At 39.8% G+C, this 288,358-nt stretch overlaps 11 protein-coding genes and 2 long non-coding RNA genes across 19 annotated transcripts in view; 9 read left to right on the forward strand and 4 right to left on the reverse strand.

Moving 5' to 3' along the window:
• The window catches only part of LOC124284339, a 16,907-nt gene extending 7,337 nt beyond the window's left edge, over window positions 1–9,570 (forward strand). The window contains exons 3-5 of the mRNA XM_046720421.1: window positions 508–1,228; window positions 4,167–4,822; window positions 9,011–9,570. Of these exons, the coding sequence (XP_046576377.1) occupies window positions 508–1,228; window positions 4,167–4,822; window positions 9,011–9,015 (1,382 nt within the window). The 3' untranslated portion in view covers window positions 9,016–9,570. The remainder of the gene's footprint in view (window positions 1–507; window positions 1,229–4,166; window positions 4,823–9,010) is intronic.
• Window positions 9,571–17,249: 7,679 nt separating this feature from the next.
• LOC124284341 lies at window positions 17,250–18,644 on the reverse strand. Its single transcript, XM_046720424.1, has one exon. The coding sequence runs from the start codon at window positions 18,524–18,526 to the stop codon at window positions 17,606–17,608; it is 921 nt and encodes a 306-aa protein (XP_046576380.1). The 5' UTR covers window positions 18,527–18,644; the 3' UTR covers window positions 17,250–17,605.
• LOC124284340 (E3 ubiquitin-protein ligase TRIM56-like) lies at window positions 18,577–25,290 on the reverse strand. Of its 2 annotated transcripts, none has more exons than XM_046720422.1 (2): window positions 25,254–25,290; window positions 18,577–19,598 (listed from the first exon to the last, which is right to left on the reverse strand). In XM_046720422.1, the coding sequence occupies exon 2, from the start codon at window positions 19,555–19,557 to the stop codon at window positions 18,577–18,579; it is 981 nt and encodes a 326-aa protein (XP_046576378.1). In that variant the 5' UTR covers window positions 19,558–19,598; window positions 25,254–25,290. The 2 variants fall into 2 exon arrangements, with proteins under 2 accessions (XP_046576378.1, XP_046576379.1); XM_046720423.1 differs by lacking the exon at window positions 25,254–25,290 and adding an exon at window positions 23,291–23,370.
• Window positions 25,291–31,564: 6,274 nt separating this feature from the next.
• LOC124284342 (cys-loop ligand-gated ion channel-like) lies at window positions 31,565–120,170 on the reverse strand. 4 transcript variants are annotated; one of them, XM_046720426.1, is made up of 10 exons: window positions 119,683–120,170; window positions 111,300–111,780; window positions 109,312–109,365; window positions 62,769–62,897; window positions 56,457–56,654; window positions 45,279–45,536; window positions 43,966–44,121; window positions 42,554–42,733; window positions 41,471–41,518; window positions 31,565–34,112 (listed from the first exon to the last, which is right to left on the reverse strand). In XM_046720426.1, exons 2-10 carry the CDS (start codon window positions 111,486–111,488, stop codon window positions 34,077–34,079), a joined length of 1,248 nt encoding a protein of 415 aa, XP_046576382.1. In that variant the 5' UTR covers window positions 111,489–111,780; window positions 119,683–120,170; the 3' UTR covers window positions 31,565–34,076. The 4 variants fall into 4 exon arrangements, with proteins under 4 accessions (XP_046576382.1, XP_046576381.1, XP_046576383.1 ...); XM_046720425.1 differs by having other exon boundaries at window positions 119,015–120,170; XM_046720427.1 differs by lacking the exon at window positions 109,312–109,365 and having other exon boundaries at window positions 119,015–120,170.
• Window positions 120,171–129,292: 9,122 nt separating this feature from the next.
• LOC124284344 (protein HP-25 homolog 1-like) lies at window positions 129,293–137,035 on the forward strand. The gene is made up of 2 exons (XM_046720429.1): window positions 129,293–129,544; window positions 136,567–137,035. Exons 1-2 carry the CDS (start codon window positions 129,322–129,324, stop codon window positions 136,968–136,970), a joined length of 627 nt encoding a protein of 208 aa, XP_046576385.1. The 5' UTR covers window positions 129,293–129,321; the 3' UTR covers window positions 136,971–137,035.
• A 5,733-nt stretch (window positions 137,036–142,768) lies between these two features.
• LOC124284345 (caprin-2-like) lies at window positions 142,769–148,523 on the forward strand (the record flags this gene model as incomplete). The annotated part of the gene is made up of 3 exons (XM_046720430.1): window positions 142,769–143,075; window positions 147,164–147,484; window positions 148,498–148,523. Coding segments are annotated over exons 1-3 (594 nt in total), but the record flags the coding sequence as incomplete, so codon positions are not given.
• Window positions 148,524–153,622: 5,099 nt separating this feature from the next.
• LOC124284354 lies at window positions 153,623–166,568 on the forward strand. Its single transcript, XM_046720440.1, has 4 exons — window positions 153,623–153,875; window positions 156,036–156,511; window positions 163,232–163,481; window positions 166,099–166,568. The coding sequence occupies exons 1-4, from the start codon at window positions 153,629–153,631 to the stop codon at window positions 166,500–166,502; spliced, it is 1,377 nt and encodes a 458-aa protein (XP_046576396.1). The 5' UTR covers window positions 153,623–153,628; the 3' UTR covers window positions 166,503–166,568.
• A 26,401-nt stretch (window positions 166,569–192,969) lies between these two features.
• LOC124284348 lies at window positions 192,970–194,292 on the forward strand. Its single transcript, XR_006900536.1, has 2 exons — window positions 192,970–193,112; window positions 193,484–194,292. It is a non-coding gene; the product is annotated as an uncharacterized LOC124284348 (long non-coding RNA).
• A 1,593-nt stretch (window positions 194,293–195,885) lies between these two features.
• Window positions 195,886–198,573, forward strand: LOC124284347 (tubulin beta chain-like). The gene is made up of 4 exons (XM_046720435.1): window positions 195,886–196,176; window positions 196,510–196,620; window positions 197,068–197,424; window positions 197,709–198,573. The coding sequence occupies exons 1-4, from the start codon at window positions 196,120–196,122 to the stop codon at window positions 198,525–198,527; spliced, it is 1,344 nt and encodes a 447-aa protein (XP_046576391.1). The 5' UTR covers window positions 195,886–196,119; the 3' UTR covers window positions 198,528–198,573.
• A 4,765-nt stretch (window positions 198,574–203,338) lies between these two features.
• Window positions 203,339–204,009, forward strand: LOC124284355. The gene is given in 3 exon segments (XM_046720441.1): window positions 203,339–203,510; window positions 203,513–203,841; window positions 203,929–204,009. Coding segments are annotated over 3 exon segments (582 nt in total).
• A 961-nt stretch (window positions 204,010–204,970) lies between these two features.
• Window positions 204,971–217,393, reverse strand: LOC124284346 (carbohydrate sulfotransferase 9-like). Of its 3 annotated transcripts, none has more exons than XM_046720433.1 (3): window positions 217,203–217,393; window positions 216,406–216,563; window positions 204,971–206,145 (listed from the first exon to the last, which is right to left on the reverse strand). In XM_046720433.1, exons 1-3 carry the CDS (start codon window positions 217,312–217,314, stop codon window positions 205,003–205,005), a joined length of 1,413 nt encoding a protein of 470 aa, XP_046576389.1. In that variant the 5' UTR covers window positions 217,315–217,393; the 3' UTR covers window positions 204,971–205,002. The 3 variants fall into 3 exon arrangements, with proteins under 3 accessions (XP_046576389.1, XP_046576390.1, XP_046576388.1); XM_046720434.1 differs by lacking the exon at window positions 204,971–206,145 and adding an exon at window positions 209,700–210,944 and having other exon boundaries at window positions 217,230–217,393; XM_046720432.1 differs by lacking the exon at window positions 204,971–206,145 and adding an exon at window positions 209,700–210,944.
• A 15,244-nt stretch (window positions 217,394–232,637) lies between these two features.
• Window positions 232,638–249,323, forward strand: LOC124284356. The gene is made up of 11 exons (XM_046720443.1): window positions 232,638–232,762; window positions 232,998–233,124; window positions 234,264–234,267; window positions 234,969–235,178; window positions 236,023–236,103; window positions 237,836–237,971; window positions 244,413–244,472; window positions 245,295–245,354; window positions 245,629–245,685; window positions 246,095–246,199; window positions 248,878–249,323. Exons 5-11 carry the CDS (start codon window positions 236,095–236,097, stop codon window positions 249,321–249,323), a joined length of 873 nt encoding a protein of 290 aa, XP_046576399.1. The 5' UTR covers window positions 232,638–232,762; window positions 232,998–233,124; window positions 234,264–234,267; window positions 234,969–235,178; window positions 236,023–236,094.
• A 23,859-nt stretch (window positions 249,324–273,182) lies between these two features.
• Window positions 273,183–273,891, forward strand: LOC124284320. Its single transcript, XR_006900529.1, has 2 exons — window positions 273,183–273,289; window positions 273,790–273,891. It is a non-coding gene; the product is annotated as an uncharacterized LOC124284320 (long non-coding RNA).
• The last annotated feature ends 14,467 nt before the right edge of the window (window positions 273,892–288,358 follow it).

Here is a 288,358-nt window from a genome sequence, read left to right on the forward strand (position 1 = left end):
AGTTCCGGGTTAGAATAGGTCTTCAGCAACCCAGGCTTGTCGTAAGAGGCGACTAACGGGTAGTCATCCCATCCCAATTGCATAGGAAGGTGCTCATCATGTCAGTGACTGGATTGTCTCGTCCAGAGAGGATTATTTACAGACCGCCGTCATATAGCTGGAAAATTGCTGAGTGCGGCGTTCACCATCAACCGACAAACAAACAAACAGAATGACCCAAACAAATCCCCCACCCGAACATCCTTACAACGTACATGAATGAAACTGAATTTTGATGCCCCTACGCGGTGATATTGCTGGAACATTGCTGAATTGCGTAGGATCATGTTCACTTAGACAAGAACTGTACAATTCAAATATACAATATTGAGAAAGTGTCCATGTAAAATCAAGGTGTATTTTTTTTATCAATAACTGTTCAATAATGCAAGATGAGGTAACATAATACCCCCAGAAAAACCCAAAGTAGTCTGACTTGTTCCATGTTGATATTATGTTAATTGACAGGCAAGATCCTGGCTGGACTTGAGTTACCGTTGATGGCGGAGACATGGTTGAGGCGCTCTACACAGCTCAACAAGGACAAGGACAACAAGGAGGCCGCCATCTTGTTCCAGACGATCCGCGTTGCCAGATTGTATGGCCCCCTAGCGGCCAAAACCAACGCCGATGTGATCTTCAACCAATATGGCCGTGCTGTGAAGGCGAAGAAAGATATGAGAAATCACGATATCATTTTGACTGACAAACCAGTAATTCTAGCCCAGACTCTAGCAACCCAAGACGTCCCTGCGTGTTGCCAATGCGCAGTGTCCATGTTGAAACCGGAAGGGGTATTCACACCCGCAGATCTTAAAAATGAGGAACTGAAAAAAGCCATCGCCCATTATTGGCCGAAACGAAAAATTCACCCATGTCAGGGTTGTTCCCGAGAAATATATTGCAGTATAAAGTGTAGGGACGAGGCGTGGACTACCTATCACAGGGTAGTGTGCCCTTCAGTAAACAAGACCATTAACAGGCTCTATGAAGTCTGTGACGATTACAAATCGCTGAAGGGTGGCGACGGTCAGTGCTGGAAGGGGTGGTGGAACGCGTCATTCTCTCCCTTTGTTCTTGTCAGGATGTGGGGAACTATAGCATGTGAAGCAAAGCGATTGGCTGAGAAGGCAGGAAGATCCATCCCAATAAAGTCTGATTGGAGCATGGCCCAAGCTCCACTGCGGCGGTGATTTAAGAATTTTATTTCCTCTCCACTTCTAACTTTAATTTCCTGGAGCATGGTACTAACAGGTATATGTTTTCCTTTTTTGTTGCATTTATTATGTTTACCTTCTAAATATAAATGAAGATGATCAAAAGTATCATAGAAAACACTAGTAGCAGTGCATTCGAGAGCTAATTTATAAGGAAACTATTTTTAATAATGTGCTGGATATCCTAGCAAATCATTAGGCAACGTCACGCATCATAAGGAATATTTTGTACTTTCGAAACGAAACTTACTTTAACATGGTAAATACTGTGACAAAAGGTTTTTGTTTTCTTCTCACTCTGCACCTACGACATCCCTCGTCCGCCTCTCGACCCCCCCCCCCCCCATTTTATTGTCCCTACTTTCATTTTAAACCATTCCTACAATACTCTCCTCCTAAATTAATGCAACACTCTTTATAAAGATTCAGTCTGTTTCAGCAACACGGTGCAATAGCCTGTTACGGAAACATAGTACATCACTGTCGGTTACAGCAACATGGTGCGTTAGTCTGTGGTGCACCACTGTCTGCTACAGCAACATGGGGCATTAGTCTGTTACGGAAACATGGTGCACCACTGTCTGCTACAGCAACATGGGGCGTTAGTCTGTGGTGCACCACTGTCTGTTACATCAACATGGGACGTTAGTCTGTGGTGCACCACTGTCTGCTACAGCAACATGGGGCATTAGTCTGTTACGGAAACATAGTACATCACTGTCTGTTACAGCAACATGGTGCGTTAGTCTGTAGTGCACCACTGCCTGCTACAGCAACATGGGGCGTTAGTCTGTGGTGCACCACTGTCTGTTACAGCAACATGGTGCGTTAGTCTGTGGTGCACCACTGTCTGTTACAGCAACATGGTGCGTTAGTCTGTTACGGAAACATAGTACATCACTGTCTGTTACAGCAACATGGTGCGTTAGTCTGTGGTGCACCACTGTCTGCTACAGCAGCAACATGGGGCGTTAGTCTGTGGTGCACCACTGTCTGTTACAGCAACATGGTGCGTTAGTCTGTGGTGCACCACTGTCTGCTACAGCAACATGGGGCGTTAGTCTGTGGTGCACCACTGTCTGTTACAGCAACATGGTGCGTTAGTCTGTGGTGCACCACCACTGGCAACATGTCTGTTACTGTCAGTTAACATGGTGCGTTAGTCTGTGGTGCATCACTGTCTGTTACAGCAACATGGTGCGTTAGTCTGTGGTGCACCACTGTCTGTTACAGCAACATGGTGCGTTAGTCTGTGGTGCACCACTGTCTGTTACAGCAACATGTTGCGTTAGTCTGTGGTGCACCACTGTCTGTTACAGCAACATGGTGCGTTAGTCTGTGGTGAACCACTGTCTGTTATAGAAACATGGTGCGTTAGTCTGTGGTGCACCACTGTCTGTTACAGCAACATGGTGCATTAGTCTGTGGTGCACCACTGTCTGTTACAGCAACATGTTGCGTTAGTCTGTGGTGCACCACTGTCTGTTACAGCAACATGGTGCGTTAGTCTGTGGTGCACCACTGTCTGTTACAGCAACATGGTGCGTTAGTCTGTGGTGCACCACTGTCTGTTCCAGCAACATGGTGCGTTCGTCTGTGGTGCACCACTGTCTGTTACAGCAACATGGTGCATTAGTCTGTGGTGCACCACTGTCTGTTCCAGCAACATGGTGCGTTCGTCTGTGGTGCACCACTGTCTGTTACAGCAACATGGTGCGTTCGTCTGTGGTGCACCACTGTCTGTTACAGCAACATGGTGCATTGGTCTGTGGTGCACCACTGTCTGTTTCAGCAACATGGTGCGTTCGTCTGTGGTGCACCACTGTCTGTTACAGCAACATGGTGCATTGGTCTGTGGTGCATCACTGTCTGTTTCAGCAACATGGTGTGTTCGTCTGTGGTGCACCACTGTCTGTTACAGCAACATGTTGCGTTAGTCTGTGGTGCACCACTGTCTGTTACAGCAACATGGTGCGTTAGTCTGTGGTGCACCACTGTCTGTTACAGCAACATGGTGCATTAGTCTGTGGTGCACCACTGTCTGTTCCAGCAACATGGCGCACTACAGTCTGTTACAGCAACATGGTGCGTTAGTGTGTTTCAACAAACATGGCGCACCACCGATAATCTTACACCTAGTGCATGTTTTTCAATCACTTCATTGACCAGAATAACTGTCAACCCGTAACGATATAATATATGTAGATCAAACCCCATGTACCGCGTTATAGAAGGAAGCCCCTGCACCCTTTGTATACCATTTGATAACCCCACTGTTCTCATACTGCCATCAGTATGAATAACTAACCAGTAGAGTGGCCTTAATATATATACATTAACATACGTTTTACACCCACATTAAAATAGTTCTGAATATTGTTTTGAACGTTAACATGGAGTTTCATCCCTGGCATAGTGTGCCTTCTATAAAGTATGTGTTAATTGTTAATAGTCATATAATAGAACGTTATTATACTATCGTGATCGTGAATGTATTGAGATAAAATCCTCAAGGGTTTTCTATTAGCATGAACCGTTCAACGGAAATGATAACTTAGGTTTCTTGGGAATTAGATTTGTCTTTTCGTTGAATATGAATGTTACTGAAATGTTAACATAATCCATGATAATGATAACTATTTCTTAATAATAATTTCAGAAGTTTGTCAAATGCAATAAACGTTATGTTTGGGATCTTAGTAAAGTGCAAATTCTAGTACTCCGTGGTTAAGTGGGTTAGAGCGCTGATTTTGTGTGCTGGCTATTTGGTGGCACACTCTCAGAGTCTGGGTTCGAATCCCATGTTAGTACTGAACACGAAAAGTACTTCAAGTTCACCTGTTCTAAGAAAGTGTAATCCCAAATATAACATCTGGTACATTATTACTTTATGTGTGACACATATTTCAGATTCATTGCCTATGGCTCTTCAAGTAACGCTGATGTCATCCCCAAAATGTTTCAACTCATGATAGAGATCTTCAAAGATCTTGGCGACGGACTGAAATACGAAATCACAAAGCGAGAGTTTGACGGGAGATATTTCCAAGCCACGTGCAACGTCCAAGCGTTTTCCGACTCCCGAAATCCACTACGAATTTTCATCGAGCGATTCAGAGACAATCCCAGATGGAAAGGCATCGCCAAATTCATACCAGCTGATCCCCCGGAAGGGGAGTTCGCCGGTATGTTTCCCCTTCACGCATGTATGAACCACTCGTGCGCAAACAGCGCGGAAGTGATGGACTATGTTGTTGATGGTAAACCTGGCGTAGGGGTACGCGTCCGCGGAGGGATAAAGAAGGGCGAAGAGGTGTGCATCACCTATATAAACACCACCATGCCCCGTAGACAACGCAGAGCCTGGCTGTACCGGTCCTACAACTTCTGGTGCAGGTGTATCAGATGTAACTTTGAGGGGGACGGGCCCATGGCGTGTACCCAGTGCGGTAAGTCGGCCGACGAGGGCAAGAAGTTCCCCCAGTGCTCCAAGTGCAAGAGGGCGTGGTACTGCTCAACGGCGTGTCAGAAGCAGGCTTGGAAGAAAGGACACAAGAAAATATGTAGTATGGGTCATTCTGACACTTGCTCGTCTTCAGATCAGTATGTCTTGAACATATAGAGCTTTGTTGATGTTGCTGGTGATGTAACTAAGGTGGTGGTGGAGCTGTGATGTTGCTGGTGGTGTAGCTGTGATGTTGCTGGTGGTGTAGCTGTGATGTTGCTGGTGGTGTAGCTGTGATGTTGCTGGTGGTGTAACTGTGGTGGTGGTGTAGCTGTGATGTTGCTGGTGGTGTAGCTGTGATGTTGCTGGTGGTGTAGCTGTGATGTTGCTGGTGGTGTAGCTGTGGTGGTGGTGTAGCTGTGATGTTGGTGGTGGTGTATCTGTGGTGGTGGTGTGCTTGTGGTGTAGCTGGATGTTGCTGGAGGTGTAGCTGTGATGTTGCTTGTGGTGTTGCTGTGGTGGTGTAGCTATGATGTTGCTGGTGGTGTAGCTGTGATGTAGTGGTGGTGGTGGTGTAGCTGTGATGTTGCTGGTGGTGTAACTGTGGTGGTGGTGTAGCTGTGATGTTGCTGGTGGTGTAGCTGTGATGTTGCTGGAGGTGTAGCTGTGATGTTGCTTGTGGTGTAACTGTGGTGGTGGTGTAGCTGTGATGTTGCTGGTGGTGTAGCTGTGATGTTGCTGGTGGTGGTGGTGTAGCTGTGATGTTGCTGGTGGTGTAGCTGTGATGTTGCTGGAGGTGTAGCTGTGATGTTGCTGGTGGTGTAACTGTGGTGGTGGTGTAGCTGTGATGTTGCTGGTGGTGTAGCTGTGATGTTGCTGGTGGTGTAGCTGTGATGTTGCTGGTGGTGTAGCTGTGATGTTGCTGGAGGTGTAGCTGTGATGTTGCTGGTGGCGTAACTGTGTGTTGTGGTGGTGTAGCTGATGATGTGGTGCTGGTGGTGTAACTGTGCTGTGTGGTGGTGGAGCTGTGATGTTGCTGTGATGGTGGTGGAGCATGGCGATGATATTTTAGCGTCTTTGTGTTGAAGCACATGCATGCTACCTTTCATGCATGAGAAGATCACTAATAATTACGAAGGTTTCCTTGACAATCATTCCGAACCTACGCCATCACAGTGCTATTCCTGCTCATCATTGTCACACGAGATTGTGGAACAATTTGGAAATTTGTGTCGAATCAGAAATACCGGCGCACACTTTGGCCATCTTAAATGTTTGAACTTGGGCATATTTTTTAACTCTTTGTCTGTTTTCCTTCTTCTTTGTCTGTATTAAGATTGTGACAGCACTTCGAAAACACAAAGTATAGTTTCCAGAAATGGTCAGGTGACAGACCCAAATGCATGACAGTCGGAAATTACGTTGAATCCCGTTTTGGGAGTGTAGAGGATATGTCTACCAAAATGCAAGGATCATTTGTTTCCGTACATTTAAGGCCATATAACAAATTAACAGCTAATAAATATAATTATTCGTGTTAAAAATCAAAGTATATTGGATGCATGACATAGCAATAGTATGTTAATTATTATATATCATGTGTACTCTTAACTTTTAGTTGCTTCTGCTTGTGTTAATATGTGCCTGCTATTTACCTTGGAAAATGTTAAGCACAAATGACGTTATATTTCCTTCGAGAAGAACGTTTATTAAAATCTTAACTTGAATTTTCTCTCGGAACAATAGTCTTTGTATAGGAAGTACCATGCTCAAATGGAAATCGAACCAAAATCGTTTATCTGATGACTTGTTACATAACCGTAACGGTACAATATGAGTTATTCGACCACCATTTTAGGTTTTAGTAATGTCCCTCTTCTGTGAGTGTACCAAGTACTTGCGACCATCTACAGAAAGCAGGCATTGAACTTAACGTTTTCCCGGGTATATATGTAATCTATCAGTGATTGAATCTTGCAGTTCATATAGATTGCTAGATTCTTACATATTGCTCGGCATAGCCAGCCCAGATTCGATACAGTTGCGAGGGCAGCCATTGCCATATCAGGATCGGTAAAGGGTGATCTTAGGTCTGAAGTTTAGGTCTGTGTTTTAGAATGGGCTGCCCTAACTTCAGAATGTTATTTAGTAAACATGTTCTATGTATACTCACAGGAAAAAGAAACGATGCATATGCACTTATTGATCATTGGGAGCATAGTTCTAACCGAATGTCTTCTCTGAACTGGTGTTAAGGATAACAATGTTTTAGTGAACATAAGTCTATTAAAAAAAGTCATAAATGACCCTAAGTGCTCTTTCTTTTTAACATATAATGACTTAAAGTGGCAAAAGAATATTTGGTTATTTTATAAGGGATATCAAGCAGCTTCAATGGGACAGACAGTTTATTGCGTTGTCGGGTTAAGAGCTCAAGATACTAGTATCTAAGAAGTATTTCGACAGGTGTATTGGATTTGTATGCAGACGGTTGGTTAACAAGCTTTAACGCCATACAGTCTTTTTCAAGCTGATTATCAGCTACTGAAACATAACTGATGCATTTCCACAGGTATGGATGAGAACGTCTTGTAATGTCACTAGTGTAGTGGTGTGTGGTTTTGGGCATAGGGCCCAGGTCACTAATAAGTAGAAGTTAAGCAAAGTTGTTCCCGGAGAGTCCTTGGATTGTAACCGTGTTTGGATCTCTCCTGTAAATTTCAAGGACATCAGTCCTGCTCCACAACGAAGCGCATGTTACCCATGTGGTCTCTCCACAAGTGTGTCAGTTCAAAAATTTCTGTTCACCCAGCAGTGAATGGGTACCAGGCAGTATGGGTTAACTGGGGTAATAATGTGCATCATGTTGTATGCGCTTAGAGCATGGCCGTGCGGCGTGGAGCTCAGCGCTATATAAGTGGTCTTATTACTCTCCGTTTCGATGTCTCGGACTTCTGCATAGAATGCTACTATATGTATATGTGTCTGATTGTAACAATGTAAGCTGACTTAGAATTTGGCTTTTGTTGCCCGCTTTGTGTTGTTATATGATCGATATTTATGTCTGCCTAATATCATCATTACCAAATCGGTTCTGTGTATATGTGTCATGCATGTAATGTATTGTTTTATGAGTGTAATGTGTACCATGGAGGATTTGCCCCGACTTTAACCTGTGATAATTTAAAGCAGATTCCTAGTACAGGACGAGTTCATGTGATAATCACATGTTAAACATTCATTGCCAAGCAAGACTCCACGCTCCATGCTCAAGTCAGTTCCGCGGCTCGCATACTGAGCATATTAAAAATAAATGCATACAACACTAACGGAAATACCTGTCAGTAACCTACGGTCATAACGAGCTTAAAAGTAGAGCAGAGTTTAGTTCGTTACAACAGTAGTTAACGTTCGTTACAACAGTAGTTAGCGTTCGTTACAACAGTAGTTCAGTATAGGCATGTCAACTAAAATATATATAAAGTATATAGGGCCGAAAACCCCCAGATCGTGACATCCGTCAGTACGTAATAAACGTTGTGTACTGTATTAATTCATGGTCGAGGTAGTAGTAGTAGTAGTAGTAGTAGTAGTAATAGTAGTAGTGGTGGTTGTAGTAGTGTCACCAACTACAAGTAGTAGCTGTAGCAGAATTAGAGGTAGCTGTAGAAGTAGCAACAGCTGTAGTAGAAGCAATCGCTGTATTTTTAGTAACAGCTGTGATAGTTATTGCAGCTGTAGCTGTAGAATTAACGCTAAACAGTAACGCAGCAGTAGTTTTAGTGATTTCTTTGAGAAATTGGTAAGGAGTGAGAGTGAGTGAGTTTTGGTTTTACGCCGCTTTTAGCAATATTCCAGCAATATCACGGCAGGGGACACCAGAAATGGGCTTAACACATTGTACCCATGTGGGGAATCGAACCCGGGTCTTCGGCGTGACGAGCGAACGCCTTAACCACAAGACTACCCCACCGCCCAAATTGGTAAGGAAGGAAGGATAACAATATATGGATGAACAGTTTCTTCATTGCAATAAGAGCGACGTTTCGGTACAGGTTATAACACCGTTATCAAACAAGTGATACTCTCATTGTAATGAAGAAGTTGTTCATCCATATATTGTTATCCTTCCCAGTAGTTTTAGTGCTTCCTGTAGACAAAAGTAGAGGTGTAGTGTCTGTGGTAATTGAAAGTAGCAGTCACAATGGTGTGTAGAACTCCGGGCTCGCAGAGCCGTGATCGTCCCCCTCATATACCTCAGCGTGGTAGATACTACCTGTTTTAACTACCCATGTTGTTTTCATTCCAGAGTGACGACCCACCGCTCCCCGTGTGTTTCTCTAGTGTTATTTGACGTAATACCTACATCACCGTCGTTTGAAATTCCCCTTAATATCTTGCTTAAAAAAAGGAAAATATAGCCTTTTAGTTCTCCTAGAGTCTTTTATAAGTCTCTTTTTGGTGAAAATGTATGTATTGCGGCGAATAACTTCCTAACCAGAAGTGACCGAAAGGCAGCCATCCCTGGTGTGAACCAAGCACGTGTGATTTCCCCCCAACAGATGACCTTCACCTTGACCTACAACTGTGATACCAACCACCATTGCCACAGTTTTCCCCTCCCCGTTGAACAATAGAGATCTCTTAACCCTGCATGCGTCCTCACCATTACCAGTGAAGTTAGTGAGCTTGATATAAAGACGATTAGACGCTTATTATATTCTGAATTCCAAAGGTTGAATTCGTTGGTTTCACATCACTTTTCAACTCGCTGTGCGCATGCGCAGAGCGTGTGAACAATATCCACTGGCCAACTTCCGGTTTGGTCGTATGTTTACCGATGGTGTAAATACACTCCAAATAAGCTGTTATGAAAATTATTTTCGTTGTGACAACTGTTCATAGCTGAGTACATACTTCCATTTGCCTCTGCTTTTCAATAATTGATGTCCCATTTTGGTTGCAATTCCATCAGAGATGTGGGTTTGTTTTAGTTGTGAGAAGGGGATGTGCGGGAAGGACGGTGGTGGTGAGATGTCTATATACAAGAGCTTGTTAGCTTGTTAACATAAATTAAGCTATTTATATATAACTAATCCCGGCCATTGTTTCATAATTCAATTGGGATCAGTTGCATTTGACATAAAACTATATATTTGTTTTTATTTTGGTGTTCTTTAGAGTGTGTTTACACTCGGTAAAGCATACGACCAAACCGGAAGTTGACCAGTGGATATTTTAACACGTTCTGCGCATGCGCACAGCGAGTCGAAAAAGTAATGTTAAACCAACGAATAGCGCATTAGTGTTTGTCACAATTTCCCCAATCGATGTTTTTCGTAAAATTCCCTTGTTAAAATAGACAGTATTTACATTCCTCTTTGAATGTTACGTAACATGTTTACCTCCCTTGACTGGCAAGCTGGTTTGTATAAATAGGGCCCGTAAGTAGGTCACGGCACTTCGCGAGACCTTAGTACTTCCGGTGACAAACAACGTTTCATACCCTTTCGAATGGGCTCATGGTTGTCAGTTGATAGGAGCCAGGAACCAGCTTAGTACCGGAAGTAGCGCCTCGCGAAACTTACTGGCTCTAAATATAGATTTTACCTTTACCTTTCACGTCTGTGTTCTGTACTATACCTAAAAAAAAAAAAAAATTAAAATGGTGTTTAAAGCCTGCAAAACAAAATTTTAATTACTAATCTTCAAAATGTCATTTATCAACAGTCGTGACATTTTCGTGAATACATAGATCTTGATTTTAGTTTTAGTTTGACTGGAGGGAAAATTTATTGAATATTTCCTAACATTCTCCATTAGGATTAGTAGTATACGCAGCTAAGGGTAATATTGTGGAGCGAATGACCAACTTTCTTTACTAACCTCCTCACTATCTGTCTCACCTGTTTTGACATTATGAACCTCCCCTTTGTATTGAATATACAAAAAGTTGTTTTTATTTCAGCTTACATCTTGTACGCACACATTATTTTAATTTATTTAGTCTACATCTGTTAAACCCATGTACATGTAGATGTGTGAATATTTGTTATCAACAGTGTTTATAGGTTATCTGAAAAGGTTTGTTAAATAAACGTTCAAAATAAAAATATGCTTTTGTGTGAAGTTTTCGTAACTTGACATCAGACGAATATAGTGATATCCGTTTTGCTACGTATGTTTAGTCGGGGAAAAGGAATTATGCAAATTTGATCAATATTCCGGCCATATGACGGCTGTGAGATGAGTGAGTAAGTTTGGTTTTACGCCGCTTTTAGCAATATTCCAGCAATATCACAGCGGGGGACACCAGAAATCAGCTTCACACCTTGTACCCGACCCGGGAATCAAACCCGGGTCTTCGGAGTGACGAGCGAACCGTTTAACCATCAGGCTAGCCCACCGCCCCCGGTGGGATGTGGCTTCATGCTTTGTATATAGGCAAGTGTTAATACAAGAGTATCAGAAGATGACATATCCCCCCCCGGCCCCAACATATTTGAAAGAACAAATCATCTGACAGTTACTTTAAGTCCAGCTTGACTTTTCTCAAACTAAGTCCAAATCGTTTCCATGGAAATCATGAGAAATATAAATGCCAAAAATCTGTAAAGAGCAAAAGGCACCATTCCAAAATTTCATAGGGTCTGTTGAAAGATACTGAACGCTTTTCGAGTTGTGCACCAGAAATGAAGCCCACCCCTCCTTTTTGGGACTAAGTCTGAATCGTTTCCATGAAAACAGAGAAAATAATAAATCACAAAAATCTGTAAATAGCAAAAGGCACCACTTTTGGGATCTGCCTCACATATCTGCCAAGTTTTGCTGATAAATATTAAGAAGTTTTCGAGTTGTGCTCCAGAAACGAAACCCACCCTTCCCTTTTGGGACTTAGTCTGAATCGTTTCCATGGAAACTGGGAAAAATAAAAATGCCAAAAATCTGCAAATAGCAAAAGGCACCACTTAAGGATCTGTTTGATATATCTACCAAGTTTTGTTGAAAAATATGGAACGGTTCTTGAGTTATGCTCCAGAAACGAAGCCCCCCGCCAAAGACCAAGTCCAAAACGTTTCCATGGATACCGAGAAAAATTAAAATGACAAAAATCTGTAAATAGCAAAAGGCACCAGCTTAGGTTCTGTTTGTTATATCTACCAATTTTTGTTGAAAAATATTGAACAGTTTTTGAGTTATGCTCTGGAAACAAAATGATTACAGATGGACGGACAGACAGACGAGGCGTCGACTATATTCCCCCGCATTACATGGCGGGGTTGGGGATAAAAATCAATTGTCAAATATCCGGCTAAGCAATATCCCAAAAATATGTATAGTATGTATACAACTCACACTTTGCTAAGGATCACAAAAAGTCACAACTTTACTTAAATGAAGATTTATAATTTGAAATTGTATCGATTTAAAAGTGGATAAGTAATGATATGGTAACCCCTCTTTAGGCAAACAGTTACTTTAATCTAACCTTATCCACTTGATACATGAGTAACCATAAAAATGGGTTTTCATGGCACCAATAAACCATTTTACATATCATAGGACGAGTCATTGACAAGTACACAACACCTGTCAATAGCAGGTATGGGATCCACAAGATGAAATGACATACTGAAACCTAGGATCCATGCTTACAAAAAGCTTAGATATTTAAACCAAATTTGACCCCACATCATAGTTTTCTGTTGAATCCTTGATTTGATCCTTAGCAAAGTGTGAATAGTATATATAAGGGCAATGACTCAGAATAAAATAAAGTTACAAAATCTTGCTGCAGATGCGAGTCAGGTCCAGTATAATTGTTTGATTGGCAAGATTAAGGAAAAGCATGATAAATATGCGGACCTCGCCTTTGAAATGTCTCGCTTTGCATCCCAAGTACACTGTCGTCAGGCTCCCCCATTGTTCTCGGTGCCCTTGAGTTTGGTACCTCCTGATCTCTTGGCGCAGATCAGGAGATACAGCCCTTCTGACACTCTGGGTAATGCAGAAGGCTGCAGTGTTGGGGAGCCTTCATATTCTCCGGAAAGTTCTTGGTGGGTTCGACTAGGCAGCGTTTCCTGGGAGAAGTCCCATTCGCTGTCTGGGCTGCGTGTAGAGGGGGCAAGGGCCCTGAGCTGATGATGAGCCTTACCAGCCTGACTGTGCCAGGATCACCCTAACCCTCTCTGCTGCATACAATTTTTAATCTGTAAATAATAATAATAATGAGAAGTTTTATAATGCGTTTATCTACAAGCAACAAAGCATGCTTAAAGCGTTAACACCCTGATTATTATTACCCCGGATAACCCAAGCTGCCTGTTAGGTGCTAGAAGGTTATAGTCACATGACTTTATCCAACCGGGTACCCATTTTCTGCTGGGTGAACAGAGGCAATTTTGAACAAACTCACTGCACATAGGGTTTGAAATAAACAAAACACATACATATTTGGTAAATCAACAAATTTAATGAACATAGGGTTTGAAACAAAACACATACATATTTGGTAAATCAACAAAAATGAACATAGGGTTTGGTATATCAACAAATTTAATGAACATAGGGTTTGAAATAACAAAACACATACATATTTGGTAAATAAACAAATTTAATGAACATAGGGTTTGAAATAACAAAAAACATACATATTTGGTATATCAACAAATTTAATGAACATCCCTAGTTCAAAATGAAATATCTGTAGAGTTCAAAAGAGTCTCCAGTTTGATAACCAATGAACAAAACAACACGTCATCATACTGAAATAGCTGAGTGTACAATACACAATATGTAGCTCCTCCGGCATGACATCCAATCACCTAAACTTAAATAGAACATACATAGTTCAGCTCCTCCAATACTTAAATATCTGAGTGTAGTGTACAATACACATTCTGTAGCTCCTCCAGCATGACATCCAATCACCTAAACAGAACATACTTCACAATACTTAAATATCTTAAATAGTTCTGAGCATGTACCTAAACACACAATAATAAGTATCTGTACAATACACATTCTGTAGCTCCTCCAGCATGACATCCAATCACCTAAACAGAACATATACTACTTAAATATCTGAGTGTATTAATACAATACTTAAATATCTGAGTGTACTTCACAATACTTAAATACATTCTGTAGCTCCTCTAGCAGCCATACTTCCAATATGACATCCAATCACCTAAACAGAACATACTTTCACAATACTTAAATATCTTGTACATTACACATTCTGTTCCTGCAGTTCTCAACCAAATATTTGCACAATGACAACCAATGACAACCAATCACCAAAGAGAACATATTTCACAATGTTTAAATATCTGTACATTACATAGTCATAGTTCTACAGTTGCTCCAGAATGACAAACCCCCCCACCCCCATAATTCACAATACTTCAATATATTTTTCGTTCTTCCAGAATATAATCAACACCAGAACATACCCCATAATACTGATATTGTTCACCGTGAAAACAAAATGAACCAGAAATCCATCCAGCCTGTTCCTGACTTCCATGGTTATTCTTGTAACCACCTTGATGGTGACCACTTCAATACTAAATGGGTACAGAATCTTCACATGATTCTCTCATACTATGCAGTGACAAGGTATTGAATCTAAGATCAAGTGGCCATACACACAGTGCCTTTGGCAAAACGATAAATACTTGCTAGGTTTCTACTGACTGACCCAAGAGAACTACAGACAGCTATCATGTGATCTTGGACACGAAGTGTATTAGATTTTTTAGTGTATCGAAGACAATTTTATCAAACAATGCCACAATACATCAACTGGTGTATCACTGTGAAATCCAGATGCAGCGTCATACGAGGAATGACTTTGAGGATCTAGGTGTTAAGCTCAACATAACACAACAAAAACAAGAAGAATATTGCCCAAGAACAATATGCATATTAGTATTGCTTTCAGTTGTTTCACATGTCTGTAAGCTATATGCCAGCTATGTGCAACATGTAAATATTCAAATCTGTTCCAAAAATTACAATACAAGCAACGTACCATTTGGTACCATTCAGTGTTAGGAACTAATCGGTCTCACAGCTCCTAAACTGCCTTATTTTCCATACTGCTAAAGCTCTAAATGAAGCAAGTTTAGTGTCTCAGTTTCAGAATTTCCCATCTGACTAGGTCTTCTTTTCAATTTAAATGGGTTTATTTGTTACTATCAAAATTACATATATTCAGAGACTTAGCGTTTGTCTATGTCAGGAACAGACATTTGGCCTGTACACTAACAGGCTTGTTCTCGCTGAAAACATGATAAATGAATCAGAACAAAACGGCCCAGCTTCAAAGTACTCTGTTCCTCAGTCTTACTGAACAGTAACTTACAGATGCAAAGCAGAGAAAGTTATGCGTTCAGTTTATATGCACTCTATGCAGTACAGTAGGTACATTACTTTCAGTTGATACCATTACTGCACTGTTAGCCATTTGATATTTGTATTTCGTCATTTATATTGAAAAAGTACGTTAAGCCTCTCAGTTTACAGAGTTACAGACTGGTTCCATGACATGCTGCTGATGCTGCTGATGCCTGACCAAAGATTCCATTTGGCACCTCTTACAAGCACAGTGGGATCTGTCTATTACGGATTGGCCTGGGACCGAATCATTTGTCCGGATTGTAAAGCAGTCCGGATTAGTCGACTCTTGTCCGTTACCGTAAGCACTGCCATGATGTGTTACCATACATTACCATAGATAAGCCGAATTTTGAGAACCTCAAAAAAAGCCGTTGGGGCAAAAAACAACACGACATTGTATCACTTCGTAGTAACGGTGATGTTTATTAAACAGACTGTTATTTTAGTCAGCTAAGTCTGGAATTTAAAGCATTGTTCTCATAGCAAATTGATTGTGAGGACTGTTATTTTAGTCCATAATCTGTAATCCAGTTGAGAGAGTCCGGTCCATAAAACAAGCTTTAATGATAAATTAAACACAATTTTGCCAGGACTCAGACAGTAGTCTGGATTTTGGAGAAAACCGGTTTAAAACCCAAGATTCCGGATTTGACAGATTCCACTGTATAATGGCGGTTGGTTTGTTGTTTAACACTGCACTCAGCAATATTCCAGCTATATGGTGGCGGTCTGTAAATAATCGAGTCTGGACCAGACAATCCAGTGATTAATATCATGAGTATTGTTCAACACAATTAGGAACTGATGACATGTGTCAACCATGTCAGCGAGCCTGACCACCGGATCATGTTAGTCGCCTCTTACGACAAGATCAAATCTAACCTGGATCTTCACGGGTATTACAAGTATAAGTCAACAAAGTAGTATCCATCAGGAAAAAACCCCAGTAAACACTCGAAACACAAAATCATGTCCAAAAGTAAAGGTATTAAGGAAAAATCGTATTAAATTAGTCTAGGCCATATTAAGAAGCATGTATTCTATTTCAACACTGGCAGAATAAGACTAATGCACTTGCTAAATCATAATGATATGTTTTTAAATGATACTTGGTAGAAATGTGGGGCCCTAGCTTACAATTACATTAGACCACTTACATAAGCGGGTTTGGGTTAACACAACTTTCAACTGTTTATCAATAAACCAAGAAATATGTGAAGGGAAACTCCTGACCTACTTACATTTTGAGAGAACCAGCTAGACATTTACAAATATGACTGACTGACTGACTGAGTTTGGTTTTATGCCGCTTTTAGCAATATTCCAGCAACATCACCGAGGGGGACACCAGAAATGGGCTTCACACATTGTAACCATGTGGGGATTCGAACCCGGGTCTTCGGCCTGACGAGCCAACGCTTTGACCACTAGGCTACCCCAACGCCCCTTATAAAGATGAGTCATCAGAAGATGACATTTGAGAAACATCCCACCTGATCTGGTGCAATTTGGAAATTGAGTTTGTACCTTACATGAACCCCATTTCTGTCTCATTGCTATCGGATACCTTCTGTTCAGTAGAGAAAAATATAATCCTTTCCACATCATTAAAACATCCTTTTGCATCAAAAGGTAACAGCTCTATTTCGTCTAAATGTTTGATGGTATAGGAGTTCGGAAATGAATGCTACCCTCATTTCCAGTAAGAGTCAAACGTTTCTTCATGAAAACATAATAATTAAAATTGAATTATATCAAATCATCAAAGAGCATCAGTACACTACAAACAATACACAACATATTCAATAGTTTTGAAATTCTGCTCTGGAAATGGAAAACTGATGGACATGCTGATCCTTATATCCCCTGAGGCGGGGGAAAACAGGGCTCCAGATAAGGGCCGTATCAGCTTATGTACGGATATAAAATAAGCACGATACGGTAGGAAACAATTTTAAAAACGTAGCAGATATGGACCACAGCAATGGTGTACGGTTTCAGAATCATTTACAGACGTATTTATCTGAAAAAGTATTGTTTTATTGTTTACTGACCTGTTTACACAAGAGTAGCAATGTTGTGGTGCATATATGAAACAAAACACAAGATTACTGATACGCCATTAAATTCCATTCAGTACTCTAACTGTACTCTTATTGTTTTCCAGTACTCCTATATTGAAAAAATAAGGAGTACATACTCCTGATCATGAAAAATTATCTGGAGCCCTGGGAAAATATACATTGAATGTAATCATCAATATTGGTAGTCAAGGTATCACATTTTGTTCTCCACAAATGGGAGTGAGTGAAATTTTATGTCACATTGGCAATATTTCAGCCATATCATGACAACCTTCACAAATGGAAAACAGATGAACTTCCTGTGCCCTTTCCTCAAACGGGATAAAAACTGAAAATGACCTTTAATAAACCTGATGAACTGGTTACCCACCACAACATCGCGTTTTCAGAGGATTTGAGTTGTGACTGAACAGTGTTCATGGGTTAGCTCGCTTGATGACCTTGACCATTCCATCACTACTACCTACAATGAGGTTACACTCCGGTGTGGACGCCAGGCACTTGGGTATGAATCCTTGGTCAAACATGAGAGTGTGGTCATCCATCAGGTTCCCCTTCCAGCTGAGCTGAATCACAGCCTGACTGGACATGTCTGCCACGAAAATGTTCCCAAGCTTGTCTACACAGACGCCGTAGGGGCAGAACTGTTCTGTGTCCTGGTGTAGACCTTCACCACTGTATATCTTCGTGATGTGGTAAGTGCATCCCTGTTTGGACAGAAATACAACTCTGTGAGCCTTGGGGTCTGTTACTATCACCATGGTCTGATTGCTTTTGCTCCATAAGGCGACATCTGCTGGTTTCTTGAACACTGTTCCCATCTTGTCGTTGAACACCCAAGATACATTGCCACCATCTTTGCGAATGTTGATAATACCAGCCTTTGATTCTTTGGATGAGCCGATGGCAATAATGGTTTCCTCTGTTGCTGTGATTGCTGAAGGAAGTATGGGGAGGTTCTCGGCCAGTGGCAACTGGATACACAAATCAACCATCAGAATGTTGATGAGCTTCCTTGAAGCCGAGGCAAGGAACACAGATCCTGACTCATTGACAGCAACTGAGCTGACTTCAAAGTTAATACTGTGTCTATCTATCATAGAACCAGTGGTGCTGAGAAAATCTAAGGACATCAAACAAGGATCATAACAGAGAAATATTCCTGTTTTCGATGAAGCAAGAGATCTTGCTTTCAAGTGACCTTGAGGTACTCTAAATGTGGCCAAAAACTTTGTTCCTCTTGGTACAAGGCCTTTGTCAGATTCAGCAGCATAAGTGTTGATCCTGCCTAGCAATGCATCCATCTGTGTGACTCTTGATCTATCAGACCCAGACATTTCATAAGCAAAGTCAGAACAAACCTCAACTGGGCCAGGAAGATCTTTCTTCAGGCCATCAAGTGCTTTACTTCTTTGCGACTGTCCTGCATCTCTTGGAAGGAACCCTTCTCCAGAGTATTTGTAATTTTGTTCTTCACTTCATCCAATTGCTTCAGATCCATGTCAATTTTCTCAAGATGGGCTGAAATGGTGTTGAAACTGGCCTTTGCTCGCTTCTTCAACTTGCCCTCCATACACTTGGAACGTTCAGTGACTAGCTTCAGAACAACTTCCCTGTCACTACTAATCTGCTCCATCACTTCATCTACCTTCCAGTGGCATCTCACCTCCATCTTCACACCTTTATCATTCAAATCCTCGAGCTTATGACACATTCTCTGCGCCTCAAAGTTGCATTCACGTAGCTCTTTCTTGATCATGTTGACTCTGTCCTCCAGGTCCTCTGACTTATGTCCTTCATGGGCAGTCAACTTGCAGGACATGCATATGGGGACATCACAACGGAGGCAGTAATAGATGAGGATCTCTCCCCTGGCATGATGCTTTGGGCACAGCAGGATCTCACTAACTTCTGCAGCAGCCGATTCCTCTTGGATGAGAACCACATGGTGGTTCCTATGTGACTTTGGCTTCTTATGGTTCTTCTTACAACCATTGCAGAGATTCATGTGACACGTCCTGCAATCAAATCTTGCTGCACTCTTCTTGCATATGCCACACATATTTTGTGACTTGGGGATGACCTTCTGTTGAGCTTGAGATGGGTTAGTTTTACCCATTTCCCTGATATTGGTGATGTAGAAATTAGTCTGAAATCCTTGGACACCTTTTGCAGGTAGCTTGACATTTCCCCTACACTGAGGGCAGGGGAAGTGACCACTGGTGGTTGTCCTTCCAGCATGCTGCTCCAAGCATTCCACACAGAAGGTGTGGAAACAAGGCAGCAGCTTGGGGTCGATGTATTCCTCCAGGCAGATGCTGCAAACGACTGCCTGGTCACGGCTGCTGGTGTCACCTCCTGTGGCCATCTTTTCTCACACAGAGCTACTTCTGATTCAGACAAGTGATCCTGAAAATGACAGAATCAATACATCAGATAATGTGTCATATTCAGACCTACCAACAATTACTTCCCTATTGTTGACACAAATAGAATGTGTTGATCACTGGATTGTATGGTCCAGACTCAGTTATTAACAGACCGCCGCCATATAGCAGGAATATGGCTGAGACTGATGTTATACAACAAATAAACAAACACAAATAAAATGAATACCAAAAATTCTACATGACCCATATAAAATTGATATTTAACTTCTTCTTTTGACATCAATGTAGATGACACACAATAAAATATGTCACTAAATATGATTCAGGAAGTTGTCTCTTAATCCCAACACAATTTCTGGGCATTTTCTGAGACTAGTATCTGACCACTTACTGACAGCAATTCTCTTAATCAAGTAGGGGCGTTGGGGTAGCCGAGTGGTTGAGGCAATCGCTTGCCATGTTGAAGTCCCGGGTTCGATTCCCCACATGGGTACAATGTGTGAAGCCCATTTCTGGTGCCCCCCCACCTTGATATTGCTGGAATATTGCTAAAAGTGCCATAAAACTAAACTCTCTCACTCACTCTAAATCACCCATGAGAAATAAACAATTCCTTATCTAGAACAATTACGCAATGATCAATAATGTGATTTTCCAATGTCAACCGAGCCAATGACAAAATAAAGTTTTGATGCTAAAAATATGCCATGCTGAAAGTTTACGAGGCAAACCATCTGGATGAAGAAATGATTTTATGAGAGCTTCAATTATAACATCACTGAAACTGATGCTACACCATCACCACGGTCCTTATGCTAGCCTATTTAGCCCCTCTCATAAAACTATGTGATAACTTCAGATTACCTTAAGGCATGTATTGGGCTCTGAAGATTTTCCTTCTGACATGTACAGCATCTCAATTCAAGACTGCCTCTTAAGAATTGTTCTGGGCCCTTGTGGTGGTTTTATCTATTTTTCTTTGTGAAGATACAAAACTTTATTTCTGGGACCACATGCGAGTATTAACTTCCTGTGTTAAGAGTTGTAAGGACACAAGTAAAACACATTTCTGTACAAGGACAAATTTGGAAAACATGCGATGGGATGCCTTGTGATGAATATTTCATGAAACTATAATAAACGAACCCAGGGTCAACATATTTGGACTACGTTGACAAACACAAGGGCATTGAGACCATAGAACACTATACATGCTCAGTGTGATTCACACAATACACATAAGGATTCAAAATATGACAAGTGTAATCAGCCAATCACAGTCAATATCACTAGTGAGTGAGTGAGTGAGTATGGTTTTACTCTGCTTTTAGCAATATTCCAGCAATATCATGGCAGGGGACACCAGAAATGGGCTTCACAATATTTATACCCATGTGGAGACAAACTTCTGAATAACAACTCTTAATCACGTTAACCAAAAGATTTTCTTCATGTTGGCACATTCAATTCCAATAGGGCACATGACACATGAATCTCTATTTCTACTCATGTTCTCTCTGTGAAGGACTGTACCTCGCATGAACATTTCCACACAGTGGCAATACTCCAAATCCAAAATCCCAGTTCCCTACAACCCGTGAAGATCGAGGTTAAACTTGATCTTCAGTAACCCATGCTTGTTGTAAGAGGCGATTAACGTGATCGGGTGGTCAGGCTTTCTGACTTGGTTGACACATGTCATCGATTCCCAATTGCATAGATTGATGCTCATGCTGTTGACCACTGGATTGTCTGGTCCAGGCTTGATTATTTACAGACCGCTGCCACATAGCTGGAATATTGCTGAGTGCTTGGCAATATCATCACAAAGTACATTCAGATTCCACAGTTGACGATCATACTACCAAAAGGTGGGAGTTAACATGACAGTAGCATATAGCATTTTTGAGTAAATTCCTTAGAGTGAGAGTGTGTGTGTAAAGGTTTGAACCAGAAACTAGATTTCAAGGTTTAGCCAAATTTCAAAGCTGCAATCAGATAACTGGGGTTTATTCAAATGGGAAAATGGGGTAATCTTGACTGACTCCTTCGTTTCAGTGATGCCTTCAAATTTGAATGTCTGTTATTATCACACTCTTGATAAGAAGGCAAGGGAGGTAACCCATACTGTCCCTTTCAGACAACAATATTATGAACGACAGAAAACTTTAAATTCATAACCGATGACCTGATTCATTAGTGGGGCGATGATTTCAGTAGGCAGAGGTACAGATAAGCTGCGTATCTGAGTAAATTACGGCAAATATTTATGTGAAAACTCAATTCCTGTTAAGTCTATTGCGTACAAGTATGCTTGAAATTTTGTAAATACTCAATAAATGTGATCTTAGCTTGCGTACTGGTGGATAGATAAAATAACTGAGACGCATACTGAGAGGTTGTATTACTGGACATGAACTTGACAACTTTCTTATCATTTCTCATATTACAGATCAAATATAAATAACAAACATTAATATTTAAACTTTCATATTTTTTAAATTAATGGAAAATGGCAAAATACCCAATGAGTTTGAGTGAGGTGAGTACAATATATTTGGTAACTCAAAGGAAAATTAGGATACCCAATTGAGATGAACAGAAGCGAGTACATTACTCAATGACCCAAAACGTTATCTGTAGCTCTGAGTAGGTTAATGACTTGATTGGCTATCTACCAAATCATAATGTTAAAAGATTGTAATAGTCGATAAAATGCCCAGTGTTCTGAGAAGGGCATTGAAAATCATGTTCAATACTTCTTTGATGTGGGGTAGATTTTATGCACAGAACTGTCCAAATTATCGTCTCTGCAATTTAACGACAATGTCAAGAGTGACTGAAATATATGTACACCCAGGCTTTGAGGGTATATTGTTGCATCTGCATCCTGTTAAGTGTGGGTGTGTGAGACAATCTGTGTGCAAGTATGTGTATGTGTGTTCAGTGTATATGTTTTTTAGCACCTGGATAGTATGAATAGTGTGTGTAAAGTGTAACATATAGGTAGGTGTTTGAAGGGTAGGCATATTTGTGCTAAGGGTGTTGTCAGCGTTCGAAATACCTGCCAGCCCGACCGCCCAGGACAGGTTATTTTCAACACAGACTGCCAGATTCTCACATTCACCTGCCCGACGGTCCGGTTAAAATTTAGACATGTATATGAAGGTATTTTGTGGGCAGGTATGTTTTGATCAGGACTGGCACGTTTTACATCCAATCTGCCCTGTTGTCTGGCTGAAAGTTTTGGAAGTTTCATACCCTGGTGTTGTGTGTGTGTGGCATCGCTTTTGTACATAACATGCAGAGGGGTGGGGGTGGGGTGGTATGTGGGTGTGAGAGATATACGTACTTACATTGTACGTACATTTAGGTGTGTGTGTGTAGGTGTGTGTGTCGTCATTCACATTGTACATGCTTCTCAATAAGAATCATCATCACCCCCTAGCCGTAAATTATGAATGCTCAGAATGGTCCCTACTACTGACCACAGTGCTGAGTTCCTAAACGTCGTGTTCCTGCCAAGGTGTATGCCTTGGCAGAACACGACGTTAGTGAACTAAGTGCTCGAAGACTCTAGATCACGTGTGTGGAGTTATACAACATTTGCTTGCTGATGACAACGTTTGACACTCCATATAGTGTCCCCCATTCCCACATACGCGATTAGATATATATAAACATATCATAAATATTCCGATTTGTCCTTACTTTCGACAAAACTTGGCCAGCTTCCACCCACACGTACCTTGTCCCGTTCGCGCCGTACTTTCGGTTTAAGTCAATCTGATATTAGAGTGACCTCCCCTTGCCCGTCAAAGTTGGTACACGTTTAGACGAATGCTTAGTCTCTGAATATATATAATTTTGGTAGTAAAAAAACAAGCCCATTTAAATTGAAAAGGAGCCCCAGGGAGACCAGAGATTCAGAACCTGAACCTGAGGAAATCTAGACTTGCTTTATTTAGGGCTTTAGCACTGCAGAGAGGGCTTGGCAGTAGGGAAAGTAATGTGGTTCATGGACTGAGACAGACTAGTACACGTTTACAAGTCAATTATACGGTGTTATAATTTATTAGCAAAGGCAAGCTGAATAAAGACTGTATATATCTAGAACACACAAACAGTGGTGCCCTTTGTTTTACAAAATCATAACTATGAACATTTATGTACATTTCCGATCGAAATAGCATGCATATGTTTGAAAATAATGGTTTTGGAACTGGCCCTATTAGTTGTATATATAGATCTAACCACAACAACGATATTCCTCTGATAGGAATCGATCGAAAGTCCAGATTTGATCATTTTGTCTTGAAAATCAACATGTATCTGTTTGTTGAGAAAGAATAATTATATATCCGTGTTTTAATATGATAAACATAAGCTGGTATTTCAGGAATTTGTTTCAATAATGAATAGGTGGCCAATTTGTTAATGGTTATTACTTGCTATAGCCTAAAATAGATTCATAATGTTATGAAAATGTGTCTTTGTTGATATTTTGCTGTTAGATAGTCTTAACAGTCTTTTGTCAACTGATAGAAGAAGCCTGTAATTTAGCTGAAAACATCACAACCTTTGATGTTTTAAGTACATTTACTCAACCTCAGACTTATACAGGAAGGAAGGCTGAAGGCATACATCCTAAAAAATCCTCAACAGCTAGGCAGGAGGAGGTTTTCAATTGTGGAGTTCATTCAAGGATGGAGACCTGTCTCTGTCGCAGCTTACTGTCAAGATGTGCGATGATCCATGGACCAATCGCTCAAGCATCCGCCAAATATGGACGCGGTGAACATGTGTTATGTTGACGGTTTGTTATCGCCTTTATTATAATCTTGTTATTTTAATGTAATGGTTGATTGAGTGAGTTGTGATTTTACCGCTTTTTAGCAATATTCCAGCTGTATCAAGGTGTTATAATCTTGCTGAAATAAAAACCATAAGTCAACGCCATACTGTGTTTTTTATATGTTGATTCTAATGTTATAATTAAACTTAACTACAACATAAAAGTCAACATCATACTGTGTTTTGTATATGGTGCCGTTTTTAGCTCAGAAATCAGTAGCCGTTTTCGCCAATACGGTGCCGTTTTCGCCGCACGATTTTGGTGCCGTTCTGCTGTGGTTCCGTTTTAGCTTATAACCCAAAATTTAGACATGTATATGAAGGTATTTTGTGGGCAGGAAAGTTTTGATCAGGACTGGCAAGTTTTACATCTAACCAGCCCTGTTGTCTGGCTGAGAGTTTTGGAAGTTTCATACCCTGGTGTTATGTGTAGGGCATTGCTTTTGTACATAACAGTCAGAGGAGGTGGGGGTGGGGGTGGGGGTGGGGTGGGATGTGTGTGAGAGCGATATACGTACTTTACATTGTACGTACATTTAGGTGTGTGTGTAGGGGTGTGTGTGTCGTCATTCACATTGTACATGCTTCTCAATAAGAATCATCATCACCCCTAGCCGTAAATTATGAATGCTCAGAATGGTCCCTAATACTACCTGACCACAGTGCTCGAAGACTCTAGTAGTCTCTAGATCACGTGTGTGGAGTTATACGACATTTGCTTGCTGATAACAACGTTTGACAGTCCATATAGTGTCTCCCATTCCCACATACGCGATTGGAAATATATAAACATATCATAAATATTTCGATTTGTCCTTACTTTCGACAAAACTTGGCCAGCTTCCACCCACACGTACCTTGTCCCGTTCGCGCCGTACTTTCGGTTTAAGTCAATCTGATATTAGAGTGACCTCCCCTTGCCCGTCAAAGTTGGTACACGTTTAGACGAATGCTTAGTCTCTGAATATATATTAGGGCTTCCACGGGTACTCGAGTACTCGAGGACGAGTCGGGTTCAGCTGGACTCGAGTCCATTTTCAAGGACTCGAGGACTCGAAAAGGGGAGATAACTCGAATTATTTGACGTTGACAGACTGTCTGCCATGTGCTAAGCACGAGCGGCCGTTAACGTCTAATATTAAGATAAGATATAACTTTATTATCCCGGAGGAAATTCTGATACATCCAAACTGTCTCAAAATGAATATATACACAGTTCACAAAAAATATACACAATAATTACATGCTCAAAACAAATGCTATTACAAATAAAACTGACATGATATAATTCAATTAACCACATAGGTAAAGAGGCTGAATAATTCTAGTTCTAATCACATGATGGTGATTCAAAATATTTGTTGCATTCACGAATACTTGATGGTATGAAAGACTATCGAGCTCTGTTTGTTTGTGGGAAAGGTAATCGACAGCAGCGTCCAGAAGGAAGTAGATCAAAATGATGAGATCAAATATGTCAACTATCAAATCTAATTTTAGCTGCCTTTTTGACAATCTGGCGCTCATAGATAAAGGGAATATACTCGAAAGACACTCCAGAAATTTTGCAAGCAGTATTAACAATTTTGAAAAGTTTGTTTTTGTTGCGATGAGACAGATCCCCATACCAACATAGAACATTGTAGGTCAACACACTTTGAATAAAGGTTTGATAAAAAACTGTCATTACGGTTTTGTCAATGCCTTGACGATAATAATGTTCAGAATCAGAAATTAGGCCAGTAACAGTGGCGTCATCTGCGAATTTCACAGTAAACAAGTCATATATTGACAAGTAACAGTCATTGGTATACAAAACGAAGAGTACGGATGAAGGAACACAGCCATGTGGATCTCCAGTAGAGGTTGAGAGAAAAGAAGATTGATAGCCATTGACACTGACGTACCGAGTTCTATGTACCCTGAATCTTTAACCCATCTGATAATGGTTTCATTAACACCTAGATTAAATAGTTTACTCCTCACACGGTGTGGCTGTATGGTATTAGTTGCTACAAGTCTGCAGATGAGAGTAAATATTATACATCGTTTGAGATTTCACTTCTTAAAATGATTAGGTAAATATATATAATTTTGATAGTAAAAACAAGCCCATTTAAATTGAAAAGGAGCCCCAGGGAGACCAGAGATTCAGAACCTGAACCTGAGGAAATCTAGACTTGCTTTATTTAGGGCTTTAGCACTGCAGAGAGGGCTTGGCAGTAGGGAAATTAATGTGGTTCATGGACTGAGACAGACTAGTACACGTTTACAAGTCAATTATACGGTGTTATAATTTATTAGCAAAGGCAAGCTGAAAAAAGACTGTATATATCTAGAACACACAAACAGTGGTGCCCTTTGTTTTACAAAATCATAACTATGAACATTTATGTACATTTCCGATCGAAATAGCATGCATATGTTTGAAAATAATGGTTTTGGAACTGGCCCTATTAGTTGTATATATAGATCTAACCACAACAACGATATTCCTCTGATAGGAATCGATCGAAAGTCCAGATTTGATCATTTTGTCTTGAAAATCAACATGTATCTGTTTGTCGAGAAAGAATAATTATATATCCGTGTTTTAATATGATAAACATAAGCTGGTATTTCAGGAATTTGTTTCAATACTGATCAATTTGTTAATGGTTATTACTTGCTATAGCCTAAAATAGATTCATAATGTTATGAAAATGTGTCTTTGTTGATATTTTGCTGTTAGATAGTCTTAACAGTCTTTTGTCAACTGATAGAAGAAGGATATTCAGTGAAATCTGTACACCACTGACGAAAGTGTGTCTCAAACATGATAACAGTCGAAGGGAGATAACAGAACCACTATATTGTGTCAGGTGGTACTATTTGATCGATGCTTTGTGTAAGCATTTGTAAATACTAAAAACGTGTCCTCAGATCTCTGTGAGTGTGTGTGTGTGTGTGCGTGTGCGTGTGCGAGTGCGTGTGTGCGTTCTTTTGTGTGTTTTGTCTGCTTCAACTGTCGTTCACCTGGATACCAGTTATGCATTCAGAACTCTCGCTGTTATAATTTACATATCTGGTATCATCATGTCCATTTTGGATAGCCAAACTAGTAGTTAAAGCGTTGGCTCGTCACGCCGAAGACCTGGATTCGATTCCCCACATGGGTGCAATGTGTGAAGCCCATTTCTTGATTCTCCCCGCCATGATAATGCTGGAACATTGTGAAAAGCGGCGTAAAATCATATTTACTCCTCATGACCAATGCAGCGTGTGACTTCGACCTTCACTCTCAACGATAGTCTGTCATACAGATAATGACTGACTGACTGACTAATTGAGTTTGGTTTTACGCCGCTTTTAGCAATACTCCAGCAACATCACGGCGAGGGACACCAGAAATACACTAGATTCGAACCCAGGTCTTCGGCGTGACGAGCCAACGCTTTAACCATTAGGCTACCCCACCGCCCCCATACAGATAATGAAACACATTTACCTTGTGAAGCCCAAGCAAGTCTAAAATATGTGTCAAGTGTAGATTACTACAGTGTCGGGTAGTAAGTCTCTGGGCTCTTTTATATTATAGACTGTAGATCTAATCTAGGAACTGTTTCTTCATATTCTGTAAATGTGGTAATTTCAGAGACTAGATGTCAGTCTATCTGGAAGCCGATGTAAAGACATGCCACCCTGTTTCTAGAGCTGGTATGATTATTGTGCTTTTAATGTGATTTCTTATTATCCCATCCGTGAAAGTCCGGATTAGAATGAACCTTCAGTAACCCACGCTTGTCGTAAGAGGCGAGTCACGGGATCGGGTGGCCATGCTCGCTGGCTTGGTTGACACATGTCATCGGTTTCCAATTGCGCAGATCGATGCTCATGGTTTTGATTACTGTATTGTCTGGTCCAGACTCGATTATTGACAGACCGCCGCCATATAGCTGGAATATTGCTGAGTGCGGCGTAAAACTAATCTTACTCACTCACTCTTATTATCCCCAAGAATGCCCGCATGAGATACATTGACAAGTCCTATATTAATCCCCAGAAACCTTATATTTGTTTGTTTGTTGTTTAACGCCACACTCAGCGATATCCCAGCTCTGTGATGTAAATAATCGAGTTTTGACAATCCAGACAATCCAGTGATTGACACCATGAGCATCGATCTTCGCAACTGGGATACGACGACATACATCAACCAAGGCAGCGAGCCTGACGACTCGATCCCGTTAGACGCCTTGAAGTGAGTGAGTGAGTTGGGTTTTTGCCGCTTTTAGCAATATTCCAGCGATATCACGGCGGGGAACACAGGCATGGGCTTCACACATTGTACCCATGTGTGGAATCGAACCCGGGTCTTCGGCATGACGAGCGAACGCTTTAACCACTCGGCTACCCCACCGCCCCAGTTGCCTTGGACACTTGACGACCTGATGGCTCCGTAATTAACTGAGTGAATGTTGTTTACGCTTCAGCCAGATGTAGTTATTCAGTACCATGCCAACTTGGACCACAAGCCTACTCCTTACGTCAACGTTTTGGTTGTTTACATGGAGTCTTTGACGGATATATTTTATGGCAACTGTCGCCATTCCGTAATCCGGCCTCAGCATCCTTGGGAAAGTCGAGAAGTGAAAGTTAATCATAGTGCCGACTAGATGTAAACAGTAACACTGTTCTGAAGTCGTATCTCAATCTGGACTGAACCAGAAATGTTTACGACTGAAGTGGTCACGAATTCATGGTCAATTCGTAGGAGAAGTCGCTATCGCTCGTCGCTTGCAAAACACAATAAAGTAGATCAGTTATTTCCCTTCGACTCAAATTGTGAATGAGCGAGTGAGTTGAGTTTTACGCCGCACTAAGCAATATTCCCGCGGCGGTCTGTGCATAATCGAGTCTGGACCAGACAATCCAGTGATCAACTGCATGGGCATCGATCTGCGCAATTGGGAACCGATGACATATGTCAACCAAGTCAGCGAGCCTGACCACCCAATCCCGTTAGTCGCCTCTTACTTCAAGCATGGGTTACTGAAGACCAATATTCCATTGAAAAAGTGCATAGGCGGATCCGTGTGTGTGTGTGTGTGTGTGTGTGTGTGCGTGTGCGTGTGCGTGTGCGCGTGCGCGTGCGCGCAACCCCCTTTTGTCCTGAACGTTTATAAAATGACCATTGGAATTGAAGTGTGCACCCAATTTCTCAAGAGTGTGCACTCTACTTTCTCAAAAAGCTGTATCCGCCCCTGAAATGGTCGAATGTAACATATGTTTTATTTGGGATTACACTTTCTCAGTAAAGTACAGATTCTAGAACTTTTGTTGGGTTGAGTCCATCAGGGATTCGAACCCACACCCAGAGGTAGGCACCTAATCACCAGCTTTCTGAGCCTCATTCTGGCGGTTTCAGGAAAATGTCCACAAGTAAAATCACATCACAATCCGAACGCGCACATGATACCGCGCAAGTACAACAAAGACGTACAAACATGATGAGGACTTTATTTGTCAAGATAGCATCTTTGCATCCTCCTCTAAAACAACGGTATTTGACAGATAACGTCATTCTGTCGTGCCTTGAGCAGTGTTCAGATAGAAACTATTCACTCCCCTCTAAGACAGGGTTAAGGTCAACCAAACTAAAGAAAGGTTAAAGAGACTGGGGCATTGTATAATACACAACAGGATCAATTGTAATGGAAACTCATACAAATGAATTGTTTCTAATATTGTGATGGCTGTTGGTGATTTTACGTGTGCTTCCAGTTATTGCTAATTTGGCACACGTAAACTGATAATGGTCTGAATAAAGATGGTCCTGTCGCCATTGTCCGATGTTTTCCTACTGTCTTAAGCGTCAATAGTGTGTTAACGCAGTGTTTGTGTCTGATGACTATAAGCCCGGTTTTGAGAGGGTCTTGCGTCTTATTTATGTTTAGTTAAGCTGCTGAGTTCAGTTCCATGTAAAAATAATGATGATAATAACATTGATGGGGATTTCTAACTTCTCTATTTATCTTATTCATCAAATCTTGATTGATGTACATCATAGATATAGCTGACGAAATTGGTGCTTCAGTGATGTGACAAAATAACTACTGGGCCAAGTTCACCGCTAATCAAAGTATCAATTTTGAGTTGGCAGATAAAAGCTGGTTTTTGAAAACAATTTAGTTGAACCATTCTATGTGGTGACAAGGCCACCTTTAAGGACAGGTAGATGTTAATTCACATCAAATGATGTTACCAGCTAAGGCGATTGGTACCAAGTAACACTACAGGTGAAGTGAAATCTCGTTATCTCGAGTGGATAAGGGGTGTGATAAAGATGGTCCACTAGCATCTCAGTTAAACCAGTCGTGCCAGATTCATCATAGAAGTTAACCACACTGGTGGAACCCATGAGCTTGGTGTGAGAATGATACTGACAGTCCGTGGATATCAGCGGATCCTGGCATTTGCTAAGAATAGCAATTCTGCAGCTTGAGAAAGATCCTTTACAGACCATATAAGTAGAATGAAGGTTCAATTCTGATAAATATTTTCCTATATTGATTTGAACAACATACAATTATCATTGTATACTCATGCCAATAATGGTTGTCACCCCCTTCAATTTTTTTAATTGGAGAGGGGCTGTGGGGTGGGGGTGTGAGGTGTGTGTGGGGTTGGGGTGGGGAGGGGGTGACAACCATTATTGGCATGAGTATATAATTATCTTTGTACAATTATCATTGTATGTTGCAGAGCTCATTGTTCTGTGTTGTCAGCGTTCATATTTTTGAGGACATCGGTTATACGAAGCGTTCCATCAGATATCTACAGCGAACTAAAGGAATTCTTCATAAACAGCACAAGTCCTATCCACGATTGGGTACCGGTACTTAGGAACGTAGATTGTCTTGTTCGGCTTATACTAGGTTTGATTTCGTAACCGATATTATATCCTAAAACTTACATTTCGCTCCTCTAAGAAATTCGTGCCATGAACAATAAATAAATGGTAACTTTTGAATTCAACTTAACGCCAACGGAACAACTGAACGTTTCAGAAACACTGACTGACTTACTGAGTTTGGTTTTACGCCGCTTTTAGCAATATTCCAGCAACATCACGGCGGGGGACACCAGAAATGGGCTTCACACATTGTACCCATGTGGGGAAACGAACCCGGGTCTTTGGCGTGACGAGCGAACGCTTTAACCACTGGGCTACCCCACCACCCCTTGGGTTTAGATAACGAGAAGACACAGAATGTTGAAAAAGAACGTAACGCCTTTGAAGCAATAGAAATAGATCGTGTTATTCATAATCTGTCGGGAAAGAGAAAGTATTCATCCATGCTTGATGAAATGTAACGAAGGGAAAATGGTTATTGGATTGTGATGTACTTGTTACATGCATAAGTGTTTCGGCAAATACAATCTAATTACATTTTGAAAGCTTCTGTACCATTTGGTTGAAATCGAATTATCAAATTTTTTCTTCCCTTTGTTTGCAGTATACTTCGAGACAAGCGGTGTGCCAATGTTAGATGATTCGAAATATAAGGATTCATCCAGTTCTGTACTGTCACAATGTCTCAAGCAAGATCTAAAATAGATGAGGTGCCAACCACCCTCGATTATCCAGTATGTTGGCTGAGAGAGGATGGTTTACTCTATATTAAGAATATATACGCATACAATACAAAGACGACCTAGACTACATATTTGCTTGGGTATACTGCTGAAAGTTAAAACATACTTCTTTCTTCACAAACAAGTTTTTGTGTTGTTTTGTGTGGGGTAAGGTCCACATTTATGATCAACGTTCGTACATTCAGAAACTACACGAATAGTTAAATCGGATTTACGATATTCTTCCACTAAAGATGTATTAATGACGTATTAATTATTTTGAAGGTGATATGACACACACATAAATTGAAGGAGATATCGGTGATGTGATACATAAATACATGAATTCTCATAAACTCGAAATCTTTGCAAATCCAATTAGACGGATTTCAAGAAACGGGGGTACCGATATTTTACATGGAAATTGTAAGACTAGGACAAACATGATCATGTGATGTGCCCCAGGTTTCTATGGCACAATGCATGACTCTAATTTAAACAGGCAGAACATGACAGTAACATACCATATGTAATGCTAACAGAAGGGAATCTATCCATTGTTCTCCATACTTACAGTCTGTGTATTCAGTGAGTCCTGTTCCATCATAATTAATTCCCCTGCACAATGACATTGAATCTATATTATTTTGATGCAACTGACCAGTAAATTATACCGCTATACTATATCGCTTATTCGTCCAACCTTGAAGTGACATCGTCAAAAGCGATATGTCGAGGTAATGTTCGAGTTAACTAGTTTTCACTGAAATCAACAACGATCTATAGAAAATACGCTCAAGACCTGGGCCCAGTTCCACAAAACGATCTTAGTCCTAAGACCCAGTAACTCTAGAAGTCGTAACTCCAATTCCTATACCTAGATTTACGTAAGTCATAGCGCTGAGATGGTTCTTTTCGGAATGGTCCATAGCTTCTTTCTCCGTCTGCCGACAGGTGGCGTGTTGTAAAGATGAAATGTCCGTCATAAAGCTAACGACCTACCTTGTTTGATGAGTTGTTTAGACAAACATCTACACCAAATGCAGCTTTTCCCTATATTAGCACAACTATGCGAGGTAAGAGGTATGAGATATATACATTGGTGCAAATTGTACCATGATAAGTTATTGCTTGTGGTGAATATATATCACAAGTTGTTACACTGTTTGCCAACAGGTGCAAAGTTCTAGGTGCATATATTCAGTAACTCCCTTGAATAGAGTCGGCGTTCGGATAGTATGATACTACACGAGTTGATCTCTCGTGTCATTGTAACAACAAATATCTCCACCAACGTACTGTGCACATCGTAGTAAGGTGAGCTTCAGGAGAGAAGGGATCTCGTGCTCCGGTGAGCACCGGGGGACAGGGCTGTTTTCCAGTTACTATAAAGGATGATATTGTCTCTCGGAGAAGAGAGTCCCGTGGCCCTTACTTTCCCAACACGGAATAGGGGTTGGCTTGTGTGCTTGAAGGACGAACCTCTACTAGATAAACATGGTGCTGATGGTCCTACCATGCTGAAGATGGATAGAAGATAGTGGCATCAACGTTCGATGTGGATGCCTAGGAGAGTGTCATCCTCCGGAGCACCTGTGTACGTATGTGTCCTCCAGATGCAGGATATGTCTGGACAACCTCTGACACTGTCAACGATGAATCTGTTTGCCGTGGGAAGTTCATGAAGAATGGTATTCACAGATTTCAGACACGAGTGATTCGTCTGACACGTTGTCCAAATCTTGCGCTTGACTAGGTTGCGGATTTCTGTGAAAGACCGACATCTGCGACGGACATGCCGACTGTTCAATGGCGTTTGATGACCTTGGTCTTCATAATTCGACCTTTGTCTGCAACCTTGACCTCTGACTTGACCTACTGTGACCTCTGCTCAGCAGAAGTAGAGACTTACAGGTCCTGAGAAGGTCAACTGTACCGTTTTTAGAACGCTTCGGGAACGTTTTTCGGTAAGGTCATCTTCAGTTCTTGTTAAGAATTGAGGGACTCGGGTATAGGCCTTTAGATGCTAGTATTTTGCCTTCACTCTATGTTGCCAACCTTCCTGCAAAGAAACGTAAGATCCTTTAAATATGGAACTTTCGGGCACATGGAAACCCTTTAAAACAGATGCAAATTGAGAATGGTCGAGTAAAAGATGAAGACTTGTATCATACTAATGTGTGTCTTTACGTTGTCAAAGTAATATTCTAAGGTGGTGCAACAAAGCATATATGTGTTTTGACTTCTGTATGTTGGGTATAGAGGCATATATATCAGTAGCAAAGTAAGCCCGGAAACAAAGGATTGGGTCCGTTGTAATGTCTATGTTGGTTGTGATGGGTGCTCACAAGAGTTGGGAACATGCCTATTTTCACGTTCTACTGAAACAGTCTTGGAAGTGTCTTTGAAAATTTGAAGTATCTGATTCTGTGTGTAGCCAGTGACTAGGATAACTAATCTTCGAACCATATTGTACTCAATGTTAGATGAGAAAGAGGTATTTGTCGAAATGTGCGTATTTCATAATTGACAGGATCACCAGGCCTTTTACTTCTAAAGTTCAGACATGGAAAGGCGACTGTCCCTGTATCCGGAGGTCCTTGATATTCAAGGAACAGATGTTTTACAGGATTTAACCAAATACCATAATTTTAAGTGTATTTTATTTATTAACTCAAACGAAGCAGAGAAACATTAAAATCCTGCAATGAACATTTTCGTTGGTCGACACTAACACCAGTGTCTTTGCAACATGTGCGATGTCTAATGTAGGATGTGATGAGCCAGACCATTGCACACTTCTTGAGGATTGTGTGACAGATACAACCACTACCATTGAAATGATTTGAATGATCATGTATGAACATAAGCTCTAAATATGTGCATACATAAACATGATACATCTCTTCTACCACAATAAACAATCACTATCAGCTAGTTTGCTGTTAGGCCACAACAAATCCAGTATTTGGTCGTAGGATACAAGTCGGAGGTTTTTATTTATAACAAATGACATTCTGAATACAACACTAAAAGGTTAAACATCAAAATGTTTTTTGACATTCGCAAGAATCGCAGAAAACGTGACTAAACTACTCGTAAATCATAACTAGTCAGACATGAGGTATCAATGGCTTATCTTTATATACTCCCCATCAAAAGTTTAGACTCACTAGTGTAAATGTAGCCACTTACTTCAGTCAACTGTTCTGAACTAGATTAAAAAAATAATCCATACAGTTTAAAGATACTGTTTATACATGAGCTGATGCATTGTAAAACAAATTCGCGACGTTGAAAAGTTTATTGTCATGTGTTCATTAAATGATGAAACTCGGTGAAAAAGGGCAATTTGTTATCAAAACTTTACACCAAAACGCAGCTGTTCACATGCACGATATTTGCACAATGCTTTTCAGTAATTTGATGCATGATCCTCGTGCAATTAATCTGCATAAGGTTTCCAGATGTTTCCCCAAGTTAGTGGAAAAATTCATCTTGGTTGTAACCATATGTACATACATATCTTATAGTGATTGATTTAAGCGAGTCTAAACTTTTGATGGGTAGTATATTCTCATAAACTTGGCAAAGATCCTTCAAGGGAGGTAACATTTACGTTATATCCTAAACACCTACGTGAATAATTGTTCGACTATATGACAGTGACCTGCAAGTAATCGTGTCACGACCAGAAAACCGTGTGATTGATATCACGATCATCGATCAGACGCTGGGGTACGATGACTCGCTGACTCGTGTTCAAGCCTGACGACCAGATCCATTACGTCGTCTCTTACATTAAGCATAGGTTTCTTGGAACCAGTTATACGGCGGAATCAGCCTGAGTTCAAAAGAACATTCCAACTCCGACGAACAAATATTAATTTGTTATTTCCTTATCAGCTAATTGTGTGACGTTTCGCTTCACGGGTGTAATTACAACTCATTAATGCCACGCGCGATTGTTCTGACATTTTGTACGAAACTAACGTCACAATAAATGAGAAAATTACAAGACAACATCGTAACATTAATGGGGCTTATTGCATTTGAGCACGCTGTGACTGGCTAATGATATCTCTGTAATTAAATCATATGTGTAGTCAAGCCAGAATTCTTTTCATCATATTTGGTAGACATTACAACCTTCCCATTGTTCCCCCTGTTTAGTTCCGAACTGACTGGGATAAACGCATTCTTTAAATGATTTCTTATATATGATAATAAACAGACCCAATCCATGCTTGTCGTAAGAGGCGACTAACGGGATCGGGTGGTCAGGCTCGCATTACAAATGTTCATGATGTTGATCACTGGGTTGTCTGGTCCAAACTCGATTATTTACAACAAACAAAACAAAATGATAAACAGGCCAACGACACAAACAGACACAGTTTCCTATTGGCCAGTTTTAGAGCATTATTAAGTTTTATACAGAAGAAATTTGTAGATTTAAGTGTTTACTGCGACAGAAATGATTTGAATTGGGCCTTATTAAATGTTTATCAGCAGTGAAGTTTTGAAGGTTTTAATAAAATCCTTGCTTCCTTTTGGCTAAGACTGAAGCCAGTGGGTTTGTTGATGACGTCAGTGACGAGAATGGTGAGTTATATGACAGACAGATTGTGCATCGAATGACCAATGGATTGTGCATGATCTAAGGGACGGCTGTGACCGAGGATTATGCGTTATATAACAGTTTGATTGTGCGTGGTCTGACTGAAGGATAGTGCGTGGTCTGACTGACCAATGGGTTGTGCATGATCTAAGGGAGGGCTGTGACCGAGGATTATGCGTTATATATAACAGTTTGATTGTGCGTGGTCTGACTGAAGGATTGTGCGTGGTCTGACTGACCAATGGATTGTGCATGATCTAAGGGAGGGTTGTGACCGAGGATTATGCGTTATATAACAGTTTGATTGTGCGTGGTCTGACTGACCAATGGATTGTGCATGATCTAAGGGAGGGTTGTGACCGAGGATTATGCGTTATATAACAGTTTGATTGTGCGTGGTCTGACTGAAGGATTGTGCGTGGTCTGACTGACCAATGGATTGTGCATGATCTAAGGGAGGGCTGTGACCGAGGATTATGCGTTATATAACAGTTTGATTGTGCGTGGTCTGACTGAAGGATTGTGCGTGGTCTGACTGATCAATGGATTGTGCATGAAGGGATTGTGCGTGGCTGTGACTGACCAATGGTTGTGCATGATCTAAGGGAGGGCTGTGACCGAGGATTATGCGTTATATAACAGTTTGATTGTGCGTGGTCTGACTGAAGGATAGTGCGTGGTCTGACTGACCAATGGATTGTGCATGATCTAAAGGAGGGTTGTGACCGAGGATTATGCGTTATATAACAGTTTGATTGTGCGTGGTCTGACGTGAAGGATTGTGCGTGGTCTGACTGAAGTATTGTGCGTGGTCTGACTGAAGATTGTGCGTGGTCTGACTAAAGGATTGTGGGAGGTCTGACCGAGGATTTGTGCTTTGTCTGACAGAAGGGCTGTCCGAAGGATGTGGATTATTGTCCGTTGCCTGACCAAAAGTTGTATTTTAATAAAGGTTTTGTGCATCTGAAAGATGGATTGTGAGTTATCAAGAAGAGGGATTGGCTTGCATAGGGATAGTGCGTTTTCTGACTTCGGATCATCGTGGTCTGACTTTGGGATTGAGTTTGTCCAGTGTCTGCCGGGTCGTGCCTGTCATGCCATGTTGCAGTTGGTTGTGTTGAGGGAGGGTGACAGTGTCTAGATACTTTATCAGTGCTTTTTCAGATTGTTTTAACGTTATGCCTTCAGGGGCACATTAAATAAGCACGCCCTCGAACAAAAAGAAGGAAAAAAGATAAAATATTATTAATCTAACGTGCTGTACGTGCTATGTCGTGAGCAAGAGATGCTTTGCTCTGAGCATCAGATGTTATTTTATACACACACGATTATTTTGTGCATAATTAAATTAATGAATAACAGACGCAAGAATCAGTATTTTCGTGAGCTCGCTCTCATTTTTCTTGTTGAGGAGTATGGCAGATACCAACGTGTTCAGGCAAACAAAGGATTACTTTTGTCATACGTAGTTTATGAGTGAGTGAGTTTGGTATTGCATTATATTATTTTGTTATATCAGTCCGTGTCTTAAATGTTATCACTTTGGTGCAATCAACGGTAGGCCAGTATCCGTTATCGGTACGAATCTGGGAATCGAACCCATGTTCAGCGGATCACACAAAACCCCCCACACAATTTACCCATTGTTATAATGAGTTAGTGAGTGAGTTGGGTTTGACACCAGCAATATCACTTTGGGAGACATCGGAAATAAACGTTACACCATGTTCCCCTGTGGGCAATCGATCTTCGCCTGACGAGCAAACGCTTTAACCAATAAGCTACCTGTCACCCTAATTTTCTTTGAATAAAAAGACCACGAGTTTCAAATGCAAAGAGTGTGCCAATAGAATAAGTTCGTGCGTACAATTTAAATAACAAAGAGTTCACATAACATAATACGTCGTATTCACTAGAAAAGAAAACAAATTGTTTGCACAAAAAGAGTGTTTGCTCGTATCCATTGTGATAATGAATTCCAGAATAAAACAGCAAAAAACAGAACGTCAGCTGAATGGATTATGACTCGAATAAACCGACAGGATTAGTCATACACGCACTCGCAAATCTCTTGAAACGTGAAAAAACATATTAGTAAAGCATTCAAACACAAGCGAAACTACGTAATTAGGCAAAAAACATACAAATTTAGATGGGCTAATAATAATATAAATAATCATCACGCATCGTTTGTTTTCGTGATCATAATGATTAAGAGGATTAAACGATTAAAACAACAATGTTAAAAAACACAACACTCTGCACAACTCGGCAATTTCCGTTGAAAATGTAATCGCTGATTCAAACAGACGAAAATAAACGAAAGCATGGGAAAAAGCAATAGCGAAAAGGTACGACTACCATTCACAGAACCCCATATATTTGTACAGGGGTGTTAGTAAACGGTTTTAAGTAAGAGAGTCTATTCAGGCGGCTGATAAGGATTTACACAGGGTCACTACTCGACTAAATCACTGAAGCATAAGCTGGGGTTCGAATCTTTAAACATAAGACTGACCCATTTTCCGTGTTTCGCAGATTTCTGTGGGATTCCCTCACTTACGGAGACTTATGGAGTATCTACAAGGAAAATAAGCATTATCCACGTGACTTGAATTCCCTTTTACTCTTCATTGTTATCTCCCCTAAGTCATGACGTCACAGGGGATATATCGGATGCTTAATAGTGTTAGTGTGCAGTTAGTAATCAATATATGTGAAGGTAATCAAAGGTAAGTCAGTTAACAACAATAATGGATATAAATAGAACATGTATTGAATAACCTTAATATCAGTATGTAATTTTATATAATATTTAATAGAGTCATATTGTGTATATTTCCTAATAATAAATACATTTGAAATATGAAATGCACAGGAGACAGTAACTTAACTACATGTTCGTCGGAATCCCAAATAATAAACTAAAATGAAAAAGATCAATTATTCTTTTTCAAAATGCAATTTAAATCGATAGTGGCAGAATTAATTTTACACTCAAACGCAACGACCGTTGATAACGTTTTAAGCCTCACTAAGACGAAAATGTAATAAAGTGATCTGTTGTAACTTGATCACTGCACGTTTCAAAAAGGCCCATTTTGCAAAGGCCAAAGGCCCTTGTTGAATACTGCTTTATTAGAGCGAAGCACTATGTTTAATTGACACACGTTATTTTTGATATACCTCTATGGTTTCCACAACAGGAAAACTCAATATTACAAAATTCATTCAATGTGAGGCTCAAATTTAGTACCTATGACCAAAATGTTATCTGATATGGCTTACAAAATAAACTGAAATTAATAATGCTTGATGCTTGATACATGTTAAGCGAAACACGGCCTGTGGTGAAGATACAAATTCAGATAAAAGTTACAAAACATATTTAAATATTCCAAAACGTAGATAACACGTTTGAGACTCCGACGAAGCAGTAATGAACTTCAAGTGACCTTTACTGTATACATAGATAATAGAATCGTAAAGAACATAATTATTGAAATCATAACTAAACGTTCAAAGAAACTGATATGTTATTATGTATTCAAAGGTATGGATAGATAAAGAAAGACATAGATAGATTGTGCATTGTCGTGGAAAAATCGGGTGTGTTTTAAAGACATGCTTAAATGTAAGGAGTTCGTTTCGAACATTAAATGCAGAATCACGATCCATTGATGCAGCTCCATTATATATGGTAATCATGATAGCTACGCAGAGGCGGTTGGTAATAAGATGAATTTTATAGGTGATGCATTATTGTAATTTATTAGAATGACAATGAACAGCGAAAAGTGTGTATAAATAATTAAACTAGTCTACACGTACATATGTCGTACTCGAGTTTCATCTCAGCTAGGTCATACACCCTTGTTATACTTAAATATAAACTTAACAGGGTATTTCACTTCATGCCTAACAGTTCAAACCGATATTGGATGACTTAAAAACCTTTGGTTTGACTTGGTTACGAAACTGTCTGCACGTTCGAAAACAAAACTGTTCCAGCACCCTGGCTGCCGTTGTACAATACAACCTTAGCGCTAAGACTACCTTAAGTCTATGTTAAGGTATGGGAGTTACGGTCACCTCAGCGCTAAGATCGCTTTGAGCAACGGTACCCTGAAACACAAAGCGTGCCCAAGGTGCGAGATCAGTTCCATTGGAAGCGGTCGTAAAATATTCAGCTTAAGAAGGAGGAGAAGAAAGCTGACTGGTGATGTAAACACAACCTCTTCACTAGGTACTATACACCCAGCCCAATAAAATGTTCAATATAATGTTGCTTTCTAAGCAGACCAGCAATTCACGCCTAGCCAGATATGCACTAAAACGAACATATGGAACGTAATGATGTTCATGTGCAGAGGTGATTGAAACGACTGATATCATAAACAAGCACAATAAAGATAACATAAAATCAAGAGTGCAGTCAACTATACTAGCTGCGGTGTACGAAGATAATATATTCAAGTGAAGCATGACATGGTATGATAATGTTTGCGTGACTTTGGTTTATCGCGCTTTACAGCATTACAGTTATACCGCGGCGTTTCAACCATGAAAACCGTGTGAAAACCATGGCAACATTGCTCGTAGAATTGTACCACTATGGTGGAATCCAAACTTACTGGATTCGAACCCCGACTCAGGATCCGGGATGATAAGAAAACGAATTATATAAAGAAAATACAACCATGCTATAAATATGTGTTCTATAATATGCCACTTAGATTCTTATATAATTTTGGTAAGTGTGAAATGGAATCAGAAAGGTGTGGACGTGACATACATACTTTATACTCCCTATCCTTCTGGGCCATTATTCGTCGTTTCTTGTAAGGCTGGAACAGAATGAGAGACAATCTCTAATAACTATGACTTGTTAATGGATGCTACACCTCTGTTTCTGCTGTAGGCTTATAGGTGCGCCGAAATGGGGTAAACGTAGCGTTCAAGATAATTTCACTAGCGACGTGCGTGCACGTATTTGTGCACTTTTCTCGGTTTTACAGTGCTACCCCACTGAGATTTGCCGCTGTTTAACGCGGATACCTTGAAACACATAGTACTAAACCCGCGCCGACCAGTCCTTGTTCTATTCCCTAAATGCCGAGCGCAAGGCAGGGTGACAAGAAGCACCATCTTTTAACACAGAATAGGATCCACTGATATTATGCTCTATCCAAAGGACATTATTGGTTTATTATTTAAGCACGTAGGGCAGGTTTGGTCATGAGGTCTGGAACTAAAAGGAGTTCACATTCTCTAATAGCTACGAAGGACTGATCTATATACAAATACACCGCGAAGCCTGTTGTGTAATGCCACAACTATTAGTGACAGCATACGGTTAACAACTTCTTTTAGTTTCGATACGTTTCGATACAGAATACCTGCTTGACAACGGTACAACAATCTGTATCGGAACGTATAAAAACATTCCTGTTTGACAACTGTACAAGAATCTGTATCGAAACGTCGCACTCACGAAAAAAGACGTTTTTATCCATAAAGTTTGTTCAATATAGCAAAGCAACGTTTCGCGCCTTAAGGATACATAACACACAACATAGCTACCCAAACCTCAATGATAAGTCGTTATTTGTGACATGGATTTATACTAATCGTGGATATTACAGTTAAGGTTTCAATCTTGAAATTCTAAATACAAAATGTGTATGTATTTTAACAATATTTCAGCCATAACAGCTGAAAAACCCATATATTTAAAACCCAAGTAATGTATTATGACACGAGTGCGGATATGGTGCTGACAGACCAATAGTTATAATTGTCGAACCCGGCTCCTGACATGGTCAGGGGACAGAACTCGGCAAATCGTTCTTTACTGTAGTAATGTGTCTAGTTTTACTTACTACTACATATATCGCCAGCATGAAGCCGGCATTGTAGAGGATGTAGAGGGCCACCAGTACAGACAGTACGATCACCTCCACCTTGTCGGCGTGCTCACGGTCCTTCAACAACGTCGTCACGATACCGTGCCATGCACACACCGTCGACAGCATTACCATTGACGTTAGTAAATATTTATCCTGAAAACATACAATTGTCAACAACATATGGACATTTGGAATGCGTTGCTAAAATACCAGCTTTTCAGTGCGATACGTATCATTTGAAAATAAAGCACGTTGTTAAGCTCGTTGGTAACATAAGTGACTATTTATCCTGAAAATGTGCCATTGTTAAAAGAGTTATCTAGAGTGCATCAACTTTTCCTCTCGTGTACAGTAAAATCCCGTCTGGCTGAAGGACTGAGTACTGTCGAACATATTAAACGAAATACCCATCGTTCAAGACAAACGGAGTTTATGATATTATATTCGTCAAGTAGTGTAGGAAGTAGGCCAATTCCATATTACCACGGGTACAGCATGAGAGAAACTTATGTACAATTCACAATATGAATGCCATTTAGACGGATTGTCTTGTAATTAAAGGTGACGTAGTGTTGTTCAACAGTATTCGCACATGTGAAGACATCTAAGAATTAAAATTGCAATGCCGATAAGAATACTGACTGGACCATCATCTAACAAAGACTTTACTGTATTGTAATGAAAGTACTTTGAGATTTTGGAGTTGGTTACCCCGCTGTTATACACCTGTCTGGACACCCGTTAAAACTGTGGCAACTACAAACTCCTGTAAAGAGAGGTTGGATTTGCCCGCTGTACATATGGTTAGGCCATATTGGATGTACACTGGTGTCACGTACCACATATGTAAGATAGAATATCCGCGGTAGACTCTGGTTGACCACTGCCCTGAATGTACATTGATGTCACGTACCATACATGTAAGATAGGATATCCGCGGGAGACTCTGGTTGACGAATGTACACTGATGTCACGTACCACGTAATATGTAAGATAGGATATCCGCGGCAGACTTTGGTTGACGACTGCCCTGAATGTACCCTGATGTCATGTACCACGTAATATGTAAGATAGGATATCCGCGGTAGACTCTGGTTGACGACTGACTTGAATGTACACTGATATCACGTATCATATATGTAAGATAGGATATCCGCGGCAGACTCTGGTTGAAGACTGGTTGAAGACTGGTTGAGTTGAGTTGGGCTTTACGCCACATCGGCATTATTCCAGGCATATAGTGACGAGAATCAAGTCTGCATTCATGAAAATTGAGTACGATTGACTTGAATGTACACTGATGTCACGTACCATATATGTAAGATAGGATATCCGCGGTAGACTCTGGTTGACGATTGACTTGAATGTGCACTGATGTCACCTACCATATATGTAAGATAGGATATCCGCGGTAGACTCTGATTGACGACTGACTTGAACGCGACGGCGGTGAGGACAAGCGTGAAGGACAGCTGAAGCCGGTTCTGGGGTAGATCCTTCTCAACACTAAATGTGGCGAATGCCAGACTGCAGATGAGAAACTGAAAGAAATGCAAACACATGAGGCGGAACTAGGAATGACGATCGATTGTAACACCAACTTGAATATTGTGTGGGAGGAAACGCCGAGTCAAAGATGGTTACCACTTTGGTGAAAAGTGAGCTGGCAAACCAAGTCGCGTAATGGCGGCGAATCTGGGTCTCGAACCCACGATCATAGGGTCCTGGCGGGCCCAAGGGACACAACTATGCAAGGCGAATTGTTGTGCCTCCTGAAATGCGTGTCCCTTGCGGAAATGTTACAGAAAAACAGTGCTTATGATGATTGTTTCACACTGAATAAGAAAGTTGTTCGTCTGCAGTGAAATCTATTGAACTCGATAGCTAAGGGACCATTGGAATTTGTCGTAATGTGACGTAGAAAGTTACATTGTCTTTCATGAAACTAAGAAGAAGACCTCAGTGTCACACGTTAATAATCTGTGGACACATGATATTTGATATTTGACACACATAACATCAAACAAATAAATCAGTCTCAAGACAATGGATCTTTACAAACCTATATTAGATTGTTGAGCTGTTAGGAATCTATTAATATTTCAAAATGAATAATATTACAATCACTTTTTGTGTTTTAACAGTGAGTGTGGGTGAGTGAGTTTAGTTTTACGCCGCACTCAGCAATATTCAAGCTATATAGCGGCGGTCTGTACATAATGGAGTCTGAACCAGATAATCCAGTGATCAACAACATGAGCATCGATCTGCGCAATCTGGATACGATGACATGTGTCAACCAGGTCAGCAAGCCTGACAATCCGATCCCGTTAGTCGCCTCTTACGACAAGCATGGGTTACTGAAGACCAATTCTAACCCGGATCTTCACGGGTCTGTGTTTTAACAAGTTGCATACATACATGTCCTAGTTATTGAACAAAACGTTTACGTTACACAATCTGACGGGATGACTGAATACAGTGGTTGATAGTGAGAGCAACAGTACACGATGTCGTTGAAGCAGAACACCAAGCATGACCACATAATCCATTTGGTCGACTCTTAAGACCAGCATAGGTTCTCTAACCCGGATTCCCCACGGGAGCAAAGAAATGACAAGATATCGCGACTCAAAGAAATGACAAGATATCGCGACTCTAATACTCCATCGAAGCATATACGACACAACAACCTTACCGTCACCATGAATATATTCCATACAAAGTAACCGGGTCGTCTTGCTGCTCGGCACTTGACGGAAACTGCCGATCTCTTTACACTATTGTCCGCTTGGTCAATGACTATGGCTTTCTTCTCACACTCCGTGTGCACATATAGATGCCACTCTTGCTCGTCCACGAAGCTTTGTCTGTTCACCATATGTCTGTTCTCAGAGTCTTCAACAATCTCCACCTCGTATGAGGGAAACTCGGATGCCACAGTAACAGTCAAGTCCTTCGGAAAAAAAGAAAACAAAACGTGTTTCAGTTGTTCAGGTCACTCACCAGGGACATTTTCACCGGCAGAAATATTCTGAAAATACAATGCCTGTTGCACTTTGGACACTGACTGACTGACTGACTGACTGAGTTTAGTTTTACGCCGCTTTTAGCAATATTCCAGCAATATCACGGCGGGGACACCAGAAATGGGCTTAACACATTGTGCCCATGTGGGGAATCGAACCCGGGCCTTCGGCGTGACGAGCCAAAGCTTTGACCACTAGGCTACCCCACTGCCACTTTGGACACACGATGTCACATTTAGTAACTGTGAACCACACACAGACAGATCCCTTTTCATTATCATAAGAACTATGTCAAATTGTACGATTGTGACTATATCATAAGCATACATGTATGTTTATAAATAACTATAAAACACGGATGACACCAGGTGTTCGCTAAAATGCGTTTCTATAGCACCAGTTACAGACGCATGCGAAGGCAAGTCACTTCACCCAACACAATACGAGATTACATCATGGCACCAGCAGAATTAAAGTATTGCATCGGGTATAACTTTTGTCACTGATGCGTAACATTTGGACATGGATCAACATGCTTACAAATTGTTTTGAAGGCTTAACCGAGGCCTTGAACGTTGTAAAATTGAAATATATGTGTAGAAAGAGCATTCTCGATTGGGGAGCAGGACAATTGCCACCCGGACAATTGCTACGCGCACATTGCCACCTGACAAATACCACCGGGACAATTGTCCAGGTGGCAGTTGTCTTAGACCCCTCGTTTGTACCTCAAAAGTTGTGAAACGTAGATACTAGAGGCCGGTGCTGCTGGAATATTGCTCGACAAAAAGGAAAAGTTGAACTCATCCCTGTTGTTATCGAAGACTCTCGAGGAGAGTTTTTGTCACTGTTAGTCTATGCATAGATTTAAATATGAAACAGATGAGGATGTTTCACTGGTCTCTTTCTGTACTTATTGTTCAGTGGCAAGTGTCATACCAGTTGGTGCATTTCCACAAAAACGAAACGTTTAATAGTATACATTTAAGCTTATACAAACAGGCTAAGAAGGAATATATAATATTGAACCTATCTACACTTATTGAAAAAGAAAGCATAAGTTTGAAAATTGGATTTGATTCATATGGAGTGAGGGAGTGAGTTTAGTTTTACGCCGCTTTTAGCAATATCAAGGCGGGGGACACCAGGAATGTACCATGTGGGAAATGGAACCCGGGTCTTCGGCGTGTCGAGCGAACGCTTTAACCACAAGGCTACCCCATCGCCCCTGGGACACTATGAACGTAAGGAACACATGACACCTACTGTACGTATTATACCCGTATCAAATACATAGTTACAGTCGTATAACCATGTCTGTTTATTCAGTCGCCATCAAATAAGGATGTGGACTTTCTTTTTCTTCAGTGTAGTAATGTGGCTTCCACAACATAGAAATGCACTGACGACCCGTGTTCATACATCAACGTTTATTTATATTTATTTTGTTAGGGACAGTTATGTATAACGTTTCTCTTCATCAGCTGTTCAACTATGTAGCTCAGTAAAGAACCCCGACCATTGTTTATTGTTTAACTAAGTAGATCACTGATGCACACGGGTCATTGTTCACGACCTTGTAATATGGGTTAGATTGTAATCGATGGAATGCAAGTAGATGTTGTTTTTGTGCGAAAATAACTGCTGCGTTATCTTAAAAACAACTCCTGCTCGCCAATTTACAAGTAGACACAGTCTTAAAACATACAATCTTTTGCCAATGTTGTTTTTGCCAACAGGTAATGCGAACCCTTGGCGTTCCGGCTTTGCACCAAATAGGATACGAAGGATGGAGACTGTAGTTCCACGTGCCAAAATAATATATCAAAATAGGGACTGTTTCCTTAAATAATATTTCGTTCCAGAATAAACTTTACTAAATAAATATGATATTCGTTTGTTATTAAATTGCCCGGCTTCCCCTTTCACAGTGAAATAAAATTGGCGTCCCCGAAAAATAACAAATCGTGCGGCATAAAACGTTGTGTGTTTGTTGTTTAACGCCGCACTCAGCAATAGTCTTTCTATATGGCGGCCACAAAACATTGATGTTACCTTTATGTGTGTGTCTATTTTATTACTGGACAGTATTCCGAGCAGATAGATTAGTGAAAACAAATGTCAATCATTCAGGACTCCTCTTAGCAATGTGACGTAGCATCAATGCAGTAATGAGAAAGAATAGAAATATTTACTGTTCACTTTCAGCGTGATTCTATTAAGACAGGTAGACATCTGTTCTCCGCCTTTTGGCAATCATCGCCACCATACATCTCACATATCACAACTCTAAGCTTAATCCTGTTTCCAAAATAACGTCGACTGCCTTACACAACAGGAACAGATCATTTGTGCTTCTCCGTGTCTCGTTAGTCTAAGTTTACAACGCAAGAAGTCGTAGTCTTGCTAATAATGTGAAGTAGAACAAATTGACGTTCTTGGAAGGGTTTTAATTTGTTTAATTGTCTTGTAGTTCTTTTGTCAGACACAAACAACACAGAACAGGTGCTGCGTATTTGTTTCTTCAAAAGTAGTTTTCTTGTTTGGTGTTTTCCTCAGCAATATCCCAGCTATATGTCTGTATATAATCGAGTCTGGACCTGACAATCCTGTGATCAACAGCATGAAAATATCTTTGTCAAGTAAATGTTTTACTATTCAAAATTTAAAAAGATTTATTCAATGAAGTATACTTATCATGTATTGTTAATATAAAGAAATTTAGGCGATCATTAGCAAGATTCCGATGTTCATCTCACGATTTGTTGATTGAAAGCGGCAGATATAAAAATGTTATATTAAGAAGGGAGAATATGTAAACTTTGTCGTTTTAAATGAAAATCGAAGATGAATATCACTTTCATCGACCCTCATCTGTCCATCATATAATTCAATACGATGTAAATACATTAAAAGATATTACTATATCCACCTAAGCATCATAAAATTCTCTACCCTTATAAGCAGTCAGGAAAGATCAAATATATTACAAAATCTTGCCTATGTTCATCCACAGTCTTGCAATGTTGTATAGAACAAAAAAGTTTTATCACTGTAATTTGTTTAATTAAATATGTTTTATTTATGTAATTCCCCATTATATATGTATATGTGTTTCTTCAAAAGGCCTGTGGCCTCTTCAATATACGAAATAAAGATTGATTTGATGTTTGATGACAATTTGATGTTTGATGAACATCGATATACTCAGTTGGGATACGATGACATGAGTCAACCAAGTCAGCGAGCCAAGCTATCCGATTCCGCTCGCCTCTTACGACAAGTATGGGTTGCTGAAGACCAATTCCTAACCGGATCTTCACGGGTATCTTCAAAAGTAGTGTGATGAGAAGTTTAATGTTTCACTTTATGATCTTTTAAAGATAACACTTTGAACGCTGCCCGTAGAGAGGGGGAGGGAGGGAGGATATTTCAAAATACTGGAGTTGATGATAAAGGGATACTAAACAATTCATTGATTTCACATAGCACTGTGAATTTTACACTACAGTATCCACAAGACTGCATGACAACAGGGAGGACTTCAGCTTTCCCTGTTGTCCTGCTGTAATCCGATAAAACCTTATGGTAGACATGTGGCGTCCAAATGTGACGCACCAGTTACTATAAGGATGCAACATGCAGTTTTGACTTGTATTGCAAAGTTTAAGAAAACTCTTGACTGATGAAATTCTTGCACATTTTGGGAGTGACGAATGTACATGTACCCGCTGGGCTGGAAATAAATAATAATTTACTTACATTAACTTTTTACTAACACTTAAATAAATTCCATCACTATTTTGCCTTTACGATCAGGGAATAATCGATCATTGAAATTCAATTCTAACGGTTGTCATCAACCCAGTTTAAGATGAAGACATTGTTCAACTCCTGTACCACTATGGACTTCGACGTTTCAGCAAGGTAGGGTAAGGTAAGCTGCTGTCCACGGTACAGGTAGTACAGGACGGACTCCCACCACAAAATTTAATAGAATTTCATTCATTTTTGTTAACATTGTGAGGCAGGAGGCAATTCAGTTTTGATGTACGAACAAATATGTGCATAAATATGAGATTGCCACAAAAGGTAAGAATTTGCAAGGTGCTGTGGTTCAGGTTCTGTGGCAGAGGCGGTCGGTCATGAAAATCTAAAAATGTGCTTATCCTGATCATGGACGGATAAAACGAGCTCGAGGGCACTAATGCTCAAGGTACATGTATCTTCGTATGTGTGTCTTGGAGGTTATCACTCAGTGATGCCATAAAATAGTTCGATGTGACGTCAAGACTCATTTACGTCTTGTCCTATGCAATATCTTGATATTATTTAAGATATTGCCACAAACCTTAAAACTGAGCCTGGTAGGTATAACACTGAAGAAAATCGTCGGCTTTTGGGAATTCGGTAGAGTAAGTGGTGCATATGTATAGTACCCATCAAAGTTTAGACTCACTAGTGTAAATGTAGCCACTTACTTCAGTTCAACTGTTCTAAACTAGATTTGACAAAATATTCCATACTGATTATAGGTACTGTTTACACATGAAGTGATGTATTGTAAAACAAATTCGTAACGTTGAAAAGATTATTGTCATAAGTTCAATAAATGATGAAACTTAAGCCTTGTTTGCATGCACCCCTTGCCCCGGGGTAAAATACCCCATGGGGTATAAATACCCTGAGAGGCAAATTTTGTCGTATAAACAGGTCTAACAGGGGTATTCTGCCCCTAGTCAAGAGGTGGAGCAAATTCAGTTACCCCTGGGTATTCTACCCCTTGGGGGTAAAAGTGTCATGTAAACGGTCTATCAAAGCTAAATCCAACCAAAGGGTACATTTGTAGACCCTTCCACCCTTTCTTATAATGGAATGGTTTTCCAGCAAATCTAGACATGTTAGTGTGTGTATGTTGTTGGTATCCACTACCCACCCTGTCATTAATCTGTAGCTCTACACTGGAAACAACATGCCTCCGATAAACAAGCGTTTACAGTGTGGTTAAGTCTGGACAGATGATGAGACAAAGGGTCTGCTTAGTATCTGCGGAGACATGCCCATCAAGTCCCTTCTGGACAGCCCCTCAAAAGCTGTCACAGCTGTTTATTCAAAGGTGAACAAAGTAATGCATGAACTTGGCTTTAGAAAACGGCTATACAATGCACCAGAACGAACGAAAACGCTTAAAATCATATAGACAGTGTAGGGATTCACTTAAGAGGAGTAAGGTGAGGTGAAATTGGGTTTAACGTCGTGAGTTTACGATACAGGTCTGTTGAGAGTTCATATTTATCATGCAGCGTTTTTAGCGTGGCCTTATGCTGACGGTTGAGCTTTGTAGTCGGATCCCTCTTCATCATTTGGTAGGTTGAGGTGTCATCTAGGAGGTTATCCACCATGGAGTGGAAGTGGTCCTTGTCTAAGACAACAGTGGCTCTGCCCTTGTCGGCTGGGGCGATGACAATATCCAACCTCAGCAAGATCCAAAGCAGCTCCTCGCCCATCTCAACAGCCAACATCCCCGCATCAAATTCACCATTGAAACAGAGCAGAACAACCAACTACCTTTCCTTGATGTCCTTGTGTCCCGCACCTCCTGCAACCAACTCCAGACCTCCGTGTACAGAAAACCAACTCATACGGATCAATACATCCACTACAACTCCAACCACCCACCTAAAGTCAAGACCGGCGTCATCTCAAAATTGACCAGAAGAGCCAAAAACATCTGCTCAACAAACCTACAGGAAGAAATTGAACACCTGAGGAAAGTCTTTGTGGAACGCAACCACTACCCACCTGAAATAGTCAACAGAACCATCGAAGCAACGCTTTCACCTCCTGCCAAAAGATCTAAACCAGAATCAGCCCCCATCAAGATATCCATTCCCTACATTGGTAAACCATCACACCAAATCAGCCGACTCCTGAAACAACAGGCAGGAATAGACACTACCTTCTCAGCGTCCTCCAGCCTCAACAACCTCCTCCATGCCAACGGAAGAAAACAACCCACCGTCAACAACAACAACCCGAAATGTGTTATTTACAAAATAGACTGTGATTGTGGACAATGCTACATAGGTGAAACATCCCGACCCATCAACACCCGAGTCAAAGAACATCGCACCTCTGTTGCTAATTCCGACACCAAATCAGCTATCTCTGACCACATCAAAGCCAACCCCAATCATCAAATAGAGTGGTCCGACATCACCATTCTCGCCAACAACCAAACGGACTTCACTAAACGCAAGCTCACAGAAGCCATTCACATCAAACGCCACAAGCCTACCATCAACCGTGACCAAGGATACTTCATTCCATCTGCTTATGATCCACTCCTCCACCAAGCCCAGTCTATTGTATAAACTTCGCATCCATTGTATAAACATCTCATTGTAACTACATCTCTGGCTTCCATTCACTATCCTTTATGTACTTACTGGCTTCATCAGCTTACTGCTTAGCCAATCATGGCAATTATGTTGTTTCCTTTGTCTATTATGTTGTTTCATTGTTATATACAGTATATATATGCAGCTCCTACACTTCATGTATCACTCTTGCTTGACAACGGTACAAGAATCTGTATCGAAACGTCGCACTCACGAAAATAAAGAAGTTGTTATCCATAAAACTTGTTATATATAGTAGTTTTCTTGTTTTTTTCCTCAGCAATATCCCAGCTATATGTCTGTATATAATCGAGTCTGGACCTGACAATCCTGTGATCAACAGCATGAACATCGATATACTCAGTTGGGATCCGATGACATGAGTCAGCCAAGTCAGCGAGCCAAGCTATCCGATTCCGCTCGCCTCTTACGACAAGTATGGGTTGCTGAAGACCAATTCCTAACCGGATCTTCACGGGTATCTTCAAAAGTAGTGTGATGAGAAGTTTTTCTTTGTAATCTTTCACTTTATGTATCTTTTTAAAGATAACACTTTGAACGCTGCCCGTAGAGGGGAGGGGAGGATATTTCAAAATACTGGAGTTGATGATAAAAGGGATACTAAACAATTCATTGATTTCACATAGCACTGTGAATTTTACACTACAGTATCCACAAGACAGCATGACAACAGGGAGGACTTCAACTTTCCCTGTTGTCCTGCTGTAACCCGACAAAACCTTATGGTAGACATGTGGTGTCCAAATGTGACGCACCAGTTACTAAAAGGATGCAACATGCAGTTTTGACATCAGGGAATAATCGATCATTTAAATTTAATTCTAACGGTTGTCATCGACCCAGTTTAAGATGAAGACATTGTTCAACTCCTGCACCACTATGGGCGTCGACGTTTCAGCAAGGTAGGGTAAGGAAAGCTGCTGTCCACGGTACAGGTAGTACGGGACGGACTCCCACAAAAAAATAATTTAATAGAATTTCATTCATTTTTGTTAAAATTGTGAGGCAGGAGGCAATTCAGTTTTGATGTACGAACAAATATGTGCATAAATATGAGATTGCCACAAAAGGTAAGAATTTGCAAGGTGCTGTGGTTCAGGTTGTGTGGCAGAGGCGGTCGGTCATGAAAATCTAAAACTGTGCTTATCCTGATCATGGACGGATAAAACGAGCTGGAGGGCACTAATGTTCAAGGTACATGTATCTTCGTATGTGTGTCTTGGAGGTTATCACTCAGTGATGCCATAAAATAGTTCGATGTGACGTCAAGACTCATTTACGTCTTGTCCTATAAAACATCTTGATATTATTTAAGATATTGCCACAAACCTTAAAACTGAGCCTGGTAGGTATAACACTGAAGAAAATCGTCGGCTTCGGGAATTCGGTAGAGTAAGTGGTGCATATGTATAGTACCCATCAAAAGTTTCGACTCACTAGTGTAAATGTAGCCACTTACTTCAGTCAACTGTTCTAAACTAGATTTGACAAAATATTCCATACTGTTTATAGGTACTGTTTACACATGAACTGATGTATTGTAAAACAAATTCGTAACGTTGAAAAGATTATTGTCATAAGTTCAATAGTGAAAATTGGCGAATTCTTAACAAAACTTTACACCAAAACGCAGGTGTTCACATGCACGATATTTGCACATGCTTTTCAGCAATTTCATGCATGATCCTCGTGCAATTCATCTGCATAAGGTTTGCACTTGGTTCCCCCAAGTTAGTGGAGAAATGTATCTTCGAGGTAACCACATATATATACATAAGAGAGCTTTAAGTGAGTCTAAACTTTTGATGGGTAGTATATTTGTCCGCAGTACTATCACAACGTAGTTCACTGTGTGGATTGACTGTTTGAGAATATCTCTGTGAACACCAATTTGATCAGCTATTACAGTTTGCATAGTATAAATTTGTCTAGAGATCTCAAATATTAAAAGAAATAGATATTTAATCTAATTACCCGTACAGTGTAGAGGACGGGGTTCAATGAACCAAAGTTTTTTTCTCTGGTTAATTTATTTTCTGTCTTCACAACAGCTATGGGCCATACACAGATAGAAGTATTACCTCTCAAAGGTACACAGTTAATTCGGTTACGTCAGTTTCTCAGTAAGTCGTTAGATATCTAGGAGATTAACATACTGTGTTGGAAAATCAGAGGTATATAACGAAGTTATAACAGCTCTAAACTTGATTTAAAACCGAACGCGTAGTGTGAGGTTTTAAATAGAAAATTTAGAGCTATTATAATTTCGTTATATACCTCTGATTTTCCAACACAGTATGTTTATCTCCATTCTACCATAACCGCGTTATTAAGATTTTTAAAATACATACTGTGTTGGAAAATCAGAGGTATGTTACGTGATTATATATATTTCAATGGCTTAAATTAACCAACCACAATCCAGTATTTACTAAAGTCATAGGAGAATGTCTCATTAACGTACCCAAGCCTCCTACAAGATAACATAGAGTCAAACGGCTAGATGAGGTAACTAGAAGCTCAAAGCACAGGCGAAATGTTGATACATAAATTATTTCCGTGATATGTTTCCAGATTTGCATGTGTTTCTGGGAATCATGTACGAGAATTCCGTCACCAAATACTTAACAACACCTACAGATCTGCATAATGTTCAACGACACTGTAAATAGGAAGGCAATGAAAATTGCCGTGGCACTCATCACTGCATTGAGATAGAAACTTAATGAAGTCGTGCTAGAAAGAAATGATGTTGCCAAACCAGGGTTAGTCTATGCTAGACTTTGAGAGTTAAGACTGTCACTATCCAAAAATAGGTAGCTCTGAGGAATTGAGGATCATTTGCCCCATGGGAATAAATAGTTAATCACAAGCGTTTGGCGGGTAATCTGTAATTCCGACCTTCGGGTAGATAACTGCATGTATTATTCAAAACGTTTTTCATTGGAGACAATGAAGGAAACAGGTATGAAAGCCCACGGAGAAGTTTCACCAAAGACAGCCTTGACACACTATGACGTCTTATGACCTCCAATGGCAAAGCTCTATCGAGATTCGCTGAAAGGTACGAGAAGGTATAACACTTGTTAATTCAATACTCTTATGGGTAATATTTTCGACTGATAAACGGAACACATTTAACAAAAACAGTAAATACTCCGCCAAATGTGCTATATTACCCTGTCTTCAAATCGCATTTAATCATGGTTTTCAATCAACCAGATGACCTCGCCTAACCACACGTATTTCATTCTGGCTTTATATTCTTGTGGGCAGTAGGTTAGTGCAGTAAAGGACCAGATGTTCGACATAATTACCATTCGTCATGATGAAAATGGATTTACCGTTAACACCACAATAAATCCGGTCAGAGGGGATGGGTTTGGGAGGATGAAAGGATGAATGGAGTTATAAAATATTCAGCGTCGGCAAGTGCCGACAAGCTTTGTTTCAGTCAATAGTTACACACGATGTGTACCTTTAATTTGTCTTGACGAATTGCACAAAGATTCGTACTAGAAAAATTGGGTCTTCGTACAGTAGCATTTACAACAGGAACGAAATGTTTGTGTTGAAAGAAATCTACACATCGTGTGACGCCCTAGTTGTTGGTACATCAGAAGTTTTGAGCATACAGAAACCATGTTTTTGAGACATAGTACAACGTTTTATTAATTTGGTATATTAATATCTGTTTTGACATATATACATTTGTGTTTATCAGTTCATGTTTCTTGATTTGGAGGTTTTCTTGCGTGACAGATAATTAGTACGTTCTTTTAAGTAACGAACTGTGAGGTGTATATAGAAACGCTGGGGCGTGGCTTTACTTGGCATCAGATTCTATTTTTAAAATGACACCTAATTTACCTGTACACCAAATGGATAGCTACCAGGTTTATGAAAAGAGAAACTTAATTTACCTGTACATCGAATGACAAGTTTTCAGGTGCTTGAAAATGGACACCTAATTTACCTGTACACCAAATGGATAGCTACCAGGTTTATGAAAAGAGAAACTTAATTTACCTGTACATCGAATGACAAGTTTTCAGGTGCTTGAAAATGGACACCTAATTTACCTGTACACCAAATGGAAAGCTAGAAAATGACCAATTTTATGAAAAGTGTCACCTAACTTACCTGTACATCGAATGGAAGGCTATCAGGTGCTTAAACGGACACCTAATTACCTGTATATCAAATGGAAAGCTTTCAGGTTTATGAAAAGTGGCACCAAATTTACCTGTACATCGAAAGTTATCAGGCGCTTGAAAATGGACAAATAGACTCTATTTTTTTACAAACTGCATCGTGTAGCTGTAATACTGCTGAAACAAATATATACTCAAGATATAGTTACACTTTTACAATCGACTCTGCTTTTAGCAGAGATTTCTTAAGGGTTTTGTTGCTTTTATTCACCTGTACATCAAATGGAAAGTTGTCGAGTTCCAGGTTCTCCATGAACGTCCCCTTGATGATTCTCTTCTCCGACACAAAACATTCCCCCCTGTTGTTGAATGTGAGGCGGTGCCGCAAGATCTCCTTAGGGTCTCCTATCGTGTTTTCGATGTATAGTTTGGGGTTCCAGTACTTCTGAAAATCCTGGATGTCTCCTGCCTGAAACACAGAGTAATCAGAGATATCAGCAAATTATGAACGCATTTTGATTAATAAACTGAAATGTCATCTTGACTGAGTATGGAATGATAGTGACAGATGAAACGTCCTCATTGGGTGAAACCTGGGTTCGACCATACTGTCAGCGGATCCTACCAGAGCTGCCCCGAACAACAGGGCCATGCGTATTCTATTTCAAGTTCTGAATATTAATGGCATCGACAGAAACGTTTTCATATCATTGTAAATCAGGGTTAAAGCGAAAACAACAACACCCACATTATAAACATGTTGCCAATATCATTTGACTATACTAAACTAAAAAATATGATATTCGTTTGTTATCATATTGCCAGGCTCACCTTTCACAGTAAAAAAATCTGGCAACCCCACACAGAACCGAAAAATATCAAATCGACCTTACTCTTTAAGTGTGGGGTAGCCTGGTGGTTAAAGCGTTCGCTCGTTACGCCGAAGACCCGGGTTCGATTCCCCACATGGGTACAATGTGTGAAGCCCATTTCTGATGTCCCCCGCCGTTATATTGCTGGAATGTTGCTAAAAGCGGCGTTAAACCAAACTCACTCACGTTATGTATGTGTCTACTCTATTACAATGCTTCGAGCAATTGGTGAAAACAAATGTTAATTGTTGAGGACTCCCCGAAGCTTCCCATGACAATCGTGCACTAACGATGATATATTTAGTACGATTGTATGATCATTAATAGCGATAATGTTTTAATTTTTTTTTATAAATAAAGACATTGAACATCTCAGGTGGAACATTACTCAGCGAGATATTAGATACTAAAAGTAAGAGGTAGATCAACGGTGTGAAAATGTCATGAATATTGAATATATTAATATATAATAAGAGTGGTATTTTATATATGGCCACCCACATCAGTTTGCAGTGTGATATTATTGTAGGTTTTCTTGCGTATTCAATGGACGTATTAATACGCTAACAGACTAAGATGCGGATCAGTATACTGCACAATTACTTTATTTGTGTGGTGAATGTTTATAATGGTTAAGGTTCCAGCTCTTTCCTTGCACTATAAATGTCCATTCAAACACGTAAGCATGTAAATGTCAGGTCATATGGTGCCACGCTTCCATTGATCGTACAACGTATTCAGCCACGTGCATTCGGCTTGTTGTACATTTGTACTTCCGCCTAGACCACACGCCTTGGGACTTCCGGTATCCAGGCGAAAGGATCAGCACGTGTTGCGATAGAAAATAGATTTGTGGTTATTTTCATATTATATCTCAGTGTATGTACTTGATAAAAAGAATTCGTTGATTGTTCTAGGCATTACAGAGTAAGGAAATCCATTGACAATTATTTATTCAATTTTTTTAAACCCTACGCTCAGCAAATTATTATTTTCATAACCAATGTTAGAGCTAAAACATGCGCTAACTACCGTGACGTCTTTGTGACATGACCCATCAAACAACAGATATTCACATAAATCTTTTGTTGACAGTGTCGTTGCTTTCAAAAACTAAATTTATAACAAAATCCCTCTCATTTTAAACCATCAAGCGGGGATAAAGGTAATTCGTGGTTCCTCAAGTGAGCACAGTGCTTAGTGGTCAGTTAAATGAGAGTTTCATTTGCCACAGAAGACCATTTGGTAAACATATAAGCAAAACGTATGGCATAACTACTTTCTGCCGCTAGTTTGCAATTTGACTCTTAGTAGAATCTGTCTCTGACAATAGTCAACAGCACATTCTCTGTCGTTGATTTTCTACTTTTATGCCAAATTAATCGTGTCAAGTATGACTTATTGCCAGACAATATTTGTTTTGTCGAAACTTCCTGAACCCATTTTTGTTGTCTTCCTAAACCCTCATTTTTGTTGTCTTCCTAAACCCTCATTCTGGTTGTCTTCCTAAACCCTCATTTGTGTTGTCTTCCTAAACCCCCATTTTTGTTGTCTTCCTAAACCCTCATTCTGGTTGTCTTCCTAGACCCTCATTTAGGTTGCCTTCCTAAACCCCCATTTTTGTTGTCCCATAATGGTTGTAACTATATAGTGTTTATACAAAACAAAAAATATTTAAAAAATCCCATCTGAAAACCTGACTGTTCACAAACGGTCGCACATCTTGAAAATATTCATGAAATGTTAAAATTGTTTCTTTGAGCCTGAAACGTGCCGAAAATGCGCCCTACCCTACTTAAACGTTCACGAAATGCTTTTTAAGCCCACTTACATCCTCTAAACCGCTGCCATCCATCACTTTATGCATATCACGATGTCTGTTGAACGATGTATGGTGGAGCCTGGCTATATAGAAGTAAATTGTTTAATGAGCAACACTCCTGAAGCGTGACGGAAAACACTCAGTGTTGGGTTGTACTTCACAAACACATTAAAAAAGCACGTATTTTACTTTTCTTGTCAGTTTTAGTATCGTTATGTTTTTGCCAAACCGTTGATTTTCATCCTCTCTTCCAGCCGATCTTTCTTATCGATATCTATATGGGTAAACTGTTTGCTTTCCTGGGTTCAGTTCCAACTGTATCATGTACTGCACCCTGGTTATAAGGCCTCTGGTTATACCGCCAGGTTGGTCATAACACCATAATCGTCCAAAACGGATTTTGACACAGACTGGCAATAACGCCTCCGCCAGGCTTTCTCAGAACAAATGTTCCAACTACCTGGAATAGCATTTTTTTATGCCCAAAGGTAAACTTGAGAATGTTGATGATTAGAGTAGAATAAGTTGTTGTTTTTTTCATCATTATTTAAGGTTAAGGCTTTCTATGGATAATGGATTATACCTGATTGGCATAACTCAAGATAACTGATGAAACTCCTTGCTGCCATTGCTATTAAAAGGGAGCGTTTAACACTTGATATGAACTAGAATAGAAAGAGTATTGAAGAAGCATGTGTGTTGTACAACACATGTGAATACTGAAGAGGTGATAACAACTATTAACTGAGAACCGTTTATGTCCATTGATTGCATAGATGATGTACATGTGTTGTTTATTATGTTTCGGGCCCATTTGTGGTGTTTCGTACAATAGACTGCCACAAAATCGGTATTTGAGGATTTTCCTTGTATGGAATTAGATGCATACATTAGCTGAGATGATTTCTGATTTGCTGTTTTATTGAGTATTCGAAGTCCGGGTGGTTTCATCTTGGAACTGATTGTCTTGCAAGACCGACCTGATATGGAATGTGATGACGTCATGATTCAATGGAGGAGCGCAACGCTTTCATGATGATTAGACTTGTAGATCGTTGGATTAAAGAACTAAATCGACGTGGTTTGGTTAAATAATAATCAAGATTAATAATGAATTCTCGGGGTATCTATTTCTCCAAGCTGAATAAGGCTACCTTAAAAGTGGTATTGAGAAAATGCCAGACTTAATGAAGATAAGTATTTTTAAGCATTAGAGAATCCGAAACAATGTTTTCACCAATGAGATGGCGACACACCCACACCCACGTACGTACGTACACTAATTAGTATGACAAAAGTAAATAAAACATCCTTAGAAAGTCTATGTGGACTCAGTAACCAGAGTGTAGTACCGAACCAAACAGCGTGGGCGAAAAGCTGAGATAATATGCAAAACGTGTTAAAGAACTCATAAAGATTAATGCATGTTTACAATACGTATGTTGGAACCGTTTTCTTGAATTTCAATTAGGTGTGGCAGCTTAATGACTCGAATACTCGAGCTATATGGGTCATCGCGGTTCGCGGAAGCACCTCGCTACTGATCGGAGATCTCAAGTAGATAAAGATGAGTGGAAACAATGATGTACTTAAGTGGAAGAGACAGTTAGATACATTCCTGTCTACATGCACCCACCAAACCCAAGGAGTGTTGAACTAGGCATGGTCGAACATTCGTTAATTGATTCCGTTAGGCGTGTCAGTATCACGTTGTATCTCAGCCCTGGTGAACACAATCTAATCCTCTCCTTCAGAGAACAGTAGAGACGCTTTGTTGTTTCAACGAGTGGGAGGAACGGTAAGGTGTTTGTGTGATAGCTGGTGATCTATGGTGCAACCACCTGTTTGTACTTAGTATAGACTGGGACCTATATCATGATGTAGATATTTCAGTATGCTGAGAAGCAGACAAAACCTGGCAACACGAGTACCTGTAATGGGAGCAACGCTGTTGAAATACAGGTTTTCAAGGAAATACTAACTAATACAGATGGGAAAGGCTTCTTCTCAGCGATGAAGGCTGGTATTCGAAGCAGGTTTAAAAAACCTTCAAAATAAACAATTAGTTTACAAAAGCCATACATGTACTTTTGTTAACGTGGTAAGATATATACACCAGAGAAAACCGTGCTAACGGGGAGTGTTGCTGCAGTATGTTACTGCCCTAATTTTCAGTGTGTTATAAACATTACGTAGCTAGGCATTTCGGTGTTAAATAGAGTGTACGGATTTTTAAGTTAAAAAAATGACATTGTGACAACGTTCCAGGTTAAAGGTAGATCACCGAAGCCCAAACGTTGTGTTTACTTATTGTGCTGTCATTGTGTACGTGAATTTGAATGATTCACTTTGAATACGGTTGCGAATATAGCTATACAAGAGTTTGTATGTAAACTGTATGTAGAGTTTAGTTATTTTACTGTCCTACGTCGCAGGGTTTGTTATAATTAAATTGCGCTATTTATGAATTCATAACCGAAATATTGCCGATGTGACTATAAATCTTAACTCACTCACTCACTCACTCACTTACTCAATCACTGTATGTAGAGCTTTCCGTGGGTGTGTACATAATACTTCATGTTAATATGTACTTGAATATGTTCGTGAAATTGAATGAGAAGCTCAATATAGACAAACTCCAGGGATAACAACTTATTTATTTCGTGAGTGCGACGTTTCGATACAGATTCTTGTACCGTTGTCAAGAAGGAGCGGTACAAGAATCTGTATGGAAACGTCGCTCTCATGAAATAAAGAAGTTGCTATCCATAAAGTTTATCTGTACTGTAGTTCCCAAAATGCCACTCAAAGAAGTTGAATGTGAAGCTCTTTGTGAAAATACTGCGGACGTTTTATTTAATATAGCAATAAGTGAAAACGAAACAAGATCTCCCAAAGCTTCGGAAACTGGTTTATGAAGCATTTTCAGCTGTAAAAACAACCAATCAGATTCAATAACCACAATCAAACATTTATAAACATGGGTAATATATATCCAATGTATACACCAGAGAAAACCAGGATAAAGGCATGTGTAACAGACTCCTGGGATGAAAGAGACTATCGGTTGCTATTGCCCTTCTTGATGAACAAGAAGTGTGTTTAAAATATTACCTGGCCATTTTGGCTTTATTACCGGGTTTACGGATTTTGCTTCCAAAACCTTTGGTGTATAGAGGAATAAACAAATATGAAATTGCTAAAACAGATTTTCTTAAAGTGATCTCTTAACATAAGTCAACAGGGTGACATAAAAAAATGAAAGGATGAAAAAGAGCTGTCTCGATTGATGCTTTGAGTGACAGGTCACAGAGTCTCTTCCTTCCGATAATGATCTACCTTGGAGGTGAACTTATTTCTGACATGTTTTAGGAGACCTGGGGGATGAAGGTTTCATTTCATGACGTGACATTTAGGTTGGTGGAACCATTAACCAAGTGATATATTAACCACCCGCCACAGGGGCGGGATTTCAAGTGGAAATGACTTTCTAAGAATGTTTTTTGATCTTCTTTGAACTAGTTTTTTTTATTACTGGAAATATCATCCTTTTGTGCAGTGTTACACATGTTGTATTGTTGCTGAATTTAGCATTACTATGTCATCGGATTTTACTGATTCGTTTTTAGATATTAGAATACCCTGAAATTACCTATTGTTATATTTTCAATGCCATAACACTAATAAATTTATAACGAAGAGTTCGATTGGTTTTATTGTGAGGAGATACCCTAGAAATTTATATTTGCATATAGATACTATGCCATTTATGTGTATTTTACTGCATACTAGTTAATAAAGTGTGAACGATAGAAGACTCGTTTTGTCGCAGCGTGTCTTTCGCGTGTACGCCCAAGATGCTTTCCGGCTAACCTCACTCACTCACCGACTGAATTTGTCCATCCAAACTTGGCTCCCGCCATCTTGCCCGCACGATGACGTCAGCTGTGTATTGTTCCTTGAGTGTGTCGATCTCGCCGACTTTGAAAAACTGCACGCACACTTGTACTTTCACCTGCAAGCAAGGAAAATGTTGCGGTTACCTGTACATTGGTTAGTTGTGTGAGTAAATTGCTCGCCGCTGGTGGCAGTATTGCAGCCGTTTTGCAGCTGTTTTGCAGCTGTTTTGCACTAATTTGAAGATGTTTTGCAGTATTTTGCAGCTGTTTTGCAGTAATTTGAAGATGTTTTGCAGTATTTTGCAGCCGCATTGAACATGCAGAAGCGTAGGCAGCAGCCATTTTGCAGACATTTCGCCGTAGTGTTGCAGCAGTAATAGTGGCGCAACTGTGTTGTAGCCTTTTAGAAGCAGAACCGAGGACAGTTTACAACAGTGTAATTTAGCAGTCACATACTCCTACTGTGGCTGTTTGGCAGCCGTGTTCGGCCATGTTACGCCATGTTTGCAGTCATGTCGAAGCCGGTTTTAAGCCAAGCTGTAGCCGGTTTACAGCCCGTGGCGGCATTGTTGCCATGGTAACATCATGACTCGAACAAAAAGATAGAAAACTACTAATGTGGGAAATCAAACTAAACATTTCGGCCTGAACAGAGACGACATTAACAACTGAGCTACACTCGCGTCAATACCAATGGAAAGTATTTCCGACCAAATCGAAATTCAGTTCGTTTCAATTTTGCAGGTATTATTTCTGTCTGCTTGGTGGACACAAGCACTGAATGTACGACTAGAGTAAGGAGATTAAACATGAGCTGAATACCAGGAAAACATGCAAACGGGTTGCAAATGTGTTGCAAATATTTTGCACAGTGTCATTAGAAAACGATTAATATTTAAATGGTAACCGCGTCATCCAATATTCATTTTCCCGATGCAAAACAAATTGTATCCCGATACAAAACAAACTAAAACTCGTTTGAATAAATACATGTAAATTCAAAATGATTTTGCAGTCTCTTGTGTGCACAGATTAAATGAGCTTTTAATAGCTTCTGGAGAGTATCAAATCCCATTCATGTAAGCATCCTACGACCTCATATAGGAATCTAATCTTTTTAGAGTGAATGTGTTTAGTTTTACGCCGCTTTAGCAATATTTCAGCAATATCACGGCGGGGGACACCACACATGGGCTTCACACATTGTACCCATGTGGGGAATACAACCCTGGTCTTCGACGTAACAAACCAACGTTTTAACCACAAGGCTAACCCACTGCCCAACTTTTAAAAAAAATACTTTTTTTATAATAAATCCAATAAAAGCATGAAACATAAATGATCTTGCTAAAATATTCCTTCAGGTATATTATTGTTCTCTCGCTTTATGTGTGCATGATATTGTATGAATAATACACACAGATATAGTATAACAATCTGTATCTGTACAGAAATCCCACATACAATTTATTATGACCTACCGATATCATTTAGAATATAATGTTTGATCAATTATTCCCAGGCATTTTACACATATCAAACAGTTCAAGTTTAATGTCAAAATCTTCGACTTTTTGAATGAAAGCGTTATTATATTTGATACCAAAAGAAGGTCATGTCATGTATGTATTTTCAGTCACGCCACATCATACGAAAAAGTGCAGATGCGCTTCCTTCTGTCAGTGCGGGGAGTTCTTAAGCTTGATAGCGGTGAGTGTGTGTGCGGTGAATGGTGCATATATCACCACATTTTTCACATATTCTGCTGACGTAGATCGCATCTACTCTCTAAACAGGTTGTGACAGGCATAACTGTCATGTGGCTGCCAGACACGACAGAAGAAAACGTCTGGTAGCATCATGTAATAATACATTACTCCGGCGCTTGCATATATTCCGTGCAGGGGAGCTCACCGAACACAGAACACATATATGTGCCAATGATGGTACGGCAAAAAGTAACATAAGTGTACACATACCTAACAGGCAGCTTGGGTTATTCGGGGTAGTAATGCAATGTGTTTTGATTGTTAGCGCTTTGAGCATACCCAGTGTGGAGTTTTGCTCTATATAAATGGACACATTATTATTATTATTATTATTAGATCCGATAGCCAGAAAGTGTAGCCCATATTGGCCCATGTTTTCGTACCACACCCAAAGGATAAAATAATTACCAAGTGGATATGACAGCAACGCAATTTTGTACAATTTGTGACTGTTATCTTGTGAATGCACAAAGAAGTAAAACAATCCCTAAATAAAGCAACAAAAGTGTTTCTATATTTTTTCATTAGAAATTTCTGTAATGTCAGTGTTACGATTCCGAGTATATCATAAGCATATCTTATGAATAATTATTGATAAATGATGGTGGTATGAGAGAAAATTCTTGAAAGAAAAGGTCCCAACATTATGAACACGAGTGACTTATTTACTTGTATTCATCTTTCCCCGAGCTGCATCATTCCTTGAACCATGGTACATTTGTCACAGATCACCATTGTCAAAGACGCAATGCAATTTGTCGAATGTTAAAACGCCATCAAGCATTTAAGCATTTACAAGAAGAATACATCCCTAAAACACCATTTGTTACCCCCATCCTTGCTGTTTCTTTCGTAACGCATACATGTCTCGTATTGGTAAATCGCGGGAATTTGGCCAAGATGCTTCATATATATCGTTGACATGATATCCCCCAATCATTGTCAAAGAAGCAATTCCCTTCACTGTACTCACTTGAAGAGGAAATAAGAGGAACCAGACTGAGTGCAACAGGTTAATCTGTTTCATATGTAAATCTAAGCATAAACATTCAGAGTGGTGCGTAAGGATCCGCAAGACTGTATGAGAAGAGGGATGACTTTAACTCTTCAAGAGGCTTCCATGTTTATGTCGAGCTGGTTCCGCCAGCTCCAGCCTTTGGCGTCTACATTTGTCTTCTTAGGTGGAATGGAACATGCTCTTTGTACGAGTGAGTGAGTGAGTTTAATTTTACGCTGCACTCAGCAGTATTCCAGCTATATGGCGGCAGTCTGTAAATATTCGAGTCTGGACCAGACAATCCAGCGATCAACAGCATGAACATCGTTCTACGCAACTGGGATACGATGACATGTGTCAACCAGGTCAGCAAGCCTGACCACCCGATCCCGTTAGTCGCCTCCTGCGACAAGCATGGGTTGCTGAAGATCAATTCTAAACCGGGTCTTCCCGGGTGCTCTTTGTACGATGATTTCAATGAGTGTCATACGATCATTGCTAACAGGTTTTTCAGCAGGGTGATAGCTATCAGTTCCTGAGCAAGGCTTTTGAAGAGTTTAAACTCATGCTCACCAGTGTGGCAGGATGTGCTCAACTCATCACGAAAAGCCAGAATCACTATATATGTGACTTCAGAGATAAAGCAGAGATTTCTTGTCACTTTCTTGTCTTGTTTTATATACTTTTCCCGTATCCGAATTGTTTTTTTGTTTTTGAAACGGAGAAATCGAACATCAATGACGTTGTATAAGTTTTATCATAGGTACTGAACAATAAACCTGAACCATTAACACACAGCGTGCAAGATGTCAGCACAGACAAGACCACTTCGAGCCATAAGGAACTGTTTGTGATAGACCGTGGAGAGACACAGCACCGAAACACTCATAGCACCAATGCACGTTGCGACAGAGTAGCATGCCCATGCTGTAAGGGTCCGCTGATGTTTTCTAATCCAAAGTGTGCACAAAGCCCCAACTGACAGCCCAATATGCTGCAAAAGTTAGGAACCTGCTACCGAGTTTCTCCAATCTTATCGTGACACGCCGTGTGTAACTGAAGACTCTTCAAAGTGAATACACATTCACAGTTGAACAACTTAACTTTGTGTTCAGTAAGTTTTACCCAAGCTCCTACTGATTTTCCACCAAAGTTGGTGCTACCGAGTTTCTCCAATCTTATCGTGACACGCCGTGTGTAACTGAAGACTCTTCAAAGTGAATACACATTCACAGTTGAACAACTTAACTTTGTGTTCAGTAAGTTTTACCCAAGCTCCTACTGATTTTCCACCAAAGTTGGTGCTACCGAGTTTCTCCAATCTTATCGTGACACGTCGTGTGTAACTGAAGACTCTTCAAAGTGAATACACATTCACAGTTGAACAACTTAACTTTGTGTTCAGTAAGTTTTACCCAAGCTCCTACTGATTTTCCACCAAAGTTGGTGCTACCGAGTTTCTCCAATCTTATCGTGACACGCCGTGTGTAACTGAAGACTCTTCAAAGTGAATCCTACTGATTTTCCACCAAACTACATTCACAGTTGAACAACTTAACTTTATGTTCAGTAAGTTTTACCCAAGCTCCTACTGATTTTCCAGTAAAATTGGTGATATTATGTATTTACTGTTGGTTATGTTGTACACAGGCCAGTGCACCGTTCGTCTGTATTGAGGTAATGAACTCTCATGCATCGAGAAAACAAATTTTGTTTGGCTGTATTTGGCACTGATGGTTGTCAAGAAAATGAACACCAATGGTTCGAACAGAGTTAGGATAATAGCTCGGACAGAATGATAATAGTACTTCCAACAGTTTCATGTATCAATAAAGTTTCCAAATACTGATAAAGAATATAAGCATTGGACTGCCCTCAAAGCACACATCGTAACACACGTATGATAACAAAATAGGCTATTTTTCTGCCAAATGCAACAGCACATGATACCAGGCAGAACAAGCTGACAGTGTGATAAGGTGATGTGGATGTTCACAGACAGGAGTCACGACGTCTGTATCGAGTTGTCTTGTTGTCAGGGGGTCAGATGATAGCTAACTCGCCTGGCGTGCTTAGACATGGGTACCGAGTGTTGTCGTCACCATCACCCATTCTTATTGATTTGAAATACCAGAGGAACAGTCGAGGATGGGGAACATGTGTAACGTCTGTCAGGATGACGTCTGGTAGCTCAGGAGAAAGGAACATACAGTTGTGGAGTAAAAGTTACAGATGATGTTGTGTGTGTGTGTCTCTCTCTCTCTCTCTCTCTCTCTCTGTCTCTCTCTCTCTCTCCGACTCTGTCTCTCTCCGACTCTCTCTCTCTCTCTCTATATATATATATATATATCATCCAAAACTGTATTCCACAGGAGATATTGCTTGTGTGAGATCAAACGATATCTCCTGGGAGATATCATTTTGTCAGCAGATTTTGTACAATGCCCCGACAATGCTCCGACGTCATGATTTTGATGACGTCACAATGTTCAGAGATGTCCATCTTTGATGATAAATAGAGTCTCAGCCTCGTGTCTTCTGATATCAAATATATCAACACTCGTTGGTAAATGTAAAAATTGTAACTTTATCAACTCGTTGTGATATGTTTGATATCAAAAGACACTCGGGTGTGATTCTCTATATATTGCAGAGAACACCTGAAGAGCCTTTGAACTGCCAAAGATCTTGTGCAGATAAAGGAGTTTTGGCAAGAAGAAATATCTGGACTCTCTCTCTCTCTCTTTCTTTCTCTCTCTCTCTTTCTCTCTCTCTCTCTCTTTCTCTCTCTCTCTCTCTCTCTCTCTCTCTCTCTCTCTCTCTCTCTCACACACACACATTTATGAATATCAGAGATTTATTGTCGCGTTGTTGTCATGTTTTGTCAACTTTACCCGTATCCGACTTTACCCGTACTTTACCCGTACGGAGAATTCGTACATCAAATTAAAGTTGTATCAGTTTTGTCATTGGTACTGTAGCAGTGAACCTAAACCATTAACACACAGCATGGAAGATGTCGGCACGGATAAGACCACTTCGAGCCATAAGGAGTTGTTTGTGATAGGTCATGGAGTGACCGTTATAACGGTACAAATAAATAAATGTGTGTGTGTGTGTGTGTGTGTGTGTGTGTGTGTGTGTGTGTTTTGTGTGTGTGTGTGTTTGTACTACAGCATGTAGTCAGTAGTCCATTCTTGGACGCCGTATACCGATTCCGTATCAATTAATGATCTCATTAATACCGAACACCGGACAGGGTATTAATATCATCTTAAAACGTGTTATGGTCCGACGCGGCCAGGGGTTCGAGCCATCGACTTTCCCTCTCCGGGCTGACGCTCTACCCACTACCCCACGCACGTGGTGATATAGACTGATATCGTGGCAGTGTTACAGTCAGATAGATAGAAGATGTGATATAGGAAGAAAATTCCTTTCCGGTAGTGAAAAAACTGACGTGACAAGTGTAGTTGCGAGAAATGGAAAGAGACAAAAACTGAAAGCTTGAACTGGAAGGTGCAGAACATGTGTATCTTCAGCTTTTACATTGACATCATGTTTATCATATCGTATGGAGTGAATATAAGGATATAGGACCATTTTTTCAATATCCACGTTCCCCTGAGATGACAAGGATACCTGCTGTACAATGAATGTTATAACAAATTGCAGGCCTTAAAGATGGGGACAATAGCATCCCTCATGGATACAGACAATACCCATGCGTGGATACACTGCAGCTAAGGCAGTGCACCACGAGGCAGATACATTACAATATGGCAAACCGAGCAGAGAGTGTGATCGACGATTATGTAATGAGGGGTTCCTGGTGCAGTCTTCATCTTTTGGAAGAAGCAGTTTCAGTATAACAACGGCTTGGTAACCTATTTACATATGCCCTCAGCAAACTGTTTGTCACTCAAATCAAGAAACAGTCGTTGCATGGTGAAGAGCACGGAGAGGTGATTTGGCGGAATAGTTCACTGACATGTTGAATGATTGTGGGTAACACTGATGCAACAGAACGAAACATGCATGGTTTGGTTGTTGTTTAACGCCGCACTCAGCAGTAGTCTAGCTATATGGAGACGATCTGTAAATAATCGAGTCTGGACCAGGCAATCCGTTGATCAACAGCATGAGCATCGATACACGCAATTGGGATACGATGACATGAGCCAACCAAGTCAGCGAGCCTGACCACCCAACCCGTCAATCGCCTCTTACGACAAGCATGGGTTACTGAAGACCAATTCTAACCCGGACCTTCACGGGTAGACAAGCATGGGTTACTGAAGACCAATTCTAACCCGGACCTTCACGGGTAGACAAGCATGGGTTACTGAAGACCAATTCTAACCCGGACCTTCACGGGTAGACAAGCATGGGTTACTGGAGACCAATTCTAACCCGGACCTTCACGGGTTAAACAGGCATGGTGGGCAACAACATCGGAGAAGCGGAACCGTAGAAATAACTGCCTTTTTAAAAGATATGAATTGTGTTACCAATATTACCATTGCTCAGGAAGAGAAGCGCTGGGCCCAAAGAGGTTTATGGTGCAAAGGGTGGAAGAATATGTGACACTATTTATTCATCATATTTAGTTGACAGTCAAATATATTGTAGGGAATGAGGTATCCAGTAGGGTTCAGGGCCAAACGTATACGAACTATCTTTCAATAATTTGTATCTCATGGCTCCAAGAGTGAGTGAGAACAAATGTAAAGTAGTCATGAATACTAGAGTTGACATGTATGTATTTTAAGTAGTGTGAAAACTGATTCCTAATAGAAATTTGGTCATTTAAATGCATGTTGCGATCGACAGAAGCTACAGTGTATGTCTTCATTAATGTATACGAAACAAGACCATTCCCCACACCCGACAGTATCATATGTTATGAATCACGATCAAGTAGTGATAGTTACAGGCGTACCCTTTTCCGTCCGTTGCATGGATCACAAACACATGCAAAACCAGGCCAATTGTTCATCTGACCATGGAAAGATAGAAACAAGTCAAATATTGCTAAGGCATCGGTGACTTTAGGAAATGTCCGACAAATGTCAACCCTGGATTGTTAAAGCTTTAGTAGGGCTTTGAACGTTGTAACCCTGAGCAAAAATTCTCTGAGCTAGATTCGTTTGCTGAAGTTTGTGATTGGAGTGATACAGATTCATATTTTCATTGTTTTATATACGAACCATGACATTGATCAGGTTTTACTGAAGTTGCAGACTTAAAAGCAAAATAGTATTAATGAGAGAAATGTTATATTGATTTTTAGACAAGTGTGGCGTGATAGTGTGCCTTTAAAACAAACTGAGATTTCATTGTTTTTATAAACGAACCATAATCTTGTTTAGATTTCGCTGAATGTGGATATTGAAGTGATACAAATGAATGATTTCATTGTTTGAAAGACGAGCCACAACCTTGAGCTGTTACTTTAGTTCGTGAGGATTTCCATGAAATATTTCCACAAAACATGTTTCATATTGTGCTCGTAAATTACGTTCGATCTCAATTCTTCCCAACAACATACTTTGAGGATGCTGTTGATCTCTTGGTAGCTTCTTAAATAGAAGAATTGCTACAATGCAGTTATTCAGTTTGAAGCACAATTTAACATGGGCATCCCTGCTCTGATAATGCCCCATACCAACATATTGGTGCAACTGTACCAATATATCAGCTAATGGTGAAAAAACGGCTTCAAGTGCAAACAGCAAATGACAATTATAATCAATCCCCAAGGAGCTAAGGAGAACGAAGTCTAATTTCATACTTATGTGCGCAGGAGTAATTAAGTCATGGCCGGTGAGACATTTTAAAGTCTCTCTCTTAACATGTCTGGCAGCTTATGTCTGAAAGGTTTTGTTGAATTGGAAAAATCGATTCATCGACAACGTAGGATAAACATATGATTGTAAGTCTGTACTTTTCAATGTAAGACTAGAATAGTAACCAGCATCGCAGGTTTAGCCGAGCAGACAGGGACAGTAACCCTTAACTAGGTGAAGGAATACTTTGAATGCAGACATTATAGGGATATGACCTCTAACACTATTTCTAGTGTTTCCTTTGAAACTTACCTACGGTGCCAGTTTGGAGTCAAAGGTTTGGTATCAATAGTTTTAATTCCAGTGATTTTAGTTTTCAGAGGACAATCGTTATCCGTGTAATCTTCAGTTATTGATTAAGCTTATGTACTTAGTCTGGCTGCTGGAGAGTGTCCCTGGTATAACACTGCCGATGCCAAAATATTCTGGAAATAGTCCAACATCTTCCGCTGATTTGACATCACAGAAATACCTGTCCAACTGCTTGGTGGTTTATTTTAGAACGCGGTACTTACGTAATTATTTTAACAGAGCTTGTACAACCTGCCGTATCTAGCGTCGCAATCAGAGTAATCGCAATTGTAGCGATGGGGCGGACACTGCATGTTGCCATGTTGCAAATAGGATAGAGTAGTTTGTTCTTAGAATGCCTTGACGGTTGTTGTTTCAGACACGGTTTCCACGCTTACTGGAAGCGGTGTGTCTGAGTAAGTGAGTGAGTTTAGTTTTACGCCGCTTTTAGTAATATTCCCGCAATATCACGACAAAGGACACCAGAATTGGGCTTCACATGGTGTACTCATGTGGGGAATCGAACCGGGTCTTCGGCGTGAAGAGCGAACGCTTTAACCATTAGGCTACCCCACCGCCCCCGCGTCACATTGGAAAATGTTGCATGCTTTTAGCAAGATGGTTTCAGTTTTTTATCGTTAATATTGCTGATTATTCTTCAACTTTAACGTCAACAATTTAATCGAATGTGTTTAGCAGTAGATAAGTTACTAATAGGATAACGGTTTATTGTGATAACCCAACAAAATATTGATTCATATGATTGTTCAGTAGACTTTATAGTAATTAAACTATCTTCATAAACAATGATAACACATAATGAAATGTCTTGATCAACTCACTATCAAGAACGTATTTCAACATACGGGTGAATAACAAACAAACAAACAAACAAACAAACAAACACTGTTTAATGCAGTTACTACTGATGGAGCAGAACATGCTTACATTTTTACGATGATCATTAATGTGCTCTCTAATCCATTCATATATTTTTAACCACTATTTATTTTCTCTACGTCAAATTGATTGTTTTCAGGGAACAGTGTAGACGGGTTATTCTATGGTATTTTCGTTCTATATTATAAAAACGTATTAACTAAATATCCTTCTTAAAACAGGACGGGCGGTGGGATGGCTTAGTGGTAAAAGTGTTTGCTCGTCACGTGTAAGACCCGGATTCAATTGGGCACAATGAGCAAGCCCATTTCTGGTGTCTCGCCGTGATCTTGCTTGAATATTGCAAAAACTATAAAACAATACTCACTCACTCATCATTTCAATCTTTTTTATTGGAGTGTCCTGAAGCCGGACCTTTTAAAGGACAAAAATGCTCACTCGAATCAACGTGCATGATGGCCTAGATATCTCGGGTAACTGTGCTGTGCTTGTGTGCTAAAACCTATGAAGGAATATTTTATGATATCGAAAAGAGTAATCGTTATTGCAGGGTTTGGCATTGGAAATCATATTAAGTGATATAAACGGCTATATTCACCAAAGATATGGTAACCTTGTACAGATGGGGTTATTCTGGATGACGAAGAATATGAGAGAAAATTCCTAAAGCTATGGAAATATGATTACCCACCGAAACAAACACCGATGGATTTTTCAAAACCAATGCGTATTTATATTTATAAACGGTAATAGCTCGCATTGCATATTTTATATGGATCTGAGATAAGTATTTATGGATAATTGAAAACTATATAAAGCGATGAATATCGATGTACTGCAGCAACAGTTTATTTAATTCATAAGCTGGTAGATATAGTTGAATAGAAACTGAAAATGCAAACAGATCGTATAACACAAGAAATGTTTGCATGTGGTGCCAACCTTCAGTATGTGTATATTTGACATTGTATATATATTATAACAATTATCATATAGAGGGGATGTTGTCAAGGGGCGGTGGGGTAGCCTAGTGGTTAAAGCGTTCGCTCGTCACGCCGAAGGCCCGGGTTCGATTCCCCACATGGGCACAATGTGTGAAGCCCATTTCTGGTGTCCCCCGCCGTGATATTGCTGGAATATTGCTAAAAGCGGCGTAAAAACTAAACTCACTCACTCTTCGAAGCCAAGATGTCATTTGACAAGACGAATAACACCAGAGGATAATTCTCCAAATCTTTTCCAAAAGAATCAATGAAACAATATTTTCTCAAATAAGTATTCAACTAACAATTCACATAAATCAAATTGAAGCAATAGAATATTATGAAAACATTTAAATTTATTAAATAAAAAGTATGCTTTAATGTGTTATCGTCCACTTCAGTCTGCATTCTAACTATAGTTTGATATTAAAAGGCAGAAAATTTCCTTGAAACATTTTCACTATCTCATTATAAATCATTTGTTCTTATTTGAATAATAGTATATCAAGGAATCATGACAATTTCAGGCCATATTGCATGAGGCAATCACTTCATATTTTGGCCACATTGCCATCGGGCATCAGGCAATCATTACATATTTAGGGCATATTGCCATAGTGCATCAGACAATAAGTACATATTTAGGGCAAATTGCCATTTTACATCAGGGAATCATTACCTATTTAGGCCATAACACTATATTGCTATAGTGCATCCGGCAATCATGATATATTTAGGCCATAATACCATCGTCCCATTGTACATGGGGCAATCATTACATATTTAGGAGACCCGTGAAGGTCCGGGTTAAAATTGATCTTCAGTAACCCATGCTGGTTGTAAGAGGCGACTAACGGGATCGGTGGTCAGGCCCGCTGACTTGGTTGACACATGTCATCGGTTCCCAATTGCGCAGATCAATGCTCATACTGTTGATCACTGGATTGTCTGGTCCAGACTCGATTCTTTACAGACCGCCGTCATATAGCTGGAATATTGCTGAGTGCGGCGTAAATCTAAACTCACTCACTCACATATTTAGGCCATAACACCGTAGTGCTATAGTGCATCCGGCAATCATTACATATTTAGGCCATTATGCTTTAGTTCCATAGTGCATCAGGCAATCATTATATATTGAGGCCCTAATGCCATAGTGCATCACGCAAGTATTTTATATTTAGGCCATAATGCCATAGTGCATCAGGCAACCATTACATATTTAGGCCATAATGTCATAGTACATCAGGCAATCTACATATTTGGGGCAAATTGCCATAGTGCATCAGACAATCATTACATATTTTGGGCATATTGTCATAGGGCATCAGGCAACCATTCCATATTTAGGCCATAATTGCATAGTGCATCAGGCAATCATTACATATTAAAATCATATCGTCATAATACAAGGGGGAATCATTACACATTTAGGCCATAATGCTATAGTTCCATAGTGCATCAGGCAATCATTACACATTTAGGCCACAATACCATAGTGCATCAGGCAATCATTACACATTTAGGCCATAATGCTATAGTTCCATAGTGCATCAGGCAATCATTACACATTTAGGCCATAATGCTATAGTTCCATAGTGCATCAGGCAATCATTACATATTTAGGCCACAATACCATAGTGCATCAGGCAATCATTACACATTTAGGCCATAATGCTATAGTTCCATAGTGCATCAGGCAATCATTACACATTTAGGCCATAATGCTAAAGTTCCATAGTGCATCAGGCAATCATTACACATTTAGGCCATAATGCTATAGTTCCATAGTGCGTCAGGCAATCATTACACATTTAGGCCACAATACCATAGTGCATCAGGCAATCATTACACATTTAAGTCATATCGCCATAATGCAAGGGGGAATTCATCATTACATATTTGGGCCTTATGATCTGGGCAGTTAAAGGTTTATCAGATGAGCATGGTATGTACAGGACATGTTACATTTATGAAGTCTTTGAATGACATTTTCGAGTGATACACGGGAGAGAGTTTATGAGTGTCAACTTCATCCCTTGTACCATTTCCACCTTTTCTTACATTCACATGTATATGCTCTCTGCATCCTAGCATTCATCTGATGAAGGAGTAAGCGTATATTCCGATCCGATGTCTTTATTATAATAAAGAGGTTCACCCCCTCTCTCTCTCTCTCTCTCTCTCTCTCTCTCTCTCTCTCTCTTTACTGTGCATGTCAAGATTGTAACGCATCATTTAAGCCACTGATGGGTTACATTTGGAAATTTCCTTTCAAATTGTTTTGTGGCATTCTGACTCGTATGCAAAACGAAATAGCTCAACAACAAGGGATGCAAAGTTGATACTCATAGGAATACATTTGCCATGTCAGATCACCCATATATCTTTATCTTCAGATAAATTTCTTGGTCATGTTCCCTTGTTTTGAATTTACCGATTTGAAGAGATGCTAAGAGAGAAATATGTTAACAAGGAGGGCAGTCGACCGCACTTAATCTCTGAAAATGTATAGGTTAAACACAGAAACCCATATAAATTGAAAAGGGGTCCCACTGTGCTGGGAACTTCAGACCCTGGTTTCAGTGAGGGTTTAGTTTGATCATATTATGGTTCAGGGACTGGGTGCCCAGTTGGTGTGTATACGGATGTTCTCTGCTTTTCTTTATATTTTTTCGCCAAATATCAAAGAGATGTTATCTTTGGTAAGACAAGCATTTAAGCAGGTTTATTTATATGCTTTCCTTTGAGTTTTGAGAATGAAAATGATATCAGTTCTTACTTTCTTAAACAAATCCTACCTTGATTGCATAAAGGATTATGGTTAATCTTCGAGACAGGCATTTGGTAGTACATTTTCTGAACCCATCAAAATATATATGCTTTTGTGTCGATGTTTATGGGCTTTTAGAACTCACTTCAAAGGGATACATTTTAGTCAAACCGAGAGTTTATGATACCGAAGGGTGTTTCTTCTCATTCCGTGTTAACTGGCAGGGTGTTGATTTTTTTGATTGGATTATTATCATTATATTTAAGTTCTCTGATCAAGCTTTCAATGAAATGATTACGGTCACAAAATATACTCCCCATCAAAAGTTTAGACTCATTAGTGTAAATGTAGCCACTTACTTCAGTCAACTGTTCTAAACTCGATTTTGCAAAATATTCCATACTTTTTAAAGGTACTGTTTACACATGAAGTGATGTATTGTAAAACAAATTCGTAACGTTGAAAAGATTATTGTAATGAGTTCAATAAATGGTCAAACTCAGTGAAAATTGGCGAATTCTTAACAAAACTCAACACCAAAACGCAGCTGTTCACATGCACGATATTTGCACTTGCTTTTCGGCAATTTGATGCATGATCCTCTTGCAACACATATGCATAAAGTTTGCAGTTGGTTCCCCCTAGTTAGTGGAGAAATTCATCTTCAATGTAACCATATATACTAGCCACATAAAGAAACTGTGCATTGTCAAAATATTATCCCAGTCGATAAGTACGATAACAATGTCAAAGGTACATATAAACTTTAATGGAGGGATCATGAGACCATAACAAGTCGGGAGAATTTCAATTGAAAAGTCAATCACAATGACGTCACGAGTCCACAAGCGGGACATGGGCCAAACGACCATGTCACAAGCTCAATAACGGGTATGTCCACCATCGGCATTGAGAACAGCAGTGCATCGACGACGCATAGAGCCTATCAAACGTGCAAGGAAGGCTTGTGGGATGTCACGCCAGATTCTCACAAGTTCTGTTGCAAGATCAAGGACGTTATCTGGCGGATGAGGAAGACGGCGTAGACGTCGATCCATCTCGTCCCAAACATGCTCTATCGGGGAGAGATCCGGTGAATTTGCAGGCCAAGGCAGTAAGTCAACGTTGTGGTGTTGCAAGAAATCCATAGCAACCCTTGCCGTATGAGGACGGGCATTGTCCTGTTGGAATGTTAACCCAGGGCCATGACGTTGCAGAAAAGGAATTGCCACAGGTGGCAGAATCTGATCCCTGTATCCCACACCAGTTAAGTTGCCCTGAACAATCACCAAAGGAGTTCTTTGGCGTGCTGTTATTCCACCCCAAGTCATCACCTTGTCACCACCAAAGCGATTCCTCTCCAAGACACAGGCCTGTGCATAACGTTCTACCACGCGTCTATAGGCACGTTGACGTCCGTCACTATGGGGAATGTTAAACCTGGACTCACCTGTAAAAACGACATTTCTCCACCAAAACAAGGGTCTGCGGACATGATTTCGGCACCACATTCGGCGAGCTTGTCTATGACGTTGTGTCAGGATAGGCCGTATGGCGGGACGTCGTGGTCTGATCCCGTGATGACGTAAACGTTGTCGAACTGTGTTGGGGTGGATCCGGCGAAGTCCTGGGATGGTTCGGACAGTCATCACTGCAGTCTGAAACCTGTGGCAAAGATGGGTCACCCATATCCATATGTCCTGTCTTGGCGTTGTTACACGTGGACGTCCAGAACGTGGCCGATCGATGACGTCATTTGTGTTCTGGTAGCGTCTCACCAGTGCAGAAATGGTGTTCCGGTGGCAGTGGAAATGTGCAGCCACTTGTCGTTGAGACATTCCCCCACGGACCATTCCAGTGGCCTCATGACGTTGTGCAGACGTGAGCATTGGTATGCTATGCGTTTCAATAGCCGTTTAATTTTGTGCCTAGTATATATATACATAACATATAGTGAGTTCTTTAAGTGAGTCTAAACTTTTGATGGGTAGTATAGTATTCTATTCCATGCCTTGTGAGTGCGAACAAAGAAAGCGGAGCATGGCAAGGATGATAAAATATAAACGAGCTGATGTGCATTTTCTTGAGACAATGTTGAACATGACCTTGACCTTCTGTTAACGTATATGTGAGTCTAACAGAAGTGAGAACTGCATGAAGGGCACATATCTGCATTATTCATTAACATATGCCAATCACAATAAGATGTATTGGGTTACGTACACATAAATAGCAACAGAACTGTTTGAATAACTGGAGAAAAGCAACTGTGAAGACATACAGCACAATTGTGAAAGACTGATAGCTTTAAGATTGAAGGAACCATGTTATTGTTCCGTTGATATAGCAATCACATTGTAAAATCAGAGACCAGATATAGCCCGGTAAGACTTGCTATTCTTAGAACTGTTACAATTCTATATGACATTTCCTCCTGGCGACAAAAACACAATTCGAATTCCCTTGGATTTGCTGACGGTGACATTATTACAATATACATGGGAACATAACGCCTGCTATTATACACCTCCAGCACCTTATATACACAGCAAGTCAGGATGACCTTTGCGGGAACATACTGCAAATATGTGAAGCAGCTAGTCTATACCTACCATGTATACTACTCCATCGGCGAGTATCCAGAGAAACGATTGTCCCATACACTCAGTCACTGCCCACAAGGGGGACTTTCACAACCTAGAAACCATCCGAGGCTAGAAGGAACACTGAGAAAATATTGGACTTCAGGGACTGAAAATATTTCCTGGTACGATTCTAGAAGCTCTTAGAGGATCACACTGGTGGTGATCATCTCGCAAGCTCACGTAAAGTAACGCCAAGCGAGGAACAGAACAACCCAGTTCCAGTGACTTTGGTGAACATATGGTCACCAAATCTACCTTCCAGGAAGATCTGGCAACATTCTAAGCTGGAATGCAAGTATTTATGCAAAAGATTCCAAGGTCTCAGAAAAAGGACAGCGTGGCCTGTGCAAATGCATGCCATATCATTTGTAAATGATAGCTTCGAAGGTAACATGAATGCATGTTTTTTATCAATGAAAAGGGACTACAACGATACGGACAAAAACACCGCAATAACTCAGTGTCAAACCCATATATTTAGATTACTACACTGCAAACGTTTTGGGAGCAAAATTCATTATTTTAATTTTGTGTGTATGTTGAATTTTTTGTACAGAACGATCAAACAATATGTGCCGTAATTTTGGTTCAAGAAAATGAAGATTCTCCAAAGACTCCTTCGTGAGTGGATAAAAGGCTTAGATAAGGTATACTTTGGGATGACAGAATTTGATCATTTGACATTAAACTATCATTCGAGGAAGTATGTAGGCAACATGGTGGTGAAGGTAAAAGGGAAGGATCGCTGGAAATCAGCGATGACACCAGGTGTCTAAGAAAAGAGTAAGCATGTCCTGTAGGCCTGGGATGGGTAACCCGGATTCCCGGGTGGGTAATGAGTTGGACCCGGGTACCCGTCTCAATACCCGGACCCGTTATGATCATGTGACTAATAGATTAAACAATGTAATATGTTATTCTTTCATGATTAAAAGTTTGTATTGTCTTTGAAAATTTAGGCATAATTTCCAGTCACCTGTTTTGAATACAATACCACATGTACATGGTTAAGATATTGAGAAACATTTAAGCCTCCGAGTTGAAGAGTATATTGACCATTCTTACAAAATATGATGTCAGGAATGTTGCCTAAGGCGAATGCCGTTGTTAAACATACCCATCAATAACGAAAGTCTTTTTTGTATATTTGATGGTCACAAATACAATGGAATTTCAAAGATTTTCATAACCACGCATTTCTTGCTAATGTGCCTCCAATTTGAAGTACTTCCGTTCTACATTTAGATATACCTAACCATAACACGCGAGTATAATTTGTTGTTAAAATTCACTTTGTGATGCCTGTTTGTCTGACCTTGAGGAAATTTACATGAAGCTTATGTTTTACCATGTCATTAAAGTTGACATTTGATCAATAATTTAAAATCAATATCTGAATATACTTATCTTAATATTGAATATTTGATTCTGTTTTGAGTTGTTTTATGGAACATTCGACCTTTACAAATACGAAAAAATATTTAAAACCCACGGAGGCACAGCCAAGTATATTATGCGTATAAATCAAACATCTTGACAGAGGAGAACAGCTTTCTGGTCAATGCACATTTCTGGAATAACAATATAAATAACGAAATCTAAAACGTCTTCTGTAATTTCTCGACCAGAATTTTTCAAAATGAAATACACCGTTTGCCGTTAAAACTATTTCTATTATAAATTACGCACGCACGCACGCAGACACATTGGCTCTCCCACTGACTCTCCTTACAACCACACGGAGTTTTAAAGAATAGAAACAAAGTAGTATAAATCTTGCATAAGTGCATCGTCTATTTGCGCTTTCTTTTTCTGCTGACTCAGCCGATTTTCTACCCTACTGCTATGTTGAACAGCTCCGTCACCGATTGTACAGTTGCATCAACACTGGTTCTATGTTTACAGGCAACCTTTACAATACCACGCTTCGAAGGCACTATAAAGATGTATTTGTTGAGAGGTATTCCCTTCTGAACTTGACCTTTAGAATTACTACGCATAGGTCAGCCGGTTTACAACTGGGTGTACCACAACATGTACGTACGCACACGTAATTGTGTGCTGCATCGGATCGAGTGTGGACTTTGACCTCCTCTTTATCTTGCGTCGCCATATTCTGCAGGTATAAGCTGTTTCAGAAATGTACCGTTATGTATTGTAGCTATTCGAGGTGAGGTGAAACGTCACTTGAAAGAGTACTGGATTGTAGCGACTTGCGTGCTCGTGTACTTTGTGTTGTGTTTTGAGTGTGTGCGTGTGCGTGTGCGTGTGCGTGTGCATGTGCGTGAGTGTTTTTGCATTAGTTCGGCCTGATGCCGTGGTTTTAGTGCCGGTAAGATGCCTTCGTCGCATTTTTACATGTAACAATGTATATTTACTCTGAGCGGATCTGTCCCTGTTTTAAATTCTTAATGCCGAGCACCAGGCAGCGTGACATAAAATACCAGCATTTAATGCATAATGACAGGGATCGAACAACCGACTTTCAGCTCTCCAGGCAGACGCTTTATCCACTTGACTAAGCAGGTGGTCTAAGGACTTGCGTAAGCACAGCTTGTTATCATAATTTGTCGGGAATCTAAATCTAAATCTGCCATTTTGTTAATGCCCTTAATCATGTCAGTTGAGTGAAAAATGGACAAACAGGCGGGCCATCAAATAAACAAATCACTTTTGATGATGGAACTGTTGAAATTTACAATCCAGGACCAGCCTTTTTGTTTTCTTAGCATTTAGATAGTTTGCTTGCATGCAACTGTCAGGTTTATTTTGCGTCTATAATCAGCAAAACAAACGCATTTCTTCGTAAACATAATGTTATATAAGCCACACAGTGGTATCTCAACAGGTCAAATATATTGCTCCAGCCAGGTCGGTCGAGGCACATCTCATCTATTTAAGGGCTAACGATTGCTCGACCTAAAACTTCCCTTGATATTGGAGTGTTAAATTGATTCATGTAACACCGCTGAACCCGAGGCGTCAATATTGCAAGTCTTATCGATTTAAATTGTGTAAGTGATGGGAGTATTGCGCCCTTTAAACAGTATTTTAGTCGTCTCACGGCCTGTCAGCGTAACACGGCAGTCACACACAAAGTCGTTAAATTTAGTACGGTTTGAAAGTAACATAACAAGACTCATAATCCTCTCGAATCGGGGATCCGAACCCTTTATTAGCTCGCGGTAATCTGTCCATCTGATGGAGGCTACCTTGTACCACTGTGCCCCGGTAATGTACTTTTGTAGTCGACTGGCAACTACAAACAGGTCACCACCACATCACTTCAAAATGACATGACTATCATGCAAATTTGGTCAAACACTTACCAAATTACTGAATAATATGCCAAACAACATTTGTGCTAGATCTTTCAGACTGTTACAGAATATACAGAAAATATGCCCTCGTTACATAAAACCCAAAACTTCTAAACCTCGACTTACCTTTCAGAAAGGGAGTATAACGTAAATTCTATTTCAAATACATTCCACCTGTAATAAGAAAATTCCACACTGCAATGCTTATTGTACCGTTGCTATAACAGGTACTTACTTACAGTGTGGAATAGAAACAGTTATATACAAGTCATGTAACGACGAAGGGTGAAAAATGTTGATTATTTCTCACGTAAACGAAGGCTTTTTTCTCATAAAACGTTCAACACTGGTAAAACGAACGCCTAAAAATACAACATTTGTAGCTGGTGATCACGAGAAAAAACACTGCAGTTTGCCAACTGCTTTCTCTGAGATCGATAAAATGGGAAAACTTTATGCAGTTTCAAATGATCCGAAAAACAATGTCTTAAGTGAAGAAACAGCTTCTCTCAAAGGACACATCTAGGTCATACATTAAAACTCTGTCTTTTCGGCAATATAACCTTGTGAGTCTTCACGGTATGCATCATGACCTAGATGAATTAATTAATTTACACAACATGCACAAAATTAGTTCCATGATATGTTCAGAACATCGAACTCGTGATTGTATCGAGTGACATTAAAGTGGGAAACTAATGTTACGAAGTGGATTTGTCGAAAGGTCACATTTGTAAACTGATGATGATGATTATGAACGTGCTACAGTGATGAACGTGATGCTGTTGTATCGATAGAATGTGCGAAATAATAGAATGAAACCTTTCTGAAATATGCAGTGTAATCATGTTTTCCTTCTGTTTAAAAGTTGTAATACATAGGACTGTTGGAGTATGCAGAATGGTTACTGTGCTGGTATATGGGTGGTTGGTTGGTTGGTTGTTTAACGCCGCACTCAGCAATATTCCAGCTATATGGCGGCGGTCTGTAAATAATCAACAGTGATCAACATCATGAGCATCGTTCTACGCACTTGGGATACGATGACATATGTCAACCAAGTCAGCGAGCCTGACCACCCGATCCCGTTTGTCGTCTCTTATGAGAAGCATGGGTTGCTGAAGACCAATTCTAACCCGGATCTTCACAGGCACAGTGTGATCATATTTTCCCTCTGTTTAAAATCAAAGTTTAAAAATCAAACCACATTGGACAGTAGGAGGATGGCTACTGTGGTGGTGTATGGGTGTGTTTCAATGCAAGTCAAGCAGTATGGGGAGAAACCGATCTGTCTGGGCACGAAGTAGGCCTCGTGTGTAGCTTGCACAGTGCTACCTCTTTTATTGGCAAAATGTATTACTGACAGTAGCTGTTTTTACATAATGAATAAAACAGATGGCTGCTTAGGAAAGGTTGTATCTACAACAGGTAAGAATAAAGAGGTAATGCCCCAGTCAGCACATTGTATAAATCACAGCGAGAACAGTGTAAAATCAGCAGTGTCTGCATGCTCATGGCAAAGTTGGTTGATTGGTTTATTGTTTAACGCCGCACGCGGGAATATTCCAGCTATATGGCGGCGGTCTGTAAATAATCGAGTCTGGACCTGACAATCCAGTGATCAACATCACGAGCATCGTTCTACGCATTTGGGGTACGATGACATGTGTCAACCAAGTCAGCGAGACTGACCACCCGATCCCGTTTGCGCTTCTAACGCGGATCTTCACGGGTCCATTTGACAAAGAAAAATGTGTTTGTAGAATACAGTATGCTAGAATGAGAGAGTGAGTGATGTTCAATCTGTATTCCAGTTGTATCTTGATTTAATGAGCTTAATTTGAATGTTCAAACACTGTTGAAAACAATGCAATTTAACATTTTGGTTTGATTGGCATTCTAAAAGAACGACTTTATGGATAACAACTTCATCTTGATTGCATAGAGCTAAAAGTGAACTATGCAATAAACAACAAGTTATTATTCAAGCTAAAATTGCTCAATGCTACAAACAAGAAATTGTTATCCATAAAGTCGTATGCTTTATTAGTCAGTGTGAATGTTGTGACCTGCCTACATATACAGAAACAACAAAAGGGAGTCAGGGGCTGGCGCCAACAACCCTTCATCCTGCTTCGGTCCAGAAATATCCCATGGTGCATCTATCGACTCCTATCTAGTTCGATAAGTAAAAGCCTGCGTCGTCCATCAATTTCCCACCATCCGTCTTTCTCATCCTTTATCGAAATGTAGCCGAGCCAATATCTTTGGTCTGAGCGAGATACTTGCAGACTTAGCGTTCTCTACTCCTGTCAAAGTGGGAGTTAAACAGTGATCGCGATACAGATCTCCTTTACGTCAAACCATGTATAAAAAGCAAACCAATCTCATTAGGAGACGAAGTTCTTCGGCATGACGGGTTCCAAATCTCAGAAATGTTTGTATATTTGAAGTATATACGCCACGGACGTGTTGGAAGATCATATCGTGGTCTGCGTTTCTTTAACGCCAAAATGTCCATGTTAAAGAAATCAATCAATGTTTCCACCTCCTGCTGTTACAAAAGATTGATTGGGAGAAGCAAAGGAATCAATGCCTACGACAACCCTGTCTATGTAAGAAGCCTTCCCCGCAGAATGCTATTGCTGCATGTACAAATACGTGCACTCAGGGTGATTTGAACGAAAATGAATGTTCCTTCAGTAGACAGAAGCAAGACAGTAACAAATTGAGGTAATTATTCAAGCATGGTTTGATCAAGGCTATATCACCCAAAGCCTCAGTAAACCTCACTGAACGTTCTATGGATGAAGGAAATTTCTACACTGGACACATGAGTGATTAAATGATGTCGATGCAATTCTCCATTTTGACTTGTACCTTTCGATTTTCAGGTGAAGAATTGACTTTCGTTTGCATATGGATGAGATGGGTGCCTCCGGTGGGGCGGGATGAGCTCAGCTTTTCGCTCAAACTTAGAATCTTCACTTACTTATTTATGTAATAAAAGCGGAAAAACTCTTTTTCATATTTCTAAGAAATATCTGCTGAACGCACAGTCGATTGTACGATTCATGCTGTAACACGAACTTGTATTTATGATTCTACATCCATAGGCGGATCCATTTTCAAAAAATGTGTGTGTGTGTGTGTGTGTGTGTGTGTGTGTGTGTGTGTGTGTGTTAGAACCGCCAATGACATCAAATAGTAATAAAGTATTTGTGCAGTAGAAATGGTTATGCTTGTCTGCATTAGAGAAGAAACTGCCGCACCGTGTACATGTAATTGTTGACATAAAGAAATTTGCCACCGGGTTTCTTGACGAAGGAGAAGAACAAGAGTAAGTACGATTTCTAAACCATATGGTTACATCCGAACAGTATGGCATAAGGAAAATTTGTACCAAACGCCTTACACCTTATCATCGGTTTGTGGCCCATGCTTGCTCCATGTAAAAGATGCATCAGAACCTTAAACAAACAGTGACACAATTCAATGGTGAATACATAACGATGTCTGTGTTAATCTAAGACTGAACTACGTCGAAAATGTCTTTCTCAATGCACAAGGGCGTGATCCTTGCAGACTTCTAATTCTGTTCTCCAAGAACCTAAAGGAAAGCAGATTACATGTCACAAAAATCGAGCACAAACTAAAAACGAAAAGCGACCATGCAAATGGAAAATGAATTACACTACACGAGGCGAAGTCTCTCGCGTCAAAATATACTGCGCACGAGCAAGTTCTAGTAAATCGCAATGACGTCACGATCATGTTTATCGAATCAGAGAGAAGCAAGGCGTATTTCCACCAATCACATCTAAGCGTACATACGACAAAACGGTTTCCTGCGTCATATTACAAATGGCCTTCTTCCAACCATTCTGCACATCGATTACAGTTACATGTCTATTTTAACCCTGGCAAGCAGTTACTGCCTGAAATAAAACAGGTTATTTACCTTAGCGATTCCATTAATATCCTTTACGCAGGCTTGTACGTAAAGGAGAAGAAACTACATACATCATTACTTTGTTTCCATGTTCTTATGACACCAAGTTGAGACGTGTAAGTATTCTACCTCACAACACTGGGAGAAACACGAGTTTAACGTCAGAGAGAGATTTGATAAGGAATCAATGACGTATGAAACGATGCAGGATACGACGAAATCATGACGTCAGGATATGGTACCATGGCAAGATGCGTTGTAACACGTGCATAATTCTGTTGGTCTACATACTATCACCATCATTTATGATGGTGGTATAAAGGACAGCCTTCCATTTGTAATCCTTACAATAGTCTGGGTATTATCGGAATATTTCATGGTTACAACTGCTGGCCTGTTGTGCTGTCATAAAAAACAAACATTCGAGGCGATGCCTAAATCGCATTAAATCTGGTTGTGTGGATTATTTGGTTCCAAATGGTAATTTTATTCAGTTTACACGCGGTCATTTGTCGTCAACATTCTGTATATGTTTTCGGTACAAACTTAGATATCATGGCAGTCTGACCTTGTACGTCATGGTCTTAAACCAGAATATGTTATATGCACTGAAAGTCATAGTTTATTTTCATCTGAGTCAAATTATTACAAAAAGAATCCAGTCCTATAACGCATTACCCTTCCTTGCAACAGTGCAAACAGAATACTGAAAAACATGAGAGATCATGTGTGAAAAACATTGAAAATGGATCCTCTCGCCTTGCTGAGCTCGGGGGAATCTTCGACAACTCTGATCTGTGACATACGTGGAGTGGAATGAGTTATTTTGATTTGGAACTTTGGAATGCAGTGGTAGAAAATTTATATAAAAACAATTGATTTTGTGTTCAAAATATCTTTTCCAGACTGCACAAACACTTCTAAGAATGAAAATAACAACTGGTCTGACACTCTCACACATTATTATAGCTGTTTTCATTGGGAATGAGAGTTTGCAAAAATAAAGATCTGTGTGTCATGAATGTGCTATCAGAATAATATCTATATTGCATCCGAGAAAAAACCGTTCCAAATACAACAATAATGCCAGTCAACCTGCAGTATAATCTAGGACTTGCTGCACAAAGACAAGGGAAAGCAGTTGTACACACTTGGGGTTTTACCTTGGACAGATGGCCATCGTTACCTAGTTACGAATGTAGAAACCTTAGGATATGAGGCATTTCTAATACTGTTGCTTCATATCTATTGCTGTTCATGTATATAGTCTTAAAATGTTACATGATATTGTTCATGCCTAAATACACACAGTATTCGTCTTTCACTGCCACTACCAACACCAAGCTATGACACCGTTCAACAATACCCATCTGGTGTATTCTGGGGTTATATTCGAGAGAGCGTGCGTTCAAGCATAACTCAACTTTCTCTTAAGGCAGGGTAGCACAGAAGGTACTCCGAAGAAAGGGAAGAAGGCGAAGTACTCAGGAGACAGAGAAAAACGGAATGTACCCAAGGCAGCATAGAAAAAATACTTACGATTCAGAACAGAAAGTGTTCAGGAGGCATGGTAGAACAGTGTGGAATAGAGCGTAATCAGAAACAGAAAGTACTCAGAAGACAAGGTGGAACAGAAGGTACTCAGAGTGTAGGGTAGAACAGGAGGTACTCATAGAAAAATGGACCAAAATGTACTCATAAGACAAAGTAGAACAGAAGGTAGACCAGAACACAAGGTAGAACACAAGGTACCCAGAACACAAGGTAGAACAGAAGGTACTCAGAAAGACAAACTAGAACAGAAGGTACTCAGAAGACAAACTAGAACAGAAGGTACTCAGTTTAACAGAACATACACGAACAAACAGCCTTTCCTTTAACTTTAGGTAACATGATATGATTAAATGCTACGATCAACACACACCGATAGCATCACTAAAACAGAATAAAATATGCTGCTGAAATATCAAATCTTAATCAAAACATCGACTTGTACGCGACAGAAGTTGAGAAGACAAATCCATAAAAACTCCCTCATAGGTCAACACATGTTCTGCAGGAACGCAAAGTGGAAATATAATTAAATTTAACAGATAAGAGAACTGAATTAGCCAGAATGTATACGGGCTGCGCCTAACACGGGTTAAATTGATCCTAATTGGCATATTTTCACGTGTTTACCTACGTAATGGAATCAGTCCGGCATCCTTTAATGTTGAGATTAGGTTTAAATGTTTTTAACGGCTGTTAACTACATCCGGGTCTGTTGGAGGCGCCCGGGTTGACAGAAGAGAGTTTAACAACATATCCCTCGGTTAATTAGTAATGTGTGAGTTTCGAGCGTAATGTATCAACTTATCAATGGTAGAAGCATGTGAATGTGAATTATTTCAAGTCTGAATGACTCGAACCGGTCTCGTAAACGAATTTTCAAAAGTATGAGCAAGCAATTCCAATTCTTATTGTTCTTCCTTTCACCATAGTGAAACCATTAGTTTTGTTCTCGTTGATTGTGTGCACCTGTAAGGTATGAGAGCAGTGTCCAACATATTGAGTAGGGGTAGTGTAGCCCAGTGGTTAAAGCGTTCGCTCGCCACGAAGAGTTTGGTTTGATTCTCCACATGGATACTATATACAAAGACGTTGGTTGTCCCTTGCCGTGGCAATACTACGATAATGCTAAGAACGTCGTTAAACGCGACTCACTCACTCACCCTGCTCAACACCGGATCAACGTGGCCCATTTCAAGTGGGATGTCCCAGGAATACTATACGTTTTCTCTTGTCACACGAGTCTAAACATTAACATCGCATCCTTGAAGCAGGAGCATCGTTGATGCTGATGAAGTATAGGTGAACAATTAAACAGATCCGCTAATTATGTGTGGTGTGGACTTGTATTGACGCACAATCGTATGAACCAACAGGAAAACATTAATGGATTGGGTGTAATTACCTTACCTGCTTTAATTGCACGTATTCAATTATCTTGTGTCATGGTCTTTACGGATAAATGAATAAATGCCTAATTAATAAACTCAAATAACCAAATGTGTCTTATCTTTTCCAGCGCCCAGCATTTATTATGCATTGTAGTGCTGCGTTTTATTGGTTTGTTCAATTATGGAGTAAAGAGACCAGAGAAACCGTCATTAGTATTCACTGACGACTCAAAGCTAGGAAATTACCACCATGAAGAAAGAACCGTATGACTGTAAACCATCGAGGTTTTTCACATTAGTTCCAGTGAAACTTCCGGATTCCAAAATGTCGAGTGCATTGACACTGGTCTGGCACTCTCACACATTATTATAGCTGTTTTAATTAGGAATGAGAGTTTGCAAAAATAAAGATCTGTGTGTCTTGAATGTGCTATCAGAATAATATCTATATTGCATCAGAGAAAAAACGTTCCAAATACAACAATTATGCCAGTCAACCTGCAGTATAATCTAGGACTTGCTGCACAAAGACAAGGGAAAGCAGTTGTACACACTTGGGTTTTTACCTTGGACAGATGGCCATCGTTACCTAGTTACGAATGTAGAAACCATAGGATATGAGGCATTTCTAATACTGTTGCTTCATATCAATTGCTGTTCATGTATATAGTCTTAAAATGTTACATGATATTGGTTCAACAATTCTTCGTCTTTAACTGCTACTACTAACACCAAGCTATGACACCGTTCAACAATACCCATCTGATGTATTCTGGGGTTATATTCGGGAGAGCGTGCGTTCAAACATAACTCAACTTTATCAGAAGGTAGGGTAGCACAGAAGGTACTTCGAAGAAAGGGAAGAAGACGAAGTACTCAGGAGACAGAGAAAAACGGAATGTACTCAGAAGGCAGGATAGAAAAAGTACTTACGATTCAGAACAGAAAGTGTTCAGGAGGCATGGTAGAACAGTGTGGAATAAAGCGTAATCAGAAACAGAAAATACTCAGAAGACAAGGTAGAACAGAAGGTACTCAGAGCGCAGGGTAGAACAGAAGGTACTCATAGAAAATGGACCAAGAGGTACTCATACGACAAAGTAGAACAGAAGATAGACCAGAAGACAAGGTAGAACACAAGGTACCCAGAAGACAAGATAGAACAGAGGGTACTCAGAAGACAAGGTAGGACAGAAAGTACTCAGAAGACAAACTAGAACAGAAGGTACTCAGAAGACAAACTAGAACAGAAGGTACTCAGAAGACAAACTAGAACAGAAGGTACTCAGAAGACAAACTAGAACAGAAGGTACTCAGAAGACAAACTAGAACAGAAGGTACTCAGAAGACAAACTAGAACAGAAGGTACTCAGAAGACAAACTAGAACAGAAGGTACTCAGAAGACAAGGTAGAACAGAAGGTACTCAGAGACAAACTAGAACAGAAGGTACTCAGAGACAAACTAGAACAGAAGGTACTCAGAGAGACAAACTAGAACAAGGTACTCAGAGACAAACTAGAACAGACTCAGAGTCAAACTAGAACAGAAGGTGCTCAGAGAGACAAACTAGAACAGAAGGTACTCAGAAGACAACTAGAACAGAAGGTACTCAGAAGACAAACTAGAACAGAAGGTACTCAGAAGTCAAGGTAGAACAGAAGGTACTCAGAAGACAAACTAGAACAGAAGGTACTCAGAAGACAAACTAGAACAGAAGGTACTCAGAAGACAAACTAGAACAGAAGGTACTCAGAAGACAAACTAGAACAGAAGGTACTCAGAAGACAAACTAGAACAGAGAAGGTACTCAGAAGACAAACTAGAACAGAAGGTAATCAGAAGTCAAGGTAGAACAGAAGGTACTCAGAGACAAACTAGACAGAGAAGGTACTCAGAAGACAAACTAGAACAGAAGGTACTCAGAAGACAAACTAGAACAGAAGGTACTCAAACAAACTAACAGAAGGTACTCAGAAGACAAACTAGAACAGAGGGTACTCAGAGAGACAGAACTAGAGGTACAGAAGACAAACTAGAACAGAAGGACAAGACAAACTAGAACAGAAGGTACTCAGAAGACTAGAAAACTAGACAAGAGGTACTCTAGACAAACTAGAACAGAGGTACTCAGAAGACAAACTAGAACAGAAGGTACTCAGAAGACAAACTAGAACAGAGGGTACTCAGAGACAAACTAGAACAGAAGGTACTCAGAAGACAAACTAGAACAGAGGGTACTCAGAAGACAAACTAGAACAGAAGGTACTCAGAAGACAAACTAGAACAGAGGGTACTCAGAAGACAAACTAGAACAGAAGGTACTCAGAAGACAAACTAGAACAGAAGGTACTCAGAAGACAAACTAGAACAGAGGGTACTCAGTTTAACAGAACAGACCGACGTAACTGTAATAGGCGTAACAAACTATTCGCTCACACACACGCTTGCTGAAGTTTTATGGTATACATGTGGAGGAAATTTCCAAATTTGGTGCACCAGTAAGAAACATTATGTCCGATGCAATTTGATTTATACCATACGTTCCCAAATTATTTCAGGTGAACAAATGACTAGACTTAGGATATGTTTATGACAGGTGCCACCGGTGGGGCAGGATACGCTCACCTATTCGCGAACACCAGGTATCATCACTATTTCATAGTGATTCATAAACACATGCTCTGTCATCGTATCGCATGGTGGCAATCACTGGATTGTCTGGTTCAGACCCGATTTGTTTACAAACATCATACAGCTGTAATAAATATCTGCTCATGATATAGTCACAATTATACAACGGACTCTGATTGTTGAAACAATGAACAACAGTCAAGGTCTGAGCAAGAAGAGACATGAGACGAATGCTCACCTACATTGTCCAGTGATGGTACGCCTTACAGTATATATTATGAAACAGTATATATTATGCACCTTCAATTCATTCATCTTAAATTGTGACATAAATGACGACTTATGCGAAAGCGGACCTGCCTCTTTTGTGTTTCGTAATATTTTTCATTTGGACTTAATAGTGAATATTGAGTGCGAGAGCGAGAGAAAGAATGTAGTCTCAGTAAGCAGTATAGGATCTGTATTTTACGGATGCTTGTGTATATGTAAATAGGGACCAGGCAAGCCAGATCTTGACCACGTGAGCAATGTCTATGATGAGCAATGACACTTCATCAACGCTTGAAAAGAAAACAACACTTGTGACCAATGCTTAGGTCCCATGAGCGAGGTTGTCTATCGATGTAATCGGAACTCGATAAATGTATACATTTAAATTCATATTGTATAATCACATATTTATGGCACCTCAAACAGGCTTACACAGCAACCATTGCTCAGTTGTCCTCTTGGAGACACTGCTCCAATGAAATTGCATCACAAAGCTTTACAGACCAGAAAGTCGTCGCAATCAAATGACATCACAATGCCACTAAGGTTGTTAGCTGTCCTGCACTCAAGATACTGTTTTTATCTGTTTCCAAAATGATAACGTTGGCAGAATGATTTTGGATGCTAAATAGAAAGTGACCCCTATGCCTTTCCATATGATATGTATCAAATTTCGTCAATAAAGGTTTTACACTATGGTTGATTCGTGTTAACATGTTTGATTTAAGAATACGAGCATTAATTGTGCATTTGTTTCCATTTGATATCTCGGCACCTGTTACCATGAACTATGAAGTTCCTGACATTTATGTGAACAAGTAGAACTTGTGTATATGTGGTTAGTGCAGATATGGTGCTGACAAACTAGGGGGTCATGGTTGTACGGCCAAAGACTGGTGTGTGTGATTCAGATCCTAAGACAGTGTTGTATTAAGTTTAGACCTCAGCCCCCCTGAACATTTTCACTGTAGAAACAGACCATATTTACGTGGATGTTCTGCGATGGATGGAAAGAGGCAACGGGACATGATGAATAATTGCATTATGGACCATTCCAAGATATGCTGAATAATTGCATTATGGACCATTCCAAATTCTGATACGCTGCATATGGTTTCATATAACAACCATTCCACGATGTTCTGCTTGCATATAACAACCATTCTAAGTTATTCTTGATTTCATGTTGCTTGTAACAACTTGACAACCATTCAAAGATATGCTGCTTGCATATGACAACCATTCTAAGATATGCTGCTTGCATATGACAACCATTCTAAGATATGCTGCTTGCATATGACAACCATTCTAAGATATGCTGCTTGCATATGACAACCATTGCACAACCATTCTAAGATACAAGATATGCTGCTTGCATATGACAACCATTCTAAAGATATGCTGCTTGCATATGACAACAATTCAAGATATGCTGCCATTTCATTCCAAAAATATGCTGCTTGCATATAACAATGCTGCTTGCATATAACAACATTCCAAGACAACTTGATTGGATAAAGCAACCGTTCAAGTGGATATAAAAGCTTTAACACAATAACCTTCTTAGTTGTATGAACGTGTAACATATGCTGCTTGCATATAACAACTTCTCTAACATGTTTGTCTTGCATATAACACCTATTATATAAGCTAATCATATAACCTGATTGGATATATCAACTATCCAAGGTATTTGGATATGAAAGTTCTTCCAATATATGCTTGGTGATATCAGCTGTGCCAAAGATAAACTGCTAGTATATGACAACTGTTCCATATCACATGTATATAATATATATATCACATGTATATAAAATGCAACTGTTTGACAATATGATGCTTGTATGTTGCTACTATCCGAAGCAAAATCTGCTTACGATGTAAAAGCGTTTCCCTGTGAAACACTTGTCATATCTGTTCCAATGATATGCAGCTTGTAAATCACAACCGTATAATGTTATACTGCTTGTAAATGATAACAATTCAAAGATTTACCAAATTAAAAGAGACCAAGTTTTCCAAAGTACTTCGTTTTCCGATAAGGTGTTACCCGTTTGAAAGACATAACCACCACGAGATGCCCTATATTGTGTAATAAACCGACTTCAACACATGGATTGAAGAATTGTTTGTTATCTGGATAAAATAATATTTTCAGTTAGTCTTTATCGCCAGTGCTTTCATTCACATGAAGTCTCAAAAACATGTTTGAAAAGAGATCAAAGCTTACCAACTGATCATAAAGATAAATATGATACGCATATTTAGCTTGGTATGTGGCCCAGTGTGAGAGAAGTGAAAAGGGCGTTATCATGAATCGAAAGAAACATTATTTATCTTTCTGAGTCTTCCCAGACCCATAATAGTTTTTGCAGGTTCGCCACGTGTTCGTGTATTGAGCAGATCCAAGCACCTTGACCATACAGACGCTACGTTGCTGTTTACCGACAAGCCTAAAACAGATAAATTCAATTAAGCGTGTATATTAAGCTCTACCTGGCACTCATTCAAATCAAGTTGGTCATGGATCTAAACCAGATGAACGCACAGGAAGTCAACACGTGTTCCTCGCAAGAATTAAAGATTTGTCCCGTCTGAAAAGAGGTCATACTAATGCAAATCGGGTTTGTTTTACCTTCAAATGAAATAGAATGTTACAATAATAATTTAAGACCCTCTGTAACTCTGAACACGATCAATGCCCCAGCTGTTGTATGTAGAACGTCCTATGGCTAAATATGACCTCAAAGGCCTCCATGATGCATGAAGTGCGAACAGACAGTACTATGCTAAACAGTAGGGAGAATACAGTTAGAAGTTGGTGTGATGAACAGCGAGGAGAGTTCTGTGGATATACATCTTCTGTAATATGAATATGAGCGACGTTTCGGTGCAGCTACTAAACACAATTATCAAGCAAGGGATGATATACATAGAAACGTCGCTCATATTAATAATAAAGTTGTATTTACACAGAACTCTCCACGTTGTACATCACACCAACTTCTAAATGCCACTCAAAGGACTCAGTACTATACTGTCCGAGAACCGGTAACATACCACCCTCCTGCTATGGACACCTGAAGACTATCGCTCCCCCTTCCCCTGAGCCTCTTCCCCTTATAGCTGCTGTCATGTACGTTTCGCACAGTGACATGGCGACACCATAATGCATCCCAGATGTAACCAGGTCCCTGCATGTTGGTGGGTAACTCTCAGGAGGATCCTAGGAAACCGCTTATATCTGTGCCACAGCTTGACACAGCATGCCATGGCAATGGCACTTATGGCTTGAACCAAATTCTGGTGTAAGATACCGGGTGCTTGAATTAATCCATGTATTTCATTGTTGTTAAATTACTTATCAGAAATGACATCTTCTTTTCACCGAAAGGAACGGTATGTTCTGACCAGAGCTTATGCAAAAGCAACGAGCCATCTGATATTCATTCGTTCCTGTGCTCGGAGCTTTATTTGCTGGATGTGTGTGTAGTGCATGTTACGGTTCCATGTGTAATGCACGTCAGGGAGCTGTTTTAATGCATGTTACGGTTCCATGTGTAATGCACGTTAGGGAGCTGTATTGATGCATGTTACGGTTCCACGTGTAATGCACGTTAGGGAGCTGTATTGCTGCATGTTACGGTTCCGTGTGTAACTCATTTTTAGGGGTTGTATGTAATGCGTGATGCTGCTGGATTTAGTGTCAAATTCTAAATACAGTTGTGGTCGAATGACATGCAATAAGGTCTGACGATACATGGCATAAATTAACAATAACGGTCATATTACATAGGCTACAAGAGTGCCTCCCGTCGTCTTGCCTTGCTGTGTCCAGGTGTCATAATGAGTAAAACAATAAATAAACTACATTTTCGCATTTACATGCTGGAAAGTAATATTGGTACAATGCATTGCAGTATAATCTCGATATTGTGTCGATATATCATGTATAATGTAAATAGTCCCTGAAGGTGAAGCATGTACATTTTGATATACTACACATTCCAGAATACCTTGTAGGTATCATATTGTAAATTAGGAATCCACATATACCCTTCAGGTAGATCAAGCTAATATATGGGAAGGTATATCATGTGGTTTATATAATTTATAATTCCAAGAAAATAAGATCTTTTTGTATCAATCATAAGTAGGCCATGGATAACCCTTTGAATCTAAACGACAACACTCGACCACCTTATACAACATACATACACAGTTACGTAACTACGTTAAAGAAAATAATAACGAACTTATAACGAACCGACGGAAATACAGAACAATATTTAGTCGAAATGTGCATAAATGAGTGAGTGAGTTGGGTTTTACACTGCTTTTAGCAATATTTCACCAATATCACGACGGGGGCCACCAGAAATGGGCTTCACGCATTGTACCAACGTGGGGAATCAAACCCGGGTTATCGGTGTCACGAGTAACGCTGTAGCCACTGGACTACCCCACCGCCCCTGAAATGCGCATCAGGAACTAATGGCTAATTTTCTGTAACTTGTATTAAACTTCGTGTCCGCTATCTATCTGTTTACAGATGCGTATTGCTGTAATGCCGATCATGCTAAACGTTTTCATTTACACGCATGTGAAAAAAAAATGAGTACATCTCCACAATCCATATGATTGGACATCATAGTTGTCTATTCGTTCATGAATACATTATGATTAAAGCTTGATCTTGCACCCACCATGTACAGTCCAAACATGTATATCACAGCCATCACAGCCAATACTGATTTTGTACAATTCAAACCAAGTCGAGTTTCAAAGTACACTGGTGCGTTTGTTTGGACCAACCCTTCCTGTATTCTGATTCTGAAGACAGTTGGTAATTGGCGGTAGTCTAGCCAGTATTATTGCCAGTTTGAGTGGTTCGTTATCTATTTACATGTGGTCCGACTGGTTGTACTGTATTATCATAGCTAGCTTGGTGTAGTAGACGGCTTCAGATTGAAGTGAATATGGCAACTGGCTGTAGTTATGAATATAACTATATGGGGTCGAACCAGTGTAAATAGAAGGAATCGCTGCTAAAAACAGAGTGGATTGTACAACTGTGACTATATCATGAGCATGTATTTGTTTCAGCAGCATTACAGCTGTGTGATGTTGTTTGTAAACAAAACGCGACTGGACCAGACAATCCAGTGATTGTCACCATGCGATACGATAACAGAGCATGTGTTTATGAATCACTATGAAATAGTGATGATACCAAGGGTTCGCGAAAAGGTGAGCGTATCCTGCCCCACCGGTGGCACCCGTCATAAGCATATGCTAGGTCTTGTCGAGTTTTTACCTGAGGTTAGAAATTCTCACGTGCACGGGTTGGTTGCGAAATTAAAAACCCCGATCATATACAATAAGTATAGACCATGTATTCAGACAAAACAATTTAAATAGTAGTAATTGAACCAGTTAGAATTTACACCAAGCTAGCGTTAGGGCTTTGTTCATCATGTATAGGCCCATGCTAGTGTTTAAACCAATGTTAGTGGTTAGGACCGTTTTATTGAGTATAAGCGACTTGAACCATACATTCTCGAATGGTTTGAGTTGCATAATTGCATGTGTTTATAAAGGGCGTCATCGGTTTGGCATGATACGCTTACCTTTTGCGAATACCTGGTTTCGTGACCAGCTGATATAGAGTCATGCACATGCCCTGTCATCGTATCTCATGACGTCAATAACTGGATTGTCAGGTCCAGACTATTTACCTGAAAATTTCTGTGAACCCGTGCTTTAGCAAAACTCGAAAACACTGGCAAGGACCTGCACAACAACATTGATCGAAATACAAGCGACAAAACCCTTTTCCACATCCATCGATTGAACAATCACGAAAATATAATGAGCATGTGTTTGTTTTTAACGCCGCATTCAGCAATATCAACACTGTATGACGACGGTTTGTTATACTGACATGGTTGCAGTTCTGACATCAACGTTAGGTGGTAAGACCAAGCTCAGTGATCTGGATGGGTCCATGTAGAGACTATTTTCCTACCAACATAAATAACATGCAATAAATAACCAAGGTATATATGTAAACCGCCCTACGTATCCTTAACAATGACGCCAAAACATCCGATCTGAACGAACACAGATTGCAACATAACCTATTCAGTCAAACAAACAGTCTCCGCGTACTGGTTACATAAACACATTTCCAACCTTTACGGCACGTAACACCTTGTGTGAAACTACTTAAAGCCACAGTTCCAAAATAAATAGACTTATATAAACGAGATTAGGCTGAAATGTGTATCATCTTCAACGTGACGTCAGGATGTGAGCTGAGGCGCCAGCAGCGTTACATTCAGCAAGCTGTCGCTGTCGCGATGAGTAATCTACGTAAAACTTCACTCATGGTGTCAACTATTCTTCGGTCACATCCTATTCCTCTCCCCTGTGTTGTACTGTTATTACTGTCAGAAGTGAATGGGAGACAGAGCAACGCTTCAATGTAACAACATCAGCACTTTTTTAAATACAGAACATAACGACTTTAACAATTGTAAGGATAATATAGCTGCTGTAGGCGTCGAGATATATCTGCATGTTTTATGTGGCAAAACATACAACGATTTTACCATGCGCTTATTCCCAGTGGGTATACTGAATTCTAAAACACTGGAAGACATCCTTTTGTGACCTGTGTCTAGACACACTACTCGCATTCAGGATGTGGGTATTGATGTTGTTATAGAATCAAAAGCCATCCTTTAGATACCCGTGTCCTGATATAGTGTTTCATTCATGGTGTAGCTATTCATGTTTTTGCACAACTTACAGGCATAATTTTGAAAGGCATCCCCCTGAGCTTGTTTCTAAAGCTACGGTTTGAATTCATGATGTCGGATTTCACTTTAGTACAGAATCTACTGGCCTACGTTTGAGGCCAGGACCCTCGTCGAGAAAAACGGTTTGGATTAATGCTGTTAGTATTCACGATATTACATAATCTGTAGGCATATTCTTGAGATCTACACCTAGAAACAAGGTTTAGGTTAATGCTGTCAGTATTCACGATATTACATCATCCAAGGGCATATTCTTGAGACCTACGACACCCCCCCCCCCCAAACCCCGGTTTAGGTTAATGTTGTCAGCATTCACGTTATTACATAATCCAAGGGCATATTCTTTAGACCTTCGCCGAGAAAAACTGTTTGGGTTAATGCTGTCAGCATTCACGTTATAACATAATCCAAGGGAATATTCTTCAGACCTTCATCAAGAAAAACTGTGTGGGTTAATGCTGTCAGTATTCACGATATTACATAATCCAAGGGCATATACTTGAGCCCTACGACAACAAAAACGGTTCGGGTTAATGCTGACAGCATTCACATTATTACATAATCGAAGAAAATATTCTTGAGACCTATGCCAAGGAAAGCTGTTTGGGTCATTGCAGTCGGTATTCACGTGCACGTTATTACATAATCCAAGGGCGTCCTTTTGAGACCTGTTTTTAAACTTACTGTTTGGGTTCACAGTGTTGGTATGCACGTCAGAAGCCATCGATTGTGTGTAGATGTCTTGTTTGGCTTTAGCCATTTCTTAAAAAAGGCAATAAGCTTATGTCTTAAACCCTCAATAATGTCTGACGATTGGTGTAGCCTTCAATATAATCCGAAAAACTCCTTTGCGACCTTTCACTTGAAATACTACCGGTTAATAGTTTCCATATTCGCACTTTGTTAAAATCACATGCGATAGTGAGTGGGTTTTACGCCGCTTTTAGCAATATTCCAGCAATATCACGGCTGGGGACAACAGAAATGGGCTTCACACATTGTATCCATGTGGGGAATAGAACCCGGGTCTTCGGTGTGACGAGCGAACGCTTTAAGCTAGGCTACCCACCGCCCCCACGTGCGATAGGATATAGGCACATGTGTAGATACAGGGTAGATATAGACGATAAGGACGACACTTGTTGACTGGGAACTGCTTTAAAGCACCATATTTACCTCATCAGTGTCATGTTCATTGGGATGATGACAACAGCGTTAGCAACGTGTGTTGTTAGGCGACCTTTAACCACAAGACGACTACAGCAAGAAACATCTGCTTTGCATCTCCTCCCAGGAAAAAATCTTTCCATCACTGTGATTGGTTGGTTAGGACGCGCGTGATGAGTATATCACGTGATATACTATGTCATCTCCTGTGGTCTTTACGAGCCATGCGTATTCAACATAGGACAATGGAAAGTGTTTTATGTACATAACATAGCTTACTTAATGACGTTTGCCTATAGTAAATAACTGAAAACCTGTGTCTGACAGAGGTCGCCACACTGTAAGGTAGTCTTATTCGTCAATATGGAACTGCATGTCCTGCTTTGTTTTATAGAATGGACGCTGCTTTGCTCTGTTATGTCTGTATATTTGCGTGTTTCATTTTAGTTTTAACAACGTTTTGTGGTATCAAGTTATCCCACTTCTGACAAAACCTATAAAATCACATTCTATAATACAACCTGACTTAATTATGCATAATGTTAAAACACAACATTGAAAACATGCTCACTTTCTTTTAGTAACAATTGTCATGATGTTGATTGTCTGGTGCAGACTCGATTATTTACGGACAACCCCCATATAGCTGGGGTACTGCTGCCTGTGGTGTTTTACACCAAACAAACTTTGAATGAGGTTTAAACTACATACTTTTATTAATAAAATTAACTTGACGATTTGTAAAGTAACACATTTTCACATCATGTGATTCTCCACAGTTATATGTTGGATAACTGCTCATGCTACATGACTGACTGACTGAGTTTAGTTTTACGCCGCTTTTAGCAATATTCCAGCAATATCACGGCGGGGGACACCAGAAATGGGCTTAACACATTGTGCCCATGTGGGGAATCGAACCCGGGTCTTCGGCGTGACGAGCCAACGCTTTAACAACTAGGCTACCCCACCGCCCCTCATGCTACATGAAAATATGCCATATTCCTTAATTTGCAACGAGTAATGGTGCATCTCCTTGTACCATATTATGAATAATACAGAATAAAATATTGTCTTTTTTCAATTATTTCATGAATATTGGCACTGTATCTACATTTCTTCAAGGAATCAGCAAATCATTGGTATGGAATGTCGTTAAGTACATGTTCCACCGTCAACAAGGGTATAATTCCTTGCAAAGTATCCATGTAGATAAGTCAAATATAACTAAGTGTATCTAGGGGAAAACAACTTTTTATATGGTAAAATATTCTTCTCATGCACAAGTTAAGGGACGCACAGTTATTAGATCACTCGGTATAAATCTACCTTACCATTAAACCTCATTTGCGTTGGGGGCTATCGGAAAGGTCTTGAGCTTGAAGGCGCGAGACAGTATACGAATTTATTACTCCCGACGTCGGTAGCGGTTGAGGCAACTTAATACAGAATTGTTCCTCGACATCTAAAAGCAATCTCAGTCTTTGGGTCATAAACACCACTATGGACCGCCAAGGACAAACTTATCAATATCTTAATTATGGTCGCCAAACCAAACGGAAATTTATATCTTCACAGAAATCCTACTTAAGAAGTTTAAGAGATAGGATGATAAGCGCTTGCATTTATGAATCACTGCAGCCGTCATATGTGAGCATAACCTTGAATTATAGCAATGTGAAGCAACAGCTGACACCCAAATGTAAAGCGTTGTGAGAAGGTTTACGATGAGTGCGTTGGTGCATGGACGCTGTGAGATGCGGGTATATGTTATATGGTGCGTATTGAGGTAATGTCACTCCTCAGAAGCTATACGATGAATGAGTTGACTGTATGATGCGTATGGACGCTGTGAGATGCGGGTATATGTTATATGGTGCGTATTGAGGTAATGTTACTCGTCAGAAGCTATACCATGAATGCGTTGACTGCATGATGCGTATGGACGCTGTGAGATGCGGGTATATGTTATATGGTGCGTATTGAGGTAATGTTACTCGTCATAAGCTATACGATGTTACTCGTCATAAGCTATGCGATGAATGCGTTGACTGTATGATGCGTATGGACGCTGTGAGATGCGGGTATATGTTAAATGGTGCGTATTGAGGTAATGTTACTCGTCAGAAGCTATGCGATGAATGCGTTGACTGTATGATGCGTATGGACGCTGTGAGATGCGGGTATATGTTAAATGGTGCGTATTGAGGTAATGTTACTCGTCAGAAGTTATACGATGAATGCGTTGACTGCATGATGCGTATGGACGCTGTGAGATGCGGGTATATGTTATATGGTGCGTATTGAGGTAATGTTACTCGTCAGAAGCTATGCGATGAATGCGTTGACTGCATGATGCGTATGGACGCTGTGAGATGCGGGTATATGTTATATGGTGCGTATTGAGGTAATGTTACTCGTAAGAAGCTATAACGATGCGTGTGTTGGTTGTAGGATGCGTATTAGACTAACGCTTGGTCTCTGAATATATATAATTTTGATAGCAACAAATAAACCCATTTAAAATGAACAGGAGCCCCAGTGAGATGGGAGGAAATCTAGACTTGCTTCATGCAGGGCTTTAGCTTTGCAAAGAGGGCTAGGCAGTTGGGAAAATAATGTCGTCCAGGGACTGTAAGACAGTTAGATGCGTATGGACGCTGTGAGATGCCGATATATGATATATGGTGCGTACTGGGGTTATGTTACTCGTACGAAGCTATCACGACAAATGCGTCAGCTGTATGATGCGTATGGACGATGTGACATGCGGATATATGTTATATCGTGCGTATTGAGGTAATGTTTCTCGTAAGAAGCTATACGATGCGTGCATCATGACCTTGGTCCAGTTTGGTAAGTTTGCCACCAACACGGTGTGTAGCTTTTATCACTTTTGTTGATATTTGATTAAGTCTTGATTTAATTTCCCACGTGAGTGAGTGAGTTTAGTTTCACGCCACCTTTAGCAATATTCCAGCATTATCACGGCAGTGGACACTAGAAATGGGCTTCAGACATTGCACCTATGTGGAGAATCGAACCAGGGTCTTCGACGTGACGAGCGAACGCTTTAACCACTAGGCTACCTACCGACCCAGTTCTTAAAAGGTCACATGCAACGTAAAACACAACTTTGCAGATTCTGATACCTTTCGGTATGGACTTACCGAAACAAATCGTCAAAAATGCAAATTCAACTTATAAAGTTGAAAAATAACGCGATGAAAAAACGCGCGAAATCGGAGTTCAAACGTTTCACTAATTTTCCCCAGACTTTTCGGGGGAAAACTGGTTTCAACAGCTGGGCTGCGCTCATAGCACGTGTGCAGTGAAATAGGTTCGCGCAGCTTGGAAGCGGGTTGTCGGGTGAATACTCGGTGAAGGCTTTGGTGTGAGCTATTTTTCTAATGTTTTGTTGATATCTCACAGGCGCGAGCTTTTTATATGTTATGACAGTAAATTAACTGTTTATATAATTTCATTTGTCTATTTCACCACACGTTCTTCTTACCGAGTCACTTTCTCAGTTCGATACTTAAAAGCAATGTCATTATTTAGCGTTGACACAATAACTGTGATATAGATATGTCGTTGTCACAGACAAAACTCAATGTCTTGTTTTATTGACACTTGTGTGTCTGCCTGCCTGTCTGCTAATGACAATATTCAATACACAGCTGCTATCACTGACCACATGCAATTTGAACTTAACACCAATCAGGCTATACACCATAAACAAAATGCATCGATTTATGGCCCGAGTTCGGTCTCTGTCACATTATGTAATGACACAGACAGGCAGGTGTGATACTTGAACACATGACATGTTATGATGTCTGTTGATTTCAAAATGTTATACACAAAAAATGAGCATGTATTTACAAAACCCAACGTCTCTATATATACACACACAATGAGCCGTGTGGGCTCTGCAAATGAACCAGCCGTTACACTTGAGTGCACACTCACCCGCTCTGACTGGGTTCGGTATCCCGGCTGCTTCGTTTCTTGGGAAGTAAACCCAAGTACACAATATAGCACTTTTGATTTGCGATTGTACGCTTATAATTTTGTTTATATGTTTTTTCATAACCAGCAATGTATATTATATGTCATGAATAAGTGATAATTGCGTTTTAATTATGTTTGATTTTTTGGTTGCATGTGACCTTTAAGTTATATAACATTAAATATAAACGTCTCAATATACTACATGTAGTTTATTTCTTTTTATGTAAGAAACAATGCGACCCATTGACATGAACATTAAACATGCCACAGTCTTCCCTTGAATCTTTCTGGTGTCCCCGCCGCGAAATTGCTGGACTATTGCAAAAAGTGGCGTAACACCATACTCACTCACTCACTCCTTTGAAGCAGTTCGCAATGTCAGCATGTTCAATGTCAGCCTGTTCTATTTCTGTGTCCGACTTTACATGGAAAACTTTGAGTCATCATGACTCACTTTCTGAGAGTATTGATCAACACTGAGAGATTCGTTCATGAGTTGAACTTAAAGATGTTAAATAAACGATACCACGAACATTCCGTTCACTGAAGTACGTAATGGTAAATAGAACAAAACCAATTTTATTTCCTTTGATTCGTTACTACTTAAGTAAGTCAGTTGTAGATATGTACCGCGTTAAATAAGATGATATGTTTTCATCATTAATGCAAGTATTTTCATTTTTACAAATACAGATTTATAGTTCTTAGATTGAATCTAAAGAGTTTTCATTACAAATCGAAATGCATAAACAGTAAATCTGTTTCAACTGGCACACATAAAAACAAAACATGGTTAAAATAGATGAGAATGGGTGATGAGTGGTTTGTCCTGGGAACAGCTATGTAACAACAAAGCAATAACGGACAAAGACAGAAGAACCGTTAGATTTCTGTTTTCTGCATCATTTCTCAACATGAAATTACCCTACACATTATACGTTTACGAGTGATTTACAGTCTAGAAATAACAGTACAAGCATAATATAGGATTATGTTAAGAGATTTGTTAGGTTCGTATTCTGTACATGTGTGTTGAGACGCAATCCTGTGTCTGTGAATGCAATGTTCCACAACCTGAGTATGTACATAGATATAATATTTCATATATTCAGACGCTCGCTTTGTACATACATGTGCTGCACAGCTACGACTGCTGGCGTCAATGATGGACGTCAGTGCAATCTCTTACACGCTGAGAACATACAGAGGAAGCAGCACATGTTCACCCCAGTCAGTATTATAACCACTGACTACAAACTATGGACCCTAAGCAACATGCATAAGTCGTCAATGCGTGTTGAAAGCGTCGGCGATATTCTTTGGCCGTACGAGGACAGTCTGGTCATAACGCTCAGTTAGTCATCTATTGGTCACCAACACAAATTACGTTCACATACTCAGTCACGATGACCATCCGTTCCCCATTGTCAGTTGGTCATCTATTGGTCACCAACACAAATCATGTTCATCATCATGTACTCAGTCACGATGACCATCCTTTCCCCATTGTAAATTGGTCATCTATTGGTCACCAACACAAATTACGTTCATATACTCAGTCACGATGACCATCCCTTCCCCATTGTCAGTTGGTCATCTATTGGTCACCAACACAAATTACGTTCATATACTCAGTCACGATGACCATCCCTTCCCCATTGTCAGTTGGTCATCTATTGGTCACCAACACAAATCATGTTCATGTACTCAGTCACGATGACCATCCCTTCCCCATTGTAAATTGGTCATCTATTGGTCACCAACACAAATTACGTTCATATACTCAGTCACGATGTCATTCGATGACCATCATCTATTTCTTCATATACTCAATCAGGATGACCATCCCTTCTCCATTAATCAACTCATGAAAAGCAGTGCAATTAACAATTATTGGAAATATTTGCAACATGGGTTACTTGTTAGAAATAGGAACCAGTGAGTTATTTTACAGGCGAACTAGCTCACAGTTCGAAAAAAGCTTTTTACACAGGGCAAGTACCATACAGTGCATTGAACCAGAAATAGATGATGTAAATATAGCTTTCTGGGCAATGGAAGGTGCCCGTAGCGCTTGTGATCCCTTCACTAACCCTTTCAAAACAGCCATGGTCTAAGGCTAATAAATAAGCACGATGTACGGACTGAGGACGTCCAAATCTATACTGTACTCCCCATGGATCACAGAATTAAACCTGCCTGTATAATATTAAAGAAACAAATACAGAATAACTATGTGTACGATAATGCGATTGCGCAGAATACACGCGTTTCCTGTTTACGTCAAATCAGTGACTTGGCTCCTTCCACTACCAGATATATTCCTATCACGCTCAGCCGTCAGTTCCGCCTAATTTTACACCACTTTTACAAGGGTCCGTTTTATCTTAAGCACAGTTTAATGTCAGTAAGTGTTTTCCCTGATCAGATGCTCGTGGTTATCATCTCACTGTAAGGTTACAAAGTCTGATGTACCCTGCACCGCCTCAGTATATGGACGAACTCTGCCCTCGGTAAAACTAGCGAACTTCTTTAAATTCGTTTTCTAATTCTGAGGAATGCTCATGGCATAAGTAAGACATCTTATCAAACATATACATTATAACAATATTTTAAAAAGATTATTACATGAAAAGAGTATCAAAAGTGAACTTACTTCCTGCTCACTAGAATTGACAGCGTGAGTGTTACCAAGGTACACCGTACATACAAAAATTATAACTCCTCAATATTGTTTTTTACACAGACAAATAAACATACTGTCGTTTCAGCTGTTTATAGGTATAATCAGCTTTAGATGCATACTTTTTACTGATGGTATCTTTTGCATATATTTTATATAGGCCTTCTCTACCATCAACTTCCCTACATGTGTGATAGATCAGCCGCACGCCTCGTTGCACAGACGCGCGGATGCAGGCACGAATTCCCCCGTGGTACCGGAGTTTATAGGTGAACGGCTAGTCGGCACCCATTGCCGTTTCTGTGAAGGCGTACACATCTAGGCTAAATATAAACAGACCCACTTATCAATTAACTTGGCTTCTAAGAACACCTTTGAGAAATGAATGTAACGCTGCCAAATCGTGTCAAACATTCATAGAATAAACAGAAAAGAATGGGCCAAATTGGAAACGAGGACTGGAGTAATTCCTTGAACACGTCCAACTTGTAGTTTGCATTCATGTCATGTTTAGTGTTCCCATCAATGAACACAGACCAATTTGAATTTTGAATGCTTGTCAATTTGTGTCGTAAACCCTGACGTCAGACCAATTTGAAGTCTTAAAGCATGTCAGTTTGTATTGTAATCGATGAAGTGAGGCCAATTGAAATTTTCAATGCTTGTTAATTTGTGTTGCCTTCGATGAAGTCAATCCAATTTGACTTTCAAATGCATGTCAATGTTTGCTGCCTTAAATAAATAAATGGTTTGATCAATGGCATGAATATTATTTTTATACGAAAGAACGCTTGGGAACTTACCACAAAAAAGCCAGGCTTATTTCATTGGCGTTTTCGTGGCTTGTATTTTTAGCGCTAGGTAACTTCTAGACAAACGCTTAGTCCCTGCATATATATAATCTTGATTGTAACAAATTGAAATTGAAAAGGAGCATCAGTGAGTTTGGAGATTCTGAACCTGGGAAATCTAGACTTACTTCAATTAGGGCTTTAGCATTGCAGGGAGGGCTAGGCTGTAGGCAGTAGGGAAAATAGTATGGTTCAGGGACTCTGAGACAGACTAGGAAGCTACATGTACCTTGAACTGGCCTTCATACGTGAGTTGTGGTACAACCTCATCCTCTATGTATAGCATCATCTCTGTGTGTACGTGTAGCCTGGGCTTGTGGCGAGCTGGGGTCAGGTCATACAATTGGGTAATACGTTTTCACGCATTAGCAATCCCAATCAGGCCACAGACCTATCATACATGTGGGGAGGTGGAACGTACTTTCAACTATTGTTTACGAATTGGGTTGTTTACATCAACGCGTGTTGTATATACATGCACATGTTGTGTGTTGTTCATTTATCGTAGCTGTTTTACAGATGCGGGAATTTCTCAATATTTGTATCATCAAAAGTAGTATGTAGGAATACATGATTATGGAGTAAGATGGACATACAAGTTTATAGTGATATCATCGATAGCTTGATTGTTACACATGTTACATAATAGTTCTGATCTTGGAGGTTTTGTATATCACCCACTCTCAATGCAGAGATAATGGGATGAATATCGAAATCTTACAATTAAATCACGTCATTTCTTTATAATTACATTAAACAGGTACTGTTCAATATGTATATGAGTTTTAAATATTCCGTCATATGAAAATATAATGTTTGCTTTATCAATCACTATCTGTTTGAATCCGATGCAATGCGATACGATGCATATGGCACTAAACGATGCAATACAATAGAAAACGATACGAATATGATACATGACCGTATGGTACGATACTAGCATGGCGTGGCGTGGCGTGGCGTGGCGTGGCGTGGCGTGGCGTGGCGTGGCGTGGCGTGGCGTGGCGTGGCGTGTTATATTATGCTATGATTAATTCTGTAACATTAATTCAGAACCAAATTCGTTTTCAGTGCAATGCAGAATCGTGTCATTTGGATTCTAACAGGTAGAGCCTCCATGTAAAAACAGTGTAAACATGACACGCATTTTTCTGAGGTGAAACACGAGCATTGTATGTTTTAATGCTCGAGAACAAAAATAGCAGCAGCGTGCACCTAATCATTTTTCATATCATCCTCAGTGCAAGATAACTTTTCTCTTTACCTCAACACACGAAGCTTGGTTATTCTTAGAGTTACCATATTCCAGGAAACTAATAACATATCATAGGTGTAGCGTACAATAATCCAGCATAAACTAATACTGTATGTCTCTCGTTGCATAAAACATATGACAGATGACTCAGGTTGAGATGTCCGTGAGCGAGTGAGTGAGTCGGGGTTTAACGCTATTTTGAACAACATATTATTCTATATTATCACGGAGTCTTATCTGGAATTAGAAGATTGCAATATTGGTTAACCCCCGACTACAGGTATTGTCCTAACAGACCAGGGGTCGAAATCAGGTAGAATCGAACCCACGACTAGCGGATCCTGACACAGGCAAGGGACGCTACTGAACATAAATATAATTTATATCAAAAGGAATATCACTAGTGACACACCTTGACACAACATGTGAGGGGACGATTTTCGCAACAACTGCAGAAACCGTAGAACTGAAATTATTCAAAGGACAGGGTTAATATATATACAAGAGAGTGAGTGAGTGAGTTTGGTTTAATGCCGCTGTAAACGATATTTCAGTTATATCACGACACGTCAGATAAGAGCAAAGTTATCGCAGTCGTAGACATTAATAACTTTGGTAAAACCCACGTGCACGTCTTTCATACTGATAAACAAAGGATCATCATCAGGTTGAATCTGAGATTCGATCCCTAGGAGAGGATCCTTAGACGTCTAAGGAAGGCAACTTTATGTCCCGTAGACGATTGACCAACCGTTAAAAATATTTGAACGGGTGGAGAAAAATGTTTATTGCTGCCAAGGGTGACTCAAGGTCATTATTGCTTTAGTTCTTAATATGAATTCTGTTGACTGAACCTAAGAAGGTAAAGGATCAAAACTCTATACATGTTAGGAATACAATGTGGTACTCTTAACTTTAAGAAATCTGTACAGTTCTTCCTTGATTGAGTAAATTTCAAACGGTCTCACAGAGTGAGTAATGTTTACTGCCGCTTTGAACAATATTTCAGTTATACCATGGCGCGTCAAGTTATTGTTTGGGGACACCATGATCACGTGGTTGGAGTAAACCAAAGATCATATCATTGCAGTTTTCAAACATACGACCAAGGATCCTAGCACGCCCAAAGGGACGCAACTGTGCACAGTGATCTGCGGCTATTTAGACCATTGATTCACTCGTGTCACTCTCTTCAACAGATATAACATATAGTATAAAAGACAGAAAAAACGTGAGAAATTGATACAGTTAAATATAAAAGAGAACAGCTTCCCGAGGAACCGGTTCCGTGTTATACAGTTCCGTCCTGTCCTGTCAGGTCTAACAACGTCCTATTTGTCAATCATATCTATCGATTCAGTGGGTCACAGGAGGGCATCTGTATGACCGTCACTTACCGGCGTTGTTAGTTATTCTAGTTTTTACTAAATGTGCAAGACTCGTAGACTGTAATCCATGAAATCGACTAAAAGGAAAGTTTTTTTCTATTCAATATGTATATATATTTCTAAGAAAACGAGATATTTAATAGACTGCTTTTCTCGGTATTTTCAGATACGAAGACAAAACATGAGACATGTGATCAAAAGATGCATACAGGAGAATAACGAGTCGTTCGAGATGTACATATAGGAGGACACATAGGGGTAAAAGACATCTTTTAAAAGGTGTAGTTGTACAGATGACAGATTAGGGTGAAAGATGCATACTGAAGAATACTGGGGCATTGAAAGTGTAGTTGTACACATGACACAACGGGGACGAATACTGTGAGAAACTAGGACATAGAATATTAGAGCACACGTGGGTAAATGTTGAATGTTGGCCACAGAAAGCCGTTACTAAACCTTCTGGTCCTTCAAAGCCGTTTCACTGCACTTTCTACGTTAATATTGCATCTGACATTAAACATATATATTTACAAGAAGCCACATCACAGTTTAACGTACCAATAGTCCTGCTACTTAAACCTGAACGATGCTTTCGTAGATTTCGTTGAACTTAGGACATGATATTGGTCTTAATGTGTATGGTCCTTGGTCGTTGTTCTTCTAATGGTCAGAAAGTCGTTCATAACATATATTTTAAACTATTTCATAACTGCAATAGAAGGCATTATAATTATTGTTGTACCCAACTGATGATCAAAGCTTTGCATATCCAAAAACTATGTAAACCTACATTTACATGCAGCCTTGATAACCAAGTATTATACAAATCCAGCTCTATAATTAATACAGTGCTTGTAGTTTATCAGTATGTCCTAGTCAGAAGCTTTCAAACGTCGTACACTTGCTCCTGATATGACGTCGATGACGTTGCGTGGAAGCTGCAAATGTATGAAATATACAGCTGTTAAAGGAAAAAACCATATATTATTTCCATGCAGATCTTGCTTACCTTCTTGTGGTTGGTTTGAACAACAGAAGCAGAAGACTTCTTACGAGTTCGTTTCTTGGCAGATCTTGGTATTGATGACGTCTCGCTTAAAACGTCAACGCTCACGCCGGTATCATGGCCGGAGTTGCTGTAACGACGGTGGTGGGCGTTTGAATCCACTGTCATAAAGTTATAGGCCACACTTGCCATGACTGTGCTTACTAAGTACAACGCCGTACATACACGGACGATTTGGATGTCAGGAGATGTCACGTGACCGTCCGACTTATAATGTCGTTGCACAATGGTCGCCAGCTTTGATTCGAGTTTCCGCTCAAGGACGAATCCGAAGGTCAACGTCAAATATGAAGCTTGTATCCCTGGTATCCATATACTGAATATGCACTTATTCACAGATAAATGGAATATTATTCGTATGTCGTTCTTCAAGGTATTCCTGTTCCCAGTGATATTTTCATATCACAAAGGTTTTGAGTACAATCTGAAATATACGACATAATTAATATCAAGAAAACAGTGATTGTCTGTGAATTATTCATATAACCATACATGACAATGAACCCGCGTTGACTACATGAGCATACACACAGAAGCACGTACATTACATGCAGTCGACATTCATGATCTTAGACATACACATCTTAGACATCTACAAAATGCTTACATAGATGTCTTCGATACAAACCAACCCTTGTCTTCATATCGCTTCTCTCACTGGACAACTCGACACCACCAATGTTCAGACGGCAGCAAATCTACGTATTCATTATGACTAAAGGGAAAGGTCCGCGTATAGTGTTACCAGTGACATTTTATTTTACAGTAAAATTCTTTTTGAAATGTCATACGCCGGCGGAGTATGAATGTTTAATAGCTAACTGCATCGACAGGTTCTGTATGTCGTGAGATAAACGCGGAATAATATATTAATGCTCGACGACAGAGAACAATCAGTCCCCTTGTCTCTAGAATCTGATTCCTTTTGACCTGAAAGGCGCTGCATTGGTGAAAAATATATGATGAAAATTATATGGTGAAAATTATATGAATCGAACAAATTATCAATTTACAATTCTTTAGAATAATGTAAGTTACAGATTCGGAAAACAATTCTAGTATCCGTAAGACTGTAGCGAGTGAGTGAGTGAGTGAGTGAGTTTAGTTCTCACCATCTATTCGTTTTTTCAAGTCCATTTCACTTTTTACCCTTTTGATATATAGTAAGAGTGAGTGAGTGAGTGAGGTTAGTTTTACGCCGCACTCAGCAATATTCCAGATATATGGCGGCGGTCTGTAAATAATCGAGTCTGGACCAGACAATGCAGTGATCAACAGTATAAGCATCGATCTGCGCAATTGGGAACCGATGACATGTGTCAACCAAGCCAGCGAGCCTGACCACCACCCGATCCCGTTAGTCGCCTCTTACGACAAGCATGGGTTACTGAAGGCTCCTTTTAACCCGGACCTTCACGGGTACGTAAGGCTGTAAGATACCACATTATGATCATAGGTTCAGAATGAATATACTGAGAAATAACGGCATGTGTGTGTACATTTAAGGGGCTAATTTGTAACGCTACTCCGAGACGCTACAGACACGTAACATCAATTACTTGCTTTTTTCCGGTTGTTCGTGTTTGCTTCTAATCATGATTTCACTGATTTCGGACAAATATACGAAATAGTTTGAGGACATGATTCAAATGACAATTACAGTTATTATGATGGAAAGGTTCCAAAATATTACGTAAACTCCCGATGCAACTGCCCAAAATAAAAGTAATTTTTAACACAACGAAACCACAACCCCGTTTTGCAACAGCTAAAGCAAGCCCTAGACAAATGCATCGACATTTAAAGAAATCAGGATGTTGCGTCCTAACATTGTTTCAGTATATATGCAACAGTACATTCATCACATTATCCCGTCCATGGGATAGGAGGATACTTCCGTGTATACCATACACGCCACTGTAGGGTCCTCTGATAAAGATGGGTTAGACTACACATTGGGAGATGGGGATTCCTGAGATACCTCAACTGGTGTGTGTTTGTACACATTGTGTAGTGTTGGAGAAAGCAATGTGTGTGCGTTACACACCTGGAAGGCATAAGGGTCCTTACCAGCTTTCATCACACGCAACAACAGCGCCTCTTTAACAAAAAGTAAAGAAGGTCTGTCGGCCATATGGTTCTCAAGAGGCAGGTTACAGGCAGCACAGTGATGGTCTCTGTAAGGTTTATTATGTAAGTGTTTTCTGTAATGTAATTACAACCATGGAGGCAATTTGAAACCACGTTTTCATCCTATTCAAATATTTATTTTCTCAGTTGGTAACGCTCATGAAAATTTCATATAATTGCTCATAGAAAATGCCTTTGTTATGTTTTTGGGGGTTAACGTCTCCAAGGACGTATACCATGTTATTCAGTTACTGTGTAGCTTAAATTCATAGATAATTTAAGTACCGTCTCATAAACATTTTGAATTTGTTATGCAGTCAAAAATAACTTGAATTCAACGTTTACAAAAAATGATAAAGGTCTCACATGCATTTTTTAACTATTTGAAAAAGGATCGAAGTTATCCTTTATTACTATTTCAGTGGAATGTATTTTCGATTAAGATAAAATCACAGGGCACTTTAGCTCCTCAATAGCATGGCCTATGAATTAAACATGCGAATATATTTAATATGGAAATGGAAAACGATATCAACACTGATTTAGCATAATTCCTTGACATTTATACATACATGTATATGTATAGCCGTTACCGATTGTATACCACGTATTCCAGTACACTGTCTATATGTCATGCTGTTGTCATTCTGCAATTTTACAAATGTACTGTGAATAGGTCATGTTGTTGTCAATCTGCCATCCTATAAATGTACTGTCAATATGTCATGCTGTTGTCAATTGCCATGTTGCCAATGTCCTGTCAATCTGCCATGCTGTTGCCAATCTGCCATGTTATAAATGTACTGTCAATCTGTCATGTTGTTGTCAATCTGTCACGTTGATGTCTATCTGTCATGTTGATGTCTATCTGCCATGTTACAAATATACTGTCAATCTTCCATGTTGCCAGTATAATGTGAATCTGCCATGTTGTTGTCAATCTGCCGTGTTACAAATGTACTGTCAATATGTCATACCGCTTTCAATCTGTCATGCTGTGAATGTACTGTCAATCTGTCATGTTGTTGTCAATCTGTCATGTTGATGTCAATCTGTCATGTTGATGTCTATCTACCATGTTATAAATATGCTGTCAATCTTCCATGTTGCCAGTATACTGTGAATCTGTCATGCTCTTGTCAATCTGCCATTTCATCAATGTACTGTCAACCTGTCATGCTTTTGTCAATCTGCCATTCTATAAATGTCCCGTCAATCTGTCATGCTCTTGTCAATTTGCCATGATATCAATGTCCTGTCAATCTGTCATGCTGTTGTCAATCTGCCATTTCACCAATGTACTGTCAATCTGTCATGCTTTTGTCAATCTGCCATTCTCGAAATGTCCTATCAATCTTTCATGCTGTTGTTAATTGCCATGTTGCCAATGTTCTGTCAATATGTCATGCTATTGTCAATCTGACATGGTATAAATATACCGTCAATATATCATGCCGTTGTCAATCTGTCATGTTCCCAATGCACTGTCAATCCGCCTGACCGTTTGCCATCTTATTATGATAAAAATGTTCGCTTTAGGTCGTGTTGTTGACTAGATTTCATAGTACAATCCTGTGGTAAAGGCTATTTCCTGCTGACAAGCCGTTACCGATGGGCTATATGTATACCATGCTACTATCATGTTGCTGTTAGTTTCTAGCGCTTGGACAACGTTTTTCATACAGTCATGCTGACCATAAGGTAATGTCAGATATTTTGAAGGGTTCGAAGTGTCATCTTTGCTGAGTGTGTTCCAGGGTGTGCCATATATTTATCCTTTTCCCAAATGATTTTCAGTGGTCCATTTACATCATTTACACATCTATTTTGCCCTTTACACCAAAAGAAATCGGTTTGGGGGGATTGTCAACACTGGCTATTCTTTTGCACTGATGTTTTACATTTACCTAGTGTTATGATGCCTTGCTAGCATGGAGATTTCATTTTGTTATGTTGCCATGTGAATTATACAGACTCACACTGGGATACTATAATTGTATTTCTCGGGGTAATTAATGCTCGCTAACATGCCATTAAAATAGACGTGGCGTCATTCCGGCTAAAACAGCTTGCTCCATACATGGTAGCGAATCTCGGTTAGTGAAAAACTCAGATTGAATGAAACAGAAAGATCAAAACGTATTAATTAATTTAAGAAAAAGTATACCCATTACGACCAGAAGTCACTTGCAATACAAAACAAAACGTGGGTCGCCATCAGTGAGTGAGTAAGATATATAGTTTTAGCAATATATTAGATAAAGAAATAAGGAAATTACAGTAAAATATAAGATCACACACACGAATGTACCAAGGTTACTACCAAGCTTAAATGACATACTAATTTCACATACAAAACACAACATCCATTAGAGCAGAAAATGTCACTGGAGGTCATTGGACTTGCAAGAGCACAATATTCCAGCAATGGGCTTCACACAGGAGCACTCCGAACAATGCTCACAAATAGTGAGTAGTAACATATTGATAGAGCTTATATCCAACCATTGAATTGTTGGTTGAAAAAATAAGCTTTATATCAAAGTAATAGTGAGTGAGTGAGTTTACGTTTTACGCCGCTTTTATCAATATTTCGGCAACATCAAAGCGGGGGACACCACAAATGGGCTTCACACATTGCACCCATGTGCGGAATCGAACCCGGATCTTCGGCGTGACGAGCAAACGCTTTAACCACTAGGCTAACCCACCGCCGCTTAAAGTAATATATAACAGGTGTCCCCCGCCGCTGAAGACCCCAGGACTATAATCTTAACATCTAATGATCCTCCTAGCAAGAATATAGAAAGTATCTCCCCATATACCTGTGAGCCCTGACGGCACGTAACAGCCACTTCGCGAGCGGGGTCAGGGGGGACTGGGGGATAATTATTCCTCCTCGGCCAAAGGTGGTAATTAAATACAGGTGGTGCTAAGTATTTCCTCTTTTACCCCTTCCCACTGCAGGTAAATTGGCCACATTACCTGTTTTGTTTTGGAAAATTATCAATTTTCTCTTGTCAATCTTCGTTTGTTCGTTTCATATTATCGGTCCTTGACATGAAATACTTTTTAAGGTATATTTGAATGATTCGAGGTAAACTGAATTAATTTTCTTGATAACATACACTTAAGAACTGAATATGTCAATTAAAAGGATAGTGTTGTATAATTATTTAAACCGTGTATGATATAACAGTAGGAAATCGGAAGCATACACACAGATTTAAGAAAGTTTTCGTGAGTTATTAGACAAACGTTTTGCAAATATTTTCAAGGCATTCTGATTGGATCATATATGAATGGAAGCGAAGTCACATACTAAGTACACATGTTCAAAATAACGAAACCAAATTATAAACTATGACAATAATGTTCGTTAGGAAGAAAAGTATACTAAACTAATGATAAAATGAGCAGAAAAGGAACTAAACCAAATAAATACTATTCAATTTCACACACTGAATTGTAGAGAGCCATTTACCATTACGCGTGCATAAAGTAATGGGGAATTTACAGTAACAAATAATGACCAGACTTTAGATATGGCAATTCTTTTGCACTGATGTTTTACATTTACCTAGTGTTATGATGCCTTGCTAGCATGGAGATTTCATTTTGTTATGTTGCCATGTGAATTATACAGACTCACACTGGGATACTATAATTGTATTTCTCGGGGTAATTAATGCTCGCTAACATGCCATTAAAATAGACGTGGCGTCATTCCGGCTAAAACAGCTTGCTCCATACATGGTAGCGAATCTCGGTTAGTGAAAAACTCAGATTGAATGAAACAGAAAGATCAAAACGTATTAATTAATTTAAGAAAAAGTATACCCATTACGACCAGAAGTCACTTGCAATACAAAACAAAACGTGGGTCGCCATCGGTGAGTGAGTAAGATATATAGTTTTAGCAATATATTAGATAAAGAAATAAGGAAATTACAGTAAAATATAAGATCACACACACGAATGTACCAAGGTTACTACCAAGCTTTAAATGACATACTAATTTCACATACAAAACACAACATCCATTAGAGCAGAAAATGTCACTGGAGGTCATTGGACTTGCAAGAGCACAATATTCCAGCAATGGGCTTCACACAGGAGCACTCCGAACAATGCTCACAAATAGTGAGTAGTAACATATTGATAGAGCTTATATCCAACCATTGAATTGTTGGTTGAAAAAATAAGCTTTATATCAAAGTAATAGTGAGTGAGTGAGTTTACGTTTTACGCCGCTTTTATCAATATTTCGGCAACATCAAAGCGGGGGACACCACAAATGGGCTTCACACATTGCACCCATGTGCGGAATCGAACCCGGATCTTCGGCGTGACGAGCAAACGCTTTAACCACTAGGCTAACCCACCGCCGCTTAAAGTAATATATAACAGGTGTCCCCCGCCGCTGAAGACCCCAGGACTATAATCTTAACATCTAATGATCCTCCTAGCAAGAATATAGAAAGTATCTCCCCATATACCTGTGAGCCCTGACGGCACGTAACAGCCACTTCATGAGCGGGGTCAGGGGGACTGGGGATAATTATTCCTCCTCGGCCAAAGGTGGTAATTAAATACAGGTGGTGCTAAGTATTTCCTCTTTTACCCCTTCCCACTGCACGTAAATTAGCCACATTACCTGTTTTGTTTTGGAAAATTATCAATTTTCTCTTGTCAATCTTCGTTTGTTCGTTTCATATTATCGGTCCTTGACATAAAAATACTTTTAATGGATATTTGTATGATTCGAGGTAAACTGAATTAATTTTCTTGATAACATACACTTAAGAACTGAATATGTCAATTAAAAGGATAGTGTTGTATAATTATTTAAACCGTGTATGATATAACAGTAGGAAATCGGAAGCATACACACAGATTTAAGAAAGTTTTCGTGAGTTATTAGACAAACGTTTTGCAAATATTTTCAAGGCATTCTGATTGGATCATATATGAATGGAAGCGAAGTCACATACTAAGTACACATGTTCAAAATAACGAAACCAAATTATAAACTATGACAATAATGTTCGTTAGGAAGAAAAGTATACTAAACTAATGATAAAATGAGCAGAAAAGGAACTAAACCAAATAAATACTATTCAATTTCACACACTGAATTGTAGAGAGCCATTTACCATTACGCGTGCATAAAGTAATGGGGAATTTACGGTAACAAATAATGACCAGACTTTAGATATGGCAATTTTTAAACGTAAACAACTAGATTCAGGTAACGGAATGCATATGTTATATTTATCAATGTAGGCTTTACAGGTATTTTAAACGTTGAATGAATTACGGAGAGGTTAATCCTGTCAGGACTTCTTACACGCAATAAAAAGCACACGATACAACAACATCCTCGCTGTGTTCCGTATGAAATCAGAACCGCCTGACTACCTGACATGTATCGTAGCAACATTTATGCACATAACTACAACACGCTAGATAGAACAGTTACTTGCCCCATACAACGTATTCCAGGAAGCTCCCAAAACACGTCCTACCTTTAATCCTTGAAATCCCGATCTCGTCGTGTTCAGTTCTTAATGCACGTTAAGCAGGGATTGAAGTATAAAATGCAAATTTCAACTAGAGGAGTAAGAATCCATCAACTTCCTTGGCCCGGTTCCAAGAGCATTCTACCTTCAGATAAGTGCTTCCAAAATATTCCGCATACGCTAAACTCTTCTGTTTTCTCAATACTTATCCGTGATGGTGTGTTAGGGAGATGTTTGGGCGCGGGTGCTATCCCGTAGACTCCCGAGACAGCTCAAGCAACTGACATATGCCGATCAGCTCCAACGATTGATCCTCAAGTCACAGTAACTCAAATAGATTTACACTTTATATGCAGCTTTGAAACATTGAAGAAATATCCCCCACAATGTTCAACGACTGAATCGGTAATGATTAGAATTACATCTCACATCATTTGAATATTCAAAACGGTCCAGGAGTCCAAAACCTTGAAACGTATGTTAAGTGGTTGATATATTCTTCATTGCGTGAAGAATACAAATTGTTACATGTAGTTAGAACATAAAACATCGTACATCTGTTAAGCCGCGTCCCAAAGTCATGTATAGTTGTTGCTTAATGAAAAAGGTCTGGGAAGCTGTAATCCGGAAACAGGGAAGAGATGATTCCGACAACACTGCACCCATATACTCACGTTTGGAACGAGTCTCACATGCATCATTGATTAAACAATCAAGAAGAGGAAATCGGCACCACTGGTGTAAAAGACCAGTAATTGCTATTCAGGTGACGGAGAGTCCGTTATATACATCCTTAACTCCATTTCACTCCGATTCCTCACTTCAGATGCTTGTGCATTGTCAAGACCCACATGCATCGCTTGCGAGATGCAACTACACTCGGAAACCCGACACGAGCCAAGCAAAGCCAGGAAAAGATATGCCAAAAATAAGACAACGGGATCCTAATTTGCAAGCTGCTCCGTGTCGCTCCACACTCTTCACCACCGCTCTGCCGCCATTTTGATCTGTGTAGCAGACGACTCTTTGATCACGTGACATGACTGACGTGGTTCACCGCTTCCACTGACATATGACGTCATGTAGTTTGTAAAGTTTTAAACTTAATGTTTTAGTGAGTAGAGACTAAGGAACGTCTAAGCATTTTAAGACACGAACACTTCACGTGGGTTGTTACTGTTTCTAAATCCGAGAAAATGTCTGTGGTATTCAGGACGCTCCAATTATGCAAATACCAAGGTCATTGAGAGGAACAGGACTGGCGGCAACTGGCGCTAATTCCCCGTGACATTTTACTTACAATTATATATCAGAGCGGTTTTTGTTGACGCCCAGCTGATGGAGGCTTTGTTTATAAACATCATATAATATAACGAAAACATCAATAGTTGCAATGGAAGCTGAAAATAATTGCATTACAAGTTATTGTTGTTTCTATATGTGTAACGAGTCATTACTTATGTGATGAAAGCGGATCCATTTCTAGGGAGTATATCAACAGATAAATGGAATCACCTCCAGTATAGCCATTTGTTAAGGAAATGTCGTAACCACTTATTTCGATTTGAAATATGTCATGAATTGGAATAAATATTGAATTAATTTCACTTTTTCAAATTCAGATGACCTCTTCAATGATCCCTGGGCAAGCTGGTCTTGACTGTGTTTTGTTCGTATTTTAAATTTGTTTGGGCATTCAGCGCACATCATCACATCACGATTGATTTTCAAATATCAAATGAATTGAAAGAGAAGATTTTATATGAGGACAAATGCTCACTATTCTTTGTATAATGAGTTTCTGTTTCACAGTCTGAAGATCTACGATAAGAAAGAATGTGATCAATGAAATGTTGGACTGTCTTCCATCGCTTAGGGCATGCCGACATTCTTTTAACCGATTAAGTAAATATTTCACTCGGATTTATCAGCTCCAACACAGGAATCCGTGTGATTCTTTTCACTTCAGATGCCTTTATCAATGTCGCACAAGATGTTCCAGCCGAATGACTAAAATAGAGAAAATTGGAAATGGAAAGGATTGAGTGTCTGGCCCATCTGAATCGAAACCTGCATGACCCGGGCCCGTATCACAGATCGATATCAGTCTACGACTGTCGCTGCACAAATCTACAAGAGCCACAAGCTTGGAACAGACTCGAGGGAACCTCATTCCTTCGATTCCAAGCAGGAGCAAGCAATATCCCCCGGTCCCGTCCATACCATCAATCTCATCTGGATAACTGTAGATGAAGCATAACATACAACATTTGCTACAGTGGAGCAGCCATTTAATGATATTTTCAATATTACAATAGATAAACCAAATCTATATTATGGTCTACAATGTTACATTACGTGTTTTCATTTACATTCAGAACATGAACTATAGATATTTTAGAGTCTCTGTTTAACGTGGATATTAATCTAATGGTTGTTCATTTTCTTAGAGTCGATTAAGGTGCTTAGTTGAATAAACCGGAAACGATGCTCGGCTTATATCGAAATCAGTCCTGACGGAATGAGTCCGTTTCCCGAGTTGAGCTCTCTGTCACACTGGCAATTCGGTTAAATTCCTTAAATATGTTTGCTCAGCAATCCGATATTTTGGCCTACTCGGTGATGAATGTGTTAAAAGCGAAGTATAGCTTTACTTACTCATTGTGTTCTATTTTCAATGGCGTATCATTCATGTAAACTATGGATTTCTTTTAGTTTGCAAGTGGAGTGTGCGATAGAGTGAGTGTGGCGACCCCAGTGAGGTACATATAAATGTTGGTGTGTCAACGTTATTGACAGAGATCGGTGCTCTAATTATCAACCACAAGCTTGCCTGCCCATGACTCGCTTATTTACATACTATATATGCATCAAGAGATATTTTAATACCATTCACTCACTCAGCCAATGTAGATAGTGTCAGGGGAGCGTCTGATGCATCAGAGCCAGACAGATCATATCCTGCTGACCGCGGACGTATTCGTCACGTGACCATGTACAGGGGGATATAAAACAACTCCAAAAGCCAGTCTTGCAGAATGCACCTTTGACCTAAGAATACATTAGTTAAGATCGTTACTCCAATCCAATCTCCTGCAGTCGTCAAACAGTAGCTGAACATATATTGTTTTAGTGATTGATATGCAGTCTTCACCTCAATAATTAGCTGCTAGACTGGAAAATGGTAAAATCGATATGCTGAAAATAAGTTGTTTTGTACGTTACAACGTTCAGGACGATAAAAGAAATAGTAAATGTTAAGTAGTGACTGTCCTGGGAACTGAATCAGCACCCCGCGCCAACCCCTCGGCTTCAAGCCCTTCACAGAGTCTACGATAACTAGCAGAATGAATATATTTCCCTCAGTTGAAAAGGAATGCATTTATAGCATCATATAACCTTTGAAACACAGTGTCAGTGAATCTACAACAGAAGCTCATTCCCCGAAAACAAATTTCCTTAATACAAGTAGGGAAAGTTCAGAAATGAACTTTGGTTAACTTTAGGTTAATTGTTTTAGGTCTCTACGTTTATTTACGTCAGTTGTTGTGCCTAGTCTGGCTGAGGGGCTTTGAAATGATAATACAAATAATGGTATATATGTGGAATACCTGAATGTAAATTGCTTTGGGAGTAATTGTGCATGTTCATCTTCCTGTAGAGAGCCTGTGAGTGTAAGCTCATTATTCACCAATGTGATGTGAAAACAGGCATGGTCGTTCAGCTATTGATGAAACATGCGTTTGTTTATCGAAATATAAGCTATCATTAGTTTAACATTGAACATAAAATAATTTGAACAGCCGTTGGACAAATCATATTGCCTGTATTGCTAAGTACCGACAATGATATGGAACATCCAATGATGTTAAAAAACTATTTTCCAGATAAACCAGCAATGTACTCCCTGGCTAAGGGTACATTATGAGATTTACCATCACAGTCAGTGGTACGTGAGGAAATGTTATCATCTATCATCACAATCAGTGATACATGATTAGGTCTACCATCATAGTCAGTGGCACATAATTGGATCTGTCATCACAGGTAGTAGTACACGATTGGATCGTTCATAACAGCCAGTGGTACATGATTGTATCGTTTATCACAGTCAGTGGTTTGTGATTGGATCGTTCATCACAGTCAGTGGTACATGATTGGATCGTTTATAACAGTCAGTGGTACATGATTGGATCGTTCATAACAGTCAGTGGTACATGATTGGATCGTTCATGACAGCCAGTGGTACATGATTGGATCGTTCATAACAGTCCAGTGGTACATGATTGGATCATTCATAACAGTCAGTGGTACATGATTGGATCGTTCATCACAGCCAGTGGTACATGATTGGATCGTTTATAACAGTCAGTGGTACATGATTGGATCGTTCATAACAGTCAGTGGTACATGATTGGATCGTTCATCACAGCCAGTGGTACATGATTGGATCGTTCATAACAGTCAGTGGTACATGATTGGATCGTTCATAACAGTCAGTGGTACATGATTGGATCGTTCATCACAGCCAGTGGTACATCACTGGATTTTCCATCACAGTCAATGATAAATTATTGGATTTCTATCACAGCCAGTGGTACATCACTGGACCTTTCATTAGCCAGTGGTACAGTGGTACAGATAACATGGTACATTACTGGAGTTACCATCACAGCCAGTGGTACATCACTGGATCTTCCATAACAACCAGAGGTACATTACTGGAGTTACTATCACAGCCAGTGGTATATCACTGGATCTTCCATAACATCCAGAGGTACATTACTGGAGTTACTATCACAGCCAGTGGTATATCACTGGATCTTCCATAACAACCAGAGGGTACAGAGGATTTCTGGATCACAGCCAGTGGTCTTCCATCACTGGATCTTCCATTAGAGCCAGTGGTAAATTATTGGATCTGTCATCACTACCGGCGATACATTATAGCATCTACAATCACAGTCGGTGAACCTTTATTTGAGCTACTGTCACTAAGCAAGGATACATTAATCAAGTTCTTCCATAGACAAGGGGCACAATATTGAACCACCATCACAGTCAGTTTGTATATCTTTACAGCTTCTTTCACAGTAACAAGTTATGTGAGCCATTGTAACTGACCAAAGATACATTATGGAAGCTTTCCGAAGGGCAAGGGGAACACAGTTGAACCAATCATCACAGCGTACATTACTGGAGTAACACATAATGCGGACTACTTTCATACTGACCAATGGTACATTATGGAGTGGTATAGCTTTCCGAAGGGCATCACTGGGAACACAGTTGAACCAATCATCACAGCCAGTGGTATATCACTGGACAACCAATGCGAACAACTTTCACTGACCAATACATTACTGGAGTTACTATCATTATGGAAGCTTTGCGAAGGGCAAGGGGTTAACACAGTTGAACCAATCATCACAGCGAGTAACACATAATGCGGACTACTTTCACTGACCAATGGTACATTATAGAAGCTTGGCGAAGGGCCAGGGGAACACAGTTGAACCAATCATCACAGTGGCCAGTAACACATCATGCGGACTACTTTCACTGACCAATGGTACATTATGGAAGCTTTCCGAAGGGCAAGGGGAACACAGTTGAACCAATCATCACAGCGAGTAACACATAATGCGGACTACTTTCACTGACCAATGGTACATTATGGAAGCTCTTCCGAAGGGCAAGGGGAACACAGTTGAACCAATCATCACAGCGAGTAACACATAATGCGGACTACTTTCACTGACCAATGGTACATTATGGAAGCTTTCCGAAGGGCAAGGGGAACACAGTTGAACCAATCATCACAGCGAGTAACACATTATGCGAACAACTTTCACTGACAAAGGACACATTATGGAAGCTTTCCGAAGGGCAAGGGGAACACAGTTGAACCAATCATCACAGCGAGTAACACATTATGCGGACTACTTTCACTGACCAAGGGCACATTATGGAAGCTTTCCGAAGGGCAAGGGGACACACAGAAATCGTCACAGCGAGTAACACATTATGCGGACTGACCAATCATCACGAAGCGAGTTGAACCAATCATCACAGCAGTAACACATTATGCGGACTACTTTCACTGACCAAGGGCACATTATGGAAGCTTTTCGAAGGGCAAGGGGAACATTTTTGCAGCTATTATCAAGGGTATGGGTATATAATTAAAGTTAGTATCCCCGACAGTGACGCAGTTTAGAGCCATTATCAATGACGAATCACTGAATCATCGAATACATAATGGAATCTTTGGGTTTGAGCTCAGCCTTGGTATCTGGTAACATGAGCGCCATTACTGTCCAAAGCCCACACTAAAAGGCATCAGTTACGACAGTCGTAGGACTTGAAACTTTGCCATCAGTTGAAAACAGAGGTTTTAAGAAACATAAAACAGAAATTTTACCGAACATATGATACTGTACAAACTGAACCTGGAACCACGTGAGTTAATTAAAAATATTTCGATTTGAACATCATATCGTAATACATGAGTAAATTTTGAGTTGTTACACAGCTATTAACAGTATTCCAGGAATATCACGACGGGGGACACCAGATATGAGCTTCATACATTGTACCCATGTGGGGAATCGCACCCGGCTTTTCGGCGTGACGAGCGAACGATGTAACCAATTATGTGATAGGTATTTCAAAGTAATATAGAGGAATATGGCAGTGATTGTGAGATGCTTACATTCATAAAACATCTCTCAACAGCCCATAATTCCAAATGTGCGATTGCTTCTATATGACAGAAAATATTGGAAGCGCGTCATATTTTGTATGTGACTATGGTGCACATGTTCCGAATTGAAACGAACCTGCACTAAGAAATGCCTTGCACATCACAATGACGTTATTCTAACCTCCGACCTCTGTTTAGGAAGACATCCACCACTTGATGATGAACTAAACGACTAATCTTTGGCCCTCTGAATATAGATGTGACGTTGTCATGGAAACAAATGTGGGATGACGTAATACGATGTTACCAAGCGCCAATATGACAGCTTGTGTTTGATTATGTATGTCTGAGATAGCTGAGCTGACGGCAGACACATAATTTGTTTCAAATGTCTATCTTCCCTCGAGCAAGATCGCCTGTCCCTATTAAAGGCTGTATGTCATCTGGTGTTTTGACACATTCTTCCAAAAAAGAAATTTGTTATCGTGTATACCTAGCAGAGTGTTATAAGGACATTGTACTGAAATATAACCCTTGAACATATGGGGCATATATCAGTGATTGCTTGAATGTTGTGATATGCCGCAGTCAGATGTAAGGCATATGCGTAGTGGAGTCTGGAGTGTGTGAGAGAGTGAGTGAGTTTAGTTTTTACGCCGCACACAGCAATATTCCGGGTATGTGACGGTCTGCAAATAATCGAGTCTGGACCAGACAATTCAGTGATCAACAGCATGAGCATCGATCTGCACAATTGGGAACCGATGACATGTGTCAACCAAGTCAGAGAGCCTAACCACCTCGTACGACAATTCTATCCCGGACCTTCACGGGTCAGTGGAGTCTGGAACAGGGAACCCAGAGGTTGATAGGATGAGCAAGACATTTTCTTCCGAAAAGGAACTCGTATCGTGTATACCTGGCAGAGTGTTACGAGGCCATTGCATTGAAATATAACCCTTGAACACTCGTAACATATATAAGGTAACTCAGTGTTTGGTTGAATGCTGTGATATGCCGAGTCAGGAAAATGGAAATGTATATACATGTACGTAGTGGAGCCTGGAACAGGGAACCCAGAGGTTGCTAAGATGAGAAACGACTTATGCTGCTTTGATACCAACTAAACGTAGTCAACAGGCCAAATGAAAGTGTCGCAGAGTTATTTCCCTTAGATCGTAACTTGACCTAGACATTAGACCCATTTTTGCGTTCGATGTGCGAAATCTGGTCATTGTTCGCGTGGTTTAACCACTCGGATACACGTTTAAAAACAGAGTTTCCGAAACGTAGTTTTATGCACAAGATTTCAGTACATGATGTATTTTACCTCTTTACCATGTTATTCCACAAGTGTAAGTCAGCTGTAATGATGAGCCAACGCTGCTATATTACTCTTTATTCGAATGTCAGAAAACATCTCCACGAGGCAGCTTTTACCGTCGATGGACGATTTTATGGTACTTCCATCAGTACCTGTACTCCAGTCGCACAGGAGTTGTTTCCCTGTTTGGTACTCTCTTTCTCATTTGCATTCGCTGCCAAAATATTTGTTTGTTTGCAACCCTGATAAACATATTCTGACATCTTGAAACTAGATAAAGCGTAGCGACGTTTTATAATTATTTCCTTTATCAACGTAAATACATGAATATTAATCCCTACGTTATATGCTCCGTGCCATATACAAGTACAACCAGAAATTATTGAGAATTTAAAGATTGTAATTTTTTTAGTGTTTTCACTCATTACTCACGTATTAATGTGAATATTAGCAGAACATTACTCCAGATTCAAAGACAGGTGAACAGTTAGTATTTTGTCAAGTCACCATGGGCAGCAATGCAGGCTTCAATGCGGCGGGGCATACTACTGATCAAAGAAGTTAGAAAGTCGTGGTCCATGCTGTGCCAATATCGGACCGCCTCTGCTTTCATTTCAGCAATATTTGTCAGATCTTTCTTATTGCCACTTTCCTTCATAAGTCCCCAAACATTTTCTATTGGATTTAGGTCAGGGCTATAGCTTGGCCAATCTAATAATGTCATATTTTGGGTCCGAAACAAGGCCTGTGAATGCTTTGAACGATGTTTTGGGTCGTTGTCCTGCTGGAAAATCCATAGAACACGTGAGCAGATGGAAGTAAATGTCCCTCGAGAATATATGTGTACCGCTCACTGTTCATATTCCCTTCCAATACACAGAGGGGCGTTGCCCCTAACACAGATATGCCACCCCACACGTTAAATTTCGAACTGTATTTTGGGCGCTGATACAAGGGTTTTTCAGTTTGTTTGGTCCAGAATTTCAGTGTGTTAGGAAACAGCCACACAGAACTTTCATCTGAGAAAATCACATTATCCCAGTTAGAATTTCTATGCTGTAAGCACCAATTCAACCTTCGTTCCTTTTGTTTAGGTTTCATGATCGGTGATGGAATTCCTCGACTTTTCTGCCAAACCATTGCATGCAGCTCAGTTCTAATTGTCTCCTTACAGACAGCCACAGTTCCTCTATCAATCATCTCCAGCCTTAAGTTTTCTAAACTCCTTTGTTTGTTTTTAGAAACAAGAATACCAAGCCGCCTCCTGTCACCGACAGTCAATTTTCTGGGCCTACCTGCGCCTCCCTGGTGCTCAAAGTCATATCCATTTGCAATATTTTTAAAACACGATAAACAGTGGACAAAGGGATGCCTGTTCTACTTGAAATCACTTTAGCTGATCTGATGTCCTTGTCATAATACTGTAAAATCAACTTCCTCTTCTCTAAATCATCCATACTGAGGATCACTGGAAATGTCGTCTGCTAGCAAGTAAACAAAGGGGGATAACTCTTCACAAACTAATGAAAAATAATTAACGGAGTTGTCTCTCTTGAATGAAACCAAGCACTTGATAGCTGGTCAAGGTTGTTTATACTAGACATCCAATTAAACATATTACTAAAATTCTCAATAATTTCTGGTCATACTATATGACCCGTAAATACCCCGGTTTGAATATGTCTTTAGCAACCCATGCTTGTCGTAAGAGGCGACTTGGTTGACACATGTCATTGGTTCCCAATTGCGTAGATCGATCCTCATGCTGTTGATCACTGGATTGCCTGGTCCAAACTCTATTATTTACAGACAGCCGCCATATAGCTGGAATATTGCTGAGTGCGGCGTAAAACTAAACTCACTCTCACTCACTCACCCTACTGAATGTCAACACAAACACTGATACACGATGAATAATACTGCCACAAAACAACACTCCTTATATGAGTCATTGATCAAACTTGTAATCTGTATCTTTGAAACAGGGATAGGGGAGTTCTGTAAGTGCTTGCTTATCTCACTTTGAAATCTGAAATTAGCAATTGGTGGTTTCCTTTGGACCTTGGCAAGGCAAGTCAGGGTAATTATGTCACAAAAGCACATTTTGAAAACACACACTGCATAAATATATTTCAAGTGACTTCTCAACTGTAAACAGGAAGAGACAAATAAAAGCGGATGCACGTCATTGTGAAAACGGACGAATAATTAACACTGGCACTTTCAAACTAAGTTATAAAACACGTTCGGCTGTGTCCTGTGTACTTTCCAAGACGAGTGACCATGATGCGTTTACTGTTTGTGTCGGCGCTGTTTGTTCTTGCTGCCTGTACCAGCAACAAGCCTGAATTGGACAACGGACAGAGTTGTGTTGTGGGCACTTTGTTCACCCACATTCTTCAACTGGAACGAACAGTGGCTCGTCTGTCAACAGAACTGAAGACCATGGCAACAAACCAAGAAATATTGAAATCCACTCTGCTCGCTAATATTTCACTATCACTTGGTAAGTACAGAAATGTGGACCCTTAGAATTGATTGAGTGTGTGAGTGAGTATGGTTTTACGGCGCTTAAAGAACAAATAAACTTTTTTTGGGTACTCTTTTAACTATTACATATGAAAGATTTGCGGTTAGACTTATGCGGAACAGCAAATTCATTCTTAAAAAACTTGTGGTTAATTAATACCGAGCGATTAAAACTTGCCAAAAAGTCGCCTGCTTCACTCTCGCCCGCCAACGAAACCACAGACAGGTTACGTAACTCTGTCGCCAGAGCACTGCAGTGACGTCATATGAGGAACGATTTTCAGTTAGTTGCATAGAAAGTGTGTAGCACGCTCATCAATTTTGATGATTTCTCGACATCAACGACGACATGCCGATTCGTTGCTTTGTCGTCAATTGCTCCTAGGGGTCGGGCGATGGTGTCACCATGCACAGATTTCCACAGGACCCCGCAGTTCGTGCAAAATGGGTGATGTTTAATTTGTGAGTGCGAAGCGAGCGTTGTGGAAGCCTGAAACGATATCTTACTTGTGTTCAGATCGCTTCACGGAAATGAAAGAATCAAAACTACTTACTAGTTGTAGTAAAATATGTATATGATTGATGACCATAAAGATTTTCCATGACACAACTTGTAACATAACGATTTCTTCCTCGGAAGCGAGGTTGTGGTCGAAGTAACAATAATATTGTAAGTAGTATTATATTGACACCCACCTCGCTGCAACGAGAGAGAAATTGTTATGTTATAAGCTATGTCATGCAAAATCCTATTGGCCATCAATCAAATACATATATTTTACTACCAGTAGAAAGTAGTTTTGATTTTGTAACTCGGTGAAAACAAACCTAAATAGCATTTATCCTCAGACTGGCGGATGTTCGCAACAGGGCGCCGCCATTTTTGAAAATCGTAAAGTGACGGGCTAAAGTCTGTTAGAATTAATGAGATTATGGTTTGTTTTCATCAAGTTAGAAAATCAAAACTACTTTCTACTCGTAGTTAAATATGTATTGGAATCATAACCAAAAGGATTTTGCATGACACAACTTATAACATAACGATTTCTTCCACGGAAGCGAGGTGGGGGTCGAAGTCACAATACTGCGTGATAAATGTCTTGGTACATTCACGTGGTTAACGTGCACTCACCAGTATGTAGATACTAGTCAATGTACGTCTATATGTTTGGTCTTATAATCCTAATTAGTTTATTATCATAGTTGTATGCATTTTGAAATTTAATGAAAAGCAGACGATCTGCTGATACTTATTGTGAATTTATAACAGAACTGTTATATCTAGACATTTTATAGTTTGCCAATGTGAATCATAATTCGCACACACGCCCTAGTGTATGTTGTCTGTTTCATTACACTTCACGGCGAAAACAATCATTCTGTTGAGTGCTACGACAAATGAATAAAAACAAAATGCAAATATTAAAATTAAAACAGATTAAAGTTATAGGAACAATGTCAGGCTATTACCTTATTCGAGGAATGTATCCATCAATATCCACAAAAACGAGTGATATGCCACTCATCTGCAGCTGTTCCAAGTGATGTGTCTTTTAACAGTTTAATATACGAAAAAGTGATATATCTTTTCAGGTATTTCACATTGGTGTATAGTCTCATTGGTCACCCAAGATAGCACACCTGGCAACTAATTGCATAATGTCCGCCTTTCTTTAAAAACAGTAATTTAGTTAGCCAATAATGGGCAATCAATCAATGTATTGCCGGTTAATCCTTTGAAAGAAGGACGTTGTTTTTACGCAGACACCGACACGACAGAGTGTATTCAATATAGATTAGTAAATCTACATACATAAACACTACTTTTGACAAATCCGCTGTGTAAGATAAAAGTAATTAATCAATCAGCGTGTTATCGGTTAATCCTTTGATCGATGTTTATAATGTTGAATATTTACTCCAGACACAAGAAATGCCAAATGGGAACCTTTGTCGGGTCATCTAAGTGTGGTACCACTAATTATACCTGTTATAAATTCATTAACTGACCATCAAGTGAATGATGACAAATAACATGTGTAGGTTTATACCACCTAACACGGGTTACAACAAGGGAGTATTAATTGCTGTATTGCATGTGAAAACCTTATGGGCCGACACTGTTTTGAGAATACAAACAGATTTTTTGCATGACATGATTAAATATCGAGGTAAAAAAACATAGAAATGGGATCAATTTGGATCAGTCATTATACAAATAAGGCCCAACGACACCAAGCGATTTTGACAGAATCGTAAAACAAGTTGTAACTCGGAAACTAGGCAAAGCAGGAGACAAAATTAAATGACAGTAGATTGTGAGAACATATAGCTTTCATTTTCCACTACGGTTGTCACGATTTCAGGTTTATACAAACCTGTAAACAAGATAATTTACCCCCTGAAATGTAGATGAATGCTGCATCGGCCCTCATATCTATTCCTCATATGACGCCACAGAGACGCCCCGCTCTGATTGGTTGAAATTTCGTTCGCGGGTGAGAATTGTGCACTGTTGTCCAAAAGGTCGATTTAAGTTAGTTAAAGACCGAGGTGAGTAGTTTTAATGACGGGGTTTCATTTATAGCGATGCCAGTTAGCGTTTTATGTATTTGTACCCCCCTAGAGTATATGTGATCTTTGAGCAATATTACAGCAATATCAAGGCAGGTAACACCAGAAATGGGCTTTACACATTGTACCGATGTGGGGATTCGAACCCGGGTCTTCGGCGTGATGAGCCAACGCTTTAACCACTAGGCTACCCCACCGCCCCAGAAGGCGTGTAAGAAGCATATGACACGGATGTGCAGCGCGTTTGAGTCCCGTGTCACACGAGACAACGAGACACACACGCGTGTACCATGCGTGTAACAAGTTTCAGTTGAATTTGACGAATAACGTCAGGGTTGCATAATTGAAATTTGTATGAATTCTGAATTCTGAAATTTGTTAGTGTTTGGGGATTAACTACATGATGGTTTGGTTGGTACTTGTTTTGTTGGTTTAAACAATATTTATTTTCCTCTGATGACATATGTGTATAAATTTACACATGACAGGCTTTTGGGGGATTGGCAAACAGGCAAAATTACCTATGTTAATGCCTCTCCCTTGTTTTGTTTAATTTTATGTTTTGTTTTTATATTTTTTAAGTTAGCACATGTTGGTTATATGGGATTAAATGCGAACTTAAGGCAGGCTTTGATAAGAAATATACCTAAGGCTTCGAACCTTGGGTGTTATTTAGTGGACTTGGAAGTGTTTGGGTCCAGTGAACTCTAGTGCACCTTTCCGTGCTGTTGGCAGTGTATGCAGTGCAGTGTTGGTAGGGTATGACGTGTTTGGGCGTTTCTGTTTCGTTGCAGTGAGTGCATTTGTATGTGTTTTCATTTTATGTAGATTGGAACTTAATTTTGTATGACCTGTAATTTGGTTATCGCCCTGTCAAAATGATTAGATTTATGGTATTTAAAAAAATAAATTGAGTGGGTTTTGGACAAGATTTTTTAGTTTAGAATTTGAATTTTGGTATTTACTTTACAATTTTGGAAGATTTCCTCACCACAAATACTAGTATTGGCGAATTCCTATTTTATATATTTTGTGAAGACATTCTCGTTGTTGGTGGATACACTGGATACAGACACATGACATATGACATCTGAACAGGTCCCTTGATATGCAACATGAAATAACATGATTGTCATTTACGTATGCTACATGCATGGTTAGTGGCAACATCAACGCGCCGCCTACCATACCGTTGATCGTGAAAACATTGTTAAAAGACTGATGTATATCTTTTTTAATTAGTAGTCCTATGCTGATGACGAGGGAATGATGACAACCATATGTGCTGTGGAAAAACCGCATAGAGATGTTACATTATGAATTGTTGTATAATGTGTAAAGAGGATCAATGTCAGAGAAGAAAACAATACCGTAACGTATTTATTTGCTTTTCCATGCACATCAACATTTACTTTGAAACGAGTGGATGTTTTTGTCGGGTTTTGGTAGTTTTTGTATTATCCCCTGCAACGCGTTTTGCGGGGGGTATTATTTTGGACTCAGTCCGTCAGTCCGTGCAAATTCATCTTTTCCGGAGCTGAACATATAAACCATTCAATATTACTTCACCAAACTTGGAACATAGATAGGTCTGGTAGTGAACTTATTTTTGCCTTTCCATGGCCTAGTTTTCTTCGACTGAAATTTGTGGTAGTGCACTTTTCCAGAGCAGAACTTAAACACCGTCCGAGGTTTCTTTACCAAACTTGGAACATAGATACGTCTGGTGGTGAACGGGTGTCATTGGTAGTTTTGGATTTCTTAATAAAATATGTTTTGCGTTACCATGGCTTCGACTGAAATTGGCGGTAGTGCTCTTTTCCGGAGCAGAACTTTAAACCTTTTAATACTCTCCTTCCACATTGTGGTATTCAAGAACCTTATGACATAAATCCCTATATTTAAATATTGCACAGCCCCATAAATCAACATTATTGAGGTACAATAAACCGTGGAAGCAGTCCGTAGTTGATACAAGCATGCTAGTATATAAATATTTTACGTATGTATCCTTCGTTAGATCAATGTCAAGAACAATGTAACAGTTGACATAATCATAACTAGTTGACATATTCATGAATAGTATTTTACTATTGCTGGGGATATTGATGACTTTGTCTTCTTGTTTATTTATTAAGTTTATTTTGGTTTTCAGTGAGGGGGATTTTTTACACCAAGGCCCTACTATAAGATGTCATAGTTACGGCTTCGTAGGTGTAATTTTAAGGCGTCATGAATTTGTTTTTGAAGAAACGTCTATATGTCCGATAGTAGTATACACAATGGGGGTACGGGACCAGGTCCTTATCCAAGGCTTAATTAAAAATCAAGCCTTGCAAAATTTGATGAAAATCAGTCGAATAGTTTCTGAAATATTGACTTTTAAGTGAGCATGAGGTCGGTCGGGAAAAGGCAAAATGTCGTAATTAAGTCTTTATTAATCTAATGAAGTCAACGAGAGTGTTCCCAATGCCGTTTTGCTATAGCGTAACCATCTGCCGAGATGCATGCAAAATTTCAAGAAAATCGGTCAAATAGTTGAGTAAATAATCACTTTTTAGTGAGCATGGGGTTGGTCTGGCGAAAGGCTAACAATCCAACGTATTGTCGTACTTGTTATATATTATCGAGGCGAGAGGTGTTTTTAGCCGAATGAAACGCAGGTCTCGGAAGTCGTCACCTAGCTACCGTCTCGGGGGTTTCTTTGAGCGAGCGCCGTGGACGAGTATAAGTGTGTGTGTCTCTTGGCTCGGCTGTGATGATGATGCACGGCCGTCTGACTAGCGAGGCTACAGATGTCTGAAAGTGAATGAAACACATCTCTGGGCAGTTTCCTCCCCGGGTCGTCGTCTCGGTATCACCGAGCGAGTGCTGTGGGCGAGTCGCAGTGTGTGGCTCGGCTCGGCTTGTACAGCGGCCTAGTTTTGTATACTTCCGGCACAGCAGCTCGGTCTTTGGCGATTTGATAAAAACGAACACGGGAAGCATGTGTATATGCCTCCTACACACATCAGAGATATGGACAAAAGCTTTTGATATTTGTGAGACCTTGAAAATACGATATATCGGTTGATGTGTGCGTAATTGTCCGGTTTTCGATCATGTCACCGTATTTCTGTGATGAACCTTTACATGTTATATAGTAGGGGGGCTGGATAGTAAACCAGGGCTTAGTTTATCTATTTTCTGACCCGCAGTGGGGGCCTGTGTGTCGGTCGTGCTCAGCTGATCGAGATGAGTGCACAGTTCGGGATACGGGACGAGATCGGGGTAATTTGGTGCCTGTCACGGTGGTTTCCGGTGGTATGTCGTTTGAAGTAAACCTGAGCGTTTTAGCCAATACGGCCGACTGAGTCTCAAGTCGTTTTTTCCGTTGTTGGCTAACATGACCGTGCCGTTTGAGTCGTTCATTTTTAGTTTCGCTCCCACGGGTTTGAAGACTTCTTCGTTGAGTGAGCACACGCTGTAGTAGCTGTCCGTTATTTGGTTGCGGGCGTTATTGACGAACAGCCTGTTGTTTTTGACGTTGATGTTGGTCCATTGCGGGTAGTAGGTGATATCGCAGAGCGCGACTTCGAGCTGACCTGACGTGTTATCGATCACGTGCAGCAGTTGAACGGACTTGCCGCTCGTGATTCCCGGAAGCGTAACGTACATATTGAAAAGTAGGTATGTATACTAAAATATATAACAATTCAAATATGTACAAACCGGGAGTTTTTTATTCTAAAAGTGATAATATAAGTGCTACCTATCTCACGCAACCGAGTATTGTGGTCGATGCAAAGGATGGTTTACATATCCTAATTTTCATACACAAGATGGAGTGATTTTCAGAATTAAAATGTTGGTAGACACATATGGAAACATTTCTATTGATGCCGGATCTATGCTGGCCGACTCATGTCGATAGTTTCTGTTGTGTCTCTCCAACATAATTCAATCCACAAAGGATACATTCAATGCCACATATGACGTTTTTAGTTTGACATGACAGGTCTTCAAATGACTTTGTGCAGTATGTTTTAGCTGTAAAGTTAGATTTGAATTTAGGATCAGGAATCAGGGTTCAGGAAGTTGAAACTGTACGTATTGTAAATGACAAAACAATGTCGCATCGATTGATTAGATTATTTACTCAACAGACCAGCACTACTTTCCGTTTTAACTGACGTAGTGAATACTCAATTTTCCCCTTTCCTGGCGGCCATTATGCCACGGCCATCTTACACACACGACTTCTTGATGTAACCGAGTCTCATTAATAAAATGCTGCTCTTCACGGCAATGGAGCTGACATAAAATGACCGAAGCCATCATAAAGTATTTAAGATCCAAAAAAACATGCACGAAATACAAACGAGTTATGACATACGAGTATAAGCTAATGGATGTGTTAAATAGCATAAATACTTTGTTTTTCAGCGGCTCAAGCAACTGACGTGGCCTACAGCGTGTCTCTTCGGTCAGACATCCAACAGATTGGTGGAAAATCTCTTACATTTGACACAGTCTTGTACAACCAAGGGGATGCTTACAACAAGGCCACTGGTATTTTCACCGCCCCCGTGTCTGGCACATACGTCTTCTGGGCAAATGTGATGGTAGAATCGACTGCCTATATGGGTATCCGCATTTTCAGTGGAAGCAAGATTATTGGTCGTGGGTATATCACTGGCCAAAGACATGGTGTAGCTTCCATCACGACTACTACCTACTTGCGCCAAGGAGACCAGGTGTGGATGGATGCTGAAGTCACTTCTTCCACCATTGATCTCCGGGGAGACGAATATTCAAGTTATGGCGGAACACTCATTCGTGTCCAATAATGGGTCCGGGGTTTCGATGAACTCTGTACATTGTTAATAATATCTAAATACTGATTTGAATTCAATTTTTGTTTTTGTTTTTATTCTGGTTATCCAAAACAATAGCTTGTGAGAAGGTGTATGTTTAATGTCGTTACTTTATTCTATGTCAGCGTAAGAGCGAATAACATTTTATTGGAGCTACTGTCACTGACCAAGAGTACATTCTGGATGCTTTTGAAAGGGCAAGGGAACTATTTTTTAACCAATTATCAACGGTTGGGAGTAGATATCTGAGTACTACAGTCAGTGCCACATTTTAGAGCTATTAGCTCTGACCAATCAATAAATAACTGAATACATTATGGAAGCTTTGCAGAGGGGCAAGGGGAATAGGGACTGAGCTCGACCTTGTGATCTGTTAAAATGGGCGTCATGAAGTCCATGCTAAACTACACCAGTTACAATAGTCATAGAACTTCAAACTTTGAAATTAGCAAAAAAACCCAGAGATTTTAAGAAGCATTCAACAGACGTATTACTGAACATATCAAGTCAAAACATTGATTACGCAACAGTCGCGTTTCCTGCTAAATGGGTTCCGTCCTATTGCGCAACCAGTCCAGAATTTTGAGACGAAGTCATTCAACTATATATATTATATCACTTGTATATTGCAACACTACGCTCCTTCTAATCCTTACAAACACGTCGTGCAGCGTGCTCTGTCGTACAGTGTGCTCTGACAAACGTAAATTTGGAAATCGTGGAAATCTCAAAACGAGGCTGGGCCGCTAGAAAAGTTTGGCGGTCTTGTACGGACTTGATATTATATCAATCACATTGTACGTTACAAAAATACACTTAATTAACGCAAAGAACACATAAAAGGTGTAACCAGTTAGCCAGATGAATTGTGAATCATTGTACAACCTCTTCAAACAGAGGCAGTATGTGACGTTCTAGTTAACTACATGCCGCCTAAACCTCGACCTAATATATAGAAATATGATTTTTTTTAAACTTTAAATTTAGCATTAATGCGTAAATACCATCTTATAAAACAAGGAATTGGAATTCAGTGTAACCATAGTTGTTTGTAGTGTCTCTTTTCACTTTCACACGAGAAACTTCGGATCGGCTGAAAAGTAGGTCATTGTCTGAATTGGTTAATGAGACTCATGTTTCGGTTTATTATCGTCAGAGCTGAAACTGACAGGTTCGTTAGTTGATTAAATGATATTTCGATTTAGCATCATTTCATAATAAGCATATGAAAGTGATATGGAGGAATAAGGTCGTGCATGTATCTGAAGATGCTCATAAAAATATCTTAACAGCCAACAATTCCAACTGTGAGCCTGCTTCTATTGCTTACCTTTCTTGGTGTTTTCTAGCTCATTCACCGCTTTCATTTCCGTTTGAATTGTATTATTTAATGAGTGAATTGTATTATTTAATGAATTTACAGTTTCTATGGATATTGGTTCCTCAGTGCAGGTCAGTGTACATGTGAGTATTTAAGATTTGTACAAGCATGGAGCCAAATTCACTGGAATACTGAATGAGTTTCAATGAGGCAGTCTGCTGCATTACAGCCATATGAACAGTCTGTAGAATGTCGCCATCAGGAGTAGATCAACCAGTGTCTAGAAATATGGACAACGATTGTTCAGTTTAGTAGAAGTTTATAACATGGTACCCCGGTGTTTCAGCAGTAATTGCTTATAAGGAATTAATTACTTACCTGCATCGGTGGAGTGGTAGCCACATATTATGATGTTTTGGGGTGTAATCTGGAATCTTAAAAAAACAACCTATAACTAAGTGGATAAACACTTGTCTCTCCATCTCTCAATACAACAGTATTGTGAAGAACGTTACTTTTATCCAGCCAGGCTTACTGTGAAAATTGACCACCTGTGCTGCTGGGTGAATATTTTTATTACTGATTTTCTGTCACTTCTATTATGCTTCATTGTGTCGTTGAATTGTGTAATGTTACTTTATTGGCCACTGTCATTGAAACATCTGTGAGTAATTTATATTGATTTGGGAACTTAGTTTATGTAATACAGGGTAGTTGGTTGGTTTCACACTGAATGTCTGGGTTAACACATTGCCAATTTTCAAATCCACAAGGCTAGTTGATTGGTTGGTTTGTTGTTTAACTATTTACCTATGAACCTAAATATCGTGTACAGCCTCCTACCAATTGGGTTTGGTTTGGTATGGTTGTTGTTTAACGCCGTAAGCTGTACTTATCCTAAATTATTCTGGAAGGAATTATTATTTAGAAACATAATTATATAATCCCAAGAGAAATTCAGCTGATTTTTCTGATGAAACTTCTTGTAAACATTTCCAAACAATTTATGATAAGCCTAACTTTACTGAAAAAGAAACTGAATTGACGTTTTCTATACTCAGCAGCAAAAACAACGTCAGTACGAATTCAAAATTAGATAGGCACTTTAATCAAATCATTGCAGAAATGGACATAATAAGCGGATCAAAAACATTTTTGCGTACAATATCTTGACACATCAATGAATAACTCAGCACAATTTTCAAGACATTACGTGAACGTTGCAGTACATTCAGACTCTTGACTTCAGTATCTAGTGTGGCCACCACGAGCGGCAATAACTGCAGCACAGCTTTTTTGCATGGAGTGCACCAATCGATTGATGAAGGCCATTGGCACCGGGAACCACACCCTGAGAAAGGCCTGGCGCAATAAATCGGCTGTGTTCGGCCTTGGTGTGACATTATTCAGTCTCCTCTGAATTTCATCCCAAAGATGTTCATTTGGGTTTAAATCAGGACTAGGGCTGGCCACTGCATAATGTTGACACCGTTTTGCTGTAGGAAGTCCCGTGTAGCTCTGGCAGTATGGGTTCCGGTGACGTGACGTGTGAAATGTGATATGACGTGGGGTCTGAGAGCTTGGTCGATGTAGCGCACCGCTGTGATGCCGCCTCCTCTCCATGGACCAAGGTTCTGGAACGCCATAGGACCCACTCTCTGGTTCAGGCCTATTCCACCCCATACCATGATGCTTGCACCTCCCATGAGTCTCTTTCCATAACGCATTGGTCTGAGTAACGCTGGCAACGTCGTCCCCCTATTCTTGTTCTGCCATCTGCAGTTGATACGCAGTACCGACTCTCATCTGTGAACAGAACAGTTCTCCGTTGCCTGCATCGCCAGTTTTGGTGTTGTAGGGCTAACTGTAGAAGTTCACGCCGATGACGAGGGGTGAGGATAGGTCCACGGTAAGGTCTACGGCAATGGAGGTTCCCTCTGTTAAAACGTCGGCGTACTGATTGGTTTTCCGTTGTTCCCACTGTGTGGCGTGCTGTTTCGGATGCCTGCATGAAGGGATTCTGTACATACTATCGCACAACATGGCGGTGTTGTCGTCTTGTGGTCACCCTTGGTCTGTCAGTACGGGGGCGATCATTTGTGGTGTTGCTGGCCCGGAAACGTTGGTGCAGCCTGTAGATGGCCCGAACGTTGACCTGGAAGTGATTGGCAACGGATTGGTGGCCAGCTACAAATCTTCCTAGCGCCTTGTTCCTCTGAGCTGTCGTGAGTCGCGGGATCCTGCTGACGTTGTAATGTGAATGTTTAAACCAGGTTTGGGGGTGCATTTTATAGGGCTGGTCCTTGTGCAGCATGAGTTGCATGAAGTGAGTGAGTGAGTGAGTGAATATAGTTTTACGCCGCTTTTAGCAATATTACAGCAATATCACGGCGGGGGACACCAGAAATGGGCTTCACACATTGTACCCATATGGGGAATCGAACCCGGGTCTTCAGAGTGACGAGCCAACGCTTTAACCACTAGGCTACCCGTCCGCCCCATGAGTTGCATGGAAAACATGGAGAACACCGTACCATCTCCGAGATCAGGTTGCGTTTTTGAGACCATTTCCTGGGTTCCATTCTGAGTTTGGGAAGGAATGTCTTTGCTCAGGTAAAGTTGGAGATGGTGTCAAAAATATACAATCAAAACATTAAATAAGTTTACAGTTATCCGTTTCTGCGATGGAAAATTCCAAACTGACGTTTCTTTTGCTGCTTAGTATATATCTATCGAAATGAGCGATGTTGAAATATTGGAGTCTCATATTAGCGAAGAAGAAATGCTATAAAACGAATAAAAAATGGTACATCACCTGGAGAATATTTTAACAGTTGTAATAAAAACATCGGAGCGTGCGTGATGTCATTTCGTCAACAATCTTTAGAATAGTGTCAGTTTCTCCGATTCATCGAGAAAAGTGATTATTATTCTTTTACACAAAAAGGAGAACGTTCAAAATTCAGATAATTACGGGGGTATTTCATATTAAGATTAAAATTATATAACAGTATATTGAATGAACGTTTAACACAATGGGCAAATATAATGAACAATGCAACATATCCGAAAATCAAGCAGGCTTTGCTTGATTGATTGGCTGTTGTTTAACGCCGCATTCAGCAATATTCCAGCTATATGGCGGCAGTCTGTAAATAATCGAGTCTGGAACAGACACTCCAATGATCAACAACATGACTATCGATCTACGCAATGGGGATACGATGTCATGTGTTAACTAAGTCAGTGAGCCTGACCACCAAATCCCTGATGTATATGGGATATATTTGTGGATAAGACGTTTAGTTAAATGTCAAAAGTCATACGTCATGGAGTCTGGTGATTAAACCTGCAGACACTTCACCACTTCTTAAATGTTAAAAAGGCGACTTCTTTAAATGGTATATAAAAGATGGTACAGTGAACAAGGGAGAAATTGTTGGTATAATTCTACCTCCAGGAACGTGTCTGAACGCGCAACATGTCTCAAGCAAATTGTCAGTGCTAACGGATTAGATTCAAGTTTGGTAACTCTTGTGCATGAATTCACTGCACAGTAAACTCGGCAGTATTACTCAAAGACAATGTCTGAGTTGCAGTGGTTGTACTTACCACACCATCGATGCCAACACCAAACATACTTGCTCACAGCCCTCAGAAATTAATATCGTTCCCATCTAATTAGAATATTATTTCAAGATTTGTATGTATTCCATTACAAGTCTGCCATTTCTAGGTTGTTATTAAGCTCAGTATTTAAATACTATTTTCCTGTATTTTTCGAGTTATCTTTCACAATTCGACGTGCTTCCTGCCGGCGACTTCGACCCTACTCTTTATCATGGAAATAGACAAAATTGAGTATGGAAGTGCTGGCAGAGGAGTGTCAATCATAGGTACATGATGTTTATGTGCAAGCTTGCCATCATATGCCACAGTTAAAAAGAGTTAGAGTGAGTGAGTTTAGTTTTACGCCACTTTTAGCTATATTACAGCAATATCACGACGGCGGACACCAGAAATGAGCTTCACACATTGTACCCATGTGGGGAATCGAACCTGGTCTTTGTGTGACGAGCGAATGCTTTAACCCCTAGGCTACACCCCACCGCCCAATAAAGAGTTAAAATGAATGAATTTTATAGACAGTTTGAAGACAACTCTCCCTCTGGTCGACCAACAACGAGCTAAAACAGAAAATGACTGATTACTAGCCAAAACGTACAAATGAATAAACAGAGAATAGCAAACATACAAACAAGCAAATTAATAAACAAACAAACATACATACAAACTAATAACAAATACAGTGATTGGAGCTTTGCGCTTGAGGTTAAATGCATCATGAAAATCGATAATAAAAAACAGATGACACAACGATGAAACAGGATGTGCGTCATTTGGAAAACGGGCGAATGATAATTATCCTGAAATATATATCACACTCACACGTTCAAACGAGGTTATATAACACGTCCCGCTCGGTGTTGTACTATTCTTTCCATGACCAATGATCATGATGCGTTTACTGCTTGTGCCAGCGCTGTTTGTTCTTGCTGCCTGTGCCAGCAACAAGCCTGAACCTGACAACGGACAGAATTGTGTTGTGGGCACTTTGTTCACCCATATTCTTCAACTGGAACGAACTGTGGCAAATCTGTCAACAGAACTGAGGTCCATGGCATCAAACCAAGAAACAATGAAATCCGCTCTACGGGACAAGGACGCACTGCTCGCTAATATTACACGATCACTTGGTAAGTACAGACATGTTGCCACTAAAATGTGAATGAACTCATCAAAGTTAACTTCTTAAACGTAGAAAAGGCAAAATATAAACAAAATACGTCTAGAAAACTGTACTCATCTAGAAGAAATTCTAAATTATTCTATGAGGAGTACAGAAACATATATAATCCTGATTGAAATTCAGCTGATTTTTCAGCTGAAACATGTTGTAAACATGTCCAAACAATTTAGGTTAAGCTTAACTTTACTGAAAAAGAAACGGAATTGAAGTTTTCTATAACTATCGAAATGAGCGATGTTGAAATATTGGAATCTCATATTAGCGAAGAAGAAATTTAAAAATGCTATAAAACGGATAAAAAATGGTGCATCACCTGGAGTTGACAATATGTTAACAGTTGTCATTAAAAATACCGGAGCGTGCGTAATCTCATTTCGCCAACAATCTTTAGAATAGTGTCAGTTTCTCCGATTCATGCAGAAGAGCCGTTATTATTCTTTTACACAAAAAGGGGGAACGTTCAAACTTACATGGACATGTCATTATAAAGTACATTATATGCAGTATATTGAATGAACGTTTAACACAATGGGCAAATATAATGAACAACATATCAGAAAATCAAGCAGGGTTTAGTTGATTCATTGGTTCATGTTTAACGCCGCACTCAGCAATAGTCCAGTCATTGAATAGTGTTTTTAAAAGTAAGGAAAAAAGAATACCGTAGATTTTATAAAACCTATAATTGTGTAGACAGAATAATATTTTGGCATTTCTTATAGAGCCCTGACAGCTGTGGGAAAAGTATTATGCAAGCATTAAAAGGCATCTATTCTTCAGCTAAATCGTGTGTGCGATGCAATAACCATTTAACAGATTATTTTAACTGTGCATTCGTTTTAAGACAAGGGTGTGTGTGTGAAAGCCAGATTTGTGGATGTCAAGTTCTTTATTGTGAATAACACGTTTCGGAGTGTATGCTTGTCCTTCATCAGGTGATGAAAGCACACATACACTCAGAAACGTCTTGTTATTCACAATAAAGAAGTTGACATCCACAAATCTTGCTTTTCACACATTCCAATTCTTAATGCCTTTCAAAGAAGGGTGTACGTGAAGCCAATGCTATTTTCATTGTTCATAAACTGAACCTTCCAAAATGGAAAACATGGAATGCAATTGTTCCCATTAATACTATATTGAACCGCAAAAGAAACGCGAAACGATATAGGTTTCTTAAACCACACCTTAATTCGCTCTAATTAACAATCAAACCGGAGGATTGCGTTGAATCTTGACAATTATGGTTAACACATGTTCGGGAATCACATGTAGAGTTCACACAAACAAATTTACAAAAAATGGTCCCACTAAGATACCTCAAAGTCAGTATCGTGTTGGCCTCCATGGGCATCAATGACGGCGTTGCATGGTCTGTACATGGAATGAATTAGCCGGTTGTTGAAGGCCATAGGCACTTGGGTCCGTACTCTGCTTAATGCCTGATCGAGTCCAGCCGGAGTTGCCGGCCTTGGTTGAAGGTCATTCAGTTTTCTTTGAATCTCGTCTCAAAGGTGTTCTATTGGACTTAAATCCGGATAGAGTGCAGGCCATTGAAGGGATTGGATGTCGTGTTGTCTTAGGAAATCCAGTGTTGCCCTGGCAGTGTGGGCACGAGCGTTGTCTTGCAGGAAGATGTGATTTCTGCGACGTTCAAAATGTGGTACAACGTGGGGTCTTATGACTTGGTCAGTATAGCGAGCAGCTGTCACGCCATTTCTTCGTCCTGGGCCGTGATTCTGGAACAGCACGGGGCCAGCTCTCTTGTTCAGATCGATTGCACCCCACACCATGATGCTTCGACCACCCTACAAGTCTCTTTCAACAATACACGTATTGGAAAACCGTTTCGCATGCCTTCGCCATACTCTCACTCTGCCATCGGTTCTCGAAACACAATATCGGCTTTCATCAGAAAAAAGCACAGTTCTTCACTCTCGATAACGTTAATTTCGATGCTGAGTTGCCCATTGCAGTCAGTTTGGGCGGTAACGAGCTGTGAGGACAGGACCACGACATGGTCTGTGACAGCAGAGTATCGGCACTTAAGGGTCTCTTGTGAGTCCCAGTGGTCTGGCGAGCTGTTTCCGTGACACTGGTGAAGCGATCCTGCAGATGATTGCGCACAATTAGTCGGTCTTGACGTTGTGATGTTACTGCAGGTCGTGCACTTCGTGGATGGTCTTGGATGCTGTTAGTGGCCTGATACCGTTCCTGCAGTCGGTAGATTGTCCTAACATGAACATTAAAATGATTGGCTACCCTCCGTACAGCCTGGCAAGCTTGCAGGCTTGGTTCCACTCATCTCTCGTAAGTCGTGGTATGGCGACTGTGTCAACACAAGAATGATTTCAGGCGAGTTTGGGACTCGCTTTCATTGGTAGGGTTGTCACGATTTGCACATGCATTTTCATTTTCACGAATGTCATACGGAACCTTTTACCACGTCTGTCTTTTTAGGTACTTTTAGTCGATATGCTTTTTCATCAGAAAACACACTGATGTTGGTAATAACTGTCAATTTGGATTATAAAACATGTTAACAAAACGGTACAATCACAATAAAAACACCACCTTGTAAGAACAAAATTTTCGGTTTCTTTTTCGGTTCAGTATAGAAATTCGGGGGTTGCGGATAAGAATTCGGATGACGACTTTAGCCTCACATTCAGAAACATGGGGTTTAACAGTTAATTTGGATATAGTTATCGTTATAAAACGGATAGATTAGCAAAAAAAGAAATAAAACAAAGAAGAAAATAAATGCTATTTTAAAGGCGATCATTTAAAGGTAGTTCATAGTTATTAATAGTCTAGGGTTTGTATTCTCGTGCAATTTTAGTATGGAAAAGACACCTCTCATAGCGTGGAAAAACCAACAGTGGAACAAATCGGACCATTGTCACTTGATGTTTTCTTTCAGATATTTGCCTGCCAAATACAATGAATCATTGAATATGCTTCGAAAGTATGGGGATTTAAAAATTATGAAAAATACATCTCTTAGCTTGTAAATTATTTCGAAACATCGGACGTCAGACGCCGAATACTATAGCGTATGGTCAATGAGGTCGGTTCCTGTTCTTTTTTACAGTCCAGCCGTTCGCTGTATAACTTCTTGGTTAAAAAATTCCGTCGATGCATATAGACTGCTTTCGTCCAAAAGCTTATGATTGGCTGTTAATTATGGACAATATTGGCTTCCTAACATGGGCTTCGAAAACCAGAATCTTACATTGTTCTCACTAATTCGTTTTTTGTCTGTCTATCACAAACTGTTGGAAACGTGTCTGTTATAAATACTATAAAACTCGTTCAGTCGATATTTTTAAACAAAAATGGAGATCAACACTCGAAAGTATGTCACGTTATGGTTCATATAGAGAACTCAAACGTCTTCTGACACCTGAAAAATATCTTTTTGAAGAGGTAGATTTTCATTGTCAAATGCCTCTTTAGAGGATGGTTAACAGGGTTGAAATATAATGAAGGGCGATGTAATAAGATTGATCCAGTTCCGAGGACTAGCCCCATATGTAAAAATAGTCTTGAGGAAGAATATCACATGACGCTCATGTCATTAATGCTTGTTGTATAAGTAATGTACACGATATTCATGTTTTGGTATAATTAAGTGTTAAAGACATAATTGTTCTTGCATAGGTTGTCATCAACACTTATTTTGCTTTATAAAACATAGGCTGTTGACCCCCCCCCCCCCCTTTTTTAGAGAGTGTATTTGTGTATACAGTACCAGTGTCATTAAGCATAATGTTACCTCGACTCAGATACATCATAACGAACACTATTAATTCATTAAATATGTTCCTGATACCTTGGACTATTTCAACTTCAAGGGAATTTCGAGTAATGTGGACATGACTGTGAATGTTACTGATAATTGTTTGGGTATAGATTATACTTGCCTGTGTCCAATATTAATATTAACAGTGCATGAAATACAAACAAGGTATAAGATACAAATATATATGAACTGATGAATATGTTAAATAGCATAAATACTTTGTTTTTCAGCGGCCCAAGCAACTGACGTGGCCTACAGCGTGTCTCTTCGGTCAAACATCAACCAGATTGTTAAAAAACCTTTTACATTTGACATCGTCTTGTACAACAAGGGGAATGCTTACAACAGCGCCACTGGTATGTTCACAGCCCCCGTGTCTGGCACATACGTCTTCTGGGCAAATGTGATGGTAAGATCGAGTACCTCTATGACGCTCAACATCTTCAAAGGAAGCACGGTGATTGGTCGAGGGCATATCGTCCGCCACGTAAATGGTGTAGCATCAATCACCACAACTACCTACTTGGGCCAAGGAGACCAGGTCTGGATGCATGCTGATGGGTCTTCTTCCACCATTCCTCTCCAGGGAAACAAATATTCAAGTTATGGAGGCACACTCATACATGCCCATTCATTGATTTGGGATTGCCATGTATTCTGTACACTATTACTAATACATGAAAACAGAATTGTTGATTCAGTGTTTGTTCTGCTTTTTAATTTTTAATCATGCTTATCATAATAAATACGAGTGGATAATGCTGACGTCGCTGCTTCCACCATTGATCTCCGGGGAGACGAACATTCAAGTTATGGTGGAACACTCATTCGTGTCCAATAATTGGTCCGGGATTTCGATGTACTCTGTACACTGTTAATAATATCTAAATACAGATTTGAATTCAATTTTTGTTTTTGGTTTTATTCTGGTTATCCAAAACAATAGCTTGTGAGAAGGTGTATGTTTAATGTCGTGACTTTATTTTATGTCAGCGTAAGAGCGAATAACATTTTATTGGAGCTACTGTCACTGACCAAGAGTACATTCTGGATGCTTTTGAAAGGGCAAGGGAACTATTTTTTAACCAATTATCAACGGTTGGGAGTAGATATCTGAGTACTACAGTCAGTGCCACATTTTAGAGCTATTAGCTCTGACCAATCAATAAATAACTGAATACATTATGGAAGCTTTGCAGAGGGGCAAGGGGAATAGGGACTGAGCTCGACCTTGTGATCTGTTAAAACGGGCGTCATGAAGTCCATGCTAAACTACACCAGTTACAATAGTCATAGAACTTCAAACTTTGAAATTAGTAAAAAACAGAGATTTTAAGAAGCATTCAACAGACGTATTACTGAACATATCAAGTCAAAACATTGATTACACAACAGTCGCGTTTCCTGCTGAATGGGTTCCGTCCTATTGCGCAACTTAGTACAATAACCAGTCCAGAATTTTGAGACCCACTCATTCAACTATATATATTATATCACTTGTACATTGCAACACTACGCTCCTTCTAATCCTTGCAAACACGTCGTACAGCGTGCTCTGACAAACGTAAATCTGGAAATCATGGAAATCTCAAAACGAGGCTGGGCCGCTAGAAAAGTTTGGCGGTCTTGTACGGACTTGATATTATATCAATCACATTGTACGTTACAAAAATACACTGAATTAACGCAAAGAACACATAAAAGGTGTAACCAGTTAGCCAGATGAATTGTGAATCATTGTACAACCTCTTCAAACAGAGGCAGTATGTGACGTTCTAGTTAACTACATGCTGCCTAAACCTCGACATTAAATATAGAAATATGATTTTTTTAAACTTTAAATTTAGCATTAATGCGTAAATACCATCTTATAAAACAAGGAATTGGAATTCAGTGTAACCATAGTTGTTTGTAGTGTCTCTTTTCACTTTCACACGAGAGACTTCGGATCGGCTGAAAAGTAGGTCATTGTCTGAATTGGTTAATGAGACTCATGTTTCGGTTTATTATCGTCAGAGCTGAAACTGACAGATTCGTTAGTTGATTAAACGATATTTCGATTTAGCATCATTTCATAATAAGCATATGAAAGTGATATGGAGGAATAAGTTCGTGCATGTATCTGAAGATGCTCATAAAAATATCTTAACAGCCAACAATTCCAACTGTGAGCCTGCTTCTATTGCTTACCTTTCTAGGTGTTTTCTAGCTCATTCACCGCTTTTATTTCTGTTTGAATTACATTATTTAATGAATGTAATTGTATTATTTAATGAATTTACAGTTTCTATGGATATTGGTTCCTCAGTGCAGGTCAGTGTACATGTGAGTATTTAAAATTGTACAAGAATGGAGCCAATTCACTGGAATACTGAATGAGTTTCAATGAGGCAGTCTGCTGCATTACAGCCATATGAACAGTCTGTAGAATGTCGCCATCAGGAGTAGATCAACCAGTGTCTAGAAATATGGACAACGATTGTTCAGTTCAGTAGAAATTTATAACATGGTGTTTCAGCAGTAATTGCTTATAAGGAATGTATTACTTACCTGCATCGGTGGAGTGGTAGCCACATATCATGATGTTTTGGGGTGTAATCTGGAATCTTAAAAAAACCTATAACTAAGTGGATAAACACTTGTCTCTCCATCTCTCAATACAACAGTTCTGTGAAGAACGTTACTTTTATCCAGCCAGGCTTATTGTGAAAATTGACCACCTGTGCTGCTGGGTAAATATTTTTATGACTGATTTTCTGTCACTTCTATTATGCTTCATTGTGTCGTTGAATTGTGTAATGTTACTTTATTGGCCACCGTCATTGAAACATCTGTGAGTAATTTATATTGATTTGGGAACTTAGTTTATGTAATACAGGGTAGTTGGTTGGTTTCACACTGAATGTCTGGGTTAACACATTGCCAATTTTCAAATCCACAAGGCTAGTTGATTGGTTGGTTTGTTGTTTAACTATTTACCTATGAACCTAAATATCGTGTACAGCCTCCTACCAATTGGGTTTGGTTTGGTATGGTTGTTGTTTAACGCCGTAAGCTGTACTTATCCTAAATTATTCTGGAAGGAATTATTATTTAGAAACATAATTATATAATACCAAGAGAAATTCAGCTGATTTTTCTGATGAAACTTCTTGTAAACATTTCCAAATAATTTATGATAAGCCTAACTTTACTGAAAAAGAAAATGAATTGACGTTTTCTATACTCAGCAGCAAAAACAACGTCAGTACGAATTCAAAATTAGATAGGCACTTTAATCAAATCATAACAGAAATGGACATAATAAGCGGATCAAAAACATTTTTGCGTACAATATCTTGACACATCAATGAATAACTCAGCACAATTTTCAAGACATTACGTGAACGTTGCAGTACATTCAGACTCTTGACTTCAGTATCTAGTGTGACCACCATGAGCGGCAATAACTGCAGCACAGCTTTTTTGCATGGAGTGCATCAATCGATTGATGAAGGCCACTGGCACCGGGAACCACACTCTGAGAAAGGCCTGGCGCAATAAATCGGCTGTGTTCGGCCTTGGTGTGACATTATTCAGTCTCCTCTGAATTTCATCCCAAAGATGTTCATTTGGGTTTAAATCAGGACTAGGGCTGGCCACTGCATAATGTTGACACCGTTTTGCTGTAGGAAGTCCCGTGTAGCTCTGGCAGTATGGGTTCCGGTGACGTGTGAAATGTGGTATGACGTGGCGTCTGAGAGCTTGGTCGATGTAGCGCACCGCTGTGATGCCGCCTCCTCTCCATGGACCAAGGTTCTGGAACGCCATAGGACCCACTCTCTGGTTCAGGCCTATTCCACCCCATACCATGATGCTTGCACCTCCCATGAGTCTCTTTCCATAACGCATTGGTCTGAGTAACGCTGGCCACGTCGGCCCCCTATTCTTGTTCTGCCATCTGCAGTTGATACGCAGTACCGACTCCCATCTGTGAACAGAACAGTTCTCCGTTGCCTACATCGCCAGTTTGGGTGTTGTAGGGCTAACTGTAGAAGTTCACGCCGATGACGAGGGGTGAGGATAGGTCCACGGTAAGGTCTACGGCAATGGAGGTTCCCTCTGTTAAGACGTCGGCGTACTGATTGGTTTTCCGTTGTTCCCACTGTGTGGCGTGCTGTTTCGGATGCCTGCATGAAGGGATTCTGTACATACTATCGCACAACATGGCGGTGTTGTCGTCTTGTGGTCACCCTTGGTCTGTACGTACGGGGGCGATCATTTGTGGTGTTGCTGGCAAGGAAACGTTGGTGCAGCCTGTAGATGGCCCGAACGTTGACCTGGAAGTGATTGGCAACGGATTGGTGGCCAGCTACAAATCTTCCTAGCGCCTGGTTCCTCTGAGCTGTCGTGAGTCGCGGCATCCTGCTGACGTTGTAATGTGAATGTTTCAACCAGGTTTGGGTGTGCATTTTAAAGGGCTGGTCCTTGTGCAGCATGAGTTGCATGAAGTGAGTGAGTGAGTGAGTGAATATAGTTTTACGCCGCTTTTAGCAATATTACAGCAATATCACGGCGGGGGACACCAGAAATGGGCTTCACACATTGTACCCATATGGGGAATCGAACCCGGGTCTTCAGAGTGACGAGCCAACGCTTTAACCACTAGGCTACCCCACCGCCCCATGAGTTGCATGGAAAACATGGAGAACACCGTACCATCTCCGAGATCAGGTTGCGTTTTTGAGACCATTTCCTGGGTTCCATTCTGAGTTTGGGAAGGAATGTCTTTGCTCAGGTAAAGTTGGAGATGTTGTCAAGAATATACAATCAAAACATTAAATAAGTTTACAGTTATCCGTTTCTGCGATGGAAAATTCCAAACTGACGTTTCTTTTGCTGCTTAGTATATATCTATCGAAATGAGCGATGTTGAAATATTGGAGTCTCATATTAGCGAAGAAGAAAAGCTATAAAACGAATAAAAAATGGTACATCACCTGGAGAATATTTTAACAGTTGTAATAAAAACATCGGCGCGTGCGTGATGTCATTTCGTCAACAATCTTTAGAATAGTGTCAGTTTCTCCGATTCATCGAGAAAAGCGATTATTATTCTTTTACACAAAAAGGAGAACGTTCAAAATTCAGATAATTACAGGGGCATTTCATATTAAGAATCTTAAGTAAATTATATAGCAGTATATTGAATGAACGTTTAACACAATGGGCAAATATAATGAACAACATATCCGAAAATCAATCAGGCTTTGCTTGATTGATTGGCTGTTGTTTAACGCCGCATTCAGCAATATTCCAGCTATATGGCGGCAGTCTGTAAATAATCGAGTCTGGAACAGACACTCCAATCATCAACAACATGACTATCGATCTACGCAATGGGGATACGATGTCATGTGTTAACTAAGTCAGTGAGCCTGACCACCAAATCCCTGATGTATATGGGATATATTTGTGGTAAGACGTTTAGTTAAATGTCAAAAGTCATACGTCATGGAGTCTGAGGATTAAACCTGCAGACAGTTCACCACTTCTTAAATGTTAAAAAGGCGACTTCTTTAAATGGTATATAAAAGATGGTACAGTGAACAAGGGAGATATTGTTGGTATAATTCTACCTCCAGGAACGTGTCTGAACGCGCAACATGTCTCAAGCAAATTGTCAGTGCTAACGGATTAGATTCAAGTTTGGTAACTCTTGTGCATGAATTCACTGCACAGTAAACTCGGCAGTATTACTCAAAGACAATGTCTGAGTTGCAGTAGTTGTACTCACCACACCATCGATGCCAACACCAAATATACTTGCTCACAGCTCTCAGAAATTAGTATCGTTCTCATCTAACTAGAATATTATTTCAAGATTTGTATGTATTCCATTACAAGTCTGGCATTTCTAGGTTGTTATTAAACTCAGTATTTAAATACTATTTTCCTGTGTTTTTCGAGTTATCTTTCACAATTCGACGTGCTTCTTGCCGGCGACTTCGACCCTATTCTTTATCATGGAAATAGACAAAATTGAGTATAGTGTGGTCATGGAAGTGCTGGCAGAGGAGTGTCAATCATAGGTACATGATGTTTATGTGCAGGCTTGCCATCATATATGCCACAGTTAAAAAGAGTTAGAGTGAGTGAGTTTAGTTTTACGCCACTTTTAGCTATATTACAGCAATATCACGACGGGGGACACCAGAAATGAGCTTCACACATTGTACCCATGTGGGGAATCGAACCCTGGTCTTTGGTGTGACGAGCGAATGCTTTAACCACAAGGCTACCCCACCGCCCAATAAAGAGTTAAAATGAATGAATTTTATAGACAGTTTGGAAGACAACTCTCCCTCTGGTCGACCAACAACGAGCTAAAAACAGAAAAATGACTGATTACTAGCTAAAACGTACAAATGAATAAACAGAGAATAGCAAACATACAAACAAGCAAAATAATAAACAAACAAACACACATACAAACTAGTAAAAAATACAATGATTGGCGCTTTGCGTGTGAGGTTAAATGCTTCATGAAAATCGATAATAATAACAGATGACACAACGATGAAACAAATGAAACAGGATGTGCGTCATTGGGAAAACGGGCGAATGATAATTATGAAATATATATTACACTCACACGTTCAAACGAGGTTATATAACACGTCCCGCTCGGTGTTGTACTATTCTTTCCATGACCAATGATCATGATGCGTTTACTGCTTGTGCCAGCGCTGTTTATTCTTGCTGCCTGTGCCAGCAACAAGCCTGAACCTGACAACGGACAGAATTGTGTTGTGGGCACTTTGTTCACCCATATTCTTCAACTGGAACGAACTGTGGCAAATCTGTCAACAGAACTGAGGTCCATGGCATCAAACCAAGAAACAATGAAATCCGCTCTACGGGACAAGGACGCACTGCTCGCTAATATTACACGATCACTTGGTAAGTACAGACATGTTGCCACTAAAATGGGAATGAGCTCATCAAAGTTAACTTCTTTAACGCAGAAAAGGCAAAATATAAACAAAATATGTCTAGAAAGCTGTACTTATCTAGAAGAAATTCTAAATTATTCTAGAAGGAGTTGAGAAAAATATATAATCCTGATTGAAATTCAGCTGATTTTTCAGCTGAAACATGTTGTAAACATTTCCAAACAATTTAGGATAAGCTTAACTTTACTGGAAAAGAAACGGAATTGAAGTTTTCTATAACTATCGAAATGAGCGATGTTGAAATATTGGAATCTCATATTGGCGAAAAAGAAAATTAAAAATGCTTTAAAACGGATAAAAAATGGTGCATCACTTGGAGTTGACAATATGTTAACAGTTGTGATTAAAAATACCGGAGCGTGCGCAATCTCATTTCGTCAACAATCTTTAGAATAGTGTCAGTTTCTCCGATTCATGCAGAAGAGCCGTTATTATTCTTTTACACAAAAAGGGGGAACGTTCAAACTTACAGGGACATGTCATTATAAAGTACATTATATGCAGTATATTGAATGAACATATCAGAAAATCAAGCAGGGTTTAGTTGATTCACTGGTTCATGTTGAACGCCGCACTCAGCAATAGTCCAGTCATTGAATAGTGTTTTTAAAAGTAAGGAAAAAAGAATACCGTAGATTTTATAAAACCTATAATTGTGTAGACAGAATGATATTTTGGCATTTCTTATAGAGCCCTGACAGCTGTGGGGAAAGTATTATGCAAGCATTAATTAAAAGACATTTATTCTTTAGCTAAATCGTGTGTGCGATGGAATGACCATTTCACAGATTATTTTGACTGTGCATTCGTTTTAAAAAATAAAAAATAAAATAAATGCTATTTTAATGGCAATCATTAAAACGTAGTTCATTGTTATTAATAGTCGAGGTTTTGTATTCACGTGCAATTTTAGTATGGAAAAGCGTGGAAAACCAACAGTGGAACTGAGTGTTAACCTGAGACAAATCGGACCATTGTCACTTGATGTTTTCTTTAAGATATTTGCCTGCCAAATACAATGAATCATTGTATATGCTTCGGAGGTATGGGGATTTAAAAAATATGAAAAATACATCTCTTAGCTTGTAAATTATTTCGAAACGTCTGACGTCAGACGCCGAATGCTATAGCGAATGGTCAATGAGGTTGGTTCCTGTTCTTTTTTACAATTCGGCCGTTCGCTGTATAACTTCTTGGTTAAAAATTCCGTCGATGCATATAGACTGCTTTCGTCCAAAAGCTTATGATTGGCTGTTAATTATGGACAATAATGGCTTGCTAACATGGGCTTCGAAAACCAGAATATTACATTATTCTCATTAATTCTGTTTTTTTCTGTCTATGACAAACTGTTGGAAACGTGTTTGTTTTATAAATACTATAAAACTCGTTCAGTCGATATTTGTAAAAAAAAAATGGAGATCAACACTCGAAAGTATGTCACGTTATGGTTCATCTAGAGAACTCAAACGTCTTCTGACACCTAAAAAAATATCTTTTTGAAGAGGTAGATTTTCATTGTCAAATGCCTCTTTAGAGGATGGTTAATAGGGTTGAAATATAATGAAGGGCGATGTAATAAGATTGATCCAGTTCCGAGGATTAGCCCCATATGTAAAAATAGTCTTGAGGAAGAATATCACATGACGCTCATGTCATTAATGCTTGTTGTATAATTAATGTACACGATATTCATGTTTTGGTATAATTAAGTGTTAAAGACATAATTGTTCTTGCATAGGTTGTCATCAACACTTATTTTGCTTTATGAAACATAGGCTGTTGATCCCCCCCTTTTTTAGAGAGTGTATTTGTGTATACAGTACCAGTGTCATTAAGCATAATGTTACCTCGACTCAGATACATCATAACGAACACTATTAATTCATTAAATATGTTCCTGATACCTTGGACTATTTCAACTTCATGGGAATTTCGAGTAATGTGGACATGACTGTGAATGTTACTGATAACTGTTTGGGTATAGATTATACTTGCCTGTGTCCAATATTAATATTAACAGTGCATGAAATACAAACAAGGTATAAGATACAAATATATATGAACTGATGGATGTGTTAAATAGCATAAATACTTTGTTTTTCAGCGGCCCAAGCAACTGACGTGGCCTACAGCGTGTCTCTTCGGTCAAACATCAACCAGATTGTTAAAAAACCTTTTACATTTGACATCGTCTTGTACAACAAGGGGAATGCTTACAACAGCGCCACTGGTATGTTCACAGCCCCCGTGTCTGGCACATACGTCTTCTGGGCAAATGTGATGGTAAGATCGAGTACCTCTATGACGCTCAACATCTTCAAAGGAAGCACGGTGATTGGTCGAGGGCATATCGTCCGCCACGTAAATGGTGTAGCATCAATCACCACAACTACCTACTTGGGCCAAGGAGACCAGGTCTGGATGCATGCTGATGGGTCTTCTTCCACCATTCCTCTCCAGGGAAACAAATATTCAAGTTATGGAGGCACACTCATACATGCCCATTCATTGATTTGGGATTGCCATGTATTCTGTACACTATTACTAATACATGAAAACAGAATTGTTGATTCAGTGTTTGTTCTGCTTTTTAATTTTTAATCATGCTTATCATAATAAATACAGTGGATAATGCTGACGTCGCTGCTTCCACCATTGATCTCCAGGGGAGACGAACATTCAAGTTATGGTGGAACACTCATTCGTGTCCAATAATTGGTCCGGGATTTCGATGTACTCTGTACACTGTTAATAATATCTAAATACAGATTTGAATTCAATTTTGTTTTGGTTTTATTCTGGTTATCCAAAACAATAGCTTGTGAGAAGGTGTATGTTTAATGTCGTTACTTTATTTTATGTCAGCGTATGAGCGAATAACATTTTATTGGAGCTACTGTCACTGACCAAGAGTACATTCTGGATGCTTTTGAAAGGGCAAGGGAACTATTTTTTAACCAATTATCAACGGTTGGGAGTAGATATCTGAGTACTACAGTCAGTGCCACATTTTAGAGCTATAAGCTCTGACCAATCAATAAATAACTGAATACATTATGGAAGCTTTGCAGAGGGCAAGGGAATAGGGACTGAGCTCGACCTTGTGATCTGTTAAAATGGGCGTCATGAAGTCCATGCTAAACTACACCAGTTACAATAGTCATAGAACTTCAAACTTTGAAATTAGTAAAAAACAGAGATTTTAAGAAGCATTCAACAGACGTATTACTGAACATATCAAGTCAAAACATTGATTACACAACAGTCGCGTTTCCTGCTGAATGGGTTCCGTCCTATTGCGCAACTTAGTACAATAACCAGTCCAGAATTTTGAGACCAACTCATTCAACTATTTATATTATATCACTTGTATATTGCAACACTACGCTCCTTCTAATCCTTGCAAACACGTCGTACAGCGTGCTCTGTCGTACAGCGTGCTCTGACAAACGTAAATCTGGAAATCATTGAAATCTCAAAACGAGGCTGGGCCGCTAGAAACGTTTGGCGGTCTTGTACGGACTTGATATTATATCAATCACATTGTACGTTACAAAAATACACTGAATTAACGCAAAGAACACATAAAAGGCGTAATCAGTGAGCCAGATGAATTGTGAATCATTGTACAACCTCTTCAAACAGAGGCAGTATGTGACGTTTTAGTTAGCTACATGCTGCCTAAACCTCGACATAAAATATAGAAATATGATTTTTTTAAACTTTAAATTTAGCATTAATGCGTAAATACCATCTTATAAAACAAGGAATTGGAATTCAGTGTAACCATAGTTGTTTGTAGTGTCTATTTTCACTTTCACACGAGAAACTTCGGATCGGCTGAAAAGTAGGTCATTGTCTGAATTGGTTAATGAGACTCGTGTTTCGGTTTATTATCGTCAGAGCTGAAACTGACAGGTTCGTTAGTTGATTAAATAATATTTCGATTTAGCATCATTTCATAATAAGCATATGAAAGTGATATGGAGGAATAAGTTCGTGCATGTATCTGAAGATGCTCATAAAAATATCTTAACAGCCAACAATTCCAACTGTGAGCCTGCTTCTATTGCTTAGCTTTCTTGGTGTTTTCTAGCTCATTCACCGCTTTTATTTCTGTTTGAATTGTATTATTTAATGAATGTAATTGTATTATTTAATGAATTTACAGTTTCTATGGATATTGGTTCCTCAGTGCAGGTCAGTGTACATGTGAGTATTTAAGATTTGTACAAGAATGGAGCCAAATTCACTGGAATACTGAATGAGTTTCAATGAGGCAGTCTGCTGCATTACAGCCATATGAACAGTCTGTAGAATGTCGCCATCAGGAGTAGATCAACCAGTGTCTAGAAATATGGACAACGATTGTTCAGTTCAGTAGAAGTTCATAACATGGTGTTTCAGCAGTAATTGCTTATAAGGAATGTATTACTTACCTGCATCAGTGGAGTGGTAGCCACATATTAAGATGTTTTGGGGTGTAATCTGGAATCTTATAAAAACCTATAACTAAGTGGATAAACACTTGTCTCTCCATCTCTCAATACAACAGTTCTGTGAAGAACGTTACTTTTATCCAGCCAGGCTTATTGTGAAAATTGACCACCGGTGCTGCTGGGTGAATATTTTTATGACTGATTTTCTGTCACTTCTATTATGCTTCATTGTGTCGTTGAATTGTGTAATGTTACTTTATTGGCCACTGTCATTGAAACGTCTGTGAGTAATTTATATTGATTTGGGAACTAAGTTTATGTAATACAGACTAGTTGGTTGGTTTCACACTGAATGTCTGGGTAAACACATTGCCAATTTTCAAATCCACAAGGCTAGTTGATTGGTTGGTTTGTTGTTTAACTATTTACCTATGAACCTAAATATCGTGTACAGCCTCCTACCAATTGGGTTTGGTTTGGTATGGTTGTTGTTTAACGCAGTAAGCTGTACTTATCCAGAAGAAATTCTAAATTATTCTGGAAGGAATTATTATTGAGAAACATAATTATATAATCCCAAGAGAAATTCAGCTGATTTTTCTGATGAAACTTCTTGTAAACATTTCCAAATAATTTATGATAACCCTAACTTTACTGAAAAAAACAACTGAATTGACGTTTTCTATACTCAGCAGCAAAAACAACGTCAGTACGAATTGAAATCAGATAGGCACTGTAATCAAATCATAACAAAAATGGACATAACAAGCGGATCAAAAACATTTTTTGCGTACAATATCTTACACATCAATGAATAACTCAGCACAATTTTCAAGACATTACGTGAACGTTGGCAGTACATTCAGACTCTTGACTTCAGTATCTAGTGTGACCACCACGAGCGGCAATAACTGCAGCACAGCTTCTTTGCATGGAGTGCACCAGTCGATTGATAAAGGCCATTGGCACCTGGAACCACACTCTGAGAAAGGCCTGGCGCAATAAATCGGCTGTGTTCGGCCTTAGTGTGACATTATTCAGTCTCCTCTGAATTTCATCCCAAAGATGTTCATTTGGGTTTAAATCAGGACTAGGGCTGGCCACTGCATAATGTTGACACCGTTTTGCTGTAGGAAGTCCCGTGTAGCTCTGGCAGTATGGGCCCTGGCGTTATCTTGCTGGGAAATGTTGTTCCGGTGACGTGCGAAATGTGGTATGACGTGGGGTCTGAGAGCTTGGTCGATGTAGCGTACCGCTGTTATTCCGCCTCCTCTCCATGGACCTAGGTTCTGGAACACCATAGGACCCACTCTTTGGTTCAGGCCTATTCCACCCCATACCACGATGCTTGCACCTCCCCATGAGTCTCTTTCCATAACACATTGGTCTGATCGCTGGCCACGTCGTCCCCCTATTCTTGTTCTGCCATTTGCAGTTGATACGCAGTACCGACTCTCATCTGTGAACAGAACAGTTCTCCATTGCCTGCATCGCCAGTTTGGGTGTTGTAGGGCAAACTGTAGAAGTTCACGCCGATGACGAGGGGTGAGAATAGGTCCACGGTAAGGTCTACGGCAATGGAGGTTCTCGCTGTTAAGACGTCGGCGTACTGATTGGTCTTCCGTGTGTTCCCACTGTCTGGGGTGATGTTTCGGATGCCTGCATGAAGGGATTACATACTATCGCACAACATGGCTGTGTTGTCGTCTTGTGGTCACCCTTGGTCTGCCAGTACGTGGGCGATCATTTGTGGTGTTGCTGGCCCGGAAACGTTGGTGCAGCCTGTAGATGGTCCGAACGTTGACCTGGAAGTGATTGGCAACGGCTTGTGCAGTGTGGCCAGCTTCAAGTCTTCCTAGCGCCTGGTTCCTCTGAGCTGTCGTGAGACGTGAATGTTTCAACCAGGTTTGGTAGTGCATTTTATAGGGCTGGTCCTTGTGAACAGCACGTGCAGCATGAGTTGCATGAAGTGAGTGAGTGAGTGAGTGAGTGAGTGAGTATAGTTTTACGCCGCTTTTAGCAATATTCCAGCAATATCACGGCGGGGGACACCAGAAATGGGCTTCACACATTGTACCCATATGGGGAATCGAACCCGGGTCTTCAGAGTGACGAGCCAACGCTTTAACATCTAGGCTACCCCACCGCCCCATGAGTTGCATGGAAAACATGGAGAACACCGTACCATCTCCGAGATCAGGTTGCGTTTTTTGAGACCATTTCCTGGGTTCCATTCTGAGTTTGGGAAGGAATGTCTTTACTTAGGTAACGTTGGAGATGTTGTCAAAAATATACAATCAAAACATTAAATAAGTTTACAGTTATCCGTTTCTGCGATGGAAAATTTCAAACTGACGTTTCTTTTTGCTGCTTAGTATATATCTATCAAAATGAGAAATGTTGAAATATTGGAGTCTCATATGAGCGAAGAAAAAAAATTATAAAACGGATAAAAAATGGTACATCACCTGGAGAATATTTTAACAGTTGTAATAAAAACATTGGAGCGTGCGTAATGCCATTTCGTCAACAATCTTTAGAATAGTGACAGTTTCTCCGATTCATCGAGAAAAGCGATTATTATTCTTTTACACAAAAAGGGGAACGTTCAAAATTCAGATAATTACAGGGGCATTTCATATTAAGAATCTTAAGTAAATTATATAGCAGTATATTGAATGAACGTTTAACACAATGGGCAAATATAATGAACAACATATCCGAAAATCAAGCAGGCTTTGCTTGATTGATTGGCTGTTGTTTAACGCCGCATTCAGCAATATTCCAGCTATATGGCGGCAGTCTGTAAATAATCGAGTCTGGAACAGACACTCCAATGATCAACAACATGACCATCGATCTACGCAATGGGGATACGATGTCATGTGTTAACTAAGTCAGCGAGTCTGACCACCAAATCCCGTTAGCAGCCTTTTACGACAAGCATGGGCTGCTGAAGACCAATTCTAACCCGGATCTTCACGGGTGTATCCACAAGGAGCAATATATTTCTATCAAAGAAACAGATACCATTTCACACTTCTGACACACCGTGTCTAAGGTGCAAGAGAATCTAAACTGAGTTTGGTTTTTATGTCATTAAAAAATGAAAGAACTGCCATTTAATTTGAATTTCTAATAACCATGGGTCATTCCGGGGACATTTAAAAGAAATGTAATCTGTGGCTTGCTACTTTTGTGTAAAAATAAAAGGGTACAATGAAGACTGGATGTGAAATGAATTTGCGGCCACATAACCTGTATACTGATTAAAATGTTTTAAAAGAGTGCTGTCCAAAAGCAAATGTGTTCAGGATCAATAGAAATATTCTTGAGTGATGACTTAGCGCGAGTACAGGTCATGTTTCGGACACAATATCGCCAACCTCACATATTTTTCAATTAACAGTCAAAGGTATGATAAAAACCAACTGACAGGTAGTTTCATTTGCCCCTCAGATAAAGCAGTCTTCATTCATGGCGCCAGAAACACTGGAAACCAAATAACTCTAAACATAGTCAGCCACTTGACCCTGATCTTCACGGACGATGATGTTTGGAGGTGTAGCTAGAAATACGTACGTGAATATCCCTAGCGTTTGAACTGATGTATATGGGATATATTTGTGGTAAGACGTTTAGTTAAATGTCAAAAGTCAAACGTCATGGAGTCTGATGGTTAAACCTGCAGACACTTCGCCACTTCTTAAGTGTTAAAAAGGCGACTTCTTTAAATGGTATGTAAAAGGTGGTACAGTGAACAAGGGAGATAATGTTGGTATAATTCTACCTCCAGGAACGTGTCTGAACGCGCAACATGTCTCAAGCAAATTGTCAGTGCTAACGGATTAGATTCAAGTTTGGTAACTCTTGTGCATGAATTCACTGCACAGTAAACTCGGCAGTATTACTCAAAGACAATGTCTGAGTTGCAGTGGTTGTACTTACCACACCATCGATGCCAACACCAAACATACTTGCTCACAGCCCTCAGAAATTAATATCGTTCTCATCTAACTAGAATATTATTTCAAGATTTGTATGTATTCCATTACAAGTCTGGCATTTCTAGGTTGTTATTAAGCTCAGTATTTAAATACTATTTTCCTGTGTTTTTCGAGTTATCTTTCACAATTCGACGTGCTTCCTGCCGGCGACTTTGACCCTATTCTTTATCATGGAAATAGACAAAATTGAGTATAGTGTGGTCATGGAAGTGCTGGCAGAGGAGTGTCAATCATAGGTACATGATGTTTATGTGCAAGCTTGCCATCATATGCCACAGTTAAAAAGAGTTAGAGTGAGTGAGTTTAGTTTTACGCCACTTTTAGCTATATTACAGCAATATCACGACGGGGGACACCAGAAATGGGCTTCACACATTGTACCCATGTGGGGAATCGAACCCGGGTCTTTGGTGTGACGAGCGAATGCTTTAACCCCTAGGCTACCCCACCGCCCAATAAAGAGTTAAAATGAATGAATTTTATAGACAGTTTGGAAGACAACTCTCTCTCTGGTCGACCAACAACGAGCTAAAAACAGAAAAATGACTGATTACTAGCTAAAACGTACAAATGAATAAACAGAGAATAGCAAACATACAAACAAGCAAATTAATAAACAAACAAACATACATACAAACTAATAATAAATACAATGATTGGCGCTTTGCGTTTGAGGTTAAATGCTTCATGAAAATCGATAATAATAACAGATGAAACGATGACACAAATGAAACAGGATGTGCGTCATTGGGAAAACGGGCGAATGATAATTATCTCATATATATATCACACTCACACGTTCAAACGAGGTTATATAACACGTCCCGCTCGGTGTTGTACTATTCTTTCCATGACCAATGATCATGATGCGTTTACTGCTTGTGCCAGCGCTGTTTGTTCTTGCTGCCTGTGCCAGCAACCAGCCTGAACCTGACAACGGACAGAGTTGTGTTGTGGGCACTTTGTTCACCCATATTCTTCAACTGGAACGAACTGTGGCAAATCTGTCAACAGAACTGAGGTCCATGGCATCAAACCAAGAAACAATGAAATCCGCTCTACGGGACAAGGACGCACTGCTCGCTAATATTACACGATCACTCGGTAAGTACAGACATGTTGCAACTAAATTGGGAATGAACTCATCAAAGTTAACTTCTTAAACGTAGAAAAGGCAAAATATAAACAAAATACGTCTAGAAAGCTGTACTTATCTAGAAGAAATTCTAAATTATTCTAGAAGGAGTACAGAAACATATATAATCCTGATTGAAATTCAGCTGTTTTTTCAGCTGAAACATGTTGTAAACATTTCCAAACAATTTAGGTTAAGCTTAACTCTACTGAAAAAGAAACGGAATTGAAGTTTTGTATAACTATCGAAAGGAGCGATGTTGAAATATTGGAATCTCATATTAGCGAAGAAGAAATTTAAAAATGCTATAAAACGGATAAAAAATGGTGCATTACCTGGAGTTGACGATATGTTAACAGTTGTGATTAAAAATACCGGAGCGTGCGTAATCTTATTTCGCCAACAATCTTTAGAATAGTGTCAGTTTCTCCGATTCATGCAGAAGAGCCGTTATTATTCTTTTACACAAAAAGGGGGAACGTTCAAACTTACAGGGACATGTCATTATAAAGTACATTATATGCAGTATATTGAATGAACGTTTAACACAATGGGCAAATATAATGAACAACATATCAGAAAATCAAGCAGGGTTTAGTTGATTCGTTGGTTCATGTTTAACGCCGCACTCAGCAATAGTCAAGTCATTGAATAGTGTTTTTAAAAGTAAGGAAAAAAGAATACCGTAGATTTTATAAAACCTATAATTGTGTAGACAGAATGATATTTTGGCATTTCTTATAAAGCCCTGACAGCAGTGGGAAAAGTATTATGCAAGCATTAAAAGGCATTTATTCTTCAGCTAAATCGTGTGTGCGATGTAATAACCATTTAACAGATTATTTTAACTGTGCATTCGTTTTAAGACAAGGGTGTGTGTGAAAAGCCAGATTTGTGGATGTCAAGTTCTTTATTGTGAATAACACGTTTCGGAGTGTATGCTTGCTCCTTCATCAGGTGATGACAGCATACATACACTCAGAAACGTCTTGTTATTCACAATAAAGAAGTTGACATCCATAAATCTTGCTTTTCACACATTCCACTTCTTAATGCCCTTCAAAGAAGGATGTACGTGAAGCCAATGCTATTTTCATTGTTCATAAACGGAACCTTCCAAAATGGAAAACATGGAATGCAATTGTTCCCATTAATACTAGAAATTCGGGGGTTGCGGATAAGAATTCGGATGACGACTTTATCCTCATATTCAGAAACATGGGGTTTAACAGTTAATTTGGATATAGTTATCGTTAAAAAACGGATAGATTAGCGAACATAAAAACAATTAAAAAATAAAATAAATGCTATTTTAAAGGCGATCATTTAAAAGTAGTTCATAGTTATTAATAGTCTAGGTTTTGTATTCACGTGCAATTTTAGTATGGAAAAGACACCTCTCATAGCGTGGAAAACCAACAGTGGAACTGAGTGTTAACCTGAGACAAATCGGACCATTGTCATTTGATGTTTTCTTTCAGATATTTGCCTGCCAAATACAATGAATCATTGTATATGCTTCGGAGGTATGGGGATTTAAAAATATGAAAAATACATCTCTTAGCTTGTAAATTATTTCGAAAGGTCTGACGTCAGACGCCGAATGCTACAGCGAATGGTCAATGAGGTCGGTTCCTGTTGTTTTTTACAATTCGGCCGTTCGCTGTATAACTTCTTGGTTAAAAATTCCGGCGATGCATATAGACTGCTTTCGTCCAAAAGCTTATGATTTGCTGTTAATTATGGACAATAATGGCTTTCTAAAATGGGCTTCGAAAACCAGAATGTTACATTGTTCTCACTAATTCTGTTTTTTTCTGTCTTTGACAAACTGTTGGAAACGTGTCTGTTTTATAAATACTATAAAACTCGTTCAGTCGATATTTTTAAACAAACAATGGAGATCAACACTCGAAAGTATGTCACGTTATGGTTCATATAGAGAACTCAAACGTCTTCTGACACCTGAAAAATATCTTTTTGAAGAGGTAGATTTTCAGTAGTCAAAAGCCTCTTTAGAGGATGGTTAATGGGGTTGAAATATAATGAAGGGCGATGTAATAAGATTGATCCAGTTCCGAGGATTAGCCCCATATGTAAAAATAGTCTTGAGGAAGAATATCACATTACGCTCATGTCAGTAATGCTTGTTGTATAATTAATGTACATGATGTTCATGTTTTGGTGTAATTAAGTGTTAAAGACATAATTGTTCTTGCATAGGTTGTCATCAACACTTATTTTGCTTCATATAACATAGGCTGTTGATCCCCTATTTTTTTAGAGGTGTATTTATGTGTACAATACCAGTGTCATTAAGCATAATGCTATCTCGATTCAGATACATCATAACGGACACTATTAATTCATTAAATATGTTCCTGATACCTTGGACTATTTCAGCGTCAAGGGAATTTCGAGTAATGTGGACATGACTGTGAATGTTACTGATAATTGTTTTGGCATAGATTATACTTGCCTGTGTCCAATTTTGATATTTACCGTGCATGAAATACAAACAAGTCATAAGATACAAGTATATAAACTGATGGATGTGCTAAATAGCATAAATACTTTGTGTTTAAGCGACCCAAGCAACTGACGTGGCCTACAGTGTGTCTCTACAGTCAGACATAAACCTGATTGGTAATAACCCTCTTACATTTGACACGGTCTTGTACAACCAAGGGAATGCTTACAACAACGCCACAGGTATTTTCACAGCCCCCGTGTCTGGCACATACGTCTTCTGGGCAAATGTGATGGTAAGATCGAGTACCTATATGACCGTCAACATCGTCAAAAGAAGCAAAATGATTGGTCGTGGGTTTATCAGAGGCCAATTACATGGTGTAGCATCAATCACCACAACTACCTACTTGGGCCAAGGAGACCAGGTCTGGATGTATGCTGATGTGTCTTCTCGCACCGTTCCTCTCCGCGGAGGCAAATATTCAAGTTATGGAGGCACACTCATACATGCCAATTAATTTATTTGGGACTGCCATGTATTCTGTACACTATTTCTAATGCATGAATACAGAATTGTTGATTCAGTGTTTGTTCTGCTTTTTATTTTTAATCATGCTTATCATAATAAATACGAGTGAATAGGCGTTTGTTTAATACAGTTACGTCGTTGTATGCCACAACGTGTCAAAGGGTGATTAGAGCGGTGGGGTAGCCTGATGGTTAAAGCATCCGCTTGTCACGCGGAAGACAAGGGTTCGATTCTGGTATTCCCATTTCTGGTATCCCCCGCCGTGATATTGCTGGAATATTGCCCAAAACGGCGTAAAATCATACCCATTCACTCACTCACTCAAAGGTTGATTGACTTGATTTAAAACAGTTCGAAACGACATAAAGTTATTTCAATTAGAGACATGCAGGTGAGTATAAAAACGGTAATCTAAACCTGTTGTCGATCGCACAGACATGAATAGATATGCTCCAAACTCTTTCCATATTCGTGAGATATTACTGCTAAAAGAAGAGTCGATCGTACGATTCCGATTCTCAAGTATGGTTTCTGAAACAGTGAAAATGCCTTGTGTTTCCAAAAGATGATCGTATCCTGTTGGCACACAGCACAAATACACGTGAAACCAAGCCAATTGTTCAAATCAAATGAAAACTGGTATTTCCTCGGATATCCTTGATAGTCTCTAGGCAGCAACACTAGTCCGATGTCAGGCAAGATACATACATATTCTTATGCAAATTGTTTTAGCGGGTGCACACAGTTGGATATGTGATGCTTATCCTGACACCAGGTGTTAAGACTGATTTACAGTGACTCACAGAATTTTCACAATTTTCAATTGTGCTCATTGAAATCTGTTTTGATTCATAATCGAGACTGGATGCTCTCTGCCGCTAACGTTTAAACACACACATATATATATATATATATATATATATGTGTGTTATATATAAACTGACGCGCAAAAGAAAGTATACAAGGTTTTCAAGATGTCATTATCATTGACCTAGGCTACCTATACACACAAAACATTATTCAGTGGTGTTAAATTGTTAACAACATCTTTAGTCAACCTGAGCTAAAAATCACACACATACTACAGAAATTCGTGGCGTAAGACATGCGCAAGTTCACTGAGGATCCTGAAAAAACACTTTTCAATCACATAGAGGATATGCAGGTACTGAGTTCCACACAATAAATGCTCATTACCATCACTTTAGCATGCTGTATGTCCACCCCTTGCATCAATACAGGCACGCCCTCTCCTTCTCGCCGAAGACGTCAAACGTCGGACAAGGTCACGTGGTATGCGATGCCATTGGTCCTGGTGGGCTTGTGCAAGTTGCTGTTTATTCTGTGGTGGGTTAGGGCGTTTCCGCACGCGTCTATCTAGTGCATCCCAGATGTGCTCAATCGGGGACATGTCTGGAGAACGTGCTGGCCACGGTAGAACGTTCACGTTGTTCCTCTCCAGAAAATCGGCCACAATCCTGGCAGTATGAGGGCGTGCACTGCCATGTTTGAAGAACACATGATAAGCCTGTTGCCTAAGAAAAGGAAGGACAACCTGGTCGCTATACCTCTCTGCATTCAAGGTCCTATCAATAATCACAAGCAGTTCTTTCTTCTCCACAGATGGCTCCCCAAACCATGACACCCCCACCACCGCAGGGTGTAACCTTTTGGACACAACAAGCAGCCAAACGTTCACCTCTACGACGGTATACACGTCCATCAGACCTGTATAGAGAAACCGTCTTTCGTCGCTGAACAATACACGAACCCAGTCTTGACGCTGCCAACGACGAACAACTCTGGCCCAACGCAATCTGACGTCTGTGTTCAGAGGTCAACACCTGTCCTTTGAAGGGTCTGTAGGCTCTGATACCTGCTGCCCGAAGACGTCTAGCCGCCGCGTATCGACTGACACGGTGATCAAGGGAAGTTGCCGCTGATGACGTTACCATAAGGAAACGGTTTCTCGGGTGTAACGTCCTTAAATGCCGGTCTTCAGCTGGTGTTGTAACTCGCGGTCTTCCACTTCTTGGTCTGTCCTGTGTCTGGTCCGTCTGTTTGTACCGTTGCAGCAGTCTAGAGACGGCTACAGGGGTGCAGCCGAAGGTTCTTGCAACGTTGGCGTGACATGTTTCAGTGTATAATTTATCTACAAAATATTTCTTTAAAATTTGAGAAATGGTAACTTTTGGTATAATTTCTTTTGCCGGTCAGTTTATATTGATAAGTACTGAACGTCCTCCCAGAACATCTACAGCTTATGACGAGAACGTGTACAGTTGTTTGCGTAGCTAATACCCAATCTATAACCTTCTCAGCTGGGTTGATTAACCCTCACATACTTGATGGTTTTTACATAATTGATATTAATGTTTGTACACCAGTGAAATATTGAAACAAATAATTATTTATTATTATTTTTTTCCACAAGCAAAGCTACGAAATACATGTTTAGTTGGTGCCTCAAATGTTACAAGTTGACATCATCGGTATGGTTAAATTTTAAGCTACCCAACCGCGCAATGTACACTGAGTACATATTGTACAAATGTGCTTGTGCTTACTTCCTCAACACACACACGTGCAGTTTTTCCACATCAGGATGACACATATCCCCCAGGGAGTCATCCGATGTCTTTCACCGACTGTTACGACAAGCGTGGGGAACGGGACACGATTATCTCCCCACAAGATGTGCGAAGTTGGTATGCATGCATGCATGCATGCGTGGTTAGTTTTGGTACCATATCATAAGCCTAAGTAAAACTACCGGGCAAAAGAAAGTTATCACCGACTTCACTTGACGAAAAATAGGAAGAAAGACGTATGTGAGATTTATAATAAATTATTTTACAAACAGAAATGATTTTCCAATAATTTGAATGAAAATCCATTTAATGCTGGTATTGCAATTCCCGCAATTCATTAAAAAAGGGCTCAAGGGTCAAAATTATAAACTACACATATCAGAGTTTATTCAATAACTGCATGAAGAGTCACATAATGAAACAGGAGTCAGGGGACACGTCATCGGTAGCGTGTGTCCGTACACGCCAACTCACGCCGTCTCATTGTCATCGTCAGTCGGCGGATGACTTCAGCAGAAATCCTAATCCAAGAGAGTTTGTTCAAGTTCCTTTTCGGTTCGCTGGAGGGTTCATTGGCAAAACGTCGATGGGGTCGTCCCACTTGTCCGGTCAGGTAATCCGATGTAATCCGGATTAAGTGTTGCACTGGGTTGCTGACCCGTTCTAGACCAACTTCTGCATTGTAGATGGCCTGGACAGGTGTAGCTACTTCTCTGGCCCCTTTCCGCAAATTACTAACAAACTGGACTTGAGTGGGATCTCTAGGTGGATGGCAGTGGTCCGAGAAATCTTTCAGGAAGTCCCCAACAGTGGAACATTTCCCTCGGCATGTCTTGATGATGCAACTCCAGTGTGTGATCTGGCCTCTAGTAGTATACACAATAGTGGAACGGGATCAAGTCCTTCCCAAAGCCTTAATTAACCTAATCCCGTTCCACTATTGTGTATACCACTACGGAGGTACATGCAAAATTTGAGCAAAATGTCCGCTGCAGTCACAACCCCAACGAGGGAGAAAGAAATAGGTAGATAGATTGCGATGCGCAAAGCTTCCTCCCTCGTGGGATTGCATCCAACATCGAGCCTCGATAACCTTACTAGCATTTCGGGAAATCTTAAGAGGCCAGATGGGATACGAACTCACAAATCGCACCTGCGCGGCTGCATGAAAGCAAGCTGGTCCCATCAGTTTAGCGAACAGAGCCACCACGGCTCCCGTTGGGAATCCCGTATCAGCTGAGAGAGAGAGAGAGCAAAGTTCACAGGTCACAGTTCACAGGTCACAGTTCACAGGCGATGTTGCTCTCTCTCGGCTCGGCTATTCAGCTACAGCTCGCTGAGCTGGCTGTCTTGCTGCCAGGTCGGCTACGTTATGTAACGATAGTTCTGGACCAGGTCCCTCTAAGTCATATTTTTTACGATCCTTTGCCCTTGCAGGAGTAAAAATATGGTTGGAAGGATGGTGGACCATCATTCGACGTCTCTCTCTATCACCAGGTGTACAGCTCGAATTGATAAGTAGCTCTCATTCGCTAAGCATTATCAGTGGCCTTCATAGTGTGATGGTAAAAGAGCTGGGTTCACAATACTGAGGCCCAGCGTTTGAATCGCAGTGGCAGCTAAAACTTTTGCGACCTGGATACCCTAGCCATGTGAGAGTGACAGGAGGTTATGTAGGCCAGACGTTCATACAAGAACGTTTGACCCACTTAGATACCCTACTCAGACTGCATAGCCACCACGGCTCTGATAGCTGGATCTTAAATTAAAAGTCGATAAGTGACTCGCTACACTGTGTCGTGAGGTACAATTTGTAGTTCTTCCTTGACACATGGTCTACTCGGCCCACCTTCCAAGTGGTACAAGTTCGTTTCGCCGTATTTGATGTTGACTAGGTCGACGTACGTTTTCATGGCACGTTTTCTGCTGTCTCCCTCGTATTCACCCGGCTGGTACAAGTACCTAATGCTGACCCGGTCCGGTATTTTTTTTTCAGTTTTAGCGTGACGTGCCGCTGCCGATGCTTGGGCGGCCACAGATTTCATTTTGATGGCTTCGACGGGTCTCTTGCCCACGAGTCTGGTCACTTCGTTGTTGATGGCAGCCACCACTCGCGGCAAGCGTATTCTGTATTTCTGTTTCCGGGATTGATTTAATCCTGTGAGTACTGGTGTGAGAATAGGCGTTCGGCTAAGGTGTGATTGAATCTCTCGATGATGGCTTGGCTGCGGTGAGCTCCGGACATGCCTCATTTCACCTGGACTTTTTGCTTGGGCAGCAGCTGTGACACGGCTCCCATGAACTCGCGTCCGGAATCGATTTACAATACGGCAGGCCAGGTCAAGCGACTGTGTTTCTATATGTGTTCTAAGGCTTTGGTGACTTCGTTCGAATCTTTCGTCATCACCGGTTCGGCTTCTTGTAGCGACTGGCGACATTGACGATTGTCAGGGCGTACTTGTAGGTTTTATGTCTCACCCTGTTGTGAGGTAGAAACAGGAGGTCGGTTTGATGAACGCAATTCGGCTTTGAAATGTCGAATTTTCTTCCCAGGATGTACTGAGGGCCGGCAGGTAAACTTGCCATAGAGTTTGTTTATTAAGCCAAGCTTTGGCAACGTCTTCTGAGACTCGAGCGGCTTTGGCGAGTTTCGGGATGGTGCCTGCGCCTTTCCAGTATCCGCGTGGGCTGTAATAAATTTTCTCCATGATGTATTGTGTGTGTGTTAATTATTTCATATGTGCGTGTGTCCGTACGCGTGAGTGGTGACTCCGTAGATGGCGATCCATCGTTTCGTGTCCATGGGAGACAGCAACATCTTGTTGATTTTCAGTCCGTATATCCTGTGTCCGTCGTTGCTCAACATGTTCATTTGGTGTTTGAATGCGCGGGTTTTGAAGAGGGCTTCCTTGAATCTGGCGTGCTTGATTTGTTTTTTCACCACGTAATTTTTTCACGCCTTTCTGATTTCGTCATAGTCTGCTTTCTTGATGGAATACATCTTTGGTCTCAAGCCGATGTACTCGGTTATCGGCATGCCCGTGCATTCGTCCTTCATCTTGCCGACCACTTTTTTGTTGACGGTGTCATGCATCAGGTGGTCTTTCGGGTAGTCGCTGGTGTCGTACAGGTGCATGTTTTTCTTCATGTCCTCGTACACGTCCTCGGTGTGAATTTCCATCAGCAGGGAATCCGTGTCCATGTACAGCACTTCGCACTTGTCGCGGTACTGCTTCTTCAACTCGTTGTAGTAAAAGTCGTACATCAAGTGTTTGGATAAGTCGAGGATGCTCATCCCCACATAAACAGGCCGGCTGAATTTGATGTGGCTTTTGTTCATGTGTAGCACTGGCAAATCGTCATTGAATTTGTCTTTTGAAAATCGCTTGGAATTCGGGATCCCGTTCATTGTGATGTAAGGTAGCTGTTCGAGTGGAATTTTCTTTGAATGGGATATTCCAAGACCGCAAGTTTTGAGTTTTCGACGTTATGCTTAGCCTTTGTTCGGAATCCAGTCAGGGTTCACCGATGCTATCGACGAATTCGATCAATCGGAGGACCAGGATACCCATTCGGAAGAATACCCATTCGAATCCCCGGAGGGTAGATACTGACTCAAGGCCCAGCCGTACAGGTTCTTGGCGTCGAGATAGAGGATGTGTTTGGTCGGTTTGCTCAGGTTGTGACCGGGAACGTACTTGCTGTTGGCTTTGGCGTACCGTTTGGAGGCCATCGAAATCCTTTCTCGCAAGCCTTTCTCTACAAACAGGTGCATGTCATAATCCGTCAGTAGTTTCAGTTCCACACCGGTCTTTTTCAAGGCGTTCCAAGAGAGACCGGGAGAGGAGAAATACCATGCGGGGTTTGGGCCGTATTGTTTCGAGCACATTTTTCGAACACGTTGGCTAGCAGCAGCACGTCGGTTTTCAAGTACAGGTAGTGATAATCGCCCAAATTCTTGCATCCCAGTTTGTCCCACACGTTGACAGCATGCTCGGAATCGTCCGTGGTGATGGTCGAGTCGGACAAAACCAAGATAAATAAAGATCGAAGTCGTCGTAGATGACGTAAGGTACGGGCATTTCATTCTTGTGGTTGACGAATTTTAAGAAGTTGTCGTTTTCGTCGGGCATGTCAATTCGGACGGCCATCTGTATCACACGCTGGCAGTCCTACTGGTGCGATTCCAGCAGGTCGGCTCGTATGAAGCTGTGCAGGCACCAGTCTAGAAGGAGTGTATTTTCCCGTTGTATTTCGATTGATGCATGTTAGGTTAACGTTGATCCATGTATAGTGATATGGCCTTGCATGATCAAGTGAGAATTGTAACTTGCGTCTGATCGTGAAACACGAACTGATCCTGTTACGATGCGTTTTGTTCCTTCACCTCTGTACGATTTTGGGGATCTGGGAGATGGGGTCGGTTCGCCATCTCAGTTGAGCCGTGAGGATAGCTCAAATTAACGTGTGAAGCCCATTTCTGGTGTCCCCCGTGATGTTCTGGAATATTCTAAAACGGAAACCGCCGTCAGTCACGAATTAGCGTTGTTTGAAAACAAAGTGGATCTGATCAAAACCCTTAAACAAACTTTGTTTTTTCGTTGACCATGGATGATTTTCTTGTAGTATGGTGGCAAACAGGTACGATCCAATTTGAATGGCTGCGTAGTTCGCTACAAACAGATAGACAGGTGCTGATCCTGTTTGAAAATTGCTAAATTAACATCATTTTACAAAATGGTAAACCATATGGTTACTGAGTATCTTTTGTGATCTTGTGCGGGAATGTTTCTGGGAACAGTAACTACAATCTTAGGAATAATGAAAACTATGAGACTAAAAGATTCAAATCTACTAATTATGCCAAATCATTTTTGCCGGTACAATAAAACGCTGCGATTGAAAGCCCATCCGGAGGTCGATCTCATGAACAAACACACGAGAAAACCGCTTGCCCTGTCAATACTGGCCAGGGGCCGTGGGGGTAATCAACTGATCCGCAATGAATTAAACATGATAGATTATGGTGGTGCACGACTCAAACTTTCCCCGAAGGTCGTTCAAGATCTGCAAAATGTATGGACCGAACTTGGCGCCACGGCAAACGCTTTCGATCATGATGATATGAAAGACGTGCCACAATGCATTCAAGAAGCTTCGGACGGACTCGACAGCATACTGGCCATGCTAGACGACAGTCCATTACCCCTCAGGGAAATTCGAGCTCTAGACAAGTCCCTGCAGACTATGTGTGGATCGCTCATGAATAACCTAGCCAAACTGGACGACATTGACAAGCACATTGCTCGCGAAAACAGAAAACTCGACGAGGTGCCTTAGTCCAGCCGAGATCAGATCGCCAACAGAATTCGCGACCTGGAAGGCGAGAGATCGGCTCGAATAGAAGCCACTTCCGCCAACTGAGAAGCCCTCCGATCGCAAATCAGCCGCTTGCACGAAACCATCAACCGAGTTTTGAACAAGGACACCACGTTGGCCGACAGGATCCGAACGCTGTTCCGGGAACAAGGGATAACCATCGCCAGCGTTCTGATGGCCTTGGGCTTCATCATATCGACCCTGGTCGTATTGCTGACAGGCGGTGGAGGCGGCGGCAAACCAAGCCCATCAGGCGGCGATGTCAGAGACTGGATAAAAAAACATTTGAAATCTCTCGGCGAAGCCCTGGCTAAACTAGCCGGCAAAGCTGCCGAAGCGCTGCCTGGTATTTTGGGCAGCATCGTTTCCTGGTTGCTGACCACGCTGTCAAAAATGGCCACGTGGCTCGGTCAAAACCTGTTGGCGTTTGTCGTCGCCGTGGTGGGTCTTGTGTACGTTGCCGGGCTGAACTCAAAATCGCGACTCGACTCGAACGGCATGGTCGTGTTAGCGAACAACGGGGAAAAGGGACTTGAGAGTCAGGCGACCATTGGCGAGAAAGCTCGGGTTGCCGTCGATCGAATTACCACCGATGACCACCGTGACCGGCACGAAATTACCGACCTATTATTCCATTATTTTCCTATTTGTATCAACTGGCCACGAAACAAACTTAAGATAAATTGTTGATGTCCAAGATTGATATTATTCAGAGATGACTTGTTATAACTTATATATATGTACAACATTATGCATAAATGTGAACCTTCACATGTATTATGGAGCGGCATTAATATAAGCCAATTAGGCTTGTTTGCTAATCCTTTTCTTTCTTCTTGAATGGAATAAAATATGTTTAAACCAGACCCATTCTTCCCTTTCCTCTTGTTCACAATGTACATATAACCATTTGCACATAAGTATCTTCCACCACGAGAAGTGGGAAGAAACATGTAGTCTAATTGTGCATTTGCCATAACTAATGTTGTGGAAATGATAACGAAAACTGACATTTCCAACATTCTTATAGCATGCAAGTTTATGTAAGAAATTGAATAACTCACTAGTAATCAACACTCACTCGCTTTTACACATGCCATATTTCGTTTCCTGAGTGAACACATTTCACATTTTGTAGAATACCAGTGTCTCAATCCCTTCAAAACAACACTGTTGTCACAACATCAAACATTAAAGGATTTTCACCTCGACCCAAAGGTCGAACTTACGGGACTACCCCATCCCAGAGATATTCAACGGGGCTCATGTCTGCAAAACGCGCTGGCCAAGGCAATACGTTGAAGTTGACGTTGTGCAGGTATTCTCGAACAATTCTGTTGGCGTGAGGCCTTGCGTTGGCTTGCTGCAAAATGACTCCTCTTGGCTGTTGTCGAATAAAGGGCACCACAAAAGGCCTCCAAACTTATCCCTGTATCTCTGGGGATTTAGATTTCCTGGGTCAGGCCTGTTTGCTGGTAGCGATTTATCAATTTGCCGATGGCATATTCGTGGTGGTGTTTTGGTTACTGCACGCTTGCTCCATCCAACATCGGTATTTATGCCACAGACGTGGACCAATGTCCCACAATTACGTTTTTCACGTTTTGAAATATGCACAATTCGTACGAAGTTTTCGGACAACTACATTGTTATCGGGACCATGTTGCGTTTTGGCGAATGTTTTCTGCTTAGGTTCAAACCTGTGCCATCGTGTTTGTTTATATACAATTACTTTAACAGTGATTACTTTCTTTTGCCCGGTAGTTTATACACTTCATATGAAAACGGAACAGCTGTGTAACTGACAAAGTATATGTAACAGTCAGATTATGAAATCAGTCATTTCGTGAAATGACTAAACACTTCAGTCATTTTGCGAAATGACTAAACTTTCCAGCCATTTCATGATATGACTCAAGTAGATTGATTGTTGTTACACAAAATGACTAAGCTGTTTAGTCAGATTGTCTAATTCAGTTGCTCCTTTCGGGACTTCTTTCGTGATTTCTTGTTTGTTTAATAATTGATTGGCTTCAATAACTCTAATCTGATTGGATTAGGGACTGGCTTAAAATATACCATTAAAAAAGTAGGGGTATTGGATTTACAAGATTGATAAAATGCAAACGATGAAGCCAAGGAGGAAACAGATGATGAAGAGAAATTAAGTGAAAATGTGACAATTTATTCCATTCCTTTGGAAATGTTTCATCTGTATGGATAATTATATATTACTTTTTGTGATATGTATTGGTATTGGCTAGTGGTATGCTCGCAAACTGGAATATCCCATACTTTTTTTTAATGGTATAACATATAATATAAACTACCTAACCATACGTTTAAAACCAATTTCAAGGTGTCAACCTTTAGATATACTGTACAACTTTGATACGACTTCTATGTTTATTGTTTGCTTTGGTTGTATTTTAATTCGATTCGATATACATATTGCAGTGAGTTATTGTAATGATGTATTTCTGATAACGAGTGAAATTGTTTTCAAAAGGTTCAAATACGGATCTAGTTTTTTAGTACACGGAGTCAGTAGATCGTGCACAGATTTTATCGTAACAACATATACATTTCTGACGAGCAAGTTTGTTTTCAAATACAGCTGTTACTGGAATAACACATATAAGAGGAAGGAAGGTGAGATTGAGCGACAGATGTGATATAGATGAACATGGGAAGAGGTGTCTGTGGTACAAGCATCATTGTCCGCGTTTTACGCTTGAGCAGACTATAACACCTCATTGTTTCAGGAGATATTATCAGTCATGGTACACGCAAAATAATATTGTTTTGATTGCTTGGGAAACTAAGGGTGTAACGATGCATCGAACTATCGATTGATCGCGATTGTTAGCCCCCCGATAGTACTTTATCGATAGGTGTATGAAATGACGATCCAATGCATCGATAGTTGCATCAACTATCGATATTATCGCTTTTATTTGTTTTATAAATAACGGTAACTTGAAAACATGTTCTGTCCTACAGTCCTACCCCCGATTGGGATTAATCTCTATTTGCGGTAAGCGACAGCATTTTGCAGTGATATATGGGGGATGTAGAGTTATCCCCCTTACCAAAATGGCAGCTCAAGCAGACGGTGGGGATTTTGCGAATTTTGAAATCGTAAACAATACGTCAGCTAAGTCAGCAGTATGGGAACACTTTGGGTTTGTAAAAACAAATAAAGTGGACAAGAAGCGAGTTGCATGTCGGAAGTGTAAGCTGATATTGAAGTATTGTGGAAATACAACCAATTTGACTGATCATGTGCGCCGAGGCCGATTACCCCTCGTATTTTCTTGAGATTTTTTAGATATATTTCCTGTGGGCTTTTGACTGAAAAGTCGATACGGATGACGATGTACTCCCAGATAATTTCCCTATACATACACGTAACTGTCATATTTTTGTGATCATACATTTAGATATTAATGGGCCTGAAACCCGTTGAGGTCTTGTTTTAACGATAGCGAGCTGCATTTATCTGCGTTTATGTCATAACTTACAGATTTTCCTTGCAGGGAGGATTCCATTCATATCTCTACAAAAAGATGTGTCCATGAAATCAAGCAGATTTATTAATATACAACGTGGTACAAAGGTACTATTATGGACATAATTTTTTGTGTAGACGTAATGTTTGTTGCAAGGTATATGCAATTCAGACGTGATTACATTTTTTTTCTTTAAATCCCAAAAATGATGTGATTCTATTCTACTTTTAGTTTAGTACCGGATTTATTTTCTGTCTATTTTATAAGGTTGTGTCTCAATAGTTTTACCTGTGTACATTCAAATAACAAACGAATGATATTTTCAGTTTCAGCATTGCACAAAGAATATAGAGAATAGGCTACAATTTTATATATGAACATGTTTTTATCTGTTGTCAGCATTCTATGAATAATATGGTGTTGGAATTATCTTGACTTTGTCTTATTCGTTGTTCTTAACGGTAAATAGTTTTCCATCCAATTATATTTCGATATTTCAGTATAAATATCAGTTTGCCATTGTTATTGACTATTTTTTCCCTTCAAGGCAATATCCATTACACAACAGCATAGATTATCTGCATGCTTTTCCCTCCATGTATAAAGTTCTGAGGTTGCATGGATCGAATGGTTCTTCCAATATGCTATCAAATGATACAGATTCTTTCCATATATTGTTTTATAGATTTGATAAGATCTGTATGTTTTCAAAGAAAAATACTTTAAAGGATATATTAGTACAACAGAATGTTTTACTTTAGGAAAGTTATTAATATATGTTTAAATGTATATACACACATATTTATAAGGAATTATCATGGTTATGAAATTTGTATTATATCTTTTTATTGACAATGGTGTTTAATGATTCACTCACTCACTCACTCACAAACGTTTAACGATATACTCGTTTTGTTTTTTTATAATATACACGGTGTAATAACTAAATATTGCCAATAATCCCATGACATGATATTAAACTGTTCACTTTATTTCTGCAAGAACTGTACCAAAAAATTAAAAAAACGTTACATGTCCTCCTTTTGCCCAATCGCAAGCATCCCTCTGATAGTTCCGTACCAAAGGGGTATTTATGAGTTCACCTTTCTTCGTATAAATATGAAGAGAGTAGCCACATGATAATGAACAATCAGGGACCTGACCCGGTCATAATATTGGAACATAAATATTATATTTTGAAATATTTTCTTTGATTTTCGCGAAAACGAAGCGAACCAAGTGCGCGCGTTGTACACAGTAAGATACATGGTAAACTATCCAATCGTTTATCTATCCAGGACATTATTCAAATGGTGAGTGAGTGAGTAAAGATTATAGTCACACCGGCAATATTTTAGCTATATCGTGACTAAAACAATTCATTTTTCACTCCCTCCAACCCACCCCACGGCATGTAATTTTGTTTCCAGAGTCTTAATTCAAAAACCGTTCAATATTTTTCAACAAGAAGATCATTTGACAGCTACTTAAAGTCCAACTTGATTTTCTTTTAGACTAAGTCAGAATCGTTTACATGGAAACCTGGAAAAATATGAATGTCCAAAATCCGCAAATAGGAAAAGGAACCACTTTCGGGTATGTCTCATATATCTAATAAGTTCTGTTGAAAGGTATTGAACGGTTTTCGAGTTGTGTTCCGGAAACGAAGCGCACCCCTCCTTTTGAGACAAAGTTCGAATCGTTTCCATGGAAACCGCGAAAAATAAAAATGACAAAAAATTGTAAGTAGCAAAAGGCACCACTTTAGGTTCTGTTTAATATACCTACCAATTTGGGTTGAAAAATATTGAACGGTTTTTGAGTTATGCTCCGGAAACAAAATGATTTCGGACCGACGGACGAGACGTAGACTATATATAAAAAATGCATATACATGTATCTACAAAACAGATCAATCAAATTTTATCGATCAGGTCAATTTCTTTTATAACATCAATAAATAAATGACAGTTAACATTATTAAAGAGATCTTTAACCGTTTTGGCACTGAAATATTTATCCTTTGTGATGGAAAAATAAACAGTCAAGCAGGTCATGTTTGGCTGCGATTCTTTCATCACGTGGGACACTAAGCGGAGGATTCTCACCTTTTAGTAAATATTAATGCGTATATCTTGTGTGGCCAATACGACATCTTCGCATAATAACCTCGTCAACCGATAGTTGGTTTTATTGAATGTAATTTATTGATACCTACTTCAGTGCACATGTCCAACTTATTCTGCCACAATGTGGGAAACCCATTTCTGGTGTCCCCCGCCGTGATATTGCTGGAATATTGCTAAAAGTAGCGTAAAACAATACTCACTCACTTCTTCTCCATCAGATTACGAATATAACATCTAATGATAGCTAAAAAAACATTTGATACTATGAGAAACCGAGATTTTTATACCTTGAACGGAAATTAGGTGAGATATATACTAAACAACATACAGATGTCATCTTTCTCCGGCATTGCCAAATATTTACAACATGCAACTATTGTGGTGTCGTATTTTCAGAAATTTATTACATTTGAAATTAAGGCTCGATCTCTGTTAATAAGGATGCAACGTTAGTAAAAAAAATACATCTACATAATCAAAAGAGTTTGGGAATCTAACAACTAATTTCTAGGTAGATAGGACCATCCATTTAGCTATTACCTCCTTTCTCATGTGCGATTTCCTAATTCTTTATAATTTGTGATAATAACAAAACGTATCCGGTTACAATGTGGATTTTTGTATTGAAAAAGATTGGATCATCGTGTATATATATGGGCGGTGGGGTAGCCTAGTGGTTAAAGCGTTGGCTCGTCACGCCGAAGACCCGGGTTCGATTCTCCACATGGGCACAATGTGTTAAGCCCATTTCTGGTGTCCCCCGCCGTGATATTGCTGGACTATTGCTAAAAGCGGCGTAAAACTAAACTCAGTCAGTCAGTCAGTGTATATACATATATATATATATGTGTGTGTGTGTGTGTGTGTGTGTGTGTGTGTGTGTGTGTGTGTGTCCCCTCTGTCGTCGCTTGATGTCAGAGGAAAATCAACTTTCGTCAAGCCATTTTTCATATTGAACGTAGAAAGTTATACATAAGCATACAAATCCATTTCATATATTGTTATGTCGTTCAGATATCACGCAGTATTTTATTCGCACAAAGTTTCATTAAAGATGCCAAATAAAGAAATCGTCGTGCTGTAAACGGAGACATTTACTGCTTTTCAGACAACCTTTAACAAAGTCTACTTTCCAAACCGCCTGTGTATTTGTGCTTCAAATTTACATCACCGGATAGGAAATTAAATACTCTACATATCTGTGTTATAGCCGTAGCTAGAAGCAGTGCCTCACTAACGCAATTTTCGCTCAACGTTCATTTTTCAGAACTTCAGAGAAAATAAACCTCGGCATCCATGGGGTTAAGTCTTCTGTGCACTGCGTTGTATATTAATACATCTGCTAGATCCCATGTACACATCTTTTTGTAGAGATATGAATGGAATCCTCCCTGCAAGGAAAATCTGTAAATTATGACATAAATGCAGATAAATATAATATACATAAGTGTGATTCACCCAAAGTACGAGCGCGCGAAACGGGAGGCGAGAGTGAGCATTGCGTACCGCTAATGAAGAATGTCCTCCGATACGGACTATAGAAATTTGGCGCATGCGCACAACATGTCAACATGTCAGCTCGCTATCGTTAAAACAAGACCTCAACGGGTTTCAGGCCCATTAATATCTAAATGTATGATCACAAACATATGACAGTTACGTGTATGTATAGGGAAATTATCTGGGAGTACATCGGTATCGACTTTTCAGTCAAAAACCCACAGGAAATATATCTAAAAAATCTCAAGAAAATACGAGGGGTAATCGGCCACTAGAATCTGAATAGGATTTATGAAGGTGGTGTTCTCGGCCTCGATGCAGGGTCATGTCTTGACTGTATAGGACCGCATCGCGGCTCTCGGCTAGTGCGTCGGAGGCACGGTCTTGATGCGCTTGCCCCAACCAAGGGTAGGTCTAAGAGACAAACAACCCTGACAGTGCTAAATGACAACACTACTCTACTTTCGTCGTCAAAACGAGCAAGAGACATTTCGGCAGCCATTCTTGAATTTATTGTGAAAGATTTGCGGCCATTCAGTGTTGTCCAAAATGATGGGATTAGGAACATGTTGAGAGTTTTGGACCTAGTTACACAATCCCCTCGCGACAGTATTTCTCAGATTCTGCCTTGCCCATGTTGTCTGAGACTGTTAAAAATGAGGTCAGGAATGACCTTTCCTGGGCTGAGAATGTTTCACTCACAACTGATGGATGGACTAGCAGACTCTTAAATCTGCACATGCGGACAGACTCATGTTTCTAAAGAAGAATTGGAAAGTTGGAAACCAAGATAAAAAATGAACTATTAATATCTCTCTTCATCGAAATATTTGAGTAAAATCACAGGTAATGTGAAATATTGCCATTTGCCAATTATGTTAACCTATCTTTCAACTTGAGTGACCAAGTTATCTGCTGACAGGTTTATTTGTGAGATTTCTTGATACTTTCATAGTGACAAAAGATTACTGTCTTCTTTAAATCTGTTGACTGCTCAGTGCATTGGGTATTTTTTTTTCTTCATCTTCATGTTGTTAAAACTAAAACATATAAACCTGTGAACTGTTTAATTTTCAATCTTTACACGCAGTAAGTGTTTTCTATTGAAAGGTAACCAGAGCCAGTATTTATTCTGTGTTTTGAAATTTGAATTTTGTCTGAACTATCACAATAGTTCTCGCAATAGAAGCTTGCAATAGACTATCGACATCGCAATAGTAGCGTGCAATAGACTATCGACATCGCAATAGTAGCGTGCAATAGTCTATCGATATCGCAATAATTCCTTAGACCTCAATAGTCACCCCTGTGGGAAACCAATACAAATTGCATCCCCACCTTTGCATTGATTGGTATGCCTTATTACACTGTTATAGTTGATAAATCAAAATTTGTTGTCAAAATCTATGTTCGTTCTTAACACTTGACATACAATCAAGACAATTTCTCCTTACATGAAGTGTTCAAACACTCACGAACCAGTATGACTGAAGGTCGACACGACCTTATTGAAGTGATCACGCAATGAATATGTGTAACAGACGGATATGATACCGTATATTGAAAGGTGTGATGAACACATTGGTCACAACAATGGTACTCGCTTTTCCTCACACCTGCTGTCAGGTATAACATTTATCCTGAAGGGTGTGGACAGCAATGGCATCGGCTATCTTCTCTTGCGCCTTTACTGATTATACTTTCTATCATGTTATTTTTTCTGTTATCCATTCATAACATTTTATCCATTCATAACATTTTCAACATTCAAGGTGTCAGTAAAACTTTTAATAAGTGTCATGTGTAGGATACATTTCAAAATTTGACACATAGGTGACGAAATGGATATCTGATGCAAAGTTCTTTTTTAACATGAACATTTTGTTTCGGTATTTTATCAGGTGAACAATTTGACTGCCTATGCATTTATACTTGTGATGGGTGGAACCAGAGGGTAGGATAAACTCACCTTTTCGAGAGGACACTTTGATGCAAGGCATCCCATGATATGGTGTTTCTTCATTACAATAGCAAACACATTAAATGTACAATACAACAAATTTCCAAAATGCTCAATCAACACAGACAACATAATACAGAAACACCTTGGTTTTCTTCCTGCCATACATTGTAAAACTGTGCTCCGATCTTAAACACAAACCTAACTACGCTACGAGTCCCATAATTTTGAACTGTTTCGGTCTGAACATGTATGAGATTGTGTTTATCACACAAACGGGTTTAGAGCCTAAACGCGGAAATGATCCATATAACCCTGTTGAAATTCACGACAGGTATTGCGAAAAATGCGTGCTTTCTAAGTTTATTCTTTTAAGCGTTGGCTTACAGAAGTAAGGGGGTCTATATAATAGCCTTGGTTCTATCGTAGTAATAGGGTAGGCGTTCATTGCCAGTTCCCTTTTCTGAGAGAGAAATCCTGTCAGTCATAATGCAACATCGCACGGATGAACGTAACGTTTTATAAACCTATACGGCACAGCAACAACCAATCCTTCGATGTGTAGTCGTTCACGCTACCACCTGTGCACGGAGTCTGTTGTGCATGGTGATTGTTGTCACTTTTGCCTGTCACCTTCAATTTTGCTTGGTATATATTTGTACAATATCATGTTAAGTTCGTTGTAAAATCTGGTGGTATATGTGTATTTGCCTGTGAGTGAGTGAGTGACTTTAGTTTTACGCCACAGTCAGCAATATTTCAGCTATATGGCGGCGGTCTGTAAAAATCGAGTCTGGACCAGACAATCCAGTGATCAACAGCATGAGAATCGATATACGCAATTGGGATAGGGTGACATGCGTCAACCCAGTCAGCGAGCCTGACCACCCAATCCCGTTTGTCGCCTCTTACGACAAGCATGGGTTACTGAAGGTTCATTCTAACCCGGACCTTCACGGGTCTCTCGCCAAAGACAATATGGAAATGGACGAACTGATAAAAGACAAACGATATTACCCGAAATGAAGAAATTAATTATTAATCAAGTAGTAGAGAGAAGCACCGAAGAGAACACTTTCAAGGTACTGGCCTTGGGGCAAATGAAACTTTAACTACTCCCGATTACAAAAGGAGACATCCATACAGACAAACAAACAATAATTTATTGATTAAACTTACAGTGAGAGAAAAGGTTATATAAAAACACAGTTGTTGATTATGTAACATTGCCACTTTTATAACATTCTTACAGTGAGTGTGACGGGGGTACCCCCCCATTACCCCTACATGCCACTACCCCTACAGCTTATAACAACATAGTTTACGGTCTGTTGCACTGTTAATCCACTGCCTGTTACCTATTCCACACAATGGACTAATCCACTTAAGAGACATAACAACACACAACTAAAAGGTTGAGGGGGAATGATTTTAAAGAAAAGTGATCATCATTTGTCATCATCAAGATTTTAATTGATCTTCAGTAACCCATGCTCGTCGTAAGAAGCGACTAACGGGATCGGGTGGTCAGGCTCGCTGACTTGGTTGACACATGTCATCGGTTCCCAATTGCGCAGATCGATGCTCATGCTGTTGATCACTGGATTGTCTGGTCCAGGCTCGATTATTTACAGACCGCCGCCATATAGCTGGAATATTGCTGAGTGCGGCGTAAAACTAAACTCACTCACTCACTAATTTACTTGATATAAAAATGAGGGCAACTTCGTATGCTTCAATATTAATTTGTGTCACTGACAAATGATGACATATACACCCAAAGGAAAACATCCATCATATTATGTAATGTTTCAGAATAATGATGATTATGATGGCAATGCTGATGGTAGTTGTACAAAACAAACCAGGATGTTGTTTTCTTGAATAAATTACTCTGGACTTTCTTTTCCATTTTGAATGAAGTCACTTCACCAACAGAGTGTTTCGAGTTAAGTGCTTTTCACAAGCTAAATGGGGACACAACCACATTTCTGTTCAGCGTGCAAATTGTGTATTGCCCGAGTTTTGTATAAACGACAGGGGATATGGCGGATTACGATTTAAGGGAGCCTACAGCTAGTGACACTTGCTCGTGTAATAATCTCTATTTACACCACTGTATATGAAGTAGGTTCGCCAGTCTGCCCCAGTTGGATTTTGTGGTAGAAGGATTGTTGATGGAAGAGATTTCGTTGCTAAGAGAACTTAGTGTAGCAGAGTAAATTTGAAATGTATTGTTTAGTAACCATGGGTTATAGGTCATGGTCGTTGGTTGTAAGGAGGTTTACATTGGTTTGTGAAAATGAATAAAAACGTATGAAAAGGTTAAATAATTGTATTAAAACATGTCATATTGGTGGTAATCTTTTATGGTTATTTTGTGGTCTGGTCTATTTCACTATTTATCAGCTGTCTGATATTCTGACTACTAGTTAAAATATGCATTTGTTTCCGCCATATAGCTGGGATATTGCTGAGTTCGGCGCTAAACAACGAACAAACAAACCTTTGTTCTTGCCATTCGTCACCACTCGCCCTTGTTGTAATCTGAAAGAGTGAGTGAGTGAGTTTAGTTTTACGCCGCACTCAGAAATATTCCAGCTATATGGGGTCGGTCTGTAAATAATCGTGTCTGGACCAGACAACCCAGTGATCAACATCATGAGCATCCATCTGCGCAATTGGGAACCGATGACATGTGTCAACCAAGTCAGCGAGCCTGACCACCCAATCCCGTTAGTCGCCTCTTACGACAAGCATAGTCGCCTCTTGTGGCAAACATGGGTTGCTGAAGACCTATTCTAACCCGGATCTTCACGGGTCTAGTCTGAAAGAAGACGCGTCCACATATCGATGAATGTAATATGCGAAAATAAGACAAACCAATCAGAATGCGCGTAAGGGTTGTGCTACTTTGATAAAAACATGCAAAGTGTTTAATCGGTTATGGCAGTATGTGACTGTTTACAAATCGTGAAAATATACTATTTTGACATTACCATGTACATAGCAAACAGATTTTTTGTTGCCAAAATTTAGGTTTTTAATAAGATCGGTCCACGAAGAGTGAGAGATTCAAATACATGCACGTGCGTTTGTTTGTATAATGGCTCCCATATTACCAATTGAGTATGTTCTCTGAATATTTTACGTGCGCTTTCCGACATAACACGTTTTTCGCACACGGTCTCACCGTCTATTCGTTTTTTCAAGTCCATTTCATTTGTACCCTTTTGATATATATATACAGAAGTAATAAATATTTTAAAGTAATGTTTCTATGAATAGCTACGAGTTTCAAAACAATGTATTTAGATATCACTGATAAACTGTTATTATAAATATTGTGCTGAGTTCGACTTCACTGGGGATATTTTATTTGTCGTTTCGGGTTAAATCATTTAAAAAAAATTCCATCAGGAGTATGGAGCATGGTTACATGCAAGTTTTGACAACAGGGCCCTTATTCTCGAAACGTTCGTAGCCCTAAGAATTCTTAACTTTGATCGTAGACAATGTATTAAGAATGGGCTTAAGTAGTTCGTAGGGCTACGAACGTTTCGAGAATAGCTAGCCAGGTACACATCGCATACACTATATCATGATAGGAACCTCAAACTAATTCTTCACTTTGAGATATATTTTAAAGTAATCGTTGTGCATCTGGTTTGGGATTTGTTTCAGCATATATTTTTATGTTCTATTGCTCATTCAAGGATAAGAACCATTTGCTGTTCTTAAACCGTATTCAGAAATATGCATTTGGAAGTATAAGGTGACCTGTTGATAATAAGATATGTTTAATAAATCATCATCATTAATATTATTATTGTTTAAAACAGATTCTTGAGAGCCATTTAGAGGTTGGTGAATATATAAGACGAGTATATGGATGGCAACTTCTTATTTATTGTAACACAACGTTTCTGAGCCACTTCTTGCCTCTTCTTCAATCACCTGAAACGTCATCCATATACTCGTCTTATACGTTTCAAACAGGTTAAAATATTCTAAAACCTGTAATATGCGAGTGCTTAAGTATAATGTATTGTTTTTTCCCCATGAAATTAAACAGAAATGGAGTTATTGATCTTGTTTGATGTGCACCTGTCAGTTCTTTGCCCACGATTCTGAAAAATCTGATTAACCTAATGCTATTTCATCTGAACGTTTCGGACTGTAAGACCCTGCTTTCGAATTCACTTTGACAACCGTTCATTTACTGGCAAATATTGGATTGAGCATGACAGGCGATAAAATGGTACTAGTTGAAAGGGTTTTGTTCCCTTACGCCCTCCAGTGTGGAGAGGTTGTCCAATACTTGTCACGGTGTTGTCCTGGGCATGTAGGCGAGGTCTTGGATCCCAACGTGGGCGATGACGAACAAAACAAACAATGTTTAATTAACGATGACTTCAGAAATGCCTCGTGTACTAAAATACAAATGTGCTTACATTTCACATTATTGGGCATATTTTAGCTTTCCGGGTCTTTCATATTTTGTCAGCGTATTCATCATCAATTCCACCCGTGGTATGGCAGCAAGGTTACAAGCAAGTTCAGACAGCTGGTTGACACCGCGTACACTAATTTATGGTAGGACTCTCCACAAATTCTCCAGTTCGAGATATATGTTAATGTAATTTTTGTGTATTTATTTTTTCTTATTACTGCTAATGTTATATAAATTTAATTGCCTATTCGGGAAGAAAAAAAGTCGTGTGACACGCTCTGGTGTGTATGGAATGAATGCTGCTATATATTCATGTACTGATAAGGACTGAACACCTTCTTCATAGTGTCTTGTAAATGTACTATACATTTGGATTGAATTCATGAGAATACTCTACTCGCTGAGTTTGATTATACTTTACAGTGTATGTTATGTTCAAATGTTCTAATCAATAAAATAAAATCCCTAGATATGTGTACATATACTGACGTATTACCTCAATGACCAAAACTGACACTTGTTATATTCCCATTCATATTCCCATACTACCATTGGGAGTGAGTGCGTTTGGTTTTACACCGCTTTCAGCAATATTCCAGCAATATCCCTGCGGGATATGGGCTTCACACAGTGTACCCATGTGGGGAATCGAACCCAGGTCTTCTGCGTGACGTGCAAACGCCTTAACCACTACGCTACCCCACCGCCCCACTTCCATTAGGACACAACTGGGTACTTGGCATACAATATTTATTGTAATTGTGAAGCCCATTCGTACATTTCATAGCCGAAAACAGAAACACAAAACAACGCCATGGTGAAAACTTTTTTTGGGTCATACTATCTCTTACGTAGTACTGAATATTTCCTACGTAGGGCTTAGTATCTCCTACGTAGTACTTAATATCACCTACGTAGGACTTACTATCTCCTATGTAGTACTTAATATCTCCTACGTAGGGCTTAGTATCTCCTACGTAGTACTTAATATCACCTTCGTAGGACATACTATCTGCTACGTAGGACTTAATATCTCCTACGTAGGAAGTAGTATCTCGTAGGACATACTATCTCCTACGTACTATCTCCTACGTAGGACTTACTATCTCCTACGTAGGACTTACTATCTCCTACGTAGGACTATTTTCTCCTATGTAGAAGTCCTAAGTCCTACGTAGGTGATGCTAAGTCCTACGTAGGAGATACTTTGTAGCATGTATCACTTATCTATATTGTTTCTTTCGGTTGAAAGAAATGAATTAGATAGAAACTATTTTCTCCTTGGTGGTATGCGAATCTACCAAGGGAGGTAATTTTGTCCGACAGGTGGCGCTGTTTAACGTATAAATGGAGAGGGAATTTCAAATATCGTCTCTCTCGCTCTAGACACGGCAGTGTTCACATCATTTCTAATATGGATGACAACTCTTCTACGGCGGGAAAATTGGACGCCATCTTAGAGAAGTTGGATACTAACCGACAAGAGATTGAGTCAGCCTTCGATCATAAGATTTCTAAGCTGAGAGAGGAGTTCATCCACAACGCCAAAGATATAAAGAAATTAAAAGCAGAGTCCGAATACTCCTGGTTCCGAGAGAGTAACAAAATACAGTTTAACTTTAATTCGGACGTATTAGACGGTTTGACTTTGGCTAAACAAGCTTTAGTATCTGGAGATTTGACAAAGGCTTCTATGAGCATTGACGAAGAAGTAAGTAGATTACAAAAAAGAAACAAGTTAATCAAAATCGCTGATTCCTCTGAGGGTGGGTGGGAGACCGTACGTAATTACGTCTCCAATGAGTTAGGAGACGACACAGACGACGATAGGAAGATCGCTAAAGCAGATTTTAAAGCTTTAAAAAAGTTAAACAAAAAGAGAAATAAGAATGGTCCCTATGCATCCAAGAGTGTGCGAAGATCGCAAATTACGCCTTCACCCGTGCAGTACACTCTTCCTGTTAGCAGCCCTGTACACACTCAACCGATTCAGCCAATTCAGCCCTTTCGTGGGGTCAGAGGTCAGAGACAAGGATCCTGCTTTTCCTGTGGCGACTTTTCACACTACTTCAGAGAATGCCCCTACCGAGCAAGCAGCTCGCAGTCGTCACGACCTGTCACAGGAGCAGGCGTCACGTCGACAGTCACGTCCTAATGACTATGCGGATAAAGATTTGTCAGTTAAGTTGTTTTGTGATTCTAATATCTCTGAGATCGATGTTAATGTGACACATCGTATGCTTACTGACAATTATTTTGAATATGAACAGGGCACAGCAGAAATCATTAGTCAAGGGTCGTTTAAAAGCTAACTTGAACTTTTGGTGTGATATTGGTACCTCGGATTACATCCTTGATATAATCGGTAATGGCTACAAAATTCCTTTTATTTCCAGACCTCCGAGTATGCATTTGTGCAATAACAGTTCAGCGTTAAAGCATGTGGAGTTTGTGAATGGCGCCATATCTGATTTAAAGAACAAGCATTTGATATCGGAGTGCGAGTTTCCTCCATACGTTGTTAATCCATTGTCTGTTGCCATTCAGTCAACTGGTAAAAAACGTTTGATCTTGGATTTATCTAGAGTTAACAATTATGTTCAGAAGAAGAGTGTCAAGTATGAAGATTGGAAAGTGGCTTGTGAGTACATAAACATGAATGACTGGCTTATCAAATTCGATATCCACTCGGCCTATCACCATATCGATATTTGTCATCATCACACAAATTATCTCGGTTTCTCATGGAGAGATTCGACAGGGGAGAATCGCTATTATAAGTTCTTGGTTATGCCATTTGGGCTTACATCTGCTCCATATGTATTTACTAAAGTTATGCGTCAACTTGTTAAGAAATGGCGGTATGAGGGCAAGAAAATAGTAACATTTTTAGACGACGGTATTTTATCTGCTTCCTCTTCTGATAACGCCAATTCTACAGGTGAAAGGGTGAAAGAAGATTTGATAGGGTCAGGCTTTGTCCCTAAAGTTGAAAAGTCGTTATGGTCGTCCGCCCAGTCTCTTGAGTGGTTAGGATTCCATATTAACACTGTTTCCATGGTATTGTCTATCCCACAGAGAAAGAGGGATAAGTTAATTTCAGACATTCAGTATCTACTTACGCATAAGCATAGATATCAGAGTGTTAGGTCACTGGCCTCAGTCGTTGGGCAGGTAGTATCAATGAAGATGGTGACAGGCCCAATTGCTCAACTTATGACTAGATCGCTCAGTATGGATATCATATCTGTGTCATCTTGGAGCAGCAAAGTGAAGCTATCCTCTCAAAGTGTTTATCAATTGACATTTTGGTTGACGCATATTAATGCTTACTCAAGTACTGTGCTAAAGACAAAATCTATTGCAACGCGAGTTGTGTACAGTGATGCGAGTGGCTCTTGTTTTGGGGGCTATTGTGTGCAGTTTGGTCAAGCTATATCTCATGGTCAGTGGTCAGATGACGAAGCTAAGTCGAGTTCTACTTGGAGAGAACTTCAAGCAGTGCACTTTGTGTTGAAAAGCTTTATTCCCAGCCTGTCTTCACACAAAGTAATGTGGCTTACAGATAACAAGAACATTACGTCAATAGTGGAGAAAGGGAGCATGAAACCTCATCTCCAGGCGGTTGTGCTGGATATCTTCAAACTGTGTTTCTCTCGCCATGTGATTTTACTTATGCAGTGGATACCTCGTTCTGATAACGAGACAGCGGATATGCTAAGTAAAATTGTTGACTATGATGACTGGTCCATTCCAAGCTATATTTTCAAGCAGATAGATGCTAAATGGGGACCCCATAGTGTGGACAGATTTGCTTCGGTTTATAATACCAAGCTCCCATGCTTTAATTCCAGATTTTATAATCCTGGTTGTGATGCTGTTGATTGTTTCACTGTTAACTGGGGTGGTGTTCTTAACTGGCTTGTTCCCCGTGTGTCTGATGCCTTAGTCCCCAGGTGCCTTAGACATTTGGCAGAAAGTAAAGCTAAGGGCACCCTTATTGTGGCAGAGTGGCACTCGGCATGCTTTTGGCCTCTTATTACTCATAATTATGAGTTTATTCCCCAAGTGAAGGATGTGATGTACCTTTCCAGATCTAAACAAGCCTATGTTGCGTCTAGGGTTAAAGGAGGCCTCTTTGGCGAACGTGATTTGGATTTTGATATGTTAGCATTGTTTGTTGATTTCAGCATTATCTAATTTCACGTTTCTGTTTACAGATTTGTTGTCCAATGCTTATGGAGATGAGTTGGAGAGGTTGCCAAGTGGTGTGAGGAGTTTAGCTGACGAATTACCTGCGTTGTTGTCTCACTGTAGGGCTGATTCTACGGCACGGAAATACCGTTATGGTATTGCAGCATGGAAACGGTGGGCCCTTTCTTGTGATGTGCCTTATCAATTGCCTATGTCACCATTACATTGCTCAATATATCTTGTATCTGTTGTTCAGAGATGTGATTCGTTCGCCCCGGTGCAAACTGCGTTTTACAGCATTCGTTATGCTCATGTTGTTGTAGGTCTACCTAGTCCTACTGAGAATAGTTTGGTAAGAAACGTGTTAGAGGCGGCTAAACGAAAGTTAGCCAGGTATGTTTCTAAAAAAGAACCAATTACTATTGATTTGTTAGAAAAATTGTATGACTTTTGTTTTGTTTCACCAACCCTTAGTAGTTTTAGAGTTATATGTATGTGCCTTATAGCTTATGCAGGATTCTTAAGATCAGCTGAGCTTTTGCATATTACAAGACAAGATGTTGTTTTTTATGATACTCACATCATGATTTTCATTGAACAGTCCAAGACAGACGTTTATAGGGACGGTTCGTGGTTGGTGATTAGTAGGACTAATTCCAAGTTATGTCCGGTTGTGTGTATGGAGAAGTATCTGGAAGCAGCTAATATTGATTCTGAGTCTAGTGAATATATTTTTAGGAGTTTAACAAAGACCAATTCTGGTTATAGATTAAGAAAGGATGATCGACCTTTGTCTTATACTCGCCTGAGAGAGATTTTCACAGAGGCGCTTGAACCATTTGTTTCCAATATTAAAGTGTATGGCTTACATAGCCTTCGCAGTGGAGGGGCTTCGGCAGCAGCGAATAATGGTGTTCCGGACAGAATGTTTAAAAGACACGGTAGATGGAGGAGTGAAAATGCCAAAGATGGCTACATCAAAGATGATCTCCAAAAACGTTTAAACGTTTCACTTTCTTTAGGCCTTTGACTTTCTTTGAATCTCTATATGTGTCGCCGAGCGGCCGTTCCAATGTTCTGAATGTGTTGTGTTTCTATTTGGAGTGAGCTCTGTTGGGAAGGAGAAATATTGTTTCTTTCTGTTGAATGAAATGAATTAGATAGAAACTATTTTCTCCTTGGTGGTATGCGAATCTACCAAGGGAGGTAATTTTGTCCGACAGGTGGCGCTGTTTAAGGTATAAATGGAGAGGGAATTTCAAATATCGTCTCTCTCGCTCTAGACACGGCAGTGTTCACATCATTTAACTTTTATTTCCTTTAATTTCATGTATATATGTATATATCTATATTTCATATGCATAATATCTCATATTTTGTTTTATTGTTGCAGGTGGTGGTTGTATTTGACCGTGATGGTTGTGAATTAAGCACAGTGTGGTGCTTGTGAGCATTGTTTGCTGTCTGATTTATGTGCACTTGATGAATTTTGTAAACAGGTTTAATTCCTGTTATCTTCATGGGTAGTAAACCAAGTTTGGTATGTAGAGCTGATTTGCTCATATTTTCTACCGTGTATGGTTAGGTTGCAGAGCCTTTATAACACTGATTTGTTGTGACTTTGTTTGATTAACATGCCAGGCTGCGAAGCCTTTATAATATCCTGTTATACATTGAATGTATTATAATGGTTAGTATATTATGAGCAGCAATGTTTTGCAAACTAGGCTGCAGAGCCTTGAGAATACTGTTATGACATTGTTGTCCTGTGGTGAGACAATGTTTGTTTCATTTTGCATCATGTTGTAAATACTATAAACTTCCTAGTAAGAACTTTAGCATTCGTCGGGAGGGCACAGTTCCAGAGTTTTTTCTCATGTATGAGTTGTTATCTCTGGTTTATGTGGCGGGCTAGTTCTACTGAACATGATGTCGTATTGCAAGTTGCGTGATGTACATATCTTGTTATAAGTGCTGAATTTTGCTGGAATGTGGTTATATGAGGATTTTGTAAAACGGAATAAATCTGCCATGTGTCGCCGAGCGGCCGTTCCAATGTTCTGAATGTGTTGTGTTTCTATTTGGAGTGGGCTCTGTTGGGAAGGAGAACCTACGTAGGACTTAGTATCTCCTACGTAGGACTTACTATCTCCTACGTAGTACTTAATATCTCCTGTGGGAGATGATCGATATACGTTGATATACATTATTCTGAAATGGTCGACTTAAATCCCCAGAGACGCACACAATCTCCTGTTTCACTGTTTCAGTCACTGTTAGCGTCTACAGTCATTCGTTTCATTCACTATTAGAGTCTACAGTTATGTGTTTCATTTACTGTTAGAGTCTACTGTTTCCTTCACTATTAGAGTCGTGTGTTCAACTAATTGTTGCACATTGGTACTGTGTTGGACCGACTGTTCTACTTTACTGCCTTGCGTTCAGTTTGCTCTACTATTACGCGTTGAAGTTAGTTCACTGTTATATGTTGCACTTTGTTACACTTTACTATTATGCGTTGGATATTTCAGAGGTCGTTGCACATGAATCATAATGTGCGTGTACAGACGTATCTTAGACTATCGGTGGTAATCTATGTGTACGAATCCCCTTATAATTATACAAACAACTATAATGACAATTCTTTGCCTTTTTGAATTTCGTATTGTTTTACGCCGCACTCAACACTTTTCCACCCCAGTCAAGTCAACCTGTAAACAATTACGAAAAAAACGAGCCGCAAACTAGCGTTGCATCTGGTCCAACCTAGCCCCATCTGAAGACAAGCAACAACTTGCGGAGGTCGTGTTATAACCCGTGTGTGAGAATAGATGTATGTACGATCGATTAAACATAACCATATCCAAACCTCAATAACAGCACTTAGAACAGGTTCCCCGTCACCCTAACGTAACACATACAATAACACTGTATAGTAACACTGCGTTAGTGTCATGAATATTCACTGACTACTATCTAACGTCCTGCATAGCCAAACATTTCTCAACTTAATAACCATACTTCATAATCCGAACCTTAAAAAGGATATATTAAGTCCTACGTAGGAGATAGTATGTCCTACGTAAGAGATATTAAGTACTACGTAAGAGATAGTATGTCCTATGTAGTACTTAATAACTCCTACGTAGGAGATAGTGACACACACAAAAATTTCACCGTGGCCCTACTACGCTTCCGTAGATATAGGTTACAGCACACTCTTGATGGAATTAAAACAGATTCTTTCGTGATGAGCCAAAACATTAATATTACCCACAAGACTACTCCACCGCCGCTATTCTGGTGATGAAAAGACGTGTTTAATATTGGTGTGTACGTATACATGGCAAAGTGATTGGGTACGTACACTCGCATACACACACACGCATGCATGCATGAATATTTGTCTACACACATTTTGACATAGACACGGCTCTGACACGCACATGTGCACTTATACTTACTTACATTTGCTTATTTACATACCTACTGACTTACTTACACACTTACGTACATGCACCCACTCACGTACATACAAACACTTGCATACACACTTACATAGGTATGCATGCATTCATGTATGTATGAGGGACAGCCTATCCGAGCAGCATTATTCTAACTGAATGTAGGCAGCAATATTCGTCAAATTTGCGCACCCTAATGAGACGCCCATCACAATGGGCTTAATTGTGTGATTAAGGGCAGATTTAGCCTAATCGTGTTGGTAGTTACCAGCAAGGCAACCATCAGCCAATCGGAAACAAGCATACATCAAGACATCATATATAAACAGCATCCGTCTTGTTGAGGTCAGTAACAACTCAAGTGCCCAGCTGGACTTTTGCAGTATTCACATTCACCTTCTTCCTCCTTCCGCCACCATTCAACATGCGTGAGATCGTACATATGCAGGCTGGCCAATGCGGCAACCAGATCGGAGCTAAGGTAAAGTAATATAAGTGAATTTATATGAAAAGAAAATGGAAAACACTTTTACACATGATCACATTTGCAACAAAAAAGAAATCATGTTAATGTTTGTGCGAAAATGGCATTTGTGTGTGAATGCTGGGTTTTAAAATTCCCCGTATAAATATGATAGATTGTAGTTTTAACAAGAAAAGACGACAGTAGATCGTTTTGCTGAAAAATTCTGCATTAGATCTTAGACAAGGATCACGATTATTAAAACTTTGCAGGGAGAAATTAAACTAAAATTTCAGTGCATTGAACCTGCTTGGTAAGATTTCTGTTCTGAACTTCATTCTTTGAATCCAGTTCTGGGAGGTGATCTCTGATGAGCACGGAATTGACCCCACCGGCACCTACCACGGCGACTCCGACTTACAACTAGAGAGAATCAACGTCTACTACAACGAAGCTACAGGTGTGTAAGATACTAACGGATATTAACGGATACTTCTGTATTGAAGTTGTGTATAATTTTACTGCATGTTACAGTAATAGTGGCTTGTTTGTTTGTTGTTTAACGCCACACTTAGCAATACTCCAGCTATATGGCGGCGGTCTGTTAATAATCGAGTCTGGACCAGACAATCCAGTGATAAACAACATCGATGCACGCAATTGGCATATGATGAAATGTGCCAGCCCCTCACAACCCGATCCCGTTAGTCGCCTAATACGACAAGCGTGGGTTGCTGAAGACCAATTACTAAGTATAACCCGCATCTACAGTCCTTGATAATGAGGGCAGAAATATGACAGATAAATTCATCAGTCATAAATTCACGATGTATTAAAGTACGATATTGATGGCCCGATGCCTACACATACATAAATAAAACCAAAACAAACACCATGTACATTTTCCAGGAGGCAAGTATGTCCCCCCGTGCTGTCCTCGTGGATCTGGAGCCTGGAACCATGGACTCTGTCCGATCTGGGCCCTTTGGTCAAATCTTCCGTCCAGACAACTTTGTGTTCGGCCAGAGCGGTGCCGGCAACAACTGGGCCAAGGGACACTACACAGAGGGCGCCGAGCTGGTCGACTCCGTGTTGGACGTTGTCCGGAAGGAGGCAGAGAGCTGTGACTGTCTGCAGGGCTTCCAGCTGACCCACTCCCTGGGTGGAGGCACTGGGTCTGGTATGGGCACCCTCCTCATCAGCAAGATCAGGGAGGAGTACCCCGACAGGATCATGAACACCTTCTCAGTTGTGCCATCACCAAAGGTATATAAGAAGGATAAACATCTTGTTGATATGCCCCAATATAGGATATACTGTATTTCACTCCAGTCACCTAACATAATTAATACCTGGTCATGGAATATATTTATAGCTCCACCCAAGACACAAACAAATTCTGACTGTTGATGTAGCAAATATGAGGTTTTCGTTATCAGAGAAGCAGAGAGATGAAATATGTCTGTGTTATATGCACTGTATATAAGTATTTGTGAGTTTTAAAATGGCTATACAGTTGATCCAAATCATCAAAAGTTTTCCTTTTCCAGGTGTCTGACACAGTTGTCGAACCCTACAACGCAACCTTGTCTGTGCATCAACTGGTTGAGAACACTGATGAGTCCTACTGTATCGACAACGAAGCCCTTTACGACATCTGCTTCAGGACACTGAAGCTGACCACACCCACCTACGGTGACCTCAACCATCTGGTGTCCGCCACCATGTCCGGAGTAACAACATGTCTCCGATTCCCTGGACAGTTGAACGCTGATCTCCGAAAACTGGCTGTCAACATGGTGCCCTTCCCTCGTCTCCACTTCTTCATGCCTGGATTCGCTCCACTCACATCCAGAGGAAGCCAACAGTACCGTGCCCTGACTGTCCCCGAACTCACCCAACAGATGTTTGATGCCAAGAACATGATGGCTGCCTGCGATCCCCGACACGGCCGCTACCTGACCGTGGCTGCCATGTTCCGAGGTCGCATGTCCATGAAGGAGGTTGACGAACAGATGCTCAACGTCCAAAATAAAAACAGCAGCTACTTTGTCGAATGGATCCCCAACAACGTTAAAACCGCCGTCTGTGATATCCCACCACGTGGTCTCAAGATGTCGTCTACCTTCATTGGTAACAGCACAGCCATCCAGGAGATCTTCAAACGTATCTCCGAGCAGTTCACGGCCATGTTCAGGAGAAAGGCTTTCCTCCATTGGTACACTGGCGAGGGCATGGACGAGATGGAGTTCACTGAGGCCGAGTCCAACATGAACGACTTGGTTTCTGAGTACCAGCAGTACCAGGACGCCACCGCCGAGGAAGAGGGAGAATTTGATGAGGAGGAAGGAGAAGCTGAGGAAGCCTAGACCTGCATATATTTGTAGACTCAGAAATAAATCTGAACCCAATCAATATTTAATTTCTCTTGTTTTTTCAATGCACATTATTGATTAGAAATTATTATTAGTTTTGACGACGAATATACATTTGTGACTTTCAGAAACACAATGGAAGCCGACAGCTTTAGCAAATGACCACAGTACGAATGTTCAACCACATTCATAAAAGGAATTTACAACATTATGTCTTTGTACTTTTCCAGATCTGTATGTTTCCGCGCTTTATTGTATGAAACACATGCGAACATACACAACATTTCGTGAACTGTCGATCTGTTTGTGTTTCTGAAATTGCAAAATAGATCATTGTATTCATAACCCAGGCACGTTTGTAAAATAAGTTTTTTGTATCAAATACCTGTACAAACGCTTCTTTATCAGTGGAATTGTGTATTATGATTGATTGTGCAATGGCGTCAGTTTGTACATTCATTGGTATTTGTTTGCATTTTAATAACCCTATTTCTAAGATATGTGAGTGAGTAAATGAGTGAGTTTAGTTTTATGTCGCTTTTAGCAATATTCCAGCAATATCATGACAGGGGACACCAGAAATAGGCTTCAAACAATGTACCCATGTGGGGTATCGAACCCGGATCTTCGGCGTGACGAGCGAACGCTTTAACCACTAGTGGGCTACCCCACCACCCGAGAAGATGGGACTGTGTTTGTTTGATGCTTAACGCTGCTCTCGGCAATATTCCCGCTATATGGCGGCGGTCTGGACAGAAAATCCAGTGAACAACGGCATGAGCATCGATCGACGCAATTGGGATACGATGGCATGTGTCCACCAAGTCAGCGAGCCTGACCACCCGATCCCTTTAGTCACCTTTTACGACAAGCATGGGTTGCTGAAGACCCAATTCTAACCCGGATCTTCACGGGTTGTTTAGGCTGTGGAAGATGAGATAGAATATATGACCTGCTTTGTAAGCGTTATGTTATTGCATGCGTTAGTATAGGCATAATGGCAAACTTTGCAACATCTGCAGCTACTGTTCGTAACACAATCTTTTCATTGTCAAGTTTGCAGCACTAAAAATATTTTAGGAACAGAGAAAAATGTGTTACAGTTACCATTTTAATCTGAAAGTAGGTTGTGCATAATTAATGATCATGTGTCTATTTCATTATGGAATTAAGCATGAAGTAAAAGTTCAATATCGTAACTTGTCATTTGTATAATACCTGCCACGGAACCAGCTAGTAAAGAAGAGTATTATGTCACCATAACTAACTCAATGTCTACTAACAATGTTCATGTACATAAATTTAGTTTATTATCCACAACTTTCTGGAATCCTAAACCTCACAACATAATTATGTTGGAATGATATTTTGTGAAGCAAACTTACTGAAAATGTTTTTTGACATTTGTAAAATCGAATTAGGCAAAATTGTCACTGAATTGCAAAAATGTATTAATTGAGTTTTACTTTTGAACAATAAAAGTGCGGTTTAGTGAATCTGATGTTTACTTGGATAAAATGACTGCTCCCTTGCGAAAGAGATATCTGGACTAAGGAAATGTATTAAACGTATTTAAGCATGCAAATGTAATGATGAATATGGTTTGGCCTTTTATAGGCGATGTCTCTACTCATGTTTCCGACACATTGCACGTGCATTACGTGGAAAAGTTTTTCTGCATGCACTTTTCATGTATCGTTTTCATTTTTTTATGACAAACGTTTACAAACACACTTTGGGATACACAACAACCACGACATGATTAACGGGATTCACACAAAGGATTGCTGCGAACATATATCGAAATGAACTGCTGAAAATGCCTATGGGTTTCATTTCTTGAAGAGTATAATACCAGATGGCACACACACACAACACCCACACATCCAAAGAACTAGAATCTGTACTTTACCGAGAAATGAATTTTAAAAGTATATAATCCCATTTGGCCACTTTCTAAAAGGTATTGTGTATTCATGCCCTAAGACTCTGGAAATAATTTCATGGCTTCTTTGAAACAACATCGAGCAAAATATTAAACCAGCCGGCTCCTGACAAGTTGTCCTGTCTCATATAGCTTTAGGCTTCTCTGCCAGTCATGCACATTGTACGAGTTTGTCTTAGGGTATGTTTTGCGTTGCAAACAATATGGATTCTTCGGGCGTTTTGTGAGTATTCTTTATTTCTCTTCCCATACCCGTGTTGATACACTAAGCCTAATATAAGCAGCGACAATATTATGTACCAGCTACCAAATGGAACTGCAGAAAAGATTGTATATGAAACCACTTGAAGGTCTTGTGTTCATTTGTAAAATGAAAGACTAGATTACAATACACACAGCGGTTGTCTCTATAAACCTGTTCATATTCTGGCATATTTCTCACAGCTGTCACACACAGTTTTATGCATTAATTGGTAAGATTCACAGCACACACACACGAGAGAGAGAGAGAGAGAGAGAGAGAGAGAGAGAGAGAGAGAGAGAGAGAGAGAGAGAGAGAGAGAGAGAGAGAGAGAGAGAGAGAGAGAGAGAGAGAGAGAGAGAGAGAGAGAGAGAGAGAGAGAGAGAGAGAGAGAGAGAGAGAGAGAGAGAGAGAGAGAATCATAGTTACTAACTCAATACACTGATTAGTGACAAGAATCATGATTGAGTGTGTGAGTTTATTATCTTCAAACAATCATGATTCACATTGTACCCATGTGTGAGTTTAGTTTTATGCCGCTATTAATTGGTAATATTCCAGCATATCAACGCATGCGGCGCAATTGGACCCTACAAATAGGCTTCACACATTGTACCCATGTGTTGCTGATTTCGATCGGGATTCGAAGGAAAACAAGGGTTTTCGACTTGACGAGCGAACACAATAACCACCAGGCTACCCCACTGCTCAATATGCATACTTGAAAGTAACTAAAATATACTGTATATGTTCATTTCAAAGGCTAGATGCTAGTCTACTGACATGCCTAAGGTACGGGACAGTGACTTATGGAGAATGTTAAGTTAACAACTGATTGACATTTTTTTAGATCCCACTGACAGTTTCAAGTTCCTACCTGTGCCGGTCCACCAGCAGCTGCAGCTGACCCATAACCTATCAAAAGATGTCAAAAAGAGAGATGTCATTGTGAAGCATTACATTCATAACCTTCAAACCCAACTGGAGCACTGGGTACAACATCCACAGGTACGTAGACATAAATCTGTAGTGCTGAGACACACAGGCGTGAAGAGTTAAATCTGTAGTGCTGAGACACAGGCATGAAGAGTTACATCTGTAGTGCTGAGGCACAGGTACGTAGACATAAATCTGTAGTCCTGAGACACAGGCGTGAAGAGTTACATCTGTAGTCCTGAGACACAGGCGTGAAGAGTTACATCTGTAGTGCTGAGACACAGGCGTGAAGAGTTACATCTGTAGTCCTGAGACACAGGCGTGAAGAGTTACATCTGTAGTCCTGAGACACAGGCGTGAAGAGTTACATCTGTAGTCCTGAGACACAGGCGTGAAGAGTTACATCTGTAGTCCTGAGACACAGGCGTGAAGAGGTAAATCTGTAGTGCTGAGTGAGTGAGTAAGTGAGTTTTGACTTTACGCCGCTTTTAGCAATATTCCAGCAATATCACGGCGGGGGGACACCAGAAATGGGCTTCACACATTGTATCCATGTTGGGAATCGAACCCGGGTCTTCGGCGTGACGAGCGAACGCTTTAACCACTAGGCTACCCCACCGCCCCTAAGATTAACGAACTCTTGAGCTTAAAGATATGTGTTTAGATAGTATAGAAAAACAACATAAGTCTATATGAATCTGATAAACAAACCAATGCCGAGACACAGGTGCGAAGATTTAAATTTGTAGTCTTGAGGTACGAGTGCGAAGAGTTAAATCTGTAGTCCTGAGACACAGGTACGTAGAGATAAATCTGTAGTGCTCAGACACAGGTGCGAAGATTTAAATCTGTAGTCCTGAGACACAGGTGCGAAGAGTTAAATTTCTTGTCCTGAGGTAAAAATTATTTTAGTCGCCTCTTACGACAAGCATGGGTTGCTGAAGGCCAATTCTAACCCGCATCTTCATGGGCATCTGCGATGTGAACTGATCTGTACTTTGGCTTCATGGTATCAGTAAAACAGGGTTTTGATTGGGAAACATTCCATGAACAAATATGACACCATTAATACTTTGAAATTAGTATAATATACACCTTGGCCATTAAGTCTAAAGTGTAAAATATAGATTGTAAAGAAAAGAGATTGTAATGTTGTCGGATTTAATGGGGTATCATTCATCAAAATGTGACTGTTTCGTTTTTCATGCCTCAATCATTTACTTACATGTTGAAAAGGACAGAATATATATTCAGCGGAAACAATATTTGATTAAGAATTGTAAGAAACAAGAAAATATAAAGCGGATGTCTGCAGTGAAAATACGTGAACTTCACTGGTTCCTGGACCAACCTCGCATTATATATTGTCCCATTGCAAAATCTGGCTCAACATTCTGGCGACGAGCTAAAGAGGTAACGAGGAGGAAGGACCCAAAGAGTGTTTCACCTTTTCAGCTATCGTATCGTGACTTCAAAGAATCCAATGCCAGGATTCCACTCAATATGACCGAGACGACTAAAGCGGAAGACATGACTAACCACTTTGAAACCACTCTTAAATTCTTTTTTGCTCTGGATCCGTACAACAGGGTATTCTCCGTATTTATAGATACAATTCTGTCGCCGAACCCTTATCTTTGGGGTCTTGGTAAAAACGCGATTGGGATGTTTAGATCATCCTATATGAATACCAAGGAGACTTGTGGATCCGATGTTTCGTTTGATGAATATGTCAAGTATTTAAACACTCGTCAGTTTAAAACAATTGACCCTCACCTTCGACCGGTTGCGTACACATGCGACGCATGCGCAGTAGACTATGACATCATTTGCAAGATGGAAACGTTCGAAGATGACACACGGTATATTTTGAAAAGGTAGGGTCCTATAACAGTGATATAATATTCAGAGATATGAACACTGAGTATAAGGTGGATTACATAGTTGATGCTGTGGTGAGGGCGTATGACCTTAGGGAGGGATGGACGCGGTGCCTAAGTCTTCATGCAGGAAACCAGAGATTATGGCGTCAGTTGCAAATAGGAGGGATGATAGAGAAAATACAGTCGTACCCGCTTTCACCCGAGCAGAGTAACAACATCACCGTGACTGAATATCTCAACATGGCACTGGAGGCCTTCAAGAAATCCGGGCCGTCGGCTAAAGCCAACAAGAAAGAAGCCTTTTAACAAGCCTATTCGATAGCGTCATTTAAAGAAATGGACAATCTCCGCCAAAACTATATGGTCGATTTTGAAATGTTTGATTATAACACGCGCCCTGAGGAACTGTTCAACGAAAACAGAAAACATTGGACTGGTTTTGACTACTTTGATGTCATGAAACTGAAGTAGTCCTGAAAGCAGCCGTTTTTATTTAAAAGTCAGCTGCATACCCGACCGAAAGTCCAGAGACGCCCCTTACTGGTTGAGCAATGTAGACTATTAGACTATCAGTGGATCAGATAGTGTCTGTATTTCGTGTTACGTTTCTTTGTTAATGAGCACATTGCCTCTTGCCATTTTGGAACACCTGAAAATATATAGTAACTGTTACTCTTACCCTGATGTGTTACTGGGTTTTGTGTGGTCATAAAATTTATCATTCATTTCACTCCTTACATGTGTCAGTATAGTTTCAACTTGAAGCAGGTGTATGAAGTCCCTGGTTCAGAAAAACGTGCCAAGAGTGAGAGTGAGTTTAGTTGTACGCCGCACTCAGCAATATTCCAGCTATAGGGCGACAGTGTGTGTAAATAATCGCATCTGGACCAGACAATCCAGTGACCAACAGCATGAACATCAATCTAAGCGTTTGGGATTCGATGACATGTGTCAACCAAGCCAGCGAGCCTGACCACCCGATCCCTGACGCTCGTCACTCCGAAGACCCGGGTTCACTTCCCCACATGGGTACAATGTGTGAAGCCCATTTTGGTGTAGAGGTGTAAGTATTGTCTTTGTCCGCGTCATGTAACTAGCCAAGAGAGTGTCCAGCAGATTAACAATCAAGTTCCTTGTATCTAATATAATTCCAACAGGATTCCAAATTAACAACGTTTTACCAGACAGTGTGAAGATCAGAGGTTACAATTGGTCTTCAGCAACCCATGCTTGTCGTAAAAGATGGCTAACGGGATCGGGTGGTCAGGCTCGCTGACATTGGTCGACACATGTCATCGTATCCCAATTGAGAAGATCGAAGCTCCTGCTTTTGATCACAAGATTGCCTGGTCCAGACTCAAATATTTACAGACCGCCTACATATATTTGGAATATTGCTGAGTGCGGATTTGAACAACAAACAAAAACATAATATGTGTAAAACGGTTATTCATACTAGCTTTATTATAACAGGTCGAAGTAGTCAAACATATTTTGTTGAGGAATACTTGCTCTGTGGAAAAGTTCGGGTGGCCGATCAGGATACCCGAACGTATAGAAGTCATCAAGGTATTTCTCCCTGATGGCTTCCAAGTCTCTCAGAGATAACTGAGAATAGGCCTGCAAGTACGCTTCCTTCTTGTTGAGAATGGATAACGGACTAGACAGTCTGTAGGCTTCAAGTGCCATGTTTATATATTCCGTCACACTGATGGTCTCACTTCCGAGAGAGGTAAGCGGATATTGGCGTGTCTTGTCTATCAGTCCAGCGATTTGCAACTGCCGCCATATTCGTTGGTATCCCGCATGGCTGCTGACACAATTGATCCAAGCACTCCTTTTAACATGCTTAAGACGGAAACCCCTGACGACAGCATCGATGATGTAATCAACTTCATGCTCAGTCCTCATGTCGTAGAAAACAATCTGCTTCCCGAGCAAACCGGTTCTGTTCAAAATATACATGGCGTCGTTCGTGAAGGTCTCCATCTTGCCGATGACGTCATAATCGACACTACAAACGTCGCATTTCCCTGTTGTCGGGATAAGATGCTCGTTGTAATTATTGGGATGAAGCGTGTTCAAGTACCTAACTAATTCCACAAACTTAATATCCGCTCCGCACCCAGTGTAAAACCGCCCATCAGTCCGAACCTTCTTTATAGCCCGTTTGGCAGTATACTCCCAAAACACACTATTAGGAGCGAACATTTTGTCAATATACGTAGAAAATAGTCTATGATACGGGTCACGTGTGAAAAGGAATTTGAAAGTAGACTTGAGAGTTTTCTGTAAATCTTTCTTTCGGTTAGATTTTGTCAGTTTTATATCCAAAGCGTAATTGTTGGTTATAAAATCTGAGTATGAATACAAATACGGGGATGATAACCCAGATTTCCTTCTTTTGGCTGCTACAAACACGCGCCTCCAGAAAGTACTCCCGGCTTTCGGCACGGCACAATAAAACAAGTTGGGGTTTTTCAGAACGCTAATCTGACGCTGGAGTTTATCTGCCTTCATTTTCCCACTTCTGCGGACTCGACATATGTCCCTAACCAACTTTCGTCTGGATCTGTACATTTTCTCTAACCCTTGAAACGGTAATGTCTGAAAGGAAGAATAAGACAAATCAAATTTCCAGATTCCAGTTTATCGAGTGTGAATTTGATGTTAGGCCGCTTTTGGTAATATTCCAGCAATATCACGGCGGGGGGATACCAGGAATGGGCACATTGTACCCATGTGGGGGATTGAACCCGGGTCTTCGGCGTGACAAGCGAACGCTTTAACCACTAGGCTTCCCCACCGCCCCTAAGATTAACGAACTCTTGAGCTTAAAGATATGTGTTTAGATAGTATAGAAAAACAACATAAGTCTATATGAATCTGATAAACAAACCAAAAACGTGGGAATTTGAATACTCTTAGCTAAATCACATTAGAAGTCTGGTGAAAGACATATGCAATGTCATCAGAATTATTGTTACTATTTAGTGAGCAAGGTTTGTGATTACTAGGGGAATCACACTGAACAAAGTTTGTGATTACTGGGGGATTCACACAGCAAAGTTTGTGATTACTAGGGGAATCACACTCAACAAAGTTTGTGATTACTAGGGGAATCACAATCAACAAAGTTTGTGATTACTAGGGGATTCACTGAACAAAGTTTGTGATTACTAGGGGATTCACACTCAACAAAGTTTGTGATTACTAGGGGAATCACTGAACAAAGTTTGTGATTACTAGGGGATTCACACTGAAAAGAGTTTGTGATTACTAGGGGAATCACACTCAGCAAAGTTTGTGATTACTAGGGGATTCACACTCAGCAAAAGTTTGTGATGATTACTAGGATTCACACTGAACAAAGTTTGTGATTACTAGGGGAATCACACTCAGCAAAGTTTGTGATTACTAGAGATTCTCACTGAGGAAAGTTTGTGATTACTAGGGGATTCACACGCAGCATTAATTTGTGATTACTAGGGAATCACACTCAGCAAAGTTTGTGATTACTAGGGGATTCACACTGAACAAAGTTTGTGATTACTAGGGATTCTACACTCACTCAACAAAGTTTGTGATTACTAGGTGATTACTCTCACTGAGGAAAGTTTGTGATTACTAGGGGATTCACACGCAGCACAATTTGTGATTACTAGGGGAATCACACTTTGTGATTACAGCAAAGTTTGTGATTACTAGGGGATTCACACTGAACAAAGTTTGTGATTACTAGGGGAATCACACTCAGCAAAGTTTGTGATTACTAGGGGATTCTCACTGAGGAAAGTTTGTGATTACTAGGGGATTCACACGCAGCACAATTTGTGATTACTAGGGGAATCACACTCAGCAAAGTTTGTGATTACTAGGGGAATCACACTGAACAAAGTTTGTGATTACTAGGGGATTCACACTGAACAAAGTTTGTGATTACTAGGGGATTCTCACTGAGGAAAGTTTGTGATTACTAGGGGATTCACACGCAGCAAAGTTTGTGATTACTAGGGGAATCACACTCAGCAAAGTTTGTGATTACTAGGGGATTCACACTGAACAAAGTTTGTGATTACTAGGGGATTCACACTGAACAAAGTTTGTGATTACTAGGGGATTCATACAGCAAAGTTTGTGATTACTAGGGGATTCACACTCAACAAAGTTTGTGATTACTAGGGGATTCACACTGAAACAAAGTTTGTGATTACTAGGGGAATCACACTGAACAAAGTTTGTGATTACTAGGGGAATCACACTGAACAAAGTTTGTGATTACTAGGGGATTCACACTGAACAAAGTTTGTGATTACTAGGGGAATCACACTCAGCAAAGTTTGTGATTACTAGGGGATTCTCACTGAGGAAAGTTTGTGATTACTAGGGGATTCACACGCAGCACAATTTGTGATTACTAGGGGATTCACACGCAGCACAATTTGTGATTACAAGGGGATTCACACGCAGCACAGTTTGTGATTACTCGGGGATTCACACGCAGCACAGTTTGTGATTACTCGGGGATTCACACGCAGCACAATTTGTGATTACTCGGGGATTCACACGCAGCACAATTTGTGATTACAACGGGATTCACACTGAGCCAAGTTTGTGATTACCTAAGAACTGTCGGAAATAAAAAAACCCTGATTTTTCGCATTTTTATCTACAATTTATGTAGTTAATGTGATAATGTGAAACTAAGTTCGCTCTAACTACAGTCTCGGTGGTAGGGAGATAGGAAACGTAGAAAAAGGACTTTACTGAGGAGAGATTAGTGCAGAAATGAGCAATGCAGTTTTTTCTAAGTCGAAAGCGACTTATTTGGAACAGACCAGGGCCTAGATTTTCGAAGCTCTCTTAGCGCTAAGATAGTCGTAAGTGCCATACATTGACATTAACTTACGACAATCTTAGCGCTAAGAGAGCTTCGAAAATCTAGGCCCAGGGCTCTATGCACATTAGTGTGCGATGATATTGTATTACAAAGGAACTTTTTTTAAATGCCCATTTTGAAATTAAAATTAACTTCATTATAAACGCTAGCTGACGTAAAAAAATAATAACTCTAAGACTGAAATTATTAAGGATGTAGCTACCATGGAGCCGCACTATCACTATAAAAACAAACGGATAGAAGGGGTCGTCTCAAAGCAAAACTAGGACGGGTGTCGCAGACGGTGTTGGGGGTCGGGCTAGGGGATAGAGATATCCGCTAAGAAGAGATAATCCTTCAGGGGAATTAAACTGGGGAAGTAAACGGCATGTCATAACAATTTACAAATAATATCCAGTCCTGTCGATCTTCGGGTGGTCATGTCACCTATATATTTTTAGACATTTAATACGATGGCTAATTTAAGCTTTTCTATGGTTATCATACTCTTTTACATATCTCAACATAAACTTTATGAAAGAAAGACACGTAAGATGTTAATAGATGAGACATATACAACGCACATGAAAAAAACATAAAATATATTTGAGATGACCCCTTGTGCCTGTAGGCAGCACGTGCATTTCATGCCAGGTGAGTCTCACGGCCCGTCGTCATATCTGGCTGAGTGACCTAATTGCCATATATATTCGATCTATTGTTTTCAGCAGCTATTCGTATTTTTCTAAGTTTTGCCCGATTTTACGAGAAAACATGCTTTTTTGGATATCCTATTAAGCATCCTACTGAACGCTCAGTTAGGCCGATGTGGGTTATTTCGACATATGCTATTTGTAATTGTGTAAATGTTAGGGATACAGAGTAACAGCCTAAAAACAGTTTGTTTCTATTTCTGACAGTACTTTAGGGGATTCACACTCAGCAAAGATTGTGATTACAAGGGGATTCACACTGAACAAAGTTTGGTATTGTTATTTTTGGTGTGTGTTCTCTTTCAGCGTAGACTCAGCTAACAATTGCAAAAAATACAACCCTAAAATATTCATGACCCATAATTTAGTTTGTTAATAAATGAATCATCTGTGGTTTGCATTTCACAATCTAAACGGTCTGATAAACATTAATTCCCCAACTGATTATACCCATACATCCTTATAATTATAAATGTTTAGTGCAGAGCTTGAACATAAACATATTCCACTGCCTTTTTTAGTCGATAACAAACTCAATACTCAGAGAGACACACAAACTGAAATGCAAGTACCAATGATAATTTATTTACAAACCTTACAAACATTACAAACATTACAACCAAGCTTATGGACCTTGTTTATGAGTGAGGAAAATACCTCTATTTCACATTCAACAGATCATAGTAATTGAAATCCCATAATTTCTCTTTACGGACCTGCTCAAATAGATCTTTAGGTCTATCATTATAGTCATACAAATAAAAATCGTCCAAGTATTTCTCTCTCAGAGTTTCTAAATCATCACGAGATAGTTCACTATATGCCTGTAAATACGCTTCGGTCTTTTGAGCTTTGGCTTTCTTGGAGGACCGCTTAAATGCCTTCAGCGCCATGTTGATGTATTCAGTCATTGATATGACGTCACTTTCCCGAGAGCTTAAGGGATAAGGGTCCGTCTTGTCAATGTACCCACCTATTTGTAATTGGCGCCATATCCTCTGATTGGCTGCATGAGTACTGATGCACTTGGTCCAACTTTTCCAACGTTTATTGTCATTATTTTTAAACAAAAACGCTCTTGTGACGGCATCGACGATGTAGTCTACCTTATACTCAGCGGACACGTCGTTAAATTGTAAGTAACGTCCCACTGAATCAGACTTATTTAATATGTAAGTCATATCCTTGATAAATGTCTCCATTTTGCCAATGACATCATACTCTACGCTGCACACGTCACATTTCAGAGAACCCGGCAAGAAATGTTCGTCATACTTTTGAGGTGACAATGTGTTCAGGTAACGAACCATTTCTCTAAACGTAAGATCCTGACCACATGTGGCATTAGGATCGCGGATGTCCTTCCGGACCAACAACGCGGCCTTCTTGGCAATAACCTCCCAGAACTGATTATTTGGAGCGTAGATTTTGTCCACGTATGATGAAAACAACCTGTGATATGGATCCCGTGTGAAGACGAATTTCAAAGAATTATTTAATAAGTGCTGCAGTGCGTGGAAATTCTTGGGTTTCAGAAGGGTTCTGTTGAAAGCAGCCTTGTTAACATTGAAGTCTGAATAGGAAAGCAGGAATGGGCTTCTTATAGATGGATCCTTCCGCGTGAGTGCTACCACAACTCTCCGCCAAAAAGTAGTCCCGCACTTTGGTATTGCACAGTAAAGCAGGTTGGGGGTTCGAACGACGCTGGTCTGCAGGCGAAGCTCCTTGGGGGTTATATTACGAGTACGGTTTAGCTTCTTGCAGGCGTTCTTCACGTGGCTGCGCCTCTTCAGATATACCTCCTTGTCGCCAGCCTGAAAATATATAATCATAATAGCTTGCGTTTCCAAAATGAAAGCTTAAAGAGAAAGTGGTCTTTTCAGAATGATGAGCTTTGACAAACATAATGTACGCCGGAGCTGTATCACGTGGGAAAGTAGATACTCGTCTTTGCGCCAAACAACCAGAGCAGCGAGTTGTGACAGTATCAGCTTTTTGGGAACCGATGAGATGGGCCCGAAGCAAGACCACAACAATTGAAATAATTTTCTTCTGTCATCGGGTGTTTAAGGCACGGAGTGTAACGGACCCTTGAATCTTCCCCACAATCCCAAATTCCATTTTCATTAGCCGTATACACGTTTATTAGATGAACACCTATCGCGTGCGTAATATATGAAATGATCTGGACCTTTCACAAAGCAGTAAGGAGCCCCTGTTTGTATGAATTTCTCATTGTATCCATATATGTGACGTTCAGGTCACGTGGCTGAAATGTTCAAAATATACCTACCGTTATGCTAGTATGGACATGTTTTGTAGACTTCGTAAAATCCAAACTTCGTCGCGTATATATCAACATAAGATCCGTTTAGGTTTCTCTCTGCACAGGGCTTATAGAGTTTGATGCACGCGAGCGAGTTTATAATTAGACGTTGTTGAGCGTCATGGCCAAACAGTTTCACCTCTTGTTTATACGCATGACAAAGAACGAGCGGCGCTGAGCGAATGGAAGGATTTTAGTGACTGGAGATGTTCCAGTGTGATTATTTCACTGAACAATGCACGCATTGGGTGAAAAGATACTTATCTATTATAAAAATATTAGCCACAGTGATGGTTGAGTGAGCGAGTTGGGTTTTACACCTCTTTTAGCAATATTTCAGCAACATCACGGTGGGGGACACCAGAAGTGGGCTTCACACATTGTACCCATGTGGGGAATCGAAGCCGGGTGACGAGCGGACGCTTTAACCATTAGGCTACCCCACAGCCCTGTGACCAGTGAACAACTTATAATATAGGGATAGGCTTATTTATGTGTGCTGCGTTAAACAAGAAACAGACAGATCGCGTGTTGCTGGCTGTGTTATAATTAATATACATCATAAACATCATAAACCTCCAGTGACGTTACTTTATTGTTCTTGCAAGGCAGTATTTCTAAAGTACCGTCGTAAATGCTAGAAAAATGCTTTTTGACTTATATTTAAAATTCAGAGGTATTACAGTTACATAAATAACAAATATCACTTTAAGAAACATCTACCTAATGTAGACCGAGGGAATAAATTTTGAGACATGCCCTAAAATGTGTTTTTACTGATGAAAATACCAAAAAATTAGACAAATAACTGGTAGTGGGACGTTATTTGATACAAACATTAACTGCTTGTGCTACGTCATCAGCATGCACGGTATCGACAGGTGAAATTGACACCTGAGCAAACGCTCGGGGGAAGGGATCATCTCAATAGATGTTTTCTTCAAAATGTTGAATATGTGTACGTATAGTATACGTATTGGTTATGTAAGGGATCATTTGTGTATGTGTGTATGTGTGTTTGTTTTGAAATAAACATACGAATTACTGTTCATTGGAAAGATTCCTATCACTTGTGTTATCTTATCGATTGGTTGTAGAAAATAATGTGCAACGTTTTAATAAATGTTTTGCATGTCAACAGTATATTTCATCGCAAAAATATGGATGTAATTCGGTCAGTTTAATCTAGTTGAGAACATGGGCCAAAGATTTAACGAAGTCACTGGTGTAGCTTATTTAGAATATATATATTATTCTTCTCATAAAGTTTGTAGACCGCCCGTCTAAGTACTCCCTTGTCAAAGTTGTCAAGGATGGTTTTACGTCCCGATTTTGCTTTTGAGACGGTCTCTGTCTTGTCTGATTTGTGTACAATATTGTAAACTTGTTGGTAAGACATACCAACAGCTCTACAAGTTCTGTAATAAACCCTTTCTAAACTAATGAAAGGTTTACCTTTGTCTTTTTCAAGCACAAAAACTTATAAACCTTTGCAACAACTGACTGCAAATAGTTGGCCATAGTGGACGCTGTGATAAAGATGCGCATGCATGACGGGAAACTTTTTTATCAAGACTTAACATTTATATTAATATTTCTTCAATAAAGAAACGATAATTAAGTAAAGCAACACAAATATTCAACATTTATTTGTTAAAGAAAAACGTTGATTCATATTTTTACACCACCTGTATTATTAGCATAAATGTAAAGACTATTTCAGATTTCTGTTGTTGTTTTGGTACCATATTCTCTCCTGTAAACTGCCCTTTAAATACATGGGAATGTTAAATCGATTGAAATAAAAATTAGGTACACTATAGGCGAGTTGATATATTGACAACATAGTACATTTATCACCTTTATCAAAGTATGAAGGCTAAAAAGCATTTTCTAGCATTTCCGACAGTACTTTAGTCATATCCCGATGGCCCGTCGATTAGGGGGTCCTCTAGCCCCGGGACATTACTTAAATATTGTCCCTCTAGCCCCGGGATATTACTTCAATATTGTCCTTCTGTCCCGGGGATATTACTTCAATATTGTCCCTCTGTCCCGGGATATTACTTCAATATTGTCCCTCTAGCCCCGGGATATTACTTCAATATTGTCCTTCTGTCCCGGGGATATTACTTCAATATTGTCCCTCTGTCCCGGGATATTACTTCAATCTTGTCCCTCTGTCCCGGGATATTACTTCGGTATTACTTTGTTTTGAAGATTGATATAACTTTGTCTTGCTATCACTGAATGCGATCATAAAGCATCACATTTAAAACTTCCAACATATAGTGCCGACATCTGGTTTCGAACCTGCAACCCTTCGCTTATTAGCTTGGCGGTTTTATCTACTAGGCTACGAAGGATCGCTGCGAAGAATAAGATTGTTTGTCAGCACAAACCATGTGTTCCTCACAGGACGGGTAGTGCGGGCAGCACATGTGCAGGACACGGGTAGCGCGTGCAAGGCAAGGTGTCGGCTGCCAGTCTCATCCCAGTTGATTTCAACAGTAAATACCAAATATTGAAATTATATCTTCGGTCGGTTTATAAGTTGGATATAACATGACCCGAGGGCATTATTAAAAAGTAAGCCCTCGTCCCTTGGGAAGCGGAAGATATAATCCCTTGGGAAGCGGGCTTACTTTTCAATAATGCCCGCGGGTCATTTTATATCCTACACATATGTCTAATACATTGTTTCTTCCGATGGCCCGTTTATCATGCTGTAAAGCACTACTTATACTCCCATTATCGTATCCTCAATGAGTGAGTGAGTTAAGTTTTTCGCCGCATTCGGCAATATTCCAGATATATGGCGGCGGTCTGTAAATAATCGAGTCTGGACCAGACAATCCAGTGATGAACAGCATGAGCATCGATCTGCGCAATTGGGAACCGATGACATGTGTCAACCATGTCAGCGAGCCCAACCACCCGATCCCGTTAGTTGCCTCTTACCAAGCATGGGTGACTGAAGATCAATATTCTAACCCGGACCTTCACGGGTCTATCAACGAGAAAAACGCCATGTCCAGGGAACCATACTGGACTGTATATAATATAAACTATATTCGTCGGTAATAGAACAAAGTTTCACAATATCTACATTGCTTCAATGGTCGACACGCACTAATTAGAATAAGAACGTCTTCCAGGTTTTCCCACTTTACTATAAGACAAATACAAATTTAGTGAGAAAAAGAACCGCTTACATGAATCAGTCAATCCAACGTAATTATGGTTATTTACACGAAATCGTAGGTAGAAAGATGGTTTGGAGATGGCATAAAACTGCAGATATATCAATATACTTTTACATGTGTTTTATTGTTTTGCATTAAAATACCATTAAAACATGTTGCTTGGTAACGTGCATTATAATAGAATATGAAAAACCAAGGCCTTCTCGACCATGGACCCCTGAAGTTCCGGGATAGAATTTGTCTTCAGTAACCCATGCATGTCGTAATAGGCGACTAACGGGATCAGGTGGTCAGGCTCGCTGACTTGGTTGACACATGTCATAGTATCCCAATATTGCGTAGATCGATGCTCATGCTGTTGATCACTGAAGTGTCTGGTCCAGACTCGATTATTTACAGACCACTGCCATATATCTGGAATATTGCTGAGTGCGGCGTAAACCTAAACTCACTCTCGTTCATGACTAATCACCGGACTATAGATACAGTCCGTGTACCTTTCGCTCTCCCGCTTCTGTTTTTCGGAACCGCCTTCGTGGTGTAGTGGTTAGAGCGTCCGCCTGGAGAGCGGTTCGCGGGTTCGATCCCCCGGCCGCGTCATACCAAAAGACGATAAACTATGGTACTTGGTGGTGCCAGCATGGCGCTCGGCATTAATGGGTACAACAAGGACTGGCCGGCTTGGAGTCAGTATAATGTGTCTGCGTGGGGTATTCATGCTAAACTGCGGATGGTATCTCAGTGAGCTAGCACTATAAAACCAGCTTAAGTCTGGGCTAGTACAAGCAGCCACACATACACTCGCATGCACGTCGTCGAAATATTCTCACTAGGTTCTAACTATCAATCAAGTGATGTAGGTTCTAACTATCAATCAAGTGATGTAGGTTCTAACTATCTAACACTTGCTTGATAACGGTGTTAGAACCTACACCGAAACGTCGCTCTCAAAGCAATAAAGAAGTTGTTCATCCATATATTGTTATCCTTCCTTACTGCCTCAACTTCTAAAGGCCTCTCAAAGAAGGTTTAATATAGTTTATATTTTTTCTCAAAAACAGAGGCGAGGTGAGGTGAAATGGGGTGTAACGTCGCACTTAATATTTCGACGACGTGCATGCGTGCGTATGTGTGGCTGCTTGTACTAGCCCAGACTTAAGCTGGTTTTATAGTGTTAGCTCACTGAGATACCATGCCAAAATTAAGTATGAGTGGGGGAGTTTAGTTTTATGACGCTTTTAGCAGTATTCCAGCAATATCATGGCGGGAGACACCAGAAATGGGCTTCACACATTGTGGGGAATTGAACCGGGGCCTGCGGCGTGGCAAGCAAAGATATGAACCACTAGGGTCAGGGGTTCAAAATCCCATCGCCCGACGCCCGGGACAAGTCAGTTTTCATTTCGGGCAATCAAATAATGGTATCTTACTTGTCCGTGGGCTACTAGATAATTTCCACTTATGGTTTCAAACTGAAAATGAACTTAGATTTAATTTTATGTCTGCTCAAGTGAGGTGAAATGGGGTTTAACGTCGCACTTAATATTTCGACGATGTGTGGCTGCTTGTACTAGCCCAGACTTAAGCTGGTTTTATAGTGCTAGCTCACTGAGATACCATCCGCAGTTTAGCATGAATACCCCACTCAGACACATTATACTGACTCCAAGCCGATCAGTCCTTGTTGTACCCATTAATGCCGAGCGCTGTGCTGGGACCACCAAGTCCTTATATTAAACTTACCTGATACTGCTGCTGAACCCTACCGACAAGCTGGGATTGTAGATTCTTTATGTAGCTCTGTACGATGACCTTCCTGGACGTTGTGTTTCGGGGCAGTTGCAGCGTCAGTTGGAGGGACTGCACAAGGGAGTACGGGGCCACGCTGTGCGGGGAATGGTCTGTAGAAGACATTCTTGTAGTTAAACTTCCAATTAAGCAAGGTCTCAATCAAGGTTTCCCCGATTTGCAAAGTTTTTAACTGAGTTAGTAGATGATTGGTTGATTGATAGTTTGTTGGTGAAGGCCGCACTCAGCAATATTCAAGCTATATGGTCTGTTGATACATGTAATCGAATCTGAACCAGACAATCCAGTTAACAGCATGGGCATCGATCTACACACTTGGGATACGATGACACGAGTCAACAAAGTCAGCGAGCCTGACCACCCTATCTGGTTAGTCGCCTCCTACGACAAGCATGGGTTACCAATTCCAATTCTAACCCGGGTCTTCACGGATCAGTTGATAGATGAAGCACAAAGTGATGACAAAATTACAAGGAGCGGTCGTAAAATCTCTGATGCTGATGGGGAAACCTAAGCTGTTGTTATTAAAGCCTGTACTTAACAGCTCTTTTAAAGACACTGAATTCCTGTTTCAGAAATATTTTGATACACCAGTGTTTCGCTATAAAGAAATTGAATCGTCTGTATAAAGTGACGGAAGAAAAAGAAACGTCTGGTTTCGTACTGTCGTCACGAGAGTCTGCTGTTGTCTCATACCGAGATGTTTGACCCGTAATCTCATATCTACTCACATTTTCCAAGGACATGATCATACTCACTGAACACGTGGTTGCTGTTGTAGAAAAACGACACAGCAGAGACGACAACCATTATGTACAACACTTGTCTTTTCCGACTGATCATTTTGAGATCAATCACGGTAGATCCAGACACGTGAACTGCGCAAACGATTACCGACACATGGGCACGTGCAGTCCATGCATTTGGATGAATTCATTGTAACAAAGAGGAGTGTAGGGAAGGTATGAGGACTTTTTACGAAAACGAGGTTTACACGTCGGGCGTCATGTTTAGGTTTGATGCATGCAAAACTCAAACATAAAGAAACAAGGCAGTCGACGTTAAGTTATTGTTTAGTCAAATAAAATATATCTGAATATCCTGGACAAGAAATATCCTCGACTTTCCCCAAAAATATTTATAGATAGAGGATGGAAAATTATGTCCTCAATGAGCTTAATAGCCTTTCGTAGTCTTATTCGAAACAAAAGTCCCCAAACGGGTGTATTTTAAAGTGCTGGAAATTCTTTCTGTCTAAAGGTGTTTACAGCCCTTTCTGTCTGCGTCTGCATGTGGCACAGGGCGGTGGGTTAGCCTAGTGGTTAAAGCGTTCGCTCGTCACGCTGAAGACATGGGTTCGATTCCCCACATGGGTACACTGTGAAACCCATTCCTGGTGTCCTGCGCCGTGATATTGCTGGAATATTGCTAAAAGCGGCGTAAAACTGAATTCACCCACCCACTCACTGTACGTGACACATACAGAACACTCGTGAAAAAACACAAAACACACTGACACAGACACACACTATCTCTTGCTATCCCTCTCTCTGATTCCTCTCTCAGTTCGTTCGCTCGTCACGCCGTAGACCCGGGTTCGATTCCCCACACGGGTAAAATGTGTGAAGCGAAATGAAATGACTCCGATTTCGTGCAAGCGAAACTAATATTTTAATATCCCTCGTAAATATCATACGGATATTCCCTTCGCCATTTTTTAACGTAAGATTTGGTTGTTATCAACCAAACCTTTAACAGTTTTTTTGTATAACACATGACATAATGCCTGTAATACATGACATAATGCCTTAAATGCATGACGTAATGCCTTTAATACATGACATAATGCCTTAAATGCATGACGTAATGCCTTTAATACATGACGTAATGCCTTTAATACATGACATAATGCCTTTAATGCATGACGTAATGCCTTTGCATGACGTAATGCCTTTAATACATGACATAATGCCTTGAATACATGATGTAATGCCTTTAATGCATGACGTTATGCCTTTAATGCATGACGTAATGCCTTTTATACATGACATAATGCCTTTAATGCATGACGTAATGCCTTTAATGCATGACGTAATGCCTTTAATACACGACGTAATGCCTTTAATACACGACGTAATGCCTTTAATGCATGATGTAATGCCTTTAATACATGACATAATGCCTTTAATACATGACATAATGCCTTTAATACATGGCATAATGACTTTAATACATGACAAATTGCCTTCAATACATTACGTAATGCCTTTACATGACTATATCATGTGACAACGGGCAAGTCGGGTTAATTGTGCTGTTAGATCTGTCTGCGGCCTTTGACACGATAGATCATGAGAAGGTGATTGATACTCTGAAGCAAGTGATTGGGATTGATGGAGTAGCCTTGCAATGATTTACATCATACCTATCCAACCGATACCAAGTTTGGAGTGCTGCAAGGATCTGTCATTGGGCCTATTTTATTCACGTTATACACATCTGCCCTTGGAAATCTAATCTCCATCATGAATGTGGGTCATCACAGTTACGCTGATGATACTCAGTTGATGAAAGCATTCTTTCCAAAGGATTCTCAGTCTGCAGTTGATCAGATTAAGTTAACCGATAACACGCTGATTGATTAATTACTTTTATCTTACACAGAATTGTCAAAATGTAGTGTTTATGTATGTAGATTTACTAATCTATACTGAATACACTCTGCAAAACAACGTCCTTCTTTCAAAGGATTATACATTGATTGATTGCCCATTATTGGCTGTCATTATACATCAATACCTGGTATATTAAACTGTTAAAAGACACATCATTTGGAACCTATGGCCTTCTGTTTTAATTTTAATATTTGCATTTTGTTTTTATTCATTTGTCGTAGCATTCAACAGAATCATTGTTTTCAAGTGTAATGAGACAGGGTGTGTGTGCGAATTATGATTCGTTATAAATTCACACATCTGGATTATAAGACCAAATATAAAGACGCACATTGACTAGTATCTACATACTGGTGAGTGGACATTAACCATGGGAATGTAGCAAGAAATTTATCGAAAGAAATCGTTATGTTATAAGTTGTGTCTGCAATTATGATTCCAATACATATTTAACTACGAGTAGAAAGTAGTTTTGATTTTCTAACTTGATGAAAACAAACTATAATCTCATTAATTCTAACAGATTTTTTATTTTTAAAAATGGCGGCGACTCTTGTCGGGAACATGAGTCTGAGGATAAATGGTATTTAGGTTTGTTTCCACCGTTACATCAAAACAGTTACGTATTTTATTGATGGCTAGATTTTGATACATAACAATTTCTCTCGTGGCAGCGATGTTTATTGTTACTTCGACCAGAACCTCACTTCTCGTTATGTTACAAGTTGTGTCATAGAAAATCTTTATGGTCATCAATCATATGCATTTTTACTAGTAAGTAGTTTTGATTCTTTAACTTCCGTGAAGATCTGAACACAAGTAAATATCGTTTCAGGCTTCAGCTTCGCACTCACAAACATAACCCATTTAGCACGAACTGGATGTGCATACACCCGACCCCTGCAATTGAAAAAGCAACGATTCAGCATGTCGTCGTTGATGTCGAGAAATCATCAAAATGATGAGCGTGCTACAACAACTAACTGAAAATCGTTCCTCATATGACGTCACTGCAGTCGGAGTTACGTTGTCTGTGGTTTCGTTGGCGGGCGAGAGGGAAGCAGGCGACTTTTGGCAACTTTAATCGCTCGGTATTAAATAACCACAATTTTTAAAGAATATCCGCATAAGACAACCACAAATCTTTCATATGTAATGGTTAAAAGAGTAACAAAAACAAAGTCTTTAAGATTTGCACGATTCAGGTATCATGAAACTGTGATCAGGAACCTGGGCGTCCTTCTCACGAAAGTGATCTCTTAATGGAGCATCATGTTAGTATGATCTGCAAAGCATGCCATTTTCACCTGAGAAGTATTGGCAGTATCAGACATCTCCTGAACACTAACGCCGCTCACATGCAGGTCAGAAGCCTAGTCCTATCCAAACTGGACTACTGTAATAGCCTGCTGGTTAACATCTCACAGGAACACTTCTCCAGACTACAGAGGATACAGAACATGGCGGCAAGGATTGTGTGAAGAACAAAGAAGTCCGCGCATATAACACCTGTGTTCATCAATTTACATTGGCTCCCTGTACTGGCACGTGTGCAGTTCAAGCTATTGGTATTGGCATACCAATGTTACCATGGATCAGCCCCATCATATCTTGTCGAACTCACACAAGTGTATAAACCGTCCAGAGTCCTTCGTTCTGCAGACCAGCACCTCTTTCACATTCCAAAGACTAACTTGTAACGATTTGGCCGAAGAGCTTTCAATCATAATGCTGCAGTTCTATGTAACACACTCTCAACTGAACTCAAAGAACTCAAAACACTCTCGCTTTTCAAGTCTCAGCTGAAAACATATCTCTTCCGAAAGTCATACCTGGACTAAAATCTACAGCCTTGTGTTTATGTCCCATTGACAAAGTTAATATTGTAGTATATTTGTAGCGCTATGAGCATACACATGGTGTATGGAGTTGGCGCCATATAAATGAACTCATCATCATCTTTAATACATGACGTAATACCTTTAAGGCATGACGTAATGCCTTTAATACAGGACGTAATGCCTATAGTACATACACGAAACAATGTGGGAGCTTGCTGTGAACCTGACGGTCCACTCGCAGGCCCTCGCGTCTTTGAGAAGACTGAAGGTTAAAAAATATTTTTTTTAGATGACCCCCAACACGAAATGCCTCACACTACAATACATTATGACAAGGCCGGACACTTCGGTGTACCCCACCCGCCTGCTTTACCGATCGCTACGGTACCATCGTATACAATCGATTAAAACTTAATGTAAACATAATCATGGATGATTGGCCTATCGATCACCACTCATGACATCTACCAATTCTTTATTGTTATTTCTGCAAGTCGATTGAAACCCGATTTTGACCCTCAACTAAACGTTCTTGACACAAATGGATGACGATGTGTCCGCACAAAACGGGGGTGTGGTCGAAGCACGCCAAGGCTCGGCACTGTGAACATTATTTCAACTCGGGCATATTTCCCGTAATCACTCGTACCTCGTTGGTTATTGTGTAAGTAGGTGTCATGAGTGGTGATCGATAGGCCAATCATCCATGATTATGTTTACATTAAGCTTTAATCGATTGTATGCGATGGTACCGTAGCGATCGGTAAAGCAGGCGGGTGGGGTAGAACGAAGTGTCCTGCCTTGTCATAAGGTATTGTAGTGTAAAGCATTTCGTGTTGGGGGTCATCTCAAATTTCTTAATTTGTTTTGTAAACATCTCTAATCCTCGCAAAGACACGAGTCCACTCCCACCCGGATCGTAGCCACCGTTATAAGGTAAAAAGGCACCTTCTAAGGGACTGTTCATAATTCATGTACAAAGTAAGTGACCCTTCCCCTCTGCATGTCATGTACAATATCAATGACACACACTCATACACACAAGCAATGGTAATAAATCAAGAGATAAAGAGCATAATAACTGGGAGTATCTGAATGCAAAATTCCGTTACCGGTGAATCATCGATGGTTAGTTTTCAGTAATTCTCATGCGGCAAGACATGAGACAATAGAATGATGTAACTCTGAACGAATCAGAAATGTTATTTTGGGACAAGGGCAGTGCAGGCTCGAACACCTTTAAAAGAAACTGTCAACACTAGTGAAGTGTCGCGGGCTTCACAGTCAACAGAACGTTCACATCGCGAGCATTGCATTTCCACATTTGGTAAAGAACCTGCCCTGTATTGTCCAGTCCGGGTCACCTTGTAAAAGAAGAGTGAGTGAGTATAGTTTTACGCCGCTTTTAGCAATATTCCAGCAATATCACGGCGGGGGACACCAGAAATGGGCTTCACACATTGTGCCCATGTGGGGAATCGAACCTAGGTCTTCGGCGTGACGAGCGAACGGTTTAACCACTAGGCCACCCCACCGCCCTGTAAAAGTGTGAGTGAGTCCATGTAAAAGGAGAGAGGGACTGAGTAAACCTGTGTGAATATAGAACCTGGTGTTGAGATATTCATTGTATGAATGTGCGCCAGTACATGAATGTAATGTTAGCTAGGAGTCACGGTCGTCCGACCCGTCCCTCCTTGGCTTAGCATCCCTCGACGTACCAACCGAGTGTAGAGCCTGACCTTCTTTATTCTCCTTCAACCAACAGCGGTGGTACAAGAGTACAAAAGCATCGGATTACATAGACAAAGACAACATGGGGCACAGTTAACATTTAAAATGTGTTAGTATGCTATTAATAAACATCGATAACTTTTTTCAATTATGCTGTTTTCTTTGTACACATTACATGCTTGAAGGTAACCAGATGTTTCCATTTAAGATATTGCGAAGAAATATAGGCCCTGCTTTAGTCTAATATCATTACAGTAACTGCATCTCAGTAAATAATGAAATTCATCAGCTATTACATCTCCCCTGACAATGTGGAACGGCCACAATAGCAAGTGACCCGAACGCTGTTATGACAGCACGTTATCGGAACTCAATCTTTATATCTATCGCATATATATTTGAATAGCACACATTTTTTTGTCCTTTCTGTGAGGAATAATCCATTCATTGGAATGACTTGTTTACACTTAAAAGTAAAAGAACACATTCCTTGATAAATAATCTCAATATTTCGTGATTCTCTTTCGAGTAGCTAGGACTATAACTCTCCCAACGAAAGTCGGCTTTATATTCCTATCTTCCTCGCCATCCATTAGAAAGGTATCTTGGTGGCCATTACTTCCTCGGCTTGACCTCGATCAGCTTCCTTACTCGTACACAACAACACATTGTATCAGCGTCACTACGAGTCCATTTACAACAGACATGAATACATAGTACTCAGAACGGTTATACATACGTAAGTTATTCAGCATGACGTCGAGAATTATAGTGGGTGAGTGAGTTTAATTTTACGCCGCTGTTAGCAATATTCCAGCAACATCACGGCGGGGAACACCAGAAAAAGGCTTCACACATGTGGGCAATCGCAGCCGGGATTTCGGCGTGACGAACGAACGCTTTAACCACTAGGATACCCCACCGTCCCTCGAATATTATTGAACATTCACAATAACTAATATACATTCACGGTTATGACATACAACTCGGTCACAGCTTCGGACTTACACCAGTCCGAATATGTTATTGAGAGGTACACACACATTGTCTGTATGTACTGGACCGCCTCCGTGGTGTAGTGGTGAGAGCGTCCGCCCATAGAGATGAAAGGCGCGAGTGAGTGAGTGAGTGAGTGAGTGAGTGAGTGAGTGAGTGAGTGAGTGAGTGAGTGAGTGAGTGAGTGAGTGAGTGAGTGAGTGAGTGAGTGAGTGAGTGAGTGAGTGAGTGAGTGAGTGGAGAGAGAGAGAGAGAGAGAGAGAGAGAGTGAGAGAGAGGGTTTGGGCGAGCGTGCGAGCGAGCGAGTGAGTTAAGTTTTACTCCACACTCAGCAATATTCCAGTTATATGACGGCAGTCTGTAAACAATCGAGTCTGGACTATACGATCCAGTGATCGACAGGATGAGCATCGATCTAAGCCATTGGGATACGCTGACATGTGTCAACCACGTCAGCGAGCCTGACCGCCCGATCCAGTTAGTCGCCTTTTACAATAAGCATAGGCTGCTGAAGACCAATTCTAACCCAGATCTTCATGGGTCCTTCAGCTCGGTGGCTGATACAATGTACCGCGTTTCTAAAATGTGTCGTCAATTCTTGGAAACGCCATCTGATGATATCTTACGGCTTCACAGGACTGCGACATTTGATAGTTGAAAAGTCAGATATCCCCCTCTCGCTTTGTTTTGCAGTGACTGCATGGCGGAAACACGATAACAATGTAAATGACGTTTGACCTACATTTGTCTTGACTGTGAATGTCCTCACACCAAATGATAAATGTACAGAAGTGGAGATTCAGTGCTTGTAACATCAATGATGTAGTTAAACTCTGATACATTTCAATTCGAATTTTACTCCAAACTCTATACTCTTAATCTGGAACACTGATGCCCCATGAAAAACGCTTGTACGAAATTATCGCGTTTGATCGAAATTCATAACAGGTTGTGAATGGAGTAATCATTTTCTAAAATTCAAATACAATATACATAAATTGGGTTCATGTCATCCCCTAATTTTTAAAAGTATATCACCCAAGAGGTTCACGCCAACACAAATGATAAAACAACAGATATTCATACTTCATAAGTAGTGAGTGAGTGAGTTTAGTTTTACGCCGCCTTTAGCCATATTCAAGCAATATCACGGCGGGGGACACTAGACATGGGCTTCACACATTGTGCCCATATGGGGATCGAACCCGGGTCTTCGGCGTCACGAGCGAACGCTTTAACCACTGGTCTACCCCACCGACCACTTCATAAGTAAAAGCACCTACTGACCCGTGAAGATCCGTGATAGAATTGGTCTTCAGCAAAACCAGGCTTGGCATAAGAACCGACTAAGGGGATCGGGTGGTCAGGCTGTCTGACTTGGTTGACAAATGTCATCGTATCCAAATTGCGTAGATCGATGCGCATGCTGTTGATCACTGGATTGTGTGGTCCAGACTCGATTTTACAGATCGCCGCCATATAGCTGGAATATTGGTGAGTGCGGCGTTAAATAACAACCAATCAACAATCAACTGATAAATGCGTTAATTAATTCATGAAAATGCCTATGACGGGATTGTACTTTTTAAGCAGCATCAAACAATGTATATTACATCAAGGCAGTGTGGACCAAACTTGACTCATAGCATTCCTTGTAACTGTAATACAGCCGTATCTCAGGATCCCAGTGCGCTCAACAGGAAGCGCTTTCACTATCGACACACAGACACCTAGCCAGACCATTGTTGATTCATCGTCATAATCTCCCAGTTTAATGCTAGTACACAAATGGCGGAAAACCATGACTAAACATTTTGACGATCGTTCTTGCCTCAAAATTTGAAATATATGTTCATATTTTCAAGAATTCAACTTTGCTCTGAAAGGGAATCGCAGCTAAATCTATGCCAATTCTTTTGTCAAAGGACAATGTATTCTCTCTACCTTCGATCTGAATCTGAGAATGATATTTTTTCAAATGGTTTGTATACTAACACTCATATTGAAAAAATCTTTCAGAAAGTCGTCCATTGCTCGTAAAACTTATCCTGAGTTAAGGTGAGGATTGTCCTGTGAACGTCAGTTCAATACACGTCACTTTCACAAAGTACACACATCACCTCATCCGGTGTGGTCGATATCCACCATATCAAGCAGGCACTCAGTGATATTACTGAAATACTGTTTAATACTAAATTAAACCCAAGTCTCACACTATGGTTACAAAACAGCGGCCTCAGAAAGTTGTCAACCTTACTAGGTCCGGATACGTGAACATGATCTCGTTCGAAGATAAAACACACTTCTCGAGAGCTCCGACTTCACGGGGACCGAGTTTCATGTCGACGCTCAGTTGAAATGGATAGGGTGTGTTTTGTTCTTTTGGCAATTCTCCGGGTGTCAGGATGTATGGAACACATACCAATAACCGGAAACTGTTCCGATGACGTCAGCGAAAATGGAGAGAGATTAGAAGTCTTCGGCATAAATGTGAGTATTAAAAACCAGGCTCGTAGCAAGCCAATTTATTCGTGTAAGCCCGATAGGTTGCAAAGCTTTATATTTAAATAGTATTGAGGACTTGCCCAACCTTTTTAGCAACTATCATGTGTAAGCCCGGGCTTTTTTTTATAATGGTAGCTACGCCCCTGAAAACATTGTTATGTTCACCTTATGGTTTACGGCATTCTCTGACTGCTTGACTCGGACAGTTATCCCATATACTTTTCTATGCAAAGTACTGACAGCACAGGCCATGCTCACCTTTTGGTGTGATCATTGATTTTCAATGATTAATCCATGCAATGTGAATTTACTACAGTTAGAAAATAATTTGAATTTATACAGTTAGAATTTGAATTAACAACAGTTAAAATTTGAATTTACTTCAGTTAGAATTTGAATTTACTACAGTTTGTTTGAATTTGTTCGGTCGGAAAATTGATTATTCTGTGGCGATGACGTTTTATGGTTACGGTTGCACTATTGACATCAACGTGCGACCTGTCTGTTTAACAACCTGGGCCTCCTTTCACGAAGCACTAAGGTGATCGTAAGTCACTAAGGTAACCTTAATGCAATCTTAAAGAATGGGAGTTAAGGTTAACCTTAGTAAAGGTTGCTTCGTGAAAGGAGCCCCTGGTCACGAATCATTATATGTACGTACGATATCGCAAACAATACCATGTGGATATTTCAGAAGGTACATTCAAAGAGTTGGTAAAAGAAACCACTCACAACACCACTCACATAAACAATTCTTTGTCTATATGTGCGTATTGTTCTGTTTCCGTCGCTCCTATATTCCTTGGGGGCGGTGGGGGAGACTAGTGGTTAAAGCGTTGGCTCCTCTCGCCGAAGACTTGGGTTCGACTTCCCAGATGGGTACAATGTGTGTAGCTGATTTCTGGTGTCCCCCTCCGTGATATTGCTAGAATATTGCTAAAAGCTGCGCAAAACTAACCTCACTCACTCCTATATTAGTGACCTAGTACTCGGATGCCTCATATCTAAGACTGAGATGGTTCAGATCTGGAGCACAGACCTTGGACTGACATGGTTCAGCTCTGGAACTCAGACCTTAGACTGACATGGTTCAGATCTGGAACTCAGACCTAAGACTGAGAGGATTCAGATCTGGAACTCAGATCTTGGACTGACATGGTTCAGATCTTGAACTCAGACCTTGGACTGAGATGGTTCAGATTTGGAACTCAGATCTTGGACTGACATGGTTCAGATCTGAAACACAAACCTTGGACTGACATGGTTCAGATCTGGAACTCAGACCTTGGACTGAGATGGTTCAGATTTGGAACTCAGACCTAAGACTGAGATGGTTCAGATCTGGATCTCAGACCTAAGACTGAGAGGATTCAGATCTGGAACTCAGACGTAAGACTGAGATGGTTCAGATCTGGAGCTCAGACCTTGGACTGAGACGCCTCAAATCTAGACCTCAGACCTAAGAGTTAGAAGTCTCACAACTTGGATCTTAGATCTAAGACTGAGAAGCCTAAAATATAGAACTCAGACCAAAGACTGAGGTGCCTCAGATCTGGAATTCAGACCTAAGACTGAGATGCTTCAGATATGGAACTCAGACCTAAGACTGAGAAGCCTCACAACTTGGATCTCAGACCTAAGAATGAGAAGCCTAAGATATAGAACTCAGACCAAAGACTGAGTTGCCTCTGATCTGGAACTCAGACCAAAGACTGAGAGCGTTCAGATCTGGAACTCAGACCTAGTTACCGAGATGCCTCACAACTTGGACTTGGGCCTCAGAGGCCTCAGTACTGGAACTCATTAGAGTCAGGTGTATGCTGAAGGCCATCAAAGGAAACAACCGCAATGTTTCTCCTCACAACCGTTGAAAACGATAACAGTTCACCGTGACATAGAAGTGACAACTGTTCAAAATTGCCTCTGTTCACCCAGCAGAAAATGGGTACCCGGTGAAATACGTCAATCAGTCTTCATTCGGTACTTAAAAGGCCACAGGCCTATAGTACAATTATATACACAATATTTACAACTGAGCAGCAGAAAAAAACATATGTCAAATATTTACAGTTTACAAATGTAAAGCAGATTTTCTATGCATAAAAGCAAAATAGATATACATTGACAGGTTCTGTAATTCAATAGTATTTTCACTTGTTAATAGTGTGGTGATTTTTATTTCATTTGGATGGGTAAAATATTAGGATGTTAACCAATTTTCTTTCTAAGGCTTTGACATTTCTCACGTTAAGCTGAGTGACTGATTATAAACTGGATGCCCGTTTTTATATCAAAGCCACATATTCATTTTCTGGTATTTTTTTGCATTCTATGGTAGAAATACATTTTTTAAGACATAGAGGACAATATAATATTTCCTGTATTTCCTACATTTGTACCTGCAATATAACAGTCGTTCCGTGTTTTGACATTTGTTGCCGACAATCATTCAAGGCACTAGTTGACAGCCTGCTGTCCGTTTTCTCTGTTTGCATTTACCAAATAGTTTAGCAATCTTGTTAGTGTCCGAATTATTAAAGGACACATAGGACAACACCAATTCGTGTGGAATTTACGCTACACTGGGCCAAAGTTGTCAATGGCCTTAGCATACATTTGACGTCTGTCAAAATGTCGTCCCACCCGCTTGGCCTGAATATATTGTTGTCCTTATTCTTGTAATATCAGATGTTAGCATAAATCTAAATTGTCCATCATATTCGATCTTTTCGGACACTTTATATCACATAAGGACCAAATGATAAAGGAAACTGATTCTTTTGTAAATTTCACTTGTCATAGAGTCGGCCACCAACCAAGATGGCGGCCACTGACGCTACGTTGTCCGTTAAGTCATAACAAATTGTCTCGAGGTTCTGATTATTTCTACTGAGTGGTTCTAATTGTATTAGGACAAAAAGGACAACATAAGGACAATTAGTAATCACTTACTTGTATTAGGACAAAAAGGACAACATAAGGACAATTAGTAATCACTTACTTGTGTTAGATATGACACTTCCTATACAGTGTTTCTTGTATGAAAGCCATCAAACCTGTGTTCTGATTGGTTCAGAAAGGTCACATGACCTCCTGATGATGCCTATAAATACGATCACTGGACAAGGCCTAGGCTATTCACATTCAGATTCAGATTCAGATTCACATTCACATTCACATTCCATAAGACCAATCTGACACTTCACGATACTTTGACATTCCATCCATAGGCTCCTACTCTGACTTTTACATGGCACCTCTACCACCCTCATATTTATCACCTTAACTGCCACTAGGTATATATATTTTTCAGTCAGATTTAGTATACACAGTATCATTTTTGTAAGATATTCAAGTTGAAATAAGAAACTATTATTTCCTTGGAGACTGAGCTTTGCCATTAAATCTATCAATAGGCCGAGTAGCGTTTGATCAGTACTGGGGATAATTATTGGCGTCATTTATTGTTAATAAGTTGCATAGATCTACATTGTTGCCATTAAAACAAATATAAACAAAAAGTTTGCATGAATCACTGCAAACTTTGCTTCTCTACTTCATCATCTCCTTGTGTTATTTGTCTCCACACGTGCACCCCAATACAATATGCTCACTTAATTAGAAGAAAAGTAATTATAAAAAGTAAGACTGGTGACATTAAATCGGAAAAGTCCTTGAGTTAAAAGATGATATTTTAATAATTGTATTTTCAGAAAACCAACATTACATGTAACGTTCTCAAGTCAGAGGGTAAGTTTCCAATTAAATGTTTCATTGTTCGAAACCCATTTCGGTGTGCTCACTGTGTTATGGCTGGAATATTGCTAAAAGCGGCGCCAAACCAGAAAAACTCGCACACTTACACACTTGAAAATCGAATCGTGAAGATCAGGGTTGGGACTGGTCTTCAGCAACCCATGTGTGTCATAATGGGATCGGGTGGTCAGGCTTGCTGACTTGGTTGAAACATGTCATTGTATCCTAGTCCCGTAGATCAATGCTCATGCTATTGATCACTAAATTGTGTGGTCCAGGCTCGATTATTTACAGACCGACGTCATATAGCTGGAATATTGCTGAGTGTTAAACAAAGAAAACAAACCTCCAAATACTTGAAAATCGAACAGCTCCTCCTTCTGGGTCCTCCTGTCACCCCTTTTAATGACGTGGAACCCGAAGTTTATTATTGGGAGTTCCCAAAACTGGAGCCTGGGTTTGACAAGGAATAGACGGAATGGTTCAAATGTATTTTACACGGTGTGTAATGTGAGTGTGTGCAGGGCAACAGTTAGCTGTGTTCGAGGGTCACAATAAAACTAAACCAAATTCTTGATAATGCATTAACGTTTCTGTAAATTTGGACATACATTGGTGATGTGCGGTCTGTTGTGTCCAGGTCACAAATCAGTAGGTAGGCTATATTGGTCACGGCGAGTCTTTGGATGGGTGACCGTCTTGACCACTGACAGACTTTAGTCCCAAGGCAAGTGAGTTTGTTCAAAAATACCTCTGTTCACCAAGCAGTGAATTGGTACCCGGTGGGATAAGATAGTCATATGACTGTTTACGTTCCCGCGCCTCACATGCGGCTTCACTGTGGTAAAAATGTCTTCCCTCTGTATTTTTTTCCTTAGCGCCACTGAGCATCTTTGAGATGGCGCCCTAAAAATGTATGATGTATTTGTTACAGACTGCGAGTTACTTCCTGGCATGTTTCGTGGGACTTCGGTAGGGAGACCAAGGGACTTCGAGGTCAGTTACATAACGGTAAACCGTTCTGTGGGATATGTCCCTGTGGCTGTTTTCAAATGGAAACCGTCTTCTTCAGGTAAGAAATATTTGTGTTCTTTGAGTGTTTTCAGATGTACATTACCAAAATATATCTTGAATAAACACGATCAATGGCCTGGGAAAGCCTCACTCAGAGCCTCAGAGACTGTTGTGACTTTTAAACCTTTAGTGCCAATCTAAAAACACACATGTTCAATATAGCCTTTCAACTGAAGCTCTTTGCCTTCACTGTATTTTATTTTGTGCGCTTTGAGTATGCTTTACCATGGATATATGCGCGGTACATATATGCTATTATTATTCGTTGTAAACTGATTAGACTTAACGAAATAAATATGTCATAAGCTTCCACAGCTCACTAAAGTGGCTTATTTATTATTCATTCATCGATAGTCGGCGACATGAAAGCATTTTTCCATGTAGAAAGCTTGGTATTATCACTAACCGGCGCACATATACTACACAGTAACGGGGATAGTGAGTAAGTGAGTTTATTGCACACAGCGATATCCCAGCTATATGGCGGCGGCCTGTACATAATCGAGTCTAGACCAGACAAACCAGTGATCAACAGCATGAGCATCCATCTGCGCAATTGGGAACCGATGACATGTATCAACCAAGTCAACGAGCTTGACCACCCGATCCCGTTAGTCGCCTCTTACGACAAGCATGGGTTACTGAAGATCAATATGCTAACCCGGACCTTCATGGGTCGTAACGGGGATAGAGGCTGAGGGGCGGAAGAAATATTTCCGAGCTGATTTCATTTGTGTTTGATTTTCTGTTTCAGTTAAGATATTATACCCCAAAACAAATGTACTGATGTCTAGTCATTACTCTAAGAATACTTCATATTTTATTTAAAAAGAAACAAAAATCGAGTTGAATATACTCATGCCAATAATGGTTGTCACCCCCTTCAATTTATTTAATTGGTGTGGGGTGTGGAGAGGGTGTGTGAGGTGTGTGTGGGGTTGGGGTGGGGAGAGGGGTGAGAACCATTATTGGCATGAGTATATTTTAAGTGTTTTACATAAATAGCATAAAAAAACTTATGATGAGTTTCTTAGGCCTCTTTTCTTTGGAAATCAACAAATTAGCTTTTTCCAGAGTAAATTTACAATCTTTCAAACATGAAAGGCGTTACGTGGCTGCAAATTCATTTCTTTCCTCAGTCTTCTTTCATGAATGATGCTTAAGTGGACATTGTCAAATGTAATAACAGGATTTTTAAATTTTCAATTTAATAACAGCACAAACATTGTACAATGTATTACTTCTTCTGATTAATAGCTCACATACACACAGGTACCAGTGTGCTTCTGGAATTTACGTGTGTTAAATTGAATATTTTTTATCCGTCGAGCCATAGATAATATCGTGCTTTAAATCGATAGTTTGTGACCTCTTTATTTAGACTGATGTCATTTTTTGTTTCAACATTTATTTTGTGAAAACTGTGCATAAAGATTTTATTTAAATGAATAAACCATGTCAAATCAGTGCCCGTATTTACCAAGTCGAAGCTACCATCAACAAATAACATTAACAGTGGTACTGGTGATAATGGTGATTATTGTGAAACTGATAAAATCAATGATTATGGTAATCATTGCAGGAGTAGATGCAGTACATCTGAAAGGCTTCCAGTTGGAAATAAGGAAACTGCATGGACCAGCTGAATATCCCATGACTTCCTGTCGAATATTTGATCTCACAGGAAACAAACTTCAGGGAAATGATAACAATGTAAGTTATCTAATCTAAATACGTATTTTTTCTGGAATAAATTATATGGTAGCTTCCCTGAGGGTTGGTAGTTAGCATTATTGAGAGAAATGCATTATTTATTTAAGTGCAGCGTAATATAGTGCCTATAACTCTATAAAAAAAAGTCTCAGCCGAATGCAAAATAAAAACCAACGATTTTTCTAATTTCGTAAACGAAATTGTTTTATCTTCATGCTGAAAACTTTCATTTCAGCTGGAGTTCTCTGAAATATTTCCCGGATTGGGGACAGGGCCAGACATTCAGTATCGGGCCACAGTATGCTCACTGCCTCGCGAGACCCACTGCCAGAGTAACTATTTCGCCCTACCGGAAGTGAAAGGTACGTTGTTTGTGCGCTTGTTTTTTGTACAACTCCACCAACTGCAATATTCATGGGGTCGGTAGGTAATCGTGGCTGGGCCAGACAGTTCTGCTACTGACGTCATGAACATCCCTTTAAACAAATGGGATACGATGACATGCACCACCCAAGTCACCAAATGAAATTCTTTTTACGATAAGCATGGGTTGCTGAAGACAAGTTTTAACTCGGGTCTTCACGGTATAGACAATGTGTAGGTGATACCGCGGAAGGAAGGCGAATGCATCGCGTCATGAGAGCTGTACTATCGCTGGTGTATTGCGGAGATGTACCGAAACTGTAGCGATTCTTCTACAAATACTTCTACCAATAGTTCCGTAGTAGGTATTGAACTTAGAAAGATATTTCTGTGATGTTGTTAGTTAAATCATAATCTTCATATAAAATGGGAACTATTTGTCATGAAATTCATCTACATTGAGAAAGGAACAATATTATTTCTTGACGTGAGTCACTTTCTGACTCAGTTATTGCTAATCCAATGTTGATACATAGTTACTGTTATGAAATCGATCAACATCAGAGGATGTCAGAGGTTAGTAGACTATTGTGAAAAATAGCATGGAATCAGTTTACCATGGAGTATGTGAACTGCATTATTCTCATGCATACTAATCCCATTTTGATAAGGATCAAATCATGGATTCAACAGCAAACTATTATGTCGGTCAAATTTGGTTTAAATACCTAAGCTTATTGTAAGCATGAATCCTTGGTTTCAGTATGTCATAGCATCTTGTGGATCCCATACCTGCTATTGACATGTATTGTTTATTTGTCAATGACTCGTTCCATGATTTGTAAAATGGTTGATTGGCGCCATGAAAACCATTTTTATGCTTACTCGTGTATCAAGAGCATAAGGTTAGCTTAAAGTGGTTGTTTGCCTATAGAGGTGCTACCATATTATTATTTATCCAATTTTATATGGACACAATTCCAAATTATAAATCTACGATTAAGTAAAGTTGTAATTTTCTGTGATCCTTAGCAAAGTGTGAGTAGTATACATTACAGCTGAATGGTATTTGATGAAGGCAGCACAACTCTTTTTGCAAAAACAATAGCAACTCCTGTTTCACGGTTCTATTTTTCAGAAAGGTGAGAAGGATGGCAAAGCACTGTTGGTAAAACCTTTTTTGTACTGCATACCTTGCACCATTTTATTGGTTTGCGAACAATTATTTAACATATGCTGGTTCAAAAATCCGATTTTAAAGATGGCTGTAGCTTTCACACCATGTTACGTTGGTCCTCATTCTGTCATTTCTGAACGTATAAATGCATTATTTTTTAGGTACGAAATGTGCATAACATGTGCTCTCAGTCTCATAGCGTTCATTCACCTGATGAATTAGTAAATATATACTCCGAAGCGTGTATTCCTCATAATAAAGACATTAACATCCATAAAACTCCCTTCCTTATGTGCATCCCTTCTATAAATGCCATTGAAAGACCTGAGGTACGAAATGTGATACATATTGCATGATAATTTAAAATGTTTTGTCCTTCTCAAGCATGTATCGGCAAGTCATGGATGTATACGCACTGAGAGTGCCTGAAGCTTAACCGTAATCGTCACATGGCTCTGATTCTGACGGTGTATATTTGCTCTTGCATTTGCTTAATCTGCTAACATATATCGAAACTCGGGGCTTTTGGTGGTTTTATATTTCATTGTAAATATCTGCTCATGATATAGTCGCAATTTTACAATCGACTCTGCTTTTGGCAGAGATTTCTTATGAATGTGGAAAGGATTTTGTCGCTTCTATTATGTCTTTTTAATTTGTTAACAGATATGATACGGCCGCCGATTGGAGCCCATTGATAACGTATCGTTTTTCAAGAAACTCCAAACTCCTCTGTAATGTAGAGGTGACCTTTTCTCTCGCTCCGACAGAATACAAGTTTGAAGAGTACCTGGTATCAATGTATAAAATGTCGGCGCAGGACAATCCATTCAAAGATTGTACGTTACACACTAAAAACCGACATCATGCAATAAGGTAAGCACTGTGGCTTTGAAGGGGCGAGTGTGGGAGTGGGTAGGCAGTTTGATGGGGGTGGGGTCGTGAGTGTCTGATGACTGATTTGGTGAATGAATGAGAATGGTTAATAAGTGTGGATGGGTGAGTGGGGAAACAAGTTTTAGCACCGACGAGTATTCTACTTCTACCGTTTTTGTTTGTTTGTTTGCTGTTTGACGTCGCACTTACCAATATTCCACTTATATGGCGGCGGTCTCTCAATATTCGAGTCTGGACAACACAATCCAGTGAGCATCATCACGTTCTACGCAATTGGGAAACGATAACATGTGTCAACCAGTGAGTGAGTGAGGTTAGTTTTACGCCGCACTCAGCAATATTCCAACTATATAGCGGCGGTCTGTAAATAATCGAGTCTGGACCACAGAATCCAGTGAGCAACATCATGAGCATCGTTCAACGCAATTGGGATACGATAACATGTGTCAACCAAGTCAGCAAGCCTGACCACCCGAAATCGTTATTTCTACCAGTAGGTATCAAGTAATTGATGGATGGAAGGCAAACTAGTGTGATATCCACTTTTATTGATGTTTTACAGACTAAACTTTCACCGGTTGCCACGTCACGCAGAATACCAATGATTTATGACGTCATTGTATTCACTATAGACATCATTGTTTTATGACGTGTATTATAATGTGGCCGTGTCTATGAGATAAACCCTTTACTCGTAACTATATAGCACTGAACCGGTGGAATTGTTGCTCGATGTGACCGGAACAGGTTTCTGGTTTCATGCCTAATATCATTGTCTCGATACTGTTTCTCAGTAGGATGTTTATTTTCCTTTATTTTGCAGATTTCCCACCTGGCTGAAAAAAACGCTACATCCGGGACTGTTATCTTTGAAAATATTCCCGAAAACAGGTATATGTTGGAGGTAAGGTTCCGATTCAAATCAACGTGTTACCTTATGACACTTGTTTTTTCACTTAAAATATTCATAATTTATAGCTAGGGGGTGATGATTTAAAGGAGGAATCACCCATTTTGTTCTGGGAAGGGGTGTGGGTGTGGGGTGGTTGGGGTTGGGGTGTCATAAATATTGTACACATGTACTAGGGGGTGATTTTGTACATGACAGAAACTGAATTATTGCTCAAAGTAATTTTAAAACCAACTAACTTACAAACTAGACATCTACATTCACATCATGAATTGAACGCGTCCCTAAATTGATGTGACCCTTGGTATAAAATACGCATAAAATTCAAGCAGATGGTCCTGCTTTTGAACAATAACTAATCTAGGTGATACAACATAGAGTGATATGGTATAGGGTGATAGATTTTCGACCGAATACTGTCATGACACCATCACACTTCAACTGCTTGACAGCAGACTTTAAATGAACAAGTAGGGCACATTGAGATGACCGAAACAAATTGTTTAAGTGTTGTTATACGTGTTGTCCAAGTGGTCAGTGTTATATGTCCACGACGACTACAGTTGTTGTGATGGACGCCTCCCCGAAGTATCTGGGAGTGTGTAAAGGAAGTGATCATTATCGAGCGTCTTGACAATGTGTTGTTGTGTGATTCCGATTCCGAGAATTTCTAACCATGAACATATCAACAGGAAATGTTTACACAATATGCAATTTGAAGGTCTGTGAGTGAGTGAGTTTAGTTTTACGCCGTTTTAGCAATATTCCAGCAATATCACGATTTAGAAATATCATCTAACAGAAATGGGCTTCATACGTGGTACCCATTCATCCTGAGTATATTTCCTGATGCGGGGCGGTGGGGTAGCCTAGTGGTTAAAGCGTTCGCTCATCACGCCAAAGACCCGGGTTCGATTCCCCACATGGGTACAATGAGTGAAGCCTATTTCTGGTGTCCCCCGCCGTGATATTGCTGGAATATTGTTCCATATTGAGTGTGTTGTACAGTATTTTACGGAAAGTGTTGATATCTTCACCCTCCGTTTGTTCCATATTGAGTGAGTTGTACAGTATTTTACAGGGAGTTTTGATATCTTCACCCTCCGTTTGTTCCATATTGAGTGAGTTGTACAGTATTTTACAGGGAGTTTTGATATCTTCACCCTCCGTTTGTTCCATATTGTGTGTGTTGTACAGTATTTTACGGAAAGTGTTGATATCTTCGCTTCAATTACACAATTAATAGATTTAATGGGTGAGACATATTTGTTTGGTTTATATAATTCCTCCAACCTTGAAAAGTGAACTGACAACAATAATGGATTTGATAAGTAACAAATTAACTTTATGGATAACAGTTTCTGTTGTATCGCGTCATAACGTTTCGGTGTAGATTCGTACAGTTATCAGGCTGGACTGGACCCAACTAAAACAGAGCGCAAATTACATTTCAGTGAGTGATCGAGTTTAGTTTTACGCCGTCTTTAGCAATATCACCAGAAATGGGCTTCACACATTGTACTCATGTGGAGAATCGAACCCGGGTCTTCGGCGTGACGAGCGAACGCTTTAACCGCTGCACTACCCCACAACCCCTACATTTTAACGAACAAATCATTTTATTATTTATTCAACTCATCGACCGAATCCGTATAGTAAGAGTTAAATAGCACAACACTACTCGAGTAATGGTTGTGGTGTTGACAGATTTTGTGTTGTTTTCTAGGTCCAAGCAATAGATCCCTACTGGCGCGAGGACAAATATGCCTTGTGCTTCTCTGTCCAAGAATCTGGCAGTCACCAGCGCAAGGAGTGCTTGCGAACACGGATAAAGAACATTACTATTGGTAATGCAGGAGAACGTAAGTGTTATTTTACGCCGCTGTGACAGATATTACAGCGCTTAGGTCCCGTAAGACCGACCTTTGGATGGGTGTAAAAACAAACTGGTCGGTTTGCAGGGGTGTATCTATAAGGTCGACTGGTTCTAGACAATGGGCAGTCACTGTTTTTACAACGGTATGGTTAATGCTAAAATGTTCACCGGAAAATAAGTTGACAAGATTCACGCTGTAAAATGTCATTTTGATTTAAACATTCATTTGGACGGTAATTTCTATTGTCTACATACCAAATAACACACATTCATACAACATAATATATACATAAAAAGTTTATAGCACTATAATAAGCAACTTTAAATAACATTACATACAATTGCACTACAAATGACCATTTCCTTATGAATTAAATTAACGGTCGAGCAGGAAACGATAAATATGGAAATTTTACTTTATTTCACACACTGGAACAAGTGTCATTGACTATGTCTTAGTCTCCACGAGTTTGTACAAAAGTGTGTCAGACTTTAACATACTGGCCATGCCAGAATCTGACCTACCATTAACATGCACATTTAGTTTAGACTCTCAGGTGAAACTACATAATAGGTCAGGACAGGTGTTGAGGCCATGGAATAGACTCAAGTGGAAACCAAACTTAGTTCAAGTATATATCAGTAACCTAGCAGGTAAAATCAGTGAGCTACAAAGATTATTTGTGGACAGCCTGGATAATTATGACAGCAATGAGGCTGTGCGCAATTATCTAAAGTTATTTGTGAATGTGCAGCTACAAGTGATATGCAGTCTGAAATGAGGGGCGTATGGCACTTTCAAAGTCAGCCCAAGTGGTGGGACCAGGAATGTGAGACTCACAAGCGTGAGAATTATTGGTGTTTAGATAGGTTTAGATCATCTGGCTCTGACAGTGACAAGAAGAACTATACATCATCAAGAAACATGTTTAAGAATCTATGTAAACACAAAAAAGCCAAGTATGACATGGCAGACAAACCAGAAGTGATGAGAGTCATTAGTAATGGAAGTGTAACAACACAAGACTTGTGGAAATATATTAAACGATTTAATAGAAAAGGGAAGCCTGGTCGTGAAGCAATCTCACCAGAGGAGTGGTTTGAGCACTTTTCGTCACTGCTAAACAACATCAACTTTGATACTTACTCTGATATTTGTACACACGTACATGAGTATCTCAGCAGCTGTGACGATCACACACACTGTAGTGACTATGTTGACGCTGGTTTAGAGTAGGTTATTACCATGGAAGAAATTAGTTCTGTGATTAATGGCCTTCCCAATGGTAAAGCCCCCAGGGCCTGATGGAATGTTGAACGAGCATTTAAAAAGTGTGTCTCATTTACTTTTGCCATATATTCATATGTTGTTCAACAAAATATTATCAGTTGGAGTCTACCCCTCAGCATGGACAGAGGCAATAATATTCCCCATCCATAAGAAAGGTGAAAAAACAGAACCTAACAATTATAGGGGTATATCTTTGTCATCAGTTTTAGGAAAGGTATTTACCAAAATATTGAACAATAGGCTTTCAAACTGGTGTGAAGCTGAGGACAAATTGTATGAGGAACAAGCTGGCTATAGGAAAGGCTGCAGTACCTTGGACAATATTTTGTATTGCAATCTCTCGTTCAAGAATATCTATCTAAGTCTAAAGGATGTTTTATTGCTTATTTATAGATTTCTCAAAGGCACCTGACAGTGTTCAGCATCACTTGTGGCAATATGTATCATTGCAGAGAGGTGTGAATGGGAAGTTTTTCAATGTTATTTCATCTCTGTATAGTCAGCTAAAGTCTTGTGTACTTGTAAATAGGAATTATTTATCTGAGTACTTTGAGTGTACAATTGGAACCGGGCAAGGGTGTATGATAAGTCCACTATTGCTCACTTTGGTTTTGAATGAGTTGGTAGATAATCACAAGATAAACAATTGCAAGGGTATTTTTGTGAATGAGTATGCTGAAAATATTACCTTGTTAATGTTTGCTGATGATATTGCCAATGTTGGAGATTATGTGGGAAGATTACAGCATCACATGGATTGTTAAGCAAGATTTTGCAGTCAATATGGGATGAAGATTAATTTAGATAAAACTAAAGTCATGGCATTTCGAAGAGGTGGTGTAATAACAAAAAAGGAAAAGTGGCATTATAAGGGTATTCCTCTTGAGGCAGTGTCAGCCTATAAGTATCTTGGTGTGTTCTTCCTCCTAAACTCTCACGGAGTTTGGCCAGAAATACCCTAGGACAACAAAGAGAAAAAGCCGTGTACATTTTATTGGGATTTTTAAGAAAGTCTAAGCTTTACATCAAAGAGTCTATGTTTCTATCTGACAGGATGGTTTCTCCCATCTTATGTTATGCATCAGGAGTTTGGGGGTTTGAAAGTTTTCAGGCTCTAGAAAATGTTCACCGTAAATTTCTCAGAAAAGTTCTTCATGTCAATTCAAACACTCCAGCAGCAGTTTTATATGGAAAGTTCGGAAGATATCCACTACATGTAACAATAAAATACTGGTTAAAATCTTTATACATGCCCACAACTAGATATCCTGATGTTGTATCAGCTTGGTGGAGTTGGTAGATCCACATGGGCAACAAGAATCAAACATTTGTTGAATATCCACGGATTTGGTATAGTTTGGCTGGAACAAGGTGTTGGTGTTGTCTCACATTTTGTAGAGAACGGGGAGGTGGGGTAGCCTAGTGGTTAAAGCGTTGGCTCGTCACGCCGAAGACCCGGGTTCGATTCCCCACATGGGCACAATGTGTTAAGCCCATTTCTGGTGTCCCCCGCCGTGCTATTGCTGGAATATTGCTAAAAGCGGCGTAAAACCAAACTCAGTCAGTCAGTTGTAGAGAACGTTTGCAAGATTGCTGGAAACAAACATGGACATATACCATAGGTGAAACCAGTAAGCTTAATAACTATTTCATAATCAAATCTCTGTTAGAACCTGAAAGCAAAAATGTAAGAATTGTTCTTTGCAGATTCCGATGAGGGAATCATAAGTTAGCTGTTGAAACTGGTCGGTGGTAAGGTGTTGCTGGGTATGACAGAATATGTAAATATTGCCTTGGTAATTTGAATGTGTCTGCAGTTGAAGACGAAGTGCACATTATCACTTCATGTCATTTGTACAATAAGTTGAGAAACAAGCTTTTACAAAGCATTTGTACAAGCAATTTATGTAATGTTGACAAATTTAAGAAAGTTATGACAGATAATACTATGTTAGAATCATTAGAACTGTATATTCTAAAGTGCACACAAATCAGACAGCGGAATGTTAACAGCTAAGGGAGACAACTGGCAATTTGTTTGACTGCTTCATTTATTTTGGTGATGGGGAAACTTAACCATTGTAACTGTTAATGATATGCATTGTGACGCGAATTTGAATGTATCTGCAGTTTATGACAAGTGTGCTTTATCATGTCATTTCATTTCTATGAGAAAGTTGAGAAACAAATGTTACCAAGTGTTTGTACAAGCAATTTATTTATGCAATGTATACAAATTCAAGAAAGTTACGACGGACCATACAATGTCCTAGCACTGTAGAATCTTTAGCACTGTATTCTATTCTATTATATGCTATCCCAAAAAAGAAACGCATATGTGTTTTGTATTTTTTAAAATCTATTAATTGCCTATTGTGTTCAAACAATCGTCAAAATATGCAACAAAAGTGTTGATAGCATGATTTTACATAATTGCACAAGTAAAAAAAGATCGACTTTATCTGAAAATGTTGATATTGATGAAATTTCCTACAAGGATTAAAAACGCATTGCCACAACGCAACAAAAATAACCTTCCAGTTGAAATTGTGCAGCAAAGAGCATGCACTGTCTGGCTATAGAAATCCAGATTACTTTCGGAAATCGGCACTCGTTTTGAAGGAGTTCCAAGATCAAATCACTACACCACGTCTTGACGGTGCAACACGGAACATCGCCATTGAAAGTGCATGTACGCTGGAGATTATCAACGTTTTGTTGCCAGGCGTCTTAATGTTAGTCTGAGCACGATATCACGGCTTGCAGCTCGTTTCAACCAAACAGGTATAACAAATGACCCTCCCCGTACAGGCAGACCTCGAATCACCACTGCAGCCCAAGATCGGTACATCCGGGTACTACATTGGCGTGATCGTACTGCCATGAGTGAGAGACACAGCAGCCAGGGTGCCTAGACTTTGGAGGATATCCGGTCAAACTGTACGGAACTGGTTGAGAGATTGGATTGAGAGCTAGCTGATCCGACGTCGGGCCGTGCTACGTCGTCACCATCGCGCTCAACGTCTTCGTTATCTGAAATTATAACTTGGTTGCATAGACATTTCCTTCTTCTAAACTGATGCAAAACTTCATGTACTAAAGTCTATTTGTAGACGAGTTATACATGTTAGAAAATACAACATTTTCGCAACAGATTTCTGGCATATGCGTTTCTTTTTTTCGATAGTATATTATAATAACTTGACTATACTTACTATATATGTGTACTCTGGGCTGGATGCCTTTGATACTGAATAAAGAATCTTGAATCTTGGAAAAAAATTAAATAATACAAATCATAATTAATATATAAATCATAAATATTTATAAATCATGTATCTTCCACCACGAGAAGTAGGAAGATACCTATTGTGCATTTGCAATATCCCATATATAACTGAAGTTGTGGAAATGTTGATGAAAACTGTCAGTTCCACCATTCTTATAGCATGCAAGTTTATGTAAGAAATTGAATAACTCACTACTAATGAATTGAGTGAACTAAACCCACTCACTAAACCCGCTGGTTCACATATCTATCCGCTGGTACAAATATCCTATTTCGTTGCCTGAGTGGACACATTTGACATTTTACAGAAAACCAGTGTCTTATTCCCTTAAAACAACACTGTTTTCTCAACATCAAAAATCAAAAGATTTTCACCTCGACCCAAAGGTCGAACTTACGGCACTCGCCTATTACAGCATCATGGCGGGGTATCCATATATGGGTTTGGTATGGACTCGTGTTAGCATGGCTAGGTCGTTCGTCCGAGGGTGGTAATCACTATGCAAGCTCTGTTCCTTTATGGTTCGAGCATCCGATGATCGCTTGTTCGAATCTGTGGTTTATAATTACCTGTGTCGAATTCTAATAACAAAATTATTCCGGGGAAAAATGAGATTATTTAAAATCAGTCGTATGTTATTGTGTTTTAAAAATACATAATATTTCCGCATTACTATTGTAAGAAATGCATGCCATATACTTTTATTGAGGGTATTGTTTTAATACAAAATATCGGTATTGTTAACGAAAAAGCACAAGAAGTAATCTAAAGGACAGTAGTGAATGAGTGAGTATGGTTTTACTCCGCTTTTAGCAGTATTCCAGCAATATCACGGCTAGGGACACCAGAAAGGGCTTCACACATTGTTCCCATGTGGGGATTCGAACCCGGGTCCTCGGCGTGACGAGCGGACGCTTTAACCACTAGGCAACCCTTTGCCCCAGGACAGTAGTGACATCGTCATGGAGACGTGATCGCCTAAAACTCATCAGGATATTGGGGCCCTGATTACGATCCTCAACGTTTTAAAATGTTAATCCCACATGATGTTTAGATCTCTTCACCCATGGAGACCCACGTGACAAAGGTAAAGTAATGTAGATCCAAGTAATTATATCAAGATTTTGGAGAGTAGCGTAAGTTTTTCAATGATTCAGGATACAGTTTCTTAATTTAAAAATATGAATTCGTAACTGATATGATCATCTATAAAATGGTAGGTTCATAACTGTTAGATAGATATTGGAACATAGCGATATCTGGCCATGTACAGATTGAATTCATAGGTGAGATAAACTGTACTCTGCGGTGTAAGTGAGTGAGTTTAGTTTTACGCCGCACTGAGCTATATTCCAGCTATATGTCGGCAGTCTGTAAATAATCGAGTCTGGACCAGACAATCCCGTGATCAACAGCATGAGCATCGATCTGCGCAGTTGGGAACCGATGACATGTGTCAACCAAATCAGCGAGTCTGACCACCCTTTAGTCGCCTCTTACGACAAGCATGGGTTACTGAAGATCAATATTCTAAACCCGGATCTTCACCGGTAGTACTCTGCGGTAGTCAAGGATGAGGTACATTGTAAATGTTAGGTTATACCTCGTAGACATCCGGGTTAGCATTGATCTTCAGCAACCTATGCTTGTCGTAAGTGGCGAAACTGGATCAGGTGGTCAGGCACGCTGACTTGACTGATACATGTCATCGTATCCCACTTAGGAACATCGTTGCTCATGATGTTAACCACTGGATTGTGATTATTTACAAACCGCCTCCATATAGCTGGGATTATGCCGAGTGCGATGTGAACCAAACAAACAAAATGTTACGTTCTACTTACAGGTGGTGGAGCAGATGAATCATCAACAGAGCCCAATATTCTACAAACTATTAAGGACCAAAGTGAGTATTTACACTTCGTAGGCCACAGTACAGTAGCAAGGCGTCTGTCTATCACGCTGAAGGCCCGGGTTCGAACCCCGGTGGAGCACCTATGTTCGGGACCCGAGGTGGGCACATTTGCGCAGTATCATTTGACAAGATACTTAGATCCACGTTGTCTCACTTCACCCAGCTGTACAATGGGTACCCGTGAGGATGTGCTGGCAATGTCAGTGTTTAGTTCATTGTGCCTAACAGGCAGCATGGCTGTATGGTCAGAAAGTACGATAGTGTCCTATGACCGGGGATAGTAATGTACGTAGCGCCTTGAGCAGGCAATGTGCCTGGATATGAGCGCCATATAAGCGGACTACAAACAAAAAATATGGGAACACCCTAAAATTTGATAGTCATACATAAACTGAAACGTGGTGAGGTCATTTATACTCTAAGGTAAATGGGAAGTCTGTCTTCCACATGCACTAGGCTGTTGTGTTCGGGCATTTGAATCAAACATGGTGCTTGTGTATTTTAGCAACCTTGTTTTTTGCTGTTTTTCACAATGTTTCATTTCACTCGAACTCAACGAATATTGAATCAGTTACTTCACTGCATGGTCAGCCATGTCGTTTAAAGTGCCCATTAAGCACACCAAAAGTTGCATTTACCTTAGAGTATAAATGACCTCACCACGTTTCAGTTTATATATGACTATCAAATTTTAGGGTGTTCCCATATTTTTTGTTTGTAGTATATTACTATTTACAAACCGCGGTCATATAGCTGGGATTATGCCGAGTGCGATGTGAACCAAACAAACAAAATGTTACGTTCTACTTACAGGTGATGGAGCGGATGCATCATCAACAGAGCCCAATATTCTACAAACTCCTTACGATCAAAGTGAGTAGTTACACTTCGTAGGCTATGTTGATTAACACATATTAACAGATATAGGAAGTTTTTTTCTGTTGGAAATTAAGTTTCATAAAAATAATGACATGTTTGTATTGTGGGTAAAGTCTTTTATTTAGGACATGATTATATCACATGTTTAGGATAATTTTTAGATTATAATTATATTCCAGAGAGTGAGGACACATAGTGCAATCTTTATCATGCAGAAATGATGGCTTACTTCGTTGTGTGTTTCATCGTCGTCTTTCGTTAATTACAGGTGAGAGACCACGTGAAGCACAGACAGCACCAATTTCGCCAAGCCTTAGTAACAACGGTGAGCATTAGCGGGTGAATCGCTTCACCGGCGCATTCATATGACAGACAGGCAGCGTTCTAAATTATCGTCGGTCCTTAGGCCCTAAACCGACTGAAAACCACTCGGAACCCACAGCTTTTTTTTCTACAGGTCCTTATGGCCGACGATTTCATCCCCTATTAACTAAGAGAATTATTTCCATGTTAAAATATAGGGTCTACACATTCTGAGGAGGACCCACGACTTTTTATGGATATGCTTTAGTTTATATATACTTCTAGAAATCTATAATGTTAAAATGCCACGATATTTCATCGAAATCAATGTTAGGAATGAAGGAACCGAGAAGGAATTTTAATATGTGAAAAGGTCATGATCTTATCTTGTTTCAGAAAGTGATCTGGGTTAACTGTTGCCTTTGTTTCAGAAATAAAGACACTGATAATCGCCACAGGAATATGTGTTTGTGTGGTGGTTCTGTTTGCCGCCATTTTGATCTTCATACTTGCACGAAAGAAGGTGCAAATTAAAGGTATGTAATATACCTAATTGGTTCTTTCATTCAGCGATTCTGAAAATACGGAAGATATTTTACCACGTGAGGGATGTTTTTGGATGTGTCGAAATGCAAACAGTCACAACAAAACCAGTGTACATACAATAATATTGAATATTATTATCCGTATGATGGAACATAACCAGTGTAATATATATCATATAAGCACATATCACTTTTGCCTAGCAACCATTGTTTCTGTATTTCGTCGTCTGTGACGTCATTAAACAATTGAACGTGACGTCAATGAAGTGGGCCGTTACACTTGCTTACCATGTTTAACTGCACAAAACTACATGGAAAAAATGGATTAAAGAGAAATTATTACACTCGAGCAAGTGTGTCATACGACTTATACGAAACGCGTGCAAAATTGTGTATTTCCCGAGCTCTGGCTCGGGCAATACAAAATTTCACACTCGTTTCGTATAAGTCATATGACACACGTGCTCGTGTAATAATCTCTGTATAATGGCTATTTATAAAGCGCATGTTTCCACGCACTCGTGCATGCTCAAGGTGCTATAATAACCTTGACCTTATAAAGTAACCTTTTTAGGGTTTATATTTGGTCTAAGATAATTATAATACCTAGAATTTGTTGTCGGGGAATTAGCTTGGGACCGCAACACCTTCAAATAACCAAGAGAAGCATCGACTAGTGGCCAGTCTTTATTCGGTGCATTTCATGAGTCATGTTATATAATTAAACATTAGCAATATTTCAAACTTGGACAATTAATACTTAATATGAAAATCATGTGAATTAATAATTACATAAACCTTACTGACAATATAGCTTACAATAACAATTGCCAAGATTACACGGAAGTGAGGACACTTCATATTATATTGGAAACATAATACACATGATGTAGCGCAGCTGAGAAATATGCGTAGAGAATGATGAGGTAACTGTTCAGTAAGACACGTAGTACATGTGCTATCAATTGCTAAAATAATCTTCTATGAAAGTCGTAAATGATAGGCGTTACTTTACTACATCCCGACAGAATACAACCTAAGCAGAATAATAAGAATACACAAATAATATAAATGTTCAGTCTGCTAGTTGAATCATATGACCACATCTGAATATCTAGACTGTCGCGAATTACTAAAGATAATATGCCGAACGGCATGTTATTGAATAAGTATACATATACATACTTAAAGCTTTACAGTACTGAGAACGTAGCAATATGTGAGCAACAGAATGAAACAACAATGTTTATGTGCGCTCAGTGGTTTTGCGTGTACCGTATTGTAACCTCACATAATATGTACATTGTTTAAACACTGGTTGATGATAGGTAGCATGGAACATTTGAGTTTAACACATATAATAATCATTTAGAAATACATTCACTGACATTCACTTTCACTGCAAAGACGCAATAAAATATACAACATGTGCGCAAGAATTGCTTTGCTTCCACGAGTCCGATCATATGTAATTGTGATTTACTGAACCTATATTATGTCTTAACGTTACTACATTATACTGTAGACTATTTTGATGTAAGATTGTGTTAGATTGGTTCTACATGGTCTGGCACAACTATGATACAGATATTCCTTGTTGTACTTATTCAATACTGCATAGTTTAAATGATGATACTGGCATAAACTAACAGTATGAAACGTAATAGAAAACAGAGAAAATATGAACATACTTTAAGAACATACAATGAATGAATTGAACATGGCTTACCTTCAAATAACCAAGAGAAACATCGATTAGTGGCCAGTCTTTATTCGGTGCATTTCATGAGTGAAATACCCCGAATAAAGGCCGTTATATATACCACCGATGCTCTCAGAGTTCGTGATATGGTCGCGCGTTCAATGGTCACTTCATTAAACAATACTTACAAATGTTGCTATTCTACACTGCTGACTATCTAAATCTTAAGATTACCTCGTAGCTTTGAAAGACTTGAGAGTGCAGAAATGACCAAAATTATCTAACAGTTTTCTCGGAGAGCGTGTTATCATAGAGTAATGTTTACTTCTCTCTCCGGACATGTCGTCTTAACAGTTAGTACGTAAGGCTTATCAAGAAAACTTGGGAATGAAGACGAGCGTATATTGATACTGACAGATTATAGACTTGGGCCGGACCATGCATGTAGTCTTAAAGCTTAACACATAATGCTAATTATCTTACAACTTGGAAAATGAAGATCAACACTAACTGAGACAGCGTTTAGAATTCTCGTTATTGAATAAAATATACAAAATGTGCTGTTTAGTCCTATTTTATAAAGTCACAATTATTTATATAAGATTGAGGAAAATATGACGTATTTTAGAACTATGATAGTGCTAACCCAAGCTGCCTGTGAGGCGTTAGAAGGTTCATATGATTTATCCCACCAGGTACTAATTCATTGCTGGGTACATATAAAAGACTCAACATTAAAATTCCAGTTTAACCGCGAAACAAGTTTAAATGAAACGACATACATTGAACATTTTGTCTGGACTAGGTATTTGTTGAACAAAGCCAAAACGTCTTTTATTGCATTTTGTTTCCTCCGTAGACTGTGTATTAATAAAAACTCTAAAATAAACTCTAAAATGTAATATTAAAACGTATATTTCCATTTTGCTAAGCATACATCTAAAACTGCGTATCAATCTACTTTCAGACGAGAGGTTTCCAATGAGAAGGGTCTACCTCCTCGCTTATGACGACCACAGAGCACATACTAAAGCTGTTCAAGCACTTGCCACGCTTCTCAACAAGCATTGCTACTGTGATGTGATATACCCCAAGTGGTTCATCTCAGACATTAGTAAAACTGGCTTGTACGAATGGATCGTCACGCAGATGGACAAGTCCGATTTTGTTGTTCTTGTGAACTCCAAAGCAGCCTACTGGACCTACACTGCCCAAAACAAGGACACCTTTTTTCGGGCAGGAGAAAATGGCCCTTTCTCATTTTCAACGTCACACCTGCGCTCGAAGGAAGGAAAGCAGGATTTCCTGTACACCGCAATCATGACGTATTTTAACTACACCGACTCCAATGACGTCATTCCCTTTAACCCAGGTCTTCAATACAAGTTACCGAGAATTTTCCTGACCTTGTGAATCACATCCATGGTTGCAACAACATCGGTCTCGGTAAGAGTGACATCTTAAGATCCGCAGAGGGAAAGGCCTTGGTGAAAGCCGTCGATGAAGCTAAGGCCTACCAGCAAACATGTCCTGACTGGTTTTCAGCACGGGTGCCGGAGAGTGTCCAGTGGTTGGTGTTGAATCAAGTAGAGGTTGAACCTGAGAACGCTGTTCCTTCACTAAGGGCCTCGTCTATAGTGCCTTACACATACACGTTAACTGAAACGCAAGCTTTGTCTATTGACGGTGATGAAGCTGTCACACTCGTCCTAGAAGATGAGACGAAGTTTCCGATACATCATGGACCTGGTTCCTCGTCTAACTCTGGCATGGTACTACAATCAAGTCAGTTCTCTCCAGAATACCTGCACCCCCCAGAAAGCTATCCTGAGAGCTTGGGTACTGAAGAACTTGAAGTCAGATTATTTGCCATAACTAGTAAAGCTTTTAAAAACTAATGTCGCGGTTTCTTTCAATCGAATGTGCCCTCAAATGTCTCTATAGTTCAGATGTCAGGATATATTGTTTGTAAAATTTGTATTTGTACATCATTGAAGTAGCCGGACACATTGTGAGAGGTTGTTTGATACGCCGTGAATATGTTAAACCCTTTGACGGTTGGAAGGGGCGGTAGTGAATGTATTCCGTTTCAATCAGAGAAACCAGTACTGGTCGCCAGTATGATCAACAACCCACGCTGTCGGATACGTCGTAGGCATGCAATCATCCAAAGCACAAAGCCTGCTCCGACAAGCATAAGTTTGCTTGCACCAATCCAAACCCAATCCATCCAATTGGTGCACCAATGTGGGGAATCGAACCTGTTCTTCGGCGTGATGAGGGAACGCTTTGTTCATAAGACTGCCCCATCGCCCCTAAATATTATGAGAATATAACACGCTCTTTCCCCTCATTCTCTTCCCACAGAGGTTACTTCTGTCATATCTTCCTACGTAACCTCTGTTCTAATACGGCCCTTTCATGGTGTGAGCGTTCAAGGCTCGTGATTGGAGACAATCAGATTTAGTTGTGCAATCAGCGACGTTGTTTCAAAAGTGATCATTCGCAAGGCCTCGGTAATTTCCGTATGCTTCGAGAAAACTAAACTTCTTCCCCTGCGCGATGCGCAAACGTTTCTTCCAGACAGAACTCAGTCATGTTATGGCGGAACAGTGGCGTCTCCGTCGCCCTCGTTGACAACGGACAAGCTTGCCATTAAACGTCTTGTGTGTAACATCAACACAAGTCCCTGGCAGATGGGGGATATTTGTGGCCCCACATTTGCTTGTGTTAGTCAAGTTGAATCTAAGTCGATGTAACAGGTGTTCTGATTGGATAGAAAGAAGGGAGATAATTCGTGTTGCGATCTTTTGCCGCTAGGGGATTTTACGAGAACTCGGAAATATGGCCGTATTAGAACAGAGGTTACGTAGGAAGATATGACAGGAGTAACCTCTGTGGGAAGAGAATGTTTTCCCCTCAGTTTCATTCAGATATATCCCTGCTTGGATCCAGGTCCAGAATATATCACAGGGGCAGAAGAAAATCATAGTTTTTCATTATGTGTACCACGCCCCAGCTTATAAATAATCTCTCTGTGAATAAATATATTTCGCGCAAATGAATATTTTGTCATATGTAATTTGCCAGTCCCCTGGCGTGAAATCCCCCGTTGTCATTAACATGGGACTTGATGGACTTGTGTTTTATGAAACCACCATGTTCTGAATAGAGTTGCATTTCTTAGATGTGCCAGGATCCACAGCCCAAAGGTTCCAAGGTACACCACAAGAGACCATGTTGATACATTCACTCAAAAACCCACTCACTCAAAACTCAAACAGACGGACAAAATGTATCATAGCCAAGTCCCTTCGTACCTGAGCGATTTGACGCTTGACGAACCTATTCACGTGGTGTGAAATAGAGGATGCCTGTCGATGTGGTTTACAGTCCGTTTGAGTCAGAAACGGATCGATGAATTGCAAATTTTATCATTGTACAAAATTGCCACATAAATATAAATAGTACACATGTTTATCATTTACTAATACCAAACAGCTTTCTGATATTTGAAAATTTTCCGGACTCCACCAAAAAAGGTTATTTAAGAAACTATCATCATTGAAAACGCAAAAGTTGTTACCTGTCGCGGCGGGGTGAAACCGCAGAAACGGAACAGCCAGTCATGGCGGGGGACATCTCAAAATCTATTCCGGGAGACCTGTCGGTTCCTCATCCGTTGTAGTGTCATAGTCACGACTTAAAGGGATGACAAGTGGTGCCACAGTTGCCTGTTGTAAGCCATCCCGAGACCAGTAACCTTGTTCAATGACGTTAGCTACCTTGTTGACACAGTTTTGCCAAGTTCAGTCGTGATTTTGGTAAGGGATTCCTTAACCAAAACCTCTGCGTCAAGTAATCTAAAAGTTGTGTTTGATCTGGCAACGTCTCCTTTGACAATTCTCCTAGTCGCCCCCATTCCCGTCTACATAAAACACAACAAGCACATACTGAACAACAGGAACCGACGTGCGTTCCGCGGCCAATTTATTTACATTGTTTCATCACAAAACCTACATTCAACAATATCATGCGTGAATAACGAAATGCATGCTGAAGCCCGACACGTAAACCAGAGATAACAACTCCCGTAGAGGAAAAACTCTGGAACCGTGTTCCCCAACGAATGCAGCAGCAGCACAAAACTGGAGGGTTTACAGTATCGTTATCATTAAACATGGACATAGCTGCAATCCAGCGATACGTTTATGTAGGTTGATGTGAGCATATGCACAACTGACAACAGCAGCATAAATGACATAAATATAAGCATTGTTTACACAACATTCAAGCATACACCTGAGATTCATAATATACAGTATGCTGACAATTTCTGTCATCAAAACACAGGAGGTATTCAATGGACAATATCATAACAGCCAATACATTATTCCCATATTACCGTAGTATAACCGCTCGACATTCCAAAATCACCGTATTATAACAGCTCGACAGCCGACATATGGTATACATTCCAGTATTACAGTATTATAACGGCTCGATAGCCGACATATGGTATACATTCCAGTATTACAGTATTATAACGGCTCGACAGCCGACATATGGCACACAATACCATATTACCGTATTATAACGGCTCGACAGCCATAAACCACCATGGTTAAAAGCACTCATGCCACATCACACGAACGATGATCATGAGCATCTGAAACATATAGAAATACAATATTAGGATACAAACATGTTAAATGCTGAAAGGCCGGGAGTGCACTAATCGAGAATGCCAAATTCAAATATCTACACCCTTATATACTCCCATAACCGCCAACTACCGGGCAGATAACCCATGTGAACGCTTCATACCGCTAGGAGAAAATAATTTCCCTCTAATTCATACTTCAAACGATAGAAATAATATTATCCTATATCATTTCAATGGGGTTAAGGTCACCGTGATAGGGTGGAAGTCGCAGAATATCGTGACCCTTACTTTTTATGTAACTGTCAACTTTGTAGAAAGGTTCACCTTTGTGGGTTTTTATGATCTCCTATAGCTGAGGCTTCGTTGCCTTTGAAGGCCGTGCGATCTGAAATTTGTCGAGCCATGATATCATATCACCTTTTCGACTGTTCCCTGTCGGGGCTTTACTGTCCGGGTCCTGCACGCTGTGGTATGGGGCATTGTCCATTACGATAAAAGACTTCTCTGGTAGAGATGGTACCAACTTGTTTTAACCCAATCGAGGAAAAACCGCACCATTCATCCCGGAATGGTAGTCTCTGTTATCTGTGGACTTTGCCCTGAATACCAAGTCGCAGCCTGGGAGAAAGCCTTTGCTGGAGCAACCAGCATGGAGAATGATTAGTCTCTCTCCTTTCCTAGAGGCAACTTTCTACGTGACCCCTTATCACACCAATCGGGTACCCACTGACTGCTGGCAGTGTGCGAGGCGATGACCCAGGTCTTGTCCAAGTACACTGGCTCGAACCCTTCCTCGCGCTTCTCCTTTATAACCCTGAGAGAATTATTTCTCAAACGAACGATATCAGGGCGTTCACAAAGTACTGACCTATTCTCCCCCGAAATTTTCTTATAACGATACCCGAAAGAGTGTAAGAGTCGCTAGAGTGTGTACTTTGATACTCTGAGGTTGTGTTCTTGATTCAAATGCGTTTTTAAAATTTTCAGCGACATGTATTTGTTTTCAGAATAGAGCTTGTTGATACACTGTCTTACAAGGTTCTTTTGAAAGTTTTCCAAATGTTTTAATTTGTGTGATTTTGACACGACCCCTACCTGCTTCGCATCACCCTCACAATGTTTGTGTTCCAGAACATGAGTCAGTACCCTTGCTGATACTCCTAAAGCTTTTGCTGCCCGCTTACGGAATTTATTAATGGCATAAAATGGTTTGCCCCTTTCGACTTCAGCACGGAAAAAATCGTACACTTTAATCATCAACTGTTTCACGTCAGCATTCAACAGGATGGCCTAAAGTCCGGGCCGGGCCGATAAAGGCAGGCCAAATCTATTATTGGCTAATAAACCCATTAACGAAAACCATGTCTACAACTAATTAATGCAACATACACTCATGATAATAATGATCAATCGGAAGCAACAAACGCGTACCATAATAACTTTATTACGAGTAAATCGGCTAAAATCCAGGAAGACGAGAAGCCTGTGAACTGGCTGACCGAGGTTACGTCTAAAAGTGGAATCGTTAAACGAAACGGGATTTAAGATGTATAAATACTTCAGCCAATCCCGATACACATTTCCGTTAGCCCGAAAATGTTTTTACATCTATATCAAATCACATACCACCCCATAAATTCACTATTCATCGCATTTAAAGCATGCCCACATTGAAATGATACGATCTCTTCCCCACACTCTCAACATTAACTCGGCCACAATTTTCCGCCCGGCTTGGCTCGAGCCGTCAAAAGCAACTTAAACGTAACACAGGTATCTTGTGTTTAATTCCATAGACTGGTGTTATATTTACCTAAATATCGCTTTGTAATGTTATAAAATGCAACATGTAAAGAAAACTGCTCCGTTCAAGTGAAGCCCTTGTCTCTCATTTTACAACATAAACTCAATCAAAAGTGTTTAGTCTCTGTTCAGCCCGACTTCGTCCGGGCTGTCAAAAAAACCTAGACCTCACAGATGTATCTTGAAATGTGTTTAAATCCATAGATTGGTATTGTATCTACCTAAATATCACTTTGTAATGTTATCAAATGAAACATGTAAAGATAACTGGTTCGTTAAAGCCCTTTTCTCTCTCCATTCTCAACATAGCCTCAATCAAAAGTGTTTAGTCTCTGTTCAGCCCGGCTTGGCCCGTGCTGTCAAAAACACCTTAAATCTCACACATGCATCCTGATTTCTGTCTATATCTCTAGAATAGAGATATGTCTACCTAAGTACGTCTTTATAGAGTCTCAAAGCGTAGTATTTGAAGCAAACACCTTGCTCAAAGTGAAGCCCTATTTTCTATACATTCTCAACAAAGACACAGTATCATAGGCTTTCGGTCCGTCTTGGCCCGGGCTCTCAAACGCACCTTATACCTCACAGGTGTATCTTGAAATGTGTTTAAATCCATAGATTGGTATTGTATCTACCTAAATATCACTTTGTAATGTTATCAAATGAAACATGTAAAGATAACTAGTTCGTTAAAGTTAGCCCTTTTCTCTCTCCATTCTCAACATAGCCTCAATCAAAAGTGTTTAGTCTCTGTTCAGCCCGGCTTGACCCGTGCTGTCAAAAACACCTTAAATCTCACACATGTATCTTGAAATGTGTTTAAATCCATAGATTAATATTATATCTACCTACATATCACTTCACAGAGTCTCAAAGCCTAGTATTTGAAGCAAACACCTTGCTCAAAGTGAAGCCCTATTTTCTATACATTTTCAACAAAGACACAGTATCACAAGCTTTCGGTCCGTCTTGGCCCGGGCTCTCAAACGCAACTTAAACCTCATAGATGTATCTTGAAATGTGTTTAAAGCAATAGATTAATTGGTATTAAAAGCTTTTGACTCTGTTCAGAGACATTTGTTGTGGTGAAAGATGACACGCCGCTTTAAGATAAATGGATATTTTCTGTGTGCAATACAGTCACTCTATCAAGATGTGCATTGTTGTGTAAAAATTAACACTGAAAAAACTGAATGGTTTAATGTGTGACCATTGGAGTAAAACAAGGATGTGGTCTTTCTCCTACACTCTTCTCTGTGTATATTGATGACTTAGGTCCCGAAATAGGTAACAGCCAATGTGGAGTGGATGTAGACCACATTAACGTATCCATATTACTCTATGCATATGACATTGTGTTGATAGCTCCAGATGCTACTAAGTTACAACAATTTCTACACTGTCTCTACAATTGGTCATCTAAGTGGGAATTATCCATAAACAAGGACAAAACCAAGATAATGCATTGCAGACCAATGTCTATTCCTCGATCAACTAATAGATTCACCTGTGGTGACATGGATATAGATTACTGTTCTGAATATAAGTGTGACCAGGTCTTCAAAACAATAAAGTCGCTGGTATAGGGAAGGACATTTTATTCTCCGTGAGGTAGTTAAATCCACAAAACATCACCCTGAAACATTTAACAATAATTCAATGGACAGCAAACAATCATTCTATAAGAATATTGTATATCACAAATAGGGTAACATTTCATTGGTTGCATTAATTAAATTAAAATCGTCATGTTACACAAATACACACGCTCACCACGTTCCAAACATTCAAAACATTCACACAATGTACTAAGGAAAATACACCTTACCCATCTATGGAATGGAATGGAGTTTACTATTCTACCCGTTTGGCACCTGCAAACAACATTTGCTAAGTTCACAAAAATTGCCAAGGCATACAAAAGTGCACACTACAATTACATGTTATGCTAGAAATAATTTGCTAATTATTTATTTGTAATATTTTAAAAAGTTTTACTCAAGCATAATATAACTGACAACCTCTAAAGTTAATGTTTAAACAAAACAAGTATTCAACTAACCTTCTGTGGCAAGTAACAGCTGCTGCTGTGTTGTGTAATGCTGGATACTAAGTGCCATGTGCTTGGACACTCAGTGTATTTAATATGCCTAAAACTTGTACCCAATCAGAGGCTTAATCTCTGGTCACATTACACACAATATGAAATTGAGGCCAGAATGAACCACCTCACTTCCTTAGTGATGTAAATATTCCACAAAGGGGCATAATTCAGATGCACCTCAACCACATAGAATTTTATGAACAAACCCTCACCAAACCTTTTATCAGTTTTGTAAATCTGATCTTAAACAACCACAATGTTTATTAAATAACCCTTCACCAATAAAAGCTTTAAACATATTTTTGGAGTTTAACAGTTTATACTTTTTATTTGCATAATTTTATAATTACATAAAACACCTTCACCTGAACAATAAAATCTGATATGTCTCAATTGACATCATATCCTGTTACATAAGTATCTAGGTATGCGGCTCGATGAGCATTGTGACTAAAAAATCTTTGAGGGAAGTGTGCAAATCTACCAACAGGGCCCTGGGTGTAATAATGTCAAAATTCAATTTCCTTGGATGTTTAGCCATGATGTTTTCATCAAGTTGTATGACAACTATGTGCAACCAGTCATAAATTACAGTGACAGTGTTTGGGGATAAATCAACACAAAGAACTTGGGAAATTTCAGAATAAAGCTGCAAGACTGTTCCTTGGTGTGAGGAAAAATTCTTCCTCAGTAGCGGTGAGAGGTGATTTAGGTTGGAGGTGTTCAGATTCAAAGATAAAGATTGAAGTGATCCGCTATTTTCCCAAACTATGTACTGCGGAACCAAACTCGCTTTGTAGAAATTTACATAATTGGTCTGTTCGAAAAAAATCATCATGGAACTACAGAACACTAGAGTTTATGAAAAAGCTTGAACTTCATGGGTTTAGCGATATATATGATTACTGTGCAAAGTTAACCAGAACAGAACTGTTATATAAAGCCCTAGAAGTACTTGATTCAAGAGACAGAGCTAAGTGGTATCAGGATTTATTCAATGATCAAAACCAGCCAAATGGCAACAAATTAAGAACTTACAGACTGTATAAACAAGACATTAACACTTGTCACTACACAAGATTATCTATCACAAGACAACAGAGAAGCTTGATGGCATCGCTGCGCTGTGGAAGCCTACCTCTAAACCTAGGAAAAGGGACGGTATACCAAGCCTGTCACCCCAATCCATGAGAGATTATGCACAATGTGTGCTACAAATTCTGTTGAAGATGAGGTACATTTTGTGATATTATGTGCCCATTATGAAGATATCCGTGAAAAACTGTTTTATAAGTGTATTTATCTGGGTCATTTAGGCCAGAACTGGCCCGGTGTTTCATATAAATGTATGCCAAAATGTATTACTACATTTAACATATGACACTGTAATAAACTATTATTATTATTTCTAACTAAATACCTCTTTATTGAGGCTCAAAGCTTAGTACATGTATTTGAATCTAACACGTTGCTTAAAGTGAAGCCCAGTGTTCAATCTGGCTCTGTGCGGGCTAGTGACTTAATACACCTGTTACGTACACCTGTATCCAGCTTGCTTAATTGTCTCTTGTCTAATTGCAATCAGCTAGGTGTTGTGATTCAATTAACATACTCCATTGTTGCCCTTAATTGCCGTTCAGGGGCCTTCAGTGTTATTGACTGTACATGTTCCAGAGTATAAACATTAAAGAATACTAGTACCGATACAGATGGCAGGCTGAAGCTATTTGTGATATGATTTACACATATAATTAACTTAATAGATATCAGAAGATATTACACCCAATTATATGACATGAAATGCTTGAAAGAGGTAGGTTTTTTTAGGTGGTTCAGAATACAGGATGTTCTCCGTACAGTTTCCACAGTATAAACATCAATTCATACTAGTACAGATATAGATAGCCGGCTGAAGCTATTCATGACATGATTTGAACATATCAGTAATTTAATAAATATCAGAAGGTATCAGCTAAAATGACTTGCCGTATGAGATGTTATGGTTATATGATTTGAACATACGAAAGTATGAAAACACATCCACGGCAATGACACTGTGAGAGCTTTGCCAAAGGTTACTCGGAGATGCCGTTTCCGGATGTTGCAAACTTCAAGCGTTTCTGATAATCCTGTTTTCCTCAACGCGCATACAGACAATAGAAATATTAGAGAGAGAAGTGGGAGAAGTATGCTTTCATTAAATCCACAGTGTCTCGCCTAACTTTCTCCAAATGCATCCATCTGATATTTACATGTTGCATTTGATAACATTACAAAGTGATATTTAGGTAGATATAATACCAATCTATGGATTTAAACACATTTCAAGATACATGTGTGAGGTATAAGGTGCGTTTGACCGCCCGGGCCAAGCCGGACCGAAAGCTTGTGATACTGTGTCTTTGTTGAGAATGTATAGAAAATAGGGCTTCACTTTGAGCAAGGTGTTTGCTTCAAATACTACGCTTTGAGACTCTGTGAAGTGATATTTAGGTAGATACAATACCAGTCTATGGATTTAAACACATTTCAAGATACATGTGTGAGGTATAAGGTGCGTTTGACCGCCCGGGCCAAGCCGGACCGAAAGCTTGTGATACTGTGTCTTTGTTGAGAATGTATAGAAAATTGGGCTTCACTTTGAGCAAGGTGTTTGCTTCGAATACTACGCTTTGAGACTCTGTGAAGTGATATTTAGGTAGATACAATACCAATCTATGGATTTAAATACATTTCAAGATACATGTGTGAGGTTTAAGGTGTTTTTGACAGCACGGGCCAAGTCGGGCTGAACAGAGACTAAACACTTTTGATTGAGGCTATGTTGAGAATGGAGAGAGAAAAGGGCTAACTTTAACGAACCAGTTTTCTTTACATGTTGCATTTTATAACATTACAAAGTGATATTTAGGTAGATACAATACCAATCTATGGATTTAAACACATTTCAAGATACACCTGTGAGGTATAAGGTGCGTTTGAGAGCCCGGGCCAAGCCGGACCGAAAGCCTATGATACTGTGTCTTTTTGAGAATGTATAGAAAATAGGGCTTCACTTTGAGCAAGGTGTTCGCTTCAAATACTACGCTTTGAGACTCTGTGAAGTGATATGTAGGTAGATATAACACTAATCTATGGATATAAACACATTTCAAGATACATGTGTGAGATTTAAGGTGTTTTTGACAGCACGGGCCAAGCCGGGCTGAACAGAGAATAAACAATTTCTATTGCAGATTTAGTTTTCCGAGGACTTTATTTTCCTAAATCATTGGGAAAGGAGCGAGAAAAGTGCTTCACTTTTACTTTACTTTATGACGTGGTATTTAGGTAGATATAATACCATTTTGTGTTTCATGTGTATTCGTAAATATAAGCATATGCATACGCGCTGGCTATCTGATTTGGGCTGGTATTGTTTACAATGAAAACACATAAGTATTTTTGTGTTTTTGAATGCATACTTTGTTTGATCCTTTATAACATATTACAAAATTTTGTGATTTCAGATATTTCTTTTTAATATACGTAATCATGTCATATTTGCCCATTGACACTCGCTGATATCCACGTCTCTTTAACATAAACATCCCGTGCTGATTCAGCCTGAGACAATAAAGGTTAATTAGGGAACCCCAATATCTTAATTAAGGAAAGAAAAGCAGTCAAAACACTGTCACTTCCTGCCCAGGACCCCCGGATGTCACACGCTAAGAGAAGTAAGCAACCTTCCCCCATAGACATATGAAGGAAAACACATAACAACAAGACGGTGTCTTTTCTACGGGAATCTCGGTATGTAGTCATTGTTCTTGTGTGGGGTTTTTCACCATTAACTATACATTTTCAATCAAACTATGCATTTGTGAAGGCGGGAAGTGTATCGACCCAAATGTGCAGGTTTCGTTTTAATATTCTGCAATCCATTTCTAGTATTACCCAGTGGCCCGGCCAGGCCCGACTTTTCTTGGCCCGACTTTTAGGCCATCCCGCATTCAACTTCATTTTTCATCAGGCATGTGTATCCCGTGCACGACGAGATAGTGGCTGTTCCGTTTCTGCAGTTTCACCCCGCCGCGACAGATAACAACTTTTGCGTTTTCAATGATGATGGTTTCTTAAACAACTTTTTTGGTTGAGTCCGGAAAATTTTCAAATATAAGAAAGCTGTGTGGTATTAGTAAGGGATAAACATGTGTACTATTTATATTTATGTGGCAATTTTGTACAATGATAAATTCATTCACTTAATATTTTGCACGAATAGCTTCATACATATTAGACGCATTACAACATGTTATGCCAATATTATTCTATGAAAACAAATGCCACAACACCTTTATATCTTGTTTGGTGTTTTAACTCCACCTTGCGTACACCTTCATACTGTCATTGGGAAAATCCACCATAATTTATTTTCTCTCATCATTTTATGTGTTCAACATTTCTACAGAGCAAATATGCACAGAAAATTAAGTTGTACTGTCAGTTAATTGAAAGGTTACCACCTGAGAGCATTTATGTTGCTGATGCGTTTTCACTTTTGCGATTGCGCTGTCTGATTTGTGATACAATTGTCGTTATATATGTATGTTTATCATTTTGGCATCCCTGTATCGTGGAGTATACTATCATGTGTACTAACTGATCTATCAAGTACCAAAACCAAAATTTGTATACAGTATTGTTATTGGATGGAGCTGTTAAATGCACATTCATACAGAATTTCAGGAAAGAGAACTCAAAGTGAAAATTTCGAAAATGAAAAACCAAATTGGTCAAAGGTTACAAACAAGTATTATTTTAAGGATGGATATGCCTGTTTTGAATGGGCAGTGTGTACATCATTTCACTAACATAAACTGAAAGGTATATGTTGACAAAACTGAGTTCAATCTCGAATGTATAATAAATGACACCAATGTATATTTCTTTCACAGTATCAAGAATCGATGGGGTACGCTCGTGGTTAAAGCGTCCGCCATATCGAAGGCCGGATTTCCATTACCGACAAGGGCATAGTCAGAATAACACTTGCAGTTAGTCTCTGAAATATATAATTTTGATAAAATGCAAAGAAACTTAATTTAGATTGATGATTTAGATTCAATGATTTTGAAGATTCGGAGACTAACAACATCTACACTGGGCTACAGGTGCTGGGCCCCGTTCCTCAAAGCGATCGTAGCGCTACGACTGTTGTAAGTCTATGTTACGATCATCTTAACGCTACGATCGCTTTGAGGAACGGGGCCCTGGAGTCATCCTCAATTAAACATCGCATTCCACAAAATCAGATAAAGGTTAAATTGACATGCATATTTATTGGTATCTTGCCCGTTAAGGCTCTGTCCCTCTCTCTCCATGCAGTCTGACCAGAGTGCTGTGATCACTTCATCTGGTGGCTAAATTCAACCTTCTCATATCCTTTACAGTATTTTCTTACAGACATATATAGAAATTTGATCTTTGCGGGTGTGGACAGTGTAGGGAAAGAACACGAGCAAAGTTTCCGAGTCATCTGAGATTGTTCTTTAAAAGCATCAGATACATATAGTCGAAAGTCATGCACCTTACATTTAACAATCACCTGTCACTTAGTGCAACCAAAGCATTACAAAAAGGCCATGATTCCAGACAGCACCACATCACTTTTGGCTTGAGTTCCAAATATTTGACACCGAAATCCTGTGTCAGTTCACTCGCAGGAAACAAATCCTTGTTTTAGAATGACGTCTTAGTTATAGTCACAATGAAGCATAGGTTGCCATTTGTTTTCGAATAGGTTAGGCCCCAGTCAGAATATAATTTAGTCACTGAAATATTTATATTTGCCAAATACAATTCTTAAGGGAACGTTTCTCCAAGCAGTGACTTTAAGCCCTATATAGCTAGACTTGCTTAGATTATAGACATGCATCATAGATAGTTCACTCACACGGTGCAGGACTCCAAGCCCATCTTATTGCCTCACTATTTGCCAATTAAGAGTCGGCAGATGTAAATGTTGGTCCCGCCAGATTTGAGAGTGTGGTATGTTTACCCTGTAACCCGAACCCTGCATTGAGTTTTCCTGCAGATGATAACAGAAGCTGAACTTGTGAAAATCTAGACATGCATAACTTGGGGCTTGGCGGAAGGGAAAATAACATCGTTCTGAGACTGTCACAATCTAGGAGTGAGTGAGTGAGTTTAGTTTTACGCCGCACACAGCAATATTCCAGCTATATGGCGGCGGTCTGTAATTTTAATTGAATTTTAGTCACTTACAAGACCAAACACCCAGGGTAGTGCTTGGCCTAGATTAGATGGTAAAAGGTAGGCAACTTGAGTGAGTGAGTTTAGTTTTTAGCAATATTCCAGCTATATGTCGGCGGTCTGTAAATATTCGAGTCTGGACCAGACAATCCAGTGATCAACAGCATGAGTATCGATCTGCGCAATTGGGATGACATGTGTCAATCAAGTCAGCGAGCCTGACCACCTGATCCCGTTAGTCGCCTCTTACGACAAGCATGGGTTACTGAAGATCAATATTCTGACCCGGACCTTCACAGGCAGACACAGACAAGGACAAAGTATGGAAGACATGACATTTGGACAACAGACCAGTATTAAACTCTCTTATGAAGATAATTCAAATAGCTCGAACAAGATTTCGATATTCTTTGAATGCACATTTGGCTGGACCGCCTCCGTGGTGATAAGAGCGTCCGCCCGGAGCGCGGAAGGTCGCGGGTTCGATCCCCGACCGCGTCATAACAAAAGACTTTAAAATATGGTACTTGTTGGTCCCTGCCTGGCGCTCGGCATTAATGGGTACAACAAGGACAGGTCGGCTCGGAGTCAGTATAATGTGTCTGAGTGGGGTATTCATGCTTCACTGCGGCATGGTATCTCAGTGGGCTAGCACAAAAAAACCAGCTTCAGTCTGGGCTAGTATAAGCAGCCGCACATACACATACACACGCATGCACGTCGTCATATGAGCGAAATATTCTCAAGCAGGACGTTAAACCCAATTTCATCCCACCCACCTCACATTTGGCTGAACCTGGACAAAGTACATTTACTCAGAGACAAAAACGATTTTTTGCCTGTACAAAAGGACAACCACAGATTTCTCATGAAAACGTATGGTTATGTAGGAGGCTTGAAACTTGTTTTAACAAATGCAGATACGTTCGACCACGATACTACGATTTTCGTTTTACAGCTTCTTGATAACGAATCGTATGCCAAATTATCGTTTACAACACTAAGATGTTTCACCTTTGTTTATGAAAGAGATAAAGAAAGTAATAAATATACGACGCTAGGTATGACATTTCTACTACAGATGATACTTAAGTCTAAATAATGTGCTTTAACTCTAGCACCAATCACTGGGTATACAAACAACAATGAATGTGTGATAGAGGAGAACTTTGCGTCGCTACCTGTCTCAATGATCTCAATGTATGTATGTAAATTGAAACCGGCAGATACCTATAGAAGAGAGTGTTTGCGCTACCTATATAACAATGACGTCGCGTGTCTATAACAATGATATGATAAGGGGATGAATGACATACTTTGATCTTGGCCCGTTAATGATGACATATATTGTGATAATCTCTCTGATCATCTTAACTGGTTATGAGACAGACGGTAATTTTTAATGATGACTGGTATTTCTATTACTGTATTTTTACAGTAACATTCTTCGAACTTTCTCCATATACGACCGTTGTTGGATAGTTCTCATGATTTTGACAGTTTGTGAAGAGACTTGTTCATTAGTGTAGTGGTATGCTATGAATATGGAAAAGGTTATCTCCCTTGAACATCCATGTGCTTTTGAAAAATCACGAAGAAAAACATCTGGCTGATGAGTTCGAAACACACCGTGACTGTGAGTGTAACTGTAACTGCAAAATGAGAGAGAGAGAGAGAGAGAGAGAGAGAGAGAGAGAGAGAGAGAGAGAGAGAGAGAGAGAGAGAGAGAGAGAGAGAGAGAGAGAGAGAGAGAGAGAGAGAGAGAGAGAGAGAGAGAGAGAGAGAGAGAGAGAGAGAGAGAGAGAGAGAGAGATACCCCTTTCTCTTTTGATCGATTCAAATGGCTGTGGAAAGTTCGAAGAAGCCTGGTCGATATATAGAGGTATTTGTTTATATCATTATTATGTACAACTTATGATATGTTATGCATTTGACCGGTTACATGAAAATGTTACACTAATATGTCATTTTTGAAAAATCTTTTTGGGCGTTGTATAAAATGAGACAAATATTGTTAATTTTCTAATTGTTCCTTGTTTATGGCAGTGAAAAGGTTGGTTCATTGTGTGTATATTCGGGTTTCTACAGTAATAGTTACTGATATATACTAGGCACATAAAGAAACTGTGCATACAAAAATTTAAAATCCAAATTTATCAAACCTGTGTAGACACATAAGGATTTAAACTCACAACGCACAACGTCATGAGGCCATTGGGGTGGTCCGTGGGGGAATGTCTTAACGACAAGTGGCTGCACATTTCCACTGCCACCGGAACACCACTGCTGCACTGGTGAGACGCTACCAGAACACAAATGACGTCATCGATCGGCCACGTTCTGCACGTCCACGTCTAACAACGCCAAGACAGGACATATGGATAAGGGTGACCCATCTTTGCCACAGGTTTCAGACTGCAGTGATGACTGCCCGAAACATCCCAGGACTTCGCCGTATCCACCCCAACACAGTTCGACAACGTTTACGTCATCACGGGATCAGACCACGACGTCCCGCCATACGGCCTATCCTGACACAACGTCATCGACAAGCTCGCTCAAACTCCCACCACAATATCGGTTGTGGGTGGTTCTTCAAGTGGAAAAACATTTTTGGGTTGCACGACTCTTAAAACAAGCTGGTAGCATGTTCGATCCACCACCCAACCTGATTGTGTATTGCTATGCTGTGTGGCAGGATGTCTACAGCGAACTTGAGAGGGTGATTCCCAACATTCGATTTAAAGATGCACTACCTACGGAAGAGGAGTTAAAATCATATTCCTCAGAATCTGATAAACGGTGTGTACTGGTAGTAGATGACTTCATGCAGCACATTTGTAAGAACCCTCTGTTTTACCACACTATCTCATCATCTGGGGATCACAGTCATTAACATACAACAGTCAGCCTTTCCTAAAGGCGAATGTAACAGAACCATGTCTTTAAACACCCATTACTTTGTTCTGTTATCTAACCCACGTTCAGCGCATGAATATAAAATTTTGGCATCGCAAATATTTCCAGGACAGAGCAAATATTTTACGGAATCCTTCCAAGATGCAGTGGGGAGAAATAAATATTGGTATCTTGTTTTGGATGCTTCACCCTATGCTGATGAACCCTATGGACGTTTACGCACAAACATATTTCCTGATGAAGCATGTACAGTCTACTTACCGCAGTCATAGAATTATGCCCAAGATGCTATATATCCGTCTCTCTATGAGTGTTTTCATCATTTCACTTTCATCACTTGAACTGAACAGAACCATGGATGAGTGTGGATCCTTTAATGATGTGTTCCCAGATTGTGTTGAAATAGAGACTCACACTGAGAGCTATTGACAAAAGTTTAGTGATTAGTCATTCAGCAAATGGCCTGTTCAAATGGAACAGTCGCCAAAAGCCAAGGCTGAAGCAGGATTTATTTACACAGGATAATATGATAAAGTCTACTGCTTCAAATGCAAGCTTCGCCTACATCAATGGTTACCTGATGATGATCCAACGACCGAACACTTCAGACTGTCTCCTCACTGTAGCTATATGCACATGGTGTCTGAACCCAAGAAAGGTTAGAAAGTAATAAATCCTGTTGACTATCCTATACTTGTACATTCGAAAGTGGGACATCGAACATTAAACATCACATCACATCATGAGTGAACTACTAGAAAAACATTTGAATTTTCTTCTGATGTTGGAGCAAGCCGGTGTTGGACAAAGAAAGGCTTTGTTAATACATGCATCACATGGACAGTTTATGTCGGTGATTACTCTTATATTTAACATTCTGAGAGGAATCATACCTCTACCAGACAGTGCTAAAATACGACTGACACGCTACAAGAAGTGCATTCGATCTTTAGCCAGCAAGACAGTTAGCAACCACGAGAAACGTGAGCTGATTCTGATGCATCATTCGGTTCTACCCATTTGCATAAGATCCTATCAAGCATACCTCTCATCGATTCACTATGAGCAAGCCTATGGTTCTTCTGACAAGAGAGACCTACCAGAGGTTGATGAACAATCAAGAAGAACAGATTCCTCCTCAGACAGTGAATCAGACACCGATTCAGGATCATCTGACAACGAAACAAGATCTGAAGATTATGAATCATAATAATGGATCTAGTAACAGCGGTGACGAAGAAGCACCTGCATCTGTTGTGAAGCATAACATGGACATCATGCTTCGTGTACCTGGGCAGATCATTAGAGGTATTTCGTCTACAAAAACCATCGGCAAGTTAATGACTTTGTGGATATTTGTGAAAGAAAACATTCTAAGCAGACAAATAGGACTGACAGAAGATTTACAACTTGTGTTACCTAATGGTGAGGTGTTGCATGGTTCGAACATAGTAGACTTGATCCGCTTTGTTATCATGAAAGCAGGTGTTAAAAGTCACCGTCCAGTAGGATATAAAGACTTTTATAAACTTTTAAGACATTCACATGTTCCTAAACATCTCATGAAAAGCAGACAAAAGAAAGACAAAAAGAAGAAAACTGTAAATTCTTTATATTTAAAACGCAAAGCATCTGATGGTGCGCCTGGTACAGCAAAAGTAAGGGCAATCGAGCCTTTTTAATGTACATCCATCATTCTATACATATTATGTACAGGGAAATAAAAATGGATTACTGAATGACTAGTTTGTCTTGTTTATGGCAAACTCATGTTGAGTTTGGTTAGCATCTCCAGTCTCTCTTTTCCTATGTTGGAAAGCAAACCAGAATTCAAATAATCAGTGTTTTCATAACAGACGGTATGTCTGTCATGTAAGTCTAGTCTGAGTTGTGTACGTTGTTGTCGTGCTCTCTCTAAAATGTTCTGAAGAGGTATTCCACTCAGAGCTTCCTCAAAATAGAGGTCCACCTTTTCAGCACTATCCATAATCACACACTGGCGGTGAATTTGTGAGGGATGATCAATTTCACATCCATAACAATTGTCTTGACACAGTTTTGTGACACTTCTCTGGAGTTCATTCAGGTAGAGAGTTTCCAGAATAGTCTCAAACTTCCGGTGATTTTGTCTCAAGTCACGTGCACGCTCAAGAGACTTGTCTTGTGGTGGAAATTTCATGCACTTCCACAGGATATACAGTGTTTGCAGTGATAACACCTCGCTCCATTAATCATTGTAGAACTCTCTGTGCTGCTTGATAAGCTGCCATACGTGTTCTTCTTAAGGTTTGACCTTCATGCAGCGTTTCACCATTGACATTGATCAACCTGTATACATATCTCTGGATATCCATTTTGATGCTGAAAATGAACAAATGAATAAATTAATAATTAAATAAATAGATAGATCAATGAACAAATAAATATATGGTGAATGAGTAAATGAAGTACATACCTGCTGACTACTGTTTTCCTGTGAAGATGTCTTCACATACATAAGGAGTATATACAAAGTTTTAGTTCGGTGAATATCCATATGGGACGCTGTGAATAGCATCATCTAACAGATACCGCTTGTCGTCAACTGGTGTCAATGCCACTTTGCTTTGTCTCTCAGTGTACAAAGTGTTATTGTGTGATCGAATCAAATGAAAGGAACAACTGAACCTCTTCTGATCAAATAATGATTGTTTATACATATCATGTCTGAGAAATTTCTTGATGACAGATTTCTTAATGCCTTTGGCTGTCTTTTTTTCGATGACGTTTTTTTATTTTTGCATCAGGAAAAGAGTACATTTTGCTTTTTAACCCTACAAACTCTAATATGATGCTCCCACCTGCTTCATCCTTCATTTTACCAGTCACCTAGCGATGTTTATCCGAATATAACCCTTTGAGGTCATCAGGGTGCATAGTTTGAAGTGTCAAACAAATGCGAATTGAGTTTCATGAACACATAAGGATCCAAAAGGAGCTCATGTGGAGGTGCATGTACATGCATGAACAAACTGTCCGTGTCCGTCATCAAAAGTCAAGTCTTTCTGGTCCATACTGTCTTTGCATGACATCATAAAAGAAGGAGTAAATTTCATATTTGGCTAAATCCAAGATGGTGAAGCCAACTGCAATGGGCTGATCTAAATGTACGGATAATTTCTCCAACTCTACCACAGTCACGTCTTCTGAAAATATTTTGACCTGCTTGAAGTTACTTTTAGCTGCACATTTTTGAAGTTTGGACCTCTGCGTCACCAACTGAACTGTTTTATGTTTTCGTTTATTCATGCAGAACCGTCCAAACACACAATTGTTCATGAATTTATAACGATCTTTATCACATTCATCCTTGGCATTTTTGCGGTTAGCCAAATTAAGATCAATGTAAGGTTTCAACCATGCTCCTTGTCTAAATTTGAGCACTCTGTGTATTTTTGTACATATCAATCCATGTCTCAGATACAGCTGCAACGTTTTGAAGTGAACCACGTAGTGGGAACGATCTTTCAGAGTAGTGAAAAGTTTTTACCGGACGATTTCTTGGAACGTTTACGCGATGATTTTTTGGCTGGGTTAAAATGTGTTAACAGTTCCTGGTGAGCAGGTGAAAACTCATCGTAGGAGAATATCATCATGTAGGAGCCATTGGAAAAGCGGCATGAGCTTTGTGTAACTGTTTGGGGTACAACAAATCCACTTCAAGGATGTAGCCTGTATCTCCTTGTGTATCTACAGTTGTCCAGTCAATGCTGTCATACTCCTCAGAACTGATGAACTGATAGTTTCCAATGGGGAGGGGTTTTAGCATGACAGTTGCATAGAAGGAGTTAACATCAAAGTAGAGAAGAAAGGAGGTGTCTATCATAGGATCAAAATCTGATAGGTGATGATTGTTAGCAACTGCATATTTCTTGCTAATCATAGACACCCCACCACGAATGGAATTTTCAATAAAATTGTAAGTGTCAACATTCGTGAACAGATCAAGTTTTGCATCTGTGATTTTCATGGCAGCATCCAGACAGAACCCCGGCATGAAGTAATAATGACAAATGTCAAGACCATAGTCTGTCAAACACCCTGTTCTGAAAGTCTCTATGATGTCTGTTAATAGCAGCACATCAACACTCACATACAACCGAACAAAGTCGCTCATGGTTTCACAGTCAAACTCCTTCCATAATTCATGAGCAAAGGCATAGTCTTCCTGGTCAATATTTTCATCACACAAAGAACTGAAGAAGGATTCCTCGGAAGGTACACCAACCTCATTCAATTTTTCCCAGTCATCCATGTATTCATAAGGAAAGGGAAGTTTCCTTGTTAACATGTTTCCATGATGGGGAAAGTGTTCTTTCAAATAGACAAATGAATCTACACCTTTGTTCAATTGGTTTTGAGTCAGTGCATCTAATGAACTTTGCAGAAATTTGTAACTATCCAAAAAGACCAAATTGTTATCTACTGTAAGACAGAAACTGTTCTGAATTGTGAGGGATGACTGTAATGTCTCTGTCGCCAAAGTGTTGTGCTACTTCCAGTATTAAGTGAGAATCATAACGTTCAGAGTTATGAAGCATGACAACCACTTTCTTGCGTAACTGAAAATTCAGGTTACATCTATTATGCAAGACTTGTCGAAAACGTCCTGTCAGGTGGTCATGGTCTAACACTCGGTCAGTACTCAAAAGTTCTCCACACAAACCACAATGAGTAGCATTGGCGATGGTTATCTTATCTTGTTCACACAGTTCCATTGGTTTGATAGAATCCAACAAAGTCTGGATGTTATCATATTCCCTTAAAATACTTTCAATAAAATGTTCAGCCGCCTGTTCTCCTACATAGGTTTGTAAAAGGTTTAGAGTACTGCTCCTCCGTGCACACCACTTTGTAGGCATAAGCACAAGGTACATGCTTATTTAGTCGTGAACTACCTGGGTTGCTTTCTGAATGAGCAAGGACTCAAAATCAGCTATGATAACAAACTTGGCTCTTTCTGTTTTGCTTTGGGAACGTAAGCCAAACTGATACACAGCATCCTTCGGGTTAGGCATAATGACTCTTTGTGCCTTGTCATAACAGTAGTCTTTATGCTTATCCAAGCATTGTTGTGATGTATAACACCAAAGACATTTGCGACAGATGAACTGAGTGCGGTTATTACATTGCTTGTTTCTGACTAACCCACTTAAACTGGTAATGAGACAGTAATGTGTATTTGGTTTAACGTCTATGTTCATGGGTTCATATTCTTCTAACCCTAAGATTCCTTCAAAATCATCTGATTCACTTTCTTGTGAAAGCAACAACAAATCAATCTTTCTGTTTTCATCTACATCTAGCAGATTGCTGATGTACATGGGATACAAAGTATTATCTTCAAATCCATACACATTGATACTCATCTCATTGATTTCTTCAAATCGTGGAATTTGTTTTAAAGTCATGGGAAAAATAAATCCTTCTAAATTCAATCTGTTTAAATAAGGATGATAATGCGCTTCGCGTTCTTTGTTATGAGAAGCCGGAAACAGTTTTGCTAAAATGCTGTAGACAAAACAAAGGTTATCATCATTTTTGATGTTGATAATACTTTTGGATTTCTTAACAAGAGTTTGTGGGAGTGGAATATAACTTCCGCCTTTAAAAGGTTGAAACTTTACCACAGTGAGTTTCAAAAGTACAATAACGGAGATATTCAAACGAGAATGAACCCCCTCGTAATCATCCAGCGTCTGAAGCATCTTGTGCACGGCTTCAAGATACTGTTCATTTAAGTCACTTCCCTTTGTAGCTATAGTCATGGCACTTCTGAAATAAGCCTCATGGTAACTTGTACTATCATCTTCACGATTAGGTTTAACCATTCTTATATGGAGGCACAACCCCCATTTCACTGCTTTTTTCTCACGAATTTCATCCTCAATTGTATCAATAACCTGACTTTGTTCATTGATCATGAAATTCAGTGGATCCGCGCTATTCCGTCCGTCAAAGTCATAGTCTCTAACATCTCCCTGTAAGGACCGTCTCGAACATGATCGTGAGGTGTTATCGGATGGAGGAGGGGTGTTAGGTGGAGGAGAAGTTGGAGGAGGAACAGATACCGTGGCCGTTTTAGTCTTTTTCCTACGTTTACCTTTACCACCACCTGTCATGTCATGGTCAGTTTTATGTTTGTGCATTCTTAATGCTTAAGAGGTTGGGAAAGATTGATGGCATGTTTGACATATATGTTCATCAGCGACAGATGTCGCACAGTAACATGCATGCCATTGATAACTAGATTCACTGCTAAAGTGTTCAAAGCAATGCGGACATTGATGACAATAGACAACATTTTTGGAACAACTTTTGACATGGCGTTTTAAATTGTCTTTCCGATTAAAGGTTCGATGGCAATGGTTGCAGGTAAACAATGTGTTCACTTGTCCACAATGTCTCTGATGTCTTAACAAATGACATTTTTGTTTGAAACAATGACCGCAAATTTCACATTGGAAGACAGGGCATGTAGTTTGCTCAGACATTTTGTTACCCGTAGTTATTCACCTACTAAAAATTTGAATACGATCCACTATTGCATGTTTTTTCTTGAAAACTTCTACTTTGTTTATCTGAAATAATAAAAGTTATGATAGAACGTTTCTAACAATGATATGGTTTAAAATGATAAAAGAAAAAACCAATGATAAAATATTCTGATTGTTACTTACTTGTCTGTTGCTTGCACGTCCGCTGTTAGAAAAAAACAAAACGTCCTAACACTCTTAAGACAAGAATGCTTTCCGCGACTGACTCAACTCTTCTGATGGTCTGTTGAAGTGTGTTTCCAGTTGTACATAACCCTATCATTTTATTCCTCAAAAAAGAGTGCTGCATCACGGTCACTCGCTTCTTTTCTGTAAGTCGGTGTGGGTAGCTCGGTACATGTAGGCGTATTGATAAAACGTGTTTTGGAATGAAAGAGGTGTGTGTCTAGGTTCACGTTTGAAAAGTGACGTGTCAACCTTAGTCACTACTTCTTTTTCTGCAAGTCAGTGAGGTAGGTTGGTAATAGTGGCTAGCTGTGCTTGGACATGACCAGGTACTGCACATTTTGTGCTAAATCATGATGTGTTATAAATACAGCTTTCACCAGAGAACAGTTACGAAGTCTGCTCACTTCTGTCATTGCAGTTCATTCGACTTACCAAGCTGAAATCATGTCTGATTCAGTTAATGTTCAGTTTGCAGACAAACATTTTTTGTCTATCAATTTGTTTAATGGAACTGTGTACATTCACCTTACGAACTGGAATGCTAGACACCAGAGAAAGAGCATATCTATGAAATTAGATGTCTTCAATCAACTTTTGACTGATGCACCTCAGTACGTGCAACAGGCGGAAAATATTGCGCTAACGATGGATGAACTACCAGACATCCCTCCCATCCCGGAAATTGATACACCTGACGAGATTCAACATGAATCAACTACGCTACTGATGCCACCTCCTCTCACACCAACAACAACACCGGATATAGGAATGACCAGCATCCCCACTACACCAATGAAACAAACTGGGAGAGTTACTCCAATGTTTGGGAAAGCAACCACCATCAGAAGCATGCCATATGTTCGTGGTAAGTGATGCATCAGTTGATAATGTACAAATACTAAAATGCTGAAAATTATTCTTTACCGGCAAGCTGTCAAGGAAGTGAGGTAAAATATTGTATGCGTAAGCCATCAAATCAATGAAGTGATACATAACTGTACCGCAAGCTACCAACAGAGTGAAGTGTCCTAAAATATTTTATATCGTAAGCTAACAACTGAGTGAAGTGTCGTAAATTATTTGTATCGTACGCTATCAACTCGATGACGTGTTGTAACTGTACCTCAAACTATTCTGTGCTTGGAAGGTTCTTACCTTGATGTTGTAAAAAATCGCTGTTAACTTTAAGGTGCTATTTAAGTGTCCAATTCTGTCTCCTTGATTTATCTTGATATCATCGTTTTCCATCTAGTGTCTACGTGTTTACTCTCATTAGAGGAAAAATAAACTACTTATTGCTGTAGAGACGTTATCCCTCACTTTCCATTAAGTGATCTAATGTTCATTTATTTATTTTGTTTACAGGTAACAACAGCGCACAAAAGTAAATCAGAAGTGACAGACCCAACTTGTGGAGATTTCTAAAGATAATACAGTCACACCCAATGAATAAATACAAATAACATCCGTATTGTTGTTGTTATCCTTTCACCATGCTTCAAGAACACTAGAATTACGGTTTGCTTAGACGGAGTATTTTACGGACCGTATTTTACGGTGTGGTAGTTAACGTGTCTTGTAAGTGTGTCGCAGTGAGAGTTTGAATCCGATCGGAACCGTTAAGAAGATATCCCCATTTAGATTATAAGACTCTATAAGACTCTTTGACTAAGTTCTGCACAACCAGAGGGGAGGTGTACACGGAGTATATGTTTAAATGTCGTGTTCCTTGGCTGAGAGCAACAGTGTGCGTAGTCACAGGATTATTCAACCCACTCAGGATGACCCACTGCAGCCTACAAACACACGATCTTTCACGATGGTGAGACCGTATACAGCACAGTGAACACATAGGCTTGCTGCCGACAGTGACCTAGTTCTATGTTTAGCTGTATAACATCACAGTGACGCTGGTTGGGGGTAAAAACTAGGTTATACAATTAATGTTAATGTATTACTTCAAGAGTATGCTTGCAAAATATATCAGTCAGTTTGACTTGAACATACCATCACATAGACAACGTGATCAAACCAGGAGACCGAAACGCATGACTTGCACGGTTTGGGGATACCATTCCGCTCAACGCAAACAACATCAAACAAATCATTTTTTGCTTGAATGAAAGGTTAATTCGAGTTATTTCCTATTATACCATAAACATTTTGATTGACCGTTTTCAATCAACCAATGAAATACGACCCACGTACACGCGCGAGAATAATGCACGTGAAAACAGCAACAATGTAACACACATGATGTTCAAAGATCAAAGACAGTGGCGACACACAGTCTCGTGTCGGCGACAAGAAAGGAATGTGGAGTGAGGGATATTGCCCGTACACATTCTGGTTAAACACAAAAACGATTTTCATACCTTACAAACAAGAGGAAACTTTCATTAAAAAGTACGTCAATCTCCGACTTCGTCAAGATAAATGTTAAACCTCCGTGGCACAATAGGACAACACCAGAAAAATGTTTTGAAAAATTTGGAAAGAATTTTTTAAAATTTATACCAATAGTGACAACCTCACTTTACTCTTTGCCCGTTTCCAAATATTTTCCTAAATAATTATAAACGATTTCGGCAGAAAATTTATTTCAGATAATAGTTTCAAATGGTGATGTTTTTTCCGAAATTTTCAAACTCCACTCACCATCCGAATGATAAATTATATCAATACTATTCATTGCTGGTGTGTACCCTGTCGTAAGTGGGTAAGTCTGATGAGGGGCATGTGTGTGTGTGTGTGTGTGTGTGTGTGTGTGTGTGTGTGTGTGTGTGTGTGTGTGTGTGTGTGTGTGTGTGTGTGCATGCACACGTCGCGAACAATGGCTGTGTGAGTTGGGTGATCACGTGTTTCCTCGGAGAAACGTCTCGCAAGCACCATTCATATATCGTTTTAGATTACTTCACAGAATAACGACAGATATGCTGCCCATCTTAATAAGACATTATGATGCTAGTAGTACTCATTTTAAACGTACATATATTTTAAAACTTGTGCAGAATAAGTTTTAAGTTACATTAGTTAAACAATGTGTTTAGGTACGATATGGATGAGATATCGACAAAGGAACTTTAAATCTTAACACATTATAAAGTAATACGCATGATTTTATTTAAATGTTGACGGTAACCTGTTAAACATATTAACCCTAAGTTCACAGAGGTATTTTCACGCATCTTAGCAATAATAGTATATAGCAATAACTATGAAATTTATCCTACACTTTGTGAAATTTCTCGTTCTCAGTAGAAATTTTAATAGTTGTTCACACTCGCCTAGTATACGGTACACAAGATCATTATCTGAGCGGTTTATTACTCCTATCAAGATGTATAAATATGTGAATATCACCCTTTGTTCAAGACAATCTTATGAACATAATTATAAACCACCCATCAGACAGATAAAGTAATCTGTATCACATGATAGATAATACGTGATTGTGATAACATATGTGATGATCGAAGTTGATGCAAAGTACTTGCGTTAGGGTTCTACAGCTTTTCAACAGATCACTAATCACGCGGCTTAAAATTTATTGTTAGCAACAAAATCTCCTCAGTTTGCTAGTGAACTCACTATCGCATATGTATATAAAGACAATGTACGTTCCAAACGAATACAATTCTCGTTTTAGCCTAACTGCTATAATTCTATCTAACGACCTATCACTTGATACAGCACTCACATAAGAACAAATTTCAATAAGAGTGGAAACATTGAGGATACCTGTACATGATAGTCCTTTTGATGAGGTAAAGTGCACAAAATGATTAAACAAAAAGAGATAGAGTACTGAAACATCTACTCTATATAAATAATGAATATACTCACCTTCTATAAGTTATCTTTAAATTCTGTCTTTGAACCGGTGGAACTCCACAATAGCATCGGCTTTAATCAGATATTCAACAATAGTTTTCTATGTCATCGATATCCAATATGACAACAGAGCTAGTGTCTGTCTTTTGAATGGAGAGTGATTCAAACAGTCGATCGAAAGTGAAATGAAAGTTTTTATAACAATATTTATGACTCAACAAACAACACGTGGTTACGTTGTATGTCTTAGATTTAAAATTTCTAGCTTCTCGGAAAAAGTCGATAAATAACGCTTTTAATTTGGCAACTGTTTCAAAATCTAAAATAAAATCCGATGCGTTATTATTATTTCCAATTTTAAGTTCGTACTCTGTTTTTGTAGCATTAAATGTAACGCGAACACCCATTACATGAAATATTCCAACTAAATCCGTTGCGTACAGTGGTGCGCTTTAAGATGTAAACGAATTTTGCAAACCCTTAAATATGTTAAAAGCTATTGATGATGTGGCACGTATGCATACTTAAAACGAACTGTCGCGGTACTCAACAAATTCTTTTCATCACCAATTCTACTGAAACGTAACAGGAGGGTCTTGTGCATCTCAGTTCTATAGACAGTAATACAAAGCGAACCATCTTGACCAACAGATCAAGCTACTTTGTCAGCACTTTGACACAAGAGGATAATGAGAAAACTGGTGCATGAACGTGATACAGCGTTTCTCTTGCTGATGATAATAAGCAGTGAATTTCAGTGCACGAAATTACTACCACGAGATGGAGTCGATGGACTAGAGCGTGCATGTGTTCTTGAAACAAAATCGCTAGATGTTTGAGTCTATTCTGGAAACTCGCCCCAGCCAAGAACAAACCGAGAAACTTTAACACCTCGCGAGTTTCAATTCGTCTCTCATTTCAATTCACCACCACCTGTGTAGATGTTATCCGCCCGCGAGTGATAGGACAATAACGGCTATGGGTGCCTGATAGAAGTCTAACAATGACAAAGGTTAACCTTGGGTTTTAGATATATAACGAGATAATTCTGTGTGTCAGTCCTCTCATTGTATGATTTGTTGATCTTGGTAAGAGGATTGAACTCAGATAATTATTCAGATGAAGACGAAGTTAGTCAAGTCTTGTCAGTCATCAAATAACACGCCGACACCACCTAGACACCGCCTATGCATCCACTTTCAACATTTACCCCTGAGAATCATCCAGTCACGCTGTCCTTTCATAGCTGTTCCATATATACAGTACACCATGCATTGAGTATCATCCAGTCACGCCACCCTTTCTTAACTGTTCCAATTGTTGTGACACTAAGCAAACCGTAATTCAAATATAGCGGGAAACATCCATTCATGATAAATAATTTTCTCATTAAAATCAATCATTAACTTCTTAATGAAGAAGACATTGTGTATCACTACGCTTAATGAAGCTGGGTGTGGGATTACTAGCACATTACTGTATTGTGAGACTATTTTAGGATGAAATGTGGGATGAGGGATGTGGGATGTCACCCTTTCTTAACTGTTCTATATGAAGCTGGTGTGGGATTACTAGCTCATTACTGTATTGTGAGACTATTTTAGGAAGAAATGTGGGACGTGGGATGTCACCCTTTCTTAACTGTTCTATATGAAGCTGGTGTGGGATTACTAGCTCATTACTGTATGGTAAGACTATTTTAGGAAGAAATGTTGGGTGAGGGATGTCACCTTTTCTTAACTGTTCTATATGAAGCTGGTGTGGGATTACTAGCACATTACTGTATGGTGAGACTATTCTAGGAAGAAATGTGGGATGTGGGATGTGGGATGTCACCCTTTCTTAACTGTTCTATATGAAGCTGGTGTGGGATTACTAGCTCATTACTGTATTGTGAGACTATTTTAGGAAGAAATGTGGGGTGAGGGATGTCACCCTTTCTTAACTGTTCTATATGAAGCTGGTGTGGGATTACTAGCTAATTACTGTATTGTGAGACTATTTTAGGAAGAAATGTGGGATGAGGGATGTCACCCTTTCTTAACTGTTCTATATGAAGCTGGTGTGGGATTACTAGCTCATTACTGTATGGTAAGACTATTTTAGGAAGAAATGTGGGGTGAGAGATGTCACCCTTTCTTAACTGTTCTATATGAAGCTGGTGTGGGATTACTAGCACATTACTGTATTGTGAGACTATTTTAGGAAGAAATGTGGGATGTGGGATGTCACCCTTTCTTAACTGTTCTATATGAAGCTGGTGTTGGATTACTAGCTCATTACTGTATTGTGAGACTATTTTAGGAAGAAATGTGGGGTGAGGGATGTCACCCTTTCTTAACTGTTCTATATGAAGCTGGTGTGGGATTACTAGCTAATTACTGTATTGTGAGACTATTTTAGGATGAAATGTGGGATGTGGGATGTGGGATGTCACCCTTTCTGAACTGTTCTATATGAAGCTGGTGTGGGATTACTAGCACATTACTGTATTGTGAGACTATTTTAGGATGAAATGTGGGATGTGGGATGTGGATGTGTCACCCTTTCTTAACCGTTCTATATGAAGCTGGTGTGGGATTACTAGCTCATTACTGTATGGTAAGACTATTTTAGGAAATAGAATGTATGAGGGATGTCACCCTTTCTTAACTGTTCTATATGAAGCTGGTGTGGGATTACTAGCTCATTACTGTATTGTGAGACTATTTTAGAAGAAATGTGGGTGAGGGATGTCACCCTTCTTAACTACTGTTATATATGAAGCTGGTGGGATTACTAGCTAATTACTGTATTATGAGACTATTTTAGGATGAAATGTGGGATGTGGGATGTGGGATGTCACCCTTTCTTAACTGTTCTATATGAAGCTGGTGTGGGATTACTAGCACATTACTGTATTGTGAGACTATTCTAGGAAGAAATGTGGGATGTGGGATGTCACCCTTTCTTAACTGTTCTATATGAAGCTGGTGTGGATTACTAGCTAATTACTGTATTATTGTGAGACTATTTTAGGAAGAAATGTGGGGTGAGGATGTCACCCTTCTTAACTGTCTCTATATGAAGCTGGTGTGGGATTAATAGCCAATCACTGTATTGTGAGACTATTTTAGGATGAAATGTGGGATGGGATGTGGGATGTCAAATCTTCTTAACTGTTCTCCCATATGAAGCTGGTGGGATTACTAGCTAATTACTGTATTGTGAGACCATTTTAGGAAAGAAATGTGGGTGAGGGATGTCACCCCTTCTTAACTGTTATATATGAAGCTGGTGCGTGGATTACTAGCTAATTACTGCATTGTGAGACTATTTTAGGATGAAATGTGGGATGTGGGATGGATGTCAAATCTTCTTAACTGTTCTATATGGAGCTGGTGGGATTACTAGCTAATTACTGCCATTGTGGACTATTTTAGGATGGGATGTGGGATGTCACCCTTCTTAACTGTTCTATATGAAGCTGGTGTGGATTACTAGCTCATTACTATATTGTGAAGACTATTTTAGGAATGAGCTCGGGATGTAGGATGTGGGGATGTCAAATTCCTTCTTAACCGTTCTATATGAAGCAACGGTGTGATTTACAATAGCATTAGGTTACTGTATTGTGAGACTATTTAGGAAGAAATGTGGGATGGGGATGTCACCCTTTCTTAACTGTTCTATATGAAGCTGGTGGGATTACTAGCACATTACCGTATGGTGAGACTATTTTAGACAGAAATGGATGAGGGATGGAGATGTCACCCCTTCTTAACTGTTCTATATGAAGCTGGTGGGGATTACTAGCCAATTACTGTATTGTGAGACTATTTTAGGATGAAATGTGGGATGTGTCACCCTTCTTAACTGTTCTATGAAGCTGGTGTGGGATTAGCTAATTACTGTATTGTGAGACTATTTTAGGATGAAATGTGGATGAGGGATGTGGGATGTCACCTTCTTAACTGTTCTATATGAAGCTGGCGGATTACTAGCCACTTACTGTATTGTGAGACTATTTTAGGATGAAATGTGGGATGTGGATGTCACCCTTTCTTAACTGTTCTATATGAAGTTGGTGGGATTAATTCAGCTAATTACCGTATTGTGAGACTATTTTAGGATGAAATGTGGGATGTGGGATGTCACCCTTTCTTAACTGTTCTATATGAAGCTAGTGTGGGATTACTAGCTAATTACTGTATTGTGAGACTATTTTAGGAAGAAATGTGATGTGGGATAAAATGTGGGATTTGGGATTACTAGCTAATTACTGTATTGTAAGACTATTTTAGGATGAAATGTGGGATGTGGGATGCCACCCTTTCTTAACTGTTCTAAATGAAGCTTGATGTGGGATTACTAGCTAATTACTGTATTGTGAGACTATTTTAGGAAGAAATGTGGGATGTGGGAACTGTTCTAAATGTAGCTGGTGTGGGATTACTAGCTCATTACTGTATTGTGAGACTATTTTAGATCAGAAATGTGGGATGTGGATAAAATGTGGGATGGTGGGATTACTAGCTCATTATGTACATTGTAAGACTATTTTAGGATGAAATGTGGGATGAGGGATAAAATGTGGGATGTGGGATTACTAGCTAATTACTGTATTGTGAGACTATTTTAGAAAGAAATGTGGGATGTGGGATAAATGTGGATGTGGGATTGCTAGCTCAATTGTTGCATTGTAAGACTATTTTAGGATGAAATGTGGGATGTGGGATGTGGGATTTCTGGTTATTGGTTCCATTGTTTTGCTAATTGGAGCATGAAATGGTCTGTGATTTTTGGGGATGTGGTGATATGGATGGGATTGGTGTGTCATTGGTTCCATTGTTTTTGACTAATTGGAGCATGAAATGAGTGATTTTTCTGGGGGTGGGATGTGGGATCGTCTGTGCTGTAGAATGAGGGATCGTTTGTGCTGTAGAATGAGGGATCGTCTGTGCTGTAGAATGAGGGATCGTCTGTGCTGTAGAATGAGGGATGAGGGGATCGTCTGTGCTGTAGAATGAATGAGGGATGAGGGATCGTCTGTGCTGTAGGATGAGGGGGATGAGGGATCGTCTGTGCTGTAGAATGAAATTTATATCTACTCAGGTTTCAGACTGATGAGAGTCCAGGTTTAACATTTCCCATAGTGATGGACGTCAACGTGCCTATAGACGCGTGGAGAGAACGTTATGCACAGGCCTGTGTCTTGGAGAGAGGAATCGCTTTGGTGGTGGTGGTGGTTCCGTGATGATTTGGGGTGGATAACAGCACGCCAAAGAACTCCCTTGGTGATTGGTCAGGCAACTTAACTGGTGTGGGCTACAGGATCAGATTCTTCGACCTGTGGCAATTCCTTTTCTGCAACGTCATAGCCCTGGGTTAACATTCCAACAGGACAATGCCCGCCCTCATACGGCAAGGGTTGCTGGGTGGATTCTCGCAACACCACAACGTTGACTTACTGCTTTGGCCTGCACATTCACCGGATTCTCTCCCTCGATAGAGCATGTTTGAACGAGATGGATCGACGTCTACGCCGTCTTCCTCATCCGCCAGATAACGTCCTTGACCTTGCAACAGAACTTCAGAGCCTTCCCTTGCACGTTTGATAGGCTCCATGCGTCGCCGATGCACTGCTGTTCTCAATGCCGATGGTGGACATACCCGTTATTGAGCTTGTGACATGGTCGTTTGACCCCTCTGTCCCGCTTGTGGACTCGTGACGTCATTGTGATTGACTTTTCAATTGAAATTCTCCCGACTTGTTATGGTCTCTATGATCCCTCCATTAAAGTTTATATGTACCTTTGACATTGTTCTTATCAACTGGGGATAATATTTTGACAATGCACAGCCTTCTTTATGTGGCTAGTATATATTTAAAATTAGTATGTATTACGGTTATATACTCCAAGATATATATATTTTATTCAACAGTCTTGCTCGAGCTGAATAGACTTTGAAATTGCGAGTGGTTAGTCTCTGGCATTTGGCAGTGTTCCAAGATATGTAGGGACACTTGCGAGGACAAAGGGCAGCGCATCGCCTTTGTTCACCACTAACCTTTATTTTCCTCGAAACAAGCACCTCACAATATTTGCCAACAGTGCAATACAAGGCGTTACTGATAATGGTAGCAAGAGTGAATGCAGCTTAAAAAGATCTGTTATCTTGCATAATACTTTTTGTGGCGACCCTATTCGTGCCTCCCCGAGCAACAAGAAAAGCGGCGACACAGACATTACCCAAGCTGTATGTGACTAAAGTCTGATGTTTAAGACTTGCATAAATTCGGCATACATAAACATAGGCGGATCCAGAGGATGTGTGTGTGCGTACGCATCCCCCTTTGTCCTGTCAAATTTTAAATGACCATTGAAACTCTGGTAAAACGAGACACGCACGCACACACACCTTCTGAACTGTGCACACACCCTTTCTCAAAGCTGTATCCGCCCCTGCGAGCCATTCTTTCGGTGTGTTTTAATAGAATGAATGTCTGACAACCCGTTTGCATTGGTTTTGTATCCGTTTGGCATTTAATCTTTTCGCTTTGTGCGAAAACCATGCTACTCATATTTGGACGATTTGGGTGAAAAAAGGATGTATTGCATGCCAATCCTTCAAGTGGTAACGTTTCTTCAGCCCGTCATTATAATATAGTTTATATGAATCCAGGACAAAATCCACCAGGACAAAATCCACCCGGACAAAATTCCACCCCAAATTGTAACTTAGAAAATCCACCCGGACAAAATCCACCCCTAATAAATTCCAACCTAAGAAAAAAAAATAATGACATGTTTTAGTCACAGAAATGAATTTTATTCATATCAGTCATTCATAATCAATATTAAAAAAAGGCTTGCAAAACATCTTAATTCTTTAAGGATTACGTAATGATCAAAGTGTGAGACTACTTAATGATACATGAAAGAGGATTAAGTAGTGATCAAAATGTGACAAATGGAGAAACCTTTAATGTTTGAAACAACATCTAGGAACAACAGCCAATTAGGAAAAACGAAAATGCTATCAAAACGATGCTTCATAATGCTTGAGCAAAACAACTTGATCAAAGATCAGACACACTAAAACTTTTAACAATAGCAATTTGAGAAGGGTGGATTTTGTCCGTTTTTTTTTTTAAGAAGAGGTGGATTTTGTCCAGGGTGGCAATTTTGGGGTGGATTTTGTCCGGGTGGATTTTGTCCAGGTGGATTTTGTCCGGTCACCAGTTTGAATAGCAGTGTTGCTGGAATTGAATAGACTTTGAAATTTGAATGGTTTGTCTCGAGTATTTGGCTGTGCTCCAAGTGAGATATGGAGGGTTTTTCTATTGGGATAATTATGTACTGACACTTGCGAAGACAAAGGGGCTGCTCTTACCGTTCAATCCCTCGAAACACGCACTCCAACAACATTTGCCAACGGTGTACACACACAGTTTATAACTGATACTGTTTGCAAAAGCGAGTGCAGCTTAATAAGACGTGTAAGCTTGCATAATACTGCTTTCTTTGCCAGACTCTTTAGGCGATACGATTAACCACATGAACGTTGATTTCAAATGTATTAAAATATGTGAAAATTAAACAACATGAACCAAGCATGTCACGTGATGGAAACCTGTAATCATCTTGTTTGAGCACCGGTAACATGAAAATTTAGAACTGTTCATATACACACCCTTGATGTCCGGCAACATAATATAGATTTCTTAAACATTTGAAACATTGAAAATTGACATGTGTTTCCTAACCTGAGGAAATTTCCTTTGCTTCCAACCCTAGTTAATTGCTACACATATAAGTTTCTGGTATTTTCTCTCATACAATGAGCTTCAAGAAATTCACATTAGATCTGTCTCTACGTTGTAAAAAAAAGCTTTGATTCAAATATTTACTGTTTGCTCAAAACTTTGAAACGTTCCCCAAAATGTCTTTTTAAACTGTTTGATTCTCAATGTAAATCCAATTTTATATTTATACTTTACGGTTCAAAAGTGTATGATTCTCCAAAGATACGATTGTTCAGATGAAATTGACTTTTGGCATGTAAAAATACCTTAGGGTCGGGCCCTCTACGCCGAATTTTATGGTATAGTGGAAACTCTGATAAGTAAAATGTCAAGGACTCTGCCAAAATTATAAAGCTACTTATCAGTATTTTAGTTATCCAAACTTATAAAAACCTTGGTAAATGACAACCATATGCATGTATATGTATGCATATGTAACAATGAACCACTTATCAGGGATGGCCTCCAGTTGTCAGTGCGTATTGTCAACTGCTTGACGCCAGCGAGCTGTAAACAGGATGTTTGTTTGATCTCGAGACTGACACGACTGCCCCTCATGTCGGATTATTATGTGGTGATCGCTAATTTAGTTATTTCAGTCTCTTTGTTAAGTAATTTACTTCCAGGGACCGTGAGAAGACGTTTAGGTAAGCTGTATTATTTACTTACGCGCGTTTAGTTAACCGGACTCTAATAGTGATAATTAATGAAGAAAGTTGCTGGGACCAAAGAAAAGTGTTTACTTATCCGCATGTTTAGTTAAGCGGTCTTTACTTGTAGGCGTTTCCACTGTATATGATGAATGTGACAGATATCCACTACATGTAACTTCACAAATTAGATGCCTTAAATTTGTTAAACATTCAGGCTTTCACCCAAGAATAACGTCTACCGAAAAAAGCCTACACTATGCTCGTACACTTAGACAACGTTGGTAAGGTAAATACATAGGCGTCAGCCACATTCAAAACCTTTTATTCTAATACGGTTTATGGCATTGTCTGGTTGTCCCCGACAGTTGAAATGTTCCCATATTTTTAACAAAATCAGGAACGCTCCATAAATATATTTTTTCAAAATTGGCATTGGAATTTAAAAGAAAGTACACGATATGAATCTTACAGATCGTTTAAAAGTCATCTTGAACTCGAAAAATACTAACCTCTGGTACTGGTAAGTTACTCGAATTAGTTATTAGATTCAGATTGGGTTTGTCAGAAGATTCTCAATCAGACAATTGTGATAAATATGTTTGTGAGTACTTAACTCACACCAAAAGATGTCGACATGATTGAAACTTACAACAATGGGAGCAAAACGTAAGTATGTCTCCAGGTTTAACAGGAACAAGATTGGCTGCTATAGGCTGCGCGTCCTGGGAAAGCGATGTTTGTTCATCGTTTCTGTAGAATCAGTGAGTTGTGCTGTGAAGCACTGAGCTTCACCGACTCTTAGAACTACTCCGCCACCCCATAAGCGCCATCCCGTTTGAAATCATCACCACCGATGATTTAGTTGGTTGGTTCGATGTTTTAACGCTGACCGATAATCCAGTGATCAACAACATGAGCATCGATCTACGCAATTGGGATACGATGACATTTGTCAATCAAGTCAGCGAGGGCGACCACCCGATCCCGCTAAGGTCGCCTTTACTACGAGAAGCATGTGTTACTGAAGACCAATTCTAATCAAGATCTTAACGGGCTGCATGGGTGTCAGAAAGGTAGTTGACTCTCCCAGACACTCGGCGTCGTCATAAAGTTAAGATAAGGAACAAAGCAACCGATGCCCTAAAATTGAATTTGAAACACACACCTGTGTATAATTGCCATGTTTGCGCATCACACAAATACTCACCATTCAAATATGAACATGTGTAAATACACATACACATGGCCTCCAGACAAGCAGGTTTGCTCCTTGTGCAAACCCATATGTGTGTAGATGCAATTCAAATTACACGTAAGCCTAGCTTTACATGGTGTGTAATTTCACTCCTCAATATATGTAAACAGATGAGAACGCTGTATAATAGTTCTTTGTGCTAGTGCTTGTTACCTTGGCTTTCAAGTGTATATACCGGTATATGTTACAGTCAATCTGTCAAACCAGACTGTTCAACTATGTTGTTCAGCGAGGGTATACTTTTACGCATTGACATAAAAGCTCAGAAGAGCGAGGTTACGATGACATGGGGAAAGTTTTCACCATAAAAACTTTTCCGTCCATGCAAACAACTTCTAAGGTGGGGAGATGTTGCAATAAATTGGGAATATATAATTTTTAATAATGATTAATGGTCTTCCGTTTGGTTTTGAGGCGAACGGTACGTTGTGATGTGGCAGTTGGTGCATATATGAATACTCAATGACTTTCTAGATAGTGGTCTAATGTGACAGCTCTAATATCCGGTATTACGCTTTCACTTTGGGTGTGACAAACATATCTAAATAAAATGATCTTATAATTTATGTTTTCAAATGTTCATATGAAACCATTAAAGTGTTAGTGAGAATGTGAAAGTGTTGCTGTTTGGAATTAGTGACTATGTCAGTGTTAAATATATCTGATGTCCACAGTGTCACACCTCTAATATGAACCTCAGTAACTCGTGTATGTAACACAATAACTTTTGCTTTTTACTCAGGTATAATCTTGCTTTTGTCTTCTGCAGTTGCCTGGACCCGTGAAGATCCGGGGTAAAATCGATCTTCAGTAACACATGCTTGTCGTAAGAGGCGACTAACGGGATCGGGTGGTCGCCCTCGCTGACTTTGGTTGACAAATGTCATCGGTTCCCAAATACCGTAGATCGGGATGCTCATGCTGTTGATCAATACATTTGACATTTGCACTCCAGTATGATATGACCGATATACTATTCAAAAACGATGATAGAAAACTACCCTCTACTCTCATTTAACCCTAATATTTAAATTTTCTTTACCCCGATCCTAGTATGAAAAGGCAAGGGGTACACTTTACGACGTTTTAGTACAATGTCGGAAAATATATGCTTATGGGTTAAAAAAACACCATTTTAGTTTGGCTATATAATATGATATGGTCTCTGTTTTAACCAACTCAACTCCATGGGGAGTATTCAACTCATGCAGTCTGTTAGGCGCAGCGAGTTATCACACAGCCTCATCTTCACAAGGTACCCATTTGTAGCTTTGGGTGAACTGTGGACATATAGTCCAATGAAACTGCACTTCTTTACTGTATCCGCAACTAGATGTCTCGTGTTCGTGTGTCGACCATCTGGTCACTAACCGTCGGATAAATGGGTTCTTTGCGCACAGGGTTGTGTACTGCACAATTAGGGTTGTGACAACACTGAAAGAGCCTGTTAATGTTAGCTCCAAGGTTTTACACATCATCGAGCAATAAGTGGGGCGTTTATGTTAAAGAAAACTATTGTTAAACATATTGGTTAAGGCAACGTTTATGTTAAAACGAAAATTATTGCTATACATAATTCTTAAGACATTAGTTTATGTTAAAACAAAACCATTCTAAAACATAAACATATACGTTAAGGCATCGTGGAAAGGGTATTGTCGCTTCTATTATGTTATTAAAAGAAACCATTGTTAAATATATTATTTTAAGTCACTGTTTATGTTAAAAACCATTGTTATAGCGATAATTATTAAGGCATCGTTTACGTTAAAAGAAGAAAGCCATTATTAATCATATTGTATAAGGTCTCGTTAATGTTATAGCAAATGGAACTAATCATCCACGGTGACATTATTGAATTAATCCATATTAATATTTATTATACGTTTAGCATAGCCCGTCGCACAAAAACAAATTGTTTTCATGATACCTACCAAATTCAGGTCACCATTTAGTTTCTTGGAAAATCGTACACACACCATAAACAGACAAGAAAGCAATGACCGATGTTCCTCGTCAACAAGCTGGCAACCCGATGTAATAACCCAGGCAGTGTCCTGCCCTGTTGGGAGATGTCGCAATAACCGTTGTTGCGTAAGCTTCTAAGAACTACATATAGCCGGATGTAACACGAGTATAATAAAGTGGATATGTGCGTTGTGTTCAGTGTTGATTGTCTCACTGCTTCTCGTTACAACATATCAAGGTGTAAGTAATTAGACGTTCATTTCGGCAAAGAGCCGTCGGAAAATGATTCTTGTAATCCAAGAGTTTTAGCTCCTGATTCGTGTGTACATTTCGTGGTAACAACTTATAATACAAATCCAGAAATTATTGAGAATTTAAGATTGTAATATTTTTCATTTTTTTCACTCATTACTCGCGTATTAAATGTGAATATTA

Source organism: Haliotis rubra, unplaced genomic scaffold (assembly GCF_003918875.1).
Source record: "Haliotis rubra isolate DU_JTF1 unplaced genomic scaffold, ASM391887v1 Scf334, whole genome shotgun sequence".
NCBI lineage: Eukaryota > Metazoa > Mollusca > Gastropoda > Lepetellida > Haliotidae > Haliotis > Haliotis rubra.

Coding starts and splice junctions, on each gene's coding strand:
- LOC124284341 (XM_046720424.1), bottom strand. CDS start 18,526: ATGTCTGGGTCTGATAGATCAAGAGTCACACAGATGGATGCATTGCTA.
- LOC124284340 (XM_046720422.1), bottom strand. CDS start 19,557: ATGGCCACAGGAGGTGACACCAGCAGCCGTGACCAGGCAGTCGTTTGC.
- LOC124284342 (XM_046720426.1), bottom strand. CDS start 111,488: ATGGCAAGTGTGGCCTATAACTTTATGACAGTGGATTCAAACGCCCAC. Junction 56,655..62,768: donor TGGATGGACAAATTCAGTCG/GTGAGTGAGTGA, acceptor TCTGTGTTTCAG/GCAGGAGACATCCAGGATTT. Junction 42,734..43,965: donor TATCCTATCTTACATATATG/GTAGGTGACATC, acceptor GTATGTTTTCAG/GATAAATATTTACTAACGTC.
- LOC124284344 (XM_046720429.1), top strand. CDS start 129,322: ATGATGCGTTTACTGTTTGTGTCGGCGCTGTTTGTTCTTGCTGCCTGT. Junction 129,545..136,566: donor TAATATTTCACTATCACTTG/GTAAGTACAGAA, acceptor TTTGTTTTTCAG/CGGCTCAAGCAACTGACGTG.
- LOC124284354 (XM_046720440.1), top strand. CDS start 153,629: ATGATCATGATGCGTTTACTGCTTGTGCCAGCGCTGTTTATTCTTGCT. Junction 153,876..156,035: donor TAATATTACACGATCACTTG/GTAAGTACAGAC, acceptor TTTGTTTTTCAG/CGGCCCAAGCAACTGACGTG. Junction 156,512..163,231: donor GAATTGTTGATTCAGTGTTT/GTTCTGCTTTTT, acceptor TTCTTTCCATGA/CCAATGATCATGATGCGTTT.
- LOC124284347 (XM_046720435.1), top strand. CDS start 196,120: ATGCGTGAGATCGTACATATGCAGGCTGGCCAATGCGGCAACCAGATC. Junction 196,177..196,509: donor GCAACCAGATCGGAGCTAAG/GTAAAGTAATAT, acceptor CTTTGAATCCAG/TTCTGGGAGGTGATCTCTGA. Junction 196,621..197,067: donor ACTACAACGAAGCTACAGGT/GTGTAAGATACT, acceptor TACATTTTCCAG/GAGGCAAGTATGTCCCCCCG.
- LOC124284346 (XM_046720432.1), bottom strand. CDS start 217,314: ATGATCAGTCGGAAAAGACAAGTGTTGTACATAATGGTTGTCGTCTCT. Junction 216,564..217,202: donor TGATCATGTCCTTGGAAAAT/GTGAGTAGATAT, acceptor TGTCTTCTACAG/ACCATTCCCCGCACAGCGTG. Junction 210,945..216,405: donor GGGTTCAGCAGCAGTATCAG/GTAAGTTTAATA, acceptor ATATATTTTCAG/GCTGGCGACAAGGAGGTATA.
- LOC124284356 (XM_046720443.1), top strand. Junction 245,686..246,094: donor GCCAAGCCTTAGTAACAACG/GTGAGCATTAGC, acceptor CCTTTGTTTCAG/AAATAAAGACACTGATAATC. Junction 246,200..248,877: donor AAAGAAGGTGCAAATTAAAG/GTATGTAATATA, acceptor ATCTACTTTCAG/ACGAGAGGTTTCCAATGAGA.